Consider the following 278,619-nt stretch of genomic DNA (forward strand, 5'->3'; position numbering starts at 1 on the left):
CTGGCCTCCTAACGAAATATTGGCAGGTCAAACTGACACAGCAGCTCCACAGAGAAAAAGACTTTCATGTTTTCTTTCTGAAAGCCCATGGTCCTGAAAATTCTTCAGAACAGTTCTTCCCTGTGCAGTGGGTCCACCATGAGTTGCCCTCATTACCTCAATATGAAGAAGTGGAATGAATGCTTCTGGAAGACTGAGCAGCCATGAAAGCTAGAGCTACCAGGACTCGCAGAGCATCGTGTGGATAGTAACAAAAGAGGAATGTATATTATTCTGGGTTGACCAGAGAAACAAATTGACAGACACTCGTGTGTATAACAAAGAGCTTCATATACAAGAACAATTGTAGATTGAGAAATCACCCAGCCCGATCAAGATCAACTCTATAAATCTGATATTGGACCAACTACCCAATACCAGGCTATAAAATCTTCTTCAGATGTACACAACATGCAATGATACTAACTCAACAACATTGCAGTCTGGTGAGTGGAAAGTTCTAGGGGTCTAGTGGCGGTGGAAACATCTCAAAGCTGGCATGGCTCTCCGTGTGGCTCCTCCAAATCCAAGGTGCTGGCCCCATCATTGTAAGTCCCTTGTGGCATGTAAACACACAGGGGGCTCATTGCGTATTCCGAAATTGATAGCCTAGACACCATCTTTTCCACACACAGACAAGAGATGATGTAACTGCAAAAGAGAGTAAGACTCAAACTGAACATTAGGATAATAGTTTCTCTCAATCACTGAAACTGATCATAAATAACAATTTTAAAAATATAAAGGAAATTATTATCTAGATAATCTATATACCCAATAAAGAAACAGAAACAAAACAATAGGAACAGGAAATAAAATAGAGTAATAGGAGTTAGACCTTAAGAAAACTTATGATAATTAAAATGCAGAAAATATGTCAAGAAGGTAAATTTTTCTAACTGGCAATGATACAATATTGGATAAAATAGTGATTGTGGGTTTGCAGTAGTTGAACCCATGCACTGACAACGAGACGAAGGGCCACGACTATTACACACAGACCTTCTACCATGAAGAAGATGAAAGCAAAAATCCTCAAGGTCCCTAGCACCACGAAACAAAAAATTTACAAAGAAAAGTTTTCTCTCAACTGGCAGAAGGGTAAAAACACCAGACTCACTCTTGAAATTCTCCCTAGGGTTTGTTATGTATCCTTCCAAGTCCAGGGCTGGATCCAGGCAGGGCTACCCCCGCCCCTTTCCCTCACCTCTCTGAAAGGGGTTCTACTGAAACTCTCTGATACCTCTCAGGGGTCACCTCGCCCTCCTGTTGGCTCCTCGACCACAGACACACACACACACACACACACACACACACACACACACACAGCCTCCCTCCCAATCCCCTGGGAAAGGAAGCCTTTCCTTTGACAGCGGGCGAGCACCCCACGGGCCCTGGTTCCTCTCAGATGCCTGAGCCCCGGAGCATGAATAAAGCGTTCTGCCAGCTTGTCTGGGGGCAGGGGGCGGATGGGGGCGCCCAGGACAAACAGACTGTGCTGAGAGCGGTAGGGACTGAAAGAGAGAGCGTCAGAGACGAAAAAAGAAGAGATGGACTGAATAAGAGAATGAGAGAGGGGGGCGGGGGAGAGTGAGAAAGAGAAAGCGAGCGAGCAAGAGACACAGAGAGAGGGAGAGAATGAAAGACCTTGAGAGAGAGATGTACAAATAGGTTCATCCACCTAGTCGATTAGTATTCCAGGAATCCGTGAAGTCCTTGATTTGTGCATGTGAGCATGTCTCCATTTCACTGGTCCCATCACCTTCCCAACAGTTGTGCCGCCATCATCCAGGCCACAGCCAACACGGTTATCCTCCCTTCACACGGTGTCCGGTGTTTTGTATTCCCTCGTTCTCCCTGGTACCTCTCAGGGGTCACCCCGCCCTCCTGTTGGCTCCTCGGCGACACACACACACACACACACACACACACACACACACACACACACACACACACACACAGCCTCCCTCCAAATCCCCTGGGAAAGGAAGCCTTTCCTTTGACACCGTCCAACCTGATTCCACAGGTGGCCATGGTAGGATATACTTTTCCTGCCTCGCCTGAAGCCTGGCAGGCGAGCACTTGGAGCTTGGAGCTGGCCTAGGCAGGGGACAGCTCTTGGCACATGCTTTCCGCTCCCTGGTGTCTCCCCGCGCCCTCCAACTCTCCTCTGCCCGGTCCCTGTCTTTCCTCAGCCCAGTCACGGCCCCTCCCCACAGGGGGACTCCAGAAACTCAGAGGAATGATTCCCATGCACACTGCCCTGAGGCGATCTGGGCAGGGCTGCATATCCAGCCCGCCCTCCCCCCCCAGCCCCACCTCGAGGGCGTGGCCTCCTCAGGCAGGTTTGTATAAATTGACCGCTGGCGGGCCCTAGGCCCTTGGACTCCAGCTCCCTTCTCCAGCCACTCCTGGATCTGGTTTCCGGCTCCTGCTCCGCCTCCGACTCCGCCTCCGCCTCCGCTTCCCCAGAAGGCCGCCTGCTGATCCCAGGAGCCATCTGCGACCTGCCAGGAGGACGACGACCAGGATCCACGACGACGCTGCCTCCACAGCCAGTGGCGTCCCTGCTCCGCTTGGCCTCGCTTCCTTCCTCCAGCCCTCCTCCCGCCCCTGTTGGTCTGGTCGGCACCCGCAGCTGCAGCCAACCAGCCAGCCAGCCAGCTAGCCAGCAAGCAGGGGAAGCCTTCAAGTGCCACCCGACTGACCTGCCGGGCCCACGGGGCTCGCTCACCGACCCACCCACCTCCGCCTCCACCACTGCGCGCCTCGCTGGGGTCCATCATGGGGCGCGGCAAGCCTAAGCAGAAGCCGCCTCCCAAGAAGAAGAGGACCGGCACCCTGGACACGGAGTTCACCTGCCCCTTCTGCAACCACCCCAAGGCTTGTGAAGCAAAGATGGACCGTGCCCGCGGCAAAGCGGTCATCTCCTGTGGCGTCTGCTTCGAGGCTTTCCAGGCGCCCATCACCCACCTCTCCGACCCCGTGGACGTGTACAACGCCTGGGTCGATGCCTGTGAGGAGGCCAACCAAGAGCAGCCCCAGAGAAGCGCCCCTGAGGCCACCCACGGTGTCCCCAACGGCAGCCGTCCACAGCGGGCGAGCACCCCACGGGCCCTGGTTCCTCTCAGATGCCTGAGCCCCGGAGCATGAATAAAGCGTTCTGCCAGCTTGTCTGGGGGCAGGGGGCGGATGGGGGCGCCCAGGACAAACAGACTGTGCTGAGAGCGGTAGGGACTGAAAGAGAGAGCGTCAGAGACGAAAAAAGAAGAGATGGACTGAATAAGAGAATGAGAGAGGGGGGCGGGGGAGAGTGAGAAAGAGAAAGCGAGCGAGCAAGAGACACAGAGAGAGGGAGAGAATGAAAGACCTTGAGAGAGAGATGTACAAATAGGTTCATCCACCTATTCGATTAGTATTCCAGGAATCCGTGAAGTCCTTGATTTGTGCATGTGAGCATGTCTCCATTTCACTGGTCCCATCACCTTCCCAACAGTTGTGCCGCCATCATCCAGGCCACAGCCAACACGGTTATCCTCCCTTCACACGGTGTCCGGTGTTTTGTATTCCCTCGTTCTCCCTGGTACCTCTCAGGGGTCACCCCGCCCTCCTGTTGGCTCCTCGGTGACACACACACACACACACACACACACACACACACACACACACACACACACAGCCTCCCTCCAAATCCCCTGGGAAAGGAAGCCTTTCCTTTGACACCGTCCAACCTGATTCCACAGGTGGCCATGGTAGGATATACTTTTCCTGCCTCGCCTGAAGCCTGGCAGGCGAGCACTTGGAGCTTGGAGCTGGCCTAGGCAGGGGACAGCTCTTGGCACATGCTTTCCGCTCCCTGGTGTCTCCCCGCGCCCTCCAACTCTCCTCTGCCCGGTCCCTGTCTTTCCTCAGCCCAGTCACGGCCCCTCCCCACAGGGGGACTCCAGAAACTCAGAGGAATGATTCCCATGCACACTGCCCTGAGGCGATCTGGGCAGGGCTGCATATCCAGCCCGCCCTCCCCCCCCAGCCCCACCTCGAGGGCGTGGCCTCCTCAGGCAGGTTTGTATAAATTGACCGCTGGCGGGCCCTAGGCCCTTGGACTCCAGCTCCCTTCTCCAGCCACTCCTGGATCTGGTTTCCGGCTCCTGCTCCGCCTCCGACTCCGCCTCCGCCTCCGCTTCCCCAGAAGGCCGCCTGCTGATCCCAGGAGCCATCTGCGACCTGCCAGGAGGACGACGACCAGGATCCACGACGACGCTGCCTCCACAGCCAGTGGCGTCCCTGCTCCGCTTGGCCTCGCTTCCTTCCTCCAGCCCTCCTCCCGCCCCTGTTGGTCTGGTCGGCACCCGCAGCTGCAGCCAACCAGCCAGCCAGCCAGCTAGCCAGCAAGCAGGGGAAGCCTTCAAGTGCCACCCGACTGACCTGCCGGGCCCACGGGGCTCGCTCACCGACCCACCCACCTCCGCCTCCACCACTGCGCGCCTCGCTGGGGTCCATCATGGGGCGCGGCAAGCCTAAGCAGAAGCCGCCTCCCAAGAAGAAGAGGACCGGCACCCTGGACACGGAGTTCACCTGCCCCTTCTGCAACCACCCCAAGGCTTGTGAAGCAAAGATGGACCGTGCCCGCGGCAAAGCGGTCATCTCCTGTGGCGTCTGCTTCGAGGCTTTCCAGGCGCCCATCACCCACCTCTCCGACCCCGTGGACGTGTACAACGCCTGGGTCGATGCCTGTGAGGAGGCCAACCAAGAGCAGCCCCAGAGAAGCGCCCCTGAGGCCACCCACGGTGTCCCCAACGGCAGCCGTCCACAGCGGGCGAGCACCCCACGGGCCCTGGTTCCTCTCAGATGCCTGAGCCCCGGAGCATGAATAAAGCGTTCTGCCAGCTTGTCTGGGGGCAGGGGGCGGATGGGGGCGCCCAGGACAAACAGACTGTGCTGAGAGCGGTAGGGACTGAAAGAGAGAGCGTCAGAGACGAAAAAAGAAGAGATGGACTGAATAAGAGAATGAGAGAGGGGGGCGGGGGAGAGTGAGAAAGAGAAAGCGAGCGAGCAAGAGACACAGAGAGAGGGAGAGAATGAAAGACCTTGAGAGAGAGATGTACAAATAGGTTCATCCACCTATTCGATTAGTATTCCAGGAATCCGTGAAGTCCTTGATTTGTGCATGTGAGCATGTCTCCATTTCACTGGTCCCATCACCTTCCCAACAGTTGTGCCGCCATCATCCAGGCCACAGCCAACACGGTTATCCTCCCTTCACACGGTGTCCGGTGTTTTGTATTCCCTCGTTCTCCCTGGTACCTCTCAGGGGTCACCCCGCCCTCCTGTTGGCTCCTCGGTGACACACACACACACACACACACACACACACACACACACACACACACACACAGCCTCCCTCCAAATCCCCTGGGAAAGGAAGCCTTTCCTTTGACACCGTCCAACCTGATTCCACAGGTGGCCATGGTAGGATATACTTTTCCTGCCTCGCCTGAAGCCTGGCAGGCGAGCACTTGGAGCTTGGAGCTGGCCTAGGCAGGGGACAGCTCTTGGCACATGCTTTCCGCTCCCTGGTGTCTCCCCGCGCCCTCCAACTCTCCTCTGCCCGGTCCCTGTCTTTCCTCAGCCCAGTCACGGCCCCTCCCCACAGGGGGACTCCAGAAACTCAGAGGAATGATTCCCATGCACACTGCCCTGAGGCGATCTGGGCAGGGCTGCATATCCAGCCCGCCCTCCCCCCCCAGCCCCACCTCGAGGGCGTGGCCTCCTCAGGCAGGTTTGTATAAATTGACCGCTGGCGGGCCCTAGGCCCTTGGACTCCAGCTCCCTTCTCCAGCCACTCCTGGATCTGGTTTCCGGCTCCTGCTCCGCCTCCGACTCCGCCTCCGCCTCCGCTTCCCCAGAAGGCCGCCTGCTGATCCCAGGAGCCATCTGCGACCTGCCAGGAGGACGACGACCAGGATCCACGACGACGCTGCCTCCACAGCCAGTGGCGTCCCTGCTCCGCTTGGCCTCGCTTCCTTCCTCCAGCCCTCCTCCCGCCCCTGTTGGTCTGGTCGGCACCCGCAGCTGCAGCCAACCAGCCAGCCAGCCAGCTAGCCAGCAAGCAGGGGAAGCCTTCAAGTGCCACCCGACTGACCTGCCGGGCCCACGGGGCTCGCTCACCGACCCACCCACCTCCGCCTCCACCACTGCGCGCCTCGCTGGGGTCCATCATGGGGCGCGGCAAGCCTAAGCAGAAGCCGCCTCCCAAGAAGAAGAGGACCGGCACCCTGGACACGGAGTTCACCTGCCCCTTCTGCAACCACCCCAAGGCTTGTGAAGCAAAGATGGACCGTGCCCGCGGCAAAGCGGTCATCTCCTGTGGCGTCTGCTTCGAGGCTTTCCAGGCGCCCATCACCCACCTCTCCGACCCCGTGGACGTGTACAACGCCTGGGTCGATGCCTGTGAGGAGGCCAACCAAGAGCAGCCCCAGAGAAGCGCCCCTGAGGCCACCCACGGTGTCCCCAACGGCAGCCGTCCACAGCGGGCGAGCACCCCACGGGCCCTGGTTCCTCTCAGATGCCTGAGCCCCGGAGCATGAATAAAGCGTTCTGCCAGCTTGTCTGGGGGCAGGGGGCGGATGGGGGCGCCCAGGACAAACAGACTGTGCTGAGAGCGGTAGGGACTGAAAGAGAGAGCGTCAGAGACGAAAAAAGAAGAGATGGACTGAATAAGAGAATGAGAGAGGGGGGCGGGGGAGAGTGAGAAAGAGAAAGCGAGCGAGCAAGAGACACAGAGAGAGGGAGAGAATGAAAGACCTTGAGAGAGAGATGTACAAATAGGTTCATCCACCTATTCGATTAGTATTCCAGGAATCCGTGAAGTCCTTGATTTGTGCATGTGAGCATGTCTCCATTTCACTGGTCCCATCACCTTCCCAACAGTTGTGCCGCCATCATCCAGGCCACAGCCAACACGGTTATCCTCCCTTCACACGGTGTCCGGTGTTTTGTATTCCCTCGTTCTCCCTGGTACCTCTCAGGGGTCACCCCGCCCTCCTGTTGGCTCCTCGGTGACACACACACACACACACACACACACACACACACACACACACACACACACACACACAGCCTCCCTCCAAATCCCCTGGGAAAGGAAGCCTTTCCTTTGACACCGTCCAACCTGATTCCACAGGTGGCCATGGTAGGATATACTTTTCCTGCCTCGCCTGAAGCCTGGCAGGCGAGCACTTGGAGCTTGGAGCTGGCCTAGGCAGGGGACAGCTCTTGGCACATGCTTTCCGCTCCCTGGTGTCTCCCCGCGCCCTCCAACTCTCCTCTGCCCGGTCCCTGTCTTTCCTCAGCCCAGTCACGGCCCCTCCCCACAGGGGGACTCCAGAAACTCAGAGGAATGATTCCCATGCACACTGCCCTGAGGCGATCTGGGCAGGGCTGCATATCCAGCCCGCCCTCCCCCCCCAGCCCCACCTCGAGGGCGTGGCCTCCTCAGGCAGGTTTGTATAAATTGACCGCTGGCGGGCCCTAGGCCCTTGGACTCCAGCTCCCTTCTCCAGCCACTCCTGGATCTGGTTTCCGGCTCCTGCTCCGCCTCCGACTCCGCCTCCGCCTCCGCTTCCCCAGAAGGCCGCCTGCTGATCCCAGGAGCCATCTGCGACCTGCCAGGAGGACGACGACCAGGATCCACGACGACGCTGCCTCCACAGCCAGTGGCGTCCCTGCTCCGCTTGGCCTCGCTTCCTTCCTCCAGCCCTCCTCCCGCCCCTGTTGGTCTGGTCGGCACCCGCAGCTGCAGCCAACCAGCCAGCCAGCCAGCTAGCCAGCACAGGGGAAGCCTTCAAGTGCCACCCGACTGACCTGCCGGGCCCACGGGGCTCGCTCACCGACCCACCCACCTCCGCCTCCACCACTGCGCGCCTCGCTGGGGTCCATCATGGGGCGCGGCAAGCCTAAGCAGAAGCCGCCTCCCAAGAAGAAGAGGACCGGCACCCTGGACACGGAGTTCACCTGCCCCTTCTGCAACCACCCCAAGGCTTGTGAAGCAAAGATGGACCGTGCCCGCGGCAAAGCGGTCATCTCCTGTGGCGTCTGCTTCGAGGCTTTCCAGGCGCCCATCACCCACCTCTCCGACCCCGTGGACGTGTACAACGCCTGGGTCGATGCCTGTGAGGAGGCCAACCAAGAGCAGCCCCAGAGAAGCGCCCCTGAGGCCACCCACGGTGTCCCCAACGGCAGCCGTCCACAGCGGGCGAGCACCCCACGGGCCCTGGTTCCTCTCAGATGCCTGAGCCCCGGAGCATGAATAAAGCGTTCTGCCAGCTTGTCTGGGGGCAGGGGGCGGATGGGGGCGCCCAGGACAAACAGACTGTGCTGAGAGCGGTAGGGACTGAAAGAGAGAGCGTCAGAGACGAAAAAAGAAGAGATGGACTGAATAAGAGAATGAGAGAGGGGGGCGGGGGAGAGTGAGAAAGAGAAAGCGAGCGAGCAAGAGACACAGAGAGAGGGAGAGAATGAAAGACCTTGAGAGAGAGATGTACAAATAGGTTCATCCACCTATTCGATTAGTATTCCAGGAATCCGTGAAGTCCTTGATTTGTGCATGTGAGCATGTCTCCATTTCACTGGTCCCATCACCTTCCCAACAGTTGTGCCGCCATCATCCAGGCCACAGCCAACACGGTTATCCTCCCTTCACACGGTGTCCGGTGTTTTGTATTCCCTCGTTCTCCCTGGTACCTCTCAGGGGTCACCCCGCCCTCCTGTTGGCTCCTCGGCGACACACACACACACACACACACACACACACACACACACACACACACACACACACACAGCCTCCCTCCAAATCCCCTGGGAAAGGAAGCCTTTCCTTTGACACCGTCCAACCTGATTCCACAGGTGGCCATGGTAGGATATACTTTTCCTGCCTCGCCTGAAGCCTGGCAGGCGAGCACTTGGAGCTTGGAGCTGGCCTAGGCAGGGGACAGCTCTTGGCACATGCTTTCCGCTCCCTGGTGTCTCCCCGCGCCCTCCAACTCTCCTCTGCCCGGTCCCTGTCTTTCCTCAGCCCAGTCACGGCCCCTCCCCACAGGGGGACTCCAGAAACTCAGAGGAATGATTCCCATGCACACTGCCCTGAGGCGATCTGGGCAGGGCTGCATATCCAGCCCGCCCTCCCCCCCCAGCCCCACCTCGAGGGCGTGGCCTCCTCAGGCAGGTTTGTATAAATTGACCGCTGGCGGGCCCTAGGCCCTTGGACTCCAGCTCCCTTCTCCAGCCACTCCTGGATCTGGTTTCCGGCTCCTGCTCCGCCTCCGACTCCGCCTCCGCCTCCGCTTCCCCAGAAGGCCGCCTGCTGATCCCAGGAGCCATCTGCGACCTGCCAGGAGGACGACGACCAGGATCCACGACGACGCTGCCTCCACAGCCAGTGGCGTCCCTGCTCCGCTTGGCCTCGCTTCCTTCCTCCAGCCCTCCTCCCGCCCCTGTTGGTCTGGTCGGCACCCGCAGCTGCAGCCAACCAGCCAGCCAGCCAGCTAGCCAGCAAGCAGGGGAAGCCTTCAAGTGCCACCCGACTGACCTGCCGGGCCCACGGGGCTCGCTCACCGACCCACCCACCTCCGCCTCCACCACTGCGCGCCTCGCTGGGGTCCATCATGGGGCGCGGCAAGCCTAAGCAGAAGCCGCCTCCCAAGAAGAAGAGGACCGGCACCCTGGACACGGAGTTCACCTGCCCCTTCTGCAACCACCCCAAGGCTTGTGAAGCAAAGATGGACCGTGCCCGCGGCAAAGCGGTCATCTCCTGTGGCGTCTGCTTCGAGGCTTTCCAGGCGCCCATCACCCACCTCTCCGACCCCGTGGACGTGTACAACGCCTGGGTCGATGCCTGTGAGGAGGCCAACCAAGAGCAGCCCCAGAGAAGCGCCCCTGAGGCCACCCACGGTGTCCCCAACGGCAGCCGTCCACAGCGGGCGAGCACCCCACGGGCCCTGGTTCCTCTCAGATGCCTGAGCCCCGGAGCATGAATAAAGCGTTCTGCCAGCTTGTCTGGGGGCAGGGGGCGGATGGGGGCGCCCAGGACAAACAGACTGTGCTGAGAGCGGTAGGGACTGAAAGAGAGAGCGTCAGAGACGAAAAAAGAAGAGATGGACTGAATAAGAGAATGAGAGAGGGGGGCGGGGGAGAGTGAGAAAGAGAAAGCGAGCGAGCAAGAGACACAGAGAGAGGGAGAGAATGAAAGACCTTGAGAGAGAGATGTACAAATAGGTTCATCCACCTATTCGATTAGTATTCCAGGAATCCGTGAAGTCCTTGATTTGTGCATGTGAGCATGTCTCCATTTCACTGGTCCCATCACCTTCCCAACAGTTGTGCCGCCATCATCCAGGCCACAGCCAACACGGTTATCCTCCCTTCACACGGTGTCCGGTGTTTTGTATTCCCTCGTTCTCCCTGGTACCTCTCAGGGGTCACCCCGCCCTCCTGTTGGCTCCTCGGCGACACACACACACACACACACACACACACACACACACACACACACACACACACAGCCTCCCTCCAAATCCCCTGGGAAAGGAAGCCTTTCCTTTGACACCGTCCAACCTGATTCCACAGGTGGCCATGGTAGGATATACTTTTCCTGCCTCGCCTGAAGCCTGGCAGGCGAGCACTTGGAGCTTGGAGCTGGCCTAGGCAGGGGACAGCTCTTGGCACATGCTTTCCGCTCCCTGGTGTCTCCCCGCGCCCTCCAACTCTCCTCTGCCCGGTCCCTGTCTTTCCTCAGCCCAGTCACGGCCCCTCCCCACAGGGGGACTCCAGAAACTCAGAGGAATGATTCCCATGCACACTGCCCTGAGGCGATCTGGGCAGGGCTGCATATCCAGCCCGCCCTCCCCCCCCAGCCCCACCTCGAGGGCGTGGCCTCCTCAGGCAGGTTTGTATAAATTGACCGCTGGCGGGCCCTAGGCCCTTGGACTCCAGCTCCCTTCTCCAGCCACTCCTGGATCTGGTTTCCGGCTCCTGCTCCGCCTCCGACTCCGCCTCCGCCTCCGCTTCCCCAGAAGGCCGCCTGCTGATCCCAGGAGCCATCTGCGACCTGCCAGGAGGACGACGACCAGGATCCACGACGACGCTGCCTCCACAGCCAGTGGCGTCCCTGCTCCGCTTGGCCTCGCTTCCTTCCTCCAGCCCTCCTCCCGCCCCTGTTGGTCTGGTCGGCACCCGCAGCTGCAGCCAACCAGCCAGCCAGCCAGCTAGCCAGCAAGCAGGGGAAGCCTTCAAGTGCCACCCGACTGACCTGCCGGGCCCACGGGGCTCGCTCACCGACCCACCCACCTCCGCCTCCACCACTGCGCGCCTCGCTGGGGTCCATCATGGGGCGCGGCAAGCCTAAGCAGAAGCCGCCTCCCAAGAAGAAGAGGACCGGCACCCTGGACACGGAGTTCACCTGCCCCTTCTGCAACCACCCCAAGGCTTGTGAAGCAAAGATGGACCGTGCCCGCGGCAAAGCGGTCATCTCCTGTGGCGTCTGCTTCGAGGCTTTCCAGGCGCCCATCACCCACCTCTCCGACCCCGTGGACGTGTACAACGCCTGGGTCGATGCCTGTGAGGAGGCCAACCAAGAGCAGCCCCAGAGAAGCGCCCCTGAGGCCACCCACGGTGTCCCCAACGGCAGCCGTCCACAGCGGGCGAGCACCCCACGGGCCCTGGTTCCTCTCAGATGCCTGAGCCCCGGAGCATGAATAAAGCGTTCTGCCAGCTTGTCTGGGGGCAGGGGGCGGATGGGGGCGCCCAGGACAAACAGACTGTGCTGAGAGCGGTAGGGACTGAAAGAGAGAGCGTCAGAGACGAAAAAAGAAGAGATGGACTGAATAAGAGAATGAGAGAGGGGGGCGGGGGAGAGTGAGAAAGAGAAAGCGAGCGAGCAAGAGACACAGAGAGAGGGAGAGAATGAAAGACCTTGAGAGAGAGATGTACAAATAGGTTCATCCACCTATTCGATTAGTATTCCAGGAATCCGTGAAGTCCTTGATTTGTGCATGTGAGCATGTCTCCATTTCACTGGTCCCATCACCTTCCCAACAGTTGTGCCGCCATCATCCAGGCCACAGCCAACACGGTTATCCTCCCTTCACACGGTGTCCGGTGTTTTGTATTCCCTCGTTCTCCCTGGTACCTCTCAGGGGTCACCCCGCCCTCCTGTTGGCTCCTCGGTGACACACACACACACACACACACACACACACACACACACACACACACACACAGCCTCCCTCCAAATCCCCTGGGAAAGGAAGCCTTTCCTTTGACACCGTCCAACCTGATTCCACAGGTGGCCATGGTAGGATATACTTTTCCTGCCTCGCCTGAAGCCTGGCAGGCGAGCACTTGGAGCTTGGAGCTGGCCTAGGCAGGGGACAGCTCTTGGCACATGCTTTCCGCTCCCTGGTGTCTCCCCGCGCCCTCCAACTCTCCTCTGCCCGGTCCCTGTCTTTCCTCAGCCCAGTCACGGCCCCTCCCCACAGGGGGACTCCAGAAACTCAGAGGAATGATTCCCATGCACACTGCCCTGAGGCGATCTGGGCAGGGCTGCATATCCAGCCCGCCCTCCCCCCCCAGCCCCACCTCGAGGGCGTGGCCTCCTCAGGCAGGTTTGTATAAATTGACCGCTGGCGGGCCCTAGGCCCTTGGACTCCAGCTCCCTTCTCCAGCCACTCCTGGATCTGGTTTCCGGCTCCTGCTCCGCCTCCGACTCCGCCTCCGCCTCCGCTTCCCCAGAAGGCCGCCTGCTGATCCCAGGAGCCATCTGCGACCTGCCAGGAGGACGACGACCAGGATCCACGACGACGCTGCCTCCACAGCCAGTGGCGTCCCTGCTCCGCTTGGCCTCGCTTCCTTCCTCCAGCCCTCCTCCCGCCCCTGTTGGTCTGGTCGGCACCCGCAGCTGCAGCCAACCAGCCAGCCAGCCAGCTAGCCAGCAAGCAGGGGAAGCCTTCAAGTGCCACCCGACTGACCTGCCGGGCCCACGGGGCTCGCTCACCGACCCACCCACCTCCGCCTCCACCACTGCGCGCCTCGCTGGGGTCCATCATGGGGCGCGGCAAGCCTAAGCAGAAGCCGCCTCCCAAGAAGAAGAGGACCGGCACCCTGGACACGGAGTTCACCTGCCCCTTCTGCAACCACCCCAAGGCTTGTGAAGCAAAGATGGACCGTGCCCGCGGCAAAGCGGTCATCTCCTGTGGCGTCTGCTTCGAGGCTTTCCAGGCGCCCATCACCCACCTCTCCGACCCCGTGGACGTGTACAACGCCTGGGTCGATGCCTGTGAGGAGGCCAACCAAGAGCAGCCCCAGAGAAGCGCCCCTGAGGCCACCCACGGTGTCCCCAACGGCAGCCGTCCACAGCGGGCGAGCACCCCACGGGCCCTGGTTCCTCTCAGATGCCTGAGCCCCGGAGCATGAATAAAGCGTTCTGCCAGCTTGTCTGGGGGCAGGGGGCGGATGGGGGCGCCCAGGACAAACAGACTGTGCTGAGAGCGGTAGGGACTGAAAGAGAGAGCGTCAGAGACGAAAAAAGAAGAGATGGACTGAATAAGAGAATGAGAGAGGGGGGCGGGGGAGAGTGAGAAAGAGAAAGCGAGCGAGCAAGAGACACAGAGAGAGGGAGAGAATGAAAGACCTTGAGAGAGAGATGTACAAATAGGTTCATCCACCTATTCGATTAGTATTCCAGGAATCCGTGAAGTCCTTGATTTGTGCATGTGAGCATGTCTCCATTTCACTGGTCCCATCACCTTCCCAACAGTTGTGCCGCCATCATCCAGGCCACAGCCAACACGGTTATCCTCCCTTCACACGGTGTCCGGTGTTTTGTATTCCCTCGTTCTCCCTGGTACCTCTCAGGGGTCACCCCGCCCTCCTGTTGGCTCCTCGGTGACACACACACACACACACACACACACACACACACACACACACACACACACACAGCCTCCCTCCAAATCCCCTGGGAAAGGAAGCCTTTCCTTTGACACCGTCCAACCTGATTCCACAGGTGGCCATGGTAGGATATACTTTTCCTGCCTCGCCTGAAGCCTGGCAGGCGAGCACTTGGAGCTTGGAGCTGGCCTAGGCAGGGGACAGCTCTTGGCACATGCTTTCCGCTCCCTGGTGTCTCCCCGCGCCCTCCAACTCTCCTCTGCCCGGTCCCTGTCTTTCCTCAGCCCAGTCACGGCCCCTCCCCACAGGGGGACTCCAGAAACTCAGAGGAATGATTCCCATGCACACTGCCCTGAGGCGATCTGGGCAGGGCTGCATATCCAGCCCGCCCTCCCCCCCCAGCCCCACCTCGAGGGCGTGGCCTCCTCAGGCAGGTTTGTATAAATTGACCGCTGGCGGGCCCTAGGCCCTTGGACTCCAGCTCCCTTCTCCAGCCACTCCTGGATCTGGTTTCCGGCTCCTGCTCCGCCTCCGACTCCGCCTCCGCCTCCGCTTCCCCAGAAGGCCGCCTGCTGATCCCAGGAGCCATCTGCGACCTGCCAGGAGGACGACGACCAGGATCCACGACGACGCTGCCTCCACAGCCAGTGGCGTCCCTGCTCCGCTTGGCCTCGCTTCCTTCCTCCAGCCCTCCTCCCGCCCCTGTTGGTCTGGTCGGCACCCGCAGCTGCAGCCAACCAGCCAGCCAGCCAGCTAGCCAGCAAGCAGGGGAAGCCTTCAAGTGCCACCCGACTGACCTGCCGGGCCCACGGGGCTCGCTCACCGACCCACCCACCTCCGCCTCCACCACTGCGCGCCTCGCTGGGGTCCATCATGGGGCGCGGCAAGCCTAAGCAGAAGCCGCCTCCCAAGAAGAAGAGGACCGGCACCCTGGACACGGAGTTCACCTGCCCCTTCTGCAACCACCCCAAGGCTTGTGAAGCAAAGATGGACCGTGCCCGCGGCAAAGCGGTCATCTCCTGTGGCGTCTGCTTCGAGGCTTTCCAGGCGCCCATCACCCACCTCTCCGACCCCGTGGACGTGTACAACGCCTGGGTCGATGCCTGTGAGGAGGCCAACCAAGAGCAGCCCCAGAGAAGCGCCCCTGAGGCCACCCACGGTGTCCCCAACGGCAGCCGTCCACAGCGGGCGAGCACCCCACGGGCCCTGGTTCCTCTCAGATGCCTGAGCCCCGGAGCATGAATAAAGCGTTCTGCCAGCTTGTCTGGGGGCAGGGGGCGGATGGGGGCGCCCAGGACAAACAGACTGTGCTGAGAGCGGTAGGGACTGAAAGAGAGAGCGTCAGAGACGAAAAAAGAAGAGATGGACTGAATAAGAGAATGAGAGAGGGGGGCGGGGGAGAGTGAGAAAGAGAAAGCGAGCGAGCAAGAGACACAGAGAGAGGGAGAGAATGAAAGACCTTGAGAGAGAGATGTACAAATAGGTTCATCCACCTATTCGATTAGTATTCCAGGAATCCGTGAAGTCCTTGATTTGTGCATGTGAGCATGTCTCCATTTCACTGGTCCCATCACCTTCCCAACAGTTGTGCCGCCATCATCCAGGCCACAGCCAACACGGTTATCCTCCCTTCACACGGTGTCCGGTGTTTTGTATTCCCTCGTTCTCCCTGGTACCTCTCAGGGGTCACCCCGCCCTCCTGTTGGCTCCTCGGTGACACACACACACACACACACACACACACACACACACACACACACACACACACACAGCCTCCCTCCAAATCCCCTGGGAAAGGAAGCCTTTCCTTTGACACCGTCCAACCTGATTCCACAGGTGGCCATGGTAGGATATACTTTTCCTGCCTCGCCTGAAGCCTGGCAGGCGAGCACTTGGAGCTTGGAGCTGGCCTAGGCAGGGGACAGCTCTTGGCACATGCTTTCCGCTCCCTGGTGTCTCCCCGCGCCCTCCAACTCTCCTCTGCCCGGTCCCTGTCTTTCCTCAGCCCAGTCACGGCCCCTCCCCACAGGGGGACTCCAGAAACTCAGAGGAATGATTCCCATGCACACTGCCCTGAGGCGATCTGGGCAGGGCTGCATATCCAGCCCGCCCTCCCCCCCCAGCCCCACCTCGAGGGCGTGGCCTCCTCAGGCAGGTTTGTATAAATTGACCGCTGGCGGGCCCTAGGCCCTTGGACTCCAGCTCCCTTCTCCAGCCACTCCTGGATCTGGTTTCCGGCTCCTGCTCCGCCTCCGACTCCGCCTCCGCCTCCGCTTCCCCAGAAGGCCGCCTGCTGATCCCAGGAGCCATCTGCGACCTGCCAGGAGGACGACGACCAGGATCCACGACGACGCTGCCTCCACAGCCAGTGGCGTCCCTGCTCCGCTTGGCCTCGCTTCCTTCCTCCAGCCCTCCTCCCGCCCCTGTTGGTCTGGTCGGCACCCGCAGCTGCAGCCAACCAGCCAGCCAGCCAGCTAGCCAGCAAGCAGGGGAAGCCTTCAAGTGCCACCCGACTGACCTGCCGGGCCCACGGGGCTCGCTCACCGACCCACCCACCTCCGCCTCCACCACTGCGCGCCTCGCTGGGGTCCATCATGGGGCGCGGCAAGCCTAAGCAGAAGCCGCCTCCCAAGAAGAAGAGGACCGGCACCCTGGACACGGAGTTCACCTGCCCCTTCTGCAACCACCCCAAGGCTTGTGAAGCAAAGATGGACCGTGCCCGCGGCAAAGCGGTCATCTCCTGTGGCGTCTGCTTCGAGGCTTTCCAGGCGCCCATCACCCACCTCTCCGACCCCGTGGACGTGTACAACGCCTGGGTCGATGCCTGTGAGGAGGCCAACCAAGAGCAGCCCCAGAGAAGCGCCCCTGAGGCCACCCACGGTGTCCCCAACGGCAGCCGTCCACAGCGGGCGAGCACCCCACGGGCCCTGGTTCCTCTCAGATGCCTGAGCCCCGGAGCATGAATAAAGCGTTCTGCCAGCTTGTCTGGGGGCAGGGGGCGGATGGGGGCGCCCAGGACAAACAGACTGTGCTGAGAGCGGTAGGGACTGAAAGAGAGAGCGTCAGAGACGAAAAAAGAAGAGATGGACTGAATAAGAGAATGAGAGAGGGGGGCGGGGGAGAGTGAGAAAGAGAAAGCGAGCGAGCAAGAGACACAGAGAGAGGGAGAGAATGAAAGACCTTGAGAGAGAGATGTACAAATAGGTTCATCCACCTATTCGATTAGTATTCCAGGAATCCGTGAAGTCCTTGATTTGTGCATGTGAGCATGTCTCCATTTCACTGGTCCCATCACCTTCCCAACAGTTGTGCCGCCATCATCCAGGCCACAGCCAACACGGTTATCCTCCCTTCACACGGTGTCCGGTGTTTTGTATTCCCTCGTTCTCCCTGGTACCTCTCAGGGGTCACCCCGCCCTCCTGTTGGCTCCTCGGCGACACACACACACACACACACACACACACACACACACACACACACACACACACACACAGCCTCCCTCCAAATCCCCTGGGAAAGGAAGCCTTTCCTTTGACACCGTCCAACCTGATTCCACAGGTGGCCATGGTAGGATATACTTTTCCTGCCTCGCCTGAAGCCTGGCAGGCGAGCACTTGGAGCTTGGAGCTGGCCTAGGCAGGGGACAGCTCTTGGCACATGCTTTCCGCTCCCTGGTGTCTCCCCGCGCCCTCCAACTCTCCTCTGCCCGGTCCCTGTCTTTCCTCAGCCCAGTCACGGCCCCTCCCCACAGGGGGACTCCAGAAACTCAGAGGAATGATTCCCATGCACACTGCCCTGAGGCGATCTGGGCAGGGCTGCATATCCAGCCCGCCCTCCCCCCCCAGCCCCACCTCGAGGGCGTGGCCTCCTCAGGCAGGTTTGTATAAATTGACCGCTGGCGGGCCCTAGGCCCTTGGACTCCAGCTCCCTTCTCCAGCCACTCCTGGATCTGGTTTCCGGCTCCTGCTCCGCCTCCGACTCCGCCTCCGCCTCCGCTTCCCCAGAAGGCCGCCTGCTGATCCCAGGAGCCATCTGCGACCTGCCAGGAGGACGACGACCAGGATCCACGACGACGCTGCCTCCACAGCCAGTGGCGTCCCTGCTCCGCTTGGCCTCGCTTCCTTCCTCCAGCCCTCCTCCCGCCCCTGTTGGTCTGGTCGGCACCCGCAGCTGCAGCCAACCAGCCAGCCAGCCAGCTAGCCAGCAAGCAGGGGAAGCCTTCAAGTGCCACCCGACTGACCTGCCGGGCCCACGGGGCTCGCTCACCGACCCACCCACCTCCGCCTCCACCACTGCGCGCCTCGCTGGGGTCCATCATGGGGCGCGGCAAGCCTAAGCAGAAGCCGCCTCCCAAGAAGAAGAGGACCGGCACCCTGGACACGGAGTTCACCTGCCCCTTCTGCAACCACCCCAAGGCTTGTGAAGCAAAGATGGACCGTGCCCGCGGCAAAGCGGTCATCTCCTGTGGCGTCTGCTTCGAGGCTTTCCAGGCGCCCATCACCCACCTCTCCGACCCCGTGGACGTGTACAACGCCTGGGTCGATGCCTGTGAGGAGGCCAACCAAGAGCAGCCCCAGAGAAGCGCCCCTGAGGCCACCCACGGTGTCCCCAACGGCAGCCGTCCACAGCGGGCGAGCACCCCACGGGCCCTGGTTCCTCTCAGATGCCTGAGCCCCGGAGCATGAATAAAGCGTTCTGCCAGCTTGTCTGGGGGCAGGGGGCGGATGGGGGCGCCCAGGACAAACAGACTGTGCTGAGAGCGGTAGGGACTGAAAGAGAGAGCGTCAGAGACGAAAAAAGAAGAGATGGACTGAATAAGAGAATGAGAGAGGGGGGCGGGGGAGAGTGAGAAAGAGAAAGCGAGCGAGCAAGAGACACAGAGAGAGGGAGAGAATGAAAGACCTTGAGAGAGAGATGTACAAATAGGTTCATCCACCTATTCGATTAGTATTCCAGGAATCCGTGAAGTCCTTGATTTGTGCATGTGAGCATGTCTCCATTTCACTGGTCCCATCACCTTCCCAACAGTTGTGCCGCCATCATCCAGGCCACAGCCAACACGGTTATCCTCCCTTCACACGGTGTCCGGTGTTTTGTATTCCCTCGTTCTCCCTGGTACCTCTCAGGGGTCACCCCGCCCTCCTGTTGGCTCCTCGGCGACACACACACACACACACACACACACACACACACACACACACACACACAGCCTCCCTCCAAATCCCCTGGGAAAGGAAGCCTTTCCTTTGACACCGTCCAACCTGATTCCACAGGTGGCCATGGTAGGATATACTTTTCCTGCCTCGCCTGAAGCCTGGCAGGCGAGCACTTGGAGCTTGGAGCTGGCCTAGGCAGGGGACAGCTCTTGGCACATGCTTTCCGCTCCCTGGTGTCTCCCCGCGCCCTCCAACTCTCCTCTGCCCGGTCCCTGTCTTTCCTCAGCCCAGTCACGGCCCCTCCCCACAGGGGGACTCCAGAAACTCAGAGGAATGATTCCCATGCACACTGCCCTGAGGCGATCTGGGCAGGGCTGCATATCCAGCCCGCCCTCCCCCCCCAGCCCCACCTCGAGGGCGTGGCCTCCTCAGGCAGGTTTGTATAAATTGACCGCTGGCGGGCCCTAGGCCCTTGGACTCCAGCTCCCTTCTCCAGCCACTCCTGGATCTGGTTTCCGGCTCCTGCTCCGCCTCCGACTCCGCCTCCGCCTCCGCTTCCCCAGAAGGCCGCCTGCTGATCCCAGGAGCCATCTGCGACCTGCCAGGAGGACGACGACCAGGATCCACGACGACGCTGCCTCCACAGCCAGTGGCGTCCCTGCTCCGCTTGGCCTCGCTTCCTTCCTCCAGCCCTCCTCCCGCCCCTGTTGGTCTGGTCGGCACCCGCAGCTGCAGCCAACCAGCCAGCCAGCCAGCTAGCCAGCAAGCAGGGGAAGCCTTCAAGTGCCACCCGACTGACCTGCCGGGCCCACGGGGCTCGCTCACCGACCCACCCACCTCCGCCTCCACCACTGCGCGCCTCGCTGGGGTCCATCATGGGGCGCGGCAAGCCTAAGCAGAAGCCGCCTCCCAAGAAGAAGAGGACCGGCACCCTGGACACGGAGTTCACCTGCCCCTTCTGCAACCACCCCAAGGCTTGTGAAGCAAAGATGGACCGTGCCCGCGGCAAAGCGGTCATCTCCTGTGGCGTCTGCTTCGAGGCTTTCCAGGCGCCCATCACCCACCTCTCCGACCCCGTGGACGTGTACAACGCCTGGGTCGATGCCTGTGAGGAGGCCAACCAAGAGCAGCCCCAGAGAAGCGCCCCTGAGGCCACCCACGGTGTCCCCAACGGCAGCCGTCCACAGCGGGCGAGCACCCCACGGGCCCTGGTTCCTCTCAGATGCCTGAGCCCCGGAGCATGAATAAAGCGTTCTGCCAGCTTGTCTGGGGGCAGGGGGCGGATGGGGGCGCCCAGGACAAACAGACTGTGCTGAGAGCGGTAGGGACTGAAAGAGAGAGCGTCAGAGACGAAAAAAGAAGAGATGGACTGAATAAGAGAATGAGAGAGGGGGGCGGGGGAGAGTGAGAAAGAGAAAGCGAGCGAGCAAGAGACACAGAGAGAGGGAGAGAATGAAAGACCTTGAGAGAGAGATGTACAAATAGGTTCATCCACCTATTCGATTAGTATTCCAGGAATCCGTGAAGTCCTTGATTTGTGCATGTGAGCATGTCTCCATTTCACTGGTCCCATCACCTTCCCAACAGTTGTGCCGCCATCATCCAGGCCACAGCCAACACGGTTATCCTCCCTTCACACGGTGTCCGGTGTTTTGTATTCCCTCGTTCTCCCTGGTACCTCTCAGGGGTCACCCCGCCCTCCTGTTGGCTCCTCGGCGACACACACACACACACACACACACACACACACACACACACACACACACACACAGCCTCCCTCCAAATCCCCTGGGAAAGGAAGCCTTTCCTTTGACACCGTCCAACCTGATTCCACAGGTGGCCATGGTAGGATATACTTTTCCTGCCTCGCCTGAAGCCTGGCAGGCGAGCACTTGGAGCTTGGAGCTGGCCTAGGCAGGGGACAGCTCTTGGCACATGCTTTCCGCTCCCTGGTGTCTCCCCGCGCCCTCCAACTCTCCTCTGCCCGGTCCCTGTCTTTCCTCAGCCCAGTCACGGCCCCTCCCCACAGGGGGACTCCAGAAACTCAGAGGAATGATTCCCATGCACACTGCCCTGAGGCGATCTGGGCAGGGCTGCATATCCAGCCCGCCCTCCCCCCCCAGCCCCACCTCGAGGGCGTGGCCTCCTCAGGCAGGTTTGTATAAATTGACCGCTGGCGGGCCCTAGGCCCTTGGACTCCAGCTCCCTTCTCCAGCCACTCCTGGATCTGGTTTCCGGCTCCTGCTCCGCCTCCGACTCCGCCTCCGCCTCCGCTTCCCCAGAAGGCCGCCTGCTGATCCCAGGAGCCATCTGCGACCTGCCAGGAGGACGACGACCAGGATCCACGACGACGCTGCCTCCACAGCCAGTGGCGTCCCTGCTCCGCTTGGCCTCGCTTCCTTCCTCCAGCCCTCCTCCCGCCCCTGTTGGTCTGGTCGGCACCCGCAGCTGCAGCCAACCAGCCAGCCAGCCAGCTAGCCAGCAAGCAGGGGAAGCCTTCAAGTGCCACCCGACTGACCTGCCGGGCCCACGGGGCTCGCTCACCGACCCACCCACCTCCGCCTCCACCACTGCGCGCCTCGCTGGGGTCCATCATGGGGCGCGGCAAGCCTAAGCAGAAGCCGCCTCCCAAGAAGAAGAGGACCGGCACCCTGGACACGGAGTTCACCTGCCCCTTCTGCAACCACCCCAAGGCTTGTGAAGCAAAGATGGACCGTGCCCGCGGCAAAGCGGTCATCTCCTGTGGCGTCTGCTTCGAGGCTTTCCAGGCGCCCATCACCCACCTCTCCGACCCCGTGGACGTGTACAACGCCTGGGTCGATGCCTGTGAGGAGGCCAACCAAGAGCAGCCCCAGAGAAGCGCCCCTGAGGCCACCCACGGTGTCCCCAACGGCAGCCGTCCACAGCGGGCGAGCACCCCACGGGCCCTGGTTCCTCTCAGATGCCTGAGCCCCGGAGCATGAATAAAGCGTTCTGCCAGCTTGTCTGGGGGCAGGGGGCGGATGGGGGCGCCCAGGACAAACAGACTGTGCTGAGAGCGGTAGGGACTGAAAGAGAGAGCGTCAGAGACGAAAAAAGAAGAGATGGACTGAATAAGAGAATGAGAGAGGGGGGCGGGGGAGAGTGAGAAAGAGAAAGCGAGCGAGCAAGAGACACAGAGAGAGGGAGAGAATGAAAGACCTTGAGAGAGAGATGTACAAATAGGTTCATCCACCTATTCGATTAGTATTCCAGGAATCCGTGAAGTCCTTGATTTGTGCATGTGAGCATGTCTCCATTTCACTGGTCCCATCACCTTCCCAACAGTTGTGCCGCCATCATCCAGGCCACAGCCAACACGGTTATCCTCCCTTCACACGGTGTCCGGTGTTTTGTATTCCCTCGTTCTCCCTGGTACCTCTCAGGGGTCACCCCGCCCTCCTGTTGGCTCCTCGGCGACACACACACACACACACACACACACACACACACACACACACACACAGCCTCCCTCCAAATCCCCTGGGAAAGGAAGCCTTTCCTTTGACACCGTCCAACCTGATTCCACAGGTGGCCATGGTAGGATATACTTTTCCTGCCTCGCCTGAAGCCTGGCAGGCGAGCACTTGGAGCTTGGAGCTGGCCTAGGCAGGGGACAGCTCTTGGCACATGCTTTCCGCTCCCTGGTGTCTCCCCGCGCCCTCCAACTCTCCTCTGCCCGGTCCCTGTCTTTCCTCAGCCCAGTCACGGCCCCTCCCCACAGGGGGACTCCAGAAACTCAGAGGAATGATTCCCATGCACACTGCCCTGAGGCGATCTGGGCAGGGCTGCATATCCAGCCCGCCCTCCCCCCCCAGCCCCACCTCGAGGGCGTGGCCTCCTCAGGCAGGTTTGTATAAATTGACCGCTGGCGGGCCCTAGGCCCTTGGACTCCAGCTCCCTTCTCCAGCCACTCCTGGATCTGGTTTCCGGCTCCTGCTCCGCCTCCGACTCCGCCTCCGCCTCCGCTTCCCCAGAAGGCCGCCTGCTGATCCCAGGAGCCATCTGCGACCTGCCAGGAGGACGACGACCAGGATCCACGACGACGCTGCCTCCACAGCCAGTGGCGTCCCTGCTCCGCTTGGCCTCGCTTCCTTCCTCCAGCCCTCCTCCCGCCCCTGTTGGTCTGGTCGGCACCCGCAGCTGCAGCCAACCAGCCAGCCAGCCAGCTAGCCAGCAAGCAGGGGAAGCCTTCAAGTGCCACCCGACTGACCTGCCGGGCCCACGGGGCTCGCTCACCGACCCACCCACCTCCGCCTCCACCACTGCGCGCCTCGCTGGGGTCCATCATGGGGCGCGGCAAGCCTAAGCAGAAGCCGCCTCCCAAGAAGAAGAGGACCGGCACCCTGGACACGGAGTTCACCTGCCCCTTCTGCAACCACCCCAAGGCTTGTGAAGCAAAGATGGACCGTGCCCGCGGCAAAGCGGTCATCTCCTGTGGCGTCTGCTTCGAGGCTTTCCAGGCGCCCATCACCCACCTCTCCGACCCCGTGGACGTGTACAACGCCTGGGTCGATGCCTGTGAGGAGGCCAACCAAGAGCAGCCCCAGAGAAGCGCCCCTGAGGCCACCCACGGTGTCCCCAACGGCAGCCGTCCACAGCGGGCGAGCACCCCACGGGCCCTGGTTCCTCTCAGATGCCTGAGCCCCGGAGCATGAATAAAGCGTTCTGCCAGCTTGTCTGGGGGCAGGGGGCGGATGGGGGCGCCCAGGACAAACAGACTGTGCTGAGAGCGGTAGGGACTGAAAGAGAGAGCGTCAGAGACGAAAAAAGAAGAGATGGACTGAATAAGAGAATGAGAGAGGGGGGCGGGGGAGAGTGAGAAAGAGAAAGCGAGCGAGCAAGAGACACAGAGAGAGGGAGAGAATGAAAGACCTTGAGAGAGAGATGTACAAATAGGTTCATCCACCTATTCGATTAGTATTCCAGGAATCCGTGAAGTCCTTGATTTGTGCATGTGAGCATGTCTCCATTTCACTGGTCCCATCACCTTCCCAACAGTTGTGCCGCCATCATCCAGGCCACAGCCAACACGGTTATCCTCCCTTCACACGGTGTCCGGTGTTTTGTATTCCCTCGTTCTCCCTGGTACCTCTCAGGGGTCACCCCGCCCTCCTGTTGGCTCCTCGGCGACACACACACACACACACACACACACACACACACACACACACACACACACACAGCCTCCCTCCAAATCCCCTGGGAAAGGAAGCCTTTCCTTTGACACCGTCCAACCTGATTCCACAGGTGGCCATGGTAGGATATACTTTTCCTGCCTCGCCTGAAGCCTGGCAGGCGAGCACTTGGAGCTTGGAGCTGGCCTAGGCAGGGGACAGCTCTTGGCACATGCTTTCCGCTCCCTGGTGTCTCCCCGCGCCCTCCAACTCTCCTCTGCCCGGTCCCTGTCTTTCCTCAGCCCAGTCACGGCCCCTCCCCACAGGGGGACTCCAGAAACTCAGAGGAATGATTCCCATGCACACTGCCCTGAGGCGATCTGGGCAGGGCTGCATATCCAGCCCGCCCTCCCCCCCCAGCCCCACCTCGAGGGCGTGGCCTCCTCAGGCAGGTTTGTATAAATTGACCGCTGGCGGGCCCTAGGCCCTTGGACTCCAGCTCCCTTCTCCAGCCACTCCTGGATCTGGTTTCCGGCTCCTGCTCCGCCTCCGACTCCGCCTCCGCCTCCGCTTCCCCAGAAGGCCGCCTGCTGATCCCAGGAGCCATCTGCGACCTGCCAGGAGGACGACGACCAGGATCCACGACGACGCTGCCTCCACAGCCAGTGGCGTCCCTGCTCCGCTTGGCCTCGCTTCCTTCCTCCAGCCCTCCTCCCGCCCCTGTTGGTCTGGTCGGCACCCGCAGCTGCAGCCAACCAGCCAGCCAGCCAGCTAGCCAGCAAGCAGGGGAAGCCTTCAAGTGCCACCCGACTGACCTGCCGGGCCCACGGGGCTCGCTCACCGACCCACCCACCTCCGCCTCCACCACTGCGCGCCTCGCTGGGGTCCATCATGGGGCGCGGCAAGCCTAAGCAGAAGCCGCCTCCCAAGAAGAAGAGGACCGGCACCCTGGACACGGAGTTCACCTGCCCCTTCTGCAACCACCCCAAGGCTTGTGAAGCAAAGATGGACCGTGCCCGCGGCAAAGCGGTCATCTCCTGTGGCGTCTGCTTCGAGGCTTTCCAGGCGCCCATCACCCACCTCTCCGACCCCGTGGACGTGTACAACGCCTGGGTCGATGCCTGTGAGGAGGCCAACCAAGAGCAGCCCCAGAGAAGCGCCCCTGAGGCCACCCACGGTGTCCCCAACGGCAGCCGTCCACAGCGGGCGAGCACCCCACGGGCCCTGGTTCCTCTCAGATGCCTGAGCCCCGGAGCATGAATAAAGCGTTCTGCCAGCTTGTCTGGGGGCAGGGGGCGGATGGGGGCGCCCAGGACAAACAGACTGTGCTGAGAGCGGTAGGGACTGAAAGAGAGAGCGTCAGAGACGAAAAAAGAAGAGATGGACTGAATAAGAGAATGAGAGAGGGGGGCGGGGGAGAGTGAGAAAGAGAAAGCGAGCGAGCAAGAGACACAGAGAGAGGGAGAGAATGAAAGACCTTGAGAGAGAGATGTACAAATAGGTTCATCCACCTATTCGATTAGTATTCCAGGAATCCGTGAAGTCCTTGATTTGTGCATGTGAGCATGTCTCCATTTCACTGGTCCCATCACCTTCCCAACAGTTGTGCCGCCATCATCCAGGCCACAGCCAACACGGTTATCCTCCCTTCACACGGTGTCCGGTGTTTTGTATTCCCTCGTTCTCCCTGGTACCTCTCAGGGGTCACCCCGCCCTCCTGTTGGCTCCTCGGCGACACACACACACACACACACACACACACACACACACACACACACACACAGCCTCCCTCCAAATCCCCTGGGAAAGGAAGCCTTTCCTTTGACACCGTCCAACCTGATTCCACAGGTGGCCATGGTAGGATATACTTTTCCTGCCTCGCCTGAAGCCTGGCAGGCGAGCACTTGGAGCTTGGAGCTGGCCTAGGCAGGGGACAGCTCTTGGCACATGCTTTCCGCTCCCTGGTGTCTCCCCGCGCCCTCCAACTCTCCTCTGCCCGGTCCCTGTCTTTCCTCAGCCCAGTCACGGCCCCTCCCCACAGGGGGACTCCAGAAACTCAGAGGAATGATTCCCATGCACACTGCCCTGAGGCGATCTGGGCAGGGCTGCATATCCAGCCCGCCCTCCCCCCCCAGCCCCACCTCGAGGGCGTGGCCTCCTCAGGCAGGTTTGTATAAATTGACCGCTGGCGGGCCCTAGGCCCTTGGACTCCAGCTCCCTTCTCCAGCCACTCCTGGATCTGGTTTCCGGCTCCTGCTCCGCCTCCGACTCCGCCTCCGCCTCCGCTTCCCCAGAAGGCCGCCTGCTGATCCCAGGAGCCATCTGCGACCTGCCAGGAGGACGACGACCAGGATCCACGACGACGCTGCCTCCACAGCCAGTGGCGTCCCTGCTCCGCTTGGCCTCGCTTCCTTCCTCCAGCCCTCCTCCCGCCCCTGTTGGTCTGGTCGGCACCCGCAGCTGCAGCCAACCAGCCAGCCAGCCAGCTAGCCAGCAAGCAGGGGAAGCCTTCAAGTGCCACCCGACTGACCTGCCGGGCCCACGGGGCTCGCTCACCGACCCACCCACCTCCGCCTCCACCACTGCGCGCCTCGCTGGGGTCCATCATGGGGCGCGGCAAGCCTAAGCAGAAGCCGCCTCCCAAGAAGAAGAGGACCGGCACCCTGGACACGGAGTTCACCTGCCCCTTCTGCAACCACCCCAAGGCTTGTGAAGCAAAGATGGACCGTGCCCGCGGCAAAGCGGTCATCTCCTGTGGCGTCTGCTTCGAGGCTTTCCAGGCGCCCATCACCCACCTCTCCGACCCCGTGGACGTGTACAACGCCTGGGTCGATGCCTGTGAGGAGGCCAACCAAGAGCAGCCCCAGAGAAGCGCCCCTGAGGCCACCCACGGTGTCCCCAACGGCAGCCGTCCACAGCGGGCGAGCACCCCACGGGCCCTGGTTCCTCTCAGATGCCTGAGCCCCGGAGCATGAATAAAGCGTTCTGCCAGCTTGTCTGGGGGCAGGGGGCGGATGGGGGCGCCCAGGACAAACAGACTGTGCTGAGAGCGGTAGGGACTGAAAGAGAGAGCGTCAGAGACGAAAAAAGAAGAGATGGACTGAATAAGAGAATGAGAGAGGGGGGCGGGGGAGAGTGAGAAAGAGAAAGCGAGCGAGCAAGAGACACAGAGAGAGGGAGAGAATGAAAGACCTTGAGAGAGAGATGTACAAATAGGTTCATCCACCTATTCGATTAGTATTCCAGGAATCCGTGAAGTCCTTGATTTGTGCATGTGAGCATGTCTCCATTTCACTGGTCCCATCACCTTCCCAACAGTTGTGCCGCCATCATCCAGGCCACAGCCAACACGGTTATCCTCCCTTCACACGGTGTCCGGTGTTTTGTATTCCCTCGTTCTCCCTGGTACCTCTCAGGGGTCACCCCGCCCTCCTGTTGGCTCCTCGGCGACACACACACACACACACACACACACACACACACACACACACACACACACAGCCTCCCTCCAAATCCCCTGGGAAAGGAAGCCTTTCCTTTGACACCGTCCAACCTGATTCCACAGGTGGCCATGGTAGGATATACTTTTCCTGCCTCGCCTGAAGCCTGGCAGGCGAGCACTTGGAGCTTGGAGCTGGCCTAGGCAGGGGACAGCTCTTGGCACATGCTTTCCGCTCCCTGGTGTCTCCCCGCGCCCTCCAACTCTCCTCTGCCCGGTCCCTGTCTTTCCTCAGCCCAGTCACGGCCCCTCCCCACAGGGGGACTCCAGAAACTCAGAGGAATGATTCCCATGCACACTGCCCTGAGGCGATCTGGGCAGGGCTGCATATCCAGCCCGCCCTCCCCCCCCAGCCCCACCTCGAGGGCGTGGCCTCCTCAGGCAGGTTTGTATAAATTGACCGCTGGCGGGCCCTAGGCCCTTGGACTCCAGCTCCCTTCTCCAGCCACTCCTGGATCTGGTTTCCGGCTCCTGCTCCGCCTCCGACTCCGCCTCCGCCTCCGCTTCCCCAGAAGGCCGCCTGCTGATCCCAGGAGCCATCTGCGACCTGCCAGGAGGACGACGACCAGGATCCACGACGACGCTGCCTCCACAGCCAGTGGCGTCCCTGCTCCGCTTGGCCTCGCTTCCTTCCTCCAGCCCTCCTCCCGCCCCTGTTGGTCTGGTCGGCACCCGCAGCTGCAGCCAACCAGCCAGCCAGCCAGCTAGCCAGCAAGCAGGGGAAGCCTTCAAGTGCCACCCGACTGACCTGCCGGGCCCACGGGGCTCGCTCACCGACCCACCCACCTCCGCCTCCACCACTGCGCGCCTCGCTGGGGTCCATCATGGGGCGCGGCAAGCCTAAGCAGAAGCCGCCTCCCAAGAAGAAGAGGACCGGCACCCTGGACACGGAGTTCACCTGCCCCTTCTGCAACCACCCCAAGGCTTGTGAAGCAAAGATGGACCGTGCCCGCGGCAAAGCGGTCATCTCCTGTGGCGTCTGCTTCGAGGCTTTCCAGGCGCCCATCACCCACCTCTCCGACCCCGTGGACGTGTACAACGCCTGGGTCGATGCCTGTGAGGAGGCCAACCAAGAGCAGCCCCAGAGAAGCGCCCCTGAGGCCACCCACGGTGTCCCCAACGGCAGCCGTCCACAGCGGGCGAGCACCCCACGGGCCCTGGTTCCTCTCAGATGCCTGAGCCCCGGAGCATGAATAAAGCGTTCTGCCAGCTTGTCTGGGGGCAGGGGGCGGATGGGGGCGCCCAGGACAAACAGACTGTGCTGAGAGCGGTAGGGACTGAAAGAGAGAGCGTCAGAGACGAAAAAAGAAGAGATGGACTGAATAAGAGAATGAGAGAGGGGGGCGGGGGAGAGTGAGAAAGAGAAAGCGAGCGAGCAAGAGACACAGAGAGAGGGAGAGAATGAAAGACCTTGAGAGAGAGATGTACAAATAGGTTCATCCACCTATTCGATTAGTATTCCAGGAATCCGTGAAGTCCTTGATTTGTGCATGTGAGCATGTCTCCATTTCACTGGTCCCATCACCTTCCCAACAGTTGTGCCGCCATCATCCAGGCCACAGCCAACACGGTTATCCTCCCTTCACACGGTGTCCGGTGTTTTGTATTCCCTCGTTCTCCCTGGTACCTCTCAGGGGTCACCCCGCCCTCCTGTTGGCTCCTCGGCGACACACACACACACACACACACACACACACACACAGCCTCCCTCCAAATCCCCTGGGAAAGGAAGCCTTTCCTTTGACACCGTCCAACCTGATTCCACAGGTGGCCATGGTAGGATATACTTTTCCTGCCTCGCCTGAAGCCTGGCAGGCGAGCACTTGGAGCTTGGAGCTGGCCTAGGCAGGGGACAGCTCTTGGCACATGCTTTCCGCTCCCTGGTGTCTCCCCGCGCCCTCCAACTCTCCTCTGCCCGGTCCCTGTCTTTCCTCAGCCCAGTCACGGCCCCTCCCCACAGGGGGACTCCAGAAACTCAGAGGAATGATTCCCATGCACACTGCCCTGAGGCGATCTGGGCAGGGCTGCATATCCAGCCCGCCCTCCCCCCCCAGCCCCACCTCGAGGGCGTGGCCTCCTCAGGCAGGTTTGTATAAATTGACCGCTGGCGGGCCCTAGGCCCTTGGACTCCAGCTCCCTTCTCCAGCCACTCCTGGATCTGGTTTCCGGCTCCTGCTCCGCCTCCGACTCCGCCTCCGCCTCCGCTTCCCCAGAAGGCCGCCTGCTGATCCCAGGAGCCATCTGCGACCTGCCAGGAGGACGACGACCAGGATCCACGACGACGCTGCCTCCACAGCCAGTGGCGTCCCTGCTCCGCTTGGCCTCGCTTCCTTCCTCCAGCCCTCCTCCCGCCCCTGTTGGTCTGGTCGGCACCCGCAGCTGCAGCCAACCAGCCAGCCAGCCAGCTAGCCAGCAAGCAGGGGAAGCCTTCAAGTGCCACCCGACTGACCTGCCGGGCCCACGGGGCTCGCTCACCGACCCACCCACCTCCGCCTCCACCACTGCGCGCCTCGCTGGGGTCCATCATGGGGCGCGGCAAGCCTAAGCAGAAGCCGCCTCCCAAGAAGAAGAGGACCGGCACCCTGGACACGGAGTTCACCTGCCCCTTCTGCAACCACCCCAAGGCTTGTGAAGCAAAGATGGACCGTGCCCGCGGCAAAGCGGTCATCTCCTGTGGCGTCTGCTTCGAGGCTTTCCAGGCGCCCATCACCCACCTCTCCGACCCCGTGGACGTGTACAACGCCTGGGTCGATGCCTGTGAGGAGGCCAACCAAGAGCAGCCCCAGAGAAGCGCCCCTGAGGCCACCCACGGTGTCCCCAACGGCAGCCGTCCACAGCGGGCGAGCACCCCACGGGCCCTGGTTCCTCTCAGATGCCTGAGCCCCGGAGCATGAATAAAGCGTTCTGCCAGCTTGTCTGGGGGCAGGGGGCGGATGGGGGCGCCCAGGACAAACAGACTGTGCTGAGAGCGGTAGGGACTGAAAGAGAGAGCGTCAGAGACGAAAAAAGAAGAGATGGACTGAATAAGAGAATGAGAGAGGGGGGCGGGGGAGAGTGAGAAAGAGAAAGCGAGCGAGCAAGAGACACAGAGAGAGGGAGAGAATGAAAGACCTTGAGAGAGAGATGTACAAATAGGTTCATCCACCTATTCGATTAGTATTCCAGGAATCCGTGAAGTCCTTGATTTGTGCATGTGAGCATGTCTCCATTTCACTGGTCCCATCACCTTCCCAACAGTTGTGCCGCCATCATCCAGGCCACAGCCAACACGGTTATCCTCCCTTCACACGGTGTCCGGTGTTTTGTATTCCCTCGTTCTCCCTGGTACCTCTCAGGGGTCACCCCGCCCTCCTGTTGGCTCCTCGGCGACACACACACACACACACACACACACACACACACACACACACACACACAGCCTCCCTCCAAATCCCCTGGGAAAGGAAGCCTTTCCTTTGACACCGTCCAACCTGATTCCACAGGTGGCCATGGTAGGATATACTTTTCCTGCCTCGCCTGAAGCCTGGCAGGCGAGCACTTGGAGCTTGGAGCTGGCCTAGGCAGGGGACAGCTCTTGGCACATGCTTTCCGCTCCCTGGTGTCTCCCCGCGCCCTCCAACTCTCCTCTGCCCGGTCCCTGTCTTTCCTCAGCCCAGTCACGGCCCCTCCCCACAGGGGGACTCCAGAAACTCAGAGGAATGATTCCCATGCACACTGCCCTGAGGCGATCTGGGCAGGGCTGCATATCCAGCCCGCCCTCCCCCCCCAGCCCCACCTCGAGGGCGTGGCCTCCTCAGGCAGGTTTGTATAAATTGACCGCTGGCGGGCCCTAGGCCCTTGGACTCCAGCTCCCTTCTCCAGCCACTCCTGGATCTGGTTTCCGGCTCCTGCTCCGCCTCCGACTCCGCCTCCGCCTCCGCTTCCCCAGAAGGCCGCCTGCTGATCCCAGGAGCCATCTGCGACCTGCCAGGAGGACGACGACCAGGATCCACGACGACGCTGCCTCCACAGCCAGTGGCGTCCCTGCTCCGCTTGGCCTCGCTTCCTTCCTCCAGCCCTCCTCCCGCCCCTGTTGGTCTGGTCGGCACCCGCAGCTGCAGCCAACCAGCCAGCCAGCCAGCTAGCCAGCAAGCAGGGGAAGCCTTCAAGTGCCACCCGACTGACCTGCCGGGCCCACGGGGCTCGCTCACCGACCCACCCACCTCCGCCTCCACCACTGCGCGCCTCGCTGGGGTCCATCATGGGGCGCGGCAAGCCTAAGCAGAAGCCGCCTCCCAAGAAGAAGAGGACCGGCACCCTGGACACGGAGTTCACCTGCCCCTTCTGCAACCACCCCAAGGCTTGTGAAGCAAAGATGGACCGTGCCCGCGGCAAAGCGGTCATCTCCTGTGGCGTCTGCTTCGAGGCTTTCCAGGCGCCCATCACCCACCTCTCCGACCCCGTGGACGTGTACAACGCCTGGGTCGATGCCTGTGAGGAGGCCAACCAAGAGCAGCCCCAGAGAAGCGCCCCTGAGGCCACCCACGGTGTCCCCAACGGCAGCCGTCCACAGCGGGCGAGCACCCCACGGGCCCTGGTTCCTCTCAGATGCCTGAGCCCCGGAGCATGAATAAAGCGTTCTGCCAGCTTGTCTGGGGGCAGGGGGCGGATGGGGGCGCCCAGGACAAACAGACTGTGCTGAGAGCGGTAGGGACTGAAAGAGAGAGCGTCAGAGACGAAAAAAGAAGAGATGGACTGAATAAGAGAATGAGAGAGGGGGGCGGGGGAGAGTGAGAAAGAGAAAGCGAGCGAGCAAGAGACACAGAGAGAGGGAGAGAATGAAAGACCTTGAGAGAGAGATGTACAAATAGGTTCATCCACCTATTCGATTAGTATTCCAGGAATCCGTGAAGTCCTTGATTTGTGCATGTGAGCATGTCTCCATTTCACTGGTCCCATCACCTTCCCAACAGTTGTGCCGCCATCATCCAGGCCACAGCCAACACGGTTATCCTCCCTTCACACGGTGTCCGGTGTTTTGTATTCCCTCGTTCTCCCTGGTACCTCTCAGGGGTCACCCCGCCCTCCTGTTGGCTCCTCGGCGACACACACACACACACACACACACACACACACACACACACACACACACAGCCTCCCTCCAAATCCCCTGGGAAAGGAAGCCTTTCCTTTGACACCGTCCAACCTGATTCCACAGGTGGCCATGGTAGGATATACTTTTCCTGCCTCGCCTGAAGCCTGGCAGGCGAGCACTTGGAGCTTGGAGCTGGCCTAGGCAGGGGACAGCTCTTGGCACATGCTTTCCGCTCCCTGGTGTCTCCCCGCGCCCTCCAACTCTCCTCTGCCCGGTCCCTGTCTTTCCTCAGCCCAGTCACGGCCCCTCCCCACAGGGGGACTCCAGAAACTCAGAGGAATGATTCCCATGCACACTGCCCTGAGGCGATCTGGGCAGGGCTGCATATCCAGCCCGCCCTCCCCCCCCAGCCCCACCTCGAGGGCGTGGCCTCCTCAGGCAGGTTTGTATAAATTGACCGCTGGCGGGCCCTAGGCCCTTGGACTCCAGCTCCCTTCTCCAGCCACTCCTGGATCTGGTTTCCGGCTCCTGCTCCGCCTCCGACTCCGCCTCCGCCTCCGCTTCCCCAGAAGGCCGCCTGCTGATCCCAGGAGCCATCTGCGACCTGCCAGGAGGACGACGACCAGGATCCACGACGACGCTGCCTCCACAGCCAGTGGCGTCCCTGCTCCGCTTGGCCTCGCTTCCTTCCTCCAGCCCTCCTCCCGCCCCTGTTGGTCTGGTCGGCACCCGCAGCTGCAGCCAACCAGCCAGCCAGCCAGCTAGCCAGCAAGCAGGGGAAGCCTTCAAGTGCCACCCGACTGACCTGCCGGGCCCACGGGGCTCGCTCACCGACCCACCCACCTCCGCCTCCACCACTGCGCGCCTCGCTGGGGTCCATCATGGGGCGCGGCAAGCCTAAGCAGAAGCCGCCTCCCAAGAAGAAGAGGACCGGCACCCTGGACACGGAGTTCACCTGCCCCTTCTGCAACCACCCCAAGGCTTGTGAAGCAAAGATGGACCGTGCCCGCGGCAAAGCGGTCATCTCCTGTGGCGTCTGCTTCGAGGCTTTCCAGGCGCCCATCACCCACCTCTCCGACCCCGTGGACGTGTACAACGCCTGGGTCGATGCCTGTGAGGAGGCCAACCAAGAGCAGCCCCAGAGAAGCGCCCCTGAGGCCACCCACGGTGTCCCCAACGGCAGCCGTCCACAGCGGGCGAGCACCCCACGGGCCCTGGTTCCTCTCAGATGCCTGAGCCCCGGAGCATGAATAAAGCGTTCTGCCAGCTTGTCTGGGGGCAGGGGGCGGATGGGGGCGCCCAGGACAAACAGACTGTGCTGAGAGCGGTAGGGACTGAAAGAGAGAGCGTCAGAGACGAAAAAAGAAGAGATGGACTGAATAAGAGAATGAGAGAGGGGGGCGGGGGAGAGTGAGAAAGAGAAAGCGAGCGAGCAAGAGACACAGAGAGAGGGAGAGAATGAAAGACCTTGAGAGAGAGATGTACAAATAGGTTCATCCACCTATTCGATTAGTATTCCAGGAATCCGTGAAGTCCTTGATTTGTGCATGTGAGCATGTCTCCATTTCACTGGTCCCATCACCTTCCCAACAGTTGTGCCGCCATTATCCAGGCCACAGCCAACACGGTTATCCTCCCTTCACACGGTGTCCGGTGTTTTGTATTCCCTCGTTCTCCCTGGTACCTCTCAGGGGTCACCCCGCCCTCCTGTTGGCTCCTCGGCGACACACACACACACACACACACACACACACACACACACACACACACACACACACAGCCTCCCTCCAAATCCCCTGGGAAAGGAAGCCTTTCCTTTGACACCGTCCAACCTGATTCCACAGGTGGCCATGGTAGGATATACTTTTCCTGCCTCGCCTGAAGCCTGGCAGGCGAGCACTTGGAGCTTGGAGCTGGCCTAGGCAGGGGACAGCTCTTGGCACATGCTTTCCGCTCCCTGGTGTCTCCCCGCGCCCTCCAACTCTCCTCTGCCCGGTCCCTGTCTTTCCTCAGCCCAGTCACGGCCCCTCCCCACAGGGGGACTCCAGAAACTCAGAGGAATGATTCCCATGCACACTGCCCTGAGGCGATCTGGGCAGGGCTGCATATCCAGCCCGCCCTCCCCCCCCAGCCCCACCTCGAGGGCGTGGCCTCCTCAGGCAGGTTTGTATAAATTGACCGCTGGCGGGCCCTAGGCCCTTGGACTCCAGCTCCCTTCTCCAGCCACTCCTGGATCTGGTTTCCGGCTCCTGCTCCGCCTCCGACTCCGCCTCCGCCTCCGCTTCCCCAGAAGGCCGCCTGCTGATCCCAGGAGCCATCTGCGACCTGCCAGGAGGACGACGACCAGGATCCACGACGACGCTGCCTCCACAGCCAGTGGCGTCCCTGCTCCGCTTGGCCTCGCTTCCTTCCTCCAGCCCTCCTCCCGCCCCTGTTGGTCTGGTCGGCACCCGCAGCTGCAGCCAACCAGCCAGCCAGCCAGCTAGCCAGCAAGCAGGGGAAGCCTTCAAGTGCCACCCGACTGACCTGCCGGGCCCACGGGGCTCGCTCACCGACCCACCCACCTCCGCCTCCACCACTGCGCGCCTCGCTGGGGTCCATCATGGGGCGCGGCAAGCCTAAGCAGAAGCCGCCTCCCAAGAAGAAGAGGACCGGCACCCTGGACACGGAGTTCACCTGCCCCTTCTGCAACCACCCCAAGGCTTGTGAAGCAAAGATGGACCGTGCCCGCGGCAAAGCGGTCATCTCCTGTGGCGTCTGCTTCGAGGCTTTCCAGGCGCCCATCACCCACCTCTCCGACCCCGTGGACGTGTACAACGCCTGGGTCGATGCCTGTGAGGAGGCCAACCAAGAGCAGCCCCAGAGAAGCGCCCCTGAGGCCACCCACGGTGTCCCCAACGGCAGCCGTCCACAGCGGGCGAGCACCCCACGGGCCCTGGTTCCTCTCAGATGCCTGAGCCCCGGAGCATGAATAAAGCGTTCTGCCAGCTTGTCTGGGGGCAGGGGGCGGATGGGGGCGCCCAGGACAAACAGACTGTGCTGAGAGCGGTAGGGACTGAAAGAGAGAGCGTCAGAGACGAAAAAAGAAGAGATGGACTGAATAAGAGAATGAGAGAGGGGGGCGGGGGAGAGTGAGAAAGAGAAAGCGAGCGAGCAAGAGACACAGAGAGAGGGAGAGAATGAAAGACCTTGAGAGAGAGATGTACAAATAGGTTCATCCACCTATTCGATTAGTATTCCAGGAATCCGTGAAGTCCTTGATTTGTGCATGTGAGCATGTCTCCATTTCACTGGTCCCATCACCTTCCCAACAGTTGTGCCGCCATTATCCAGGCCACAGCCAACACGGTTATCCTCCCTTCACACGGTGTCCGGTGTTTTGTATTCCCTCGTTCTCCCTGGTACCTCTCAGGGGTCACCCCGCCCTCCTGTTGGCTCCTCGGTGACACACACACACACACACACACACACACACACACACACACACACACACACAGCCTCCCTCCAAATCCCCTGGGAAAGGAAGCCTTTCCTTTGACACCGTCCAACCTGATTCCACAGGTGGCCATGGTAGGATATACTTTTCCTGCCTCGCCTGAAGCCTGGCAGGCGAGCACTTGGAGCTTGGAGCTGGCCTAGGCAGGGGACAGCTCTTGGCACATGCTTTCCGCTCCCTGGTGTCTCCCCGCGCCCTCCAACTCTCCTCTGCCCGGTCCCTGTCTTTCCTCAGCCCAGTCACGGCCCCTCCCCACAGGGGGACTCCAGAAACTCAGAGGAATGATTCCCATGCACACTGCCCTGAGGCGATCTGGGCAGGGCTGCATATCCAGCCCGCCCTCCCCCCCCAGCCCCACCTCGAGGGCGTGGCCTCCTCAGGCAGGTTTGTATAAATTGACCGCTGGCGGGCCCTAGGCCCTTGGACTCCAGCTCCCTTCTCCAGCCACTCCTGGATCTGGTTTCCGGCTCCTGCTCCGCCTCCGACTCCGCCTCCGCCTCCGCTTCCCCAGAAGGCCGCCTGCTGATCCCAGGAGCCATCTGCGACCTGCCAGGAGGACGACGACCAGGATCCACGACGACGCTGCCTCCACAGCCAGTGGCGTCCCTGCTCCGCTTGGCCTCGCTTCCTTCCTCCAGCCCTCCTCCCGCCCCTGTTGGTCTGGTCGGCACCCGCAGCTGCAGCCAACCAGCCAGCCAGCCAGCTAGCCAGCAAGCAGGGGAAGCCTTCAAGTGCCACCCGACTGACCTGCCGGGCCCACGGGGCTCGCTCACCGACCCACCCACCTCCGCCTCCACCACTGCGCGCCTCGCTGGGGTCCATCATGGGGCGCGGCAAGCCTAAGCAGAAGCCGCCTCCCAAGAAGAAGAGGACCGGCACCCTGGACACGGAGTTCACCTGCCCCTTCTGCAACCACCCCAAGGCTTGTGAAGCAAAGATGGACCGTGCCCGCGGCAAAGCGGTCATCTCCTGTGGCGTCTGCTTCGAGGCTTTCCAGGCGCCCATCACCCACCTCTCCGACCCCGTGGACGTGTACAACGCCTGGGTCGATGCCTGTGAGGAGGCCAACCAAGAGCAGCCCCAGAGAAGCGCCCCTGAGGCCACCCACGGTGTCCCCAACGGCAGCCGTCCACAGCGGGCGAGCACCCCACGGGCCCTGGTTCCTCTCAGATGCCTGAGCCCCGGAGCATGAATAAAGCGTTCTGCCAGCTTGTCTGGGGGCAGGGGGCGGATGGGGGCGCCCAGGACAAACAGACTGTGCTGAGAGCGGTAGGGACTGAAAGAGAGAGCGTCAGAGACGAAAAAAGAAGAGATGGACTGAATAAGAGAATGAGAGAGGGGGGCGGGGGAGAGTGAGAAAGAGAAAGCGAGCGAGCAAGAGACACAGAGAGAGGGAGAGAATGAAAGACCTTGAGAGAGAGATGTACAAATAGGTTCATCCACCTATTCGATTAGTATTCCAGGAATCCGTGAAGTCCTTGATTTGTGCATGTGAGCATGTCTCCATTTCACTGGTCCCATCACCTTCCCAACAGTTGTGCCGCCATCATCCAGGCCACAGCCAACACGGTTATCCTCCCTTCACACGGTGTCCGGTGTTTTGTATTCCCTCGTTCTCCCTGGTACCTCTCAGGGGTCACCCCGCCCTCCTGTTGGCTCCTCGGTGACACACACACACACACACACACACACACACACACACACACACACACAGCCTCCCTCCAAATCCCCTGGGAAAGGAAGCCTTTCCTTTGACACCGTCCAACCTGATTCCACAGGTGGCCATGGTAGGATATACTTTTCCTGCCTCGCCTGAAGCCTGGCAGGCGAGCACTTGGAGCTTGGAGCTGGCCTAGGCAGGGGACAGCTCTTGGCACATGCTTTCCGCTCCCTGGTGTCTCCCCGCGCCCTCCAACTCTCCTCTGCCCGGTCCCTGTCTTTCCTCAGCCCAGTCACGGCCCCTCCCCACAGGGGGACTCCAGAAACTCAGAGGAATGATTCCCATGCACACTGCCCTGAGGCGATCTGGGCAGGGCTGCATATCCAGCCCGCCCTCCCCCCCCAGCCCCACCTCGAGGGCGTGGCCTCCTCAGGCAGGTTTGTATAAATTGACCGCTGGCGGGCCCTAGGCCCTTGGACTCCAGCTCCCTTCTCCAGCCACTCCTGGATCTGGTTTCCGGCTCCTGCTCCGCCTCCGACTCCGCCTCCGCCTCCGCTTCCCCAGAAGGCCGCCTGCTGATCCCAGGAGCCATCTGCGACCTGCCAGGAGGACGACGACCAGGATCCACGACGACGCTGCCTCCACAGCCAGTGGCGTCCCTGCTCCGCTTGGCCTCGCTTCCTTCCTCCAGCCCTCCTCCCGCCCCTGTTGGTCTGGTCGGCACCCGCAGCTGCAGCCAACCAGCCAGCCAGCCAGCTAGCCAGCAAGCAGGGGAAGCCTTCAAGTGCCACCCGACTGACCTGCCGGGCCCACGGGGCTCGCTCACCGACCCACCCACCTCCGCCTCCACCACTGCGCGCCTCGCTGGGGTCCATCATGGGGCGCGGCAAGCCTAAGCAGAAGCCGCCTCCCAAGAAGAAGAGGACCGGCACCCTGGACACGGAGTTCACCTGCCCCTTCTGCAACCACCCCAAGGCTTGTGAAGCAAAGATGGACCGTGCCCGCGGCAAAGCGGTCATCTCCTGTGGCGTCTGCTTCGAGGCTTTCCAGGCGCCCATCACCCACCTCTCCGACCCCGTGGACGTGTACAACGCCTGGGTCGATGCCTGTGAGGAGGCCAACCAAGAGCAGCCCCAGAGAAGCGCCCCTGAGGCCACCCACGGTGTCCCCAACGGCAGCCGTCCACAGCGGGCGAGCACCCCACGGGCCCTGGTTCCTCTCAGATGCCTGAGCCCCGGAGCATGAATAAAGCGTTCTGCCAGCTTGTCTGGGGGCAGGGGGCGGATGGGGGCGCCCAGGACAAACAGACTGTGCTGAGAGCGGTAGGGACTGAAAGAGAGAGCGTCAGAGACGAAAAAAGAAGAGATGGACTGAATAAGAGAATGAGAGAGGGGGGCGGGGGAGAGTGAGAAAGAGAAAGCGAGCGAGCAAGAGACACAGAGAGAGGGAGAGAATGAAAGACCTTGAGAGAGAGATGTACAAATAGGTTCATCCACCTATTCGATTAGTATTCCAGGAATCCGTGAAGTCCTTGATTTGTGCATGTGAGCATGTCTCCATTTCACTGGTCCCATCACCTTCCCAACAGTTGTGCCGCCATCATCCAGGCCACAGCCAACACGGTTATCCTCCCTTCACACGGTGTCCGGTGTTTTGTATTCCCTCGTTCTCCCTGGTACCTCTCAGGGGTCACCCCGCCCTCCTGTTGGCTCCTCGGCGACACACACACACACACACACACACACACACACACACACACACACACACACACAGCCTCCCTCCAAATCCCCTGGGAAAGGAAGCCTTTCCTTTGACACCGTCCAACCTGATTCCACAGGTGGCCATGGTAGGATATACTTTTCCTGCCTCGCCTGAAGCCTGGCAGGCGAGCACTTGGAGCTTGGAGCTGGCCTAGGCAGGGGACAGCTCTTGGCACATGCTTTCCGCTCCCTGGTGTCTCCCCGCGCCCTCCAACTCTCCTCTGCCCGGTCCCTGTCTTTCCTCAGCCCAGTCACGGCCCCTCCCCACAGGGGGACTCCAGAAACTCAGAGGAATGATTCCCATGCACACTGCCCTGAGGCGATCTGGGCAGGGCTGCATATCCAGCCCGCCCTCCCCCCCCAGCCCCACCTCGAGGGCGTGGCCTCCTCAGGCAGGTTTGTATAAATTGACCGCTGGCGGGCCCTAGGCCCTTGGACTCCAGCTCCCTTCTCCAGCCACTCCTGGATCTGGTTTCCGGCTCCTGCTCCGCCTCCGACTCCGCCTCCGCCTCCGCTTCCCCAGAAGGCCGCCTGCTGATCCCAGGAGCCATCTGCGACCTGCCAGGAGGACGACGACCAGGATCCACGACGACGCTGCCTCCACAGCCAGTGGCGTCCCTGCTCCGCTTGGCCTCGCTTCCTTCCTCCAGCCCTCCTCCCGCCCCTGTTGGTCTGGTCGGCACCCGCAGCTGCAGCCAACCAGCCAGCCAGCCAGCTAGCCAGCAAGCAGGGGAAGCCTTCAAGTGCCACCCGACTGACCTGCCGGGCCCACGGGGCTCGCTCACCGACCCACCCACCTCCGCCTCCACCACTGCGCGCCTCGCTGGGGTCCATCATGGGGCGCGGCAAGCCTAAGCAGAAGCCGCCTCCCAAGAAGAAGAGGACCGGCACCCTGGACACGGAGTTCACCTGCCCCTTCTGCAACCACCCCAAGGCTTGTGAAGCAAAGATGGACCGTGCCCGCGGCAAAGCGGTCATCTCCTGTGGCGTCTGCTTCGAGGCTTTCCAGGCGCCCATCACCCACCTCTCCGACCCCGTGGACGTGTACAACGCCTGGGTCGATGCCTGTGAGGAGGCCAACCAAGAGCAGCCCCAGAGAAGCGCCCCTGAGGCCACCCACGGTGTCCCCAACGGCAGCCGTCCACAGCGGGCGAGCACCCCACGGGCCCTGGTTCCTCTCAGATGCCTGAGCCCCGGAGCATGAATAAAGCGTTCTGCCAGCTTGTCTGGGGGCAGGGGGCGGATGGGGGCGCCCAGGACAAACAGACTGTGCTGAGAGCGGTAGGGACTGAAAGAGAGAGCGTCAGAGACGAAAAAAGAAGAGATGGACTGAATAAGAGAATGAGAGAGGGGGGCGGGGGAGAGTGAGAAAGAGAAAGCGAGCGAGCAAGAGACACAGAGAGAGGGAGAGAATGAAAGACCTTGAGAGAGAGATGTACAAATAGGTTCATCCACCTATTCGATTAGTATTCCAGGAATCCGTGAAGTCCTTGATTTGTGCATGTGAGCATGTCTCCATTTCACTGGTCCCATCACCTTCCCAACAGTTGTGCCGCCATCATCCAGGCCACAGCCAACACGGTTATCCTCCCTTCACACGGTGTCCGGTGTTTTGTATTCCCTCGTTCTCCCTGGTACCTCTCAGGGGTCACCCCGCCCTCCTGTTGGCTCCTCGGTGACACACACACACACACACACACACACACACACACACACACACACACACACAGCCTCCCTCCAAATCCCCTGGGAAAGGAAGCCTTTCCTTTGACACCGTCCAACCTGATTCCACAGGTGGCCATGGTAGGATATACTTTTCCTGCCTCGCCTGAAGCCTGGCAGGCGAGCACTTGGAGCTTGGAGCTGGCCTAGGCAGGGGACAGCTCTTGGCACATGCTTTCCGCTCCCTGGTGTCTCCCCGCGCCCTCCAACTCTCCTCTGCCCGGTCCCTGTCTTTCCTCAGCCCAGTCACGGCCCCTCCCCACAGGGGGACTCCAGAAACTCAGAGGAATGATTCCCATGCACACTGCCCTGAGGCGATCTGGGCAGGGCTGCATATCCAGCCCGCCCTCCCCCCCCAGCCCCACCTCGAGGGCGTGGCCTCCTCAGGCAGGTTTGTATAAATTGACCGCTGGCGGGCCCTAGGCCCTTGGACTCCAGCTCCCTTCTCCAGCCACTCCTGGATCTGGTTTCCGGCTCCTGCTCCGCCTCCGACTCCGCCTCCGCCTCCGCTTCCCCAGAAGGCCGCCTGCTGATCCCAGGAGCCATCTGCGACCTGCCAGGAGGACGACGACCAGGATCCACGACGACGCTGCCTCCACAGCCAGTGGCGTCCCTGCTCCGCTTGGCCTCGCTTCCTTCCTCCAGCCCTCCTCCCGCCCCTGTTGGTCTGGTCGGCACCCGCAGCTGCAGCCAACCAGCCAGCCAGCCAGCTAGCCAGCAAGCAGGGGAAGCCTTCAAGTGCCACCCGACTGACCTGCCGGGCCCACGGGGCTCGCTCACCGACCCACCCACCTCCGCCTCCACCACTGCGCGCCTCGCTGGGGTCCATCATGGGGCGCGGCAAGCCTAAGCAGAAGCCGCCTCCCAAGAAGAAGAGGACCGGCACCCTGGACACGGAGTTCACCTGCCCCTTCTGCAACCACCCCAAGGCTTGTGAAGCAAAGATGGACCGTGCCCGCGGCAAAGCGGTCATCTCCTGTGGCGTCTGCTTCGAGGCTTTCCAGGCGCCCATCACCCACCTCTCCGACCCCGTGGACGTGTACAACGCCTGGGTCGATGCCTGTGAGGAGGCCAACCAAGAGCAGCCCCAGAGAAGCGCCCCTGAGGCCACCCACGGTGTCCCCAACGGCAGCCGTCCACAGCGGGCGAGCACCCCACGGGCCCTGGTTCCTCTCAGATGCCTGAGCCCCGGAGCATGAATAAAGCGTTCTGCCAGCTTGTCTGGGGGCAGGGGGCGGATGGGGGCGCCCAGGACAAACAGACTGTGCTGAGAGCGGTAGGGACTGAAAGAGAGAGCGTCAGAGACGAAAAAAGAAGAGATGGACTGAATAAGAGAATGAGAGAGGGGGGCGGGGGAGAGTGAGAAAGAGAAAGCGAGCGAGCAAGAGACACAGAGAGAGGGAGAGAATGAAAGACCTTGAGAGAGAGATGTACAAATAGGTTCATCCACCTATTCGATTAGTATTCCAGGAATCCGTGAAGTCCTTGATTTGTGCATGTGAGCATGTCTCCATTTCACTGGTCCCATCACCTTCCCAACAGTTGTGCCGCCATCATCCAGGCCACAGCCAACACGGTTATCCTCCCTTCACACGGTGTCCGGTGTTTTGTATTCCCTCGTTCTCCCTGGTACCTCTCAGGGGTCACCCCGCCCTCCTGTTGGCTCCTCGGCGACACACACACACACACACACACACACACACACACACACACACACACACACACACACAGCCTCCCTCCAAATCCCCTGGGAAAGGAAGCCTTTCCTTTGACACCGTCCAACCTGATTCCACAGGTGGCCATGGTAGGATATACTTTTCCTGCCTCGCCTGAAGCCTGGCAGGCGAGCACTTGGAGCTTGGAGCTGGCCTAGGCAGGGGACAGCTCTTGGCACATGCTTTCCGCTCCCTGGTGTCTCCCCGCGCCCTCCAACTCTCCTCTGCCCGGTCCCTGTCTTTCCTCAGCCCAGTCACGGCCCCTCCCCACAGGGGGACTCCAGAAACTCAGAGGAATGATTCCCATGCACACTGCCCTGAGGCGATCTGGGCAGGGCTGCATATCCAGCCCGCCCTCCCCCCCCAGCCCCACCTCGAGGGCGTGGCCTCCTCAGGCAGGTTTGTATAAATTGACCGCTGGCGGGCCCTAGGCCCTTGGACTCCAGCTCCCTTCTCCAGCCACTCCTGGATCTGGTTTCCGGCTCCTGCTCCGCCTCCGACTCCGCCTCCGCCTCCGCTTCCCCAGAAGGCCGCCTGCTGATCCCAGGAGCCATCTGCGACCTGCCAGGAGGACGACGACCAGGATCCACGACGACGCTGCCTCCACAGCCAGTGGCGTCCCTGCTCCGCTTGGCCTCGCTTCCTTCCTCCAGCCCTCCTCCCGCCCCTGTTGGTCTGGTCGGCACCCGCAGCTGCAGCCAACCAGCCAGCCAGCCAGCTAGCCAGCAAGCAGGGGAAGCCTTCAAGTGCCACCCGACTGACCTGCCGGGCCCACGGGGCTCGCTCACCGACCCACCCACCTCCGCCTCCACCACTGCGCGCCTCGCTGGGGTCCATCATGGGGCGCGGCAAGCCTAAGCAGAAGCCGCCTCCCAAGAAGAAGAGGACCGGCACCCTGGACACGGAGTTCACCTGCCCCTTCTGCAACCACCCCAAGGCTTGTGAAGCAAAGATGGACCGTGCCCGCGGCAAAGCGGTCATCTCCTGTGGCGTCTGCTTCGAGGCTTTCCAGGCGCCCATCACCCACCTCTCCGACCCCGTGGACGTGTACAACGCCTGGGTCGATGCCTGTGAGGAGGCCAACCAAGAGCAGCCCCAGAGAAGCGCCCCTGAGGCCACCCACGGTGTCCCCAACGGCAGCCGTCCACAGCGGGCGAGCACCCCACGGGCCCTGGTTCCTCTCAGATGCCTGAGCCCCGGAGCATGAATAAAGCGTTCTGCCAGCTTGTCTGGGGGCAGGGGGCGGATGGGGGCGCCCAGGACAAACAGACTGTGCTGAGAGCGGTAGGGACTGAAAGAGAGAGCGTCAGAGACGAAAAAAGAAGAGATGGACTGAATAAGAGAATGAGAGAGGGGGGCGGGGGAGAGTGAGAAAGAGAAAGCGAGCGAGCAAGAGACACAGAGAGAGGGAGAGAATGAAAGACCTTGAGAGAGAGATGTACAAATAGGTTCATCCACCTATTCGATTAGTATTCCAGGAATCCGTGAAGTCCTTGATTTGTGCATGTGAGCATGTCTCCATTTCACTGGTCCCATCACCTTCCCAACAGTTGTGCCGCCATCATCCAGGCCACAGCCAACACGGTTATCCTCCCTTCACACGGTGTCCGGTGTTTTGTATTCCCTCGTTCTCCCTGGTACCTCTCAGGGGTCACCCCGCCCTCCTGTTGGCTCCTCGGCGACACACACACACACACACACACACACACACACACACACACACACACAGCCTCCCTCCAAATCCCCTGGGAAAGGAAGCCTTTCCTTTGACACCGTCCAACCTGATTCCACAGGTGGCCATGGTAGGATATACTTTTCCTGCCTCGCCTGAAGCCTGGCAGGCGAGCACTTGGAGCTTGGAGCTGGCCTAGGCAGGGGACAGCTCTTGGCACATGCTTTCCGCTCCCTGGTGTCTCCCCGCGCCCTCCAACTCTCCTCTGCCCGGTCCCTGTCTTTCCTCAGCCCAGTCACGGCCCCTCCCCACAGGGGGACTCCAGAAACTCAGAGGAATGATTCCCATGCACACTGCCCTGAGGCGATCTGGGCAGGGCTGCATATCCAGCCCGCCCTCCCCCCCCAGCCCCACCTCGAGGGCGTGGCCTCCTCAGGCAGGTTTGTATAAATTGACCGCTGGCGGGCCCTAGGCCCTTGGACTCCAGCTCCCTTCTCCAGCCACTCCTGGATCTGGTTTCCGGCTCCTGCTCCGCCTCCGACTCCGCCTCCGCCTCCGCTTCCCCAGAAGGCCGCCTGCTGATCCCAGGAGCCATCTGCGACCTGCCAGGAGGACGACGACCAGGATCCACGACGACGCTGCCTCCACAGCCAGTGGCGTCCCTGCTCCGCTTGGCCTCGCTTCCTTCCTCCAGCCCTCCTCCCGCCCCTGTTGGTCTGGTCGGCACCCGCAGCTGCAGCCAACCAGCCAGCCAGCCAGCTAGCCAGCAAGCAGGGGAAGCCTTCAAGTGCCACCCGACTGACCTGCCGGGCCCACGGGGCTCGCTCACCGACCCACCCACCTCCGCCTCCACCACTGCGCGCCTCGCTGGGGTCCATCATGGGGCGCGGCAAGCCTAAGCAGAAGCCGCCTCCCAAGAAGAAGAGGACCGGCACCCTGGACACGGAGTTCACCTGCCCCTTCTGCAACCACCCCAAGGCTTGTGAAGCAAAGATGGACCGTGCCCGCGGCAAAGCGGTCATCTCCTGTGGCGTCTGCTTCGAGGCTTTCCAGGCGCCCATCACCCACCTCTCCGACCCCGTGGACGTGTACAACGCCTGGGTCGATGCCTGTGAGGAGGCCAACCAAGAGCAGCCCCAGAGAAGCGCCCCTGAGGCCACCCACGGTGTCCCCAACGGCAGCCGTCCACAGCGGGCGAGCACCCCACGGGCCCTGGTTCCTCTCAGATGCCTGAGCCCCGGAGCATGAATAAAGCGTTCTGCCAGCTTGTCTGGGGGCAGGGGGCGGATGGGGGCGCCCAGGACAAACAGACTGTGCTGAGAGCGGTAGGGACTGAAAGAGAGAGCGTCAGAGACGAAAAAAGAAGAGATGGACTGAATAAGAGAATGAGAGAGGGGGGCGGGGGAGAGTGAGAAAGAGAAAGCGAGCGAGCAAGAGACACAGAGAGAGGGAGAGAATGAAAGACCTTGAGAGAGAGATGTACAAATAGGTTCATCCACCTATTCGATTAGTATTCCAGGAATCCGTGAAGTCCTTGATTTGTGCATGTGAGCATGTCTCCATTTCACTGGTCCCATCACCTTCCCAACAGTTGTGCCGCCATCATCCAGGCCACAGCCAACACGGTTATCCTCCCTTCACACGGTGTCCGGTGTTTTGTATTCCCTCGTTCTCCCTGGTACCTCTCAAGGGTCACCCCGCCCTCCTGTTGGCTCCTCGGCGACACACACACACACACACACACACACACACACACACACACACACACAGCCTCCCTCCAAATCCCCTGGGAAAGGAAGCCTTTCCTTTGACACCGTCCAACCTGATTCCACAGGTGGCCATGGTAGGATATACTTTTCCTGCCTCGCCTGAAGCCTGGCAGGCGAGCACTTGGAGCTTGGAGCTGGCCTAGGCAGGGGACAGCTCTTGGCACATGCTTTCCGCTCCCTGGTGTCTCCCCGCGCCCTCCAACTCTCCTCTGCCCGGTCCCTGTCTTTCCTCAGCCCAGTCACGGCCCCTCCCCACAGGGGGACTCCAGAAACTCAGAGGAATGATTCCCATGCACACTGCCCTGAGGCGATCTGGGCAGGGCTGCATATCCAGCCCGCCCTCCCCCCCCAGCCCCACCTCGAGGGCGTGGCCTCCTCAGGCAGGTTTGTATAAATTGACCGCTGGCGGGCCCTAGGCCCTTGGACTCCAGCTCCCTTCTCCAGCCACTCCTGGATCTGGTTTCCGGCTCCTGCTCCGCCTCCGACTCCGCCTCCGCCTCCGCTTCCCCAGAAGGCCGCCTGCTGATCCCAGGAGCCATCTGCGACCTGCCAGGAGGACGACGACCAGGATCCACGACGACGCTGCCTCCACAGCCAGTGGCGTCCCTGCTCCGCTTGGCCTCGCTTCCTTCCTCCAGCCCTCCTCCCGCCCCTGTTGGTCTGGTCGGCACCCGCAGCTGCAGCCAACCAGCCAGCCAGCCAGCTAGCCAGCAAGCAGGGGAAGCCTTCAAGTGCCACCCGACTGACCTGCCGGGCCCACGGGGCTCGCTCACCGACCCACCCACCTCCGCCTCCACCACTGCGCGCCTCGCTGGGGTCCATCATGGGGCGCGGCAAGCCTAAGCAGAAGCCGCCTCCCAAGAAGAAGAGGACCGGCACCCTGGACACGGAGTTCACCTGCCCCTTCTGCAACCACCCCAAGGCTTGTGAAGCAAAGATGGACCGTGCCCGCGGCAAAGCGGTCATCTCCTGTGGCGTCTGCTTCGAGGCTTTCCAGGCGCCCATCACCCACCTCTCCGACCCCGTGGACGTGTACAACGCCTGGGTCGATGCCTGTGAGGAGGCCAACCAAGAGCAGCCCCAGAGAAGCGCCCCTGAGGCCACCCACGGTGTCCCCAACGGCAGCCGTCCACAGCGGGCGAGCACCCCACGGGCCCTGGTTCCTCTCAGATGCCTGAGCCCCGGAGCATGAATAAAGCGTTCTGCCAGCTTGTCTGGGGGCAGGGGGCGGATGGGGGCGCCCAGGACAAACAGACTGTGCTGAGAGCGGTAGGGACTGAAAGAGAGAGCGTCAGAGACGAAAAAAGAAGAGATGGACTGAATAAGAGAATGAGAGAGGGGGGCGGGGGAGAGTGAGAAAGAGAAAGCGAGCGAGCAAGAGACACAGAGAGAGGGAGAGAATGAAAGACCTTGAGAGAGAGATGTACAAATAGGTTCATCCACCTATTCGATTAGTATTCCAGGAATCCGTGAAGTCCTTGATTTGTGCATGTGAGCATGTCTCCATTTCACTGGTCCCATCACCTTCCCAACAGTTGTGCCGCCATCATCCAGGCCACAGCCAACACGGTTATCCTCCCTTCACACGGTGTCCGGTGTTTTGTATTCCCTCGTTCTCCCTGGTACCTCTCAGGGGTCACCCCGCCCTCCTGTTGGCTCCTCGGCGACACACACACACACACACACACACACACACACACACACACACACACACACACAGCCTCCCTCCAAATCCCCTGGGAAAGGAAGCCTTTCCTTTGACACCGTCCAACCTGATTCCACAGGTGGCCATGGTAGGATATACTTTTCCTGCCTCGCCTGAAGCCTGGCAGGCGAGCACTTGGAGCTTGGAGCTGGCCTAGGCAGGGGACAGCTCTTGGCACATGCTTTCCGCTCCCTGGTGTCTCCCCGCGCCCTCCAACTCTCCTCTGCCCGGTCCCTGTCTTTCCTCAGCCCAGTCACGGCCCCTCCCCACAGGGGGACTCCAGAAACTCAGAGGAATGATTCCCATGCACACTGCCCTGAGGCGATCTGGGCAGGGCTGCATATCCAGCCCGCCCTCCCCCCCCAGCCCCACCTCGAGGGCGTGGCCTCCTCAGGCAGGTTTGTATAAATTGACCGCTGGCGGGCCCTAGGCCCTTGGACTCCAGCTCCCTTCTCCAGCCACTCCTGGATCTGGTTTCCGGCTCCTGCTCCGCCTCCGACTCCGCCTCCGCCTCCGCTTCCCCAGAAGGCCGCCTGCTGATCCCAGGAGCCATCTGCGACCTGCCAGGAGGACGACGACCAGGATCCACGACGACGCTGCCTCCACAGCCAGTGGCGTCCCTGCTCCGCTTGGCCTCGCTTCCTTCCTCCAGCCCTCCTCCCGCCCCTGTTGGTCTGGTCGGCACCCGCAGCTGCAGCCAACCAGCCAGCCAGCCAGCTAGCCAGCAAGCAGGGGAAGCCTTCAAGTGCCACCCGACTGACCTGCCGGGCCCACGGGGCTCGCTCACCGACCCACCCACCTCCGCCTCCACCACTGCGCGCCTCGCTGGGGTCCATCATGGGGCGCGGCAAGCCTAAGCAGAAGCCGCCTCCCAAGAAGAAGAGGACCGGCACCCTGGACACGGAGTTCACCTGCCCCTTCTGCAACCACCCCAAGGCTTGTGAAGCAAAGATGGACCGTGCCCGCGGCAAAGCGGTCATCTCCTGTGGCGTCTGCTTCGAGGCTTTCCAGGCGCCCATCACCCACCTCTCCGACCCCGTGGACGTGTACAACGCCTGGGTCGATGCCTGTGAGGAGGCCAACCAAGAGCAGCCCCAGAGAAGCGCCCCTGAGGCCACCCACGGTGTCCCCAACGGCAGCCGTCCACAGCGGGCGAGCACCCCACGGGCCCTGGTTCCTCTCAGATGCCTGAGCCCCGGAGCATGAATAAAGCGTTCTGCCAGCTTGTCTGGGGGCAGGGGGCGGATGGGGGCGCCCAGGACAAACAGACTGTGCTGAGAGCGGTAGGGACTGAAAGAGAGAGCGTCAGAGACGAAAAAAGAAGAGATGGACTGAATAAGAGAATGAGAGAGGGGGGCGGGGGAGAGTGAGAAAGAGAAAGCGAGCGAGCAAGAGACACAGAGAGAGGGAGAGAATGAAAGACCTTGAGAGAGAGATGTACAAATAGGTTCATCCACCTATTCGATTAGTATTCCAGGAATCCGTGAAGTCCTTGATTTGTGCATGTGAGCATGTCTCCATTTCACTGGTCCCATCACCTTCCCAACAGTTGTGCCGCCATCATCCAGGCCACAGCCAACACGGTTATCCTCCCTTCACACGGTGTCCGGTGTTTTGTATTCCCTCGTTCTCCCTGGTACCTCTCAGGGGTCACCCCGCCCTCCTGTTGGCTCCTCGGCGACACACACACACACACACACACACACACACACACACACACACACACATACAGCCTCCCTCCAAATCCCCTGGGAAAGGAAGCCTTTCCTTTGACACCGTCCAACCTGATTCCACAGGTGGCCATGGTAGGATATACTTTTCCTGCCTCGCCTGAAGCCTGGCAGGCGAGCACTTGGAGCTTGGAGCTGGCCTAGGCAGGGGACAGCTCTTGGCACATGCTTTCCGCTCCCTGGTGTCTCCCCGCGCCCTCCAACTCTCCTCTGCCCGGTCCCTGTCTTTCCTCAGCCCAGTCACGGCCCCTCCCCACAGGGGGACTCCAGAAACTCAGAGGAATGATTCCCATGCACACTGCCCTGAGGCGATCTGGGCAGGGCTGCATATCCAGCCCGCCCTCCCCCCCCAGCCCCACCTCGAGGGCGTGGCCTCCTCAGGCAGGTTTGTATAAATTGACCGCTGGCGGGCCCTAGGCCCTTGGACTCCAGCTCCCTTCTCCAGCCACTCCTGGATCTGGTTTCCGGCTCCTGCTCCGCCTCCGACTCCGCCTCCGCCTCCGCTTCCCCAGAAGGCCGCCTGCTGATCCCAGGAGCCATCTGCGACCTGCCAGGAGGACGACGACCAGGATCCACGACGACGCTGCCTCCACAGCCAGTGGCGTCCCTGCTCCGCTTGGCCTCGCTTCCTTCCTCCAGCCCTCCTCCCGCCCCTGTTGGTCTGGTCGGCACCCGCAGCTGCAGCCAACCAGCCAGCCAGCCAGCTAGCCAGCAAGCAGGGGAAGCCTTCAAGTGCCACCCGACTGACCTGCCGGGCCCACGGGGCTCGCTCACCGACCCACCCACCTCCGCCTCCACCACTGCGCGCCTCGCTGGGGTCCATCATGGGGCGCGGCAAGCCTAAGCAGAAGCCGCCTCCCAAGAAGAAGAGGACCGGCACCCTGGACACGGAGTTCACCTGCCCCTTCTGCAACCACCCCAAGGCTTGTGAAGCAAAGATGGACCGTGCCCGCGGCAAAGCGGTCATCTCCTGTGGCGTCTGCTTCGAGGCTTTCCAGGCGCCCATCACCCACCTCTCCGACCCCGTGGACGTGTACAACGCCTGGGTCGATGCCTGTGAGGAGGCCAACCAAGAGCAGCCCCAGAGAAGCGCCCCTGAGGCCACCCACGGTGTCCCCAACGGCAGCCGTCCACAGCGGGCGAGCACCCCACGGGCCCTGGTTCCTCTCAGATGCCTGAGCCCCGGAGCATGAATAAAGCGTTCTGCCAGCTTGTCTGGGGGCAGGGGGCGGATGGGGGCGCCCAGGACAAACAGACTGTGCTGAGAGCGGTAGGGACTGAAAGAGAGAGCGTCAGAGACGAAAAAAGAAGAGATGGACTGAATAAGAGAATGAGAGAGGGGGGCGGGGGAGAGTGAGAAAGAGAAAGCGAGCGAGCAAGAGACACAGAGAGAGGGAGAGAATGAAAGACCTTGAGAGAGAGATGTACAAATAGGTTCATCCACCTATTCGATTAGTATTCCAGGAATCCGTGAAGTCCTTGATTTGTGCATGTGAGCATGTCTCCATTTCACTGGTCCCATCACCTTCCCAACAGTTGTGCCGCCATCATCCAGGCCACAGCCAACACGGTTATCCTCCCTTCACACGGTGTCCGGTGTTTTGTATTCCCTCGTTCTCCCTGGTACCTCTCAGGGGTCACCCCGCCCTCCTGTTGGCTCCTCGGCGACACACACACACACACACACACACACACACACACACACACACAGCCTCCCTCCAAATCCCCTGGGAAAGGAAGCCTTTCCTTTGACACCGTCCAACCTGATTCCACAGGTGGCCATGGTAGGATATACTTTTCCTGCCTCGCCTGAAGCCTGGCAGGCGAGCACTTGGAGCTTGGAGCTGGCCTAGGCAGGGGACAGCTCTTGGCACATGCTTTCCGCTCCCTGGTGTCTCCCCGCGCCCTCCAACTCTCCTCTGCCCGGTCCCTGTCTTTCCTCAGCCCAGTCACGGCCCCTCCCCACAGGGGGACTCCAGAAACTCAGAGGAATGATTCCCATGCACACTGCCCTGAGGCGATCTGGGCAGGGCTGCATATCCAGCCCGCCCTCCCCCCCCAGCCCCACCTCGAGGGCGTGGCCTCCTCAGGCAGGTTTGTATAAATTGACCGCTGGCGGGCCCTAGGCCCTTGGACTCCAGCTCCCTTCTCCAGCCACTCCTGGATCTGGTTTCCGGCTCCTGCTCCGCCTCCGACTCCGCCTCCGCCTCCGCTTCCCCAGAAGGCCGCCTGCTGATCCCAGGAGCCATCTGCGACCTGCCAGGAGGACGACGACCAGGATCCACGACGACGCTGCCTCCACAGCCAGTGGCGTCCCTGCTCCGCTTGGCCTCGCTTCCTTCCTCCAGCCCTCCTCCCGCCCCTGTTGGTCTGGTCGGCACCCGCAGCTGCAGCCAACCAGCCAGCCAGCCAGCTAGCCAGCAAGCAGGGGAAGCCTTCAAGTGCCACCCGACTGACCTGCCGGGCCCACGGGGCTCGCTCACCGACCCACCCACCTCCGCCTCCACCACTGCGCGCCTCGCTGGGGTCCATCATGGGGCGCGGCAAGCCTAAGCAGAAGCCGCCTCCCAAGAAGAAGAGGACCGGCACCCTGGACACGGAGTTCACCTGCCCCTTCTGCAACCACCCCAAGGCTTGTGAAGCAAAGATGGACCGTGCCCGCGGCAAAGCGGTCATCTCCTGTGGCGTCTGCTTCGAGGCTTTCCAGGCGCCCATCACCCACCTCTCCGACCCCGTGGACGTGTACAACGCCTGGGTCGATGCCTGTGAGGAGGCCAACCAAGAGCAGCCCCAGAGAAGCGCCCCTGAGGCCACCCACGGTGTCCCCAACGGCAGCCGTCCACAGCGGGCGAGCACCCCACGGGCCCTGGTTCCTCTCAGATGCCTGAGCCCCGGAGCATGAATAAAGCGTTCTGCCAGCTTGTCTGGGGGCAGGGGGCGGATGGGGGCGCCCAGGACAAACAGACTGTGCTGAGAGCGGTAGGGACTGAAAGAGAGAGCGTCAGAGACGAAAAAAGAAGAGATGGACTGAATAAGAGAATGAGAGAGGGGGGCGGGGGAGAGTGAGAAAGAGAAAGCGAGCGAGCAAGAGACACAGAGAGAGGGAGAGAATGAAAGACCTTGAGAGAGAGATGTACAAATAGGTTCATCCACCTATTCGATTAGTATTCCAGGAATCCGTGAAGTCCTTGATTTGTGCATGTGAGCATGTCTCCATTTCACTGGTCCCATCACCTTCCCAACAGTTGTGCCGCCATCATCCAGGCCACAGCCAACACGGTTATCCTCCCTTCACACGGTGTCCGGTGTTTTGTATTCCCTCGTTCTCCCTGGTACCTCTCAGGGGTCACCCCGCCCTCCTGTTGGCTCCTCGGCGACACACACACACACACACACACACACACACACACACACACACACACACAGCCTCCCTCCAAATCCCCTGGGAAAGGAAGCCTTTCCTTTGACACCGTCCAACCTGATTCCACAGGTGGCCATGGTAGGATATACTTTTCCTGCCTCGCCTGAAGCCTGGCAGGCGAGCACTTGGAGCTTGGAGCTGGCCTAGGCAGGGGACAGCTCTTGGCACATGCTTTCCGCTCCCTGGTGTCTCCCCGCGCCCTCCAACTCTCCTCTGCCCGGTCCCTGTCTTTCCTCAGCCCAGTCACGGCCCCTCCCCACAGGGGGACTCCAGAAACTCAGAGGAATGATTCCCATGCACACTGCCCTGAGGCGATCTGGGCAGGGCTGCATATCCAGCCCGCCCTCCCCCCCCAGCCCCACCTCGAGGGCGTGGCCTCCTCAGGCAGGTTTGTATAAATTGACCGCTGGCGGGCCCTAGGCCCTTGGACTCCAGCTCCCTTCTCCAGCCACTCCTGGATCTGGTTTCCGGCTCCTGCTCCGCCTCCGACTCCGCCTCCGCCTCCGCTTCCCCAGAAGGCCGCCTGCTGATCCCAGGAGCCATCTGCGACCTGCCAGGAGGACGACGACCAGGATCCACGACGACGCTGCCTCCACAGCCAGTGGCGTCCCTGCTCCGCTTGGCCTCGCTTCCTTCCTCCAGCCCTCCTCCCGCCCCTGTTGGTCTGGTCGGCACCCGCAGCTGCAGCCAACCAGCCAGCCAGCCAGCTAGCCAGCAAGCAGGGGAAGCCTTCAAGTGCCACCCGACTGACCTGCCGGGCCCACGGGGCTCGCTCACCGACCCACCCACCTCCGCCTCCACCACTGCGCGCCTCGCTGGGGTCCATCATGGGGCGCGGCAAGCCTAAGCAGAAGCCGCCTCCCAAGAAGAAGAGGACCGGCACCCTGGACACGGAGTTCACCTGCCCCTTCTGCAACCACCCCAAGGCTTGTGAAGCAAAGATGGACCGTGCCCGCGGCAAAGCGGTCATCTCCTGTGGCGTCTGCTTCGAGGCTTTCCAGGCGCCCATCACCCACCTCTCCGACCCCGTGGACGTGTACAACGCCTGGGTCGATGCCTGTGAGGAGGCCAACCAAGAGCAGCCCCAGAGAAGCGCCCCTGAGGCCACCCACGGTGTCCCCAACGGCAGCCGTCCACAGCGGGCGAGCACCCCACGGGCCCTGGTTCCTCTCAGATGCCTGAGCCCCGGAGCATGAATAAAGCGTTCTGCCAGCTTGTCTGGGGGCAGGGGGCGGATGGGGGCGCCCAGGACAAACAGACTGTGCTGAGAGCGGTAGGGACTGAAAGAGAGAGCGTCAGAGACGAAAAAAGAAGAGATGGACTGAATAAGAGAATGAGAGAGGGGGGCGGGGGAGAGTGAGAAAGAGAAAGCGAGCGAGCAAGAGACACAGAGAGAGGGAGAGAATGAAAGACCTTGAGAGAGAGATGTACAAATAGGTTCATCCACCTATTCGATTAGTATTCCAGGAATCCGTGAAGTCCTTGATTTGTGCATGTGAGCATGTCTCCATTTCACTGGTCCCATCACCTTCCCAACAGTTGTGCCGCCATCATCCAGGCCACAGCCAACACGGTTATCCTCCCTTCACACGGTGTCCGGTGTTTTGTATTCCCTCGTTCTCCCTGGTACCTCTCAGGGGTCACCCCGCCCTCCTGTTGGCTCCTCGGCGACACACACACACACACACACACACACACACACACACACACACACACAGCCTCCCTCCAAATCCCCTGGGAAAGGAAGCCTTTCCTTTGACACCGTCCAACCTGATTCCACAGGTGGCCATGGTAGGATATACTTTTCCTGCCTCGCCTGAAGCCTGGCAGGCGAGCACTTGGAGCTTGGAGCTGGCCTAGGCAGGGGACAGCTCTTGGCACATGCTTTCCGCTCCCTGGTGTCTCCCCGCGCCCTCCAACTCTCCTCTGCCCGGTCCCTGTCTTTCCTCAGCCCAGTCACGGCCCCTCCCCACAGGGGGACTCCAGAAACTCAGAGGAATGATTCCCATGCACACTGCCCTGAGGCGATCTGGGCAGGGCTGCATATCCAGCCCGCCCTCCCCCCCCAGCCCCACCTCGAGGGCGTGGCCTCCTCAGGCAGGTTTGTATAAATTGACCGCTGGCGGGCCCTAGGCCCTTGGACTCCAGCTCCCTTCTCCAGCCACTCCTGGATCTGGTTTCCGGCTCCTGCTCCGCCTCCGACTCCGCCTCCGCCTCCGCTTCCCCAGAAGGCCGCCTGCTGATCCCAGGAGCCATCTGCGACCTGCCAGGAGGACGACGACCAGGATCCACGACGACGCTGCCTCCACAGCCAGTGGCGTCCCTGCTCCGCTTGGCCTCGCTTCCTTCCTCCAGCCCTCCTCCCGCCCCTGTTGGTCTGGTCGGCACCCGCAGCTGCAGCCAACCAGCCAGCCAGCCAGCTAGCCAGCAAGCAGGGGAAGCCTTCAAGTGCCACCCGACTGACCTGCCGGGCCCACGGGGCTCGCTCACCGACCCACCCACCTCCGCCTCCACCACTGCGCGCCTCGCTGGGGTCCATCATGGGGCGCGGCAAGCCTAAGCAGAAGCCGCCTCCCAAGAAGAAGAGGACCGGCACCCTGGACACGGAGTTCACCTGCCCCTTCTGCAACCACCCCAAGGCTTGTGAAGCAAAGATGGACCGTGCCCGCGGCAAAGCGGTCATCTCCTGTGGCGTCTGCTTCGAGGCTTTCCAGGCGCCCATCACCCACCTCTCCGACCCCGTGGACGTGTACAACGCCTGGGTCGATGCCTGTGAGGAGGCCAACCAAGAGCAGCCCCAGAGAAGCGCCCCTGAGGCCACCCACGGTGTCCCCAACGGCAGCCGTCCACAGCGGGCGAGCACCCCACGGGCCCTGGTTCCTCTCAGATGCCTGAGCCCCGGAGCATGAATAAAGCGTTCTGCCAGCTTGTCTGGGGGCAGGGGGCGGATGGGGGCGCCCAGGACAAACAGACTGTGCTGAGAGCGGTAGGGACTGAAAGAGAGAGCGTCAGAGACGAAAAAAGAAGAGATGGACTGAATAAGAGAATGAGAGAGGGGGGCGGGGGAGAGTGAGAAAGAGAAAGCGAGCGAGCAAGAGACACAGAGAGAGGGAGAGAATGAAAGACCTTGAGAGAGAGATGTACAAATAGGTTCATCCACCTATTCGATTAGTATTCCAGGAATCCGTGAAGTCCTTGATTTGTGCATGTGAGCATGTCTCCATTTCACTGGTCCCATCACCTTCCCAACAGTTGTGCCGCCATCATCCAGGCCACAGCCAACACGGTTATCCTCCCTTCACACGGTGTCCGGTGTTTTGTATTCCCTCGTTCTCCCTGGTACCTCTCAGGGGTCACCCCGCCCTCCTGTTGGCTCCTCGGCGACACACACACACACACACACACACACACACACACACACACACACACAGCCTCCCTCCAAATCCCCTGGGAAAGGAAGCCTTTCCTTTGACACCGTCCAACCTGATTCCACAGGTGGCCATGGTAGGATATACTTTTCCTGCCTCGCCTGAAGCCTGGCAGGCGAGCACTTGGAGCTTGGAGCTGGCCTAGGCAGGGGACAGCTCTTGGCACATGCTTTCCGCTCCCTGGTGTCTCCCCGCGCCCTCCAACTCTCCTCTGCCCGGTCCCTGTCTTTCCTCAGCCCAGTCACGGCCCCTCCCCACAGGGGGACTCCAGAAACTCAGAGGAATGATTCCCATGCACACTGCCCTGAGGCGATCTGGGCAGGGCTGCATATCCAGCCCGCCCTCCCCCCCCAGCCCCACCTCGAGGGCGTGGCCTCCTCAGGCAGGTTTGTATAAATTGACCGCTGGCGGGCCCTAGGCCCTTGGACTCCAGCTCCCTTCTCCAGCCACTCCTGGATCTGGTTTCCGGCTCCTGCTCCGCCTCCGACTCCGCCTCCGCCTCCGCTTCCCCAGAAGGCCGCCTGCTGATCCCAGGAGCCATCTGCGACCTGCCAGGAGGACGACGACCAGGATCCACGACGACGCTGCCTCCACAGCCAGTGGCGTCCCTGCTCCGCTTGGCCTCGCTTCCTTCCTCCAGCCCTCCTCCCGCCCCTGTTGGTCTGGTCGGCACCCGCAGCTGCAGCCAACCAGCCAGCCAGCCAGCTAGCCAGCAAGCAGGGGAAGCCTTCAAGTGCCACCCGACTGACCTGCCGGGCCCACGGGGCTCGCTCACCGACCCACCCACCTCCGCCTCCACCACTGCGCGCCTCGCTGGGGTCCATCATGGGGCGCGGCAAGCCTAAGCAGAAGCCGCCTCCCAAGAAGAAGAGGACCGGCACCCTGGACACGGAGTTCACCTGCCCCTTCTGCAACCACCCCAAGGCTTGTGAAGCAAAGATGGACCGTGCCCGCGGCAAAGCGGTCATCTCCTGTGGCGTCTGCTTCGAGGCTTTCCAGGCGCCCATCACCCACCTCTCCGACCCCGTGGACGTGTACAACGCCTGGGTCGATGCCTGTGAGGAGGCCAACCAAGAGCAGCCCCAGAGAAGCGCCCCTGAGGCCACCCACGGTGTCCCCAACGGCAGCCGTCCACAGCGGGCGAGCACCCCACGGGCCCTGGTTCCTCTCAGATGCCTGAGCCCCGGAGCATGAATAAAGCGTTCTGCCAGCTTGTCTGGGGGCAGGGGGCGGATGGGGGCGCCCAGGACAAACAGACTGTGCTGAGAGCGGTAGGGACTGAAAGAGAGAGCGTCAGAGACGAAAAAAGAAGAGATGGACTGAATAAGAGAATGAGAGAGGGGGGCGGGGGAGAGTGAGAAAGAGAAAGCGAGCGAGCAAGAGACACAGAGAGAGGGAGAGAATGAAAGACCTTGAGAGAGAGATGTACAAATAGGTTCATCCACCTATTCGATTAGTATTCCAGGAATCCGTGAAGTCCTTGATTTGTGCATGTGAGCATGTCTCCATTTCACTGGTCCCATCACCTTCCCAACAGTTGTGCCGCCATCATCCAGGCCACAGCCAACACGGTTATCCTCCCTTCACACGGTGTCCGGTGTTTTGTATTCCCTCGTTCTCCCTGGTACCTCTCAGGGGTCACCCCGCCCTCCTGTTGGCTCCTCGGCGACACACACACACACACACACACACACACACACACACACACACACACAGCCTCCCTCCAAATCCCCTGGGAAAGGAAGCCTTTCCTTTGACACCGTCCAACCTGATTCCACAGGTGGCCATGGTAGGATATACTTTTCCTGCCTCGCCTGAAGCCTGGCAGGCGAGCACTTGGAGCTTGGAGCTGGCCTAGGCAGGGGACAGCTCTTGGCACATGCTTTCCGCTCCCTGGTGTCTCCCCGCGCCCTCCAACTCTCCTCTGCCCGGTCCCTGTCTTTCCTCAGCCCAGTCACGGCCCCTCCCCACAGGGGGACTCCAGAAACTCAGAGGAATGATTCCCATGCACACTGCCCTGAGGCGATCTGGGCAGGGCTGCATATCCAGCCCGCCCTCCCCCCCCAGCCCCACCTCGAGGGCGTGGCCTCCTCAGGCAGGTTTGTATAAATTGACCGCTGGCGGGCCCTAGGCCCTTGGACTCCAGCTCCCTTCTCCAGCCACTCCTGGATCTGGTTTCCGGCTCCTGCTCCGCCTCCGACTCCGCCTCCGCCTCCGCTTCCCCAGAAGGCCGCCTGCTGATCCCAGGAGCCATCTGCGACCTGCCAGGAGGACGACGACCAGGATCCACGACGACGCTGCCTCCACAGCCAGTGGCGTCCCTGCTCCGCTTGGCCTCGCTTCCTTCCTCCAGCCCTCCTCCCGCCCCTGTTGGTCTGGTCGGCACCCGCAGCTGCAGCCAACCAGCCAGCCAGCCAGCTAGCCAGCAAGCAGGGGAAGCCTTCAAGTGCCACCCGACTGACCTGCCGGGCCCACGGGGCTCGCTCACCGACCCACCCACCTCCGCCTCCACCACTGCGCGCCTCGCTGGGGTCCATCATGGGGCGCGGCAAGCCTAAGCAGAAGCCGCCTCCCAAGAAGAAGAGGACCGGCACCCTGGACACGGAGTTCACCTGCCCCTTCTGCAACCACCCCAAGGCTTGTGAAGCAAAGATGGACCGTGCCCGCGGCAAAGCGGTCATCTCCTGTGGCGTCTGCTTCGAGGCTTTCCAGGCGCCCATCACCCACCTCTCCGACCCCGTGGACGTGTACAACGCCTGGGTCGATGCCTGTGAGGAGGCCAACCAAGAGCAGCCCCAGAGAAGCGCCCCTGAGGCCACCCACGGTGTCCCCAACGGCAGCCGTCCACAGCGGGCGAGCACCCCACGGGCCCTGGTTCCTCTCAGATGCCTGAGCCCCGGAGCATGAATAAAGCGTTCTGCCAGCTTGTCTGGGGGCAGGGGGCGGATGGGGGCGCCCAGGACAAACAGACTGTGCTGAGAGCGGTAGGGACTGAAAGAGAGAGCGTCAGAGACGAAAAAAGAAGAGATGGACTGAATAAGAGAATGAGAGAGGGGGGCGGGGGAGAGTGAGAAAGAGAAAGCGAGCGAGCAAGAGACACAGAGAGAGGGAGAGAATGAAAGACCTTGAGAGAGAGATGTACAAATAGGTTCATCCACCTATTCGATTAGTATTCCAGGAATCCGTGAAGTCCTTGATTTGTGCATGTGAGCATGTCTCCATTTCACTGGTCCCATCACCTTCCCAACAGTTGTGCCGCCATCATCCAGGCCACAGCCAACACGGTTATCCTCCCTTCACACGGTGTCCGGTGTTTTGTATTCCCTCGTTCTCCCTGGTACCTCTCAGGGGTCACCCCGCCCTCCTGTTGGCTCCTCGGCGACACACACACACACACACACACACACACACACACACACACACACACAGCCTCCCTCCAAATCCCCTGGGAAAGGAAGCCTTTCCTTTGACACCGTCCAACCTGATTCCACAGGTGGCCATGGTAGGATATACTTTTCCTGCCTCGCCTGAAGCCTGGCAGGCGAGCACTTGGAGCTTGGAGCTGGCCTAGGCAGGGGACAGCTCTTGGCACATGCTTTCCGCTCCCTGGTGTCTCCCCGCGCCCTCCAACTCTCCTCTGCCCGGTCCCTGTCTTTCCTCAGCCCAGTCACGGCCCCTCCCCACAGGGGGACTCCAGAAACTCAGAGGAATGATTCCCATGCACACTGCCCTGAGGCGATCTGGGCAGGGCTGCATATCCAGCCCGCCCTCCCCCCCCAGCCCCACCTCGAGGGCGTGGCCTCCTCAGGCAGGTTTGTATAAATTGACCGCTGGCGGGCCCTAGGCCCTTGGACTCCAGCTCCCTTCTCCAGCCACTCCTGGATCTGGTTTCCGGCTCCTGCTCCGCCTCCGACTCCGCCTCCGCCTCCGCTTCCCCAGAAGGCCGCCTGCTGATCCCAGGAGCCATCTGCGACCTGCCAGGAGGACGACGACCAGGATCCACGACGACGCTGCCTCCACAGCCAGTGGCGTCCCTGCTCCGCTTGGCCTCGCTTCCTTCCTCCAGCCCTCCTCCCGCCCCTGTTGGTCTGGTCGGCACCCGCAGCTGCAGCCAACCAGCCAGCCAGCCAGCTAGCCAGCAAGCAGGGGAAGCCTTCAAGTGCCACCCGACTGACCTGCCGGGCCCACGGGGCTCGCTCACCGACCCACCCACCTCCGCCTCCACCACTGCGCGCCTCGCTGGGGTCCATCATGGGGCGCGGCAAGCCTAAGCAGAAGCCGCCTCCCAAGAAGAAGAGGACCGGCACCCTGGACACGGAGTTCACCTGCCCCTTCTGCAACCACCCCAAGGCTTGTGAAGCAAAGATGGACCGTGCCCGCGGCAAAGCGGTCATCTCCTGTGGCGTCTGCTTCGAGGCTTTCCAGGCGCCCATCACCCACCTCTCCGACCCCGTGGACGTGTACAACGCCTGGGTCGATGCCTGTGAGGAGGCCAACCAAGAGCAGCCCCAGAGAAGCGCCCCTGAGGCCACCCACGGTGTCCCCAACGGCAGCCGTCCACAGCGGGCGAGCACCCCACGGGCCCTGGTTCCTCTCAGATGCCTGAGCCCCGGAGCATGAATAAAGCGTTCTGCCAGCTTGTCTGGGGGCAGGGGGCGGATGGGGGCGCCCAGGACAAACAGACTGTGCTGAGAGCGGTAGGGACTGAAAGAGAGAGCGTCAGAGACGAAAAAAGAAGAGATGGACTGAATAAGAGAATGAGAGAGGGGGGCGGGGGAGAGTGAGAAAGAGAAAGCGAGCGAGCAAGAGACACAGAGAGAGGGAGAGAATGAAAGACCTTGAGAGAGAGATGTACAAATAGGTTCATCCACCTATTCGATTAGTATTCCAGGAATCCGTGAAGTCCTTGATTTGTGCATGTGAGCATGTCTCCATTTCACTGGTCCCATCACCTTCCCAACAGTTGTGCCGCCATCATCCAGGCCACAGCCAACACGGTTATCCTCCCTTCACACGGTGTCCGGTGTTTTGTATTCCCTCGTTCTCCCTGGTACCTCTCAGGGGTCACCCCGCCCTCCTGTTGGCTCCTCGGCGACACACACACACACACACACACACACACACACACACACACACACACAGCCTCCCTCCAAATCCCCTGGGAAAGGAAGCCTTTCCTTTGACACCGTCCAACCTGATTCCACAGGTGGCCATGGTAGGATATACTTTTCCTGCCTCGCCTGAAGCCTGGCAGGCGAGCACTTGGAGCTTGGAGCTGGCCTAGGCAGGGGACAGCTCTTGGCACATGCTTTCCGCTCCCTGGTGTCTCCCCGCGCCCTCCAACTCTCCTCTGCCCGGTCCCTGTCTTTCCTCAGCCCAGTCACGGCCCCTCCCCACAGGGGGACTCCAGAAACTCAGAGGAATGATTCCCATGCACACTGCCCTGAGGCGATCTGGGCAGGGCTGCATATCCAGCCCGCCCTCCCCCCCCAGCCCCACCTCGAGGGCGTGGCCTCCTCAGGCAGGTTTGTATAAATTGACCGCTGGCGGGCCCTAGGCCCTTGGACTCCAGCTCCCTTCTCCAGCCACTCCTGGATCTGGTTTCCGGCTCCTGCTCCGCCTCCGACTCCGCCTCCGCCTCCGCTTCCCCAGAAGGCCGCCTGCTGATCCCAGGAGCCATCTGCGACCTGCCAGGAGGACGACGACCAGGATCCACGACGACGCTGCCTCCACAGCCAGTGGCGTCCCTGCTCCGCTTGGCCTCGCTTCCTTCCTCCAGCCCTCCTCCCGCCCCTGTTGGTCTGGTTGGCACCCGCAGCTGCAGCCAACCAGCCAGCCAGCCAGCTAGCCAGCAAGCAGGGGAAGCCTTCAAGTGCCACCCGACTGACCTGCCGGGCCCACGGGGCTCGCTCACCGACCCACCCACCTCCGCCTCCACCACTGCGCGCCTCGCTGGGGTCCATCATGGGGCGCGGCAAGCCTAAGCAGAAGCCGCCTCCCAAGAAGAAGAGGACCGGCACCCTGGACACGGAGTTCACCTGCCCCTTCTGCAACCACCCCAAGGCTTGTGAAGCAAAGATGGACCGTGCCCGCGGCAAAGCGGTCATCTCCTGTGGCGTCTGCTTCGAGGCTTTCCAGGCGCCCATCACCCACCTCTCCGACCCCGTGGACGTGTACAACGCCTGGGTCGATGCCTGTGAGGAGGCCAACCAAGAGCAGCCCCAGAGAAGCGCCCCTGAGGCCACCCACGGTGTCCCCAACGGCAGCCGTCCACAGCGGGCGAGCACCCCACGGGCCCTGGTTCCTCTCAGATGCCTGAGCCCCGGAGCATGAATAAAGCGTTCTGCCAGCTTGTCTGGGGGCAGGGGGCGGATGGGGGCGCCCAGGACAAACAGACTGTGCTGAGAGCGGTAGGGACTGAAAGAGAGAGCGTCAGAGACGAAAAAAGAAGAGATGGACTGAATAAGAGAATGAGAGAGGGGGGCGGGGGAGAGTGAGAAAGAGAAAGCGAGCGAGCAAGAGACACAGAGAGAGGGAGAGAATGAAAGACCTTGAGAGAGAGATGTACAAATAGGTTCATCCACCTATTCGATTAGTATTCCAGGAATCCGTGAAGTCCTTGATTTGTGCATGTGAGCATGTCTCCATTTCACTGGTCCCATCACCTTCCCAACAGTTGTGCCGCCATCATCCAGGCCACAGCCAACACGGTTATCCTCCCTTCACACGGTGTCCGGTGTTTTGTATTCCCTCGTTCTCCCTGGTACCTCTCAGGGGTCACCCCGCCCTCCTGTTGGCTCCTCGGCGACACACACACACACACACACACACACACACACACACACACACAGCCTCCCTCCAAATCCCCTGGGAAAGGAAGCCTTTCCTTTGACACCGTCCAACCTGATTCCACAGGTGGCCATGGTAGGATATACTTTTCCTGCCTCGCCTGAAGCCTGGCAGGCGAGCACTTGGAGCTTGGAGCTGGCCTAGGCAGGGGACAGCTCTTGGCACATGCTTTCCGCTCCCTGGTGTCTCCCCGCGCCCTCCAACTCTCCTCTGCCCGGTCCCTGTCTTTCCTCAGCCCAGTCACGGCCCCTCCCCACAGGGGGACTCCAGAAACTCAGAGGAATGATTCCCATGCACACTGCCCTGAGGCGATCTGGGCAGGGCTGCATATCCAGCCCGCCCTCCCCCCCCAGCCCCACCTCGAGGGCGTGGCCTCCTCAGGCAGGTTTGTATAAATTGACCGCTGGCGGGCCCTAGGCCCTTGGACTCCAGCTCCCTTCTCCAGCCACTCCTGGATCTGGTTTCCGGCTCCTGCTCCGCCTCCGACTCCGCCTCCGCCTCCGCTTCCCCAGAAGGCCGCCTGCTGATCCCAGGAGCCATCTGCGACCTGCCAGGAGGACGACGACCAGGATCCACGACGACGCTGCCTCCACAGCCAGTGGCGTCCCTGCTCCGCTTGGCCTCGCTTCCTTCCTCCAGCCCTCCTCCCGCCCCTGTTGGTCTGGTCGGCACCCGCAGCTGCAGCCAACCAGCCAGCCAGCCAGCTAGCCAGCAAGCAGGGGAAGCCTTCAAGTGCCACCCGACTGACCTGCCGGGCCCACGGGGCTCGCTCACCGACCCACCCACCTCCGCCTCCACCACTGCGCGCCTCGCTGGGGTCCATCATGGGGCGCGGCAAGCCTAAGCAGAAGCCGCCTCCCAAGAAGAAGAGGACCGGCACCCTGGACACGGAGTTCACCTGCCCCTTCTGCAACCACCCCAAGGCTTGTGAAGCAAAGATGGACCGTGCCCGCGGCAAAGCGGTCATCTCCTGTGGCGTCTGCTTCGAGGCTTTCCAGGCGCCCATCACCCACCTCTCCGACCCCGTGGACGTGTACAACGCCTGGGTCGATGCCTGTGAGGAGGCCAACCAAGAGCAGCCCCAGAGAAGCGCCCCTGAGGCCACCCACGGTGTCCCCAACGGCAGCCGTCCACAGCGGGCGAGCACCCCACGGGCCCTGGTTCCTCTCAGATGCCTGAGCCCCGGAGCATGAATAAAGCGTTCTGCCAGCTTGTCTGGGGGCAGGGGGCGGATGGGGGCGCCCAGGACAAACAGACTGTGCTGAGAGCGGTAGGGACTGAAAGAGAGAGCGTCAGAGACGAAAAAAGAAGAGATGGACTGAATAAGAGAATGAGAGAGGGGGGCGGGGGAGAGTGAGAAAGAGAAAGCGAGCGAGCAAGAGACACAGAGAGAGGGAGAGAATGAAAGACCTTGAGAGAGAGATGTACAAATAGGTTCATCCACCTATTCGATTAGTATTCCAGGAATCCGTGAAGTCCTTGATTTGTGCATGTGAGCATGTCTCCATTTCACTGGTCCCATCACCTTCCCAACAGTTGTGCCGCCATCATCCAGGCCACAGCCAACACGGTTATCCTCCCTTCACACGGTGTCCGGTGTTTTGTATTCCCTCGTTCTCCCTGGTACCTCTCAGGGGTCACCCCGCCCTCCTGTTGGCTCCTCGGCGACACACACACACACACACACACACACACACACACACACACACACACACACACACACAGCCTCCCTCCAAATCCCCTGGGAAAGGAAGCCTTTCCTTTGACACCGTCCAACCTGATTCCACAGGTGGCCATGGTAGGATATACTTTTCCTGCCTCGCCTGAAGCCTGGCAGGCGAGCACTTGGAGCTTGGAGCTGGCCTAGGCAGGGGACAGCTCTTGGCACATGCTTTCCGCTCCCTGGTGTCTCCCCGCGCCCTCCAACTCTCCTCTGCCCGGTCCCTGTCTTTCCTCAGCCCAGTCACGGCCCCTCCCCACAGGGGGACTCCAGAAACTCAGAGGAATGATTCCCATGCACACTGCCCTGAGGCGATCTGGGCAGGGCTGCATATCCAGCCCGCCCTCCCCCCCCAGCCCCACCTCGAGGGCGTGGCCTCCTCAGGCAGGTTTGTATAAATTGACCGCTGGCGGGCCCTAGGCCCTTGGACTCCAGCTCCCTTCTCCAGCCACTCCTGGATCTGGTTTCCGGCTCCTGCTCCGCCTCCGACTCCGCCTCCGCCTCCGCTTCCCCAGAAGGCCGCCTGCTGATCCCAGGAGCCATCTGCGACCTGCCAGGAGGACGACGACCAGGATCCACGACGACGCTGCCTCCACAGCCAGTGGCGTCCCTGCTCCGCTTGGCCTCGCTTCCTTCCTCCAGCCCTCCTCCCGCCCCTGTTGGTCTGGTCGGCACCCGCAGCTGCAGCCAACCAGCCAGCCAGCCAGCTAGCCAGCAAGCAGGGGAAGCCTTCAAGTGCCACCCGACTGACCTGCCGGGCCCACGGGGCTCGCTCACCGACCCACCCACCTCCGCCTCCACCACTGCGCGCCTCGCTGGGGTCCATCATGGGGCGCGGCAAGCCTAAGCAGAAGCCGCCTCCCAAGAAGAAGAGGACCGGCACCCTGGACACGGAGTTCACCTGCCCCTTCTGCAACCACCCCAAGGCTTGTGAAGCAAAGATGGACCGTGCCCGCGGCAAAGCGGTCATCTCCTGTGGCGTCTGCTTCGAGGCTTTCCAGGCGCCCATCACCCACCTCTCCGACCCCGTGGACGTGTACAACGCCTGGGTCGATGCCTGTGAGGAGGCCAACCAAGAGCAGCCCCAGAGAAGCGCCCCTGAGGCCACCCACGGTGTCCCCAACGGCAGCCGTCCACAGCGGGCGAGCACCCCACGGGCCCTGGTTCCTCTCAGATGCCTGAGCCCCGGAGCATGAATAAAGCGTTCTGCCAGCTTGTCTGGGGGCAGGGGGCGGATGGGGGCGCCCAGGACAAACAGACTGTGCTGAGAGCGGTAGGGACTGAAAGAGAGAGCGTCAGAGACGAAAAAAGAAGAGATGGACTGAATAAGAGAATGAGAGAGGGGGGCGGGGGAGAGTGAGAAAGAGAAAGCGAGCGAGCAAGAGACACAGAGAGAGGGAGAGAATGAAAGACCTTGAGAGAGAGATGTACAAATAGGTTCATCCACCTATTCGATTAGTATTCCAGGAATCCGTGAAGTCCTTGATTTGTGCATGTGAGCATGTCTCCATTTCACTGGTCCCATCACCTTCCCAACAGTTGTGCCGCCATCATCCAGGCCACAGCCAACACGGTTATCCTCCCTTCACACGGTGTCCGGTGTTTTGTATTCCCTCGTTCTCCCTGGTACCTCTCAGGGGTCACCCCGCCCTCCTGTTGGCTCCTCGGCGACACACACACACACACACACACACACACACACACACACACACACACACACACACAGCCTCCCTCCAAATCCCCTGGGAAAGGAAGCCTTTCCTTTGACACCGTCCAACCTGATTCCACAGGTGGCCATGGTAGGATATACTTTTCCTGCCTCGCCTGAAGCCTGGCAGGCGAGCACTTGGAGCTTGGAGCTGGCCTAGGCAGGGGACAGCTCTTGGCACATGCTTTCCGCTCCCTGGTGTCTCCCCGCGCCCTCCAACTCTCCTCTGCCCGGTCCCTGTCTTTCCTCAGCCCAGTCACGGCCCCTCCCCACAGGGGGACTCCAGAAACTCAGAGGAATGATTCCCATGCACACTGCCCTGAGGCGATCTGGGCAGGGCTGCATATCCAGCCCGCCCTCCCCCCCCAGCCCCACCTCGAGGGCGTGGCCTCCTCAGGCAGGTTTGTATAAATTGACCGCTGGCGGGCCCTAGGCCCTTGGACTCCAGCTCCCTTCTCCAGCCACTCCTGGATCTGGTTTCCGGCTCCTGCTCCGCCTCCGACTCCGCCTCCGCCTCCGCTTCCCCAGAAGGCCGCCTGCTGATCCCAGGAGCCATCTGCGACCTGCCAGGAGGACGACGACCAGGATCCACGACGACGCTGCCTCCACAGCCAGTGGCGTCCCTGCTCCGCTTGGCCTCGCTTCCTTCCTCCAGCCCTCCTCCCGCCCCTGTTGGTCTGGTCGGCACCCGCAGCTGCAGCCAACCAGCCAGCCAGCCAGCTAGCCAGCAAGCAGGGGAAGCCTTCAAGTGCCACCCGACTGACCTGCCGGGCCCACGGGGCTCGCTCACCGACCCACCCACCTCCGCCTCCACCACTGCGCGCCTCGCTGGGGTCCATCATGGGGCGCGGCAAGCCTAAGCAGAAGCCGCCTCCCAAGAAGAAGAGGACCGGCACCCTGGACACGGAGTTCACCTGCCCCTTCTGCAACCACCCCAAGGCTTGTGAAGCAAAGATGGACCGTGCCCGCGGCAAAGCGGTCATCTCCTGTGGCGTCTGCTTCGAGGCTTTCCAGGCGCCCATCACCCACCTCTCCGACCCCGTGGACGTGTACAACGCCTGGGTCGATGCCTGTGAGGAGGCCAACCAAGAGCAGCCCCAGAGAAGCGCCCCTGAGGCCACCCACGGTGTCCCCAACGGCAGCCGTCCACAGCGGGCGAGCACCCCACGGGCCCTGGTTCCTCTCAGATGCCTGAGCCCCGGAGCATGAATAAAGCGTTCTGCCAGCTTGTCTGGGGGCAGGGGGCGGATGGGGGCGCCCAGGACAAACAGACTGTGCTGAGAGCGGTAGGGACTGAAAGAGAGAGCGTCAGAGACGAAAAAAGAAGAGATGGACTGAATAAGAGAATGAGAGAGGGGGGCGGGGGAGAGTGAGAAAGAGAAAGCGAGCGAGCAAGAGACACAGAGAGAGGGAGAGAATGAAAGACCTTGAGAGAGAGATGTACAAATAGGTTCATCCACCTATTCGATTAGTATTCCAGGAATCCGTGAAGTCCTTGATTTGTGCATGTGAGCATGTCTCCATTTCACTGGTCCCATCACCTTCCCAACAGTTGTGCCGCCATCATCCAGGCCACAGCCAACACGGTTATCCTCCCTTCACACGGTGTCCGGTGTTTTGTATTCCCTCGTTCTCCCTGGTACCTCTCAGGGGTCACCCCGCCCTCCTGTTGGCTCCTCGGCGACACACACACACACACACACACACACACACACACACACACACACACACAGCCTCCCTCCAAATCCCCTGGGAAAGGAAGCCTTTCCTTTGACACCGTCCAACCTGATTCCACAGGTGGCCATGGTAGGATATACTTTTCCTGCCTCGCCTGAAGCCTGGCAGGCGAGCACTTGGAGCTTGGAGCTGGCCTAGGCAGGGGACAGCTCTTGGCACATGCTTTCCGCTCCCTGGTGTCTCCCCGCGCCCTCCAACTCTCCTCTGCCCGGTCCCTGTCTTTCCTCAGCCCAGTCACGGCCCCTCCCCACAGGGGGACTCCAGAAACTCAGAGGAATGATTCCCATGCACACTGCCCTGAGGCGATCTGGGCAGGGCTGCATATCCAGCCCGCCCTCCCCCCCCAGCCCCACCTCGAGGGCGTGGCCTCCTCAGGCAGGTTTGTATAAATTGACCGCTGGCGGGCCCTAGGCCCTTGGACTCCAGCTCCCTTCTCCAGCCACTCCTGGATCTGGTTTCCGGCTCCTGCTCCGCCTCCGACTCCGCCTCCGCCTCCGCTTCCCCAGAAGGCCGCCTGCTGATCCCAGGAGCCATCTGCGACCTGCCAGGAGGACGACGACCAGGATCCACGACGACGCTGCCTCCACAGCCAGTGGCGTCCCTGCTCCGCTTGGCCTCGCTTCCTTCCTCCAGCCCTCCTCCCGCCCCTGTTGGTCTGGTCGGCACCCGCAGCTGCAGCCAACCAGCCAGCCAGCCAGCTAGCCAGCAAGCAGGGGAAGCCTTCAAGTGCCACCCGACTGACCTGCCGGGCCCACGGGGCTCGCTCACCGACCCACCCACCTCCGCCTCCACCACTGCGCGCCTCGCTGGGGTCCATCATGGGGCGCGGCAAGCCTAAGCAGAAGCCGCCTCCCAAGAAGAAGAGGACCGGCACCCTGGACACGGAGTTCACCTGCCCCTTCTGCAACCACCCCAAGGCTTGTGAAGCAAAGATGGACCGTGCCCGCGGCAAAGCGGTCATCTCCTGTGGCGTCTGCTTCGAGGCTTTCCAGGCGCCCATCACCCACCTCTCCGACCCCGTGGACGTGTACAACGCCTGGGTCGATGCCTGTGAGGAGGCCAACCAAGAGCAGCCCCAGAGAAGCGCCCCTGAGGCCACCCACGGTGTCCCCAACGGCAGCCGTCCACAGCGGGCGAGCACCCCACGGGCCCTGGTTCCTCTCAGATGCCTGAGCCCCGGAGCATGAATAAAGCGTTCTGCCAGCTTGTCTGGGGGCAGGGGGCGGATGGGGGCGCCCAGGACAAACAGACTGTGCTGAGAGCGGTAGGGACTGAAAGAGAGAGCGTCAGAGACGAAAAAAGAAGAGATGGACTGAATAAGAGAATGAGAGAGGGGGGCGGGGGAGAGTGAGAAAGAGAAAGCGAGCGAGCAAGAGACACAGAGAGAGGGAGAGAATGAAAGACCTTGAGAGAGAGATGTACAAATAGGTTCATCCACCTATTCGATTAGTATTCCAGGAATCCGTGAAGTCCTTGATTTGTGCATGTGAGCATGTCTCCATTTCACTGGTCCCATCACCTTCCCAACAGTTGTGCCGCCATCATCCAGGCCACAGCCAACACGGTTATCCTCCCTTCACACGGTGTCCGGTGTTTTGTATTCCCTCGTTCTCCCTGGTACCTCTCAGGGGTCACCCCGCCCTCCTGTTGGCTCCTCGGCGACACACACACACACACACACACACACACACACACACACACACACACACACACACAGCCTCCCTCCAAATCCCCTGGGAAAGGAAGCCTTTCCTTTGACACCGTCCAACCTGATTCCACAGGTGGCCATGGTAGGATATACTTTTCCTGCCTCGCCTGAAGCCTGGCAGGCGAGCACTTGGAGCTTGGAGCTGGCCTAGGCAGGGGACAGCTCTTGGCACATGCTTTCCGCTCCCTGGTGTCTCCCCGCGCCCTCCAACTCTCCTCTGCCCGGTCCCTGTCTTTCCTCAGCCCAGTCACGGCCCCTCCCCACAGGGGGACTCCAGAAACTCAGAGGAATGATTCCCATGCACACTGCCCTGAGGCGATCTGGGCAGGGCTGCATATCCAGCCCGCCCTCCCCCCCCAGCCCCACCTCGAGGGCGTGGCCTCCTCAGGCAGGTTTGTATAAATTGACCGCTGGCGGGCCCTAGGCCCTTGGACTCCAGCTCCCTTCTCCAGCCACTCCTGGATCTGGTTTCCGGCTCCTGCTCCGCCTCCGACTCCGCCTCCGCCTCCGCTTCCCCAGAAGGCCGCCTGCTGATCCCAGGAGCCATCTGCGACCTGCCAGGAGGACGACGACCAGGATCCACGACGACGCTGCCTCCACAGCCAGTGGCGTCCCTGCTCCGCTTGGCCTCGCTTCCTTCCTCCAGCCCTCCTCCCGCCCCTGTTGGTCTGGTCGGCACCCGCAGCTGCAGCCAACCAGCCAGCCAGCCAGCTAGCCAGCAAGCAGGGGAAGCCTTCAAGTGCCACCCGACTGACCTGCCGGGCCCACGGGGCTCGCTCACCGACCCACCCACCTCCGCCTCCACCACTGCGCGCCTCGCTGGGGTCCATCATGGGGCGCGGCAAGCCTAAGCAGAAGCCGCCTCCCAAGAAGAAGAGGACCGGCACCCTGGACACGGAGTTCACCTGCCCCTTCTGCAACCACCCCAAGGCTTGTGAAGCAAAGATGGACCGTGCCCGCGGCAAAGCGGTCATCTCCTGTGGCGTCTGCTTCGAGGCTTTCCAGGCGCCCATCACCCACCTCTCCGACCCCGTGGACGTGTACAACGCCTGGGTCGATGCCTGTGAGGAGGCCAACCAAGAGCAGCCCCAGAGAAGCGCCCCTGAGGCCACCCACGGTGTCCCCAACGGCAGCCGTCCACAGCGGGCGAGCACCCCACGGGCCCTGGTTCCTCTCAGATGCCTGAGCCCCGGAGCATGAATAAAGCGTTCTGCCAGCTTGTCTGGGGGCAGGGGGCGGATGGGGGCGCCCAGGACAAACAGACTGTGCTGAGAGCGGTAGGGACTGAAAGAGAGAGCGTCAGAGACGAAAAAAGAAGAGATGGACTGAATAAGAGAATGAGAGAGGGGGGCGGGGGAGAGTGAGAAAGAGAAAGCGAGCGAGCAAGAGACACAGAGAGAGGGAGAGAATGAAAGACCTTGAGAGAGAGATGTACAAATAGGTTCATCCACCTATTCGATTAGTATTCCAGGAATCCGTGAAGTCCTTGATTTGTGCATGTGAGCATGTCTCCATTTCACTGGTCCCATCACCTTCCCAACAGTTGTGCCGCCATCATCCAGGCCACAGCCAACACGGTTATCCTCCCTTCACACGGTGTCCGGTGTTTTGTATTCCCTCGTTCTCCCTGGTACCTCTCAGGGGTCACCCCGCCCTCCTGTTGGCTCCTCGGCGACACACACACACACACACACACACACACACACACACACACACAGCCTCCCTCCAAATCCCCTGGGAAAGGAAGCCTTTCCTTTGACACCGTCCAACCTGATTCCACAGGTGGCCATGGTAGGATATACTTTTCCTGCCTCGCCTGAAGCCTGGCAGGCGAGCACTTGGAGCTTGGAGCTGGCCTAGGCAGGGGACAGCTCTTGGCACATGCTTTCCGCTCCCTGGTGTCTCCCCGCGCCCTCCAACTCTCCTCTGCCCGGTCCCTGTCTTTCCTCAGCCCAGTCACGGCCCCTCCCCACAGGGGGACTCCAGAAACTCAGAGGAATGATTCCCATGCACACTGCCCTGAGGCGATCTGGGCAGGGCTGCATATCCAGCCCGCCCTCCCCCCCCAGCCCCACCTCGAGGGCGTGGCCTCCTCAGGCAGGTTTGTATAAATTGACCGCTGGCGGGCCCTAGGCCCTTGGACTCCAGCTCCCTTCTCCAGCCACTCCTGGATCTGGTTTCCGGCTCCTGCTCCGCCTCCGACTCCGCCTCCGCCTCCGCTTCCCCAGAAGGCCGCCTGCTGATCCCAGGAGCCATCTGCGACCTGCCAGGAGGACGACGACCAGGATCCACGACGACGCTGCCTCCACAGCCAGTGGCGTCCCTGCTCCGCTTGGCCTCGCTTCCTTCCTCCAGCCCTCCTCCCGCCCCTGTTGGTCTGGTCGGCACCCGCAGCTGCAGCCAACCAGCCAGCCAGCCAGCTAGCCAGCAAGCAGGGGAAGCCTTCAAGTGCCACCCGACTGACCTGCCGGGCCCACGGGGCTCGCTCACCGACCCACCCACCTCCGCCTCCACCACTGCGCGCCTCGCTGGGGTCCATCATGGGGCGCGGCAAGCCTAAGCAGAAGCCGCCTCCCAAGAAGAAGAGGACCGGCACCCTGGACACGGAGTTCACCTGCCCCTTCTGCAACCACCCCAAGGCTTGTGAAGCAAAGATGGACCGTGCCCGCGGCAAAGCGGTCATCTCCTGTGGCGTCTGCTTCGAGGCTTTCCAGGCGCCCATCACCCACCTCTCCGACCCCGTGGACGTGTACAACGCCTGGGTCGATGCCTGTGAGGAGGCCAACCAAGAGCAGCCCCAGAGAAGCGCCCCTGAGGCCACCCACGGTGTCCCCAACGGCAGCCGTCCACAGCGGGCGAGCACCCCACGGGCCCTGGTTCCTCTCAGATGCCTGAGCCCCGGAGCATGAATAAAGCGTTCTGCCAGCTTGTCTGGGGGCAGGGGGCGGATGGGGGCGCCCAGGACAAACAGACTGTGCTGAGAGCGGTAGGGACTGAAAGAGAGAGCGTCAGAGACGAAAAAAGAAGAGATGGACTGAATAAGAGAATGAGAGAGGGGGGCGGGGGAGAGTGAGAAAGAGAAAGCGAGCGAGCAAGAGACACAGAGAGAGGGAGAGAATGAAAGACCTTGAGAGAGAGATGTACAAATAGGTTCATCCACCTATTCGATTAGTATTCCAGGAATCCGTGAAGTCCTTGATTTGTGCATGTGAGCATGTCTCCATTTCACTGGTCCCATCACCTTCCCAACAGTTGTGCCGCCATCATCCAGGCCACAGCCAACACGGTTATCCTCCCTTCACACGGTGTCCGGTGTTTTGTATTCCCTCGTTCTCCCTGGTACCTCTCAGGGGTCACCCCGCCCTCCTGTTGGCTCCTCGGCGACACACACACACACACACACACACACACACACACACACACACACACACAGCCTCCCTCCAAATCCCCTGGGAAAGGAAGCCTTTCCTTTGACACCGTCCAACCTGATTCCACAGGTGGCCATGGTAGGATATACTTTTCCTGCCTCGCCTGAAGCCTGGCAGGCGAGCACTTGGAGCTTGGAGCTGGCCTAGGCAGGGGACAGCTCTTGGCACATGCTTTCCGCTCCCTGGTGTCTCCCCGCGCCCTCCAACTCTCCTCTGCCCGGTCCCTGTCTTTCCTCAGCCCAGTCACGGCCCCTCCCCACAGGGGGACTCCAGAAACTCAGAGGAATGATTCCCATGCACACTGCCCTGAGGCGATCTGGGCAGGGCTGCATATCCAGCCCGCCCTCCCCCCCCAGCCCCACCTCGAGGGCGTGGCCTCCTCAGGCAGGTTTGTATAAATTGACCGCTGGCGGGCCCTAGGCCCTTGGACTCCAGCTCCCTTCTCCAGCCACTCCTGGATCTGGTTTCCGGCTCCTGCTCCGCCTCCGACTCCGCCTCCGCCTCCGCTTCCCCAGAAGGCCGCCTGCTGATCCCAGGAGCCATCTGCGACCTGCCAGGAGGACGACGACCAGGATCCACGACGACGCTGCCTCCACAGCCAGTGGCGTCCCTGCTCCGCTTGGCCTCGCTTCCTTCCTCCAGCCCTCCTCCCGCCCCTGTTGGTCTGGTCGGCACCCGCAGCTGCAGCCAACCAGCCAGCCAGCCAGCTAGCCAGCAAGCAGGGGAAGCCTTCAAGTGCCACCCGACTGACCTGCCGGGCCCACGGGGCTCGCTCACCGACCCACCCACCTCCGCCTCCACCACTGCGCGCCTCGCTGGGGTCCATCATGGGGCGCGGCAAGCCTAAGCAGAAGCCGCCTCCCAAGAAGAAGAGGACCGGCACCCTGGACACGGAGTTCACCTGCCCCTTCTGCAACCACCCCAAGGCTTGTGAAGCAAAGATGGACCGTGCCCGCGGCAAAGCGGTCATCTCCTGTGGCGTCTGCTTCGAGGCTTTCCAGGCGCCCATCACCCACCTCTCCGACCCCGTGGACGTGTACAACGCCTGGGTCGATGCCTGTGAGGAGGCCAACCAAGAGCAGCCCCAGAGAAGCGCCCCTGAGGCCACCCACGGTGTCCCCAACGGCAGCCGTCCACAGCGGGCGAGCACCCCACGGGCCCTGGTTCCTCTCAGATGCCTGAGCCCCGGAGCATGAATAAAGCGTTCTGCCAGCTTGTCTGGGGGCAGGGGGCGGATGGGGGCGCCCAGGACAAACAGACTGTGCTGAGAGCGGTAGGGACTGAAAGAGAGAGCGTCAGAGACGAAAAAAGAAGAGATGGACTGAATAAGAGAATGAGAGAGGGGGGCGGGGGAGAGTGAGAAAGAGAAAGCGAGCGAGCAAGAGACACAGAGAGAGGGAGAGAATGAAAGACCTTGAGAGAGAGATGTACAAATAGGTTCATCCACCTATTCGATTAGTATTCCAGGAATCCGTGAAGTCCTTGATTTGTGCATGTGAGCATGTCTCCATTTCACTGGTCCCATCACCTTCCCAACAGTTGTGCCGCCATCATCCAGGCCACAGCCAACACGGTTATCCTCCCTTCACACGGTGTCCGGTGTTTTGTATTCCCTCGTTCTCCCTGGTACCTCTCAGGGGTCACCCCGCCCTCCTGTTGGCTCCTCGGTGACACACACACACACACACACACACACACACACACACACACACACAGCCTCCCTCCAAATCCCCTGGGAAAGGAAGCCTTTCCTTTGACACCGTCCAACCTGATTCCACAGGTGGCCATGGTAGGATATACTTTTCCTGCCTCGCCTGAAGCCTGGCAGGCGAGCACTTGGAGCTTGGAGCTGGCCTAGGCAGGGGACAGCTCTTGGCACATGCTTTCCGCTCCCTGGTGTCTCCCCGCGCCCTCCAACTCTCCTCTGCCCGGTCCCTGTCTTTCCTCAGCCCAGTCACGGCCCCTCCCCACAGGGGGACTCCAGAAACTCAGAGGAATGATTCCCATGCACACTGCCCTGAGGCGATCTGGGCAGGGCTGCATATCCAGCCCGCCCTCCCCCCCCAGCCCCACCTCGAGGGCGTGGCCTCCTCAGGCAGGTTTGTATAAATTGACCGCTGGCGGGCCCTAGGCCCTTGGACTCCAGCTCCCTTCTCCAGCCACTCCTGGATCTGGTTTCCGGCTCCTGCTCCGCCTCCGACTCCGCCTCCGCCTCCGCTTCCCCAGAAGGCCGCCTGCTGATCCCAGGAGCCATCTGCGACCTGCCAGGAGGACGACGACCAGGATCCACGACGACGCTGCCTCCACAGCCAGTGGCGTCCCTGCTCCGCTTGGCCTCGCTTCCTTCCTCCAGCCCTCCTCCCGCCCCTGTTGGTCTGGTCGGCACCCGCAGCTGCAGCCAACCAGCCAGCCAGCCAGCTAGCCAGCAAGCAGGGGAAGCCTTCAAGTGCCACCCGACTGACCTGCCGGGCCCACGGGGCTCGCTCACCGACCCACCCACCTCCGCCTCCACCACTGCGCGCCTCGCTGGGGTCCATCATGGGGCGCGGCAAGCCTAAGCAGAAGCCGCCTCCCAAGAAGAAGAGGACCGGCACCCTGGACACGGAGTTCACCTGCCCCTTCTGCAACCACCCCAAGGCTTGTGAAGCAAAGATGGACCGTGCCCGCGGCAAAGCGGTCATCTCCTGTGGCGTCTGCTTCGAGGCTTTCCAGGCGCCCATCACCCACCTCTCCGACCCCGTGGACGTGTACAACGCCTGGGTCGATGCCTGTGAGGAGGCCAACCAAGAGCAGCCCCAGAGAAGCGCCCCTGAGGCCACCCACGGTGTCCCCAACGGCAGCCGTCCACAGCGGGCGAGCACCCCACGGGCCCTGGTTCCTCTCAGATGCCTGAGCCCCGGAGCATGAATAAAGCGTTCTGCCAGCTTGTCTGGGGGCAGGGGGCGGATGGGGGCGCCCAGGACAAACAGACTGTGCTGAGAGCGGTAGGGACTGAAAGAGAGAGCGTCAGAGACGAAAAAAGAAGAGATGGACTGAATAAGAGAATGAGAGAGGGGGGCGGGGGAGAGTGAGAAAGAGAAAGCGAGCGAGCAAGAGACACAGAGAGAGGGAGAGAATGAAAGACCTTGAGAGAGAGATGTACAAATAGGTTCATCCACCTATTCGATTAGTATTCCAGGAATCCGTGAAGTCCTTGATTTGTGCATGTGAGCATGTCTCCATTTCACTGGTCCCATCACCTTCCCAACAGTTGTGCCGCCATCATCCAGGCCACAGCCAACACGGTTATCCTCCCTTCACACGGTGTCCGGTGTTTTGTATTCCCTCGTTCTCCCTGGTACCTCTCAGGGGTCACCCCGCCCTCCTGTTGGCTCCTCGGCGACACACACACACACACACACACACACACACACACACACACACACACACACAGCCTCCCTCCAAATCCCCTGGGAAAGGAAGCCTTTCCTTTGACACCGTCCAACCTGATTCCACAGGTGGCCATGGTAGGATATACTTTTCCTGCCTCGCCTGAAGCCTGGCAGGCGAGCACTTGGAGCTTGGAGCTGGCCTAGGCAGGGGACAGCTCTTGGCACATGCTTTCCGCTCCCTGGTGTCTCCCCGCGCCCTCCAACTCTCCTCTGCCCGGTCCCTGTCTTTCCTCAGCCCAGTCACGGCCCCTCCCCACAGGGGGACTCCAGAAACTCAGAGGAATGATTCCCATGCACACTGCCCTGAGGCGATCTGGGCAGGGCTGCATATCCAGCCCGCCCTCCCCCCCCAGCCCCACCTCGAGGGCGTGGCCTCCTCAGGCAGGTTTGTATAAATTGACCGCTGGCGGGCCCTAGGCCCTTGGACTCCAGCTCCCTTCTCCAGCCACTCCTGGATCTGGTTTCCGGCTCCTGCTCCGCCTCCGACTCCGCCTCCGCCTCCGCTTCCCCAGAAGGCCGCCTGCTGATCCCAGGAGCCATCTGCGACCTGCCAGGAGGACGACGACCAGGATCCACGACGACGCTGCCTCCACAGCCAGTGGCGTCCCTGCTCCGCTTGGCCTCGCTTCCTTCCTCCAGCCCTCCTCCCGCCCCTGTTGGTCTGGTCGGCACCCGCAGCTGCAGCCAACCAGCCAGCCAGCCAGCTAGCCAGCAAGCAGGGGAAGCCTTCAAGTGCCACCCGACTGACCTGCCGGGCCCACGGGGCTCGCTCACCGACCCACCCACCTCCGCCTCCACCACTGCGCGCCTCGCTGGGGTCCATCATGGGGCGCGGCAAGCCTAAGCAGAAGCCGCCTCCCAAGAAGAAGAGGACCGGCACCCTGGACACGGAGTTCACCTGCCCCTTCTGCAACCACCCCAAGGCTTGTGAAGCAAAGATGGACCGTGCCCGCGGCAAAGCGGTCATCTCCTGTGGCGTCTGCTTCGAGGCTTTCCAGGCGCCCATCACCCACCTCTCCGACCCCGTGGACGTGTACAACGCCTGGGTCGATGCCTGTGAGGAGGCCAACCAAGAGCAGCCCCAGAGAAGCGCCCCTGAGGCCACCCACGGTGTCCCCAACGGCAGCCGTCCACAGCGGGCGAGCACCCCACGGGCCCTGGTTCCTCTCAGATGCCTGAGCCCCGGAGCATGAATAAAGCGTTCTGCCAGCTTGTCTGGGGGCAGGGGGCGGATGGGGGCGCCCAGGACAAACAGACTGTGCTGAGAGCGGTAGGGACTGAAAGAGAGAGCGTCAGAGACGAAAAAAGAAGAGATGGACTGAATAAGAGAATGAGAGAGGGGGGCGGGGGAGAGTGAGAAAGAGAAAGCGAGCGAGCAAGAGACACAGAGAGAGGGAGAGAATGAAAGACCTTGAGAGAGAGATGTACAAATAGGTTCATCCACCTATTCGATTAGTATTCCAGGAATCCGTGAAGTCCTTGATTTGTGCATGTGAGCATGTCTCCATTTCACTGGTCCCATCACCTTCCCAACAGTTGTGCCGCCATCATCCAGGCCACAGCCAACACGGTTATCCTCCCTTCACACGGTGTCCGGTGTTTTGTATTCCCTCGTTCTCCCTGGTACCTCTCAGGGGTCACCCCGCCCTCCTGTTGGCTCCTCGGTGACACACACACACACACACACACACACACACACACACACACACACACACACACAGCCTCCCTCCAAATCCCCTGGGAAAGGAAGCCTTTCCTTTGACACCGTCCAACCTGATTCCACAGGTGGCCATGGTAGGATATACTTTTCCTGCCTCGCCTGAAGCCTGGCAGGCGAGCACTTGGAGCTTGGAGCTGGCCTAGGCAGGGGACAGCTCTTGGCACATGCTTTCCGCTCCCTGGTGTCTCCCCGCGCCCTCCAACTCTCCTCTGCCCGGTCCCTGTCTTTCCTCAGCCCAGTCACGGCCCCTCCCCACAGGGGGACTCCAGAAACTCAGAGGAATGATTCCCATGCACACTGCCCTGAGGCGATCTGGGCAGGGCTGCATATCCAGCCCGCCCTCCCCCCCCAGCCCCACCTCGAGGGCGTGGCCTCCTCAGGCAGGTTTGTATAAATTGACCGCTGGCGGGCCCTAGGCCCTTGGACTCCAGCTCCCTTCTCCAGCCACTCCTGGATCTGGTTTCCGGCTCCTGCTCCGCCTCCGACTCCGCCTCCGCCTCCGCTTCCCCAGAAGGCCGCCTGCTGATCCCAGGAGCCATCTGCGACCTGCCAGGAGGACGACGACCAGGATCCACGACGACGCTGCCTCCACAGCCAGTGGCGTCCCTGCTCCGCTTGGCCTCGCTTCCTTCCTCCAGCCCTCCTCCCGCCCCTGTTGGTCTGGTCGGCACCCGCAGCTGCAGCCAACCAGCCAGCCAGCCAGCTAGCCAGCAAGCAGGGGAAGCCTTCAAGTGCCACCCGACTGACCTGCCGGGCCCACGGGGCTCGCTCACCGACCCACCCACCTCCGCCTCCACCACTGCGCGCCTCGCTGGGGTCCATCATGGGGCGCGGCAAGCCTAAGCAGAAGCCGCCTCCCAAGAAGAAGAGGACCGGCACCCTGGACACGGAGTTCACCTGCCCCTTCTGCAACCACCCCAAGGCTTGTGAAGCAAAGATGGACCGTGCCCGCGGCAAAGCGGTCATCTCCTGTGGCGTCTGCTTCGAGGCTTTCCAGGCGCCCATCACCCACCTCTCCGACCCCGTGGACGTGTACAACGCCTGGGTCGATGCCTGTGAGGAGGCCAACCAAGAGCAGCCCCAGAGAAGCGCCCCTGAGGCCACCCACGGTGTCCCCAACGGCAGCCGTCCACAGCGGGCGAGCACCCCACGGGCCCTGGTTCCTCTCAGATGCCTGAGCCCCGGAGCATGAATAAAGCGTTCTGCCAGCTTGTCTGGGGGCAGGGGGCGGATGGGGGCGCCCAGGACAAACAGACTGTGCTGAGAGCGGTAGGGACTGAAAGAGAGAGCGTCAGAGACGAAAAAAGAAGAGATGGACTGAATAAGAGAATGAGAGAGGGGGGCGGGGGAGAGTGAGAAAGAGAAAGCGAGCGAGCAAGAGACACAGAGAGAGGGAGAGAATGAAAGACCTTGAGAGAGAGATGTACAAATAGGTTCATCCACCTATTCGATTAGTATTCCAGGAATCCGTGAAGTCCTTGATTTGTGCATGTGAGCATGTCTCCATTTCACTGGTCCCATCACCTTCCCAACAGTTGTGCCGCCATCATCCAGGCCACAGCCAACACGGTTATCCTCCCTTCACACGGTGTCCGGTGTTTTGTATTCCCTCGTTCTCCCTGGTACCTCTCAGGGGTCACCCCGCCCTCCTGTTGGCTCCTCGGTGACACACACACACACACACACACACACACACACACACACACACACACACACACAGCCTCCCTCCAAATCCCCTGGGAAAGGAAGCCTTTCCTTTGACACCGTCCAACCTGATTCCACAGGTGGCCATGGTAGGATATACTTTTCCTGCCTCGCCTGAAGCCTGGCAGGCGAGCACTTGGAGCTTGGAGCTGGCCTAGGCAGGGGACAGCTCTTGGCACATGCTTTCCGCTCCCTGGTGTCTCCCCGCGCCCTCCAACTCTCCTCTGCCCGGTCCCTGTCTTTCCTCAGCCCAGTCACGGCCCCTCCCCACAGGGGGACTCCAGAAACTCAGAGGAATGATTCCCATGCACACTGCCCTGAGGCGATCTGGGCAGGGCTGCATATCCAGCCCGCCCTCCCCCCCCAGCCCCACCTCGAGGGCGTGGCCTCCTCAGGCAGGTTTGTATAAATTGACCGCTGGCGGGCCCTAGGCCCTTGGACTCCAGCTCCCTTCTCCAGCCACTCCTGGATCTGGTTTCCGGCTCCTGCTCCGCCTCCGACTCCGCCTCCGCCTCCGCTTCCCCAGAAGGCCGCCTGCTGATCCCAGGAGCCATCTGCGACCTGCCAGGAGGACGACGACCAGGATCCACGACGACGCTGCCTCCACAGCCAGTGGCGTCCCTGCTCCGCTTGGCCTCGCTTCCTTCCTCCAGCCCTCCTCCCGCCCCTGTTGGTCTGGTCGGCACCCGCAGCTGCAGCCAACCAGCCAGCCAGCCAGCTAGCCAGCAAGCAGGGGAAGCCTTCAAGTGCCACCCGACTGACCTGCCGGGCCCACGGGGCTCGCTCACCGACCCACCCACCTCCGCCTCCACCACTGCGCGCCTCGCTGGGGTCCATCATGGGGCGCGGCAAGCCTAAGCAGAAGCCGCCTCCCAAGAAGAAGAGGACCGGCACCCTGGACACGGAGTTCACCTGCCCCTTCTGCAACCACCCCAAGGCTTGTGAAGCAAAGATGGACCGTGCCCGCGGCAAAGCGGTCATCTCCTGTGGCGTCTGCTTCGAGGCTTTCCAGGCGCCCATCACCCACCTCTCCGACCCCGTGGACGTGTACAACGCCTGGGTCGATGCCTGTGAGGAGGCCAACCAAGAGCAGCCCCAGAGAAGCGCCCCTGAGGCCACCCACGGTGTCCCCAACGGCAGCCGTCCACAGCGGGCGAGCACCCCACGGGCCCTGGTTCCTCTCAGATGCCTGAGCCCCGGAGCATGAATAAAGCGTTCTGCCAGCTTGTCTGGGGGCAGGGGGCGGATGGGGGCGCCCAGGACAAACAGACTGTGCTGAGAGCGGTAGGGACTGAAAGAGAGAGCGTCAGAGACGAAAAAAGAAGAGATGGACTGAATAAGAGAATGAGAGAGGGGGGCGGGGGAGAGTGAGAAAGAGAAAGCGAGCGAGCAAGAGACACAGAGAGAGGGAGAGAATGAAAGACCTTGAGAGAGAGATGTACAAATAGGTTCATCCACCTATTCGATTAGTATTCCAGGAATCCGTGAAGTCCTTGATTTGTGCATGTGAGCATGTCTCCATTTCACTGGTCCCATCACCTTCCCAACAGTTGTGCCGCCATCATCCAGGCCACAGCCAACACGGTTATCCTCCCTTCACACGGTGTCCGGTGTTTTGTATTCCCTCGTTCTCCCTGGTACCTCTCAGGGGTCACCCCGCCCTCCTGTTGGCTCCTCGGTGACACACACACACACACACACACACACACACACACACACACACACACACACAGCCTCCCTCCAAATCCCCTGGGAAAGGAAGCCTTTCCTTTGACACCGTCCAACCTGATTCCACAGGTGGCCATGGTAGGATATACTTTTCCTGCCTCGCCTGAAGCCTGGCAGGCGAGCACTTGGAGCTTGGAGCTGGCCTAGGCAGGGGACAGCTCTTGGCACATGCTTTCCGCTCCCTGGTGTCTCCCCGCGCCCTCCAACTCTCCTCTGCCCGGTCCCTGTCTTTCCTCAGCCCAGTCACGGCCCCTCCCCACAGGGGGACTCCAGAAACTCAGAGGAATGATTCCCATGCACACTGCCCTGAGGCGATCTGGGCAGGGCTGCATATCCAGCCCGCCCTCCCCCACCAGCCCCACCTCGAGGGCGTGGCCTCCTCAGGCAGGTTTGTATAAATTGACCGCTGGCGGGCCCTAGGCCCTTGGACTCCAGCTCCCTTCTCCAGCCACTCCTGGATCTGGTTTCCGGCTCCTGCTCCGCCTCCGACTCCGCCTCCGCCTCCGCTTCCCCAGAAGGCCGCCTGCTGATCCCAGGAGCCATCTGCGACCTGCCAGGAGGACGACGACCAGGATCCACGACGACGCTGCCTCCACAGCCAGTGGCGTCCCTGCTCCGCTTGGCCTCGCTTCCTTCCTCCAGCCCTCCTCCCGCCCCTGTTGGTCTGGTCGGCACCCGCAGCTGCAGCCAACCAGCCAGCCAGCCAGCTAGCCAGCAAGCAGGGGAAGCCTTCAAGTGCCACCCGACTGACCTGCCGGGCCCACGGGGCTCGCTCACCGACCCACCCACCTCCGCCTCCACCACTGCGCGCCTCGCTGGGGTCCATCATGGGGCGCGGCAAGCCTAAGCAGAAGCCGCCTCCCAAGAAGAAGAGGACCGGCACCCTGGACACGGAGTTCACCTGCCCCTTCTGCAACCACCCCAAGGCTTGTGAAGCAAAGATGGACCGTGCCCGCGGCAAAGCGGTCATCTCCTGTGGCGTCTGCTTCGAGGCTTTCCAGGCGCCCATCACCCACCTCTCCGACCCCGTGGACGTGTACAACGCCTGGGTCGATGCCTGTGAGGAGGCCAACCAAGAGCAGCCCCAGAGAAGCGCCCCTGAGGCCACCCACGGTGTCCCCAACGGCAGCCGTCCACAGCGGGCGAGCACCCCACGGGCCCTGGTTCCTCTCAGATGCCTGAGCCCCGGAGCATGAATAAAGCGTTCTGCCAGCTTGTCTGGGGGCAGGGGGCGGATGGGGGCGCCCAGGACAAACAGACTGTGCTGAGAGCGGTAGGGACTGAAAGAGAGAGCGTCAGAGACGAAAAAAGAAGAGATGGACTGAATAAGAGAATGAGAGAGGGGGGCGGGGGAGAGTGAGAAAGAGAAAGCGAGCGAGCAAGAGACACAGAGAGAGGGAGAGAATGAAAGACCTTGAGAGAGAGATGTACAAATAGGTTCATCCACCTATTCGATTAGTATTCCAGGAATCCGTGAAGTCCTTGATTTGTGCATGTGAGCATGTCTCCATTTCACTGGTCCCATCACCTTCCCAACAGTTGTGCCGCCATCATCCAGGCCACAGCCAACACGGTTATCCTCCCTTCACACGGTGTCCGGTGTTTTGTATTCCCTCGTTCTCCCTGGTACCTCTCAGGGGTCACCCCGCCCTCCTGTTGGCTCCTCGGCGACACACACACACACACACACACACACACACACACACACACACACACACAGCCTCCCTCCAAATCCCCTGGGAAAGGAAGCCTTTCCTTTGACACCGTCCAACCTGATTCCACAGGTGGCCATGGTAGGATATACTTTTCCTGCCTCGCCTGAAGCCTGGCAGGCGAGCACTTGGAGCTTGGAGCTGGCCTAGGCAGGGGACAGCTCTTGGCACATGCTTTCCGCTCCCTGGTGTCTCCCCGCGCCCTCCAACTCTCCTCTGCCCGGTCCCTGTCTTTCCTCAGCCCAGTCACGGCCCCTCCCCACAGGGGGACTCCAGAAACTCAGAGGAATGATTCCCATGCACACTGCCCTGAGGCGATCTGGGCAGGGCTGCATATCCAGCCCGCCCTCCCCCCCCAGCCCCACCTCGAGGGCGTGGCCTCCTCAGGCAGGTTTGTATAAATTGACCGCTGGCGGGCCCTAGGCCCTTGGACTCCAGCTCCCTTCTCCAGCCACTCCTGGATCTGGTTTCCGGCTCCTGCTCCGCCTCCGACTCCGCCTCCGCCTCCGCTTCCCCAGAAGGCCGCCTGCTGATCCCAGGAGCCATCTGCGACCTGCCAGGAGGACGACGACCAGGATCCACGACGACGCTGCCTCCACAGCCAGTGGCGTCCCTGCTCCGCTTGGCCTCGCTTCCTTCCTCCAGCCCTCCTCCCGCCCCTGTTGGTCTGGTCGGCACCCGCAGCTGCAGCCAACCAGCCAGCCAGCCAGCTAGCCAGCAAGCAGGGGAAGCCTTCAAGTGCCACCCGACTGACCTGCCGGGCCCACGGGGCTCGCTCACCGACCCACCCACCTCCGCCTCCACCACTGCGCGCCTCGCTGGGGTCCATCATGGGGCGCGGCAAGCCTAAGCAGAAGCCGCCTCCCAAGAAGAAGAGGACCGGCACCCTGGACACGGAGTTCACCTGCCCCTTCTGCAACCACCCCAAGGCTTGTGAAGCAAAGATGGACCGTGCCCGCGGCAAAGCGGTCATCTCCTGTGGCGTCTGCTTCGAGGCTTTCCAGGCGCCCATCACCCACCTCTCCGACCCCGTGGACGTGTACAACGCCTGGGTCGATGCCTGTGAGGAGGCCAACCAAGAGCAGCCCCAGAGAAGCGCCCCTGAGGCCACCCACGGTGTCCCCAACGGCAGCCGTCCACAGCGGGCGAGCACCCCACGGGCCCTGGTTCCTCTCAGATGCCTGAGCCCCGGAGCATGAATAAAGCGTTCTGCCAGCTTGTCTGGGGGCAGGGGGCGGATGGGGGCGCCCAGGACAAACAGACTGTGCTGAGAGCGGTAGGGACTGAAAGAGAGAGCGTCAGAGACGAAAAAAGAAGAGATGGACTGAATAAGAGAATGAGAGAGGGGGGCGGGGGAGAGTGAGAAAGAGAAAGCGAGCGAGCAAGAGACACAGAGAGAGGGAGAGAATGAAAGACCTTGAGAGAGAGATGTACAAATAGGTTCATCCACCTATTCGATTAGTATTCCAGGAATCCGTGAAGTCCTTGATTTGTGCATGTGAGCATGTCTCCATTTCACTGGTCCCATCACCTTCCCAACAGTTGTGCCGCCATCATCCAGGCCACAGCCAACACGGTTATCCTCCCTTCACACGGTGTCCGGTGTTTTGTATTCCCTCGTTCTCCCTGGTACCTCTCAGGGGTCACCCCGCCCTCCTGTTGGCTCCTCGGTGACACACACACACACACACACACACACACACACACACACACACACACACACACAGCCTCCCTCCAAATCCCCTGGGAAAGGAAGCCTTTCCTTTGACACCGTCCAACCTGATTCCACAGGTGGCCATGGTAGGATATACTTTTCCTGCCTCGCCTGAAGCCTGGCAGGCGAGCACTTGGAGCTTGGAGCTGGCCTAGGCAGGGGACAGCTCTTGGCACATGCTTTCCGCTCCCTGGTGTCTCCCCGCGCCCTCCAACTCTCCTCTGCCCGGTCCCTGTCTTTCCTCAGCCCAGTCACGGCCCCTCCCCACAGGGGGACTCCAGAAACTCAGAGGAATGATTCCCATGCACACTGCCCTGAGGCGATCTGGGCAGGGCTGCATATCCAGCCCGCCCTCCCCCCCCAGCCCCACCTCGAGGGCGTGGCCTCCTCAGGCAGGTTTGTATAAATTGACCGCTGGCGGGCCCTAGGCCCTTGGACTCCAGCTCCCTTCTCCAGCCACTCCTGGATCTGGTTTCCGGCTCCTGCTCCGCCTCCGACTCCGCCTCCGCCTCCGCTTCCCCAGAAGGCCGCCTGCTGATCCCAGGAGCCATCTGCGACCTGCCAGGAGGACGACGACCAGGATCCACGACGACGCTGCCTCCACAGCCAGTGGCGTCCCTGCTCCGCTTGGCCTCGCTTCCTTCCTCCAGCCCTCCTCCCGCCCCTGTTGGTCTGGTCGGCACCCGCAGCTGCAGCCAACCAGCCAGCCAGCCAGCTAGCCAGCAAGCAGGGGAAGCCTTCAAGTGCCACCCGACTGACCTGCCGGGCCCACGGGGCTCGCTCACCGACCCACCCACCTCCGCCTCCACCACTGCGCGCCTCGCTGGGGTCCATCATGGGGCGCGGCAAGCCTAAGCAGAAGCCGCCTCCCAAGAAGAAGAGGACCGGCACCCTGGACACGGAGTTCACCTGCCCCTTCTGCAACCACCCCAAGGCTTGTGAAGCAAAGATGGACCGTGCCCGCGGCAAAGCGGTCATCTCCTGTGGCGTCTGCTTCGAGGCTTTCCAGGCGCCCATCACCCACCTCTCCGACCCCGTGGACGTGTACAACGCCTGGGTCGATGCCTGTGAGGAGGCCAACCAAGAGCAGCCCCAGAGAAGCGCCCCTGAGGCCACCCACGGTGTCCCCAACGGCAGCCGTCCACAGCGGGCGAGCACCCCACGGGCCCTGGTTCCTCTCAGATGCCTGAGCCCCGGAGCATGAATAAAGCGTTCTGCCAGCTTGTCTGGGGGCAGGGGGCGGATGGGGGCGCCCAGGACAAACAGACTGTGCTGAGAGCGGTAGGGACTGAAAGAGAGAGCGTCAGAGACGAAAAAAGAAGAGATGGACTGAATAAGAGAATGAGAGAGGGGGGCGGGGGAGAGTGAGAAAGAGAAAGCGAGCGAGCAAGAGACACAGAGAGAGGGAGAGAATGAAAGACCTTGAGAGAGAGATGTACAAATAGGTTCATCCACCTATTCGATTAGTATTCCAGGAATCCGTGAAGTCCTTGATTTGTGCATGTGAGCATGTCTCCATTTCACTGGTCCCATCACCTTCCCAACAGTTGTGCCGCCATCATCCAGGCCACAGCCAACACGGTTATCCTCCCTTCACACGGTGTCCGGTGTTTTGTATTCCCTCGTTCTCCCTGGTACCTCTCAGGGGTCACCCCGCCCTCCTGTTGGCTCCTCGGCGACACACACACACACACACACACACACACACACAGCCTCCCTCCAAATCCCCTGGGAAAGGAAGCCTTTCCTTTGACACCGTCCAACCTGATTCCACAGGTGGCCATGGTAGGATATACTTTTCCTGCCTCGCCTGAAGCCTGGCAGGCGAGCACTTGGAGCTTGGAGCTGGCCTAGGCAGGGGACAGCTCTTGGCACATGCTTTCCGCTCCCTGGTGTCTCCCCGCGCCCTCCAACTCTCCTCTGCCCGGTCCCTGTCTTTCCTCAGCCCAGTCACGGCCCCTCCCCACAGGGGGACTCCAGAAACTCAGAGGAATGATTCCCATGCACACTGCCCTGAGGCGATCTGGGCAGGGCTGCATATCCAGCCCGCCCTCCCCCCCCAGCCCCACCTCGAGGGCGTGGCCTCCTCAGGCAGGTTTGTATAAATTGACCGCTGGCGGGCCCTAGGCCCTTGGACTCCAGCTCCCTTCTCCAGCCACTCCTGGATCTGGTTTCCGGCTCCTGCTCCGCCTCCGACTCCGCCTCCGCCTCCGCTTCCCCAGAAGGCCGCCTGCTGATCCCAGGAGCCATCTGCGACCTGCCAGGAGGACGACGACCAGGATCCACGACGACGCTGCCTCCACAGCCAGTGGCGTCCCTGCTCCGCTTGGCCTCGCTTCCTTCCTCCCGCCCCTGTTGGTCTGGTCGGCACCTGCAGCTGCAGCCAACCAGCCAGCCAGCCAGCTAGCCAGCAAGCAGGGGAAGCCTTCAAGTGCCACCCGACTGACCTGCCGGGCCCACGGGGCTCGCTCACCGACCCACCCACCTCCGCCTCCACCACTGCGCGCCTCGCTGGGGTCCATCATGGGGCGCGGCAAGCCTAAGCAGAAGCCGCCTCCCAAGAAGAAGAGGACCGGCACCCTGGACACGGAGTTCACCTGCCCCTTCTGCAACCACCCCAAGGCTTGTGAAGCAAAGATGGACCGTGCCCGCGGCAAAGCGGTCATCTCCTGTGGCGTCTGCTTCGAGGCTTTCCAGGCGCCCATCACCCACCTCTCCGACCCCGTGGACGTGTACAACGCCTGGGTCGATGCCTGTGAGGAGGCCAACCAAGAGCAGCCCCAGAGAAGCGCCCCTGAGGCCACCCACGGTGTCCCCAACGGCAGCCGTCCACAGCGGGCGAGCACCCCACGGGCCCTGGTTCCTCTCAGATGCCTGAGCCCCGGAGCATGAATAAAGCGTTCTGCCAGCTTGTCTGGGGGCAGGGGGCGGATGGGGGCGCCCAGGACAAACAGACTGTGCTGAGAGCGGTAGGGACTGAAAGAGAGAGCGTCAGAGACGAAAAAAGAAGAGATGGACTGAATAAGAGAATGAGAGAGGGGGGCGGGGGAGAGTGAGAAAGAGAAAGCGAGCGAGCAAGAGACACAGAGAGAGGGAGAGAATGAAAGACCTTGAGAGAGAGATGTACAAATAGGTTCATCCACCTATTCGATTAGTATTCCAGGAATCCGTGAAGTCCTTGATTTGTGCATGTGAGCATGTCTCCATTTCACTGGTCCCATCACCTTCCCAACAGTTGTGCCGCCATCATCCAGGCCACAGCCAACACGGTTATCCTCCCTTCACACGGTGTCCGGTGTTTTGTATTCCCTCGTTCTCCCTGGTACCTCTCAGGGGTCACCCCGCCCTCCTGTTGGCTCCTCGGCGACACACACACACACACACACACACACACACACACACACACACACACACACACAGCCTCCCTCCAAATCCCCTGGGAAAGGAAGCCTTTCCTTTGACACCGTCCAACCTGATTCCACAGGTGGCCATGGTAGGATATACTTTTCCTGCCTCGCCTGAAGCCTGGCAGGCGAGCACTTGGAGCTTGGAGCTGGCCTAGGCAGGGGACAGCTCTTGGCACATGCTTTCCGCTCCCTGGTGTCTCCCCGCGCCCTCCAACTCTCCTCTGCCCGGTCCCTGTCTTTCCTCAGCCCAGTCACGGCCCCTCCCCACAGGGGGACTCCAGAAACTCAGAGGAATGATTCCCATGCACACTGCCCTGAGGCGATCTGGGCAGGGCTGCATATCCAGCCCGCCCTCCCCCCCCAGCCCCACCTCGAGGGCGTGGCCTCCTCAGGCAGGTTTGTATAAATTGACCGCTGGCGGGCCCTAGGCCCTTGGACTCCAGCTCCCTTCTCCAGCCACTCCTGGATCTGGTTTCCGGCTCCTGCTCCGCCTCCGACTCCGCCTCCGCCTCCGCTTCCCCAGAAGGCCGCCTGCTGATCCCAGGAGCCATCTGCGACCTGCCAGGAGGACGACGACCAGGATCCACGACGACGCTGCCTCCACAGCCAGTGGCGTCCCTGCTCCGCTTGGCCTCGCTTCCTTCCTCCAGCCCTCCTCCCGCCCCTGTTGGTCTGGTCGGCACCCGCAGCTGCAGCCAACCAGCCAGCCAGCCAGCTAGCCAGCAAGCAGGGGAAGCCTTCAAGTGCCACCCGACTGACCTGCCGGGCCCACGGGGCTCGCTCACCGACCCACCCACCTCCGCCTCCACCACTGCGCGCCTCGCTGGGGTCCATCATGGGGCGCGGCAAGCCTAAGCAGAAGCCGCCTCCCAAGAAGAAGAGGACCGGCACCCTGGACACGGAGTTCACCTGCCCCTTCTGCAACCACCCCAAGGCTTGTGAAGCAAAGATGGACCGTGCCCGCGGCAAAGCGGTCATCTCCTGTGGCGTCTGCTTCGAGGCTTTCCAGGCGCCCATCACCCACCTCTCCGACCCCGTGGACGTGTACAACGCCTGGGTCGATGCCTGTGAGGAGGCCAACCAAGAGCAGCCCCAGAGAAGCGCCCCTGAGGCCACCCACGGTGTCCCCAACGGCAGCCGTCCACAGCGGGCGAGCACCCCACGGGCCCTGGTTCCTCTCAGATGCCTGAGCCCCGGAGCATGAATAAAGCGTTCTGCCAGCTTGTCTGGGGGCAGGGGGCGGATGGGGGCGCCCAGGACAAACAGACTGTGCTGAGAGCGGTAGGGACTGAAAGAGAGAGCGTCAGAGACGAAAAAAGAAGAGATGGACTGAATAAGAGAATGAGAGAGGGGGGCGGGGGAGAGTGAGAAAGAGAAAGCGAGCGAGCAAGAGACACAGAGAGAGGGAGAGAATGAAAGACCTTGAGAGAGAGATGTACAAATAGGTTCATCCACCTATTCGATTAGTATTCCAGGAATCCGTGAAGTCCTTGATTTGTGCATGTGAGCATGTCTCCATTTCACTGGTCCCATCACCTTCCCAACAGTTGTGCCGCCATCATCCAGGCCACAGCCAACACGGTTATCCTCCCTTCACACGGTGTCCGGTGTTTTGTATTCCCTCGTTCTCCCTGGTACCTCTCAGGGGTCACCCCGCCCTCCTGTTGGCTCCTCGGCGACACACACACACACACACACACACACACACACAGCCTCCCTCCAAATCCCCTGGGAAAGGAAGCCTTTCCTTTGACACCGTCCAACCTGATTCCACAGGTGGCCATGGTAGGATATACTTTTCCTGCCTCGCCTGAAGCCTGGCAGGCGAGCACTTGGAGCTTGGAGCTGGCCTAGGCAGGGGACAGCTCTTGGCACATGCTTTCCGCTCCCTGGTGTCTCCCCGCGCCCTCCAACTCTCCTCTGCCCGGTCCCTGTCTTTCCTCAGCCCAGTCACGGCCCCTCCCCACAGGGGGACTCCAGAAACTCAGAGGAATGATTCCCATGCACACTGCCCTGAGGCGATCTGGGCAGGGCTGCATATCCAGCCCGCCCTCCCCCCCCAGCCCCACCTCGAGGGCGTGGCCTCCTCAGGCAGGTTTGTATAAATTGACCGCTGGCGGGCCCTAGGCCCTTGGACTCCAGCTCCCTTCTCCAGCCACTCCTGGATCTGGTTTCCGGCTCCTGCTCCGCCTCCGACTCCGCCTCCGCCTCCGCTTCCCCAGAAGGCCGCCTGCTGATCCCAGGAGCCATCTGCGACCTGCCAGGAGGACGACGACCAGGATCCACGACGACGCTGCCTCCACAGCCAGTGGCGTCCCTGCTCCGCTTGGCCTCGCTTCCTTCCTCCAGCCCTCCTCCCGCCCCTGTTGGTCTGGTCGGCACCCGCAGCTGCAGCCAACCAGCCAGCCAGCCAGCTAGCCAGCAAGCAGGGGAAGCCTTCAAGTGCCACCCGACTGACCTGCCGGGCCCACGGGGCTCGCTCACCGACCCACCCACCTCCGCCTCCACCACTGCGCGCCTCGCTGGGGTCCATCATGGGGCGCGGCAAGCCTAAGCAGAAGCCGCCTCCCAAGAAGAAGAGGACCGGCACCCTGGACACGGAGTTCACCTGCCCCTTCTGCAACCACCCCAAGGCTTGTGAAGCAAAGATGGACCGTGCCCGCGGCAAAGCGGTCATCTCCTGTGGCGTCTGCTTCGAGGCTTTCCAGGCGCCCATCACCCACCTCTCCGACCCCGTGGACGTGTACAACGCCTGGGTCGATGCCTGTGAGGAGGCCAACCAAGAGCAGCCCCAGAGAAGCGCCCCTGAGGCCACCCACGGTGTCCCCAACGGCAGCCGTCCACAGCGGGCGAGCACCCCACGGGCCCTGGTTCCTCTCAGATGCCTGAGCCCCGGAGCATGAATAAAGCGTTCTGCCAGCTTGTCTGGGGGCAGGGGGCGGATGGGGGCGCCCAGGACAAACAGACTGTGCTGAGAGCGGTAGGGACTGAAAGAGAGAGCGTCAGAGACGAAAAAAGAAGAGATGGACTGAATAAGAGAATGAGAGAGGGGGGCGGGGGAGAGTGAGAAAGAGAAAGCGAGCGAGCAAGAGACACAGAGAGAGGGAGAGAATGAAAGACCTTGAGAGAGAGATGTACAAATAGGTTCATCCACCTATTCGATTAGTATTCCAGGAATCCGTGAAGTCCTTGATTTGTGCATGTGAGCATGTCTCCATTTCACTGGTCCCATCACCTTCCCAACAGTTGTGCCGCCATCATCCAGGCCACAGCCAACACGGTTATCCTCCCTTCACACGGTGTCCGGTGTTTTGTATTCCCTCGTTCTCCCTGGTACCTCTCAGGGGTCACCCCGCCCTCCTGTTGGCTCCTCGGCGACACACACACACACACACACACACACACACACAGCCTCCCTCCAAATCCCCTGGGAAAGGAAGCCTTTCCTTTGACACCGTCCAACCTGATTCCACAGGTGGCCATGGTAGGATATACTTTTCCTGCCTCGCCTGAAGCCTGGCAGGCGAGCACTTGGAGCTTGGAGCTGGCCTAGGCAGGGGACAGCTCTTGGCACATGCTTTCCGCTCCCTGGTGTCTCCCCGCGCCCTCCAACTCTCCTCTGCCCGGTCCCTGTCTTTCCTCAGCCCAGTCACGGCCCCTCCCCACAGGGGGACTCCAGAAACTCAGAGGAATGATTCCCATGCACACTGCCCTGAGGCGATCTGGGCAGGGCTGCATATCGAGCCCGCCCTCCCCCCCCAGCCCCACCTCGAGGGCGTGGCCTCCTCAGGCAGGTTTGTATAAATTGACCGCTGGCGGGCCCTAGGCCCTTGGACTCCAGCTCCCTTCTCCAGCCACTCCTGGATCTGGTTTCCGGCTCCTGCTCCGCCTCCGACTCCGCCTCCGCCTCCGCTTCCCCAGAAGGCCGCCTGCTGATCCCAGGAGCCATCTGCGACCTGCCAGGAGGACGACGACCAGGATCCACGACGACGCTGCCTCCACAGCCAGTGGCGTCCCTGCTCCGCTTGGCCTCGCTTCCTTCCTCCCGCCCCTGTTGGTCTGGTCGGCACCTGCAGCTGCAGCCAACCAGCCAGCCAGCCAGCTAGCCAGCAAGCAGGGGAAGCCTTCAAGTGCCACCCGACTGACCTGCCGGGCCCACGGGGCTCGCTCACCGACCCACCCACCTCCGCCTCCACCACTGCGCGCCTCGCTGGGGTCCATCATGGGGCGCGGCAAGCCTAAGCAGAAGCCGCCTCCCAAGAAGAAGAGGACCGGCACCCTGGACACGGAGTTCACCTGCCCCTTCTGCAACCACCCCAAGGCTTGTGAAGCAAAGATGGACCGTGCCCGCGGCAAAGCGGTCATCTCCTGTGGCGTCTGCTTCGAGGCTTTCCAGGCGCCCATCACCCACCTCTCCGACCCCGTGGACGTGTACAACGCCTGGGTCGATGCCTGTGAGGAGGCCAACCAAGAGCAGCCCCAGAGAAGCGCCCCTGAGGCCACCCACGGTGTCCCCAACGGCAGCCGTCCACAGCGGGCGAGCACCCCACGGGCCCTGGTTCCTCTCAGATGCCTGAGCCCCGGAGCATGAATAAAGCGTTCTGCCAGCTTGTCTGGGGGCAGGGGGCGGATGGGGGCGCCCAGGACAAACAGACTGTGCTGAGAGCGGTAGGGACTGAAAGAGAGAGCGTCAGAGACGAAAAAAGAAGAGATGGACTGAATAAGAGAATGAGAGAGGGGGGCGGGGGAGAGTGAGAAAGAGAAAGCGAGCGAGCAAGAGACACAGAGAGAGGGAGAGAATGAAAGACCTTGAGAGAGAGATGTACAAATAGGTTCATCCACCTATTCGATTAGTATTCCAGGAATCCGTGAAGTCCTTGATTTGTGCATGTGAGCATGTCTCCATTTCACTGGTCCCATCACCTTCCCAACAGTTGTGCCGCCATCATCCAGGCCACAGCCAACACGGTTATCCTCCCTTCACACGGTGTCCGGTGTTTTGTATTCCCTCGTTCTCCCTGGTACCTCTCAGGGGTCACCCCGCCCTCCTGTTGGCTCCTCGGCGACACACACACACACACACACACACACACACACACACACACACACACACACACACACAGCCTCCCTCCAAATCCCCTGGGAAAGGAAGCCTTTCCTTTGACACCGTCCAACCTGATTCCACAGGTGGCCATGGTAGGATATACTTTTCCTGCCTCGCCTGAAGCCTGGCAGGCGAGCACTTGGAGCTTGGAGCTGGCCTAGGCAGGGGACAGCTCTTGGCACATGCTTTCCGCTCCCTGGTGTCTCCCCGCGCCCTCCAACTCTCCTCTGCCCGGTCCCTGTCTTTCCTCAGCCCAGTCACGGCCCCTCCCCACAGGGGGACTCCAGAAACTCAGAGGAATGATTCCCATGCACACTGCCCTGAGGCGATCTGGGCAGGGCTGCATATCCAGCCCGCCCTCCCCCCCCAGCCCCACCTCGAGGGCGTGGCCTCCTCAGGCAGGTTTGTATAAATTGACCGCTGGCGGGCCCTAGGCCCTTGGACTCCAGCTCCCTTCTCCAGCCACTCCTGGATCTGGTTTCCGGCTCCTGCTCCGCCTCCGACTCCGCCTCCGCCTCCGCTTCTCCAGAAGGCCGCCTGCTGATCCCAGGAGCCATCTGCGACCTGCCAGGAGGACGACGACCAGGATCCACGACGACGCTGCCTCCACAGCCAGTGGCGTCCCTGCTCCGCTTGGCCTCGCTTCCTTCCTCCCGCCCCTGTTGGTCTGGTCGGCACCCGCAGCTGCAGCCAACCAGCCAGCCAGCCAGCTAGCCAGCAAGCAGGGGAAGCCTTCAAGTGCCACCCGACTGACCTGCCGGGCCCACGGGGCTCGCTCACCGACCCACCCACCTCCGCCTCCACCACTGCGCGCCTCGCTGGGGTCCATCATGGGGCGCGGCAAGCCTAAGCAGAAGCCGCCTCCCAAGAAGAAGAGGACCGGCACCCTGGACACGGAGTTCACCTGCCCCTTCTGCAACCACCCCAAGGCTTGTGAAGCAAAGATGGACCGTGCCCGCGGCAAAGCGGTCATCTCCTGTGGCGTCTGCTTCGAGGCTTTCCAGGCGCCCATCACCCACCTCTCCGACCCCGTGGACGTGTACAACGCCTGGGTCGATGCCTGTGAGGAGGCCAACCAAGAGCAGCCCCAGAGAAGCGCCCCTGAGGCCACCCACGGTGTCCCCAACGGCAGCCGTCCACAGCGGGCGAGCACCCCACGGGCCCTGGTTCCTCTCAGATGCCTGAGCCCCGGAGCATGAATAAAGCGTTCTGCCAGCTTGTCTGGGGGCAGGGGGCGGATGGGGGCGCCCAGGACAAACAGACTGTGCTGAGAGCGGTAGGGACTGAAAGAGAGAGCGTCAGAGACGAAAAAAGAAGAGATGGACTGAATAAGAGAATGAGAGAGGGGGGCGGGGGAGAGTGAGAAAGAGAAAGCGAGCGAGCAAGAGACACAGAGAGAGGGAGAGAATGAAAGACCTTGAGAGAGAGATGTACAAATAGGTTCATCCACCTATTCGATTAGTATTCCAGGAATCCGTGAAGTCCTTGATTTGTGCATGTGAGCATGTCTCCATTTCACTGGTCCCATCACCTTCCCAACAGTTGTGCCGCCATCATCCAGGCCACAGCCAACACGGTTATCCTCCCTTCACACGGTGTCCGGTGTTTTGTATTCCCTCGTTCTCCCTGGTACCTCTCAGGGGTCACCCCGCCCTCCTGTTGGCTCCTCGGCGACACACACACACACACACACACACACACACACACACACACACACACACAGCCTCCCTCCAAATCCCCTGGGAAAGGAAGCCTTTCCTTTGACACCGTCCAACCTGATTCCACAGGTGGCCATGGTAGGATATACTTTTCCTGCCTCGCCTGAAGCCTGGCAGGCGAGCACTTGGAGCTTGGAGCTGGCCTAGGCAGGGGACAGCTCTTGGCACATGCTTTCCGCTCCCTGGTGTCTCCCCGCGCCCTCCAACTCTCCTCTGCCCGGTCCCTGTCTTTCCTCAGCCCAGTCACGGCCCCTCCCCACAGGGGGACTCCAGAAACTCAGAGGAATGATTCCCATGCACACTGCCCTGAGGCGATCTGGGCAGGGCTGCATATCCAGCCCGCCCTCCCCCCCCAGCCCCACCTCGAGGGCGTGGCCTCCTCAGGCAGGTTTGTATAAATTGACCGCTGGCGGGCCCTAGGCCCTTGGACTCCAGCTCCCTTCTCCAGCCACTCCTGGATCTGGTTTCCGGCTCCTGCTCCGCCTCCGACTCCGCCTCCGCCTCCGCTTCCCCAGAAGGCCGCCTGCTGATCCCAGGAGCCATCTGCGACCTGCCAGGAGGACGACGACCAGGATCCACGACGACGCTGCCTCCACAGCCAGTGGCGTCCCTGCTCCGCTTGGCCTCGCTTCCTTCCTCCAGCCCTCCTCCCGCCCCTGTTGGTCTGGTCGGCACCCGCAGCTGCAGCCAACCAGCCAGCCAGCCAGCTAGCCAGCAAGCAGGGGAAGCCTTCAAGTGCCACCCGACTGACCTGCCGGGCCCACGGGGCTCGCTCACCGACCCACCCACCTCCGCCTCCACCACTGCGCGCCTCGCTGGGGTCCATCATGGGGCGCGGCAAGCCTAAGCAGAAGCCGCCTCCCAAGAAGAAGAGGACCGGCACCCTGGACACGGAGTTCACCTGCCCCTTCTGCAACCACCCCAAGGCTTGTGAAGCAAAGATGGACCGTGCCCGCGGCAAAGCGGTCATCTCCTGTGGCGTCTGCTTCGAGGCTTTCCAGGCGCCCATCACCCACCTCTCCGACCCCGTGGACGTGTACAACGCCTGGGTCGATGCCTGTGAGGAGGCCAACCAAGAGCAGCCCCAGAGAAGCGCCCCTGAGGCCACCCACGGTGTCCCCAACGGCAGCCGTCCACAGCGGGCGAGCACCCCACGGGCCCTGGTTCCTCTCAGATGCCTGAGCCCCGGAGCATGAATAAAGCGTTCTGCCAGCTTGTCTGGGGGCAGGGGGCGGATGGGGGCGCCCAGGACAAACAGACTGTGCTGAGAGCGGTAGGGACTGAAAGAGAGAGCGTCAGAGACGAAAAAAGAAGAGATGGACTGAATAAGAGAATGAGAGAGGGGGGCGGGGGAGAGTGAGAAAGAGAAAGCGAGCGAGCAAGAGACACAGAGAGAGGGAGAGAATGAAAGACCTTGAGAGAGAGATGTACAAATAGGTTCATCCACCTATTCGATTAGTATTCCAGGAATCCGTGAAGTCCTTGATTTGTGCATGTGAGCATGTCTCCATTTCACTGGTCCCATCACCTTCCCAACAGTTGTGCCGCCATCATCCAGGCCACAGCCAACACGGTTATCCTCCCTTCACACGGTGTCCGGTGTTTTGTATTCCCTCGTTCTCCCTGGTACCTCTCAGGGGTCACCCCGCCCTCCTGTTGGCTCCTCGGCGACACACACACACACACACACACACACACACACACACACACACACACACACAGCCTCCCTCCAAATCCCCTGGGAAAGGAAGCCTTTCCTTTGACACCGTCCAACCTGATTCCACAGGTGGCCATGGTAGGATATACTTTTCCTGCCTCGCCTGAAGCCTGGCAGGCGAGCACTTGGAGCTTGGAGCTGGCCTAGGCAGGGGACAGCTCTTGGCACATGCTTTCCGCTCCCTGGTGTCTCCCCGCGCCCTCCAACTCTCCTCTGCCCGGTCCCTGTCTTTCCTCAGCCCAGTCACGGCCCCTCCCCACAGGGGGACTCCAGAAACTCAGAGGAATGATTCCCATGCACACTGCCCTGAGGCGATCTGGGCAGGGCTGCATATCCAGCCCGCCCTCCCCCCCCAGCCCCACCTCGAGGGCGTGGCCTCCTCAGGCAGGTTTGTATAAATTGACCGCTGGCGGGCCCTAGGCCCTTGGACTCCAGCTCCCTTCTCCAGCCACTCCTGGATCTGGTTTCCGGCTCCTGCTCCGCCTCCGACTCCGCCTCCGCCTCCGCTTCCCCAGAAGGCCGCCTGCTGATCCCAGGAGCCATCTGCGACCTGCCAGGAGGACGACGACCAGGATCCACGACGACGCTGCCTCCACAGCCAGTGGCGTCCCTGCTCCGCTTGGCCTCGCTTCCTTCCTCCAGCCCTCCTCCCGCCCCTGTTGGTCTGGTCGGCACCCGCAGCTGCAGCCAACCAGCCAGCCAGCCAGCTAGCCAGCAAGCAGGGGAAGCCTTCAAGTGCCACCCGACTGACCTGCCGGGCCCACGGGGCTCGCTCACCGACCCACCCACCTCCGCCTCCACCACTGCGCGCCTCGCTGGGGTCCATCATGGGGCGCGGCAAGCCTAAGCAGAAGCCGCCTCCCAAGAAGAAGAGGACCGGCACCCTGGACACGGAGTTCACCTGCCCCTTCTGCAACCACCCCAAGGCTTGTGAAGCAAAGATGGACCGTGCCCGCGGCAAAGCGGTCATCTCCTGTGGCGTCTGCTTCGAGGCTTTCCAGGCGCCCATCACCCACCTCTCCGACCCCGTGGACGTGTACAACGCCTGGGTCGATGCCTGTGAGGAGGCCAACCAAGAGCAGCCCCAGAGAAGCGCCCCTGAGGCCACCCACGGTGTCCCCAACGGCAGCCGTCCACAGCGGGCGAGCACCCCACGGGCCCTGGTTCCTCTCAGATGCCTGAGCCCCGGAGCATGAATAAAGCGTTCTGCCAGCTTGTCTGGGGGCAGGGGGCGGATGGGGGCGCCCAGGACAAACAGACTGTGCTGAGAGCGGTAGGGACTGAAAGAGAGAGCGTCAGAGACGAAAAAAGAAGAGATGGACTGAATAAGAGAATGAGAGAGGGGGGCGGGGGAGAGTGAGAAAGAGAAAGCGAGCGAGCAAGAGACACAGAGAGAGGGAGAGAATGAAAGACCTTGAGAGAGAGATGTACAAATAGGTTCATCCACCTATTCGATTAGTATTCCAGGAATCCGTGAAGTCCTTGATTTGTGCATGTGAGCATGTCTCCATTTCACTGGTCCCATCACCTTCCCAACAGTTGTGCCGCCATCATCCAGGCCACAGCCAACACGGTTATCCTCCCTTCACACGGTGTCCGGTGTTTTGTATTCCCTCGTTCTCCCTGGTACCTCTCAGGGGTCACCCCGCCCTCCTGTTGGCTCCTCGGCGACACACACACACACACACACACACACACACACAGCCTCCCTCCAAATCCCCTGGGAAAGGAAGCCTTTCCTTTGACACCGTCCAACCTGATTCCACAGGTGGCCATGGTAGGATATACTTTTCCTGCCTCGCCTGAAGCCTGGCAGGCGAGCACTTGGAGCTTGGAGCTGGCCTAGGCAGGGGACAGCTCTTGGCACATGCTTTCCGCTCCCTGGTGTCTCCCCGCGCCCTCCAACTCTCCTCTGCCCGGTCCCTGTCTTTCCTCAGCCCAGTCACGGCCCCTCCCCACAGGGGGACTCCAGAAACTCAGAGGAATGATTCCCATGCACACTGCCCTGAGGCGATCTGGGCAGGGCTGCATATCGAGCCCGCCCTCCCCCCCCAGCCCCACCTCGAGGGCGTGGCCTCCTCAGGCAGGTTTGTATAAATTGACCGCTGGCGGGCCCTAGGCCCTTGGACTCCAGCTCCCTTCTCCAGCCACTCCTGGATCTGGTTTCCGGCTCCTGCTCCGCCTCCGACTCCGCCTCCGCCTCCGCTTCCCCAGAAGGCCGCCTGCTGATCCCAGGAGCCATCTGCGACCTGCCAGGAGGACGACGACCAGGATCCACGACGACGCTGCCTCCACAGCCAGTGGCGTCCCTGCTCCGCTTGGCCTCGCTTCCTTCCTCCCGCCCCTGTTGGTCTGGTCGGCACCTGCAGCTGCAGCCAACCAGCCAGCCAGCCAGCTAGCCAGCAAGCAGGGGAAGCCTTCAAGTGCCACCCGACTGACCTGCCGGGCCCACGGGGCTCGCTCACCGACCCACCCACCTCCGCCTCCACCACTGCGCGCCTCGCTGGGGTCCATCATGGGGCGCGGCAAGCCTAAGCAGAAGCCGCCTCCCAAGAAGAAGAGGACCGGCACCCTGGACACGGAGTTCACCTGCCCCTTCTGCAACCACCCCAAGGCTTGTGAAGCAAAGATGGACCGTGCCCGCGGCAAAGCGGTCATCTCCTGCGGCGTCTGCTTCGAGGCTTTCCAGGCGCCCATCACCCACCTCTCCGACCCCGTGGACGTGTACAACGCCTGGGTCGATGCCTGTGAGGAGGCCAACCAAGAGCAGCCCCAGAGAAGCGCCCCTGAGGCCACCCACGGTGTCCCCAACGGCAGCCGTCCACAGCGGGCGAGCACCCCACGGGCCCTGGTTCCTCTCAGATGCCTGAGCCCCGGAGCATGAATAAAGCGTTCTGCCAGCTTGTCTGGGGGCAGGGGGCGGATGGGGGCGCCCAGGACAAACAGACTGTGCTGAGAGCGGTAGGGACTGAAAGAGAGAGCGTCAGAGACGAAAAAAGAAGAGATGGACTGAATAAGAGAATGAGAGAGGGGGGCGGGGGAGAGTGAGAAAGAGAAAGCGAGCGAGCAAGAGACACAGAGAGAGGGAGAGAATGAAAGACCTTGAGAGAGAGATGTACAAATAGGTTCATCCACCTAGTCGATTAGTATTCCAGGAATCCGTGAAGTCCTTGATTTGTGCATGTGAGCATGTCTCCATTTCACTGGTCCCATCACCTTCCCAACAGTTGTGCCGCCATCATCCAGGCCACAGCCAACACGGTTATCCTCCCTTCACACGGTGTCCGGTGTTTTGTATTCCCTCGTTCTCCCTGGTACCTCTCAGGGGTCACCCCGCCCTCCTGTTGGCTCCTCGACGACACACACACACACACACACACACACACACACACACACACACACAGCCTCCCTCCAAATCCCCTGGGAAAGGAAGCCTTTCCTTTGACACCGTCCAACCTGATTCCACAGGTGGCCATGGTAGGATATACTTTTCCTGCCTCGCCTGAAGCCTGGCAGGCGAGCACTTGGAGCTTGGAGCTGGCCTAGGCAGGGGACAGCTCTTGGCACATGCTTTCCGCTCCCTGGTGTCTCCCCGCGCCCTCCAACTCTCCTCTGCCCTGTCCGTGTCTTTCCTCAGCCCAGTCACGGCCCCTCCCCACAGGGGGACTCCAGAAACTCAGAGGAATGATTCCCATGCACACTGCCCTGAGGCGATCTGGGCAGGGCTGCATATCCAGCCCGCCCTTCCCCCCCAGCCCCACCTCGAGGGCGTGGCCTCCTCAGGCAGGTTTGTATAAATTGACCGCTGGCGGGCCCTAGGCCCTTGGACTCCAGCTCCCTTCTCCAGCCACTCCTGGATCTGGTTTCCGGCTCCTGCTCCGCCTCCGACTCCGCCTCCGCCTCCGCTTCCCCAGAAGGCCGCCTGCTGATCCCAGGAGCCATCTGCGACCTGCCAGGAGGACGACGACCAGGATCCACGACGACGCTGCCTCCACAGCCAGTGGCGTCCCTGCTCCGCTTGGCCTCGCTTCCTTCCTCCAGCCCTCCTCCCGCCCCTGTTGGTCTGGTCGGCACCCGCAGCTGCAGCCAACCAGCCAGCCAGCCAGCTAGCCAGCAAGCAGGGGACGCCTTCAAGTGCCACCCGACTGACCTGCCGGGCCCACGGGGCTCGCTCACCGACCCACCCACCTCCGCCTCCACCACTGCGCGCCTCGCTGGGGTCCATCATGGGGCGCGGCAAGCCTAAACAGAAGCCGCCTCCCAAGAAGAAGAGGACCGGCACCCTGGACACGGAGTTCACCTGCCCCTTCTGCAACCACCCCAAGGCTTGTGAAGCAAAGATGGACCGTGCCCGCGGCAAAGCGGTCATCTCCTGCGGCGTCTGCTTCGAGGCTTTCCAGGCGCCCATCACCCACCTCTCCGACCCCGTGGACGTGTACAACGCCTGGGTCGATGCCTGTGAGGAGGCCAACCAAGAGCAGCCCCAGAGAAGCGCCCCTGAGGCCACCCACGGTGTCCCCAACGGCAGCCGTCCACAGCGGGCGAGCACCCCACGGGCCCTGGTTCCTCTCAGATGCCTGAGCCCCGGAGCATGAATAAAGCGTTCTGCCAGCTTGTCTGGGGGCAGGGGGCGGATGGGGGCGCCCAGGACAAACAGACTGTGCTGAGAGCGGTAGGGACTGAAAGAGAGAGCGTCAGAGACGAAAAAAGAAGAGATGGACTGAATAAGAGAATGAGAGAGGGGGGCGGGGGAGAGTGAGAAAGAGAAAGCGAGCGAGCAAGAGACACAGAGAGAGGGAGAGAATGAAAGACCTTGAGAGAGAGATGTACAAATAGGTTCATCCACCTAGTCGATTAGTATTCCAGGAATCCGTGAAGTCCTTGATTTGTGCATGTGAGCATGTCTCCATTTCACTGGTCCCATCACCTTCCCAACAGTTGTGCCGCCATCATCCAGGCCACAGCCAACACGGTTATCCTCCCTTCACACGGTGTCCGGTGTTTTGTATTCCCTCGTTCTCCCTGGTACCTCTCAGGGGTCACCCCGCCCTCCTGTTGGCTCCTCGACGACACACACACACACACACACACACACACACACACACACACACACAGCCTCCCTCCAAATCCCCTGGGAAAGGAAGCCTTTCCTTTGACACCGTCCAACCTGATTCCACAGGTGGCCATGGTAGGATATACTTTTCCTGCCTCGCCTGAAGCCTGGCAGGCGAGCACTTGGAGCTTGGAGCTGGCCTAGGCAGGGGACAGCTCTTGGCACATGCTTTCCGCTCCCTGGTGTCTCCCCGCGCCCTCCAACTCTCCTCTGCCCTGTCCGTGTCTTTCCTCAGCCCAGTCACGGCCCCTCCCCACAGGGGGACTCCAGAAACTCAGAGGAATGATTCCCATGCACACTGCCCTGAGGCGATCTGGGCAGGGCTGCATATCCAGCCCGCCCTTCCCCCCCAGCCCCACCTCGAGGGCGTGGCCTCCTCAGGCAGGTTTGTATAAATTGACCGCTGGCGGGCCCTAGGCCCTTGGACTCCAGCTCCCTTCTCCAGCCACTCCTGGATCTGGTTTCCGGCTCCTGCTCCGCCTCCGACTCCGCCTCCGCCTCCGCTTCCCCAGAAGGCCGCCTGCTGATCCCAGGAGCCATCTGCGACCTGCCAGGAGGACGACGACCAGGATCCACGACGACGCTGCCTCCACAGCCAGTGGCGTCCCTGCTCCGCTTGGCCTCGCTTCCTTCCTCCAGCCCTCCTCCCGCCCCTGTTGGTCTGGTCGGCACCCGCAGCTGCAGCCAACCAGCCAGCCAGCCAGCTAGCCAGCAAGCAGGGGACGCCTTCAAGTGCCACCCGACTGACCTGCCGGGCCCACGGGGCTCGCTCACCGACCCACCCACCTCCGCCTCCACCACTGCGCGCCTCGCTGGGGTCCATCATGGGGCGCGGCAAGCCTAAACAGAAGCCGCCTCCCAAGAAGAAGAGGACCGGCACCCTGGACACGGAGTTCACCTGCCCCTTCTGCAACCACCCCAAGGCTTGTGAAGCAAAGATGGACCGTGCCCGCGGCAAAGCGGTCATCTCCTGCGGCGTCTGCTTCGAGGCTTTCCAGGCGCCCATCACCCACCTCTCCGACCCCGTGGACGTGTACAACGCCTGGGTCGATGCCTGTGAGGAGGCCAACCAAGAGCAGCCCCAGAGAAGCGCCCCTGAGGCCACCCACGGTGTCCCCAACGGCAGCCGTCCACAGCGGGCGAGCACCCCACGGGCCCTGGTTCCTCTCAGATGCCTGAGCCCCGGAGCATGAATAAAGCGTTCTGCCAGCTTGTCTGGGGGCAGGGGGCGGATGGGGGCGCCCAGGACAAACAGACTGTGCTGAGAGCGGTAGGGACTGAAAGAGAGAGCGTCAGAGACGAAAAAAGAAGAGATGGACTGAATAAGAGAATGAGAGAGGGGGGCGGGGGAGAGTGAGAAAGAGAAAGCGAGCGAGCAAGAGACACAGAGAGAGGGAGAGAATGAAAGACCTTGAGAGAGAGATGTACAAATAGGTTCATCCACCTAGTCGATTAGTATTCCAGGAATCCGTGAAGTCCTTGATTTGTGCATGTGAGCATGTCTCCATTTCACTGGTCCCATCACCTTCCCAACAGTTGTGCCGCCATCATCCAGGCCACAGCCAACACGGTTATCCTCCCTTCACACGGTGTCCGGTGTTTTGTATTCCCTCGTTCTCCCTGGTACCTCTCAGGGGTCACCCCGCCCTCCTGTTGGCTCCTCGACGACACACACACACACACACACACACACACACACACACACACACACAGCCTCCCTCCAAATCCCCTGGGAAAGGAAGCCTTTCCTTTGACACCGTCCAACCTGATTCCACAGGTGGCCATGGTAGGATATACTTTTCCTGCCTCGCCTGAAGCCTGGCAGGCGAGCACTTGGAGCTTGGAGCTGGCCTAGGCAGGGGACAGCTCTTGGCACATGCTTTCCGCTCCCTGGTGTCTCCCCGCGCCCTCCAACTCTCCTCTGCCCTGTCCGTGTCTTTCCTCAGCCCAGTCACGGCCCCTCCCCACAGGGGGACTCCAGAAACTCAGAGGAATGATTCCCATGCACACTGCCCTGAGGCGATCTGGGCAGGGCTGCATATCCAGCCCGCCCTTCCCCCCCAGCCCCACCTCGAGGGCGTGGCCTCCTCAGGCAGGTTTGTATAAATTGACCGCTGGCGGGCCCTAGGCCCTTGGACTCCAGCTCCCTTCTCCAGCCACTCCTGGATCTGGTTTCCGGCTCCTGCTCCGCCTCCGACTCCGCCTCCGCCTCCGCTTCCCCAGAAGGCCGCCTGCTGATCCCAGGAGCCATCTGCGACCTGCCAGGAGGACGACGACCAGGATCCACGACGACGCTGCCTCCACAGCCAGTGGCGTCCCTGCTCCGCTTGGCCTCGCTTCCTTCCTCCAGCCCTCCTCCCGCCCCTGTTGGTCTGGTCGGCACCCGCAGCTGCAGCCAACCAGCCAGCCAGCCAGCTAGCCAGCAAGCAGGGGACGCCTTCAAGTGCCACCCGACTGACCTGCCGGGCCCACGGGGCTCGCTCACCGACCCACCCACCTCCGCCTCCACCACTGCGCGCCTCGCTGGGGTCCATCATGGGGCGCGGCAAGCCTAAACAGAAGCCGCCTCCCAAGAAGAAGAGGACCGGCACCCTGGACACGGAGTTCACCTGCCCCTTCTGCAACCACCCCAAGGCTTGTGAAGCAAAGATGGACCGTGCCCGCGGCAAAGCGGTCATCTCCTGCGGCGTCTGCTTCGAGGCTTTCCAGGCGCCCATCACCCACCTCTCCGACCCCGTGGACGTGTACAACGCCTGGGTCGATGCCTGTGAGGAGGCCAACCAAGAGCAGCCCCAGAGAAGCGCCCCTGAGGCCACCCACGGTGTCCCCAACGGCAGCCGTCCACAGCGGGCGAGCACCCCACGGGCCCTGGTTCCTCTCAGATGCCTGAGCCCCGGAGCATGAATAAAGCGTTCTGCCAGCTTGTCTGGGGGCAGGGGGCGGATGGGGGCGCCCAGGACAAACAGACTGTGCTGAGAGCGGTAGGGACTGAAAGAGAGAGCGTCAGAGACGAAAAAAGAAGAGATGGACTGAATAAGAGAATGAGAGAGGGGGGCGGGGGAGAGTGAGAAAGAGAAAGCGAGCGAGCAAGAGACACAGAGAGAGGGAGAGAATGAAAGACCTTGAGAGAGAGATGTACAAATAGGTTCATCCACCTAGTCGATTAGTATTCCAGGAATCCGTGAAGTCCTTGATTTGTGCATGTGAGCATGTCTCCATTTCACTGGTCCCATCACCTTCCCAACAGTTGTGCCGCCATCATCCAGGCCACAGCCAACACGGTTATCCTCCCTTCACACGGTGTCCGGTGTTTTGTATTCCCTCGTTCTCCCTGGTACCTCTCAGGGGTCACCCCGCCCTCCTGTTGGCTCCTCGACGACACACACACACACACACACACACACACACACACACACACACACAGCCTCCCTCCAAATCCCCTGGGAAAGGAAGCCTTTCCTTTGACACCGTCCAACCTGATTCCACAGGTGGCCATGGTAGGATATACTTTTCCTGCCTCGCCTGAAGCCTGGCAGGCGAGCACTTGGAGCTTGGAGCTGGCCTAGGCAGGGGACAGCTCTTGGCACATGCTTTCCGCTCCCTGGTGTCTCCCCGCGCCCTCCAACTCTCCTCTGCCCTGTCCGTGTCTTTCCTCAGCCCAGTCACGGCCCCTCCCCACAGGGGGACTCCAGAAACTCAGAGGAATGATTCCCATGCACACTGCCCTGAGGCGATCTGGGCAGGGCTGCATATCCAGCCCGCCCTTCCCCCCCAGCCCCACCTCGAGGGCGTGGCCTCCTCAGGCAGGTTTGTATAAATTGACCGCTGGCGGGCCCTAGGCCCTTGGACTCCAGCTCCCTTCTCCAGCCACTCCTGGATCTGGTTTCCGGCTCCTGCTCCGCCTCCGACTCCGCCTCCGCCTCCGCTTCCCCAGAAGGCCGCCTGCTGATCCCAGGAGCCATCTGCGACCTGCCAGGAGGACGACGACCAGGATCCACGACGACGCTGCCTCCACAGCCAGTGGCGTCCCTGCTCCGCTTGGCCTCGCTTCCTTCCTCCAGCCCTCCTCCCGCCCCTGTTGGTCTGGTCGGCACCCGCAGCTGCAGCCAACCAGCCAGCCAGCCAGCTAGCCAGCAAGCAGGGGACGCCTTCAAGTGCCACCCGACTGACCTGCCGGGCCCACGGGGCTCGCTCACCGACCCACCCACCTCCGCCTCCACCACTGCGCGCCTCGCTGGGGTCCATCATGGGGCGCGGCAAGCCTAAACAGAAGCCGCCTCCCAAGAAGAAGAGGACCGGCACCCTGGACACGGAGTTCACCTGCCCCTTCTGCAACCACCCCAAGGCTTGTGAAGCAAAGATGGACCGTGCCCGCGGCAAAGCGGTCATCTCCTGCGGCGTCTGCTTCGAGGCTTTCCAGGCGCCCATCACCCACCTCTCCGACCCCGTGGACGTGTACAACGCCTGGGTCGATGCCTGTGAGGAGGCCAACCAAGAGCAGCCCCAGAGAAGCGCCCCTGAGGCCACCCACGGTGTCCCCAACGGCAGCCGTCCACAGCGGGCGAGCACCCCACGGGCCCTGGTTCCTCTCAGATGCCTGAGCCCCGGAGCATGAATAAAGCGTTCTGCCAGCTTGTCTGGGGGCAGGGGGCGGATGGGGGCGCCCAGGACAAACAGACTGTGCTGAGAGCGGTAGGGACTGAAAGAGAGAGCGTCAGAGACGAAAAAAGAAGAGATGGACTGAATAAGAGAATGAGAGAGGGGGGCGGGGGAGAGTGAGAAAGAGAAAGCGAGCGAGCAAGAGACACAGAGAGAGGGAGAGAATGAAAGACCTTGAGAGAGAGATGTACAAATAGGTTCATCCACCTAGTCGATTAGTATTCCAGGAATCCGTGAAGTCCTTGATTTGTGCATGTGAGCATGTCTCCATTTCACTGGTCCCATCACCTTCCCAACAGTTGTGCCGCCATCATCCAGGCCACAGCCAACACGGTTATCCTCCCTTCACACGGTGTCCGGTGTTTTGTATTCCCTCGTTCTCCCTGGTACCTCTCAGGGGTCACCCCGCCCTCCTGTTGGCTCCTCGACGACACACACACACACACACACACACACACACACACACACACACACAGCCTCCCTCCAAATCCCCTGGGAAAGGAAGCCTTTCCTTTGACACCGTCCAACCTGATTCCACAGGTGGCCATGGTAGGATATACTTTTCCTGCCTCGCCTGAAGCCTGGCAGGCGAGCACTTGGAGCTTGGAGCTGGCCTAGGCAGGGGACAGCTCTTGGCACATGCTTTCCGCTCCCTGGTGTCTCCCCGCGCCCTCCAACTCTCCTCTGCCCTGTCCGTGTCTTTCCTCAGCCCAGTCACGGCCCCTCCCCACAGGGGGACTCCAGAAACTCAGAGGAATGATTCCCATGCACACTGCCCTGAGGCGATCTGGGCAGGGCTGCATATCCAGCCCGCCCTTCCCCCCCAGCCCCACCTCGAGGGCGTGGCCTCCTCAGGCAGGTTTGTATAAATTGACCGCTGGCGGGCCCTAGGCCCTTGGACTCCAGCTCCCTTCTCCAGCCACTCCTGGATCTGGTTTCCGGCTCCTGCTCCGCCTCCGACTCCGCCTCCGCCTCCGCTTCCCCAGAAGGCCGCCTGCTGATCCCAGGAGCCATCTGCGACCTGCCAGGAGGACGACGACCAGGATCCACGACGACGCTGCCTCCACAGCCAGTGGCGTCCCTGCTCCGCTTGGCCTCGCTTCCTTCCTCCAGCCCTCCTCCCGCCCCTGTTGGTCTGGTCGGCACCCGCAGCTGCAGCCAACCAGCCAGCCAGCCAGCTAGCCAGCAAGCAGGGGACGCCTTCAAGTGCCACCCGACTGACCTGCCGGGCCCACGGGGCTCGCTCACCGACCCACCCACCTCCGCCTCCACCACTGCGCGCCTCGCTGGGGTCCATCATGGGGCGCGGCAAGCCTAAACAGAAGCCGCCTCCCAAGAAGAAGAGGACCGGCACCCTGGACACGGAGTTCACCTGCCCCTTCTGCAACCACCCCAAGGCTTGTGAAGCAAAGATGGACCGTGCCCGCGGCAAAGCGGTCATCTCCTGCGGCGTCTGCTTCGAGGCTTTCCAGGCGCCCATCACCCACCTCTCCGACCCCGTGGACGTGTACAACGCCTGGGTCGATGCCTGTGAGGAGGCCAACCAAGAGCAGCCCCAGAGAAGCGCCCCTGAGGCCACCCACGGTGTCCCCAACGGCAGCCGTCCACAGCGGGCGAGCACCCCACGGGCCCTGGTTCCTCTCAGATGCCTGAGCCCCGGAGCATGAATAAAGCGTTCTGCCAGCTTGTCTGGGGGCAGGGGGCGGATGGGGGCGCCCAGGACAAACAGACTGTGCTGAGAGCGGTAGGGACTGAAAGAGAGAGCGTCAGAGACGAAAAAAGAAGAGATGGACTGAATAAGAGAATGAGAGAGGGGGGCGGGGGAGAGTGAGAAAGAGAAAGCGAGCGAGCAAGAGACACAGAGAGAGGGAGAGAATGAAAGACCTTGAGAGAGAGATGTACAAATAGGTTCATCCACCTAGTCGATTAGTATTCCAGGAATCCGTGAAGTCCTTGATTTGTGCATGTGAGCATGTCTCCATTTCACTGGTCCCATCACCTTCCCAACAGTTGTGCCGCCATCATCCAGGCCACAGCCAACACGGTTATCCTCCCTTCACACGGTGTCCGGTGTTTTGTATTCCCTCGTTCTCCCTGGTACCTCTCAGGGGTCACCCCGCCCTCCTGTTGGCTCCTCGACGACACACACACACACACACACACACACACACACACACACACACAGCCTCCCTCCAAATCCCCTGGGAAAGGAAGCCTTTCCTTTGACACCGTCCAACCTGATTCCACAGGTGGCCATGGTAGGATATACTTTTCCTGCCTCGCCTGAAGCCTGGCAGGCGAGCACTTGGAGCTTGGAGCTGGCCTAGGCAGGGGACAGCTCTTGGCACATGCTTTCCGCTCCCTGGTGTCTCCCCGCGCCCTCCAACTCTCCTCTGCCCTGTCCGTGTCTTTCCTCAGCCCAGTCACGGCCCCTCCCCACAGGGGGACTCCAGAAACTCAGAGGAATGATTCCCATGCACACTGCCCTGAGGCGATCTGGGCAGGGCTGCATATCCAGCCCGCCCTTCCCCCCCAGCCCCACCTCGAGGGCGTGGCCTCCTCAGGCAGGTTTGTATAAATTGACCGCTGGCGGGCCCTAGGCCCTTGGACTCCAGCTCCCTTCTCCAGCCACTCCTGGATCTGGTTTCCGGCTCCTGCTCCGCCTCCGACTCCGCCTCCGCCTCCGCTTCCCCAGAAGGCCGCCTGCTGATCCCAGGAGCCATCTGCGACCTGCCAGGAGGACGACGACCAGGATCCACGACGACGCTGCCTCCACAGCCAGTGGCGTCCCTGCTCCGCTTGGCCTCGCTTCCTTCCTCCAGCCCTCCTCCCGCCCCTGTTGGTCTGGTCGGCACCCGCAGCTGCAGCCAACCAGCCAGCCAGCCAGCTAGCCAGCAAGCAGGGGACGCCTTCAAGTGCCACCCGACTGACCTGCCGGGCCCACGGGGCTCGCTCACCGACCCACCCACCTCCGCCTCCACCACTGCGCGCCTCGCTGGGGTCCATCATGGGGCGCGGCAAGCCTAAACAGAAGCCGCCTCCCAAGAAGAAGAGGACCGGCACCCTGGACACGGAGTTCACCTGCCCCTTCTGCAACCACCCCAAGGCTTGTGAAGCAAAGATGGACCGTGCCCGCGGCAAAGCGGTCATCTCCTGCGGCGTCTGCTTCGAGGCTTTCCAGGCGCCCATCACCCACCTCTCCGACCCCGTGGACGTGTACAACGCCTGGGTCGATGCCTGTGAGGAGGCCAACCAAGAGCAGCCCCAGAGAAGCGCCCCTGAGGCCACCCACGGTGTCCCCAACGGCAGCCGTCCACAGCGGGCGAGCACCCCACGGGCCCTGGTTCCTCTCAGATGCCTGAGCCCCGGAGCATGAATAAAGCGTTCTGCCAGCTTGTCTGGGGGCAGGGGGCGGATGGGGGCGCCCAGGACAAACAGACTGTGCTGAGAGCGGTAGGGACTGAAAGAGAGAGCGTCAGAGACGAAAAAAGAAGAGATGGACTGAATAAGAGAATGAGAGAGGGGGGCGGGGGAGAGTGAGAAAGAGAAAGCGAGCGAGCAAGAGACACAGAGAGAGGGAGAGAATGAAAGACCTTGAGAGAGAGATGTACAAATAGGTTCATCCACCTAGTCGATTAGTATTCCAGGAATCCGTGAAGTCCTTGATTTGTGCATGTGAGCATGTCTCCATTTCACTGGTCCCATCACCTTCCCAACAGTTGTGCCGCCATCATCCAGGCCACAGCCAACACGGTTATCCTCCCTTCACACGGTGTCCGGTGTTTTGTATTCCCTCGTTCTCCCTGGTACCTCTCAGGGGTCACCCCGCCCTCCTGTTGGCTCCTCGACGACACACACACACACACACACACACACACACACACACACACAGCCTCCCTCCAAATCCCCTGGGAAAGGAAGCCTTTCCTTTGACACCGTCCAACCTGATTCCACAGGTGGCCATGGTAGGATATACTTTTCCTGCCTCGCCTGAAGCCTGGCAGGCGAGCACTTGGAGCTTGGAGCTGGCCTAGGCAGGGGACAGCTCTTGGCACATGCTTTCCGCTCCCTGGTGTCTCCCCGCGCCCTCCAACTCTCCTCTGCCCTGTCCGTGTCTTTCCTCAGCCCAGTCACGGCCCCTCCCCACAGGGGGACTCCAGAAACTCAGAGGAATGATTCCCATGCACACTGCCCTGAGGCGATCTGGGCAGGGCTGCATATCCAGCCCGCCCTTCCCCCCCAGCCCCACCTCGAGGGCGTGGCCTCCTCAGGCAGGTTTGTATAAATTGACCGCTGGCGGGCCCTAGGCCCTTGGACTCCAGCTCCCTTCTCCAGCCACTCCTGGATCTGGTTTCCGGCTCCTGCTCCGCCTCCGACTCCGCCTCCGCCTCCGCTTCCCCAGAAGGCCGCCTGCTGATCCCAGGAGCCATCTGCGACCTGCCAGGAGGACGACGACCAGGATCCACGACGACGCTGCCTCCACAGCCAGTGGCGTCCCTGCTCCGCTTGGCCTCGCTTCCTTCCTCCAGCCCTCCTCCCGCCCCTGTTGGTCTGGTCGGCACCCGCAGCTGCAGCCAACCAGCCAGCCAGCCAGCTAGCCAGCAAGCAGGGGACGCCTTCAAGTGCCACCCGACTGACCTGCCGGGCCCACGGGGCTCGCTCACCGACCCACCCACCTCCGCCTCCACCACTGCGCGCCTCGCTGGGGTCCATCATGGGGCGCGGCAAGCCTAAACAGAAGCCGCCTCCCAAGAAGAAGAGGACCGGCACCCTGGACACGGAGTTCACCTGCCCCTTCTGCAACCACCCCAAGGCTTGTGAAGCAAAGATGGACCGTGCCCGCGGCAAAGCGGTCATCTCCTGCGGCGTCTGCTTCGAGGCTTTCCAGGCGCCCATCACCCACCTCTCCGACCCCGTGGACGTGTACAACGCCTGGGTCGATGCCTGTGAGGAGGCCAACCAAGAGCAGCCCCAGAGAAGCGCCCCTGAGGCCACCCACGGTGTCCCCAACGGCAGCCGTCCACAGCGGGCGAGCACCCCACGGGCCCTGGTTCCTCTCAGATGCCTGAGCCCCGGAGCATGAATAAAGCGTTCTGCCAGCTTGTCTGGGGGCAGGGGGCGGATGGGGGCGCCCAGGACAAACAGACTGTGCTGAGAGCGGTAGGGACTGAAAGAGAGAGCGTCAGAGACGAAAAAAGAAGAGATGGACTGAATAAGAGAATGAGAGAGGGGGGCGGGGGAGAGTGAGAAAGAGAAAGCGAGCGAGCAAGAGACACAGAGAGAGGGAGAGAATGAAAGACCTTGAGAGAGAGATGTACAAATAGGTTCATCCACCTAGTCGATTAGTATTCCAGGAATCCGTGAAGTCCTTGATTTGTGCATGTGAGCATGTCTCCATTTCACTGGTCCCATCACCTTCCCAACAGTTGTGCCGCCATCATCCAGGCCACAGCCAACACGGTTATCCTCCCTTCACACGGTGTCCGGTGTTTTGTATTCCCTCGTTCTCCCTGGTACCTCTCAGGGGTCACCCCGCCCTCCTGTTGGCTCCTCGACGACACACACACACACACACACACACACACACACACACAGCCTCCCTCCAAATCCCCTGGGAAAGGAAGCCTTTCCTTTGACACCGTCCAACCTGATTCCACAGGTGGCCATGGTAGGATATACTTTTCCTGCCTCGCCTGAAGCCTGGCAGGCGAGCACTTGGAGCTTGGAGCTGGCCTAGGCAGGGGACAGCTCTTGGCACATGCTTTCCGCTCCCTGGTGTCTCCCCGCGCCCTCCAACTCTCCTCTGCCCTGTCCGTGTCTTTCCTCAGCCCAGTCACGGCCCCTCCCCACAGGGGGACTCCAGAAACTCAGAGGAATGATTCCCATGCACACTGCCCTGAGGCGATCTGGGCAGGGCTGCATATCCAGCCCGCCCTCCCCCCCCAGCCCCACCTCGAGGGCGTGGCCTCCTCAGGCAGGTTTGTATAAATTGACCGCTGGCGGGCCCTAGGCCCTTGGACTCCAGCTCCCTTCTCCAGCCACTCCTGGATCTGGTTTCCGGCTCCTGCTCCGCCTCCGACTCCGCCTCCGCCTCCGCTTCCCCAGAAGGCCGCCTGCTGATCCCAGGAGCCATCTGCGACCTGCCAGGAGGACGACGACCAGGATCCACGACGACGCTGCCTCCACAGCCAGTGGCGTCCCTGCTCCGCTTGGCCTCGCTTCCTTCCTCCAGCCCTCCTCCCGCCCCTGTTGGTCTGGTCGGCACCCGCAGCTGCAGCCAACCAGCCAGCTAGCCAGCAAGCAGGGGACGCCTTCAAGTGCCACCCGACTGACCTGCCGGGCCCACGGGGCTCGCTCACCGACCCACCCACCTCCGCCTCCACCACTGCGCGCCTCGCTGGGGTCCATCATGGGGCGCGGCAAGCCTAAACAGAAGCCGCCTCCCAAGAAGAAGAGGACCGGCACCCTGGACACGGAGTTCACCTGCCCCTTCTGCAACCACCCCAAGGCTTGTGAAGCAAAGATGGACCGTGCCCGCGGCAAAGCGGTCATCTCCTGCGGCGTCTGCTTCGAGGCTTTCCAGGCGCCCATCACCCACCTCTCCGACCCCGTGGACGTGTACAACGCCTGGGTCGATGCCTGTGAGGAGGCCAACCAAGAGCAGCCCCAGAGAAGCGCCCCTGAGGCCACCCACGGTGTCCCCAACGGCAGCCGTCCACAGCGGGCGAGCACCCCACGGGCCCTGGTTCCTCTCAGATGCCTGAGCCCCGGAGCATGAATAAAGCGTTCTGCCAGCTTGTCTGGGGGCAGGGGGCGGATGGGGGCGCCCAGGACAAACAGACTGTGCTGAGAGCGGTAGGGACTGAAAGAGAGAGCGTCAGAGACGAAAAAAGAAGAGATGGACTGAATAAGAGAATGAGAGAGGGGGGCGGGGGAGAGTGAGAAAGAGAAAGCGAGCGAGCAAGAGACACAGAGAGAGGGAGAGAATGAAAGACCTTGAGAGAGAGATGTACAAATAGGTTCATCCACCTAGTCGATTAGTATTCCAGGAATCCGTGAAGTCCTTGATTTGTGCATGTGAGCATGTCTCCATTTCACTGGTCCCATCACCTTCCCAACAGTTGTGCCGCCATCATCCAGGCCACAGCCAACACGGTTATCCTCCCTTCACACGGTGTCCGGTGTTTTGTATTCCCTCGTTCTCCCTGGTACCTCTCAGGGGTCACCCCGCCCTCCTGTTGGCTCCTCGACGACACACACACACACACACACACACACACACACACACACACAGCCTCCCTCCAAATCCCCTGGGAAAGGAAGCCTTTCCTTTGACACCGTCCAACCTGATTCCACAGGTGGCCATGGTAGGATATACTTTTCCTGCCTCGCCTGAAGCCTGGCAGGCGAGCACTTGGAGCTTGGAGCTGGCCTAGGCAGGGGACAGCTCTTGGCACATGCTTTCCGCTCCCTGGTGTCTCCCCGCGCCCTCCAACTCTCCTCTGCCCTGTCCGTGTCTTTCCTCAGCCCAGTCACGGCCCCTCCCCACAGGGGGACTCCAGAAACTCAGAGGAATGATTCCCATGCACACTGCCCTGAGGCGATCTGGGCAGGGCTGCATATCCAGCCCGCCCTCCCCCCCCAGCCCCACCTCGAGGGCGTGGCCTCCTCAGGCAGGTTTGTATAAATTGACCGCTGGCGGGCCCTAGGCCCTTGGACTCCAGCTCCCTTCTCCAGCCACTCCTGGATCTGGTTTCCGGCTCCTGCTCCGCCTCCGACTCCGCCTCCGCCTCCGCTTCCCCAGAAGGCCGCCTGCTGATCCCAGGAGCCATCTGCGACCTGCCAGGAGGACGACGACCAGGATCCACGACGACGCTGCCTCCACAGCCAGTGGCGTCCCTGCTCCGCTTGGCCTCGCTTCCTTCCTCCAGCCCTCCTCCCGCCCCTGTTGGTCTGGTCGGCACCCGCAGCTGCAGCCAACCAGCCAGCCAGCCAGCTAGCCAGCAAGCAGGGGACGCCTTCAAGTGCCACCCGACTGACCTGCCGGGCCCACGGGGCTCGCTCACCGACCCACCCACCTCCGCCTCCACCACTGCGCGCCTCGCTGGGGTCCATCATGGGGCGCGGCAAGCCTAAACAGAAGCCGCCTCCCAAGAAGAAGAGGACCGGCACCCTGGACACGGAGTTCACCTGCCCCTTCTGCAACCACCCCAAGGCTTGTGAAGCAAAGATGGACCGTGCCCGCGGCAAAGCGGTCATCTCCTGCGGCGTCTGCTTCGAGGCTTTCCAGGCGCCCATCACCCACCTCTCCGACCCCGTGGACGTGTACAACGCCTGGGTCGATGCCTGTGAGGAGGCCAACCAAGAGCAGCCCCAGAGAAGCGCCCCTGAGGCCACCCACGGTGTCCCCAACGGCAGCCGTCCACAGCGGGCGAGCACCCCACGGGCCCTGGTTCCTCTCAGATGCCTGAGCCCCGGAGCATGAATAAAGCGTTCTGCCAGCTTGTCTGGGGGCAGGGGGCGGATGGGGGCGCCCAGGACAAACAGACTGTGCTGAGAGCGGTAGGGACTGAAAGAGAGAGCGTCAGAGACGAAAAAAGAAGAGATGGACTGAATAAGAGAATGAGAGAGGGGGGCGGGGGAGAGTGAGAAAGAGAAAGCGAGCGAGCAAGAGACACAGAGAGAGGGAGAGAATGAAAGACCTTGAGAGAGAGATGTACAAATAGGTTCATCCACCTAGTCGATTAGTATTCCAGGAATCCGTGAAGTCCTTGATTTGTGCATGTGAGCATGTCTCCATTTCACTGGTCCCATCACCTTCCCAACAGTTGTGCCGCCATCATCCAGGCCACAGCCAACACGGTTATCCTCCCTTCACACGGTGTCCGGTGTTTTGTATTCCCTCGTTCTCCCTGGTACCTCTCAGGGGTCACCCCGCCCTCCTGTTGGCTCCTCGACGACACACACACACACACACACACACACACACACACACACACACACAGCCTCCCTCCAAATCCCCTGGGAAAGGAAGCCTTTCCTTTGACACCGTCCAACCTGATTCCACAGGTGGCCATGGTAGGATATACTTTTCCTGCCTCGCCTGAAGCCTGGCAGGCGAGCACTTGGAGCTTGGAGCTGGCCTAGGCAGGGGACAGCTCTTGGCACATGCTTTCCGCTCCCTGGTGTCTCCCCGCGCCCTCCAACTCTCCTCTGCCCTGTCCGTGTCTTTCCTCAGCCCAGTCACGGCCCCTCCCCACAGGGGGACTCCAGAAACTCAGAGGAATGATTCCCATGCACACTGCCCTGAGGCGATCTGGGCAGGGCTGCATATCCAGCCCGCCCTTCCCCCCCAGCCCCACCTCGAGGGCGTGGCCTCCTCAGGCAGGTTTGTATAAATTGACCGCTGGCGGGCCCTAGGCCCTTGGACTCCAGCTCCCTTCTCCAGCCACTCCTGGATCTGGTTTCCGGCTCCTGCTCCGCCTCCGACTCCGCCTCCGCCTCCGCTTCCCCAGAAGGCCGCCTGCTGATCCCAGGAGCCATCTGCGACCTGCCAGGAGGACGACGACCAGGATCCACGACGACGCTGCCTCCACAGCCAGTGGCGTCCCTGCTCCGCTTGGCCTCGCTTCCTTCCTCCAGCCCTCCTCCCGCCCCTGTTGGTCTGGTCGGCACCCGCAGCTGCAGCCAACCAGCCAGCCAGCCAGCTAGCCAGCAAGCAGGGGACGCCTTCAAGTGCCACCCGACTGACCTGCCGGGCCCACGGGGCTCGCTCACCGACCCACCCACCTCCGCCTCCACCACTGCGCGCCTCGCTGGGGTCCATCATGGGGCGCGGCAAGCCTAAACAGAAGCCGCCTCCCAAGAAGAAGAGGACCGGCACCCTGGACACGGAGTTCACCTGCCCCTTCTGCAACCACCCCAAGGCTTGTGAAGCAAAGATGGACCGTGCCCGCGGCAAAGCGGTCATCTCCTGCGGCGTCTGCTTCGAGGCTTTCCAGGCGCCCATCACCCACCTCTCCGACCCCGTGGACGTGTACAACGCCTGGGTCGATGCCTGTGAGGAGGCCAACCAAGAGCAGCCCCAGAGAAGCGCCCCTGAGGCCACCCACGGTGTCCCCAACGGCAGCCGTCCACAGCGGGCGAGCACCCCACGGGCCCTGGTTCCTCTCAGATGCCTGAGCCCCGGAGCATGAATAAAGCGTTCTGCCAGCTTGTCTGGGGGCAGGGGGCGGATGGGGGCGCCCAGGACAAACAGACTGTGCTGAGAGCGGTAGGGACTGAAAGAGAGAGCGTCAGAGACGAAAAAAGAAGAGATGGACTGAATAAGAGAATGAGAGAGGGGGGCGGGGGAGAGTGAGAAAGAGAAAGCGAGCGAGCAAGAGACACAGAGAGAGGGAGAGAATGAAAGACCTTGAGAGAGAGATGTACAAATAGGTTCATCCACCTAGTCGATTAGTATTCCAGGAATCCGTGAAGTCCTTGATTTGTGCATGTGAGCATGTCTCCATTTCACTGGTCCCATCACCTTCCCAACAGTTGTGCCGCCATCATCCAGGCCACAGCCAACACGGTTATCCTCCCTTCACACGGTGTCCGGTGTTTTGTATTCCCTCGTTCTCCCTGGTACCTCTCAGGGGTCACCCCGCCCTCCTGTTGGCTCCTCGACGACACACACACACACACACACACACACACACACACACACACACACAGCCTCCCTCCAAATCCCCTGGGAAAGGAAGCCTTTCCTTTGACACCGTCCAACCTGATTCCACAGGTGGCCATGGTAGGATATACTTTTCCTGCCTCGCCTGAAGCCTGGCAGGCGAGCACTTGGAGCTTGGAGCTGGCCTAGGCAGGGGACAGCTCTTGGCACATGCTTTCCGCTCCCTGGTGTCTCCCCGCGCCCTCCAACTCTCCTCTGCCCTGTCCGTGTCTTTCCTCAGCCCAGTCACGGCCCCTCCCCACAGGGGGACTCCAGAAACTCAGAGGAATGATTCCCATGCACACTGCCCTGAGGCGATCTGGGCAGGGCTGCATATCCAGCCCGCCCTTCCCCCCCAGCCCCACCTCGAGGGCGTGGCCTCCTCAGGCAGGTTTGTATAAATTGACCGCTGGCGGGCCCTAGGCCCTTGGACTCCAGCTCCCTTCTCCAGCCACTCCTGGATCTGGTTTCCGGCTCCTGCTCCGCCTCCGACTCCGCCTCCGCCTCCGCTTCCCCAGAAGGCCGCCTGCTGATCCCAGGAGCCATCTGCGACCTGCCAGGAGGACGACGACCAGGATCCACGACGACGCTGCCTCCACAGCCAGTGGCGTCCCTGCTCCGCTTGGCCTCGCTTCCTTCCTCCAGCCCTCCTCCCGCCCCTGTTGGTCTGGTCGGCACCCGCAGCTGCAGCCAACCAGCCAGCCAGCCAGCTAGCCAGCAAGCAGGGGACGCCTTCAAGTGCCACCCGACTGACCTGCCGGGCCCACGGGGCTCGCTCACCGACCCACCCACCTCCGCCTCCACCACTGCGCGCCTCGCTGGGGTCCATCATGGGGCGCGGCAAGCCTAAACAGAAGCCGCCTCCCAAGAAGAAGAGGACCGGCACCCTGGACACGGAGTTCACCTGCCCCTTCTGCAACCACCCCAAGGCTTGTGAAGCAAAGATGGACCGTGCCCGCGGCAAAGCGGTCATCTCCTGCGGCGTCTGCTTCGAGGCTTTCCAGGCGCCCATCACCCACCTCTCCGACCCCGTGGACGTGTACAACGCCTGGGTCGATGCCTGTGAGGAGGCCAACCAAGAGCAGCCCCAGAGAAGCGCCCCTGAGGCCACCCACGGTGTCCCCAACGGCAGCCGTCCACAGCGGGCGAGCACCCCACGGGCCCTGGTTCCTCTCAGATGCCTGAGCCCCGGAGCATGAATAAAGCGTTCTGCCAGCTTGTCTGGGGGCAGGGGGCGGATGGGGGCGCCCAGGACAAACAGACTGTGCTGAGAGCGGTAGGGACTGAAAGAGAGAGCGTCAGAGACGAAAAAAGAAGAGATGGACTGAATAAGAGAATGAGAGAGGGGGGCGGGGGAGAGTGAGAAAGAGAAAGCGAGCGAGCAAGAGACACAGAGAGAGGGAGAGAATGAAAGACCTTGAGAGAGAGATGTACAAATAGGTTCATCCACCTAGTCGATTAGTATTCCAGGAATCCGTGAAGTCCTTGATTTGTGCATGTGAGCATGTCTCCATTTCACTGGTCCCATCACCTTCCCAACAGTTGTGCCGCCATCATCCAGGCCACAGCCAACACGGTTATCCTCCCTTCACACGGTGTCCGGTGTTTTGTATTCCCTCGTTCTCCCTGGTACCTCTCAGGGGTCACCCCGCCCTCCTGTTGGCTCCTCGACGACACACACACACACACACACACACACACACACACACACACACACAGCCTCCCTCCAAATCCCCTGGGAAAGGAAGCCTTTCCTTTGACACCGTCCAACCTGATTCCACAGGTGGCCATGGTAGGATATACTTTTCCTGCCTCGCCTGAAGCCTGGCAGGCGAGCACTTGGAGCTTGGAGCTGGCCTAGGCAGGGGACAGCTCTTGGCACATGCTTTCCGCTCCCTGGTGTCTCCCCGCGCCCTCCAACTCTCCTCTGCCCTGTCCGTGTCTTTCCTCAGCCCAGTCACGGCCCCTCCCCACAGGGGGACTCCAGAAACTCAGAGGAATGATTCCCATGCACACTGCCCTGAGGCGATCTGGGCAGGGCTGCATATCCAGCCCGCCCTTCCCCCCCAGCCCCACCTCGAGGGCGTGGCCTCCTCAGGCAGGTTTGTATAAATTGACCGCTGGCGGGCCCTAGGCCCTTGGACTCCAGCTCCCTTCTCCAGCCACTCCTGGATCTGGTTTCCGGCTCCTGCTCCGCCTCCGACTCCGCCTCCGCCTCCGCTTCCCCAGAAGGCCGCCTGCTGATCCCAGGAGCCATCTGCGACCTGCCAGGAGGACGACGACCAGGATCCACGACGACGCTGCCTCCACAGCCAGTGGCGTCCCTGCTCCGCTTGGCCTCGCTTCCTTCCTCCAGCCCTCCTCCCGCCCCTGTTGGTCTGGTCGGCACCCGCAGCTGCAGCCAACCAGCCAGCCAGCCAGCTAGCCAGCAAGCAGGGGACGCCTTCAAGTGCCACCCGACTGACCTGCCGGGCCCACGGGGCTCGCTCACCGACCCACCCACCTCCGCCTCCACCACTGCGCGCCTCGCTGGGGTCCATCATGGGGCGCGGCAAGCCTAAACAGAAGCCGCCTCCCAAGAAGAAGAGGACCGGCACCCTGGACACGGAGTTCACCTGCCCCTTCTGCAACCACCCCAAGGCTTGTGAAGCAAAGATGGACCGTGCCCGCGGCAAAGCGGTCATCTCCTGCGGCGTCTGCTTCGAGGCTTTCCAGGCGCCCATCACCCACCTCTCCGACCCCGTGGACGTGTACAACGCCTGGGTCGATGCCTGTGAGGAGGCCAACCAAGAGCAGCCCCAGAGAAGCGCCCCTGAGGCCACCCACGGTGTCCCCAACGGCAGCCGTCCACAGCGGGCGAGCACCCCACGGGCCCTGGTTCCTCTCAGATGCCTGAGCCCCGGAGCATGAATAAAGCGTTCTGCCAGCTTGTCTGGGGGCAGGGGGCGGATGGGGGCGCCCAGGACAAACAGACTGTGCTGAGAGCGGTAGGGACTGAAAGAGAGAGCGTCAGAGACGAAAAAAGAAGAGATGGACTGAATAAGAGAATGAGAGAGGGGGGCGGGGGAGAGTGAGAAAGAGAAAGCGAGCGAGCAAGAGACACAGAGAGAGGGAGAGAATGAAAGACCTTGAGAGAGAGATGTACAAATAGGTTCATCCACCTAGTCGATTAGTATTCCAGGAATCCGTGAAGTCCTTGATTTGTGCATGTGAGCATGTCTCCATTTCACTGGTCCCATCACCTTCCCAACAGTTGTGCCGCCATCATCCAGGCCACAGCCAACACGGTTATCCTCCCTTCACACGGTGTCCGGTGTTTTGTATTCCCTCGTTCTCCCTGGTACCTCTCAGGGGTCACCCCGCCCTCCTGTTGGCTCCTCGACGACACACACACACACACACACACACACACACACACACACACACAGCCTCCCTCCAAATCCCCTGGGAAAGGAAGCCTTTCCTTTGACACCGTCCAACCTGATTCCACAGGTGGCCATGGTAGGATATACTTTTCCTGCCTCGCCTGAAGCCTGGCAGGCGAGCACTTGGAGCTTGGAGCTGGCCTAGGCAGGGGACAGCTCTTGGCACATGCTTTCCGCTCCCTGGTGTCTCCCCGCGCCCTCCAACTCTCCTCTGCCCTGTCCGTGTCTTTCCTCAGCCCAGTCACGGCCCCTCCCCACAGGGGGACTCCAGAAACTCAGAGGAATGATTCCCATGCACACTGCCCTGAGGCGATCTGGGCAGGGCTGCATATCCAGCCCGCCCTTCCCCCCCAGCCCCACCTCGAGGGCGTGGCCTCCTCAGGCAGGTTTGTATAAATTGACCGCTGGCGGGCCCTAGGCCCTTGGACTCCAGCTCCCTTCTCCAGCCACTCCTGGATCTGGTTTCCGGCTCCTGCTCCGCCTCCGACTCCGCCTCCGCCTCCGCTTCCCCAGAAGGCCGCCTGCTGATCCCAGGAGCCATCTGCGACCTGCCAGGAGGACGACGACCAGGATCCACGACGACGCTGCCTCCACAGCCAGTGGCGTCCCTGCTCCGCTTGGCCTCGCTTCCTTCCTCCAGCCCTCCTCCCGCCCCTGTTGGTCTGGTCGGCACCCGCAGCTGCAGCCAACCAGCCAGCCAGCCAGCTAGCCAGCAAGCAGGGGACGCCTTCAAGTGCCACCCGACTGACCTGCCGGGCCCACGGGGCTCGCTCACCGACCCACCCACCTCCGCCTCCACCACTGCGCGCCTCGCTGGGGTCCATCATGGGGCGCGGCAAGCCTAAACAGAAGCCGCCTCCCAAGAAGAAGAGGACCGGCACCCTGGACACGGAGTTCACCTGCCCCTTCTGCAACCACCCCAAGGCTTGTGAAGCAAAGATGGACCGTGCCCGCGGCAAAGCGGTCATCTCCTGCGGCGTCTGCTTCGAGGCTTTCCAGGCGCCCATCACCCACCTCTCCGACCCCGTGGACGTGTACAACGCCTGGGTCGATGCCTGTGAGGAGGCCAACCAAGAGCAGCCCCAGAGAAGCGCCCCTGAGGCCACCCACGGTGTCCCCAACGGCAGCCGTCCACAGCGGGCGAGCACCCCACGGGCCCTGGTTCCTCTCAGATGCCTGAGCCCCGGAGCATGAATAAAGCGTTCTGCCAGCTTGTCTGGGGGCAGGGGGCGGATGGGGGCGCCCAGGACAAACAGACTGTGCTGAGAGCGGTAGGGACTGAAAGAGAGAGCGTCAGAGACGAAAAAAGAAGAGATGGACTGAATAAGAGAATGAGAGAGGGGGGCGGGGGAGAGTGAGAAAGAGAAAGCGAGCGAGCAAGAGACACAGAGAGAGGGAGAGAATGAAAGACCTTGAGAGAGAGATGTACAAATAGGTTCATCCACCTAGTCGATTAGTATTCCAGGAATCCGTGAAGTCCTTGATTTGTGCATGTGAGCATGTCTCCATTTCACTGGTCCCATCACCTTCCCAACAGTTGTGCCGCCATCATCCAGGCCACAGCCAACACGGTTATCCTCCCTTCACACGGTGTCCGGTGTTTTGTATTCCCTCGTTCTCCCTGGTACCTCTCAGGGGTCACCCCGCCCTCCTGTTGGCTCCTCGACGACACACACACACACACACACACACACACACACACACACACACACAGCCTCCCTCCAAATCCCCTGGGAAAGGAAGCCTTTCCTTTGACACCGTCCAACCTGATTCCACAGGTGGCCATGGTAGGATATACTTTTCCTGCCTCGCCTGAAGCCTGGCAGGCGAGCACTTGGAGCTTGGAGCTGGCCTAGGCAGGGGACAGCTCTTGGCACATGCTTTCCGCTCCCTGGTGTCTCCCCGCGCCCTCCAACTCTCCTCTGCCCTGTCCGTGTCTTTCCTCAGCCCAGTCACGGCCCCTCCCCACAGGGGGACTCCAGAAACTCAGAGGAATGATTCCCATGCACACTGCCCTGAGGCGATCTGGGCAGGGCTGCATATCCAGCCCGCCCTTCCCCCCCAGCCCCACCTCGAGGGCGTGGCCTCCTCAGGCAGGTTTGTATAAATTGACCGCTGGCGGGCCCTAGGCCCTTGGACTCCAGCTCCCTTCTCCAGCCACTCCTGGATCTGGTTTCCGGCTCCTGCTCCGCCTCCGACTCCGCCTCCGCCTCCGCTTCCCCAGAAGGCCGCCTGCTGATCCCAGGAGCCATCTGCGACCTGCCAGGAGGACGACGACCAGGATCCACGACGACGCTGCCTCCACAGCCAGTGGCGTCCCTGCTCCGCTTGGCCTCGCTTCCTTCCTCCAGCCCTCCTCCCGCCCCTGTTGGTCTGGTCGGCACCCGCAGCTGCAGCCAACCAGCCAGCCAGCCAGCTAGCCAGCAAGCAGGGGACGCCTTCAAGTGCCACCCGACTGACCTGCCGGGCCCACGGGGCTCGCTCACCGACCCACCCACCTCCGCCTCCACCACTGCGCGCCTCGCTGGGGTCCATCATGGGGCGCGGCAAGCCTAAACAGAAGCCGCCTCCCAAGAAGAAGAGGACCGGCACCCTGGACACGGAGTTCACCTGCCCCTTCTGCAACCACCCCAAGGCTTGTGAAGCAAAGATGGACCGTGCCCGCGGCAAAGCGGTCATCTCCTGCGGCGTCTGCTTCGAGGCTTTCCAGGCGCCCATCACCCACCTCTCCGACCCCGTGGACGTGTACAACGCCTGGGTCGATGCCTGTGAGGAGGCCAACCAAGAGCAGCCCCAGAGAAGCGCCCCTGAGGCCACCCACGGTGTCCCCAACGGCAGCCGTCCACAGCGGGCGAGCACCCCACGGGCCCTGGTTCCTCTCAGATGCCTGAGCCCCGGAGCATGAATAAAGCGTTCTGCCAGCTTGTCTGGGGGCAGGGGGCGGATGGGGGCGCCCAGGACAAACAGACTGTGCTGAGAGCGGTAGGGACTGAAAGAGAGAGCGTCAGAGACGAAAAAAGAAGAGATGGACTGAATAAGAGAATGAGAGAGGGGGGCGGGGGAGAGTGAGAAAGAGAAAGCGAGCGAGCAAGAGACACAGAGAGAGGGAGAGAATGAAAGACCTTGAGAGAGAGATGTACAAATAGGTTCATCCACCTAGTCGATTAGTATTCCAGGAATCCGTGAAGTCCTTGATTTGTGCATGTGAGCATGTCTCCATTTCACTGGTCCCATCACCTTCCCAACAGTTGTGCCGCCATCATCCAGGCCACAGCCAACACGGTTATCCTCCCTTCACACGGTGTCCGGTGTTTTGTATTCCCTCGTTCTCCCTGGTACCTCTCAGGGGTCACCCCGCCCTCCTGTTGGCTCCTCGACGACACACACACACACACACACACACACACACACACACACACACACAGCCTCCCTCCAAATCCCCTGGGAAAGGAAGCCTTTCCTTTGACACCGTCCAACCTGATTCCACAGGTGGCCATGGTAGGATATACTTTTCCTGCCTCGCCTGAAGCCTGGCAGGCGAGCACTTGGAGCTTGGAGCTGGCCTAGGCAGGGGACAGCTCTTGGCACATGCTTTCCGCTCCCTGGTGTCTCCCCGCGCCCTCCAACTCTCCTCTGCCCTGTCCGTGTCTTTCCTCAGCCCAGTCACGGCCCCTCCCCACAGGGGGACTCCAGAAACTCAGAGGAATGATTCCCATGCACACTGCCCTGAGGCGATCTGGGCAGGGCTGCATATCCAGCCCGCCCTTCCCCCCCAGCCCCACCTCGAGGGCGTGGCCTCCTCAGGCAGGTTTGTATAAATTGACCGCTGGCGGGCCCTAGGCCCTTGGACTCCAGCTCCCTTCTCCAGCCACTCCTGGATCTGGTTTCCGGCTCCTGCTCCGCCTCCGACTCCGCCTCCGCCTCCGCTTCCCCAGAAGGCCGCCTGCTGATCCCAGGAGCCATCTGCGACCTGCCAGGAGGACGACGACCAGGATCCACGACGACGCTGCCTCCACAGCCAGTGGCGTCCCTGCTCCGCTTGGCCTCGCTTCCTTCCTCCAGCCCTCCTCCCGCCCCTGTTGGTCTGGTCGGCACCCGCAGCTGCAGCCAACCAGCCAGCCAGCCAGCTAGCCAGCAAGCAGGGGACGCCTTCAAGTGCCACCCGACTGACCTGCCGGGCCCACGGGGCTCGCTCACCGACCCACCCACCTCCGCCTCCACCACTGCGCGCCTCGCTGGGGTCCATCATGGGGCGCGGCAAGCCTAAACAGAAGCCGCCTCCCAAGAAGAAGAGGACCGGCACCCTGGACACGGAGTTCACCTGCCCCTTCTGCAACCACCCCAAGGCTTGTGAAGCAAAGATGGACCGTGCCCGCGGCAAAGCGGTCATCTCCTGCGGCGTCTGCTTCGAGGCTTTCCAGGCGCCCATCACCCACCTCTCCGACCCCGTGGACGTGTACAACGCCTGGGTCGATGCCTGTGAGGAGGCCAACCAAGAGCAGCCCCAGAGAAGCGCCCCTGAGGCCACCCACGGTGTCCCCAACGGCAGCCGTCCACAGCGGGCGAGCACCCCACGGGCCCTGGTTCCTCTCAGATGCCTGAGCCCCGGAGCATGAATAAAGCGTTCTGCCAGCTTGTCTGGGGGCAGGGGGCGGATGGGGGCGCCCAGGACAAACAGACTGTGCTGAGAGCGGTAGGGACTGAAAGAGAGAGCGTCAGAGACGAAAAAAGAAGAGATGGACTGAATAAGAGAATGAGAGAGGGGGGCGGGGGAGAGTGAGAAAGAGAAAGCGAGCGAGCAAGAGACACAGAGAGAGGGAGAGAATGAAAGACCTTGAGAGAGAGATGTACAAATAGGTTCATCCACCTAGTCGATTAGTATTCCAGGAATCCGTGAAGTCCTTGATTTGTGCATGTGAGCATGTCTCCATTTCACTGGTCCCATCACCTTCCCAACAGTTGTGCCGCCATCATCCAGGCCACAGCCAACACGGTTATCCTCCCTTCACACGGTGTCCGGTGTTTTGTATTCCCTCGTTCTCCCTGGTACCTCTCAGGGGTCACCCCGCCCTCCTGTTGGCTCCTCGACGACACACACACACACACACACACACACACACACACACACACACACAGCCTCCCTCCAAATCCCCTGGGAAAGGAAGCCTTTCCTTTGACACCGTCCAACCTGATTCCACAGGTGGCCATGGTAGGATATACTTTTCCTGCCTCGCCTGAAGCCTGGCAGGCGAGCACTTGGAGCTTGGAGCTGGCCTAGGCAGGGGACAGCTCTTGGCACATGCTTTCCGCTCCCTGGTGTCTCCCCGCGCCCTCCAACTCTCCTCTGCCCTGTCCGTGTCTTTCCTCAGCCCAGTCACGGCCCCTCCCCACAGGGGGACTCCAGAAACTCAGAGGAATGATTCCCATGCACACTGCCCTGAGGCGATCTGGGCAGGGCTGCATATCCAGCCCGCCCTTCCCCCCCAGCCCCACCTCGAGGGCGTGGCCTCCTCAGGCAGGTTTGTATAAATTGACCGCTGGCGGGCCCTAGGCCCTTGGACTCCAGCTCCCTTCTCCAGCCACTCCTGGATCTGGTTTCCGGCTCCTGCTCCGCCTCCGACTCCGCCTCCGCCTCCGCTTCCCCAGAAGGCCGCCTGCTGATCCCAGGAGCCATCTGCGACCTGCCAGGAGGACGACGACCAGGATCCACGACGACGCTGCCTCCACAGCCAGTGGCGTCCCTGCTCCGCTTGGCCTCGCTTCCTTCCTCCAGCCCTCCTCCCGCCCCTGTTGGTCTGGTCGGCACCCGCAGCTGCAGCCAACCAGCCAGCCAGCCAGCTAGCCAGCAAGCAGGGGACGCCTTCAAGTGCCACCCGACTGACCTGCCGGGCCCACGGGGCTCGCTCACCGACCCACCCACCTCCGCCTCCACCACTGCGCGCCTCGCTGGGGTCCATCATGGGGCGCGGCAAGCCTAAACAGAAGCCGCCTCCCAAGAAGAAGAGGACCGGCACCCTGGACACGGAGTTCACCTGCCCCTTCTGCAACCACCCCAAGGCTTGTGAAGCAAAGATGGACCGTGCCCGCGGCAAAGCGGTCATCTCCTGCGGCGTCTGCTTCGAGGCTTTCCAGGCGCCCATCACCCACCTCTCCGACCCCGTGGACGTGTACAACGCCTGGGTCGATGCCTGTGAGGAGGCCAACCAAGAGCAGCCCCAGAGAAGCGCCCCTGAGGCCACCCACGGTGTCCCCAACGGCAGCCGTCCACAGCGGGCGAGCACCCCACGGGCCCTGGTTCCTCTCAGATGCCTGAGCCCCGGAGCATGAATAAAGCGTTCTGCCAGCTTGTCTGGGGGCAGGGGGCGGATGGGGGCGCCCAGGACAAACAGACTGTGCTGAGAGCGGTAGGGACTGAAAGAGAGAGCGTCAGAGACGAAAAAAGAAGAGATGGACTGAATAAGAGAATGAGAGAGGGGGGCGGGGGAGAGTGAGAAAGAGAAAGCGAGCGAGCAAGAGACACAGAGAGAGGGAGAGAATGAAAGACCTTGAGAGAGAGATGTACAAATAGGTTCATCCACCTAGTCGATTAGTATTCCAGGAATCCGTGAAGTCCTTGATTTGTGCATGTGAGCATGTCTCCATTTCACTGGTCCCATCACCTTCCCAACAGTTGTGCCGCCATCATCCAGGCCACAGCCAACACGGTTATCCTCCCTTCACACGGTGTCCGGTGTTTTGTATTCCCTCGTTCTCCCTGGTACCTCTCAGGGGTCACCCCGCCCTCCTGTTGGCTCCTCGACGACACACACACACACACACACACACACACACACACACACACACAGCCTCCCTCCAAATCCCCTGGGAAAGGAAGCCTTTCCTTTGACACCGTCCAACCTGATTCCACAGGTGGCCATGGTAGGATATACTTTTCCTGCCTCGCCTGAAGCCTGGCAGGCGAGCACTTGGAGCTTGGAGCTGGCCTAGGCAGGGGACAGCTCTTGGCACATGCTTTCCGCTCCCTGGTGTCTCCCCGCGCCCTCCAACTCTCCTCTGCCCTGTCCGTGTCTTTCCTCAGCCCAGTCACGGCCCCTCCCCACAGGGGGACTCCAGAAACTCAGAGGAATGATTCCCATGCACACTGCCCTGAGGCGATCTGGGCAGGGCTGCATATCCAGCCCGCCCTTCCCCCCCAGCCCCACCTCGAGGGCGTGGCCTCCTCAGGCAGGTTTGTATAAATTGACCGCTGGCGGGCCCTAGGCCCTTGGACTCCAGCTCCCTTCTCCAGCCACTCCTGGATCTGGTTTCCGGCTCCTGCTCCGCCTCCGACTCCGCCTCCGCCTCCGCTTCCCCAGAAGGCCGCCTGCTGATCCCAGGAGCCATCTGCGACCTGCCAGGAGGACGACGACCAGGATCCACGACGACGCTGCCTCCACAGCCAGTGGCGTCCCTGCTCCGCTTGGCCTCGCTTCCTTCCTCCAGCCCTCCTCCCGCCCCTGTTGGTCTGGTCGGCACCCGCAGCTGCAGCCAACCAGCCAGCCAGCCAGCTAGCCAGCAAGCAGGGGACGCCTTCAAGTGCCACCCGACTGACCTGCCGGGCCCACGGGGCTCGCTCACCGACCCACCCACCTCCGCCTCCACCACTGCGCGCCTCGCTGGGGTCCATCATGGGGCGCGGCAAGCCTAAACAGAAGCCGCCTCCCAAGAAGAAGAGGACCGGCACCCTGGACACGGAGTTCACCTGCCCCTTCTGCAACCACCCCAAGGCTTGTGAAGCAAAGATGGACCGTGCCCGCGGCAAAGCGGTCATCTCCTGCGGCGTCTGCTTCGAGGCTTTCCAGGCGCCCATCACCCACCTCTCCGACCCCGTGGACGTGTACAACGCCTGGGTCGATGCCTGTGAGGAGGCCAACCAAGAGCAGCCCCAGAGAAGCGCCCCTGAGGCCACCCACGGTGTCCCCAACGGCAGCCGTCCACAGCGGGCGAGCACCCCACGGGCCCTGGTTCCTCTCAGATGCCTGAGCCCCGGAGCATGAATAAAGCGTTCTGCCAGCTTGTCTGGGGGCAGGGGGCGGATGGGGGCGCCCAGGACAAACAGACTGTGCTGAGAGCGGTAGGGACTGAAAGAGAGAGCGTCAGAGACGAAAAAAGAAGAGATGGACTGAATAAGAGAATGAGAGAGGGGGGCGGGGGAGAGTGAGAAAGAGAAAGCGAGCGAGCAAGAGACACAGAGAGAGGGAGAGAATGAAAGACCTTGAGAGAGAGATGTACAAATAGGTTCATCCACCTAGTCGATTAGTATTCCAGGAATCCGTGAAGTCCTTGATTTGTGCATGTGAGCATGTCTCCATTTCACTGGTCCCATCACCTTCCCAACAGTTGTGCCGCCATCATCCAGGCCACAGCCAACACGGTTATCCTCCCTTCACACGGTGTCCGGTGTTTTGTATTCCCTCGTTCTCCCTGGTACCTCTCAGGGGTCACCCCGCCCTCCTGTTGGCTCCTCGACGACACACACACACACACACACACACACACACACACACACACACAGCCTCCCTCCAAATCCCCTGGGAAAGGAAGCCTTTCCTTTGACACCGTCCAACCTGATTCCACAGGTGGCCATGGTAGGATATACTTTTCCTGCCTCGCCTGAAGCCTGGCAGGCGAGCACTTGGAGCTTGGAGCTGGCCTAGGCAGGGGACAGCTCTTGGCACATGCTTTCCGCTCCCTGGTGTCTCCCCGCGCCCTCCAACTCTCCTCTGCCCTGTCCGTGTCTTTCCTCAGCCCAGTCACGGCCCCTCCCCACAGGGGGACTCCAGAAACTCAGAGGAATGATTCCCATGCACACTGCCCTGAGGCGATCTGGGCAGGGCTGCATATCCAGCCCGCCCTTCCCCCCCAGCCCCACCTCGAGGGCGTGGCCTCCTCAGGCAGGTTTGTATAAATTGACCGCTGGCGGGCCCTAGGCCCTTGGACTCCAGCTCCCTTCTCCAGCCACTCCTGGATCTGGTTTCCGGCTCCTGCTCCGCCTCCGACTCCGCCTCCGCCTCCGCTTCCCCAGAAGGCCGCCTGCTGATCCCAGGAGCCATCTGCGACCTGCCAGGAGGACGACGACCAGGATCCACGACGACGCTGCCTCCACAGCCAGTGGCGTCCCTGCTCCGCTTGGCCTCGCTTCCTTCCTCCAGCCCTCCTCCCGCCCCTGTTGGTCTGGTCGGCACCCGCAGCTGCAGCCAACCAGCCAGCCAGCCAGCTAGCCAGCAAGCAGGGGACGCCTTCAAGTGCCACCCGACTGACCTGCCGGGCCCACGGGGCTCGCTCACCGACCCACCCACCTCCGCCTCCACCACTGCGCGCCTCGCTGGGGTCCATCATGGGGCGCGGCAAGCCTAAACAGAAGCCGCCTCCCAAGAAGAAGAGGACCGGCACCCTGGACACGGAGTTCACCTGCCCCTTCTGCAACCACCCCAAGGCTTGTGAAGCAAAGATGGACCGTGCCCGCGGCAAAGCGGTCATCTCCTGCGGCGTCTGCTTCGAGGCTTTCCAGGCGCCCATCACCCACCTCTCCGACCCCGTGGACGTGTACAACGCCTGGGTCGATGCCTGTGAGGAGGCCAACCAAGAGCAGCCCCAGAGAAGCGCCCCTGAGGCCACCCACGGTGTCCCCAACGGCAGCCGTCCACAGCGGGCGAGCACCCCACGGGCCCTGGTTCCTCTCAGATGCCTGAGCCCCGGAGCATGAATAAAGCGTTCTGCCAGCTTGTCTGGGGGCAGGGGGCGGATGGGGGCGCCCAGGACAAACAGACTGTGCTGAGAGCGGTAGGGACTGAAAGAGAGAGCGTCAGAGACGAAAAAAGAAGAGATGGACTGAATAAGAGAATGAGAGAGGGGGGCGGGGGAGAGTGAGAAAGAGAAAGCGAGCGAGCAAGAGACACAGAGAGAGGGAGAGAATGAAAGACCTTGAGAGAGAGATGTACAAATAGGTTCATCCACCTAGTCGATTAGTATTCCAGGAATCCGTGAAGTCCTTGATTTGTGCATGTGAGCATGTCTCCATTTCACTGGTCCCATCACCTTCCCAACAGTTGTGCCGCCATCATCCAGGCCACAGCCAACACGGTTATCCTCCCTTCACACGGTGTCCGGTGTTTTGTATTCCCTCGTTCTCCCTGGTACCTCTCAGGGGTCACCCCGCCCTCCTGTTGGCTCCTCGACGACACACACACACACACACACACACACACACACACACACAGCCTCCCTCCAAATCCCCTGGGAAAGGAAGCCTTTCCTTTGACACCGTCCAACCTGATTCCACAGGTGGCCATGGTAGGATATACTTTTCCTGCCTCGCCTGAAGCCTGGCAGGCGAGCACTTGGAGCTTGGAGCTGGCCTAGGCAGGGGACAGCTCTTGGCACATGCTTTCCGCTCCCTGGTGTCTCCCCGCGCCCTCCAACTCTCCTCTGCCCTGTCCGTGTCTTTCCTCAGCCCAGTCACGGCCCCTCCCCACAGGGGGACTCCAGAAACTCAGAGGAATGATTCCCATGCACACTGCCCTGAGGCGATCTGGGCAGGGCTGCATATCCAGCCCGCCCTTCCCCCCCAGCCCCACCTCGAGGGCGTGGCCTCCTCAGGCAGGTTTGTATAAATTGACCGCTGGCGGGCCCTAGGCCCTTGGACTCCAGCTCCCTTCTCCAGCCACTCCTGGATCTGGTTTCCGGCTCCTGCTCCGCCTCCGACTCCGCCTCCGCCTCCGCTTCCCCAGAAGGCCGCCTGCTGATCCCAGGAGCCATCTGCGACCTGCCAGGAGGACGACGACCAGGATCCACGACGACGCTGCCTCCACAGCCAGTGGCGTCCCTGCTCCGCTTGGCCTCGCTTCCTTCCTCCAGCCCTCCTCCCGCCCCTGTTGGTCTGGTCGGCACCCGCAGCTGCAGCCAACCAGCCAGCCAGCCAGCTAGCCAGCAAGCAGGGGACGCCTTCAAGTGCCACCCGACTGACCTGCCGGGCCCACGGGGCTCGCTCACCGACCCACCCACCTCCGCCTCCACCACTGCGCGCCTCGCTGGGGTCCATCATGGGGCGCGGCAAGCCTAAACAGAAGCCGCCTCCCAAGAAGAAGAGGACCGGCACCCTGGACACGGAGTTCACCTGCCCCTTCTGCAACCACCCCAAGGCTTGTGAAGCAAAGATGGACCGTGCCCGCGGCAAAGCGGTCATCTCCTGCGGCGTCTGCTTCGAGGCTTTCCAGGCGCCCATCACCCACCTCTCCGACCCCGTGGACGTGTACAACGCCTGGGTCGATGCCTGTGAGGAGGCCAACCAAGAGCAGCCCCAGAGAAGCGCCCCTGAGGCCACCCACGGTGTCCCCAACGGCAGCCGTCCACAGCGGGCGAGCACCCCACGGGCCCTGGTTCCTCTCAGATGCCTGAGCCCCGGAGCATGAATAAAGCGTTCTGCCAGCTTGTCTGGGGGCAGGGGGCGGATGGGGGCGCCCAGGACAAACAGACTGTGCTGAGAGCGGTAGGGACTGAAAGAGAGAGCGTCAGAGACGAAAAAAGAAGAGATGGACTGAATAAGAGAATGAGAGAGGGGGGCGGGGGAGAGTGAGAAAGAGAAAGCGAGCGAGCAAGAGACACAGAGAGAGGGAGAGAATGAAAGACCTTGAGAGAGAGATGTACAAATAGGTTCATCCACCTAGTCGATTAGTATTCCAGGAATCCGTGAAGTCCTTGATTTGTGCATGTGAGCATGTCTCCATTTCACTGGTCCCATCACCTTCCCAACAGTTGTGCCGCCATCATCCAGGCCACAGCCAACACGGTTATCCTCCCTTCACACGGTGTCCGGTGTTTTGTATTCCCTCGTTCTCCCTGGTACCTCTCAGGGGTCACCCCGCCCTCCTGTTGGCTCCTCGACGACACACACACACACACACACACACACACACACAGCCTCCCTCCAAATCCCCTGGGAAAGGAAGCCTTTCCTTTGACACCGTCCAACCTGATTCCACAGGTGGCCATGGTAGGATATACTTTTCCTGCCTCGCCTGAAGCCTGGCAGGCGAGCACTTGGAGCTTGGAGCTGGCCTAGGCAGGGGACAGCTCTTGGCACATGCTTTCCGCTCCCTGGTGTCTCCCCGCGCCCTCCAACTCTCCTCTGCCCTGTCCGTGTCTTTCCTCAGCCCAGTCACGGCCCCTCCCCACAGGGGGACTCCAGAAACTCAGAGGAATGATTCCCATGCACACTGCCCTGAGGCGATCTGGGCAGGGCTGCATATCCAGCCCGCCCTTCCCCCCCAGCCCCACCTCGAGGGCGTGGCCTCCTCAGGCAGGTTTGTATAAATTGACCGCTGGCGGGCCCTAGGCCCTTGGACTCCAGCTCCCTTCTCCAGCCACTCCTGGATCTGGTTTCTGGCTCCTGCTCCGCCTCCGCCTCCGCTTCTCCTGAAGGCTGCCTTCTTTATTTGTGCAAGGGGCTAGCTCTCCACCGTTTTCTTTAATGTAGTAATAGTATTTATTTGAGAGCATTATATATTTAGAATTAAACATAAATACATATATCATTGTAATGCTTCATGCTATATACCTTGAATATGTAATTATTGTGACAAAATTAATTATTATAGGTAATAATATATAATCTGTGTGACTAATTTCAGTGCTGCCCTCTTTCCTGGGTCAATGGTGCATATCTTACCTCACTTCTAATAAAGAGCTGAGCTCCTCAAACTAGGTTTACAAACTATGGACACACAAAAAAGTTTAGCTTTCAGGATTCTTCTTTTGAGGATCAAGTGGTCACTTATATGATCACGGAGAATTAATATTTGTTGTATAAATTCTAATTTCATCTTTTGTACACTGAGAATAGAGATTTATCACTTTATCCACTGAAATATGTCTGCTTTGAAGGATTGATTCCATCTCTTTGAACAGTTCTTTTTCCAGTTTCTTCATTCCATCCAAAATCACCCTGGCTTTTTCCTGAATAATTAAAAAAATGAAAATACATAAACACACATACACGAGTCTCACCACCTTCCAACACATGTTTTCTACTTCCGGTTTGGTCCTTCCCTCTCTATATTCTTTCGATATGAAAGGAATGATGTTTGGTGGGGGAGGTTTAGGTAAAACATTGCTTTAGATTGAGTTCATACATGGATATCAGTTATTGTTCTTCTTAGTAGATAGGGCAAGATTATGTCTGATTTGTCTAAAAGCAAAAAACCTAAATTATAAATAACAGGACAATGGAAAGTCTGATATTAATTGCATATGGGGAAAGTTGTTGAAAACTGAAGTTGAGAAATCTTTATGAATTTAGACTTATGTATAGTTGAAATGAACATTATCAGATTAAACAAAGGAAATAGAACAGCGATGTTCAAGAGAAAGAACAACTAAAAGAAAGCTCATTTTCTCTTTGAATTCCTCTTTGTTTGTTTTTTTTTGTTTTTTTTTCCCTCTTTGTTTTAAGAAGGGGATAAAAGGACTTCGACTCTTCTAGAAAGGAGCCATTGGTGTATTTATTCAATCAGCCAGAGTACCGCACTTAGAGAAAAATGTACGTAAGAAAAAAGTTACTGAAAAGTGAATATGATTTTAAAGCTTTGAAGTACTTATGGGGAAGAGCTCCACAGACAAATATTATTAACCTAATAAGGATTTCAATATGTAATTACATGCAATTACATTGCATTTTTTATTAGTGAAGAAAAGATAGTTTTGTCTATGAATGGCATTTAAACAGTGGATGGTCATTATAAAAACTAAGTTAGCATCCTCACTTCATAACATACTCATAAATAAATCTCAGATGCATTACACTTTTTTAAAGACACATCTACACTTGAAGAAAATATCAAAGTTTTGTTATTATTTTTATTTTTAAATAAGGTAGACCTTTTGAAACACTACTTACAGGTACCTGAAGTGAAAAGACTCTCAAATGTAACTGACTAAAATTTTTGTCTCACAAAAATACTATTAAAACTTTAAATGTCAAACAAAAACCTGGATAAAATACATGTATAAATAATTCATCTGAATATATTTCTGCTACTTTTGAGGCAAAAAAACCCTAAATAAATAAAAACCATCTAGAATCAATTGAAAAGAGTGCAAATAAGACAATAAGAAAGTCGTTTAAGAAGAAACACAAAAGGCCAATAAACCGACATGAGCGATTTTCAATCTCTTGAAGAAATTTTCAACTTCATTAAGAATCAATGCAGGCAAATTAAAAACATCAATAGCACTCACTCTCTGAGAGACACGAGCATAGTTTAGAACCAATATTAGAGCCTAGTTCTTTTGTCACTTCTTCCTGCAAATCTCATGACCTTCCCACCACATTTTGCTGTCAATCAGCATCTGTTGCTGTTGTTGTTGTCAGGGCCAGTAGCATCAGTTCTGACTCATAGCGATTCAATGCGCAATAGAGGGACAACGGCCAGGTCCTGCATCATCTTCACAATTGCTCCTGTGCTTGTGCCTTTGGTACTCATGAACGACTTAATAGCTTTAACTATATTTTGAACTTTCAACTTTTATTTTCATATTATTTTACCAAAAAGTCAATTAATAAGCATTTAATAATTTGGGGTATGGAATATAAGAAGGAGCTTCAAAATGCTTGTGGAAAGTGAAATTAAAAGATAATGGAACCATCCAAGAACTTTTTGAAGCCCCCTTGTATTCTAAGCAAGCTCCTTAAATTCTCCTACTCTGCTCATCTTTATCAATAGAAAGGAATAATAATAACTACCTTATAAGGTAGTTGTGAGGAGCCCTGGTAGGGTAGTGGTTATGCATTGGGCTGTCAACCACAAGGTTAGCAATTTGCAACCACCATTTGCTCCTTGGGGTTAAAGAGTGTGGTTTCAGAAAACCACAGAAGCAGCTCTATCCTGCCCTGTACCATCACCATGAGTCAGAATTGATTGATGGCAGTGAGTTTGTTTTTGTTTTTTTGGAAGATGCCTTTGAAGAGTAATCAAATAACATATTTTGTTTAAGAAAATATCATGGGTCTTGGTGTATAGTAAGTGCTCAATAAAAAGTACCTGTTATTACATTTAATACACTATTTTTAAGGACTCATTACACACTCTTAATTAGTCATGAATCAATACAATTCTACTAGAGTCTGATTATATAATTTCTTTTTAGTCTATGTTTATATGAAGGAAGACAAGAAGGCTAAAATTCCAAAGTTTAAAATATGGACTAAATTATAATTCAAGCAATTCTCAATGAATCAGGATATATATACTCATACCTTATCATTATCTATTGCTTCCAATGCCTGTTGATGTTTTTGGTAAAGTGGGTGTCTTCTGTCAGGCCTAATCCTCAAATGTGACTTTTTAACTCGATCATCAAGTTCAAATGTTGGTGAACTGGTATCTAATAGTTGTGATATATTTGGCACAAATATGAAAGGCTTAAAAATGGATCTAGAAAAAAAAGAAACATTATTAAACTGGCATGTTGACATTTAAAATATTAAAATATAAAATATATCTGGTATTTTTGTTAAATATATCTGGCATTCATGTTAAGTTCCAAGATGTCCTCAAGTTAGAAGCATTTATTAATGATGCTACATACTGATTAGATCCTGTCACACTACCTTCCTGGTACACTGAGATTTCCTCTGAGGCATGGGACTATGCTTTAGTTTGTCTTGTATTCCCATATACCTAACAGAGGGCCTGGCTCATACACAGTGCCTACAACATAACAAAACAATGTGTCCCAGTTTCTGCTGCCGCCTCCGCAATTGGAGGGTAACGAAATACAAGGCAGTTCAAAATGGACACATGGAAAAATCCCATTATCTTTTAGTCCCATTTTCCAAGAACCTCTGAAGGCCTCTCCTTCGGAAAGTGGGTGGCTCTAACAAACGGAAGTGTACATCTCACAATGTAGGAGGCTGAAGTCCAGGTTCAGCGCACCGGCTCCAAAGGAAAGTTTTCTCCCTCTCTTATTGGTTTCCTGGAGAGCTCCATGTGGCTTGGCATCTGCCTTGCCCATTTCTGCTTGGCTAATCTGTTTCTTTTATATTTTGTAAGAGATTGGCTCAACACGCCCTACACAAATTTTGCCTCATTAATACAAATAAAGACAACCTATTCCCAAGTAGGGCTATAACCACAGGACCAAACCAGGAAACCAAACTCCCTGCCATTGAGTGGATGCTGACTCATATTGACCCTATAGGACAAGGTTGAACTGCCCCTGTGAGTTTCTTAGATTGGAACTCTTGATGGGATAGAAAGCCCCATCTATCTCCCTTGCAGCAGCTCCGTGGTTTCAAATTGCTGCGCTTGCAGTTGGCAGCCCAACTCATAAGCAACAATGCTACCAACCTTCCCCTGACCACAGCCCAGAGGGTAGGGTTTACATGCATCTGAGGGAACACAATTCAAACCATAACAGAAGAGAAAGATAATTCTCAAGATTAAACCGAGGATAACATTTTGAGATGAAATGAAAAAAAATAGTAATTAGAGAAACAGTTTTGATTTCATTTTCTTGGAAATATCTAATAATATAACAGACTGTAATAATAATACATGCCCAAAATTCAGGCCCTTTATTCAATCTGACTCAGGCACACTATAGGATAGAGTAAAACTGAGACTAAATTGTTAAAGAAAAAGATAGCCTGACCATTCTCCTGCAGAGCAGCTACTGGGTTAGAACTCTTGACCTTGCAGTCAAACAGCCCAGCCCATTACCTACTAAGTCACTAGAAATTCTGTAACATTAAGAGGCAATGACTATAAATTATTTCTAAATGTAAGGTGCATTGAATTTGTTGTGAAATACTAATGATCAGTCACTCACATCAAGGTGATCAAGATAATCTTTAGAAACCACTATTTACGATATAAGGGGGCTTCAAAGTTTTTGTGAAAATTTTCTATTGTCTTTGAATCCCATATTTCTATGAACATTATGACGCACCTCCTAAGTTTTATATATGTGTGTGTGTTTTCTAGATGTGAACACATATGCAGACATGTAAATCCAGCATAACTGAATTATTTAACCTTTTATACTATTTGTTATTAATCACCTACTATTGTAATTTTTGAAATATGAATTTTTTTCAAAGTTGCCCAATTTTTTTCTTGACAATGCTAAACTTTGAGGCAGAGGGGATATGATAATTACATACAAGGCACTGTTAACATGTCATCCTATAAAACATGAGGAGTTGTGGTGTTCTACACACATGAAAATGGCTGACTAAAACTTCAACATAAAATATATACAAGAGTTATTGTCCTGTCCTGTGACAAAAAAATTTAGCCTGGTAATATCACCACTGCACTAATGGCTTTCCCCTTAGTCCGGCCCCTTTTCAGGTGCACAGGGTGTTGTGAGCTTACCTCGCAGGGTCTGGAGTCGCTGTGAAGAAGTGGATGCAGGGAAGACTGGTATCTTGTGGCAAAATGGAAACCATGCTTGCAGTGGTCATGAACTGTCCTTCCATATTAATGCCACTTGGTTTATCACGAAGGATTTCCATCATTGCTTCAAAAGTTATGCTTCCTGGGGAAATAATTTCTAAAATCATTAAACACATCTCATACACAGATACCACACAACTACAAACTGTTTTCTCTGCTGAGAATATATAGCATGAATATTGGTCCTGGTAGAAACAAGAGACTGCCATAAATAAATCTTGTTCTCCTAACTGCAATTATATTCACGCTACTGTCACAGGAAGATATTTAAAATGCCTATATAAACATGCAAGGTTTCAAAACCATTGTAGTGGATAAAATCTCTTATCTTCTAAAGAAGAAGGACATGATAGGGCAACGCAATCAATTCTACTGTGCTTACAGAATCTGCTTAGCAGTATTTAGTTAGCAGCAGTACATGGACAGGGAGTTGCCAGAGGTTCAGGCCAGATTCAGAAGAGCACCTGGAACAAGGGATATTGCTGTTGATACATGGATCTTAGCTCAAAGCAAAGAACACCAGAAAGATGTTTGCTTGTTTTATTGACTGCCAAGGCACTCAACTCAGTGGATTATAACAAACTATGGATAATCTTGAGAAGAATGAGAATTCCAGAACACCTGACTGTGCTCATGTGGAAAATGTACATGGATCGAGAGACAGTCGTGTGAACACCACAAGAGAATAATGCATTGTTTAAAATTTGTAAAGGTATGTGACAGGGTTGCATCCTCTAACCATACTCGTTCAATCTGTTTGCTGTATAGTCAGAGAAGCTGTATTGTATGAAGAAGAAGGTGACATCAGGATTGGAGGAATGTTTATTAACAACCTGTGAAATGCAGGTGACACAACCTGGCTTGCTCAAAGTGAGGAGGACTTGAAGAATCTGCTGGTGAGGACCAAGGATTGCCGTCTTCAGCATGGATGATGACTCAATATAAGGAAAACCAGAATCTTCACAACTGGACTGATAGGTGACATCACGATAAATGGAGAAAAGATGGATGTTGTCGAGGCTTTTGTCTTGCTTGGATCCACAATCAATGCACATGGAAGTAGCAGTCAAAAGCTCAAATGACACATTAGGCAAATCCGCTCCATGAGATCCCTTTAAGGTGTTGAAAAGCAAGAATGCTATTTAGGACTACGGTGCACCTGACCCAAGGCATGATATTTTCAGTTGCCTCCTAGTCACGTGAAAGTTGGACATTGAATAGGGAAAACTGAAGAAGAATCGATGCATTTGAATTATGGTATTGGCCAAAAACAATCTTGAAAGTACCACAGACTACCAAAAGAACAAACAAGTCTATCTTAGAAAAATACAGCCAGAATGCTCCTTTGGAGGCAAGGAAAGTGAGACCGATGGATATATGGAGTGGATAAGCTGTCAGAAGAGACCAGTCAGTGGAGAAGGACATCATGCTTGGTAAAGTGAGGGGTAATAAAAAAGAGGAAGGCTTTCAACAAGATGGATTTACACAGTGCCTGCAAAAATGGGCTCAACCTAAGAACAACTGTGAGGATGGCAAAGAGCCAGGTGATATTTCACTGTGTTGTACAGAGGGTCACCATGAGTCAAGGCCAACTCGAGGGCACAACCACCTTCTGGGTTGGTCCTCAATTCAAATTGTTGTCTGTCTGTCCCCAGGAGGCCGCCAAGATCTCTGTTCAATCTTTAACCTCTTAGTAGCTACTTTTTTATTAATTTGGATTAATACATATATCGAATCATTCCATAGTTCGATCACATCCAGCAGAATTGTACATGTGTTACCACAGTTTCCATACGTTCTTTTTCTGCATGGGCCTCTTGCTGCCAACACCACCTAGTGTTCCCTCCCCTGAAAACTCTATTCCACTTGCTGCCTCTATAGGTTCATCAATCCTGGTTTTCATACCCCAAAAAAGAATAGCTACTTTTGCTTAAGTCTGCACATGTGCAGTTTAAACTCCAAAGCCAAACTCACGGCCATCAAGTCAACAAAGTAGAACTGCCCCTTTGGGTTTCTGAGGCTGTAAATCTTTATGGAATCAGAAAACCTAACTTGTCCCCCAGAATGGCTGGTCGCTTCTGACTTTGTGGTGAGCAGCCCACCATGCCACTGGGAAGCTGGCAAACCCCTTGAAGAAAAGCTGCAGCACAAAGTGTAGACAGTCCTTCTCTATCTCTTGGACTTGGGGTCCTTAAGCAATCATTTCTTTCCAGCTTCTAGACTTGTTCTTGGACTTGGGGTCCTTAAGCAATCATTTCTTTCCAGCTTCTAGACTTGTTTTTGGGGGAAATTAGTCTCTTCTAGCCAGAAGCAGAGGTCCAGCACTATCCTTTTACTCACTTCAATATTAAACCCTTTATATATTTAATACATTAACCTTATTACTCTGAAGTCTTAGTACTAGTAATGAATATTGTGACTCTATGTTGTAATAAGTTAAAAAAGTTAAATACATAGTCCTTCACCTTTGATATTTTCAGATACTTTATATATAATTATTTAATTAAAATCAATTCTAAAGAAATCAATTTGTCAAAAGTGATTGGATAGGGTTCCCTAGAGAGACAAACCCGATTGCTAGTAATTATATATGAATATATTTATAAAGATAGATATATAATATAAGAAATGAACCGTTAAATTATATACAGATAGATTATACAAGAAATTAACAGTTGAATTACAAAGCAGTGAGACACTGGCAGTCTTTTAAGGCTTGAGAGCCACCAGTTGACAGTGAGTTGTTTAATGAGGCTCCTCCCGTCAAAGTCTATAACTCCTACAAATAACCTTTTCCTGCATGGGTCTGGTAAGAAGGTAGGGAAAGATACTGATAGGATTCACCTGTAAGTAATTGTGAACCAGGATTCTCTGGCTTGCCATCCTGTTTCACATAAAATGAGCCCTCTGAGAAGCAGAAGGGGGAATTTCATTACCAGCAAGAGACAGGAGTGGAGCAAGTCTTCTGGACCAGTAAATGTCCTGGGTTCTGAGGAGACAGCTCTGTCATCAGAGGAGCAGCATCAGTACCAGAAGCCAGAGCATGGAACAGAGTGGTGGACTTCCCAACCCATGGAGCAAGTAAAGCTAAGTGCTTTGGGTTACAAAGCTGGTTTGAGGAGTGGGGTACACTGGACACTTAATTGGTGAAACTGGCCTTACTAACTGATGGAAGTAGAGCTGAATGCCTTAGGGCTGAGGCTTCCTGGAGTGGGGTGCCTCTGGGCCCTTAATTCAGGGACCTGGGTTTGCTGACCCACAGAACTTGAGCTGAATGCCTTTGGGTTGATGCTTACAGTGGAGAGGTATACCTCTTTGAGTATTTATTAGCAGACCTGAAAGAACTTTGTAACAAGCCTTGATAAACAACTGTATCCTAACTTGCACTATAAATGATCAACTTCCTTAATAAATATCACAATATTTAATCATAAATATTGTCTGTGAGTTCTGAGTAGCCAATGCAATAGTTATCAGAACCTAGAGATAAAATCGAGATTATTGACTGAAAGTAGCACACAAGTAACTTCCACTAAACATGGTTGATTGACCACAGGTTCTTGTTTCCTCACTTTGCCCCAAATACGACTACAGTAACAAAAAAGGAGTACAATTGAAGTAGCTCCTAACAACAAAGAAAGCATGCAAGATAAGTGTTTCTTCCATTATAAGATATTAAAACAAAAAAGCTCATAGCAAGTATATATCTAAACTGTGTTCAGTGACATTTCACATTAAAATAAAATTGATGTGCATGTAAAATAACAGTATGCACTGTCTTCATCTAACCATGCAAGCCACCAACTCTTTCATGTTAATAACACTAAGAGGGGGGAAAAAAACCTAATGCCATTGAGCTGATTCTGAAGCATAGCAACTCTGCATCATAGACTATAACTGCCCCATAAAGGGTCTCAGTAGACTGCCACACACCATTCTCCTATGAAGCAGCTATGGGATTAGAACCAACAAGCCTCTGAATTAGCAGCTGAGTGCTTTAACCATTGAGCCACGAGGGCTCTTGTGTTAGTAGTGATAAATATCTACAAGTCCGTAGTCTCTTACTCAGTTTCCAGAGAATAGAACTATGACTTCAAATGCAAGAAAAATAATTTATTAAATTTATAGGTAACTTGTAATATGAACAGTGTCTTTCTGTTAATTTTGAAAAATACAAGGGGGGAAGAAAAAGTCATATGCCTAAAAATAGCCCTTAATGTGAAAACTAAGCAATAAATTGCCCTGAGATCATCTTTAAACCTTAAACCAAAACATATCCTCTGAAGTGTTCTTAAAACTAAATAATAGTTTAGCTGAATTGCTAAAAAAAAATCTGCCTTTGAGTATTATGCTTTTTGAAGGTTTGCCTACATGGGATCAAATTGATAGCAGCAACTTGAAAGAGAAGACATGAGCCTTAGTGGGCAGTGGGTCATGTGAACAAGGGAGGCACAGTTCAGAAAAGGGGGGTTGGAATGAATGCACAACTCGGAGAATTCTATCTGTGTGACTAAATGGTCCATGTACAAGCCATTGAGTTGGTGCAGGTTATGCTGTGTACATTCCCAGCAACCACAACAAAATAAACAAACCTTACGGGAAAACCCTGAAAGCTAAACAATAAAGGAAGAGCCTAGGTCTCTCCCTATCAAGCACATGGCTTCAATACCTAGTGAGATTTTAAAATAATTCCAATCTAAATTCCTGTAAATGGAAAGTTTTAATGAAAACCATGTCAGAACCATACCACTACGATAATACTGGTATTATAAAACTGTTTTCTATATTCAAAACCTACAATTCTCAAAATGAAAGGAAGATTTACATGATCACTTGAGTAGGGGAGCTACAAGAAACCCACTAGCAAGCATTGGATAAGTACTGAGACTGCAGTAGCAGGGTTCAGTAAAATGAATGCAAACCACAGGGTACAACTTCACTGCAATTTAAACTAGTTATTTAAAATACATGAGTGAATATAGATACAATTTGGATATACATGCAGCAGTTAATAGCTGTCAGGAAGAGATAGTTGGAAAGAAAAGTACTCTTCTATCCTGAAAACTAACAGGAAAAATCATCCCTAATGTACAAGTAGGCCATTTCCTATGAACGTATTGGAAACGCATTTATTTTCTTGGCAAAGCACAGAAAGCTGCATGAACTATACTTCATACTTTGGGGAAAATAAGTTTCATGCCGGGTTTCTCTATTATTATAGTCATGTATGCATTTCAAATCTGTGATTGTAATTTTGTAGTTTCATATAACAGAGCTAATCATTTCTACAATAATTTGTTTATCCTTATTTCAATCTATTTTTCTTCTTTTTGTCCAATTACCCTAAACTTTAGGATTCTGGACATTTTCCTCTCTATCTTATATTGCACTACTGTTCCCCATTCTATATGAAAAGCTGTTAATTTTATTTCCTAACCTTTTAATTATAGTGCCAGGGGGGAAAGTCCACAATAGTCATCTTTGCTGAACTGTCTGAAAATTATCATTCAAAGAGGTTCAATAAACAGTCCTCTGCTAATTTGCTGCACTGATGAGCTTACACAACAGAAGCATCAGATCCCTTAATAGTGTGAAAGTCGCCTCATAGGAAAGGGTACTCTGAAGCTACCCCAGACCAGGTCACAAGTGGTAACTGGCTAAGCGAGGTCTAAAACAAGAGTCCCTGGTGCCGAGCTCCACAGCAGCAAACCAAAATGAGCTTCCATCTCATGGAAATATCTTGCTGCACCCTAGCAATCAATTGGCTGTCCCACAAGAAGCCAAAGCTAGCCTGTCAGGTCTGTCTGCCTTACAAAAGCTTCACTTAGAACTCCTGTCCAGCGTTCAGACTGGAGGTTCCCCTGGATATGAACTGTAAAATAAGGCTTATGAGTTCATACGCAAACCTAATACTGAAAATTCTATGGTTCACATAGAATTAAATAACAATTTAGCTGCTAGAATAAAGTCAATTACTTTTTAGGGAATAAAAAAAATCCAACACTCAACAACATAAAATGCATAATGCCTACCACCCAATAAAAATTGAGAACCAATAAGTGAATAAGCAAACCAGAATAAAATTAGGTCAATATGCAACTGAGAAAGAACAGAGATGATGGTGTTATCAGACAAGGGCACTGAAACAGCTACCATATATACTCATGTATAAGCCAAGTTTTTCAGCATATTTTTAATGCAGTTTTGTGGTAAAATTAGGTGCCTTGGCTGATATTCAGGTTAGCTTATACTCGAGTATATACGGTATTCACACTACCTGGAATATGCTCAAGGAATTAAAGAAAAACATGAAAATTGTGAGAGAAGTAGATGTCCTGGTTACATAATTTCATGTCAATTTGTTAAATAGGTTATAGGGGTGGATTCTAACCTGTCAATCAGGCCATAGCTAATCATGCCTCTGTATAGGCATGGTCTTCTCCTGAGGGTTCTGAGAACTCCTGTCTTCTGGTCACCTTATAGGGGCCTTTGAGTCAGTTCCAGCTCATAGTGACAACAGAACCTGCTATCCATAGTAGATATAAAAATCACATCACTCCATCTGAATGCTCATGTAACTGAAATACTTTCAAGGGCAAATGTATTAGAGAGCCCATCCATATTTGCCTATCAAATATTCATATAGTGAGTATAGAGAAACAGGCATATTTGAAGACTATGTGGTTTACTGGCTCCAACCTGCCAGGATTTTTTTTTCTCAACAGAACCCTGTCACCATTATTTAGGCCAAAAAAAATACCTATGTTCAAAGTTCAGTCTCTCAAGAGAGACTATTGAAACAGGCTGAGATAGCAAACACTTAGATTCCAGGCTGAGGATCTGAGCAGGGAGCAAAGTGGCATTTTTAGAAATTCTCTTAGTGTTCATAAAGAGTCTGATTCCTGATCCTCATATTAGTCTCTGACCCAAATCTCTACATTCTCATGGATATTAAAACACTACCTGGGACTTCGAGCAAGATGGTGACTGAGCAACACATACCAGAGGGACTCCGCAGAAATCAGTGCAGGAGAGTTACTAAGAGGGAAATTCCACACTGCCGGGTCACAGGGGAGCTTCATAAAGAAAAGTAGGCATAGAGCCACTAGGTTTTGAGGAGCTGGGGGCTTTTGGCTTACCACAGTGGAGGCCAGCTAGGGTTTAACCTTAGCCCTGCCGCTGTCTCAGCCAGAGGCAGGATCATTTGGAGCCAGCTGAAGGACTTTATTTCAACACAGCCACAGGTGGTCACTGCCGCTGGGCAGGGTTTAAACCCCTCCAGCCCCGCAGTCAGGGATCAGGACACACAGCTATATTATTACTGTTGTTTCCTTCTCTTCTCTCTTTCCCTTCTCTCGTACAGTCTCGGTGGTCTCGGTGGTTTTTTCCCTTTTTTCTTCTTTTTCTTTTTCTCTTCCCTTTTTTGTCACATGCCACTGGCAAGCTCCAGGCCACACTCCTTAACCTAGGGTATTTATGCCTGTCCCCACCCAGCTTGGAGACTTTCACCCTCTGCATAACCTGCGGCTGGGGAAAGCCTGCTTACCTTCCTCCAGGGGAAATACTGCTCACCTCCCTCTGGTGGAAATTCAGCCTGCCCACCCTCTGCAGCACTTAGTACGTGGGAAATCCTACCCACCTTCTCCCAGCTTAAATCTTGCCTGCATAGCTGGGGGAGCTCCTACCCGTCCACTGTGGTCCCACGTGACTGAGGGAACTTCCTACCGCCTGCTGTAGAGCCTCTCACCACATAAGGCAGCTCGCCCAACACTCGCCAACGCTCCATGCTGCTGTGAGAACCTCTGCCCAGCCTCTTCAATTCTTCCCACCATTCATGGTGTTCTACACCAAAGCAGGCACATCAACCCACCATCTGTGGCACTCTCATTGCAGCAGGCACCCCCTAACACCTTCTGTGGTGCCCCAGCTGCCATGGGCCACACCATCACGACTTCTTGTAAGATCACCAAGTGCAACACCATCCTCGCAGGTCCACAACCACCCAACAAGTGTCCCCTGAGAGGACCATCCACCTTTCCCTACAACTAAAAGAATACTGGTTAACTAAGGATAGAGTGAAGCCACAGGAGGATAAAGTGGAAATCCAATTCCATAGTGCAATTGGCTGCAGGCAGTTCGAAGAACATTACCTACGAGTCTCCCAGAGAAAGCCAATGCTCTTTGACTCCCTGGAAAACTGCGCCTGGCTCCTCTAAAACAACGCAATGCAAACAGCAATCAACCCCAATGACCTCAACATAAAAACAGGAGAAACAAAAGAGAATGTCAGAAGATGTCCTGAACCTGACAACGTGCATAGAAGAAGCAGGCATTGATCTGCCACAGAAAGAAAATTTTAGAATTCTACTTGGAGTCATACAGGATATAAGGAAAACAATACAGAAAAAGGATGAAATGGTAGAGGAGGTAAAGATCATACACCAAAGGGAAATACAAGAGCACAGGGACAAGATAACCAAAACCAGCAGCAGACTCATGTACTTTGCCAACCAAATGGAGGAGGCAGAGAACTGCACCACTGACCTAGAGGACAACCAAGCAGACTTTAACAAACATGAACAAAAATCTAATAAGATCAACAGAAAAACTGAAGAAAACCTAAGAGCTATGTCTGATGCTATGAAGAGGAGCAACATCAGAATAATTGGATAACCAGAGGAAGACACAAGAAATAAGTCATCTGTAACAATACCGAGCGAATTCTTGGAGGAAAACTTCCCCAGCTTAATGAATGAAAACCAGGCAATTATTCAGGAGGCTAAAAGAACACCAGCTAGACCAAATCCCAAAAAGAACTCACCAAGGCATATAATAGTTAAACTATCCAACTTTGAGTAAAGGGAGAAAATCATGAGAGGAGCTAGGGAAAAACAAGCAGTCACATATAAAGGTTCCCAAATAAGAATATGCTCAGACCTATCAGCGGACACTGAAGAAGAGGAGAGAGTGGAGTAACATATTCCAAAAATTGAAGGAAAACAATGCAAACCCAAGAATACTCTATCCAGCCAAATTATTTATCAAGATAGATGGAGAAGTAAGAGTTTCCCAGAAAAGGAAAGACTCAAAGTATAGGTTAAAAGAAACCCAGCCTTACAAAAGATCCTTGTCGACCCAGTTTGGGCAGAAGAACAGCACTCACCGAATACAAATAAGCGATTGCCACATAGAACAGCACCACCCCGAGGGCCAAAAGAGAAAACAGCCCCAGAGAGAGCATTGGCTTAAGGGTGGAAAGAAGTCAAGAATGAAGCGCATGCACACACATGCACAACACACTGATAAGAAAGGGCGGTAGGAAAACACCCAATACAAAAGGTATAAGATGACATCACTGGAGCCAAAGAGGAATGTAATAGCCCTGAATCTCAAAGGAGTGAACTCAGGCATTAAAAGACTGAGGCTCGCAGACTGGTTTAGAAAACACAACCCATCAATCTGCTGCCTACAGGAGACACATCACAAGGCTACAGACAAAAATAGGCTGAGAATCAAAGGCTAGAAAAAACATCCCAAGCAAACAGCTTTCAAAAAAAGCAAGGATTGCAATCCTAATCTCAGATAAAATTGACATCAAAGTGCAAACCATAAAAAGAGATAAGGAGGGACACTATATAATGCTCAAGGGAACAGTAGACTAAGTATTTTAAATATATATTCCCAGAATGAGAGGCCTGCTAAATATATCAACCAAATGCTCCAAAAAATGAAAAAAGAAATCACAGGCTCAACAATTTTAGGAGGTGACTTAAATATACCACTCTGAGAAAGATAGATCACAGGGAAAGAAAGTCAACAAGGAGGCTAGACATCTGAACACTACAATTAGAAAATTTGACCTGATAGATATTTACAGAGCTATTCACGCAAATACAAAAATATCATATTATTTCCAAGCCTACCTGGCACATATTCAAAGATAGACCACATGCTGGGGCATAAGGCAAATCTGCATAAATTTAAGCATATTGATATTATACAGATCTCTCTCTCTCTGACCACTATGCCATAAGACTGGAAATCAACAAAAGGAAGATGAAGAAATCCAGGGCAAACAATTGGAGGATGAATAGCTCTCTATTGGAAAAGGAGTGTGTACTTGCCCAGATCAGAGATGAAATAGGGAAATTTCTAGAAACCAATGAGAATGAGCACACGACATACCAAAACTTATGGGACACAGGAAAGGCAGTTATCAGAGGAAGCTTCATGGAAATACATACACATGAGAAAAGGAAGAGAGACATATGATTGATATGCTGGCACAAAATTTACAGAAACTGGAGGAGAGTCAACGGGATAATACTACTAATAGCAAAAGAAAAGAAATAATAAAAATCAGGGCTGAGATTCAGGAGCAGGAGAATAAGAAAACTATGGGAAAATTTTATGCTGCTAGAAGTTGGTTAATTGAAAGGATAAACAGGATCGACAAACCGCTGACAAATCTAACAGAAAGGAGGGAACAAATTTCAATACTAAGGATGAGTGATGAAAGAGGGGACATTACAACAGACCCTAATGAAATCAAAAGGATAATTACACAGTATTACGAAGGACTGTACTCCAGTGAATTCAACCACTTGGAAGACATGGGCAAATTCTTGGACAAACAATCCCTCCCTAGACTATCCCCGATGGATGTCAAGAATCTCAACAGACCATAGCAACAGAAGAAATAGACAAAGTGATCAAGGGATTACCAACCAAAAAAAAATCCTCTGGACTAGATGACTTTACAGGAGAATTCTACCAAACATCCAGAGAAGAACTGACATCAATCCAGCACAAACTCTTCCAGACCATAGAAAAAGACAGCTAACTCCTGAACTCCTTCTATGAAGCTAGTATAACTGATACTTAAACCAGGCAAGGATCCCACAAGAATCGAGAACTAAAAAAAAAAGAATCGAGAACTACAGACCAATATCCCTAATGAACACTGATGCAAAAATCCTTAACAAAATACTGGCCAACAGAATATAAAAGTATATACAACAAATAATTCACCATGACCAAGTGAGATTCATACCAGGGATGCAGGGAGGTTCAACATACAAAAGACCATTAGTATCATTCACCACAGTGACATGAAAAACTATAAGAACCACATAATGATATCGACAGATGCGGAGAAAGCATTCAACACCAATTCCTGTTTAAGACACTCAAGAAGATAGGAAATGGAAGGGAAATTCCTCAAGACAATACAAATTATACATGAAAAACCAACAGCCAACATGTTAGTCAATGGAGAAAAGACTAACACAATCCCACTGAAAAAGGGGACCAGACAAAGATGCCTCTGTCAACACTCTTACTAACATCATCCTGGAGTTTTTAGCTAACAGCATAAGGTAAAGAAAAGACATCAAAGATATCCACCTAGGGAAGGAAAAGGTGAAAGTATCGTTATTCGCAAATGATATGATTTTATATATGGAAAATCCAAAAAGCTCCAGAAGGGGAGCACTGGAAGCAATAGAGGAATATGGCAGAGTGGCAGGATATACAAGATCAACAAACAGAAGTCTATCGGACTGCTCTACACTATCTATATGGTCTCAAATTGACAGCAGCAACTTGGAAGATTAGATAAGAACTTTAGGGGAAGTGGGTTTCGATGCCTACGGAAGGAACATCTCAGGAGAGAAGCGTGAGAATGAGTGCACGAGGTGAAGAGTGTAAGCAATGCTCCTGACTTGACATGGAGACACTGTTGAATCGATGCATGCGTTGCTGCATATATTCTCAACAACACAATACATAAAATTTAAAGAAAAATAATCCATGTCCTTATAAAAATAAATGCTACCTGATCACTATACACCTGAAACAACAAAGGAAAAATAAGAGTTGGGATAGAAGGAGGATATGGAATGTGTGGTTATCTGCCTCCATGAACAATTGTGTTCTTTGCCATGAGCCCAGGATCACTAGATGGCCCCAGCTACCTGTTACAGAATGTTTGCTTAAAGAAGATGGAGGAATCTGATCAAAAAGTGGGAAATGTAGAATAAACAGAGTTTCATATTCTTGTGAACTACAAAATCTCTGGGGCCATAAGGTTTGGATGAAGCCCTGAACTCCTGCCTCTAGATCATCGCTAAAACTTAAGCCCCCAAATCCCCTGGACTCTTCTTAAGATCAAGCAATTGCTTAGCTTAACTTTACAAAGATCTGCCTTGAACATTATGCTCTCTGTGTGGGATCATATTGACAACAGCAACTCAAAGGAGTAGATGGGCACTGGGCGGGGGCGGGGGCAGGGAATTTATGTTACCGGGGGAGGGACGATTCGGAAAAGGAGAGTCGGAGTGGTTGCACACCATGGCGAACGTAATCAATGTCACGAAATTGTACGTAGAGAAACTGTTGACTTGGTGTTTGTTTACTGCGTATCATCGCAATGAAAACAATAAAACAGATTTTAAAAGTTTAAACCATTAATAGCATTTTACTTTCGAGATTAGTGAACATATCCCGTTATCAAAACGTTGGGAGTCTTGCAGCTTCCACTCACTGATCTTATGACTGCCTTGCAACTGTTTAACAAAGTTCCCTAAATGTCAACCAATCAGAAATTGCAGGCAGCATTTCCGGAGCTTTGTATATAAGCACTTTATGAATTCGAACTCCTCAGAGCACTCATTTGCTCAGAAAATGATATGTTGCCCAGTTGCAATTTGGGTATTAAATCTGCAGAGCAGTCTGTTAACAGTGTTGATTTCTTTTTTGACTCACCTTTACTAAGGATAATTCCGGAAAATACATTTGCCATTCTCACATTATACCTAGGCACATTGTAATTTTTCTTTCTGATATTACTTAAATGGGGAAATTACCTTTATGTTTATTCAGAAGCGCATAGCCCTCACAGTATCTGCCTGATGAAGCCCACATCTTGGCTGTGTCAAGATAGGAGTAGGCTGCAGCAAAATCAAACGCCTTTTGATCATCCCACCAGCCTTTCTGCTTAGCATAGTTTCTCAAGTCCTGATGCTCCCGGTCAATCTTGGTTGTTATTGAAAGCTGGTTAGAAATATTACGAACCCCCTCTGTTTTCAAAGAAGAGGAGAAGAAACAAGAAATGTCTTATTTAATATGAGGTATCTCTTGCTAAGTGATTCTTAATTATTGTTTACGCATATATCGAGACTTCTAAATTTTATGCCATGTGTATATGTATTGCAGAGTCAAGATGATAAATGAACCACGTTTTAATTAGGCTTTTTATTTTGAGATTCATAATGTAGCTGTAATAAGTCATGCAGAGAGATTCTGAGCTTCCCTTATCCAATTTTCCACAAGGGTAACAGCTTGCAAAACTATAATATAATACATGTATGTATCGTCGCAGGCTTCATTCATGTGCATGGAACATTTTCACCTGTCTTCTGACTAGTAAAACTGGAGAGTACAGGAGAAAAACACACAGGAAGCACCTGCTATGCACTTAAACCCAACGCTGTGCTATAGTGCAGGGAACATTGGTGAGAGTCAGGATTGAAAGACTTGAATTTCAAGTCTTTCACTCATGGTTCTTTGAGTTAGCCACTTTACATTTCTGGATTTCCTTGCTTGACAAATGAAAGACACATACGAGCACAAAGAAACCATGGAATAAGGAGACAAAAAAGAAAAGAAGAGCCTTCTGAAATAAACTTGCCTTGCTTTACTTAATACTATTAAAATGGTATGTTTTCATTTATATACAGGCAAAAGCTATACACCAGTGCACACACAACAATGTACGGCTCCACTCTCCTTTCCACGCTCCTCATCTATTCAGGACAGAATGTTGAAGCTCAGCCCGAAGTGGAAAGAAGAAGAAATGGTAGAGTTATGAAACAGTCCCCAAATACTAGGAAAGAGCTGAGACCTCTTTCAGAGAAAGCATGTGTGGGTTGTACAAAATGTGCCCTCCCACCGACGACCCCCCCCCTTTTCTCTTTCAGAAAACTTCTCCACAGTGCTCTTTCACTAGATGCTCTTCTTCCACTGCCCCTGCAACTCAGTCCTGCATTGAACTAGATGATAAATCTTGAAAAACAATACAATGCACTCTCTTTACTTGCAGGGGTATTTTGTTATTGAAAAACAAATGAAATCACAGAAAATTGTCTGTACCTTGTACTTTCTCCGCTGCCCAGTACTTCCCTGCGGTCTCCACAATCCAGGCTTCCTTCCTATCAGCTATCAGGAAACTGTTGTGATAACTAAATTCCATACTCCCCTCTGTACAATTTCCACCCTGGCCGTATTTTTCTAATAAATCAACAATGACATTGACGGCTTTTTCGGCTGTATCGGCTCTTTCGAGGCCAAGCCTAAAATTGAAAAGATAAAAAATGTTCTGAGATTAAAATAAATATCCATTATTTTTCTTAAGTAATTTCATGCTCAGGAGATTTTGTGTTTACATTCAAAGTAAAGTTGCTTTCAAATAAAAAGATAAACTAAAGTCTAATGATTACACTTTGCTTTCTAAAATCAGCAGGAAATCGTGACAAACAAAGCTAGGGGAGTTGAATGATGTGAAAATTCAAATTTAGTAATATGAGGAGCCGTGGTAGGGGGTTATGAGATGGGCTGCAAATTGAACGGTCATCAGTTCAAAATCACCAGCCACTCCATGGGAGAAAAGTGAGGCTTTCTACTCCCATAAAGAGTTACAGTCTTGGAAACCAACAAGAGCAGTTCTACTTAGTTCTATAGGGTCAGTGTAGGTCAGAATTGACTCGATGGCACTGAGTTTGAGTTTTGAAGACAATAGGGCTTTTAAAAGGATTGTTTTTAAATCCATTATCTTTTTAGCTTTATTTTTCCATGAATGTTTGAAGCCCCCTTATGTATGGCAAGCTATTTTGTCTCTGAGCCACCGGCAGCTCATCTGTGAAATAAGGATAATGTGACAATTAACTAAGCTACTATATAATAAAGTACCTTATTTACTTCTAATGAACTATAATTTCCAATTCCTCCCTTCCTCCCAATGAATGACATTTGAATCTTAAAATTGGATCTCTATAATCTGGAGCATTCTTGGACTCAGATTACAATATATCAAAATCCAATAAATAAATAATGGGAAAATGTGTAAAAGTCCCTTTAAAATTTAGATAAGTACTGTGGTACAAGAGTGTTAAGAGAGAGGTAAAACCTGACGAGGTCCATGCCCAGCAGCGCCTCTTCCTCACAGACTTCTTCTCTTCCCCAGACAGCTTCATTCCCAATGCACACTCCATGCTCATTGGCTCCCATTTCTGCCCCCCACAACCATGCTGGTCGACTAAGCACAACAGCATATGTCTCAGGAACCTGGTCAATTTCTATGTAAGTACACTGTAAAGAAAGTCACCGCAAGAAGCAGAAAACCAAAAGCAAGCAAGCAGACAAACACAATCCAGAATGTAAAACAAATTGATCAGAAACCATGGCCATTATTTTTTTAAGTATAGGAAATAAAATTAAATTTGAAATTTTTAATGGTCAAGGCATCATCTCAGCACACCTATGGGGCTTCTCTACGATCCTCTAGCTCCATTTTTCCCATGAACCTTTTGAAGCCCTCTCATATTAAGGATGACCCCAAATCATTCATTTTTTTCAATTATTTGTGGAACATCTGATTATAAAGCACTTGGAGAGATATGTTAGTTACAAAGATGAAAAAAAAGATGACTCAAATATAGATTTTTGCTTTCTAGAAACTAAAACTTGCACAATAACCTAGATACAACTAAAGTTATCTATAAGGGCCCAAAAGAGAAGTACAGCTCAAGTCGTATGGGAACTCAGGAGAAATATGGGTGGCATCTAGTTGTGATAGTCTTGAAATGTGATGCAGATGAAATGGATATGGGCTGATGTTTATGAACGTAGTTCTCAACCTTGGTGTCTATTTTTCCTTGGTTAGTGGTAGAAGTACACATGTGGCCCCTGAAATATAAGGGTATTGCCATAGAAGTCCCTGACATATGAGAAAGTCACCTATTAGGTCTGTCAGCATTAGCAAAATGAATGAGAGCCATTGGCTTACAAAATAAGCTAGATTTAAATACAAAGGTATTAAGAAGAACTACCCAGTGCACTGCTACCACGCTGACTCCAACTCATGGCAGCCCTATATAGGGTTCTAAGGCTGTAAATCTTTACAGGAGCAGACAGTCTTATCTTGCTCCCACAGAATAGAGAGTGGGTTTGAACCACAGACCTCAGGATTAGCAGTCCAATGCTTACCTACCCGACAGCGCCATCAGAATTGTTGCTGTTTTTCTAATAGAAACAGTATCCCAGATTTACAAACAGTTTAGGGAAAAAGAAAGAAAATATGTATGACCTAATATTTTAAAAATCTAATATGTAATGTATTTTAATATTACACTATCAATACGATAAAATCTAAAAAGTACAGCACTTATCAACAGAAGCATAGTATGAAATTTTCACTTTAAGTTCCATGTCATCTTTTTTTCTGTGAAATTATTTTAAGGGTTCCCTTAATTATCTGTGGAAGAGCTCTGGCGGCATAGTGGTTACATGTTGGGCTGCTAACTGCAAGGTCAGCAGTTTGAAACCACCAGCCACTCCACCAGAGAAAGACTGGGCTTTCTACTCCCATAAAGATTGACAGTCTGAAGAAAGAAGTTGGTGCCTGGCTAACAATTGGGAATAGTGGCTGGAGTCTTAAAGGCTTGTACTCAAATAAGCAGCCAGCTTGTATAATCTAAACATGATAACTACAAAATATGAATATGGTGAGGAGGAAAGCATCAGAGCTAAAATCATGAACACCCAATTAGGGGAGGGCTCTGGGGGACAGTGGAAATCCAAAAGCCATCTCAGAGCATCTAGTCAGACTGAGCCTCTGGCAGATCCACTATAGGCACAGCCAAGAGTCTCAAACAGCCTTACTCTCAAGAGACCACTGTGATCTTGACTCTGCTGGATCAAACTCGACCAGTTGACCACCTATAGATATGAGTTGAATTTTTTTTTGCGGGGGGCCAAGTATCTCTTACTGATTCCATAGCAGAAATTTCTCCCTTGGCTTTTTGAATGTTTATGGGGGTCCTTTCCTTCTAACACATTATTTGTATGTTTGTCTTTGTACCAGTATGACTTTGTCCTACTACCTTAGTCCTATTTATGGTTTTCTGTGGGTTCTCCTAGGTGTGAAGCACAAGAGGAATGGATGCATAATGATCATACTGCTACAAGGGGAGATAGGGAACACAAGCATGAGGGAGGGAGGGAAAGGGGATTTCGAGAGTAAACATTGAAGGCAGAAGTGGGGGGGGGGCATCAGAGTGGACTGTGATTGCATAACTCAGCTTACAGGCGATGTGACCATGAGGGGCGGGATGCTCGAGAATTGATGGGTAATGATTGTATAATTGTCCTTGATATGATTGAACAATAGAACTATTAAATTGTATGATATGTAAACTGCATCCCAATAAAGCCATTGGGGGGGGGGGAACGACTGACAGTCTCTGAAACTCACAGGGCAGTTCTACCTTGTCCTATACGGTCCCTATGAGTCAGGATCGACTCGATGCCAGTGAGCTTGGGTTTGGGTTTCATTATCTATACACCACCAAATAAGTGCAAAAACTGTGCACTGACTGTGCACACTAGGCATAATCAGATCTTTTTTTCATGGGTCATACAACTGCTGTTCCTGGAGACTGGTGTGGTTTTCCTTGTCTACATCAAGCAGAATCCTTATATTCATCAAACTCCAGCTGAAACACCACATCCTAAAGAAGCGTTCCTTGGTCCAGTCTGATTCCTTGCTCCTTCTCTGCTCTCACAGAGCAGACAGCTCTTACTTAAATCTAACATGTAGGCTGTCCTATTGGGTGTTAGTTACAGACTGCTACTCAGAACGGATTCTTTCCAGTTAGATCCCCTGCTGAGAATGCACTTTTCTACAGAATCAGAACGTATAGTTTAGCAAGATCCCAAAGTGATTCTTAGAGATCCCTGGGTGATTCTTATGTTTGACGAGAGAAAAGTTTGTTAAAATATAGATTTTGATTCCGTGTATTTGGGATGCAAATGCAAATTTTCAGCAGGGAGTCAAATGGAGTGAACTGGTTGGAAGCCCTGCAGAAGACAGACTGCTTGTCTTGACAGGAATCTGTGTCCCTTGCTTTATCTGATATGCCGGCATATGGTGATTGTGCCAATACTTAACAGAAGAATTAACACTGTTGTTGTTGTCATTTCAGTTTCCTTCAAAATATAGAAATAAAAGACAAGAAGTCTATTTTTGACTCAAATTCTTTTTCTAACTTAAAGTAGTGACTTTTTAACTTCAATCATCTCTGCCAGTGAGAGATTGAAGGATTGGTGGGAGAATCATCATCTTCCATTCAGGAGACAGGGGTTTGATTCCCAGCTGATGGACCGGATGTCTAGCTCTCATTCATCTGTCAGTGGAGGGTTGCATGTTGCTAGCCTGCTCAAACCTGACTAAGGTGGACTAGGAAGAAAAGCCTGGCAATCTACTTCGGAAAATGGGCCAACAGAAACCCAGTGGATCACAACAGTCCAATCGACAATGACCACAGCAGCGTTTCATTGCTTTTTGCATGAGGTTGCCCTGAGGGAGGGGCCAACTGGATGGCAGCTGGATGAGAACAAGTGTCTGCCAAGTAGTTAGCTCCTGCTCGAAATAACCTGTTCAAGAAATATTACTAACAATGTCTTTTACTTACCTTCAGATGTTCTCCCACATTATTATGGACTGCAGCAGGAAAATAAACAACCTCCTGTACTTCATCACAGAGTCTATCTGAATTTTTTCCAAAAATAATGCTGTTATCAACTGTTGCTGGAGGTAAAGCCACGAAGGTGTCACAGGAACAAGGCTCCATGTCGCTGTTTGATAAAACCTAAACATTATACGTATGTGTCAAAAGAAAATAAAGAGTTTTAAGTATGTGTATAAGAATTTGCCATGGTGTAGTACTACTGTATCTAATAATGAGTACTTATTAAAATTCTACACCCTATACACTGTGGAACAAAAATCAGTAAGAAAATTGCTTGGGAATTAATATTGTACTACCATGTGATAGGTAGGCTTATTGTACCAACCTGGCCAATAGGAACATGTGGGATTAATAAGGTCGCAGTTTGGTTGGAGGGCAAAGAGATAAATGGCTCAGCAAGGCCCATCCCTCTCTCTCTTGCTCTCTGGTAATCAGACCAACAAGCAGCTGCTTTAGCTAGTTCTCTGCCTCAACTTGTGAACTACACTACCTGTAGGACAGCCAACCCAAGGATCGTGTTGCTAGAGCTAGAGGTTCCCTCCAGACCTGTTTTGCCACACTACTGGTGTATATATTGCTTGAGTTTGAGGCTGCCAGATCCTGTTGTCTTACATTGCTTGAGTTCAATATCGCATCCAGGCCTGCTTCCCTAACCTCCTGAACTGCTGACTGTTGGTGACTGACTTTGCTATTTGCTGCCTGTGGCTGGACTGCCTGCATTGCCCTAGGGAATCAGCTATCTGCTTCCTTGACCTTGGACCCAGCAGCCCTCATGAGTTGAAGGACTTCCAGTATATTAACTGTTCCATAGAAGTGAGTTGAACTGAGCCCTCTGTACTGCTGTGTGGACTAATTAGCTGTTTTATATATATATATATATATCCTGGTTTTGTTTCTCTAGAGCAGTGGTTCTCAATCTTCCTAATGCAGCGACCCTTTAATACAGTTCCTCATACTGTGGTGACCCCCAACCATAAAATTATTTTTGTTGCTACTTCATAACTGTAATTTTGCTATTATGAATTGCAATGTAAATATCTGATATGCAGGATGCTTTCATTGTTACATATTGAACATAATTAAAACAGTGATTAATCACAAAAACAATATGTAATTATATATTGTGAAATATTTATTTCTAATGACAAACAAATGACATTTTTGTCTGGAAGCATGGTGTAGCATGGGTAACAGTTTTCACGCCCGGTACTCATATGTGGGCGCATCTGCATGTGGGTGGACCTGCCTGCAGACGGATACAGGAACGGTGTCTTGGTTCCTAAGACCATCGGAAATATGCTTTCTGATGGTCTTAGGCGACCCCTGTGAAAGGGTCGTTCGACCCCCAAAGGGGTCATGACTCACAGGATGAGAACTGCTGAGTCTCTCTAGAATCTAGAGGACCCTGTCTAACACATACAATAATCAATTTTGGGGGGGCACAGGACAGGGTGAGGTTTCATTCTGTTGTACAGGGTTGCTATGAGTCTGAACTGACTGGATTGAATCTTAACACGAACACAAGAACCATTTAAGAAAATGGCAATGAGAAGTTCCTTCTATGGGATAGGCCAAATTTATCCTCCAAGATCTTTCTCTTTTAAAGTCTGTTGCCTGATTCTGCTTTCCGTAGTCCATATTTGGGACCGCCACTGCCTAGACACATAGCAGCCAAAAGGCTTGGTGATCTGTGGTCATAAAGATTTTTTAAAAGCCCCATTGCTGTCTAGTTAAATCCAATTCGCTGATCCTACAAGACAGAGTAGAATGCCCCATAAAGTTTATGGAGTGGTTAGTGAGTTTGAACCACCTACCACTGTTAGCAGTTGGTAAGTATGGACCAATCTGATGCAGAAAGCCAAGGCCAATCAAAACAGTGGCTCCTGAGATCTGCTCACCCCATAAAATCCAGGGCAGAGGGGTTATGAGGCCTATTTTTGGAGATGTCAAAGGGGCAATCGGGATATATTTTCACAAAGGACAGAAGATAATCATGGGTGTTTATTGTAGAGAAGATTTATGAAAGCTGGGGGTAGCAAGGGCTGTCCTGTGAGAATTTCATGGAGAAATAGTACCCTGCCACCCTATAGCCTTAATCTTGCCCCTACAGACTTCTTTGGTTGCCCAAATTTTAAAAATTAAGAAATTTGATTTGAGACTCTGGAGTATGCCAGAACTGCCCTTTAGGCGTGGTATAAATAGGAGAGCATAGTTCTTTAGGGGAGCGTTAACCAAAACAAGAAACTCACAGCCATTAAGTTAATTATGACTCATGGTCATAATAGGAAAGAGTGGAACTGTCTCGTGGGTTTCTGAGACTATCTTTCTCCTTCGGAACAGCTAGCTGATAAATTAGAACTGCCAACCAGGAGATTAGCAGCCCAACACAGGGAAGGGTTAGAGAAACGGGAAGTGTATAGATAGTGTATAGACATAGTTGGAAGATAGAGATATCAAGAAACAATAGCTTCACCCCTTTGGGTACTTTTGCTTAATGAAGCTTTCCATGATTTTACAGCAATAATTTTTTACTATGCCTGTAAGTAGTAGACAGTGAGGTCCTTGAGAGCTAGGAGTTATGTGTCTTATGAACCTTTACATTTTCAATGCTGGAACTCATGTTAGGGGAAAACCCTACAAACCCAGTATTTGTGCAAAGGAAAGGAGTCTGATTATAGTTGGAGAAGAATGAAGATTATAATACAGGCAAAACTGAAGTTGTGAAAGAGAATCAATGATGCAGACAACTACAAAGATGTCAGTAAAATTCCAAATGATTGGTATCTTCAGGAGGGCATTTGTATTCATCATTTGGTTATAGAACTGAGTATGTTATGTTTTTATTTGAAATTTAGAAAAATGTTAAATCCTAAATTTCAGTAGAAAACTTCAGTGTCTTATACTTTCCATATTGTTTCCAGGACAGGAAAACTATTTTAGGGCCCTGGTGTGTAGTGGTTACATACTGATTGGGCTGTGATCCCCATCGTCAAGCAATGACTCAATGGCAGTGAGTTTGGCTTCTGGTTTAGTCCCATTATTTTATAACCTCAAACTCTTAGAATTACCTTATATTGGCAGATACCAGCAATATTGGGGGGAGGGGTTGTTTAAATCTAATGTTTTACTACAAAGAAAGGAAATTTACTCAAGTAAGAATCAACGTCAGCCTGAAACTCAAGGGGTTTTTTTCAGTGATGGAGAAGGGGTCACTATTGCTTTACTTTTCTTCAGTTTGTACTTTACGTCCTGAACTCTTCTACTTTTGTTTCCTTTAGCTCCAGAACCACTGCATAATTTTCAGGTGCTATATAAGCTAGAGGAAATCTGGGGGAGTAATGGTTATGCATTGGGCTTCTAACTGCCACGTCAACAGTTTGAAACCACTAGTCACTCTGCAGGAGAAAGAGGAGGCTTTCTACACCCAGAAAGAGAGTTTCAGAAAATCACAGGGCAGTTCCACTCTGTCCTGCAGGGTCACTGGGAGTCAGATTGATTCCATGACAGTGAGTTTGGTTTGTATTTAATCTTCCTCTTCATGACTCCTACATCACTAGTAAAATAAAAGATACTATCTCTTGAGGCTGTGATGAGAATTAAATAACATAGAAGGATTCTGCACTGTGCATATAGAACACACTAGACACTCGAGAGTTGCTACTGTGAATTGACAGAAAATTAAGTTCTCATTGAAAGGGCTTGTTTGTGACATGGGGAGGTGGATCAGAACCCTGGGGTCCCAGGGACCATCAAACTACATTGGGTGACCTCAGTTGTCTCCCTGGGAATGTAGAAGTTATCCAGGCTTGGAGGAGGAAGGGAGGCCTTGAGATCCTTTTTCTAACGAACTCCCAAGCATTTTCACCATCAGTCTGCTTTTGTAAAGATTGATCACCCTATGGGGCAGTTCCACTCTGTCCTATCCGGTCGCTAGGGGTGTTTTCAAAGGAGCCCCCGTGGCACCCACCGTGGTTAAGCTTTAGCTCTAAGTTGGCAAGCCACGATCCCTAGTGGCCCTACGGGGAGTTAGACTTGACGATGTGCCCAGGAAAAACCACGGCCTGGAAACCCGTGGGGGCAGTTCTTCTGGGACCCTGGGGCTCACCCTGGGTCTTAATTACCTTGCAACAGCACCTAACCACAAAGACGCGTTTTCAACACTGGGCAGTGCCCTGCACCGCGCAGCCGGGACCACAACGGCGAGGGGTCTGCCCTGGGGGAGACACCGCGCCTTTACAAAACCGTCCCGCGTGCCCCTCGCCCACAGATTGTGTGAGTGAGTTAACACCACAGATGCACAATAGTTATGTAACTCGAATGACACGGCGTCACCCACTCCGCACTACGCCACCCAAGCCCCTCGGTCCCGCGGGTCGGGCGGACGGCCCTCCTTCCCGGACTCATTATGCACGCCCCGCCCCCGGCGCCCGCCCCTCACCTGGCCTCCGAGCTTTTCCCTCGGAATCAGAGGAAGGGGCGAGGAGCGAGGGCCGGAACGCGATACCGGAAGCGGTCACCTTTGACCTCGGAAGTCCCCGCGTTCGCCAGAGGCGCAATTCCGGTTAGGCGGCGAAGTTTGTTGACGTTTGGTCACTGCCCAGAGAGAGCGGCTGCCTTCCCCTGTTCGGACTCCAAGATGGGGAAGTCCTTCGCCAACTTCATGTGCAAGAAAGACTTTCATCCCGCCTCCAAATCCAATATCAAAAAAGTGAGTCCGGCGAACTCGGCGTCTCGGGTCGGGGCCCTGGCCCACCTGCCTCCTCCCTTGCGAGTGGTGGTGTCGCCGGCATCCCCGGGCTGCGTCCCTTTCCCTGGCCGCACGCCCTCGTGCGCCCTTCCTTCTCCCGCTGAACGTGGCTGATCCGCAACGTCTACTGCTCGGCAGCGAGGGGAGATTCGAAGACTGGGGGAGGGAGGGCCCCTCAGTGCTTGCCTCCACGGATTCTCTTTCGGACGTGGGTCCCTGTACCAAGATGACTACCTGTGTCCTTAAGGGAGTTCTTAAAAAGAGACGCAAATGGTGCGTCTCCGTCTTAACCGATGATGTAGTGCCTGTGTGATGACCTTGTAGAAATGTAGCGCTTTTTAATAGCAAGGACAGGCCGGCTGGGTGCAGTACTGAAAAGACATGCTGCATAATCCCAGTATTTGATGGAAAACGGAATGGGGGAGTGGAAGGAGCCTGGGCTATGGAATCAGGCCTGGATTCTACTTATTTTAACGTAGTTACTTTGAGCCCCGAGACCGTGGAGGAAAATAGTTTAATATCACTTATCATCAGTCTCCTAACCAGCATGTTAAGAATGATCCGTCCCCGTGAGGTTTAATAAAATAGTGGCAATAAAGGATCTGTACCAAAGTACGGTAGGTCCCTAACTCAGTACCTGTCACAGAGAGGAAGTGCTTGATGAAATAAATACCTACTTGTAAAGCTGAACTTGAGGCTTTTGTTTTTTAGTAAGCCATTATCACCGTGCTTTGCTGACCCATCTTCACTCCCGAGACCAGTAGTTCTCAATCTTGTTTGGTTCTTGCCCTCCTAGAGGAGAGGTCCTTTCCCCTTTCTCATCACCCACTCCCAGGCCTCGTGACCACCCATAAGCTTGGGGCTCTCTATACATTTGCCATTTCTTGTCTTTTCATATAAGCAAGGCCGTGCAGTACGTCTTCTTTTTAATGGGTGTATTTCACTCAGTATCATGTCTCCCAGTTCCATCCCTATTGTAGAATGTATAAAGGCTTCAAATTCTCCCACTGTGTGAGTGCTATTCCAAATTTTTTGTGTCGATTGCTTGCTCATGGGCAGGTAGGTTGTTTCCACTTTTTGGCTGCTGTGAATAGTTCTGCAGAAAACTTGGGTGTACAAGTTTCTTTTTGAGTCTGCTTTCAATTCTTTTTTATCTATATCTGGAATTGCTGGATTGCTGGATTGTGTGATAGTTCTGTTTGGTGTGTGAAACCACTTCACTGTTTTCCACAATGGTTATTCCATTTGCATTCCCACCAGCCACAGATAAGGACTCCAGCTTCCCCTTTAGTTTTTTGTTGTTTGCTGTTGTCGTTTGGTTGGTGTTTTAATAGTAGCCATCTAGTTGGAAGTGAAATGATAACTCATTGTGGTTTGTGGTTTTGATTTGTAGCTACCTCTCTGTGACTTTTCATTTGTTTGGTGGCCTTTTTGGTAAAATGTCTACTCAACTCTTGGTCCATTGTATGATTGCATTATTTGTCTTTTTATTGTGGTGTTGAAATGTTACATATATTTTGGTTATTAGATTCTTATTGAATATATGGTTTCCAAAGATATTCACCCTGTCTTTTCTCCTTTGGGGATTTGTCTTTTGCTATTTATTATATTTGATAATCCATTGTTAGAGTTAGGCCTGGCAGTGTTACATTTGCTTGTTCTTCCAATAATTTTAGGATTTTCATTTGCACATTTAGTTCCTTTATTTTCTTACTTCCTTACTTATTACTTGTTTTGTGTATAGTTTGAGACAAGGATCCTGCTTCATTTTCTGCATGTGGAAATCCAGTTTCCCCAGCCAGCACCGTTTATTGAAGAGACTCTTCTTTCTCCTCTGAAGGAACTTGGTGCCCTGGTCAAAAATCAGTCAGTTGACCAGAGATGTGGGGCACCATTTTGGCACTTTCAGTTCTAGTCTATTCTTTTATGTGCTGGTGGTAGCCAGTACCAGATTGTTTTGATTAATGACGTTATGTAGTATGCTTAAAATCAAGAACTATTATTTTTCTACTTTGTTATTCTCTTTCAATATAGTTTTAGCTATTTCTAGCCTCTTGCCATATGAAGTTTGAGATTGGCTTTTCTATTTTCTGTAAAGAAGGTTGTTGGAACTTTTATTAAGATTATATCCAATCTGTATATTGCTTTGGATAGTATTGACACGTTAACAGTATTAAGCTTTGCGATCCATGAACAAGGAACATCTTTAATCTCTTTAGAGAGGCCTGGTGGTACAGTGGTTAAATGATGGGCTGCTAACCAAAAGATCAGCAGTTTGAACCCACCAATCCCTCCCTGGCCGAAAGATGGCCGAAAGTTTAGTCTAACTCATAAAGATTATGCAGTCTTAGAAACTGTGGGGCAGTTCTATTCTTTCCAATATAGAGTCAAGATGAGTTGTTAATCCACTCAATGGCAATGAATTGGGGTGTTTGTTTTTTTTCAGTAATCTCTTTCAGTAGTTTTTTCATAGTTCTCATTATATAAATCCTTTACAAACTCTAATTATTTTAAGGTAGTTTACTCTCTGAGATGCTATTGTAAATGGAAGTGTGTCCTAATTTCCCCTTTCATATTTCTCATTGCTGGTGTATAGAAGAAACTCAACTAATTTTTGTTTGTTGATCATATATACCTTGCAGCTTTACTGAATTTCTCTATTAGGTGTAGATATTTTCATGTGGACTCTGTAATTTTCTATATATAGAATCATATCATTTGTGAATAGAGAGAATTTTACTTCTTTGCCCAGCTAGATGCCTGTTACTACATTTTCCTGCCTTTTTTCCCCTTCCACTGTTGTTGAGTCTAACTCATGAGTATGAGTTGAGTCTAACTCATAGCCACACAGAGAAGAACTGACTCCCTACAGGAGTTCAAGGATATAAATCTTTACAGGAGCAGACATCCTCATCTTTGTTCTACAGGGCAAGTGGTGGTTTTCAACTGCCAACTTTGTGGTTAGCAGTCCATTGCATAACCATTGTGCTATGAGGGCGTCTACATTTTCTTGCCTTACTGCACTGGTCAGAACATCTAACAAACTGTTCACTAGAAGTGGTATGTGTTTTCACCCTTGTCTTGTTCCCAATTTTAAGGATGAAAACTCTTAAGTCTTTGCCATTAAGTTGTCTGCTGGCTTTTTATATATCCTCTGAATCATATTGAGGAATTTCCCTTCTATCCCAATCTTCTTTGCAGTTTTCAACAAGAAAAATGTTGGATTTTATCAGATGCTTTTTCCTGCATCCATAGTGATTGTATTCTTTCCTTTGTTTTCTCGATGTGGGATATAACAATCATGGATTTCCTAATGCCGAACCATCCCTACATTTCCGAAATAATGTCACTTGGTTATGTTTCTTTTTATAGGTTTTAGTTGGTGAGTTTGTTCTCTTGGTACTGACTAATCAGATTTTTCACTTATTTCAGCATTTTCAAAGTGCATAAGGTTATGGAGTTTTGTACCTAAAGAAGCTTGGTAATCATTCAGCCTCAGCTCCTTATTCCATAAATATATATATCTATATTTGCCAGTGTAAGATATGACAAAATAATTATAAATTATCAAGGGCTCATGAGGGAGGGGGGAGCAGGGAAGGAGGGGGGGAATGAGGAGCTGATGCCAGCGGCTTAAGTGGAGTGCACATGTTTTGAGAATGATGATGGCAATAAATGTACAAATGTGCTTTATACAATTGATGTATGTATGGATTGTGATAAGAGTTGTTGTATGAGCCCCTAATAAAATGATTTAATATATATCTATATTTGCCAGTGGTTACACAGAGTTGAGCGAGAACTGGGATCTCGACAACTCATCAGGTGAGTGCTTATTCTACAAACCAGGTGGTGTGTGCATGGTTGCAATTAAGGTTGAGAGAGGCTTCACAGAGACTTTTGTTTTGTGATTTCTTGACATGAGTAACCTTTACCCCAAGTACAGACATGGTTGTCCTCCACATACTCAAAGGTTTGGCCATTTTTATAGTGAAGAGATCAGGTGGAATTTGGAGGTTCACTTTTGTTTGTTTAAGTTTAGAGACAAATAGAACCAAAATTGCATTATTTTCTATTTGAATTGTTTGCTTTTGGCTTTAAAAATTAATGAAACAACTTTCCCATAAGAAAGGGGGGGGGTGGACAGACAATAACTTTTATAAATCTTCCTTGGGAAAGTTTGTAAAGTAGGGACAAACTGTGAAATTCTATGTGCCCCATCTCTGTAAAATTTATGGCTGACTTGTTTAAATTAGTTCCACACCTTTTCCAGAATGGAAGAGAATTAAGTGGTTTTGATTAATAGGCCTTTTTAGATAGTTGACATTTTTTGGGGGGAAGAGGTAATATCTCACTACCTTTATTAACCAAGTGATAAAGGATATTTCTTAAATATAAATAAATAGAAATGTAGGGGGAAGTTCCATTTTACACCTTTGGGCCTTTGCCTAAATAGTTCGCTCTGCCAATCATATCTCCTCCCCCTTATTGTTCACTGGCAAAGCCTTGATCTTCTTCAGAACTGTGCATAGCGCATGGGAGGGTACTTGTATGTAGGGCTGTTCCTCTCAACAGTTTGTAATAGAGATAGATTGGAAATGCCTACAAGTACAGTGGGGCCTTCCTCCCTAATTCCTCAAAAGTTCCCTACCTTGGCGTAATTCTTATTTGCCTATATGTATTTCTCTTGCCCAATTATCTAACTTTCTTGTTATTTACTTACATGGTTCATAGCTCTTCTATGAACTTCGTAAGCTGACAAGTTTCTCACTATAAGGACTTGTAACATAGCATCCATCTGGACTGGCCTGAGTTCCTGAGGGATAAGAATTAGTGTCCACAAGAAACTGGTTTTTATGTGGTGGTCAAATAGACCTTCATTTGTAAACTTCTATACCATTCTCACGCCACCCAGGCTCCCCGGGGTAGTCTGGATTTCTCTGCTGCTGTCAGTTGTTCCTTCAGTGGCCACATGGAACTCACAGACCATGCTCAGACCATGTGGTCATTAGGAAGGTAGCAGGCTACAACTTGAGATCAAGATCAGTTTGGAAGTCACAGGAACAAGTCAGGATCCGGACGGGAAGCCCATAAACATGGTCTGGAAAGCTTTCCCGAGGCAGGGAGCACATTCCTCCCTTCCTCACGTTCTGGACAGCTTCTAAGCAGGACTGCTCTCTTTGCTGCTCTGTCCATCTGTGTCACAGACTCTCCTCCAGCCCTGCAAACCTGCCAAAGGCCCTTTCTGACTGCTCTGCCGCAGGGCGCCTCTTCGGGGCCAAACTTCTTGCTCACACTTTTCTTGAAGTTCCCTTCCTTTCTCTTCCTGCCTCTTTCCTTTTCTCTAAAAACTGCTGCAGGGTTAGTTGGTTATATAAACACATTTTGTCACGTTCAAGGGATGACCTTCCCAGCATGTCCCCAAACTGACCCATCCCTCAGTGGACTGTAAGCCAGTCAGTGTAGTTGGGTGAATTTTCAAGTCACTGTTTGAGCAGTAAATCGACCAACATCCATAAGGCATGTAAAGTGAGCTAATCACAACGTGTCCAGTAGCCCAGAACTAGACAGGAGAAGTATCACACCACTGGGTTGTGTACAGCTTACCCAGAAATGTCAGTCACCCTGCGGAGTCACCCTCAAGCCCTTTTCCAGCGAAGTCATGCAGAAGGCCTCTCAAGGAACTCATTTCACCAGAGTGCCCTGGTGTTTCTCTTCTTTAAACTCGGTGTGTTTGAAGACAGATTTGACTTGATTTTTGTGTTGACTAGTTGTCTTTATTCTGAAGGTGCTAGGGAGGCAATGATAACCTCTAAAGCTGGAGGTAACAGGATACGTGCCAACACTGGAAATGTGGGCTTTCACCTTCGCGAACTTGATGAAGCTGAGAATGGCATACAGGGACACATTGAACCTGTGATTGATAACCCTGCTCTCTGTAGTTTCCTTCCTCTTTTGTTTTTGTTCCGGGGTCTGTGGGCCTTGTTTAACCCTAGTGGTGTACCCTGTGCTAAAGGTGTCTAAAAACCTCTCACTGCCATCAAAATTGATTGCAATTCCTAGATTAGAGCAATTAATTCCATTTATAGACAAGTAGTGTCCCACTCTCCGAAATAACAGGTGTCCAGACTGAGTGTAGGAAGTTGTTATATGCACTGTGTTAAAAATGGTTCCCAACTTGGACATTTTTGCCTGAAAGTTTGATCATTTTGAATGATTGGATTTGAGGACTTTCATCAAAATAAGATTTATTGAAGTGCTATATTGTGATGATGTATTATTTATGACAAATGGATTGTTATAAGTTGTAAACTATCATCTTCTATTTTATTATATTTTGAAAACTTAAACTTCCCATTAATTTAAATCCAACTATTGAGTTCTTTTGCCTCACTAATTTAGGTATGGATGGCAGAACAGAAAATATCATATGATAAGAAGAAACAAGAAGAATTAATGCAACAGTATCTTAAGGAACAAGAATCATATGATAATAGGTAAGAAATTCCAATGTGTGTTCATGTTTTTGGAATATTAACTACATGAAAATAACTCCTTACCAAACCATAGATTCAGTCACCTTTTTAAAAATGAATGCTGCGGTGACAGGAGTCAGTCCTCTCCTTGTGAAATACCTACTATCCGTTTTTACAGGATATAAATCTTACAGGAGCAGACATCTGCATCTTTGTTCTACAGGACAACTGGCACATAAATCATACAGTTCAGTAGTTCAATCATACCAAGAAGAATTGTCTAATCATTACTCCTATCAATTTTAGAACTTTATTTTTATGGTTGGTTAAATTGCTTTTAATTTGAGTTGTGTAATCACCATCAGTTCTATTGCTCTTTTCACCCTTCTGCATACTTTGTTTAATCCCCTCTGCCTCCCCTTCTCTCACCCGCTCATCCCTACCTCCCCACTAAACCCTGCATCACTTATTATCTCTGTGCATCTGCTACTCTTTTCTGTACTCCACAAACTGGAAAACCCAACAGAAACAATAAAAAACAGAAACAAAATGAAGTGGTAAGGATAAAATAATAATAATATAAAGATTAAAAAACAAATAATAAGTAAGAAAGAAAAGACCACCATCAATATTTAAGACCACCAGGGAAGAAATTTTTGACATGGAACAAGCAAGAAATACTTGGACCCAGAATTGGGTCAAGAGGGAGGTCAACTGACCAAGAATCAAGTTCGATCCAGTATAATCACAATTCCAGTGATCTGTAATAGTAAAGCTGTTTGAGATCCTTGCCTGTGGCTAGAATAGATCTGCCAGCAGCTTCATCTGACTAGATACTCTGCAGATCGATTTTGGGCTCCTCCTGTATACTTTTCTCTTTGTTGTGGTTCAATCGCTTTTAATATGAGTTGTGTAATCACCATCAGTTCCTTATTGTTCTCTTTGGATTACACAAGCTGGTGTGCTTCCATGTGGACTTAGTTGACTCCTCACTTAGATGGCTGCCTGTTTAAATACAAGCCTTTAAAACCCCAGACATTATTCCGGTTGATAGCCAGGCACCATGTGCTCTCTTCACCACACTTTGTGGTAGCACCCTTATCTTTGGTGATCATTTCATGACTATTCTTTTATTTGGCCACTTATTTCAATTTTACTTACCACTCACATAAAATATAGATTCATATGACATGTAGTTTGGGAGCAAGTTCCAAATGAGTTAAGTGGAGAAGAATTCGTGAAACCTATTGCAAAGATACTTCTTTAATGTATACTCAAAGGACAGCTTCAGAAAGAAAACTGGAATGTCTCTGGTTTAGGTGCCTGCTCTTTATTGGTTTCTGTCAAAATAGTAACCTAGCATTTGGTTCTTACTTTTCTTGGACAAGCCAGCAAGTAAGTAGTGGTACTTTAGTTGCACAGAATATACTCTCAAACAAAATTTCTTGTTATTAGTTCCTTTAGGATTTGTTGGTTTGTTTGTTTTTTATGTGAGGAGATTATACTATAATGTTTTTCCTCTACATAAAATGGTTGGTTTTATGTCTTATTTCATTTAGATTGCTTATGGGAGATGAACGTGTAAAGAATGGCCTTAATTTCATGTATGAGGCTCCACCAGGAGCTAAAAAAGGTACCTACTTTATTTTATTGAGTTTTAAGTCTTCTAGGTGAGGTACAAAAAGGGAACCAATCACAATGATCTACATATAGCCCCCTCCCTGGGGGATGGACAACAGAAAAGTGGGTGATGGGAGAGGTCGGACAGTGTAAGACATGACAAAATAATAATAATTTATAAATTATCAAGGGTTTGGGAGGGTGGGGAGAGAGAGGAACATGAGCTAATACCAAGGGCTCAAGTAGAAAGCAAGTGTTTTGAGAATGATAGTGGCAACAAAGGTACAAATGTGCTTGACACAATGGATAGATGTATGGATTGTGATAAGAGTTGTGGGTCCCCAATAAGATAATTAAACAAAAAAAGATTGATACTTGCTATACTTACTGCCATTGAGTTGATGCCAGCCCCTTCCATAGGACAGGGTAGAACTGCCCCTTTAAATTTCTGTGACTATAATTCTTTTTTTTTTAATTAATCATTTTATTTGGTGGAGTTCTTACAAATTTTATGACAATCCATCATTCAATTGTATTAAGCACACTTGTACATATGTTACCATCATCATTTGTTTGTTTCTACTTGAGCACTGTATTTACTACATTAATTAAGAAGCATGGGTTTCTTTAATTAAGCTAAGATAAAATAGATCACTGTCAGATTCTTTTTTTTAATACTTTTATTGGAAGCTCTTACATCTCTTATCACAATCCATACATTCCTCCAATGTGTCAAGCACATTTGCACCTATGCCGCCATCATCATTTTCAAAGCATTCTCTTCCCACTTGAGCCCCTGATATCAGCTCCCCATTTTTTTTTTTTTTGTAACTCTTTAAGGAAGCAGAAAGCCTCATCTTTCGCCTACGCAGTGGGTTTTGGATTCTAACTGTTGAGTTAGCAGCCCAACGTATAACCAGATTGCTAATCGTCTTCTCTCTCTCTCTCTCTCTCTCTCTCTCTCTCTCTCTCTCTCTCTCTCTCTCTCTCTCTCTCTCTCTCTCTCTCTCTGTGTGTGTGTGTGTGTGTGTGAGATTTGAGTAAAAGTTTACCAAGAAAATTGGTTTTCTATTCAATAATTTTTACAGATATTATTTTTATGACACTGACTACAATCTCCACAATGTTTCTTCCTTGTGCTTACCATTTCTATTCATCCATCTTGCCTACCCCTTTCTGCCTCCTGAGCTTGATCCAGGGCAGACGCTGCCTTTGGATCGCACACGGGTGATTGTTCTAATGAGAGCACACACATCCCTGATGTTCCTGTTCGCCTTATGGTCTGGTCTGTTGTTTGGCCAAAAATTGAGCCACAGGGATGAGATCCGTTCTTGACGGGTATGACGCCTGAGAGGCACATCGTCTTTTAAAATTACTATTCTCTGAAAGTAATTTAAAAGATACTCTTAAGAGATATAAGAGAATAAATACTAAAAGTCTCATATTTCATGGTGTATGTATATGTATGTATATATATATATATATATTTCCTAATGTGTATATCTTTAGTCCTTCTTATTGAATGTAACTCATAAAACCATTACCATCTGGCTCATAGTGAACCCAATAGGGGATGTTAGAAATTCCCCCATGGAGTTTTTAACGCTGGAAATCTATGGAAGCAGATTTTTTATCTGCTTTTTCGCCCAAAGATTGTCTAGTGAGTTTGAACCACGTGACAGTTTAGTTAGCAGACAAGCGCTTTAGCCACTGTTGACCAGTACTGTATATACTCATAATACTCACAGGAACGTGAGAGGTGTTTGAAAATTAAGAAATAACAGCCTCATTATCATGTCTCGTCTCTTATTTAATATTCTATTTTATCCTTCTGTCATCTTGTAAAAGGAGGCCTGGTGGTACTACGGAATAAATAAGCATTGGTCTGCTAACCACTGGGCTGGCAGTTCAAACCCACCAGCCATGCCAAAGGAAAAGATGACACTAGTCTCGGAAAGATGTAGTCTCGGGAACCCGAAGGAATAGTTCTACTCTGTGCTATAGAGTTGCAGTGCCTCCGTGGCAATGGGTTAGATCTTGTGGAAAAATGAAGAGTAAAGCTCATAACTTATTACAAATTACAATTAAGTGCCATGTTATCATATTATAGTATTTAGCAGACTAATACTAATGTTTCTAACTTGTCGTGTCTTCCTTCTCTATGTTTTGATCACCAATCAAGAAAACAAAGAGGTAACGCTCTACTTCCTGTGTTTCAATTTATTTGAAATAGATTGAGATTTTATGGAAAAATTAAAATTATTTTTAATTAATGATTTTAGAAAGAAGAAATAGAAGGAGAGACAGAATATAAATTTGAATGGCAGAAAGGAGCCCCACGAGAAAAGTAAGGACTGGTGGTTTTTTTAAGATAAAATACATATCATTAAATTTACTTTACATTACCTTTTATTCAGAGGTTAGAGAAGACAATATGAAATGATATTTCTAATGACTTTTTATACAACTAATCTATTTGATCATTGTCTTGTTTTAATATTTTTTTAATCACAAATCATGGTACTGGACACCTATAATAATTAAGAAGTGACTTTTGCAAATAATATACTTTGTAGTTTTATGTACCTAGTGAAGTGATACATTTTATAATATTCTTAGAACTGTAAGACTTTTTCAGATTAATGTTTGCTTACTTTTTTATTTCCCTTATGTTACACATTTTTTTCTACTTATTAGATATGCCAAAGATGACATGAACATCAGGGATCAGCCCTTTGGTATTCAGGCAAGTGACACATATTTTACTCTGTAAAAATAGTTTTTTTAATATTTCCTTATACTGTTGTGCAAAAAGCAGTTTAGATGAAAAGGCACTGCTTCTATTTGAACCAGATAATAGAAGGAATAGGGGAGGGAAAATGAAATGCTGTAGACTGATAGGAATCAAAAATTCTATGAGTGAAGGTTATAAATATATTGGTCTCTGCAGTTTTCAAGGAACTGGGAGTGTTTCCTGAAAGTCAAGAAAAGATACAAGGGAGGGAGGGAAAAAACAAGGAGCTGAGACCAAGGGCAAAAGCAGAAAGAAAATGTTTTGAAAAGGATGATGGCAACATATGTACAAATGTGCTTGATTTGATGTATGAATTGTTATAAGAACTGTAAGAGCCCCCCAAAAAATGATTTATTTTAAAAAAAGAATTCAAGAGTTTTTCCATATATATATATATATATAATATGTCACCTGTAAATAAAGGCCATTTACTTACTCCCCCCCCACAAAAAGTGTGTGTGTGTGTGTGTGTGTGTGTGTGTGTGTGGTATTATTAGTTTAGAACCAGAACAAACTGTCACCTAAGTCAGGTTCTGATCATGAACAATGTCCTTCATTTAGATACTCCTGTCTGGTTCTTTTCCCACTACAGTAGCAAAATTGAGCATTTGGCCTGCAAAACCTAAAATATTTAGTTACCTGACTCTTAACAGAAAAAGTTTTCAAGCCTCTGGTTTAGACAACAAAAACTAAGATGAGAGAATTTAATATTAAACCATGACATAATTCTTTTCATATTTCATCACGTCATTGTGAATGACATTGTTTTATTGCCACCGAGTGATTAAGAGGTTAAAGGAAGTCTTAACTATAAAGCAAAATTTGTAGTAAAAGATTTTAGTATCTGCAATAAATTACCAAACACAGTTAGGGATCTTTCCTGGAGATCTTTTACAGGAGAGTAACTGAAACGCTGTAGGAAGAAAGAGTTAAACACTAGCTACACTCTTAGTATTTCAATAACCAAAACAATGTTCACCACTTCCCAGGTTCGAAATGTGAGGTGTATTAAATGCCACAAGTGGGGCCATGTCAATACAGATCGAGAATGCCCTTTGTTTGGTCTTTCTGGAATCAATGCAAGTTCCGTTCCTACTGACGGATCAGGTAGGCATTAAATATGATATATTTATTTATCTTGGAATTTAGGTCAAAGATGAACAAGAAAAGTTAAAAACTTTTTTTAATCTCTATGGATTTTTTGCTTGTTTTGTTTTATTTTGGTATTTTTGGACTAAGGTACATTTCCAGAGTTTAATGGAAAATTTGATGATATATTCTGATTTTGAATGCTATGTAATGAAGTTAAATGTACTTTTTTTCTTTAATATTTCCTCCCCTTACTATTATGGTTTTTATTTGTTTTGTTTTGTTTAATCATTTTAGTAGGGGCTCATACAACTCTTATCACAATCCACATACACATCAATTGTGTAAACCACATTTATTTATTTATTGCCCACATCATTCTCAGTTAAATGTACTTTTTCTATCAAAGGGCCCTATGAACTTTAATTTAAAAGCAATAGATTAAAAAAAAAACATCGGATATGTTACTGTATGCTATCAAGCTGATTGTGACTCATAGCAGCCCTATATGTCAGAGTAAAGTCCTATGGGATTTTTTTCCAGGCAGTAAACTTTATGAGAACAGATCTTTAGGCTTTGTTTCTCCATGGAATGGCTGATGGGTTTGAACCACTGACCTTTTGGTTATCAACTTAACACATTGCATCAACTAGACCCCTTCAAGGATATATTAAACCTTGTTTATCAAGTTGGTCACCTAGGAATTCAGAGGAAAAATTATTATTTCCCATATTTATATCTTTCTGAATTGTAAATTGTCATATAGTCAATGATTATAGTTAAAATGGCCTTGTAGGATGAAGTTACTTTTTAAATCTATTTTAGCAGCTCTGCACTTGATGGTGAAAGGATGTGAAAATTTTTAGAACTGAAGTCTCTTTCTCTTTGGAATAATCATATTTAGCATCTGTGTACTAACATCCCTTCATATCATCTAATAAGTTTCTGTTTTGAGGTTCTGTGTTCCAAGGTTAGAAAAAGGGGCTTTGCACCAAGTTCACAATGGAATCAGAAAGAGTAACGTACCATAGGAAAAACAAGCAAAACTAGCATATGACTAAGAATCTAACATAGACTAAATGTTAAATTGAACATGTATAAGAAGAGTTACAAGGGACTAAAGTGACCTTTAAGGGATTGTTGGCTTTAGACTGGTAAAAAGAAAGACCAGAGAAAAACACAAGCAAAGTAAGCAATATGGTATACAGAATAGGCCTTAGTGACAGATTTATCTCGGACAACTTTTGTTGTTGTTAAATGCCTATCAAATCAGTTCTGACTCATAGTAACAACAGAGCAAGACAGTGCCCAGTTCTGCGCTCTTCTCAAAGCTGTTGCTAGACTTGAGCCCGTTACTGCAGCCACTGCCTCACCGTCTCACTGAGGTACTTCCTCTTTTTGCTGACCTTCCACTTCACCTACATGATGTCCTCCTCCAAGAAGTGGTCAGCATTCAGTGGGTGGAATCACAGTTTGAATGGCTTTCAAAATGAGTTTTGGTACTTGTGGCCATTGTGTCCCAAGTTTACCTACTGTGAAAGGATCACTTAAGTTTTTGGTCTATAATATTGGTTCCATGACTTTCCAGAATTTAAGATCATAAGAGAATATGATGAATAACTTCACTCAACCAATTATGTAGAGCAGATGAAGTTAATAAAACTCTTAAGCTTCTTGCATTTATTCAAAAAGAACTAGATGATCTCAACAAGCCCACAATAAACAAAGAGATTGAATATATAATAAAATGTCTCCCCCCAAAAAAAAGAACAGGTCTACAAAAGTTACAGAAGTGATCCTACTCCTTTTTCACTTCTTCCAAAATGTAGAGGAGAAAAGATCACTGAGGCTTTTGCCTTCAGATACTCTTTAAACCTTGAACCAAAGCTAGTACCATAGGTCATGTGTTAGCTCAGCCACAGATTGGTTCACAGTGTAAAGAATATCACCCATGAGTACTTCATCTGTGTTAGACAGGGTCAAGAATCCCTTGAAAAACAAAGATGGGAAAGCAAAGGAGCAGGGAAGCTGGGTGACTGAAATTGGAACAACCAGAAAGGAAATAATCAGAATGTCCACATATTGCAAAGAATATAACCAATTTGAATAGATTTTTTTAAGAAAGAAGCTAAGAATAGAGGAAAATTTTCTAAGTCTGATAAAAAGATTTATGAAAAACAACTAAAACCATACGCAGGGGTAAGACTAAGAGGTTTCCCCTTAAGATCAGAAATAAGACAAAGATGCCTACTCGTACTATCACGATTCAGTATTGTACCGCAAGTTCTAGCTAGAACACATAACCAAATCAGAAAGGAAGGGATTAAAACTATCCATTTTCGCAGCTAACATAATCATGTATATTGGAGATTCCCAAAAAATCTTCAATAAATCTACTAGAACTAATAAATGAAGTCAACAAAGTGGGAGTTCACCCACAAAAGTCAGTTAGATTTTTATACACTAGCAATGAGCAGTCTAAGAAGGAAATTAAAGAAGCAATTCATTTACAGTAGCATCCAAAGAATAAAATACCTTAGAATAAACGTTACCGAACCGATCTCGGGGATCTACATGTAACCTCCTCTCTGGGGGATGGGCAACAGGAAAGTGGGTGAAGGGAGATGCCGGGCAGTGTAAGATAGGATAGAGTAATAATTTATAAGTTATTAAGGGTTTGTGTGGGAGAGGGGACTGGGGAGGGTGGGGGAAGGAAAAAAGGAAAATGAGCTGATTCCAGGAACCCAAGTGGAAGGCGAATTTTGAGTGATGAGGGCAACGAATGTATAAGGGTGCTTTACTCAATTGATGTATGTATGGATTGTGATAAGAGTTATATGAGCCGCAATAAAATGATTTACAAAAAATTTTTTTAAAGAATAAACTTTACCCTCACTGAGATGAATTGAGATAGTGGTGACAGTACGTAAAGGAAGCAGAGTCAAAATATTTAGCAGTTTAATTTTTTGCAGAGTCTTGATGGTGTAGAAGATTACTCCCTGGGCTGCAAGCCACAGGGGAAAGATCAACAGTTTTAGAGAGCCACAGGGCAGTTCTCTGTCCTCTAGGGTCACTGAATTTCAGACTGAATTCTTTGCAGACTCTTTATAGAAAAGGGTGCTGGGAAATTTCCATTTACTCCTCTCAAATAGAAAAGGTTTGAGAAGAAATATTGGTAAATACATAATATTTTAGAATTCTTAAATCCTGTAGCTTACTTATATAAAAATATCACAAACTGCTGAACTCTTTGATAACATTGTGGTAAGAAGTCAGTAATATTTACCTTATCTGATTAAATTTTTTAATATATTTTTGATGCATCATCGAGGTTTAAAACTATCAGCTTAACCTGTTATAAGAACCATTGATTTGAGGAAAATTGTTTAATTTTTTTTGTTTTGCTTATTATCATATAATCTTGAATTCATCCTAACAAAGTAATCGTGGACATGTCCAAAGACTTAGTTCCCAAACATTGCTTATAGTAGTGAAAACAAAAGAGTGAATGAATGAATGAGTGAGTGAAAAACATAAAGAAGAGAAAAAGAAATTACCTAGATAGCTCATGAAAAAATATTAAATAAGCAGTGTACGTTATCATAGCATACTATAGTATGTGGCAGTCAATGATATGAAGATTTCTTAATGATACAGACATTGTTTATAACATTTCGTTAAAATTTTAAAAGTAGGTCATGAAAGAGGAGCTACATAGATTTCCATTTTCATCTTTCTCTTTATGTAGAAAGATATTTTAGAAAAAAAGATTAGAAGGAGATAGGCTGCATAGCAGCTGTGATTGTGTTGTGTCTGGATGGTAGGATTATCTACTTTCTTTTTTTTTTTGCTTTGTTTCTACCTACTGCTTAACATAGATTTATAATTTTTAAATGAACACTAGAATAATTAAAGATTGCACATAGAAATAAGTGACTTAAGAATTATATTACTTAGATACTCCCTTTAAGGTTTGACCTGAATTTAGCAGTAGTGTTTAACTAATGCTAATAGAAACTCTTAAAACGTTTCTCAAAAACAAAATAAAAAACTCTATCAAATAGGAAAGCAAATAATGATGTTGTATTCTGAATTTGAATGTAATGAAAAATAAACTGACCAATTTCCTAATCCACTTGCTGATTCAAGCTAAAAAAAATCTTTTCATTTTAAAAAAAATCACCTATTGAATAATGTTTCACCAGTGAATAGAGATTATTTTTGCAATAAGGCAATTTCAGTGAATGCGGTTATCATGGGATAATCACACCCCTGGGGTACAGCCTTGTGCCTGTAATCTCCCAGGAGTGTAATTATTTCATGATAACTGTACCCCCTGGTGTTGCATTATTTCTATTATGAAATCCTTAGTTTAGTATATAAAGTAACTTACTCTGATCACTGGAAACTGCAAGGTGCTGTTAGAATGTTCCAGCTGTGAGGTTTACAGAGACCAGCTATAAGATTTACTTCTCCCTTACAAACTTAAATTAGGCAATCAAAATGCTTCTTTGGGCTAAGCTGGTTTAGAATAGTTTTTCTACTGATAAGATTCTCTTAACTTTCTAAGTTTTCTTGTACTCTAGACACATCAAAATTATACAAAAATCTTAAAAGTTTCAGTGGTGGCTGCATTTTTAAAAAAAAATCATTTTATTAGGGGCTCTTACAACTCTTATCCCAACCCATACACATTTGTACATGTTCGCCACCATCGTTCTCAAAACATTTTCTTTTTACTTGAGCCCTTGGTGGCTGTATTTTTATAAAATATTTTCGTTAGAATATAACGAAATGACAAGCTCACCTACCTTTCATCTATACTGCATAACCTCTATTCTTTTCATTGGTTCTAGGCATCTGTCAGCTACTTGTGTTTCGTTGTTTTTTGTTTTTAACTTTGTATTGTGAGTTACGTGGGTTAAGGCTTGATCATCGATCAAGAGCAGATCATCGATCTTAACATTCAGCAATTCAGAGCAGATCATCGATCTTAACATTCAGCAATTCAGACACATTGTCTTTCAACCCATCTCTCATCCTCACAAAATATCTTCACCCACTCTGCTTTCTCTGTGTTTCATGTTTCTGTTCCTCCATCTTTTCTAACCCTCTGAACACTCTCCTTGAATAAATGCTGCCTCTGTTATCTTAACTGGCCGATTATGCTAACAAGGTGTGAATTCCCTTCCAACTTGAAGGGTAACTAAGAGTCATAGTCTCAGAGGTTCCACTTGTCTCTATACAACCAGTAAGCCTGATCTCTCTTAGCATTTGGGGTTTTGTCCCATATTTTCCTCCCACTCTACCACCACCTTTAATGTGATCCTTTTCATATCACATTAAAGTGTTGCTTGCATTTTTAATATATATTGACAAAACCAGGGCTTCAAACAAGTTCTTCCCAGTTAAGTCATGGCCTATGAAATGAACCCGAAATACAAGAATATGTAATATGTGAGTGTACCAGAACAAACTACAGCCCTAGACAATTACTAAACTACTTCTCTCTATAGGTTTACCTACTGTGGACATTTTCATAGAAATAGGATCATGCTCTATGTGGTAAACCAAGTGATTGCATGTTTTAGCACAATTAAAGCCATTCCTCCCTCTTCCAAATTCTTTTATGGGATGTATTTTCCTATAATGATAAAGGAAAAGATAAAACTCAAACACACACACACACTATATATATATATATATATATATACATACATATATATATATCACATACACATATATGTCTCCGAGTATATATATATATATAGTCAGGCTAATTATAAATTCTAACAAAGTTTTTTAAACAATTTTATTTGGATATAATCCACAGCATATAATACAACTCAATAGTTCAGTCATATCAAGAATTGTACAGTTATTATCACAATCAATTACAGAGCATTTTACTTCTTTCTTGTGCTCCTGTTATTAGCTTCTCATTTTCCTCAATCTCCCCTGCCATACTCTCAAGAAACCTTTAATCCAGTTACTGTCTCTATAGATTCACCCATCCTGGGTTTCATATACTGAAAAGCATAAAGAACAGAAAAGGCTAACAATAACAAATAAAATAAAGAGAAACCTCAATTAAAAATAAGTAGAAAAAATGTTTTAATTATATCAACTTTAAAATGGCTAATAGAGTAATCCAATGATAAGGCATAAAATTTTGACTGAACTGCATCTGCCCTAACCCCCTTCCAATGCGTTCTGTATGAGAGCAAGGCTATTACATCCCTGGTCTGTGTTCAGAGGGCGTTCACCACAGGCTTAATCCGGGTAAATGTCCCCTTCACTTTTTTACTTAACTGATACAACTTTTAAATGGATTAAAGAGGGGAATCAACTAATATGTTACATTTTAACCTAATTATATCTACTATAATCCTTACAATACTCTGTCTGATAACAAGGCTATTCACAACCCTGACTTTTGTCACAGGATCTACCAACGGCTCAATCTATGTGTGGATCCTGCAAATGGATTTTGAGCTTCTATTGTCATAGATAGCCTTCTGCAAACCAGATGCTCACAGTTTTAAGTATTTATACCATTTTCTCCTTGGATTTGGATTCTATTATTTATCATTCTTAGATGAAACAGGCTAGTGTGCTTCTTCCATGTGAACGTAGTTGACATCTTCATTGATAGGCTGCTTGTTTTCAGACAGACCTTTACGACCTTAGATGCTTTTCTTTCTGATAGCTGGCCACCATCTAGTTTCTTCAGCCCACTTTGCTGTAGACCCATATCTTAAGTGATCTCTTCATTAGGACAAGTATCAAGTAGAGTTATGTCATAAGAACTAATTGTTCTTTGATTGAAGCTAGCATTAAGTGTGAGCCCAAGATCCATTCATATATCTATGGCTTTTATATGTCTCTGGTTCACCTTACAGACATCATTGCCATTTTATGTTAGAGAACATTATTGATTATCTCTCTAGGGCATAAGGTAATTGATTCCATTAATTCTGTCAGTGGTATCATAAGACATGTTAAAAACAGATAGCTATAAAATAATAATTCAAGTCAGATTAATATATATTAAACCTTTCTTTTCCCAACTAAAGAAAGGTTTACATTTCCAGTGCTTTTCTTCCAGAAGCAAACAGGTTGTTGTAAAACAAGTGTTTTGTAGGAAAATTATATATATCCTGCCCCATTGTTTAATGAAGCCCTATACTAAGCCTGAGAGTAAATTAACTATATCAAAGATAATAATACTGCCGTGGTTCAGCAATATGGCTTGATGAGATTCAAGGTGTAGTATTCAACTTTGTGGTTGTTTTTGTAAAAGCAATATAAAAGTATACATAAACATTGATCCCAAGTTTATTATCATTGTTTCATAGTTTACTCAAGTATTTGAGTTTTAATTTTTAGACTTTAAGGTTGCTACATGTTTAAAGTTAATTTACTATAATTATTTTCATCTACTTATAATTTTTTAAGTATTTGAAACAGACTTAGATATAATAAAGTGACAAATTTCATACCTTTATAAAAGCAAATTTCACATTCAGAATACTATTACTGGATAGTTGCAGTGGCTTCAAAAAGTACATGGAATTAAAAGATAATGGAATTTCCCCCCAGACTTTTTGAAGCCCTCTTGTACTGAGTACATACAAATGGCTTTTTCTTTATATTAAGTCTGAGATCTATTAACATTGCAAATAGCTAAAATGGTGACAATACTTGATATTTCACATCTGTCCAGTCTTGCCCCATACTATAGTTTTTTGAGTTTAAACAATATAAAAATGAATAAATAGCCAAAATCAAGGAAAGCAGTATTTGAGACTTTTTATAAATAATTTATCAGTACTCTTTTTCTTGCCATATTTTCCCAATTCTTGGTTTAATCTTTTTTTGAAATCTATAAAAAGTACTGCTTAGGGCCACAGAAGGTCCTGAGCAGAATAGAAGGGAAATAACTAACCAAATTCAAAATCATAAAAAAGACCAGGCTTACTGATCAAGACTGGTGAAACCGGAGAGGCAGTAACCCATAGACACCCTTCAAACTTGACACTGAACCCAGCCCTGGGCATCACTGTGCAGCTAAAAAACAGGTAGGCCTATAAAGTGAACTGTAACACTTTTGAGAAACACCCAATAGAATGATCAACCATCTGAGACCAAAAGAGCTGCATTTGCCCAAAAACAAAGCTCAGAAAGTTAGCAAGGGAAAAGAAAGGACATGTGGAAAAACCCAGGAAGGAAGTGGCAGATCTGCAATTCATGTTATGAAATGAAACATACATAATTTGAATGGAAAAAGAATGTGCTTTTCAAACTTTCACTCAAGCTACAATTAATAAAGAAAAATTAAGACTATTAAACTAAATCATAACAGTGATAGTTCTCTATGACAGGAATTCTCACATACTGTTCCTCCATCTTTGCATCAACTTTTCACATTGAAAATGTTTTGATCACTTAGAATATTGTTGAAAAAACAGAACAAGGTCTTAAAGGCTTGAAGATAAACCAGCGGCCATCTAGCTGAGAAGCATCAAAGCCCACATGGAAGAAGCACACCAGCCTGTCTGACCATGAGGGGTACAAGGGACCAGTTATCAGACTTCAAAGAACTGAAAATCATATCAGTGGGTGCTCACCTTCCTTTTACGATCACTGAAGACAAATGTGGTGCATAAGTAAATGTGGTGAAGAAAGCTGATGGTGCCCAGCTATCAAAAGATATAGAGTCTGGGGTCTTAATTACTTGAAGATAAACAAGTGGCCATCTAGTTCAGAAGCAACAAAGCCCACATGGAAGAAGCACACCAACCTATGTGACCATGAGCTGTCGAAGGGATCAGGTATCAAGAATCAAAGAACAAAAAATCATATCATTGTAAATAGGGGTGAGTGCAGAGTGGACACTCAAAGCCCATTGGTAGGCAACCGGACACTCCATTACTGTCAGGGTGCAGGGTAGCAACGACGAAGCATATAACTTTCCTCTAGTTCTTAAATACTTCCTCCCCCCTTAACCCCCCACTACCATGATACCAATTCTACCATACAAATCTGGCTAGACCGGAGAGTGTGCATTGGTACCAATAGCAACTGGAAACACAGGGAATCCAGGACAGATGACTCCTTCAGGACCAGTGGTGTGAGTGGCGATGCCTGGAGGGTGGAGAGAATGTGGGGTAGAAAGGGGGAACAGATTAAAGAATCTATGTATAGCCACCTCCCTGGGGGATGGACAGCAGAGAAGAGGGAGGGCAGGGGGAGACGTCAGACAGTGTAACATATGACAAAATAATTATAATTTATGAATTATAAAGGATTCATGAAGGTAGGGGGGAGTGGGGAGGGAGGGGAGAAAGGAGCAGCCGATATTAAGGGCTCAAGTAGAAGGCAAATGTTTTGAGAATGATGATGGCAACAAATGTACACATGTGCTTGACACAATGGATGTATGTATGGATAGTGATAAGAATTGTACAAGCACCCAATAAAATGATTTTTAAATTTTAAAAAAGAAAAAACAACAAAACAATTGTGTGATTATAGGTTTGTCCAAAAGACTCTACAGGCCTTGCTGAAAGGACTTTTTATAGCAGCAGTTCTCAACCTGTGGGTCGCAACCCCTTTGGGGGTTGAGCAACCTTTTCACAAGGGTCGCCCAATTTATAACAGTAGCAAAATTACAGTTATGAAGTAGCTACAAAAATAATTTTATGGTTGAGGCTCACCACCACACGAGGAACTGTATGAAAGGGTTGCGGCATGAGGAAGGTTGAGAACCACTGTTTGATCGGAAGAAAGATGATAAACTCAATTGTCTGTGCAATGTTGCTTGAATCTGCCATGGAGCTCCTTTATGCGGCTCCCTAAAGAGGATGAGTCTTCCCTATTAAAATAACCCTACATCTAGTGGCAGGGGTTATTTTTGTTTTATCCTCTGACATAATTCTGTGGGGAAAGTATTTTTATAAAAATCCCATTAAAGCTAACCTTGCAAAATAGATACTGAAACTCATAAATAAAAGATTGACCTCAAAGGAAAGAGCTGAAATTAGGCCCTATTCCTCTCCTGGAGTCCTGATGATGCTGTTAGGTAAGTACTAGATTGCTAGCTGTAAGGCAGGAGTTCAAACCCAGCAGCTACTCTGTAGGAGAAAGATGAGACTATCTCCTCCCTCGAGAGTTACAGCTCACACACCTGTACAGGGCCTCCATTGAGTTGGAAGCAGTGCCGTAGTGGGTTTGGTTTGGGTTTAGCTGATCGATCATGAACCACATACTAAACAACTGAAGAGATTATTCAGTCAAGGTTTTCAAATCAAATGCTTCAAAGGTCAAGGTGATACTCTTGATTAGTACCATATATACTTGAGTATAAGCTGACCCAAATATCAGTCACAGCACCTAATTTTCCCACAAAAACTGCATTAAAAACATGCTGAAAAACCTGGCTTATACACGAGTATATGTGGTACTTTGAATTTTGGCTACATGTGATTGATTACCAGTGGTTAAGCCATTCAAACTATAAGCATTTTGTAATCCAATGATTAAATTAATTCCAATCATGTAAAATTCAATACAAAGCATTTTAAAAAGTAAAATGCACTGGTCTTACTCATCATAGTGCCTAGGGTCTTCAAAGCGTCCTAGTGACCATCCAAGACCTAGTAGTTAGCATCTATTCACCTGAAGCCAGGAAGGAAAACTGAGTCAGGAATAGAAGAGGAAATGGAACATGTTGCTCATTGCTTCCATGAACAGCTGCCTCCTTTGCCTTAGACCATAATTAGATGGTGCCCAATTACCATTATTGAATGTTTTGATAAAAACTTGCATAGAAAAGTCCTGATCAAAAGATAGAAATGTAGAACGGAATGTAAAGTACTTGTGGACTCATGACTTTCTGAAGCCATCAAGACTGCGTGAACCCTGAAACTATTGCCCTCAGATAAACCAGAAATAACCCTGACATTTTAAAACCAAGCAGTATCTAAACTTGGAAAAAATACCTGTCTTGAGCATTATGCTCTTGTAAGAACTGTCTATATGGTGTCAAATTGACAACAGCAGCTTGAAAGATTAGATGTGAACCTTAGGAAGCAATGGATTTACGTTAATGATGGAAGAACAATCAAAAGGAGGGTGGGAATGGTTGCGTAACTCAGAGTTGTGGTCGTTGTTCCTAGATGATGCAGGAAGAAGCTGTTACATCGGTCTGTGTTTTATTGCCCTTAACCTAGAATTTTCCTTTCTGTCCTTTCAGTATACTCCCTTCCCCCATAGCCACTACTCTGGTTTTCACCCTATATATTAGTTTTATCAATTTTTCAGCATCATGTGTCTACTCTTTTGTGTCTCACTTCTTTCACTCAACATGTTTTTGAGATTGATGGATCCATAACTCAGCAGCATTCATTTTAGTTTATCTAACTAAATAAACTGTTTATTTGAACTGTGACACTGGCATGCGTGTACATTTGGTCTTAGCCAAAAGGTTGAGAAACAGTGTACAGCACTATCTTCTAATGCTACAGGTCCATCAAAGCAAAAATGATTTTTCTTAGTCCTCTGGAATTCTGAATTAATTTTATTATTGATGGCTGTATCATCTCTTAAAGATCTCCATATAAATTAAGCTGAAATTATAAGGAATCTACTGGTTTATTCTTTGTAAGCAATAAAGACATCAGCAAATAGGTCATGTAACTTTTACGGGATTCTGTAAGGCAGTATTGTCTTTAATAAACAATATTTTTTATGAGTGCACAATAAGGACAGTTTCATATTTCCTTGCTTTTGTGTATTTCCCAGACACAGAGACTAAAATGAAATGCTTAATTTTTCCTTTACATTGTGTTTTAATGGAGATCAAATTAGCTGTCTTCAGCATGAACTTGGGATCAGGGCAATAAGAAACCCTATTGTTTCCAGCTCCACTAAGATGAACTGGCAGTGTGTCAGGAAAATTCCCAGGATGAAGCAGTTTTATTACAATTCAGTACAATTGGTTCTTGCATAACCTTTAGAAAATCATACATAAAACATTCTCTATATAAATAAAAATCACCCACATATTTTATTAATAGCTTTGATCACTTTTTTCCCGTGAGACTTATACTGTGTGTTCCTACTGTGCCCTTTTTATTAGTTTTATTAATATTATTGTTTTCATAAGATAACTTTCTATAAGTTTTCTTAAAAGCAAAAGCGAATGGTTATCTTGAGAATCTGATGTAATTCTTAGTAGTGCCCTCTAAGCACAGACCTCCCTCTTCCTCACATACTCTCACTAGTGTCTACAAGTGTCCTTTGTACATTTAGCAACTGGACGTGGACACACACTAAATGTAGTCCGCTTAACTTCCGGAAAGGAAGAAGGAGGGAAGGTTACGTTTTCATGGAAATAAGAATCATATACTGTATTTATAATAATGTTTGGGGATTTATTTTTAAAACACAGACTTTCTAAAATGTAAAGTCATATCACTAGTACTCTAACTGCAGTAAGCACACAATGAAGGAGTTAAAAGAAGCAACCTGGAGGCAGTCTCAGCTTTTTCTTTTTTCTCTTCATGTAGTTCATTAGCCAGATAAGAGGGTGTTGGAATAGTGAAAAGATTAAAGGTCAAGGGTCAAAGGGGTGGGCAGAATAAGCAGATGATAGGCCATTTTAGTGTGAAACTTTTGTACTGTCCCATAGGGTCACTGTGAGTCAGAGCTGGCAGTGAGTTTGAGTGTATTGTAACGGTAGGCATTATACAGTTATCAAAACCCACAGAACCGTATAATACAAATTGTGAATCCTATTGTAAACTATGGAGTTAGTTCATAAAAATGTCAATCTTGGTTTGTCAATTGTAACAATGTACTACAGGAACACAAGATGTTAATAATAGGAGAAAGTGTCAGGGAAGAGGAGGGTAGGCTGGAACATTCTGTACTGTCTACACAATTTTTCTGTAAACTAAAAGCTATAAAAAATAAAGACTATTAAATAGTAAGAGAGGGAGTTAAATATATCAGCCAAATGCAATCTTGTTTTTATCCTAATATGAACAAACCTAATATGTAGAAGCACCTTTGAGGCAATTGGGGAAATCTTAATATTGACTAGCTATTAAATGATATTTTAAAATTATTGATTTTGATGAATGCATTAAAAGTATTGTGGCTTTTTAAAATCATTTTTTGGGGGACTTGTACAATTCTTATCACTATCCATTGTGTCAAGCGCATTTGTGCATTTGTTGCCATCATCATTCTCAAAACATTTGCTTTCCACTTGAGCCCTTAATACCTCATGAACCCTTCATAATTCATAAATTGTTATTATTTTGTCATATGTTACACAGTCTGACATCTTCCCCTGCCCTCCCTCTTCTCTGCTGCCCATCCTCCAGGGAGGAGGTGATACGTAGATTCTTGTAATCAGTTCCCCCTTTCTGTCCCACGTTCCCTCCACCCTCCAGGCATCGCCACTCTCACCACTGGTCCCGAAGGAGTCATCTGTCCTGGACTCCCTGTGTTTCCAGTTGCTATCTGTACCAATGTACATCCTCTGGTCTAGCCAGATTTGTAAGGTAGAATTGGTATCATGATAGTGGAGAGGAGGAAGTATTTAAGAACTAGAGGAAAGTTATATGTTTCTTCGTTGCTACCCTGCACCCTGACTGGCTTATCTCCTCCCCACAACCCTTCAGTAAGGGGGTGTCCTGTTGGCTGCCGATGGGCTTTGAGTCTCCACTCTGCACTCACACATTTACAATGATAGGATTTTTTTGTTCCTTGATGCCTGATACCTGATCCCTTCGACAGTTCGTGGTCACACAGACTGGTGTGCTTCTTCCATGTGGGCTTTGTTGCTTCTGAACTAGATGGCCACTTGTTCATCTTCGAGCCTCTAAGATCCCAGATGCTATATTTTTTGATAGCCGGGAACCATCAGCTTTCTTCACCACGTTTGCTTGTGCATACATTTTTCTTCAGCAATCGTGTTGGGGAAGTGTGCATCCTGGAATGCCAATTTAATAGAACAATGTGTTCTTGCATTGTGTAAGTGCTTGAGTTGGAGGCCCAATGTCCTTCTGCTGCCTTAACATTAAACTTATAAATACATTCACATAGACTATTTCCCCACACTCTTATGTAAATATATTTACATATGTACATTCCAGTCTTTAGACCCCTGTAAATACTCTTTGTCACCTAGTTCTTTCCTCTATTTCCTTACACTTTACTCTTGTTCCACTATCATGCTCAGCCTTCATTGGAGGTTTCAGTAATTTTGCTTGGTTACCTTGCAAGGGCAAGCAAGGGCTTTTTTATTTTCTAAGACATAACACTTGCCTGTTAATGATACATACCAGTGTCTCAAGGAGAGACAAAAGAAAGGAAAGAAGGAAGTTGGGAGTAATAGATGAAATAAAACTGAGAAGCAATGATAATTATAGAAGCTATTTGATGGGGCCATGATGATGTTATTCTAAGTTTGAAGTTTTCTTTAGTTTAAAGTTATATTAACACACACATACCCTGGGGAGGTAGGCATAGATCACTACCGTGGGAGCAAGTGAACCATATTTGCTTTGGGTAAACAACTTAGTTGTAGCATGCAGCAGCAACCCTGTAAATCAAGGTGACATGTAAAATTTGAGAAAGGAGAGGAAAGCATTTCTATTTCATTCTCCTTACCTAACCTACAACCCTCTCCTACACGATACCATACAATTACAGAAGGCAGTGCAGCAATTGAGAAGAATGAGAAACTTTGAATGGAAATGCATTTGCCCTCGCTCAGGGAGAGCAGATGGACTTAGTGCCAGCAATGATAAACACACTTACCTTTGCCTTGAGCATTGATCTTCCTGTGCCAGTGGTGGCTCTTCACCCTGCAGCTGCATTTTCAACGTTCTACAGCCTTTTCTCGTAGAACTCTTACCCTCCTACATTATTCTGTGAGAAAATATACCTATTTTGCTGTAGAACATTACCTGCCATTGCTTGTTTAGTCCCATTTTTAAAAAAAAGGAATGGCCTTATTAAATACATCGAGCCCTTTACAGACATAATTCAAACTTTGCCTTCTGGGGAAATCCTCTACGACCCCCTGTTCTCCCCCACCACCACACACACACATAACACACTGCCAAGGCCCTGAATGCATCGTTTAGAAAATGGTCTGGGTGTCATCAGGACACAAAACTAAAAGGCAAAACTGTAATCAGTATTTGGATGCTTAATCCAGATCCAGCAAAGAAGATTTTCAAAATAAATTGGCATTAGAAACAGTGTCTGCGGTGGCCCTGCTTTTCTGCGCTAGACTGTGAGTCATCATGTTGATGAGACGGACCCTAGCCTGACAAGGAACTCTCGCAGACCTACATTTTAGAGCAAGTTCCTTTCCCTGAATTCCCTAGGATTGTTCTGTCATTGTGAATCCAAGAGCACGCCAATAGGCCTAAGGCCTCGTGCCAGCTCTCTTTTCAACTATTAATGTTGAAACACATGAAAGTCATTTTTAGGTAGTGCTTTCAGTATTTGAACAGACTGTGTAATCTGTTGTATCTGTACAATTTATCAGTTGAACTAAACTTCAAGTTCTCAGAGAACCAGAGTCATTTCTGTTCATTTAACTACATGCGTAGCCACTATCACAGTAACATGGCAGTATAGAGCTACTTTCCTAAATATAGCATCATCTGATTGCCACATCTTCTAAACCTAGAGTTTTTGATAATAATAAAACATTTGTATACAATATTTGAATAGCAGACTGTTGAAAAGTGTTATGAAGAAATTATAAAATAATCAAAACCATTACATTTGCTCTTTATTGAGCGGTGGTGCTGTGAGCTATGAGATGGGCAGATAAATGCAAGGTTGGGGGTTCAAGCCCACCAGCTGCTTGGAGAAAGGATGAGGCTGTCTGCTTCCTAAGGATTGACAGAATTGGAAACCCTACAGAGGGTCACTGTGAGTCACAATCTACACAGTGGCTGGGGTTTGGTGTGGGTGTAGTCAGACACTTCACTAAACACTGTGTTGACAGCCTTGTAGTATGTAAGTGTATGTGCAGAGGCCAGGTGGGTTTTCAGCAATACAAATCCTAGACAAATACCATTCGTTTCATTGTATCCTCTCTGTCAGAGTGGGAGCAAAGGGATCATTTTCCTGAAGTAGTTTGAAGTACTGTAATGAAAATGCAAAAAGCATGTTTTCTCAAATATAAAAATTACCCATCTTCTGATGAAAGCTGATGAAATTAGTAACCTCTCATCATAATGACCAAGCGTTTTGTCACGTTACTGTAGTGGTTTTTAGCCTAACTCTTTTTTTTTTTTAGCCTAACTCTTAACATGTTTGCTTTCTGAATCCTTTTGACATCTAATAAAGTTGTCGACAGGATATGGAATTTTGACATTTCAGAAAAGAGATTTTCTACTTTATAAAATATTGTTTCTACTTGTAAAATTTGAGAAGCCACTGAAAAGTACATTGAACTCTATATTCTATAGCGCATGTAAGGCGCTGAAGTGCGTTAGCATTTTTATGCCACTTAAAGGCAACCGGTATTAAGGTTTCAAATTCCATTTTTATTTACGATCTTGTTCTCAGTATTAGCAACCAAATTGAGAAATGTAAATAAAGGTAATTAAGATATTCCATAGGAACCAGATATCTTGTATAGCATTTTTTAAATCCTATGTTGCCTTAAGTCGAATATTAGTATCATGATGAAATACGCTACCTTGTTGTTTTTGTTTTGTTATCAACTAAGTAGGCCTTTTCCCCCTCATAAATTATCACGTTATTAATAACTCCCTCACAGATGAGTAATAGACCATTTCTCACTGTCACTCTGTCATCTCCCTAATACCTAAGTCAGCTTTCGGTTGATGGTGGTGACATGACTAGAAGGGTGCAGCTCGGAGAATCATCCGAACCTTTCCCACTAAGCTGTCTCCAGAGCTGAACAGGTTTGAACTGAATTGCCGTTGGCTTTCCGTGACAACATGCAGAGGCAATACGTGGTAAAAGACCGAGAAAGCACTGAGAAGGAAAAGAAATAGGAGTATTGAAGCAGCAAACTGGAGAACCCATTTCTGTCCCGAGCACTCTTAGGAACTCCTCGTGGGCTCTTGTCCTCGTCCTTACAGTTCAGTAGCATGCGTAGCTCTTCCAGCCGGCTGCAGATGATTCAGGCCAGAAACGCTTTAAGCTGCTGCCCTGAAATATTGCTATTAGTGTGCCTCCTGTAAGAAAAACAGAAGGAGCTGAAATACATGAAAGAAATAAGAACAAGCCTCTCCTATGTAACATAAACTGTGTCACATTTAAAGGAGGAGCTTGCACACACACAGACATGTTTTTAATGTATCTATCATTATTTCCATATAATGTGACCCAAAAGAGTTTGAGATCCAGCTTGAGATTTTGTGCAAGTGGAAACAGCAACTTATGAAAATGTAACATGTAAGTCTATACACCAAAAACAATACGGCAAACTCGCTGCCATCACGTGGGTGAGACTTTATGTGAGCAAACAGCCCGAGCGGCTGCTTCAGACCTGCTGGGAGATGTGAACACCGATCCGTGTTTGCAGCCCAACCCCTATCCCACAGCAAGCACCCTTAGGGCTCCCACAGTACCTCTAGGCCATAGGTTCCCAAACTTCTTTCCCATACTTTCTAGGGAAAAAAATTACTCAACATCCCCCGGTCATGAAAAACACTTGCTTTTACGGCCCACTCCCCCACGCCAGTCATTCGGGGTGGTATTGCCCACTTTGGGAAACACTGACCTATACCAACCCACTGTCATCGAGTTGATTCTCACTCAGTGTGACCCTATGGGACAGACAACTACCACTTCATGTTTCCAAGACTTCAAATCTTCAGGAAACCAGACAGCTTCATCTTTCTCCTTCTGGGCCACTGGTGGGTTCAAACTACCCACTTTGTGGTTGCACCTCAATGTGTAAGCCACTTGAGTTTTCAGGGCTCACTCATGGCCTATAGCCAGCCTAAAATTGCTTTTCACCAACCCAAACTAACCGCTAAAAACCCCACTATCTTTGTGTGTGAGTTTGAGATGAAAGTTCTGGATGGCTGCTCAGAGGATTCTGGGTTAGGTCCTGGATCTTTAGCCACCTCATAACAGTATAAGGAAGCTTTGAAAAGTTGGTGGAAAATTATAAGATAATGGAATTTTCCTGAGAACTTTTTCAAGCCCCCCCCTCTCCATTCCATCTGTTCAATATTAGTATTTGATAAATAAAGGCAAAGAATTTTGAATTGGAAATTCAAATAGTCATAAAGTTATTTATGTTTCTTTACAGCATGTCTTTTAAATTGAGCTTCAAGAGAACATGTATTAAAATTTCAATGGAAGTTTTTTCATCATTTTATTTTGAGTTCATACTAGACACTTCTAACCAGACAATGTCTAAATGTATCTTTTTCAATATGGCAAAGTTACATAAGAAGAGAATCCCTTGCACGCAAAGAAAAATGCAATTATTTTCTATTCTGAATCTCCACACTGCTGTTTTAGAAAATCATATCTGATTATTTGCTCAGCAGAAGATTATTGAGTTGATTTAGCTGTGATTTTACTTAACAAAGCTTCAACTGCATTCCTACTGTGGAGTCCGAAAAAGCTAGAGAGATATAAATGATACATTCCAACTGTGATTTTTGTGAACAGGGCCATCGATGCACCCCTCGGAGCTAATAGCGGAGATGAGAAACAGTGGGTTTGCACTGAAACGAAATGTACTGGGGAGAAACTTGACCGCAAATGATCCATCACAGGTAATGATCTTTTTATCAGTAAGCTGAAAATGTGTATAAATCTAAATGTGATTGCTTATGAATTGCTACTTAATGTTTTCCAATATGCATATCCATAAGAAAGCAAGATAGAGCAAAGAAAATGCCTAAAATGTATTTTGATTTTGCTTCTTTATTATTTTAACCTAAATGATAGATTGTTCTTAAACCTATATTTTAATACATGAAACTACTCCTCTGGGTTTTTGTGGATAAAATAGTGAACTGAACTGGTAGAGTGGGTTTTTCCTGCCTGCTAACTGACCTCTGAAGTGACACTGAATGGAATCAATGGGAAAGCATATGGAACGAACTGCTAAAGCCTATAGAAAATAATTTTAGATTGTTTTGATATTTTTAGCTATACATAGATCCCAGGAAATGATTGAGTTTGAAAACTATACACTGATAGGAACCCTTTATATTATTTAGTGAGGAAACTGAAGGCCAGAAAAGTCCAGGAACTTTCCTGAGGTCATGTGGCTCAGTAGATCCAGAGCTGAAATTAACACCCAGACTTTGATTGGCATGAGCATGTGCTGTTCTGAAAAGAGGCGCATGACTTGTCTTGCACTTAATAAAGGCATGGGAATGTGCTGTTGGTTTTTTGGGTTTTTTTAGTTTCATGTTTGTTTATTTAATTTATTTTTTAAACATTTTATTAAGGGCTATTACAGCTCTTGTAAAAATCCATACATCGATTGTATCAAGTACATGTGCACATATGTTGCCATCATTATTTTGTAGACATTTATTTTCTGTTGAGCCCATGGTGTCAGCTCTTTTCCCCCCCTCCCTTCCCTCCCCCTCCGCACCTTCGTGACCCCTTGATAAATTATGATTCTTTTCATATCTTACACCGACCACTGTCTCCCCCCACGGTTTCTGTTGTCTGGGGTTGGGGTGGGAGGAGGTGCAGTTATATGTCAGTCATCACATTCGGTTTCCCCTTCTTCCCCTCCTCTCACCACCTTCCCCCTGCCCTCCTGGTATCACTACTCCCATTCCTGTTTCTGGATTCCATGTCCTGAGCTCTTCTGTCTTATCCGTACCTGTGCACGTGCTCTGGTCTAGCCCGCAGTGAAAGGCAGCACTGGGGTCATGATAATGGGGGCGGGGTGAAGAAGGAACCAGAGGAGTACTGTGTGTTACATCAGTGCATTACTGTCCCCTTATTGACTCATCCCTTCCCTGTGACCCCTCTGGGAGGGGATGTCCCATTGTCTGCAGATGGGCTTTAGGTCTCTGCTCTGAACCCCCTCGTTCTCAAAAATATGGGTTTGTTTGTTTGTTTGTTTGTTTGTTTGTTTGTTTGTTTGTGGTCTTCTGATGCCTATTACCCGGTCCTGGTGACACATCATGATCACACAGGCTGATGTGCTTCTTCCATGTGGGCGGGCTTGTTGCTTCTCTGCTAGATTGTTTAACTTCAAGCCTTTAAGACCCCAGAAACTGTATCTTCTGATAGCTGGATACCATCCGCTTTCTTCACCACCATTTGCTTATGCACCCATTTGTCTTCAGCGATTGTGCTGGGAGGGTGAGCAACAGAATGGCAGGTTGTTAGAACAAAGTATTCTTGCGTTAAGGGAGGGCTTTTGTGGAGGCCCAAAGCTTGTCTACTACTTTAGTGTATTGCCATATAAATATATGTACATAGACCAATACCACTATTTTTATGAATTAATGTATTAACATATGTACCCACCTATGGTTATACCTCTACCCATATCTTTGCTTCCTAGATCATTCTTGTTTCCGTTTACCTCCCTCCTGCCCCACCATCACACTTACCCTACTTCCATGTTGAAATTAAAAAGGTTGAAAGTGGATGTTTTGATTTTACTGGAAGGGTCATGATCTTGGTTTTAATATTTCACTAAATTATAAATAAAATATTTAAACAACCAAGTGTTCGCCATGGTTCACCCTCAAGGACTAGTTAGAGAAAATGGAAGCCATGCGATAAACACCTATTTCTGTGTCTCCCCGCCATCCGCTTGATCGTTTCCTGATGCTGATAAAGTATTCATTTAAGCCTACTAATGCATTACTATCATCCTTAGCGGGTAGACTGTTGTTTTTGGGGGGTTTTTAAATTTTGTTTTGCATTCTCTCCCACTACCCAATCCAAAATATCATGTTCATCTACAGTGTGTTCCTAATACAAAAACACATATGTAAATGTTTTCTTTACCATCTGATAAATAACTTATCTTAAAATCTAGTCATCTAATCATGTCTTTGGTGACTCAGGAATATGTTGCAAGTGAGGGTGAAGAAGATCCAGAAGTGGAATTTTTAAAGTCATTAACCACCAAACAAAAACAGAAACTTCTCAGGTAACTAGTTATGAATTTAATGGATCCAGCTACATTTTTTTTTCCTGTATCTTTCTTCTTAGTAACCTATTCAACACAGAGCCTACGCGCTCATGAGGATGTGTGCCCTGTTAAAGCACATGTCTGCATTCACTCTAGGAATGCAATCGTGTCTTGGTTTCGGTAATGCAATAACTGACTGACTGTCAGATTGTAAATGCAGCATACACAACAGAAACCCTTGTATTTTCAGAACATTGAATCTGAAAATAGATTTGTAAGTTTTACGTTCCATAAAAGATTTATATGTATCTTCACACACCGTTTCTTCTTGGAAAATATTTTTTGGGTATGCCTTGCTCATTTTTCCATTTGGTAAAATTTCCTAAAGCATCCTGAACGAATGCTTCAATCTGTTAATTTGAACTGCATTAACAAACTACCTTGGAATAAAGAATCCAAGAGTTGTTGACTGCGTCCGATAGAGGGAGCTCTTGGTGTTTTGAGGATCTGGAGTTTGAGGAGGGCTGGTGTTTTCTCCTTTTAGGAGTCAACCCAGAGAGGCACTTGTGTTTCTGAGCAACTCAGATTTGCCATGTAAACACACTGCTCTTCTGAGAATGTAGAGTGCTCTTTGGAAATTCAGACTGCCTTCTTGATAGAATGATCCTAATTAAAGAAAGCTAAGTAATTGTTGAAAATGATTTTAAGATTATTTTATATAACCAAAAGAGAATATATTTTTTAATTTAAGTATATTCATATTCAGAATTTCTGAAGAATGTGCTTTCGAATTTGGGTAATATAATTAATGTTGATTAATGTTCCTTTATTTTAACATAACACATACATAAAATGAGTTTTTCCATCTGATTATAGTTGTGTATTTGAGTTTCTATAAATCCAGCTAATGTAACAACCTTTCACAGGCTTTCTGTAGGTCACGGCGGCCAGTTATTTTGCATGCGCTATAATTTCAAGGTCTGAGTCATGGGCACTTTTGTTATGAAGATCATTACTAGTGAGGAAAGTGTAGTTAGGAAATTGGCTTATTGCATTTAAGTTTTTTTTTTAAACTTAATGTATATATAACTAGAATAATTTGAAAGGAAGAAAAATATTTGTCATTTAGGAGGATAAAGAATGCTTTTATATTTGGAGACCATTTTTAATTGCTTCTAAGGAAGTATGTTTTCTCTTGGCAATTTTGTAGTTGCTGATGAAAGGACTGTTTTTACACAATTATATCTGTTGCTATTTTTCCCATTTACAGGAAATTGGATCGACTTGAGAAGAAAAAGAAACGAAGGAGAAAAGATAGAAAAAACAAAAAGCTTCAGAAGAGCAGAAGTAAACACAAAAAGCATAAAAACAAATCATCTTCCTCTTCTTCATCCTGCTCTTCCTCCTCCTCTTCCTCCTCCTCTTCCTCCTCCTCTTCCTCCTCCTCTTCCTCCTCCAGCGAGAGTTCAGAAAGTAGCAGTGAGAGTGACCACAAGGAAAAAAGAAAAAGAAATAAGAAAAGAAAGAAAAAGAAAGGCTCATGGTATAACAGCAGTGAAATTGAAGAGCAAGGCAAGTCTAAGAAGAGAAAACTCTATGAAGAACGCTATAGCAGTCAGCGCAGGAATGAGGACAAAGACGGAGAAAAGCCTCCGTCTTTAAAACAGGGGAGTTCTAGAAAGACTAGCCTGGGGAGCCACCCTGACTCTGACAGCCAGCCCAGAGGCCGCAGTGAGGGCGCACAGAAGAGGGGGTGTGAGAGAAATGAGGGGAGCAGGAGAAGCCGGAGCCGAAGTCACAGTGGTTACAAGCAGAGGGAGCTCAGAGAGCGGACAGAGCCAAGCCCCAGCGCAGAGCAGCACAGGAAAAAAGAGACCAGGTCCCGTGGCACTGACAGACACCGAGGAGAAAAAACACACAGAGAAGACTCGGGAGATAAGCATGCTACAGTGACACGCAGAGAACGAAGCCGAAGTAGAGAGAGAATAAAGAGAGAGCAGAAGTGATGTTACCCAGAAAGAAAAATATTTTCACTGTCTTACTGAATACCTTTAGTAAGGGCTAAATTATATACTATTGTCTTTCTAATAAAAAAAAACTCTATTTTAACTTTCCATCTCTGTAAACTAGCATTTCAAGTACAAAACTACACAAATACCATACGAATTAATTTTGCGAGTTTTTGTAAGTATTCTGTTTTAGGGCTGGAGAAATACCCTCTGTTGGTGAATGTTTCTTTTGCCCTAACCTGGATAAAAACCCAGAGAACTCTGTAGCATTTTCTTTGTTTTGAAATATCATTAAAGGAATGATGGTACATTGAATGGGTATAATTTAATTTTGAGGTCTTAAATTCACATTTGTTATTACTTTTAATATTTAAATTTGCCTGAAGCAAAGTGTAATTGTGGAAATTTGCTCGTGTGAATTAAACAAAGAATTGGTGTTGGCAGGGCACTGTTCCTTCCAGAGGCTCCAGAGGAAACTGTATCCTGACCTCTTGGAGCTTCCAGTGGCTGCCCTCATTCCTTGCCTCCTGGCCTCCTCTTTTCATCTTCATAGTAAAAAAAGGGAAATCAAGTCCTCATAATGTCATCACTCTCGAAATCTGATCTACTTTCCTCTACCATTGTTAAGGACTTTGTGGTTGATTATATTAGATCCACTCAGAGAATACAAGATAATCTCTCGTTAAAATCAGCTGATTCGTAGCATTAATTCCATCGGTAACCTCCGGTGACAAGGTGGGCATCTTTACCAAGCTTACTGCCATCAAGTTGATTCCAGTAGCAACCCTGCAGGACAGAATAGACCTGCTCCTGAGGATTTCCAAGAGTAAAATCTTCATGGCGGCAGACAGACTCATCTTTCTCAAAGCGGCTGGTGGATTTGAACTTGTGGCTTAGCAGCCCAACACTTTGCCTACCAGGGCTCCTTGTAGGCACCTTTGGGGAACTTCCTGTACCAACCACAGATGGCTTTCTAGTACTGTCATACAGCCATGAAGATGTTACTGCTAAAGGCCAAACATGCTACAAAAAACTGCATATTATGTTTTGTTAAAAGAAGCCTGTTTAAATAGCCCTATAAAATTTCCTTTGTGCTCCAAAAAATATGGTAAGGGAAAAAGAAAAATTAATACTAATCAAAAGTAAAATGCAATTTGAAAAAAATCCATGTATTTCACATGGACAGAAGTTATTTTTGTCATCAGGTTTATATAAAATAATCTGCATTTTATATAAACATTATTAAATGTAATACAAATATTGATGAGATGTGTGTCAGGGAACCCTGGTGGCATACTGGTTACAAATTGGGCTACTAATTGAAAGGCCAGCAATTAGAAACCAGCTGCTCTGAGAGAGAAAGGTAAGGCTCTCTACTCGGTCAGGAGTTACAGTCTTAGAAACCCCTAGGGGCAGTTCCTCTTGTCCTTTTGGTTGCTATACCATCAGTATTGACTTGATGGCAGTGAGTTTGGATTTTTGTTTTTATAGGGATGTAAATAAATGAAAGTTGGGAGTTTAATGAAACCGTTCTACAAGGTCTGTACACACACAGATGCCCCTGATTTTAAGTAAGCTAAAGGCCCAAGCAACCCTTTCATTTACATTGTTCATGGGAAAGGAGTGGAGAGAGGAATGTGAATTCCTTCCACGGTGTAATAACCTAGAGTGCTGCTCAGTGATCCCTTTTCTTCCCTTAAAAAGAAGCATTCATTTGAGATTTATAAAGGCTGCTCATTTATACCTTGAACTCATCAGTGTTGCTGTGATTATTTTCTACCTTATGCCTTTTTAGACTTTATAATTGTAATAATGTCGAAACCTATGCAATACTTAGTGTCTTAAAAGGTTTCTGACTCAGTACGGCGTTCCTCAAGAAATGCTGCTGTAAAGCATCTGCAAGTTCAAAGGAAGTGGAGCAAAGCGTGATCACTTTTCACTCGTTGCTCATTTGAATATCATAAAAGTGGTCCACTTTGAGCTTTTCAAGTTGGGTTTCAGAACTTAAACATCTGATTTAATTTTTCTTCATTGTTAACCTATAACGTGCCACCAGACGCCTTTGTTTATCCCTCCAGTTGCGAGGAAGAGCCTGTGGTTTGGAAGCTGTTGCGTTTACTGCTTGACCTTCAGCCTTGGTCACCCTAGGGTGCTAGCTAGAAAGACTAAGGAGCAGAGCCAGGCTGAGATCACCTGCGTCCCTGCTCTGCCAGAGAGGCAGAGTCACATGAAAATGGTCAGGAAATGTGTTCACCTAACCTAACGATGAGGGCACAGGCACTGAACGTGGTTTATAAAGACAGCAGGCTCCCTTCTAATTCTTTGGTTTGTGGAATCTTAAAATGGGAAAGATGAACAAACATCATAAAATAGCGCTCTAGCTGTATGTAATAGGAATTCTCAACTATGAAGGGGAAAAAGCTTCAAGTTTAAGGACTCTTGGAGGTGTTGGGCTGCCAACCACCCTTTGAGCAGTTGGAAACTGACTGAGAAAGAGGAGGCTTTCTGCTCCGGTATAGAGTCAGACTCGGAAGCCCACAGGGTCAGTTTCCGTTCTGCCTTGTCTTCTTCCCACAGGGTCACTGAGTCGGACTGGACTCGATGGCAGTGAGGGAAGGCTCAGGAACACCCACCCTCCCAGAAAGTGTTCGACACCGACAGTTTAGAAAACCACACAGCAGGAGAGGCCTGACATTTATCATCCCTCTACCCTTAGTAAGAGGGTCTTTTAAAGTAAACTAGTGATGGTTCGTCTTTGCCCTTGGCCCTAGAACCACACTGGGAGGCAGAGGAGACTGAAAACCACAGAAACCCCCTTTCCCCTACCCCTGGCGGCATTGTAGTTTCCCGTTGGGCTGCAAGCCACAAGAGGAGTGGTTCCAAACCACCAGCTGCTTAGCGGGAGAAAGAGGCTTTCTACTCCGAAGTTACAGTCCGGAACAAAAGGACAGGGACAGTCCTATGCAGGGAATGCATAAAAACTGACATGGTGGCGGTGAGTGGGGGGGTTTTGGTTAATGTTTGACTTAATCTACCACTAGCAAATTACTTCCTGTAGGAGGTGCTGTCGATTTACAAATGGCTGGAAATATCTAGGCTGCTAGGTTAGGACTTCTTTGAATATGTGCTTAGTCGTCCCTAACTTCATTTAATAAACGCAAGCATGCCAAAATAGACCTAGGTCGCCGCAGTCAGTCCGCGGGTCCTCTTACCTTGCAAAGTGAAATGCTGATCACATTTTGACTGATAGAGTTGTAATCTGAAGAGAGCTTTTCATCTGAAAGCCTCGGAGAGATCTTGCTGTTTTTCTGTGAGACCTTTAGCTGGCAGTGAGATCCGTCTGCACCGTTAGGAGAGTGACATTCGTTCCCCAGTTTTAATCACCCAATACTTAGGATGCTGTATCTTAAAGGTTCCAATATCCACCTGAGCCTTTTCTTCTCTTTACCTCCTGATCACTGGGCCAAGACACAGGGGAGGCCTTGCCTCTGTAAAGCCGCTTCCCAGGTCTCCGCACTGTGTCTTAAGACCTACGCAGAAATCGGCATTTTAGCTTCAGGAGCTGAAGGACATTAACCAGAAATCTCTCGGGTTTCTGAGAAAGAAAACCTTTACTCTGGTTGCCGTTTCTTGAAAATAGATAAATGTATGCAATGCTTGCAGTAATTTTTTTTGAGATCGAAAAGGAAAAATGCATTTTTGAAATTGCTATTAAATCAGCAAACGCGAAGGTTGGAGAGATGTGATTGGCCACTGACAGAAAGCTCCCCTGACAGCGGCTCCGAAAACCCCGCTTCTGCCTTTCCACCACTTTCCCCTTTCTCTCTTACGCCACACTTAACCTCACCCCCGGAATGTAGCCCTAATAATGGAGCGAGCTGGAGATGAGATGTAACAGGAGGAGCTAAGACAAGAAACGGCCCCAAATACCCGCGACCCGCTTTCCGGAGCCAGTCCTTGCTCCAGGAAGTAGGCGCTGGGGATGACCAGAGCAGGCCTGCCATGAACCTCGTCCTAGAGTCTAGACGCTAGGACCTAGCTCTTTAGAGAGCCTGGAGGGAGGTTGCCTAGGGTGATGGGCTCACATCTGCAGAAGCGACAGCACCCCCCCCCCCATACTCTGGTGCTCTTTGTGGGCGGGGGGCCAGACCAACTTGAACACATCTCAATCACAAATCAAAGTCTAAGACGTAGGGGGTACATCCCCTCCTAAGAGGAGCACCTTCTGCACTAGGAGGCCACTTGACACCCCATCCTTAAAGTGTAACGGAATCTGGGTCAGCCCTCTGCGCCGGCTTTCTCCCTAGTGGCTCTGCCCCACCCAGAAGAAGTCCCCCAGCCCCTGCACCTAGCTGCTGCGGGCAGCCACTGCCGCGCTCCGTCGCCGGCGGCGAGTTCCAGCCTAGGATCGCCAGCCTCCCACGAGCTCCTCCGATGCGCGGGTCGCAGCGGGTTGCAGGGCGGGCTGCTGGGCAGCAGTTCCCAGAGCGAGCGGATACCTTTCCTGGTCGTGGGAGCGCCACAGGTGAAGGGGCACTTTATTAAGCCGAGGCTAATCTCCCGTCTCAGAGGCAAAAATGGAAATATCGGCTCTCGCCAGTAACCAACCTGCAAGCTGAAAAACAAGACTGTGGAGACCCCCTATGACTTTACATCTATTGTATCTCTTAATCAGCCAGAAATGATTAGATGCTGATAAACAATGCGAAGTCCCAGAGGAATGTTCCAGAGATAGAAAGTACGAGTGTGTTGGAAGACCCTAAACCTCATAGGTGGTTTTGCTCCCCTGGGTCCGCGAGGCCAGGTCCTGGGAGGATAAGTCCCCACGGACGTCCTGAAACCTTCCCGTAGATAATTATATCAATACTAGATGGGGGAGGCATCTCTGTATGTATTTACCTCATACATATTTCTATAAACTTAAGCGTCTGCAAAGGGTGGGGGGTAAATAACACTGAACGGTTAAAATTATGGAGAAGGGATAATAACTGATTACTAATTTGATAGTAAATAAACAGGTGACTTTTTCAGATCAAATTCCTCCTTGGATCGTTACAATAAATATCTCTGAAGGAAGCTCTCTATTTATGTTGTCATTGATTAATTCTTCACTACCTCATTTGATTTCGATTTAGAACGATTTGATTCTAATTTAATTAGCATGTAATTTGGATGTACATAATTACTGTAATTATGACATTCAGGTAAGGCAGCTTTAGGCTGAAAGGCAATTTCAAATTTTCTAGCAACCTACTTTGTACTGGGAAATGGACAAGGACTTTGCGCCCTGCTATCCAAGTAGTAATTAGCACATCTTGGAAATAGGCAGTGCGGCGGGGTTTGTGTTAAAACAGCAAATACAAACTCAACCGAGATACCCGCTGCAAAGGTGTCTGCTAGTTCCCGGAAGCGCGCACAGCGTTCCCCCCTGCGCAGCATAGGAGGTGGAGGTGGGGGAGACCCAGCGCCCCAGAAGCTGAGTCCAGCTCCTTAGGTTTCAGCTGGGGACCGCATCTCCGCTGCCTAGGGCGCGGCCTGGAGACGTGTCGCTATTAAAATTAAAATACTATAAGCTCCGGTGGGTGGGGAGCAGGAGAGGACTCGCTGCTAAACGAAGGAGGGCAGTGGGAGGGAGGGTGGGGTAGTGGACAGGGAGGTGGAAGCAACGGGGCGACCCCGGGAGGGCGAAGCCTGCGGAGGATGGGTAATTGGCCAACGCCCCCAACGGTTAACCGATATTCGATTCGAGTTTCCAAGAGGAGAAGTGGGGACAGGCGGGATGTGCACCACGAGGGAGTGCGGACTCTTGGGGAAGGATTGGGACGCGGGATTTCAGATTTCTGGCCGCCCTGGAGGCGCTGCCCTGCCGGGGCCTGGCCGGTGGTCTCAGGCTCCCTATTCCGGTTGGGATGCCCGCCTGGAGAAGAACGGCGAGTGCAGGAGGTCGCTTAGGGCGCCCCCAGATATGGGCTTGCCCAATCTCGCCTCTCCCGCCAAGAGGGTCTGGGGTGAGTGATGGTCTGGTGGCCCGGTTTAATCCGCGAGCCTCCGGGTGGTCCCAGACAGTCCACGCTGGCCTAGCCGGCCGGGAGGCCAAGGATCTGAGGTCGTTGGGGGAAGATGGCAGGGGCGCTGCACCCACGGCCAAATCCGCACCCCGGGGTCCACGTCGCCGGCGACGGCGCTCGGCTTTCTCAACTGGGAACTGGAAGGACCCTGAAGTTGCCTTTTTGAAAGGGAGGTTAAAAGCGACTATCCCAAAGGTGCGATCGCTTGGAGTGCTGTCTGGTGGGTTTGGATTTTCGGTTAGCTTGTTCCGGAAACGACCCACTTCCCTGGGAACTGTAGCAAAGATCGTGCTACGCTATGTTCCCGAAACGCGGGGGCTGGTTCCCCACCGGACCGCGAAACCTCGATTTTCGCAGCTAGATTTGCTGGGTGACTGCATAAGAGGCAAGAGCCTGTCTAGCTAGCCGCGGTTACCGCCGGGAGCTGGGCAGACAGCGCGGTCTTCCCGGCCACGAGCTCTAGATGGCGCCCGCGAGCCGCGCTCGCCAACCTCCTCTTAAGTGAATCAAGAGCGACTGTCAAACATAAAAGCAAATCAGAGTTTTCAGTTTTTTTAATGTGTTAAGAATGTTATTCCTTAAGAAAATTTGTAGCTAAATTATTCTCACTTAAAATAAACACTTAGTGTACCAATTACACAAATGGGCGGGATTTATGTGAGATTTACTTCATCTGCATTTTTGTAGTGGCAGAGAGCCTTGGTGAATACAGATAATAGATGCAAATAAGATTAGAGTTAAAATAAATAAAGTTTCCATCTGAATAAAGAAGAAGTTCCATTTTGCACGATTTGGAACGATTTGACGGAAGTCCAGACACACCACTCAGGTGCACAATCGAATCCCGTCAAACTCATAATGTTTCCCTCTTTGAGGGGAGAAAAGTACTTGTCTTTCCTTTGCCACCCCCACTCCATCCCAGGCCCGATTCCCTCTGCAGGTAGGAACTAACTCACTCCGAGAGAGAAAATTAGCTGGTGTCAGAAGAGGAAAGCCATGGGCAGGGTGTGGACTGGGGCTGGGTGGGCAAAGGACCCAGGAGAACTTGGTCTTCCCTCTCACTTGCGCTTGAACCTTGAGGACAAGAAACACTGCCAATAGAAACCCGGTAAAACGAAATCGCATTTCCCCTCACTCGGGCCCCAGAGGGATTCAGGGCCTTCGGTTTGCACCCTGACTTCCTGGCCGCCTCGGGGCCCCCCTCGGGCTTCCAGGCCACAGTCCTCACCGGCCTCAGGTACCCTGACTGCGGCCTTGGAGCCAGCTGCCCCAGTGAGTTCCGAGGTGGCCCTGGAGACGAAGCGCCCCGACTCAGGTGGGGACTCAGCCAGGGTCTGCAGAACTCGTGGGCGCTCTCCGGGGCACGCTCTCTCCCGGTTGTCTGGTCTCTACCGAGCGCCTGGGGTCCAGGTTTCCCCAAGCCTCCACGACCCTTAGGGCTAAGTGGCAAGCAAGGGAGTTGGGGGGCTGTTTTGTTCTGTTGGTTTCGACTGGGGGCCTCCGCACTCAGTCTCGGGGTTGGATTCTCAGGCCTCATCCGCCTCCTGGAGTTTCTAGGAGCCGCGGTGATGGACGTCCGCTGACCCGCAGGGCAGACGCAGCGCCCCCAGGCCTTGATCACTGGCCTGCGGAGGGAGCAACCCGGCCAGCAGGACCTGCACCGCCAGACTCTTTGATCTGTCTTTATCCCGAAGAAACAAAGCTGCTTGGACCCAACGCCCGGTCGCACTCATTCCTCAGGAAACCCAAGCACACCTTAACCTCCTCGCCGCCCGCCCGCCCCAGTCCCCAAACGCGCCGGCCACCCTCTCGGCCTAAAGCGCCTGTGTTCACAACCCTGCCAGTGTCTCCCGAAGGCCTGCATGGAGCCCGAAGGAGCGGAGGTGGGGTGTCGGGGTGATCCTAGGGTCCCAATTACGACCAGTTTGTGAGGAGTGACAAGATGGCCAAAGGAAAGAAAAACTCGAAGAATAGGGCAGCAGAGGCTGCAAAGAGGGCAAAAGGAGAAGGGAGATGCCGCCTAACCTCACGGAAAACTGCCCGCTGGGCACCTTTGCCTCTGTTTCACCGCGACTGGCTGCTTGGCTTTGCAGAGTAGTTTTGCGGGAAAGCAGCTTAATGGTTGTCAACAACACTCATTTGTCCTTTCTTCCTTAACAACCAAAACCTTCATTCAAGTTCCCAAGACTGGTGGTCATCAAAAACAAAACAAAAAACAGCAGAAAAAATTATCCCGCGGGTGCTTTCGCCTGTATTTCCTATCGTAAGGGAAATCTTTTAGTAATATTTTATTCTGTAAATATGTACTTTATTTTCTAAATTAACATCTTTTTCGCATTGTGAAATTATCTCATTTACCAATTTTCTTTTCGTCTCTCCCTTTCTTTTAAACTAGAGCTGTTAAGTTGGTGGTCAGAAGACAAAGAGAGTGAAAATAATTTTCATTTCAATAATTGCCTTCTGGTCAATTTAACTGTGCCTTATTTTGAAAGAGACTGTCTAAATGAGATCCCTGTCCCAAATGTGTTCCCAGGCCTGATCCCAGCCTTTAATTATTCCTGAGGTTTTTTTCTTCAGAATAAGACGCCGCACTGAGTAATCACAAAGAAGTCAGAGAGCATCCTTGAGCCTTTTCAGAAGCAGCGCCACTGATATTCAAATAACCTGCGAGGGCCATTTGCCGGCTCCCGGACCCAGGCATTTCCAATGCACTATTTGCATAGATCAGCCGTCTTTGAAAAGGGAAGGAGCAGTTGTCTTCCATAACATTAAAAAGCCTAGTTATCAAATCAAGTGCTTAGTTTGGGGGCTTTTAAAACGTTTACATTTTATCTCAGGTTGCCCTTTACCGTTTGACATGCAAATTTGGTGCAGTTAATTTAGACAATTAAAAAGATCTTCCAGGGAGCTTTGTCACGGAGAATATTTGGAGTTTTCCCCGTGGACCAGCGGAGATAAAGTTGGCCAGAACAAATGATGTCTAGGAGATTAATTAGATATTTGATAAGACATGAATCCCTAATAAGGGAAGACAAGGCACAGGGGGCTGCTGTGTGCTCTAAGTCAAAATTAATAACATTTAACAAGATTTTCATTTAGGCATGAAATGTCTTTTCCGGGGTATTGACTCAGGCGATTTATTCCCCCGAGTCGCCTCCCAACGTAGATGGCCTTGGGAGCTAAAAGACCTCTTTTTAAGAAGCTTTTTCCTCTTCCCCGATTTTTTTAAAAATCGCGTTTCAAAAACAAACAAACCCTCCGGCGGCGTTTTCTGCGACTTGCGTCTGCTCCCTCCTCGAGGTGTAGGCGCTTCCCCAACTAATGCTTCCAAGGACCTTTCGTTTTTTTTTCTTTTTTAAGGCGCTCCAGAGTTTTAAAACGTCACCTTTTGAGAGCTCTCCCATTAAGTAATGCAACTACACGTTCTTATAACCCAATTTAATTTACACTGTTGATACACAAATAAATAATTTTGACTTCTCAAAAATGTATACGTATTATGGCTTTTATAACCCACATAAACCTTACATTACCTACAACTAACATTAAGGGGATTTTTTTCCCCAATGAGGGGCGGGTAGGGGAGTCAACCCACATAAGGTTTAAAAAAAGGGGGGGAATGTATTGTTCAGAGTCCTTTAATAATACCGAAATGAAAGTATGATGTCAAGATTTTCTTCATACAGATAAACGCATTTAATTTCTTTAGATGACCTTAACTTACGTGTTCGTGAGTGAAATGATAACTCAACATTTTAAATATCTTTTACATATATACTGACTTTCACAAAGTGCATCAGAAAATTAAAAAACCTCCCTGAATTTCAGGAATTCACCAAAAAAAACTATTCGAGTGAACATTTACAAGAAAATAAAAGAGAACACAAGCTTTTGAACCCTATTTATACAGATGTTATGAAATACAGAGAAACTGCCGCTGGACTTCCCGTTTAATTTCTCACCTTAAGCCTCTTTTGATGCTTCCGGTTTGTTTTTGTTTTGTTTTTTAGGGAAAATAAGTCTCGCTGTGTAAGCAGATATCAAGCAGGACTTGGAGCGTTTTATATAGTATATGATCCACACACAGGGTCCGTTTTTATGGGTCCTGTTTGTATTAAAATGTTCTGACAGTCTTTTGCTGAGTGGTGGCTGTGTTTTGGAGAAAGGGACCAAGAAGGTTGGTGGCGGCGGGGGAGGGGGTGGGCCGTGGGGTTCCAGAAAGGAGAGTTTCTGTGTATTGCTCTTCGCTCGAGAAGTTTGTGCGAGTAGTGTGTGCGTGTGTGTGCGCGCGCGCAAGTGTTTGTAGGTCTCTGATGTGTGTTTGTGTGTGTGCAGTTTGAAAGTGTTGTGTTGTGTTGGAGGGCGATTCGCTTTTGTTCCTGAACCTCGCGTTCGATTCTTGTCTGGGCGCAGACGTCCGAGGGGAGCTCCTGGCGCGGTGGCCCGTGGGCCACAGCTGGGGCGCCTCGAGCGGCTCCACTTCGCGCCCAGCCCCGGCCCGGGGCGTCCCTGGAGTCCCCGCCTGCTCTTCTGCCAGCTCGCCCTCCGAACCTCTGCTCGCTCTGGTGTCTCCGCGCACTCCTCATTCGCTCTGTCGCGCGCGCGCCTCTAAGAGTCGTTGGGACCGGACGCCGGGTCCTTGCCTCCTGCCGTGGCCGCCGCCGCCGCCGCCGCCGCCGCCGCCGCCGCTGCCGCCGCCGCCGCCGCCGCCCGGGCGGCGCTGACACCGGAGTCGTGCAGGATGAGGTCAGGGGACTCGGAGCGGGGCGTCTCCAGGTTGCTGGCGTCCGTGTCACTGTCGCTGCCCTTTTTGCCCCCGCCGCCCCCGTTGTGCGTCTTAATGTGTTTGCTCAGGTGGTCGCTGCGCATGAAGCGCTTGTTGCACACCGGGCAGGCGAAGCGCTTCTCGCCCGTGTGAGTCCGCAGGTGCCGCTGCAGCTCGTCCGAGCGCGTGAAGCGCTTGCCGCAGAAGAGCCAGTTGCACACGAACGGCCGCTCGCCCGTGTGCCAGCGCAGGTGCGCCTTCAGGTGCGAGGTCTTGCCGTACACCTTGCCGCAGCCCGGGATGTGGCAGCTGTGCAGGCCCTTGCGCCGCAGGCTCGCCCCGGCCGGGCCCAGCCGCTCAGCCTCCTGGCAGTTGGGGCAGTCGCAGGTGGCGCGGCCCGAGTAGCGGCGGGCGGAGCGCGCCGAGCTCCCCCCGGCGGCGGCGGCCGCGGCGCCCGAGATCATGGCGCTGGCGGCGGCGGCCGCCACGGCGGCGCTGGAGTCCGAGTAGGAGGGCAGCACCGGCTTGAAGCCGTCCTGGGCCAGCAGGTGCTGGCTGGTGGAGAGCAGGTGCGAGGCGGCGGCGGCCGAGGAGCCGAGGCCGGTGGAGCTGAAGGCCGAGTGCGTGAGCGAGCTGAAGTCGGGGTTGTAGGTGCCGAGCTGCGAGTGCAGCGAGGCCTGGGGGGCGCCCGAGTGCAGCGAGCTCTGGAGCCCCCCAGCGGGGTTCTGCACCTCCAGCCACGAGCCCGGGCTGCTGTGCACGTCCCACCACGACGACGCCGCGCCGTTGGTCACCTCGCCTGCCGCCAGCGTCGAGTGGAAGCCTGACTTGTACCACGACTCGTACGGGTGCGCCATGCCCACGCGCGGGTACAGGCCGTCGGCCGCCGACGTGTGCACCTTGGAGATGAAGGCCGATTGGCCGCCCGCCTCCTGCGGGGACACCCCGGCCGCCGCCGCCGCCGCCGCCGCCGAGTTGGAGAAGAGGCCGCCGTAGTCGCTGCTGAAGGCGGACGACGTGGGCGACGTGGAGGCCAAGCAGAAGGCGCTGTTGCCGGCGCCGGAACCGCCCGCCAGGCCGCCGGAACCGCGGCCGCCCGTGGTCACCGCGAAGCCCGAGAGGCTGGAGCCGAGGTTGCAGCTGGACGAGGAGCGCTTCCAGGGGTGGAAGCCGCCCTTGGCGAAGGCGCTCGACTCCGGCAGTGTCGTCAGCGGGCTGGTGTTGCCGATCTTATTGCAGGTCGCCGCCAGCATGGCCAACGGGGTCGTTCCGAAACGTGGCTCTTCCTAGAGTGAGTGGGGTAACGGGGAGGGGGGAGCAAGGAGGAGGAGGGCAGGAGGAAGTGGGGCGGGTGGGGAGGTGGGGAGACAAAGTGTACCCGTGAGCAGCCTCATCCCCCTGCGGCTGATCCCAAAGGGCCCTGGCTCCCGGGTTCGCGCTTCCTCCCCACTCGGGGCAGCAGCGATTCCAGAGCAAAGGGTCCTGACGCTGGAAAGTTGCTCTTCCGGGAGCTATAAATCACAGACGCCTGCGTCTCCCGGCACCAGTCTCTGCAAACTCTGCCCATAATTGGACCCGGCGGCTTGCCTTCGGCCGGCCGGGAGCCCGCACTCTCACCGAGTCCGCCAAGTCACCCCTGGGGTGAAGCTCGAAGGTAAACACATCGACCACAAACACCGGGTGAGAGTGGAGGCGCAAGAAACGGCACCCCGGGGGCGGCGGGGGACTTGGGGTGCTGAGTTAGGCATCTCCTCCCAAAGGTGGCTACGATTTGCTCTTGGTATGTTCTTAATGGAAAACATTTTTTTAGTGTGTACACAAAAGAACCCCGATTGTGAAAACAACAATCCGAAGAGAGGCGCACCAGCGACGCGTTCGAAAGTCAGGCGAGCTGGGGAGCGGGGGAAATGTGATTGTTTGTTAACGTGACTACAGGGACTTGGAAACGTTCGGGGCTTGTTTTCTGCAAGCATCACTGCCGCGTAATTGCAACAATCCCCGAAGCAAGGGGGTGGGGTGGGGGGGCCCTCTAGGTTTTCTTTAAAACCAAATAAAAAGGGAGTTGTTTCAGAAATCGTTTTCTGGCAAAGGCACCTCCAGAGTTCCAATAACTTGGAAAGAATCTGGCCGGGAGACGTGGAAGAAAGCGCTCAGGAAAGTGCAGCTGCAGTCCAGCAGCAACAGTTTCTCCAGAGCCGCGGGCTCAGAGGAGCCATGACGAAAAATCACTGCAGCGAAACGTGCAAATGGGTTGCCGCGCTTCCAACTTACCCCGAGTATAGACGTGGCCATAGCAGGTCCCTGGGCTGCGTGGCAGAGCCGGGAGCGGGACTGAGCCTGACGGCTTCTCGAAGAAAACCACTCGGGTCCCGCGAGGCTCCCGCGTCCCCGCGCTCGCGCCGAGCGGACTCCGGGCTCCCGCCGGCTAAACTCAGCCTAAGTGCGAGGAGCACCCGCTTTGAAGTGCCGCTGGCTGCGTCTCTCGCCCAATGGAGGCGCAGGCAGAGAAGACGGGAGCTGCCCGCAGCCAATCAGACGCGCCGAGGGGCCCGAGCCCGGGTTCCTGGCGCGTGCCAGTCAAGGAGGCTGGGGCGGGAGGGGTGCCGGCCGGGGACCGAAGAAATTAGAGTGCAATTAAAAATTTTCACACACTCGCACACCAAGCCAGGTTTAAGTAGCGTTAAGACCGAGCCTCCCAAGCCCCCCGAAGCCCCCGGAGATGCTACCAGTAAGGGCTGACAGTTTCACTCGGCTCCCCACTTGTGGGAAAGGAGGCCGGAGGGGAGGGGGCACCGAGGCGGAGGCCGTTCGCGCAGGGCCCGCGTGGAGACAGAAATGTCAACGCTGACTTTGTGCGTCCGGGCTCTCGCCTGTGGTGGCACCGCTCCGGCTGTACCCCTCTCTATTACGTAAGCTTTTCACACTGGTGCTGGTCTTCTACCCAGTTTCCTTTCCCCTCCAGGGCTCAGTTTTACTCACTCCCAGGGGCTCATCGCGGAGGGGGCGCGAGGAGGCAGCTTCTCGCAGGGGAGAAAGGCCGCGTGGTTGACACCCACAGACTTGTTGGGAGGGCCTGCAGCCGCCTGCTTCCCACCACTCCCCTCCCCCCAGGAGATCTAAGTGACTTCCTAATTGTCACTCTGGCCTCTGACCCTGGGGGGTAATAGAAGTGCCACTCACGCCAGCAGCTTCTGGTGGTAATTGAGGGCACCCTTTGTACCGTTTCGCCAGCGCCTAGATACCAGGTTAGCCCAGTTGTCAAATATGACTAAACAGTGGGATGTGCTGATTATCTGCCGGGTTTCGCTGGGGGCTGGCGTGGGGGTGGAAGGCATCAGCCCATACAACACGCTGCACGAAGCCGCTTATTTTCACACTGTAACAACTTTGGAAACGGAGACCGGCGCGAGCCGGGTCCGCCCCCACCGTCACCCCCTCCGAAGCTGCCGCTTGTTCGGCTGTTTGTTTAACCCGGAGAAGATTTGCATGCCACATTTCAGCCTGGAGTCGAGTTTTCTGGTCCCTGCTCCACTCTTCCAGTACCCCAGGACCGCCTGGGCCTAGAGGCTTGTCTACAGGGAGGGAGCGACTGGTTAAAAGCAAGGTTCCCCGAGACCGCCGGCTCTCGAGGACGTGCTGGGGAGCCTTTTGAAGACCTGCACCCTAGGGTGTGGACGGTGAGGCCACACGTGGGCGCCTTCACGCTTTACAGGCTGCAAGCATCCTGAAGCACTGCCCAACCCTCTCTGGACATCCAGGCTGAAAGGAGGGGTCTTGAGATGGGCACCTGGGTTTCCTTGAGTCCTTAGGCAAACGCTGAGCTGCTTGTTGTGTTTCTTCCGTCTGAGAGTTCTGCTTTCTCTTTCTTCTGGTCAGCCAGGGCTGCTTTTGAACCAGAAAGACCGGAGCCCTCGCCCTCGGGCAGACCTGGGTACCGACTTCAAATGTACCACATTCCCATCAAAGCCCACATCCCGCCTTCCTGCCCAAGGACGCTTTAATTTTCAAACCGCCGGTCCCCAAATGCTCGCTGGCAAAACCGAGTTGCTGCGGAGGTGGAGCAAGTGAGGAGAGCAAGGAGCTGAGCGCCCCCAGCCCACCCCAACCCCACCTTGTGCTCGCTCCTCTTCGGCGAGACCTCGCGGCCCAAAAGTGCGACCACCCCGCGCCTCTCTGGGCCCTACGATGGAGCCTGCGTGCATCCTGGGTGTCTGGCTAGGGAGGGCGATGAGGGTCACTCTCTTTGCCTTTTCCTTACGATACTTTTGCTCAGAATCCTTTTTGTATTATTATTTGTTCGGTTGGTTTTTAAGGTGGTGAAAACACCGAGGGAATTGTAACAGAAAAAGAGGCCAGAAAGATCGTGCGGCTGTAACGAAGGTCCTGGGGGACGGTTGTGGGCCTTGAAAATCGGGGGGAGGGGTGAAAGGACCCCCCGGGAGGCGCGGGGTGGAGGGAGGGAAGCCGACAGCCTGGAAGAGCCGGAGAGCCCGGCAGGGGGATCTAGGAGCTGTTCCCAACAGGTGATTTCTGCCCTGCCAGGGGGGAGACTGGTGCTCGGCTTCCTGTGGAGTCTCCGCGTCGTTTTACTAATAGAGGGATTGTTAAGTGGCAGCGAGGCGTTTCCGACTCACCCGGAGCAGGCCCCGGGAGTAGAGCCCAGGTCCCCAGCCCCCACCCTCCCCCACCCCTAAGCACACCCTCTCCTTAAAGAAGCCTGATAAAGTAATAAATAAGGCAATCTGAAAAGCCACTTAGTAGTGGTGACATTTTCAAGCCAACCATTTAAAACTGTGCAAGCAGGCGCCTCGGGTTCCTGACCGGTTCTTAGCCTGCCTCCTACTCCCCTCCCCCTCTCCCCGTTTTCCACATCGTTCCAGCTGTCAGACTCTAAGCAGGCACTGGAATATTCCTTGGGATGCTCGGGACCAATCTCAATAAAAGTTAGGGAAATCTTCCAAACGAACGCAGGCAAACACCCGGGCCACTTCAGCGCGAAGGTGGGTTTCTTCGGTGAAATCTTTCGGAGAAAGTCCAATCTTGTTTTTGTTTTGGGGGGGTTGGGTGAGGTGTGTGTGTGTGTGTGTGTGTGTGTGTGTGTGTGTGGGATTACCCTTTCTCTACGCTTGACAGATTTTTTTCATCCTCTAAAAAAAATCTAGTTTTTAAACAAAGATCAATGTGTTATGCTAAAGTGTTGAGCTGACTGTTAAAACATTTGGGGAAATAATGACAATGTAACAAAGGCCTGGTTTGGAGTGAATCATCACCCTTTTAAAAGTTAAAGCAATTTTCGGGAGAATAGCTTTCAGCAAACGCTTTACATTATTCAAAACGGCCAAATAATGCTCTATTATAGCGCCTGAATGCTGCCAGTCAGCCCCTAAGTGCAATTTGTGCAAAGGCCCCGGTGCCTTATCTCCACTTCTTTATAAAGAGGTGAATATAAAACAATTTCTTCCAAACCCAGACAGAGAGCACGAAAATTGCTTCCCTTTCTGCAATCAGGGCAATTTAACTGGAGTGCAATTAGCACTATTAAATGTCGATTCTGCATAAACAAATCTGACTGAGCAGCGAAAGTGGGGTGAGAACCTCATATACACTGAAACTGATTTTTTAAAATTATGTATCCGGGTCCTTTACAATTGATCCGTGACGTTTTCATCTTGGAATATATTTACATCTTAAATACACTATGGTTAAACCAACATTTCCCCCAAAAAATCCAATAGAAATTCTAATAAAGAAGAATAGGGTAATTAAAGGGAAGAGTTCACTTCCTTTGAACAAACATTGTTTCCCCCAATCTGGCTTCTCCCAAGAGCTTTGATCTGAGCAACTGCTCAAGTTGCTGTGTTCAGGAGGCAAAGCCTGGGAAACAGTTCCGTCATTGGTGCGGACGGGAAGGACTGAGGCTCCTGCGCCAGAGATAAAATGCTTCTCCCTGGCGCACAGCAAGCAAACGGGACGAGGAGGACCAGTTGTTTTCTGAATAACACGATACAATGCTGGTTAATTGCTAGGTGGCTGCCCAACCTCTGGAGCTTCGAATATTGAGAGATGGGGAGAGGACTAGTTGAAATTCGAGGACGTGGGTGGGAATGGAGACTTTGGAGCTTGGGGGTGGGAGTGGGTACCCATGGTTCTAGCTTTGGCTGGGCGGACTACACTCCAAAGCCTAGCCTACCGAACCGGGGTGGGGGCGGGGGTGGGGGCTGGGGTGAGTGTGTAAAAAGCATGTACCTGACCTGTCCTCCCAACCGGTCTTTATTTACTTATTTATGTGCTAAGACACCACGAGCCCCTTTTGAATCATTTGCACAATTAATTATGCTTTTCATTTGCATGATCCACACATGAGCAGTGATTATCAGGTCAGCACCGTGTGGGAGTTGGGGAGCTACATTAATAACTTGAGTGAGAAAAAAAAAGATAAGAGAAAAGCTCTCTGTATACTCTCACTCTCACGCCTGCCATGAACAGGGGCCTGTTCAGACCTGAGCGCCTGTTGAGTTGGGGGAATCCTTTCTGCCGTGGAGTTTTTTAGTAGTGGATGAAGAGAAAATGCCGCTTTTGATTAGAAGGAAATCTTTTATGGTTAATATATTTTTCTATTTTAAAAAGAACTAGTGTTGAGATCAAATGGATTAAGGAAATTAATTGAAGATTGAGAAACTCTCCCACAATTTCTGTTGAGCTTTAATTTCATACGTGTTCTCTAAGGTCGCCATTTCAACCCTACCCCTTGCAAATAGGAGACCGAGGAAAGATCGATCAATAGGTCAATGCGGCTTTCATCTTTTCTCAATCTCAGAGGCAGCACTGCTATTTAGAAAAATTACAACATTTTCTGGTATCTGTGAGGTCTTTTGGAGAAACAGCAAACCCCTGCTCTGTGAAGGCCACTCCAAACGTTTGCCTACACAATGAGTTTTCTGCTACTAGATGTATCTAGGCCATATATTTTAAGCCTGCCCTGATATGTTTATCTGAGCCAAAAAACGCATTAACAATTAAAGGCAAGACTGGTGTGTCAAAGGAAGGAAGGTGACTGTAGACTGTGATGATTTTAATGACTGCAATTATTGAAAGATTATTCAACAAGCATCATAGATTTGTTTACTGCATTACTTGGAAACTATGGGGGGGAGGCTCTGTTCCTCTGGAGGTTTCACCTTCCTCCTCCCCTCACTGGCCAACCACCACAGACTGGACTCAGCAAATGGGGCATTCAGTGTTGGCTTTCTTTCTAAGGGCATTTCTACCAAAATGGAGCTCACTGGATGTCTAATCAATTTCAACAGACCCATCCCTGGAGATATTACAAGGGCCTTTCCATCAAGACCCTGAGCTAATGTCAAGGAAAGGCTCAGGCATCAGAAATGTGGCCACTAGCCAGCGTCTGGCAGCTGGACACCCGTTTCCTCACTTTATCCCATCCATGGGCAGCTTTCCAGGAAACTTCCACATCTCTCCTCTTCTACCCAGGGTTGCAGAAGACACTACAGCTGCAAGATGTTAAAATGGAGTTTGGCGAGTGTGCAGAACTCCTTCGAGGAGAAAGTTTCACTTTTGCTCCCTTCCTGCAACAAACTTCTCCCCCAAAGTAATCCCTATCACAGCTCCTGATCCTGCTTTGCTGGAAATAAGTAAACTACAAGGCAAGAAGAGACTAATGGCATGTGACTTTGGTTGGACGGGAGGTTTGTTTGTTGTTTAAAACGCTACCAGGGCCTCAAAATGCAAGGGGGGGCGGCAGGCAGGGGGTGTTTAAAGGTTTCTGGTTCCCTATTAACAAACTGATCCTCACTCTGCAGGGACCAATAAGTTGCAGCATGCTTTGATCCGTAATAAATTACAGAAAGTGAGATTTGAAAAACTAAAAAAAAAAAACAGCAACCACTCAGTACCCTCCCTCTCCTTTCCTGAGTCTGGGCACTGAGACCAGAGTGCGCTGGCCATTGGTGGCGCTCCCCCTTGGCTCTTCCCGGATTCTGTAACCTCCAAGTTTCAAGCCTAAGGTGGACGTAGGAGGGAATTGAGAACTTTCCCTGTTCAAACGCTAGCCTGCAGGACGCTGCAAGAGGCAATTATGAGCCTATTACAAGCCATTAGATTGATCAATGTACCTTAAACAATGCGAATGATTTATAAGATGCAGAAAAAGGAGGCGGGGTGGGGGGTGGGGGGGTGAGCTCGACTCCGAATCTTTGATATCCGCGCACTGTTGGAGAGAAGAACCCGGACCCACCTCGGCCCACCGCAGCCTAGACCCGCGAGGGCGATTTATTTCCTAAAACTTTTCCCTCAGAAACACAGGCTCGCCTGACGCGTCCGGCCGACGACGGAGATGCTCATTCGGCGGCCGCCTCTCTTCTCTCTAAGGAAGCGCTCCGCAGGCGGCGAGCAGCCGAGGGTCACGGCGACAGCACTCCCGGCGCTGGCTGGGCGAGCGGGGGTCCCAGCTGCCTCCCTTCCCCCGGCTGGGTCGCCGGTGTGGGGGGAGGGTGACTTATATATTTGTTTAACGAAGTGTTGGGGAGCCGTGCGGCTTCCTAATTACGGCTGGAACACACAACCATTAGCCCTTGAAGTTTCAGGCGAGGCTCGGGGAGGAGCGGCGACCCGGCTCCAGGCGTGCAGATGACGCGGGGGGGGGGGGGAGGGAGGGGACTCCGCAGCGGAACTCCTCGCTAGGGCTATTTCAGCTAATCTATCTGGCGAAGACAAAATTACAACCGAGCTGCAGCGATCAAAGCCAGCCCCCCGGCCCCCCCTCCTCCCGCCCTCCCGCCTGGGCCCAAGTCTGTTTGTAGTTGTCTCTGGGGCTGCAGACTCCCGTGGGTCTTCACACGACCAGAACATTCCAGCCAGTTTGGCCAGCGCCTGCAAGGAGAGCACAGACGCACTTCACACTTTCCGGAGAAGTCCCTTTGTCTTGTCTCCCCACCACCCCCAGACTGCCTTCAGCTCGGAGATGGGCGGCGACGGGCGGGTGGTGGTTGGGGGGCGGGGGGAGACCTGTACCCGGAGAGGCTGGTTATAACGGAACCCTTCCTTCAACTCTGCCCCGGCGGGTCCCTCCTCTTCCTCCTCCCTCTTCTCTTCCCCAGCCTCCTCCTCCTCCTCCCTTCCTTTCTCGGAGCCTCCCTCCCTTTCCTCCCATCCTCTGGACCCTCTTACCGCCCAAGTCCTCTCGCAGCCTCCCGCGCCCAGAACCTGGGCATGCGCTCTTGATTTTCCGGCTTTAATGGTTTGGCGGGAAAGGGCTTCGTCCCGGCTTGTTCATGGGTATCTGGGATAAATCCTTTTGTTTGTGTCTAAATGTGGAAGGGGAGGCATTCTGGGTTGGAAAATGGAGCACAGAGGGAAGGAACAGAACGAGCCTTGGGAGACCCGCTCGCCTTCTCGCCTGCAGTCCAAGTGCGCCGGGCGCCCTGTAGCTGGAAAACCTTCCTGGTAGACCAGGGCCTCCACCCCGCCCCCAACCACTGCTTTTTGCCGTTCACAACGCCCTGCCCGGTGGCCCCATTCTCCTGAGTTCACGGACTTGTTTGCTTTGGACCGTCTTCCTCTGACCTTGCATCAAGTCTCTTCAGCTTAGCGAGAGGCTGAGAAATTTAGTAGGGACACACACACACACACACACACACACATATGCACACATATGCACACGCACGTGCGCACGCGCGCCCCCGGGACGTCTTCGGGAACTGCTCGCGCTCGGTCGACACTGTCTAGCTGTCTCAATTTCTGGCACCCCAGGGCCCAACCTCATGCGAGCTGGTCTCCCAGACCTATCCACTGGGGGCCAGCCTTAACTCTGGCCCTTCGAAAGGCCAAACGGACCCCTCCACCCTGACCCTCCTCCTAGAGTATCGAGCGGCGTTTCCCAAAGTTCATGGAAAAGTGGGAAAGGGTGATAATGGACATGGGCCACGAACTTTTTGAAGCCCCCTGGCATAGGAACGGAAGAAGGCTGCGCACACTTCCGACACGTGCGCCCGCGCCCCTCCGCGACCCCTACTCCCGCCCCCCGTCGCCGCATGCAGGGCACACAAATGACAGACACACCCGGGCACCAGGCAGTAGCGTCGATTCTCCTCTCCAGTCTGACAGCAGCCGGAGAGCCCGCCTGGAGGTCGGGGAAGCGCCGCGGAAGAGGGACTCTGCTCTCCGGCTGCCTCTCGGGAGGGAGCTCGGGGTGCTCGGGGTCCCCCAAGCCATCTCCGCGGCCCAGCGGCCGGCAGCCCCCCGGCCTCCTGCTGCGTTTCGGCGCCGCCTCTAGCCCCGCGCCCCGCTTGCCATCTCCGGAGCCGCAGTGCCCCCGCCCTGCCCGCACCCCTCGGAGAAGTCCGCCGCCCGCCTGGCACAGGCTGCCTACATCTGGGATGCATTGCCCCTTAATTGTCAACCCCATTATTGTGATCAAGTGAACGTGGCTAATCTCTACATTTATTGTTTAGGTAAATAGAGACTGCGTTTAATCAATACGCGGGGCCCAAGTCCTCTGTGCGCCAAGTAACTTAAGTCAACGGTGAAGATTTCAGTGTGTGCGTAATTACAGAGCACACGGAATATTCACTTCAATGTAATTCCACGTCTCTTCTCCACCCCGCGGGGGCGGGAGGGCTAAGCCACCCTTCGAGGGGGTCTAAGGCCAGAAAAGGACCTGGGCGGAGAGACACCTCCGAGGGGCGCCACTGAAGCCGGGGCCTAGGGCGGTACAAGGGAACGCCTGGGGCTTCGGACTCCGGCCCCGGCTCCCGCGTTCCGACGAGCCCAGCCCGCGTGGGCTGCGGCGCGGAGGGTGTGACCCGGCGGCGGTTCCCACCCGGAGGGAAGACTGGGGGCGGGGCCGGGGCGGGATTGCCGCGGGCGGGGGGGTGGGGCCTCCCGCGCCCCTGCCAGCGCGCTCCTTTCCTCTCCAGGTCCGGGGAGCTGCCCAGCCCACCCGGAGGTACCTCTGCGGAATGGCTCGCTGGGGGACATCCAGCACAGTTTCTTTTTAACAGCTATTGTTTCCTAATTACCTTAGCCCATATTCCAAGAGAGAGGACCCAGGCATTCGGTTGAGAGTGGGCAGGTTTGGGGCGGTGGACGTCAGTTCCCGGGAGGCGTAGTGGTTTCTCTGCGTAGAGGGAGGGCTTCTGGGCCTCGGTCAGGAAAAGGTTAACTGGGAACCCTCCCGAGGGACCCGGGCAAGAACCAGACCCCGCCCAGCTCCCTGGAGAGGGACCCAGCGGGCTGCATCCTCCAGCTGGAGGCACTACCGCCGTTTCTTGGGGCGGCTCTGGTGCTGGGCGTTTCGGTTTCTCCTGGTGCCTCTCTCACCACTTCTGGCTTGTCGGAGATAAACAGTAGTGGTAAGCAGGTAACCGCCTTGCTTGGAATCACCCACTTTAAGGAAGCAGGACCCTATAGTCTGGGGCAGCTCCTCTGCACGTTTAGGCGTCCGATGGAGCTTGAATTAGGGCCCACAAGGATGGCGACTCTTCTTGGATGTGGGGATTGAGCTCTTCTATAAGGTCTACTCTCCCTGCAGGGTTTCTCCTTCCCTTAAAAGTCCAATAGCTGGAGGGTAAAGAGAAAGTGAGGGGAGAATGGGGGACCCGATCTCAAAGATCCACATATAACTCCCTCCCTGGGGGAAGGACAACAGAAAAGTGGGTGAAGGGAGACATCAGACAGAGTAAGACATGAAAAAAAAAGATCAATTATCAAGGGTTCGTGAGGGAGGGAGAGTGGGGTGGGGAGGGGAAAATCAGGAGCTGATACCAAGGGCTCAAGTAGAAAGAAAATGTTTTGAAAATGATGGCAACATATGTACAAATGTGCTTGACACAATGGATGGATGTATGGACTGTGATAAGAGTTGTTTGAGCCCCCAATAAAGTGATTTAAAAATAAATTAATTAAAAGAAAAAGTTGATTCACGTGTATGATGAGATAAATTAAACACAAATGTCAGTGCAATGCTACCACTTCCCCTCTTCATTTTCATTACCCATTCCTAAAGCTCACCCAAGCTTCTGCCCCAGTCTGCGACTTCCCTTGACACACATACTGACCTTTTTACTAACTTTGGACCCAGCCCCGCAGGATAAGTGAATGTGTCAACTTCCTGAGATGTGGCTGCTTTAAAATAGGGCCAAGACAGGGGAAATGGAGAGGGATGGGAGCCACAGCTCCATCAGAGACCTCAAGGTCTGGCCTTGACTTGATCTTGGTACCAGGGAGTGGAATCCCAGTCTGCAGGGAAGAATTGCTCCATTGGAATATGTTAAGGCAGTGACCTTTGGCCTGTCCTTCTGGTGCCTCTGGGTGAGTTGAAATTGCCAACCTCTTGGCAAGTAGTTGAAGAAAGTCTGAACCATCGGCTCCACCCACAGATTCCTAGGTTTGAGTTAAGGTCCACCAATTAATGATGATGTGACCACGGGCAGGCCATAAAACGCTCACTGCTTCTTCCTTAGAAAATGAAGTGAATAATTTGACTTCTCAGGTTTGCTATGAAGGTTGAAGGACACAATGTATGGAGGAAATTCCCGGCAATCAATACTTCATAACAGCTGAGGTCTTCAATATTCCTGTCTTTTGTTTCCCACTGAGATTGCATCCTCAGCTAAAACTTACTGGGGACCTAAAGACAGCCAATGGCCACTGGAAAACACAAACAATTTTAGCATGTATACGAGCAACAGGTCCCAGGGCAGAAGCAGGTTGGGTGAACCACACAAATGAGATGGCAGGTAGCAGCTGCCTGTCCTGACAGCAGTAAGCCGGGGTGCCCAGGCTGCATGGGGCTCATGGTTTGGCCTTTACCGGCCAGCACTTGGGGAGGAGCTGGAACTCTCTAGTCTAGCGTCTAGAGCAAGAGTAGCTAACGTTGCTTGAGCACATATTATATACCAGTCACTCTACCACGTACATTACACAGTCACATTTAATCCACATGACTGTCTTCCTAATGAAATTATTGTTCTCTCTTTTGATACTCTTCTACTATGGAAAAAATTCGAGTATATCTTTAAAGGTAGAGGGAATACTATAATGGGTCCTTCAATGTTCATTATTCAGTGGTGACAATTGTCAAGTTATCTCAATACTTGCTTCATTCATGTCCCATCCACTCTGCTGCCGTCTATTTTGAAGCAAATCCCAGGCCGGCCGACCTTTTGGTCTTTCTTTCATTCCCTCTTTCTTTTTTTGGTAAAAATTACAGATTGTGTTCCTAAAAGATAAGCCTATAAAAACACAAAACCACAATCCCACATTATAATCACACCTAACCAAATTTGAAAAGCTCTTGAATATTTTCACATAACCAGTGTTCAAGTCTCCCTATATGCCCCATAAATGGTTATTTTTAACCATGTTGTAGTTGTTGTTATGTGCTCTTGCACTGGCTCCTACTCATAATGACTCCCTGGGCAACAGGACAAGACACGCCTGCTCCCGTGCCCTCCTCACCTGGATTGTTCTTATGTTTGAGTCCGTGGTTGCAGCCACTGTGTCTGTCCATCTTGTCATGTCGTGAATCTTCTTTTTTTTTTTCTAAAGCCATTGGTATCTGAAATCAGTTCTAAGCAATACCCATGCATGATATTTGGTTGGAAAGTCTTTTCCCCTTTCTTTATAATTTAATTTTTTAAGGACCCAAGTCATTTGTCCTGTAGGCTGAGAGCCTTCTTATAAACAAAGGAATGGAGGCTGAGAGAGTTAAGGGAATTGAGGATGGGTTAGGGAAGGAATTCAATCCTCGCTGTGTCTAACTCTAGAGTCTACACTCCTAATGGCGCTATTACACTCTCTTAAATCAAGCGATGAAAAGCAAGGCAGAGGAACAGCACCTTCAGCCATAAAAGATCTCAGCACATGCGTGACTCCTCTGAGCAAACGGTCCTTACTAAATGCCTGTAGAAATCAGTCCCTTAAAACGAAAACGCAAGCCGGGTTTGAAACATGGGATGAAAAATTGGAAACAGATAACTTAGTATGCTCCTTATGTTTTGAATCTGGACTAAATAATTCCTGCATGCGAAATGGATCTGTGACATGAACGGGTTATTATTTCTAACAAATATTTATCAGGGCAAGTGAATTTCTTCAAGAATCTACTGGTTCTTTCTACTTTCCTCTCTGTCATCCACCTCCCGTTCTCCCCTTTCCTCTGCCCTCCAAGTACAGCTAGATAAGGGGGAAGACATCTCTTGCAAGTAGTTATTGTAAAATCCCAGTCAAATTAGCAATTTGGTAGTTTGCTATGTGATATCTGGCTTTTGTTAGGGTAGTTTTGAAGCCACAGTTACCTTAGCAACTGAATACATTTTTTTCCTTAAAAAAATTTTTTTAGCTGTCTGGAGGAGAGAGAGAGGGAAGAAAGAAAAAGAAAACTTCTTGCCAGAATTTTCTCATAATAGCCTCCATTAACTGCGGTGACTTCTCGGTGAGGCCAGCACTGCTGGCTCCTGCCATCCCCAGTTGTTCACTGAGCTAGCAGATGTTTGGTTTGATAAGGCCAATTTGAGCTTTAAAAAACATTTTTTTTTTTTTTGCTTACCTCCAAGGACCCAATATCTTGTAAGGATGGGATCAGCTTCTATCTCTGAATACCATTCAAGAGCCTCAAACTGCCAGTGGCACTTACAGGTGAGAAGAAATAGCTGAAACAAATCTAAAGGCCTCCTTTGTTTATTTTCCAAAAGGAGGTGGGGTGGTTAAAGGGCATTAGTTCAGTTCCTAGAGACTGCCCCCCTCCCCAAACACACACACACACACACACACACACACACACACATACACTGCCGTTGTCTCGATTTCAATTGTCTCGATTTCAACACATAGCAACCCTATAGGACAGGAGAGAACTGGCCCTGTGGATTTCTGAGGCTGTAACTCTTTACAGCCTCATCTTTCTCCCACAAAGCAGCAGGTGTTTTCAAACTACTGACCTTGCGGTTAACACCTCTGGTGGTGTCATGCAATCTATGGCAGTGAGTTTGGTCTTAGAGAAAGGAAGAAAGCAAAAGGAACACTGTGAGTAGGTGTCCCCGTCTTCCATCTATGGATGGAATCTGTCTGCTCTGTTAAGTGTGCAGTTCTCACAATAAGCCATGGAGCTAACTGGTGGGAAAAGAGAAGGGGGGGGTGAAGTTGGCGAGTTTCAGAGATTTGATCAGCTGTGTTGTCATTCAAGGAGATGAAGTAGACTCAGTAAGGAAAGAGGGGTGCGCATTGGGGCTTCTTGGAGCAAGGAGACTCTGCTCATGGGAATGATGATTTACCTGCTCTCCCTCACAGTCATGTCCCTGGTGCACAGAACTCTAAGAAGGTGTGCTTGTTTGGGCAAACCAATCAACCCTGATTTTATAAAACTGCAAATACCCAGCTCCTTTGTTTTTAAGATTGGGGCTATGGTGTGGGTGACAAGAGATGTGCCAAGTGGCTCCATTCCCTCAGAAACATGTCTTCTTTTAAGTGTCTGAGCAAGGGTGGACTTTGTACTTTGGCATTCTGCAAGTAAGGGCTCAATAAAGTTTGAAAGAATTAAGTAAGCTTCAGACTCTCGGGGTCTAAGTTTAGATTGTTCTGTGTTGGGATAATATTTTGACTTCTGAGATTACATTTCTGCCAGGGTGAGAACTGGAGGGAGAGAAAGCAAAAGCGTGAGGAAATCAACTCTATTTACAGTAAGTATAATTTTTCTACAGAAAAATGATATGCTTTATTGGCTATGTACATGGTCCTCTCTTAGGCAAAATAAAAACAGTCGACGCTGACCTGGTGATAATTAGCTATAGCTTTTTAGGAAATCACTTGAGTCCTTAAACTTTAGACCTTTGAAGACTTAAAGGGACCTACTGCTTCTTAATTGACCATCTGTGAAATGCTACACTGGGGTTACTTTTCTCTCCCTGGGGCCAGGGAATGGAATGAATTCTCGCTTTACCAAGAATCTGACCTTGGAGAACAGGGGTTCTCCAAAGAAAAATCTTGACATTGCTTGCTAGTTGGAGGAGGAGGCAATAGTTATTGGGAAGACAAAGAGACAAAAATAGGATCCAATAGCACCTATTGAATCATTAGGTAGAGGAGCTGAGGAACTCTGGAATGATTATTCTGAAAAAAAAATGTAAGACCTGGTAACAATAGACATTCGCCACTAGACTTAAAGAAGTGTGTGATACATTGTTTTTGCTTCCAACTCATGTCCCTTTTCTTTTTCTTTTTTTTTCTTCATGACATTTTTTTTCTTTGAAATAATCAGAAGCTTACAGAAAACTTGCAAGAATCATACAGAGAAACAGTCCCATTACATCCTTTACCAGAGTCACCAAATGCTAATATTTTGCTTGGCTTGTTTCATCATTCACTCAGAAGGGGCAGGCTTCCCGCCAAGACATTTTGTTTGCTTGTTTGTTTGAGACATACAAAATTTGAGATAGGGAGAAAAGTTGAGCCTGCATTTAGAACCAAGGGCTTAGGACTCAGGTAAGTGATTGTCATTGAAGATTAAAAACTCAAGGAAAAATTAACCTGAGACTAATTTGACTTTATGGCATGACTTTTGGGAAGAAATCTTGTACTGGAAGACAGATCTTAGTCCTTACCCATGAAAAGATGTGACATTCACACTAATTGCAACAAATGCTGTTAGTTCCTATTTCCATATTTGAAGAATACTTGGAAAATAGATGTACTTTATTATGTGGGTTGGTTGGGAGCAATTTTATTGAAATGAAAAGCATACCATTATTTATCTGGTTTGTCCGGAATATATACGTTCCAGTTCCTGTTGTTGAGTTCCCAAACCACCCTCAAACATAATGGCATTATGAGTCTGCACCAGAAAGGGAGAGAGGGACCAGACCTCAACCTGGTATGCTAAGCCTTGAGTGAAACATCCTGGTATGAAGCAGCCAACTAACAGCTACATCAACCACCTCCCCAGAAGATTGCACTACACAGGACCGCACTGAAGATACAGCCCCGGGGAGAATGACGGGTCTGCCAAGACCACACAGGAGCAAACTAACAGGGAAAGAGAGAGGACCACATCTTGGCCCACCACATCCCAAGGACATCCCTCCTGCTTGTAACAGCCATGGCATGGAGAGGACGTAGGGCAGACCCCAGGAGGAGGCACAATGACCCTCACTGACCCACAGTACTGCAGGAGACTTTATTTTAAAAGAATTAAAGATGAACTATTTTAAGGACCAACCAAATGATATTTTTGGGTAACTAATCAGTTTAAGAAGGGAGAAAAGCTCCTTATTAAATAGCAAGGGCAGATGCAAGTGAAAGGAGTTTGGGAGGTTGAAAATTTGTCTATTTATTTAAATTTTTTTAATTTGTCAATTTAAATTAATTATCAAGTGGAGTAGAATATATCTCAGATCAAAACTGAAGGATGTGCTAACTCAGAGGGAATATATTTTTCCCTGTGCACCTAGTTTTACCATAGTTGAGGAATAGGGGAACTAAGGACGTTCAGGGAAACGTGCTTTGGGATTTATCTGGGGGCGCATCTCCATACAGAAACCAAGGTAAATGACAGTGGCTTACATTTCAGAAGATGACGTCATTTCTTAACTGCCACAGCGTCTCCTTGATCATCAGGGACCAGGCTCGTTCTCTCTTGCCACCCTAGTGCGTAGCCTCACAGGCCAAGCGGCTTGCGTTTCATTTACTGATTCTACATTCTCGTCGGCATGGTGGTGAAAGGGTCGAGAAAACACGCTTCCTCCTTAAGGACAAATTCAAGAAGCTGAACCTGACATTTCAGTTAACATTCCATACCCTAGAATTTATTCATATGGCCTTACTAGCTGCAAGGAAGCCTAGAAAACATGGTCATGTTTCTAGCTACAAATTCTAAGCTAAGGAAAAAAGACATGGACACTAGAGGCAAGTAGGATACCCTAGTGCAAAACAAGTGTTTGGCAGACGGTGGGATAATCTAGATATCAATTAACTGCTGTGGAGAGAGATGTTTATACTATGTTTGGCTAGTCGCTGTGTGACTAGCTAGCAAAATTACTTCTAAGGTTCATTCTATGCAAATAAAAATCAGGAATTATCTCTATATGAGGCCATTTGATGTTCTGTGCCACAGTCTGAATGATATTGAGCCTCTCCGTTCTCTTTCCACACATGCAGACGATTTGACTCCGGTGTTGAACACTGAGCAGCTAAAACAAATAGAAGAAATGATGACATGAAAGAGCTTAACAGAAGAATCATTGGGCAGGAAAGGAATTCCGGAATGCTTAATTGTGCTCATGTGGAACCTGTGCAAAGGGAGAAGGGGACTAGAAATGACAAAATGTTCTAATGAAATATGTGACGAGTTGGAGTTAGAAAACCCAAAGGGAGGAAGGTGCTTGGTTTTTCTCAAGCTGAAAGAAGAAAGGCTTTCAAGGTCAAGTTGCAATATTGAAAGATTAATGTTTATATGGGCAAATTATCGAACAACACAAGAAGCAGCAAAAGTGTTGGAAGAAAACAACAACATCAACAACAAAAAAGTGTTGGAAGAAAGTTATTGTGGCAAAGAAGACATTGCAGCAAAAAGAACTGTTGGTGTGAAACACTTTCAAGAGATACCATGCCAGTGACCTAGAACCCACGGTGTTGGAGGAAGAAGGCCAAGCTGCACTGGAGGCGTCAGGGGAAAACAAGGCTCCTGGAATGGAGAGAATATCTACTGAGATGCTTCCACAAATCAATACGGGGAGGAAGTGCTCACGTGTCTATGTCACGAGATTTGGACGTTAGCTACCTGGTCAACTGACTGGAAGAAAGCCATGTTTATGCCCATTTCTATGCAAGGTGACCTAACAGAATGTGGAAGTTAACAAATGATATATCATTACTATGATAAAATTTATTTTGCCTGCAAATAAAAATTTCCCAAGACAATAAAAAAACGTTATGACAAACATGGATAGGGAGCTACCAACAATTCAAGGCAGATTTAGGGTATGGAGCAGTAGGGATCGTTGCTGACGGGCCTTGATTGAACGCAGAGAGCACCTTGCTCCCCTGCTTTCTTGGCTGTGTAAGGGAATCAGACCATGTGGATCATAACACACCATGGATAACGTTGGGGAGAATGGGAATTCCAGAGCACGCACTTGGAACCTGTACACTGACCAAGGGGTGTTATCCAAGCAGAGCAAGGAGATACTGCATGGTTTAAAATCTGGGAAAAGTGTGAGTCAGGATTGTGTTCTTTTACTGTAACTAATCTGCATACTGAACAAATAATCTGAGAAGGTGGTCTGGATGAAGAAGAATGAGGCGTCAAGATTAGGGGAAGAGTCGTTAACAACAACAACAACTCATGATCTGCAGGTGAAACCTGGTTGTTGAAAGTAAGCAGGCTTTGAAAGAGCAGGCGATGAAGATCCAAGACCACAGTCTTCACGGTGGAGCTCGCTTGCACTGAAGGATCACACACACCCTCACAATCGGACAGGTAAGGGACATCATGATACGTGGAGAAATTATTGATGTTGTTAAGGAATTAATTTTTCTTGGCTCCACGGCCAATACTCATGGAAATAGCAGTCAAGAATCAAACCAAAATACTGCATGGACAAACCTGCTTCAAAATAGCTTTTGAAAACAAAAGTGTCGCTTTGAAGACTGAGGTACGCTGGACCCACACCATGATATTTCAGGTGCATTTGAAGGGTGGACAGTAAAGAAGAATGGAGACCTTTGAATCATGGTGTTGGTGAAGAATATTGACTATACCAGAGGCTGCCAGAAGAACAAACAAATGTGTCTTGGAAGAAATCCAGCCCTCACGCTCCTTTGAAGGGAGGGTGTTAGAAGGGGATGGCTTCCTTCACTCGGTCCCTGGCAGCTGGACCCCGCTCAGTGGCGCCTGGCAACAGTGTCGGGCTGGAAGAAAACTGAGGAATTATCCAATAACCTCATGTTAGGTATGAAGAAGCTGAGGCTCAGAGATACTAAATGATGCAGCCTAAAATGACGTCACTCGCTAGACTGTCAGTACAGTGGAAGAGGGAAAGAATGGAGACCCTTCAAATCACAAATGAAATACCAGAAACTGACAGATGGTTGGTCCCCTTTCAGCTCCATCTGGGAAAAATGTGCCATAAAAGTATCTCCTGTGACTTCTTGTGATAGCCCCAAGGAGTGCTACAGTCTTCCTTCATCCTCAGGTTTTGTTCTGCTTATTCTTGCTTCCAAGCAGGAGGCTCATCAAGGGGGACTTAAAAGATTTTTGTCCAACTGACATTTTAGATTTCATGGTCTCTGTTATCAGAATTGTTTGGTCCTGTAGATCGAACTACTACTGTGTAGAATCTTTTCTTTAAAAGCTCTCATGATAATGAGATTTTGGGTTTTACCTGAGCGCGTGTCTCAATACAGAAACCACGGTAAATGACAGAAGCTTGGATTTCAGAAGATAGATGTTACTTCTCAACCGCCAGGGTCACCCTAATCATTAGAGATCAATTTCTTTTTCTCTTGCCACCTTCATGCATAACATCATAGGTCAAATAGCCCCTGTTGTGTTGAGCACTGTGCAGGACTTGAGATTCTGTTCAAGTATTTGTTGGGCAGCCCTCTGCCTGAGTATGCATCTGAATCGATCGTACCAACAGTGTCACCAAATGTCCAGATGAACACTCTATTTCCACCTGTGCTCAACATGTCCCCAGAAAGCAGACATTTTTCTAGATATTTATTTATTATCTCTATATTTTGGCAGATAACAACAAATAATTTCTGTTTTGCTTACGCGTCTAGGAGGTGGCGGGATGTCCTGATGATCTGGTCTGGGCTTGGCTGAGCTCAGTGGGGTTCACTGGCAGATTAGCTACGAGCTGGTTGGACTACATGGCCATGACTGGATGGCTCATCTCTGTAGTGGCAGGTGAACCCATGCTTCGATCGTGGTAGACATGGGGTCCCAAAAGAGCAAGAAGATGCTTGCAAGGCATCCACCTGGCCCATTGACTTGTACTACATTCTATTGGTTAAAGGAGTTCAGTAGAAACTCAAAGATGGGAAAAATAGAATCCAGACTTGATAAGAGAGACTTCAAAGTCCCATCATGAGGGCCATGGATACTGGCAGAGGAATGAGTCGTGGCTCTTTTGCTATCAGTCATATGCAATAAGGATGCAATTTTGCTGGAGATACTTTGGTGAGGGTTCCCTTGGAGTGTTTCCAACCAACAACCAACCAACCAACCATACAGACTTTAGAGTGCTTTACATCTTGGAGTTGTTTGTGGTGAAGAAAACCTTCTTGGAACAGTGGAAAGAAACCTGAAATCAGTCTGGTTAGCAACAGATACTAGATTGTATTTAAAAGGTTACAAAATCAGAAATAGATGTCACTTTTTTTGTGCTGACCAAAGCTTGCTCATGCCTAATCACAACAAGGATTAAATATTCTAGTTAATAACTAACCTGTCTTGGAAGAAGTATAGTCAGATGTGCCTTAGAAACAAGGATGATGCGAGGCTGATGCGACTTCATCTCATGTATTTTGGACCTGTTATCAGGCAAGAACCGTTTCTGGAAAAAGACATCATGCTTGGTAAAGAAGAGAGACAGGGAAAAAGAAGGCCCTCAACAGGATGGATGGACATGGTGGCTGCAACAATGGACTCAAACAGAACAACAATTGTGAGGATGGAGCGGGACCAGGTGGTGTTTCATTCTGTTATACATCGGGTTGCTATGAGCTGGATCCAACTTGACAGAATTTAACAACAGTTATCAAGTGCTTCCACTCTAATGCTCCCTTTACCCCTCCTAACCACTACAGGAGAGAGTGCTTCCCTAGCTTACGGACGAGGTCATCAAAGTTCAGGGAGTTTTAAACATCCTGAGCAAGATCTCCCAACTACAAGTAAAAGATCCTGGATTCAAGCCCAACCCACCAAACTTCAGTCAGTGGGAGATACTAAGCACTGTGCTATTTGATTTCCTAAGAGCAAAGGTACAGAAAACCCAACCGTCCCAACTTCAGTGAACAATAGAATTTGCATTTGCAGCTCTTATGATAAATGTAGTTGGTGCCACATAAAGCAAGGGTCAGCACACCTTTTTCTATAAAAAGGTAGACAGTAATATTTTAAGCAAATATTTTAAACTTTGGGCTATATTGCAACTCTCAACTCTGCCTTTGAAGTACAAAAGCAGCCAGAGATAATACATAGGTGAATGAGTGTGATTGTGTGCTGTGTTAGGCAAATCCAGGGACACGCATATATATATATATATATATATATATATATATATATATATATATATATATATATATATATATATATATATATATATATATATATATATGAGTGCTTTCTATCAAAGGGCAATTGCACATTGAAAAAACATCCCAGCCTGGTCCAGATCAAGTCCTTAAGTCTGTTAATAGCCCATATGCCCAACACTAGTCCTCACATTCCTCTTCAGACTCACTCAGGCATGTGCAATGATGCTGAGTACAAGATCATAGACCAGTGGGTGTAAAGTCTTGTGGATTCAGTGGAGATAGAAGCATCTCAATGCTGGTGCAGGTCTCCATTTGGCTCCTCCCGCTCTCTAAGTTTGGCTCCTGAACAGGAAGGTGAAGCAGAGAGAGAGAGTGTAGCCCACCTCCAGGGAAAAAGAGAGGAAGTTCCCAGAATCCTCATGAGAAGGTCATGCCCGCAAGGAGGCATAATCAGGTTGTGACCTGATTGACAGGCTAGACTCCACCCTAGACTTATTTTTCAAGTTGACATGAAATGATGTAACTACCTCATGTGACAACAAAACTTTATTTATAAAAGCAGGTAGGCGGCTGGTAAGAGTTTTCCTAGAGGACTGTGCCATGAAGTCAAACTTTAGTAAAATTACACTCTGTTCCAAAGGCCCGTTTAAAGCAAGCATGCTCCAAATTCTCTCCAACGGGCTGATGAAATATTGTTATGCAGTCTTTGTACATTACAATAATGTATATGTGTCTCATTTAGCTAATGTTATTGTAACAGCAATAGACAAGTGGATGGATTTCAGGAAAAGAAATGTATTTTTTCACAGTGTTAGCTGCTAAAAGCCAGAATCAGGGTCTGAGCGGTCTTCTCGTTCCTTGGAGGCAGTGCCAGGCTTTCCTTGCTTGGTTCGTTGGCTCCCAGAGGATGCTCACATTGGTGTGTACCTTCCCCAGTTTGTTCAGAAGTGCTTCTGTCTAATCTGCTCTCTTCATGAGGGGCTTTTAAAAAATCTCCCAGAAAAGGGGAATGAAAAGATGATGGAATTTTACCACATACTTTTGGAAGCCCTCTTATATAGCTCAGAAGTGATTAGGTTTAGGACACAATGTACATTGCTATGGCCTCATTTCCATAACAAAGAAAATCCTATTTTAAAGCTTCGGACATCCACAGGGCGAGGACTTGGACACAGAGTTTGAGGGACACAGTTAAATCCACAACAATGTATCTTTCTAACCAAAGGCCAGTTTGAAGAAAAAGGACAAATCATGACTGTCATAAAATATAAAACTAAACATGTCAAAGATTGAGTAATGAGGGAAGCAGTAAGATGTTAACATCAGTTAATTTCTAATACTCTGAAACAAAAGCACATATAGAGGCAGTCAGCATTGCTGAAAGGAATTTGCTATTAGATGCAGAGTTTGGATATTGGCAAGGAACAAAATTAAATTTTGGAATCATTTCTTCCATAGGGCAGTAGTAAATTATATCATCCTTATATATGTTATCATGTCTGTGGATAAGAATTATTTGTGGATAAGAATTATTTGTATTTCTATCAATTTTTTACAGCATACAGAGTTATATGTAATACCATCCACTTTAAGACAATGAAAAACACAGGTTCAGATAAAACCATTGGATTACCTCTATGGCATCTATTGAAAACAGTGCCCATTGATCTTCCCCCATTCAGAATTCCTGAACAATAAATGGAGATATTTCCAAGCACTATGGTTTTTCTCCAGTTTCCAAAAGGGGCAGAGACATACCCACTTTGGGATAATGAAGATACTTTCAGTTGCCTGAAATACACCTTTTTATCTTAATAGTTATGTATTTATTTCGCAATTTGTTATAAAATTAAGCTAAAGCCTATCAAGAGCATGATTTCACAAAGACTGTTTTTTAGAAAATCCTAGACAGATCACTGTGGAGCTTCAGAACACCATAGAAAAAAGAAATGAATCTACAAGGCTCTAGAAAGTGAAATTTTTACAAGAACAAAAATCAAATACATATGAGATTTTGTATTAGTAAAATTCGATGCTTGAAAATAAACATGAAAAAATGACTTCAAAGCTTAGACTGAAAACCATTTTAAGCATAGATGTCTATTTTCCATAAAAAATTTCAAGGGTAATAACTTTAGTAAAGTTATTAACAAAAATTCAATAACTCAGAAAGTATAACTCTCATATACATTCCAGGTAAATGAAAAATCTAAGGGTGACACAGAATTGCTTGCAGCCAAGATGGATAACAGGGGAGGTTGGAGCCAGGGGAACGAATAATAATGAGTATGAGAAGGAAGAATACGATCTAAAATTGATTGTGACGATGATTGTATAACTCTTTTCAATATATTTAAACCATTGAATTGCATGGCATGAGAATCATATGCCAAACTATTAGAAATAAAAAATTATAGGGATTAAAACTTAAAAAAAGAAAACTGTAATATCACAGAATAATTTATGTAGAAATTGTCATTATAACTAACTCACTGTGTGAACGTTGAATTCTATTTTTAGAAGAACAGAGTAAAGGAAAACTTGTTGTATGTGAGGTGGTATGCCTATAAACAAGATGCAATCATTTGGGACAATGCTCACTTGAGATTTACAAAACAATTAGTATTTTTTGTTTTCCATGGCAGAAAAAGTATCCTTATCTTGGAAAGCACTCTAAGGAGACATAGAAGGACAGATATTACTGGGGGAACTGCTCTGCAGCCATCCGCTGATTGGTTCCCCCTGTCTCCCCTTCTCCCCACCCTCATGGTATTGTTGCTCCCATGACTGTTCCTGACAGGCTCATCTGTCCTGGATTCCATGTGTCAGGATGAGCTCTTATTTGTAGCAGTGTGCATGCTCTGGTCTATTTGTAAGGTAGTTTTGAGGTCATGATAGTGGTGCGGAGAAAGCACTACAGCATTAAAGAACTAGAGGAATGTTGTGTGTTTCATTTGTGCTATACTGACCCTGGCTGACTTGTCCCTTGCAATCCTTCTGTGCGATGTCCTTCACATGGTTGTTTGTTTTGGGGTCATATTTTTAAAATCATTTTATTAGGGGTTCATGCAACTCCTATCACAATCCATACATACATCAATTGTGTGAAGAACATTTGTACATTTGTTGCCCTCATCATTCTCAAAACATTTGCTCTCCGCTTAAGCCCCTGACATCAACTCTTCATTTTCCCCTCTCCCTCCCTCCCTGCTTCCCCCTCTCTCATGAACCCTTGATAGTTTATAAATTATTATTTTGTCATATCTTACACTGTCTGACGTCTCCCTTCACCCACTTTTCTTTTGTCCATCCCCCAAGGAGGAGGTTATATGTAGATACTTGTAATTAGTTCCCCCTTTCTACCCTACCCTCTCTCTGCCCTCCCAGTATCGCCACTCTCACCACTGGCCCTGAAGGGATCATCTGCCCTGGATTCCCTGTGTTTCCAGTTCTTATCTGTACCAGTGTACATCCTCTGGTCTAGCCAGATTTGTAAGGTAGAATTGGGATCATGATAGTGGGGAGGGGTATGGGAGAGGGAGCATTTAGGAACTAGAGGAAAGTTGTATGTTTCCTCGTTGCTGCACTGCACCCTAACTGGCTCGTCTCCTCCCCACGACCCTTCTGTAGGGGGATGTCCAGTTGTCTACAGATGGGCTTTGGGTCTCCACTCCTCACTCCCCCTCATTCACAATGAAATAATTTTTTGGTTTGGGTCTTTAATGCCTGATAACTGATCCCTTTGACAACTCGTGCTCATGCAGGCTGGTGTCCTTCTTCCATGTGGGCTTTGTTGCTTCTGAGCTAGATGACCGCTTGTTTACCTTCAAGCCTCTAAGACCCTAGACACTATATCTTTTGATAGCTGGGCACCATCATCTTTCTTCACCACATTTGCTTATGCACCTGCTTTGTTTGTTTTCAGTGATTGTGTTGGGAAGGTGAGCATCATGGAATGCCAGTTTAATAGAACAAAGTATTCTTGCATTGAGGGAGTACTTGACTGGAGTCCCAATGTCCTTCTGCTGCCTTAATACTAAACCTATACATATATGCACATGGATTTATTTCCACATCCTCATATGTAAATATATTTACATATGTACATGCCTTTATTTAGACCTCTTTAAATGCCCTTTGCCTCCTAGCTCTTTCCTCTATTTCCTTTTACCTTCCTCTTGTCCCACTACCATGCTCAGCCTTCATTTGGGTTTCAGTAATTCCTCTTGATTACATTACCCTTGATCATGCCCTACCTGGCTTCCTACACCCTCCTCACCATCGATTTGGATCACTTGTTGTTCCCTGTACCTGGGTTTGTTAACACCACTTCCTTTCCCCCAACCTCCCTCTCTCCCATGTCCCCCCTGAACTGTCGGTCCCATTGTTTACTCCTTCAGATTGTTCATCCAGCCTATCTTATTTAGACAGACCTGCGGAGAAAATAACATACACAAAAACAAGACAGAGCAAAACCAAGCAACACAATAAAACAAAACAATAACAACAACGAGCCGATGGCAAAAAACACAACAACAAGAAAGAAAAGCTTGTAGTTAGTTCAAGGACTGTTTGTGGCCTTTAGGAGTATTTTCCGGTCGAGTCTGATGGGATTCCAAGCCCTGGCCCCAAAGTCTATTTTTGACATTCCCTGGGGACTTTGTTGCTCTGTTCCCCTTGCTGCTTTGTTGCACACCCTTAGTATTTTGCCTGAGTGTGGTGGGATCAAATCGGGCTGAATTCCCACACTATGTCTCCAGTGTTGTCCCCTGTAGGACTATGGGTCAGTGAGGGATGTCATGTCTTATAGTGGGGCCGGCCATATGGTCTTCTCTGTGGATTGGCTGCTCTGAGCGGGAATATCGTCCTCAAGGCTTGGTTGGCCAAGATTTGCTCCACTTTCTCTTCCTTCCCCTTCATTTGCTCCTGTGTGCTCTGATCAATCATGTTCCTCTCCTGGAGCTGCAGATTCAGTGCTGTCCTCTGAAATAAATTCTTCTGGGAAGAGGGGCAGGTGTCCATGTAGTTGGGATTGGGTCGGCCCCTGTTTTGGGTCTTCTGATGCCTGATAGTGATCCCATCTACACCTCGTGATTACCGGCTTGGTGTGTTTCTTCCATGTGGGCTTTGTTGCTTTTCTGCTAGATGGCCGCTTGTTAACTTTAAGGCTTTAAGACCCCAAGCACTGTATCTTGTAATAGCCAGGCACCATCAGCTTTTATCACCACATTTGCTTATGCACCCATTTTGTCTTCAGCAGCAATTGTGTCAGAAGGCGAACATCACAGAATCCCAGGTTATTAGAACAAAGTGTTCTTGCATTGAGTAGAGGCCCAATGCTATCTGCTACCTTAATACTTAACATATAAATATATGTACATAGACCTATATCCCTATCTTTACATATTAATACATTTAGATATATATATGCCCATATTTATACCTCTATAAATGTCTGTTGCCTTCTAGTTCCTTTTACTTTCCTCCTGTCCCACCATCATGTTTGACCTTCATTCAGCTCTCAGTAATTCCTCTCTGCTGCAGTGCACTTGATCAGACCCTGCAGGCATTGTATGCCCTTCTTGCCATCAATTTTGGATCAGTTGTTGTTCACTTGTCCCTGGGCTTGTTGGCTCCCCACTCCCTTTCCACACCTCCTCCTCTCCCATGTCCCCAGAATTGTCAGTCCTGTTGTTTTCTCCTTGGGATTGTAAACAATCCTGCCTATCTTATATGGCTAGACATAAGGGGGGTGGGGAAGCCTATAAATTGTTCCAGGTCTGTCTGCTGACCCTTCTGAATGTTTTCTGATCAGGTCTGATAAGGTGCCAAGCCCTGCCCCTGAGTCAGAAGGTTGTTTTCAGGATTCCTCAGCGACTTCATTGCTTTGTTCCCCTTGTTGTTCTGTTGCCCTCCTTTCGTATCAAAACCAACTTTAAAAATAGAGACAAAAGTAGGTTAAAAGTAAAAGGATAGAGAAACATATACCATGCTAACACTAATCAAATGAAGTCTGGATGGATACATTAATGTCAACATAGATTTGGAAACAAAGAATACTAGCAGGGACAGAAAAGATTATTCCAAAATGTATGATAGAGTGGTCAATTTATCAAGTGGACACAACAATTCTAAACATGTATGTGCCTGATAACAAACCTTGAATATATATGGAGCAAAAACCGAAATGGAAAGAGAAATAGACAAATTGACTACTATAGTTGGATATTTCAATATTCTCCTGGGTGTTAGTGTGCTCACTGCTACTGGCATGTTGCTTCTGCTGCCATCTCTGAGGACAGAGCTAGAAAACATATGCATGTTTACAACTAATACATACACAAACATCTATACTTATTTCTGCATCTACTTATCTACTAAGAAGACTGAATTTACAGCTTAGTCAGATCATCCTCACTAAAGTCAGGTCTGGATAAGGAAGGAGTATATATATACCTTCTCTTCTATCAATAGGCCCATCACTTTCCCAGTTAAGTCAAACTAAGATTTAATCCTTGTGTTTGGTCAGGAGAGCCAGGAGAGGAAATGGGGCAAATCTTGAGAAAGGCAAGCATGGCTTTGATAAGTATCTTTCTCCTTTGAAGCTTCTGCATAGTTTTTAAGTAAGGTCGGGTTGCTTTCTTCCAGCAAGTAAAAATAGGCCACTTCTGCCATTTCAGAGAGCTCAGGGGTATCTGGGGCTTTAGGACTGTCCATAGTTCTTCTGTCACTTTTACAATCAAGTTCGGCTTTGGTCTTCAGCTTAATTGGCCCTACAGCTGTAGAATGTAAACCTGTTTAAATACGGCCAGTTTGGCTTTCTCACACATTGGGACTTAAATTAGTGATTATGATACCCAAGCCCTATCATTTTCTCTCTTTAAGGCATCAATAGCACTCAATAAGAAACCCAATTACACAGGCCTTTTAGTTACTATTTCATCAGTACTTACTGAATGTCAGAGACATTGTACAAGTGAGGGTATCCTCTCCTACCTTTATCTCATCAATGGTCCTACTCTCACAGCCAGCAGCAGCATCTTGAGTCCCTCTGGCGCTTTAAATTTCTTTGATTTCTGCAGCAGCATTTCTCTGATAGATGCCAGATACCCTTGTCTATTTTTAATGGCTCATATGATCGTGTCTGCCTATACCATCCAGAGGGAGCCCTGGTGGCAGAGTGGTTACATGTTGGGCTGCTAACTGCAACGTCAGTAGTTGAAAACCACCAGCCACTCTGTAAGAGAAAAACAGGGATTTTTAAAGAGCTACAGTCTTGGAAAGTCAGGAATAATTCTATCCTGTCCTAGAAGGTCTGTGTGACTTGCCATTAACTGGATGGCGGTGAGTTTGGTTTATTTTATTTTTATGTAATGCAGGATATTAACCATAGTTTAAGGTCCACGATCTTAATTACATCTGTAACATTCTCTTTTTTTGCTCTGTGAACTACTCACAGGTTCTAGGAATTAGAGTATGGACATCTTTAGGGGACCTATTCTGCCTGCTGCACATACAAAGCAATATCCACACGATAAGATAATATCAGTAGGCACTAACTGATGAAGTTCAAGGGCTGCAGCCTTCAGTATGGATTACATTTTAAAATCCTCACAACGGAACCAAAATCAACATGATGATAACTGGGGGAAAATTGAAGTTATCCAAGATTTCATTTTACTTGGATTCACAACCAGTTCCCATGGGAGCAGCCGTCTCACGGTCACATCATGTCTTGTACTAGGCCCATCTGCTGCAAAGGACTCTTCAAAAGTTAACAGCAAGGGTGTTGCTTTAAGGACTCAAGTATGCCTGACCCAAGTCGCGCTATCCTCAGTGATCTGATGTGTGTGTGTGGAAGGTGGGTAATGAATAAGGAAAAGCGGTGAAGAATTGTTGCCTTTGACTTGTTGGTGAAGAACACGGAAAGTACCATGGACTGCCAACAGAATGAACAAGTCTTTCTTGGCAGAAGAACAGCCAGAGTACTCTTGGAGGCAAGGATGGGGAGGCATCATCTCACATGCTTTGGATATGTTGTCAGGAGAGGCCAGTCCTTGGGGAAGAACATCATGCTTGGTAAAGTCGAGGGGCGGTGAACAAGAGGAAAGCCCTCCACAGATGGATCGACACACTGGCTGTCACCGTGGCTCAATTTGAAATTGTGAGGATGGCACAGAAAAAGGCAGTGTTTTGTTCTATTTTATATAGGGTCACCATAGGTTGGAAGAGGAGTTCTGGTAGTGTTGTGGATTACAAGTTGGGTTGCTAATCTCAAGTTCATAAGTTCAAAATCACTAGCCACTCAACAGGAAAAAGATGAGGCTTTCTGCTCCTGTTAAGATTTACAGTCTCCGAAACTCACAGAGACAGTTCTTTCCAGTTCACTAAGGTTGTTGTGAATCGCTGTCAGCAGTGAGTATGGGTTTGAACCACTTCGATGGCACCTAACAAGATAATATAAAAATATATGTGATTTTGTTATATAAATGTGCCATAGTTTATTTGACCAAACATTTAATAGTGGACATCTTTATTAGACTGGATTGTTAAGAGAAACAAATCCAGTGACACTCATCAATAAGCAATTATATACCTATCAAGAAGCCATCCCAGCTCAGTCCAACTCAAGTCCATAAGTCTGGTAAGAATTCATAAATTCCTCTTCAGTCTCCTGTAGCCAGGTCTAAGGTCAGGGAAGCAGACAGCGGAGTCTTTTCAGGCAAGACGGCAGAGTCTGCCAGCAGGCAGCAGACAGCAAGGTGGGTCAGCAACAGTTACAGCACAGGAGCTTAGGGAAGCAGATCCTGATGGGATCTTGAACTCAAGCCATGAATGATGACAGGATCTTCCAGCCCCAAGCTCAAGCAATGTACACACCAGCAGCGTGGTGAAGCAGGTCTCGAAGAAGTCTCAAGCTCTAGTGACATGATCCATGTGGCTTGGCCCACAGGTAGTGCAGCACACTACCTCATGAAACTGCATGCTGGTCCAATCACCAGGGAGGGAGAGGGAGATGGGATACCAGCTGTCTTTATTTCTTTCAGTCATCCTCCAATTAAGCTGTGACCTAATTAAGCTCTGCCCACATGTTCCTATTGACCTTGTTGGCACAATAAAGTAACTATCACAGGGATTTCACACATAGTTACAGGTTTCATTTTAGTTTAGATAGTTACATTAATGATACATTAATCTCATCTTCTGTGTTAAAAAAAGTAGAAATACAAAATGTGAAAAATCCAAGTCTTCCTTTGTGATCATGCAGTCTCAAGCCCATCTCCAGAAGTAACTAGTAGTATACACACACACACACACACACACACACACATCAATATGAAAATGTTTCCAATATTCTGTAATTTCAGCATGATGCTTGCAGTAAGTTTCTGGTAAATGCTTATAACCAGATAAAGAAATTCACTATTATTCTACAAAACTAAGAATTAAAAAAAAAATCCATACAAGTGTGCTTTACACAATGGATGGATGTATGGATTGTGATAAGAGTTGTATGAGCCCCCAATAAAATGATTTTTAAAAATTCAGATTAGATACTGAATTTTTTTAATTAAAATTTTTTATTTATTATAATGGGTTTTGTTCTGTAATATAGCAATATATTCAATTATATATTTTTTAAATCTGGTAATACTTTTAAAGCATAAAGGAGTATTGATATTTATGAAAACTCTAGCTATTTCCATGTAAATTTACAGACATAAAATTTTAAGTATATGTAAGTTCATCCTACACATAAAGTTTCAAAGCCCAACTTTCCTGTCAACGATGTATCTTCAGGAGTTTTTCCATAGTAGTATACAGTCATTCCTCTCTCTCTTTGTTTAAAACAATTTCAGAATGTCCCACTAGATGGTCAAGCTTTCCTTGGTTGTTTTCCCATTGGTGAATAATTAGCATGCTTCCCAGTAGTTGCTATTGAAAAAAATCCTGCTATTAAGCTTATCTCTTAGAATTGGTGAGTCCAAAAGCATGCTAGATCCCCACAACTACGAGACACTTCAGAAAAGTATTAGCCTCACATGATGTCAATGGGCAGAGAGCCACTCTCTCTGTATTTAAGGGTTGGGTGTTCTTCCCAAAGTCTTTTTGTTTGTTCTCCAAGATGAGAACCTGGGGGGCTGGGGTGGGGGGCAGGTAGAACAACATCATTATAATCTTTGGGAAGCAAAAATATTTAAGTAAATGAGAACATGGCCTCATTTGTTAGTCATTGTCACTCACTTGGTGCCAATATTGCATCAAACAATTCATTTCATTGTAATTGCCATTGATTCTAACAATTGTTTTGACATCGTATTGAGACAGAATTTGAGATCAACTCTTTCTTCTGGAAATGGAGGCTGAAATCTTGGACTAGAAAGTTGTAAGGTCTGGAAATGGATTCTCAGAGAAGAATTACCACTGAGAAGGAACAGATGATGGTCTGGAGGTTCATTCGCCATAAAACCCACAGAAAGCAGACATGTAGTACTTTCATATTGTGTGCCTTTTATTAGTACATGACTTACCCTATACTAATATATGATTTGGGGGAAATTAGAAATCAATGGATTTCCCCCCCAAACTCATAACACAAATTAATTCCTCATCCTACAAAAGACTATAGAAATTAATGTCTTTGACCAAGATGGAGTGCATGATTTTTACTTGGAGAGCAGAGGTCCTGTAGACTGTTGGGCAAACGTTGGACTGCTGACTGCAAGGCAAGCCATTCGAGTTCACCAGTCACTGCGGGAAGAAGACGAGGCTACAGCCCTAGTGAAGGAGCAGCCCCAGAGGCCCGTCTGAGTCTCTGTGAGTCAGAACCTATTGGAGAGCAGTGGGGTTCTGGTTTAGTTTCGTGTTTAAGGAGGCTGTAGGCTGATACCAGTCTTCATCGGGTTGATTACAGCAAACATCTTTTTAAGGAGCATGAAGAAGCTGGAAGTAGGAGTATTGCATAATCTCTGTTATCAACCCACCAAAGTAAATGAAAAAGTCCTATGTAGAAAATTAAGACGAACGTCAATCGATGTGTTCGATGAGGCATGCTTTTATTTGGGTTATCGTGTTTCATCTGGAGAATGTGGGTTGCAGAGTTGTAAGGGTATGTGTCCCTGAGTTTCTCTCTCGGGTGCGGTAGAATGAGAAGCACCCCCGAAGCTCAATGGCTTAAAACAGCAGGTCAGCTGTGGCTCTGCTCCACGTGGGCTTCATTCAGAAGGCGAGCGCCTGTTTAGGATGTTCATGATTACAGCAGAGGGGAGCCAGTGCAGGGATTGGCCATGTCCTGGCCCTTGTACTGGTTCTCAACCTTCCTAACTGTGACCCTTTCATACAGTTCCTCGTTTTAGGGTGACTCCCCAACCATCAAATTATTTCCGTTGCTACTTCATCACTGTCATTTTGCTACTGTTGTGAATCGTGCAACCCCTGTGAAAGGATCGTTTGACCCTCAGAGGGGTCGTGACCCACAGGTTGAGAACCTCTGGTTTAGCGGGTATGCGTGTCATTTGTGCTCACATTTCATTGGCCAAAGCAAATCATCACATGATTACACCTAATGTTAACTGAGGAAGAAAGTGTGTGCTTCCTATTGTAAGGCACTCGCTGCAAACCACAAGGAAATAGGCAGGATGTACAACACCCTGAAATGATCGTAATGAACACCTGAGAACAGTAACACAATTCACCGAGTTACTAAATAGGGTCTGATGAAGAATCAATTGAACAAACTTCTGCTGTGGTCATTCAAATAAGACCACATGCTTATGGTCGTGTATCGACTGCATGGATCATTGCAAACTCTGGCTAGCAGTGAGGAGAATGGGAATTCCAGACCATTTCATGTGTTCATGCAGCACCTGTACATAGATCAAGAGGCAGTTGTGTGGACAGAACAAGGGGCTTACTGCATGGTTTAAAATCAGGAAAGATGTGTGCGAGGGCTGAGCGCTCTCACCATACTCATTCAATCCGTATGCTGAGCAAATAGTCAGAGAAACTGGATTATATGAAGCATGCCGTATGAGGCTTATTAACCACCTGTGATGTGCAGATGACCCAATCTTGCTTGCTGAAAGTGAGGACTTGAAGCATTTGCTGACGAAAATCAGGATTGAAGCCGTCAGTATGGATTACAACTAAAATTTTTTAAACAAATCATTTTTTGGGGGGGCTGTTACAACTTTTATAACAATAAAAAAACAACTTTTTTTAAAAAAAACAACTTTTATAACACTCCATATACATCAATCATATCAAGCATATTTGTACATATATTGCCATCATCATTTTCAAAATATTTTCTTTCTACTTGAGCTCTTGGTATCAGTTCCCTTTTTGTCCCTCCCTTCCCCACCCTCCCACCCTCATGACCCCTTGATAAATTATAAATTATTATTTTCATATCTTATACCATCAGCTGTTTCCCTTTACTCATGTTTTTGTTGTTCATCCCCCTCAGGGTGGGGGGCAGTGGTTGTTATAGGTCGATCATTGTGATCGGTCCCCCCTTTCTCCCGATTCTTCCCCCACCTTGCCTTACCTTGTGGTATCACTACTCCCATTATTGTTCCTGAGGGGGTTATACAACTCAGTTTCAAGAAAACCAAAGTCTTCACCACTTGACCTAAAGGTAACATCATGATAAACAGAGAAAAGATGGAAGTGATCCAGGTTTTCATCTTGCTTGGATCCACAATCAGTGCTCCTGTAAGGAGCAGTCAGAGAGCAAAGGAAGCATTGTGTTGGGTAAATCTGCCGCACGAGAGTTGTGTTAAAAGGCAAACATGTTACGCTGAGGAATAAGGCATCCTGGACCTAAGCCGTAGCATTTTCCATCGCCTCTTAATGTTGGTGAAAGTTGGACATTGACTATGTCAGACCGAAGAAAAATCCATGCATTTGAATTAAGTGTTGGTAAGGAACATTGAGAGTTCCACGGATTGCCAAGAGAACAAACATCTGTCTTGGAAGAAGTATAACCAGGATGTTCCTGAGAGGCAAGGATGACAAGACTTAGTCTCTTGTAATCAAGAGACATGAGTTCCTGGAGAAGGACATCATGCTTGGTAAAGTAGGGGGACAGTGAACAAGAGAAAGGTCCTTGAAAAGTTGGATGGACCCCATGCCTTCAACAATGAGCTCCAACATAAGAACAATTGTGGAGACGGGCAGACCCTGGCGGTGTTTTGTCCTGTGGTACACAGGGCGCTGTGATTCGGAAATGACTCCACGGTCCTCGGCAGCCACAACACCACCACAGGAGAGCGCAGAACTGCCTCCTGGGGTTTTTTTAGGCTGAAATCTTTATGGGAATAGAGAGCCTTATCTTTCTCCTGAGGAGCAACTGCTGGGTTCAAACTATGGACTTAGATATAATTAATGATGCCCACAACCAGAGCTCCATAAGGCACATGCACACATATAACCACCCTCTGCCCAACCTATGTGTGTTCTTGGGTTTGCGCCCGTCCAGCCCCTCTGGGGCTCATCATGTAGGAGCTGCTCGGTTATTCTCATGCCGTGCTCCTGTCTTGTACAAGAAGCTGGTTTGTTCCATATTGTTCTGCTACCATCCAGACTTCGTAAGTCTTCATCTTGATTTAAGACATGGTATGATGTCCAATTTTATATTTTCCTTTAAAAAAAAAGAACTTCAACTCAATCCTGAAGGACCTTAATTTTATTCTGATGCCTGATATGTTCTAGAAGCAAAAAAAGAGACCTCAAGTTCAAATCAAGTTTGTGGAGACAGTTATTATATCTTAAACAGGATAAAGACCCTAAGTCATCTACATACGGGAGACCACAGGAAGCAGTCGCCAATCATGACTGGAAACAGCTGATCTCCTCACAGTTGCAGTTAGGACTACAGAAGCCAGGAATGAGTAGGCTGCAAATCTGGTAGAAACGCTTATAAGATTTGTTCTACACTCTCTGACCAAGGCCGTCAGGGTATGACTACTGACTGTTTTTTCTCTAGTACACCAACTTCCATCAAGAACACATTCAGGCAAGTCCCTTAGGATGAGGCTGTCCCTCCATGAGCTAGCTGGAAGAACAGTGGCAATCACTTCCAAACAGCCTCTGCTTGGTGGCCAAGTTGTTCACATTGCTGGTCAATGGTCGAAAAACATTCATGGAGGCAGAATCAAACGTGGAGACTCAAAAGTGGATTTGGCGCTCTTGATGTCAACGGTAGACTTCTGCAAACCTGGTGCTCAGACTTTAAGCTCGAATACAGAAGCCATTGTATTTTGTCCTTAACATTTGTTGGTCTTTCGGCTATTATTGCTGCATTTTGTTTATTAATCCATGTGTGTCATTATTATTGGGTAAGAAGACATTTTAGAAATCCTGGTAGACCTAATAGAGTAGGTAAAGGTGAGATGGTTCTTTGGGCTGAGAACCTGTCTCTCATCTCTGTCAGGCACGTGAGCAGAGAATTTGGGGTTTCTGAGAGATAAAACCAGACAACTGAGTGAAGTGCTCCAGCAGAGAGTCATGAACTTTGAACTCAAGGAATCAGAAATTCTTCTGTTTGTCCTGGCGGGATGTGGACATAAAACAGAACATCACCGTGGAGGCTAGGATGAATGGAATTGCTGAAGAAGCCAGTGTGCCTTGCAAGCCCTAACAATGGACCAGTGGAAGGGTTTCAGAAATAACCGCAGGGGACTGAGAAATGGAGCAGAGGTCAAGGGAAAAGCCCCTGATCTTCATCAATGAGAATGAGATGATGACGAGCCAGTCAACATCGATGAAGAACCAGTCAAGATTCCTTGAAGGAATTTTTTAAAACACTGGGAAATCTCTCCCTTACTTCTCTAGGGGATTAGGGAAAGACAAGACTCAGGAGACAAGATGGATGAAGGTACTGGATAGGGCCTTGGACCTACTTCCTTTCACAGGGAACAGCAGATGGCTTCTGGAGGTAAAGGAAACTTCTGGCAGTTCTGGTGCTGATGCCTGCTCAGATCTTGGTCTGCTTAGTGGCCTGCGTCGTTCATCAAATACTTACCGTAGTCTGGACAAGAAGAAGACAGGGAAGTGGGGATGATGGCATCCAAAGCCAATGGACATGCAAGCTAGTTTCTTAAAGAAGAAATTTGTCTTTGTAAACCATAAAAAGGACAAGAAGCATCTCCTGCCCTTTTCTCCAGAGAAGAGAACATTATAGCAATTGATTGAGCTTATGCTCCTCAGTAGTTTGACCCAGTAAGCCAGCCCCTCAAAGTGTTCGGATATTCCTAGGCTATCTCGTAGCTATTACATTTATAGGAACTTTTGAAAACAGAGAGCTGTTGAAAAACAAGGACTAAAGTGCGCCTGATGTAAATCGTGGTATTTTCAATCACCTCACATGCATGTGAAAGTTGGGCATTGAATAAAGAAGACTGAAGAAGAGCCGATGTGTTTGAGTTGTGGTGCTGGGGAAGAACATTGAAATTACCACAGACTGCCAAAAGGACAAGGTCAGTGTCTTGGAAGAAGGAAGGCCAGAGTGCTCCTTAGAGGCCAGGATGGCAAGCTTTCATCTTACATACCTTGGACATGTTGTCAGGAGAGACCAGTTCCTGGAGAAGGACATCATGTTGGTAAAGAAGAGGGGACATGAAAAGGAGGAAGGCCCTCAATGCGATGGATTGATGCAGTGGCTGCAACAATGGGCTCAAACATAAAGATGGTGAAACACCTGGCAGTGTTTTGTGCTGTTGTGTATAGGATTGTGACTCAACGGCACAATATACAACACACACGCACACACCTACAGATATGCCTATACAGGCACGCGGGTGTACCCACATGAAGTCTTCCTACACCTATATGCATACATATCTACTGAAGTAACTATGCCCAGATTTTGCATTGTGTTTACTATTATTTCAACATTGCATGTGTGACTGTGTTTACAGCAATGGCCCCTTACTCAGGCCTGTTTCGTAGTGTCTTCACTTACTGTGGTCAAGTTGTGCAGACTTCATGCCTGTTGGGTGTAGCTTGCTCCATCACACACAGGATCCCGGGTGGTGCTGTGGATTGGAGCAGCAGCCACTCCGAAGGAGAGAGCTGTCCATTCCTGCAGAGACTGATAGTCTCAGAAACCCTGGAAAGGGCCGCTAGGACTCAGAATTGACTTGATGGTGGTGGATTTGGGTTTATGATCTAGAATATGGCTCCTCCTTGTCCTCCCATTTCTAGTAACCATCCAGGAGCTTTGCCTTTCAGATGTATACCTATTTGTGGCTTTTTATGATCATGATGTCATACAGTATTTGTCCTTTTGTAATTGCTTTTATTTCACTTGGCATAATGTCTTCCAGATTCACCCATGTCATAAGATATTTTGTGGACCCCCTCATTACTCTTTATCACTCCCTGCCATGGAGTTGATGCCAACCCACAGGACAGTAGAACTTCCTTCCCCCTGTGAGTTTTTGAGACTGTAACTCTTTTTTTTTTTCTTTAAAGAGAATTTTATTGGGGGTTCTTACAGCACTTATCAAAAGTCATACATCAGTTGTATCAAGTATATTTGTACATAAATTGCCATCATTATTCTTTTTTTTGTTTGGTTTTAATTGTTTTATTAGGGGCTCATACAACTCTTATCACAATCCATATATATATCATTTGTGTAAAGCACATCTGTACATTCATTGACCTCATCATTCTCAAAACATTTGCTCTCCACTTAAGCCCTTGGCATCAGGTCCTCATTTTTTCCCCCTCCCTCCCCGCTTCCCTCTCCCTCATGAGCTCTTGATAATTTATAAATTATTATTTTGTCATATCTTTCCCTGTCTGACATCTCCCTTCACCCAATTTTCTGTTGTCCGATCCCCAGGGATGAGGTCACAGGTAGATCCTTGTAATCGGTTCCCTCTTTCCAACCCACTCTCCCTCTACCTTCCAGTATCGCCACTCACACCACTGGTCCTGAAGGTATCATCCACCCTGGATTCACTGTGTTTCCAGTTCCTATCTGTACCAGTGTACATCCTCTGGTCTAGCCAGACTTGCAAGGTAGAATTCGGATCATGATAGTGGAAGGGGGTGGGGGGAGTATTTAGGAGCTAGAGGAAAGTTCTATTTTTCATCAGCGCTACATCATACCTTGACTGGCTCGTCTACTCCAGTAGACCCATTCTGCAAGGAGATCTCCAGTGGCCGACAAATGGGCTTTAGGTCTCTACTCTGCACTCCCCACCTCATTCACTATGGTAAGATTTTTTTGTTCTGATGATGCCTTATACCTGATCCCTTTGAAAACTCATGATCGCACAGGCTGGTGTGCTTCTTCCATGTGAGCTTTGTTGCTCCTGAGCTAGATGGCTGCTTGTTTACCTTCAAGCCTTTAAGACCCCAGATGCTATATCTTTTGATAGCCAGGCACCATCAGCTTTCTTTGCCACATTTGCTTATGCACCCAATTGTCCTCAGCAATCGTATCATGGAGGTGTGCACTCAATTATATGATTTTTTTGTTCTTTGATGCCTGATAACTGATCCCTTTGGCACCCCGTGATCACACAGGCTAGTGTGTTCTTCTATGTGGGCTTTGTTGCTTCTGAGCTAGATGGCCGCTTGTTTATCTTCAAGCCTTTAAAATCCCAGATGCTATATGTTTTGATAGCTGGGCACCATCAGCTTTCTTCACCACATTTGCTTATTCACCCGCTTTGTCTTCAGCAGTTCTATTGGGAGGGTGAACTATCATAGAATGTCAATTTAATAGAAAAAAGTATTCTTGCATTGAGGGAGTATTTGAGTGGAGGCCCAATGTCCTTCTGCTACCTTAATACTAAACCTATAAATATAGGCACATAGATCTATTTCCCCATCCTCATACATAAATATATTTGCATATGTACATGTCTTTATCTAGACCTCTATAAATGCCCTTTGCCTCCCAGCTCTTTCCTCTATTTCCTTTGACTTTCCTCCTGTCCCACTATCATGCTCCATTCCCACCTGGGTTTCAGCAATACCTCTTCGTTACATACCCTTGATCATGCCCTACCAGGCCTCCCACACCCACCTCACCACCAATTTGGATCACTTGTTGTTCCCTTGTCCCTGGCTTTGTTAACACCACTGCCTTTTCCCCCACCTCTCCCTCTCCCATGTCCCCCTGGAATGGTCGGTCCCATTGTTTTCTCCTCCAGATTGTTCATCCAGCCTATTTTATTTAGACAGACCTGCGGAGATAATAACATGCACAAAAATAAGGCAGAGCAAAACCAAGGAACAATATACAATAAAACAACAACAAACTACTGACAAAGAATAAAACAAAACACAACAAGAAAGAAAAGCTTGTAGTTAGTTCAAGGATCATTTGTTGGCCTTTAGGAGTGTTTTCTAGTCCAGTCTGTTGGGGCACCACGCCCTGGCCCCAAAGTCCACCTTCAGCATTCCCTGGGGACCTTGCCTCTCCATTCTCTTGCTGTTCCAAAAGCCCTACGAGTCAGAATTCACTAGATGGCAGTGGGTGTGATTTTGAGATTTTGGAATGGCTAATGGAGCCCTGGTGGTATAGGGGTTAGTTCAAGCCCACTAGCCACTCTGTGAGGGAAAGATGGGGCTCTCTGCTTGGCGATCTCAGGGAGCAGTTATGCTCTGTCTTATAAGGTCGCTATGAGTTTGAATTGACTTGAGGGCAGGGTCTTGAGGCTGGGTTAATGGCTAATTATCATGAGCATCTCTTCATGCATTTGCTGGCCACCTAAGTGTCTTCTTTGGTGAAATGTCTAGTCATGTCCTTTGCCCATCTTTTAGATTGGATTATTTATCTTTCTTTTGTTGAGTTGTTGAAGTTTTCTTTATATTTTAGAGATAAGATTTTTATCAGATATGTTGATACTAAGTTTTTTCCTCCCAGTTTGCAGATTCTTTTATGACTTTTGGTAAAGTCTTTTGATGAGCAGAAATATGTAATTTTTAGGAGGCTTCAGTTTTCTAATTTCTTGATTTATTTTATGCATTTTAGCTATATTTGATAGGCTATTTATAGCAAAAATCAGACAATCTAGTTTTGTCCCTATGCTTTCTGCCAGGTACTTTATAGCTTTAATTTTAACATTTAGGTCTTTGATCCATTTTGAGTTGGTTTGTATGTATGATGTAAGGTAAGGATAGTGCTTCATTTTTGTGCAAATGAATATCAAGTCTCTCCAGTACCATTTAACAGAGACCGTTTCTTCCCCTCACTGAATGAATTTCTCTCTATCCCATTTCATTAGATGCTTTAGTTCCCAATTTAAGTCCCAGGCAGGGATAGAGTAGTCTTGCATAGTCCAGGAAAAACTACTTATATAGTTAAGGAACTTAAAAATAATTTATTGTGTTTGGAAAATCTCTATGAGCAGTGTGCTGTCATTTTACTTTCTTGATACTTCTTTTGAAGCACAACATTTACATTTCTTATTAAATTCAATTTTTACCCTTAGATTGCTTTTACTGTATGTAATACAAAAATCATGGAGATTTATAGCTGTATTTTCTTCTAAATGTTTTATACTTTGAGTTCTTACATCTAAGGTCTTTGAATTAATTAATTCAACTTGAATGAAGTTTTGGACACCATATGAGGTAAGAGCCTTGGTAGGATAGTTGTTACACATTTGGCTGCTAACCATAAAGTCAACAGTTTGAAAACAGCTATTCCTCCAGAGAAAGACTAGGCTTTCTACTCCCACAAAGAATTACACTCTTGGAAACCCACAGGGGTAATTCTACTCTGTCCTAGAAGGTCACTTTGAGTTGGTAGTGATGTTGTTGTTTGTTTGTTTGTTTTTAACAAGGTAGGGGGTTCAACTTTAAACTTTTTATGTGGATATTCATGTGGATATTGTCCCAGAATTATTTGTTGAAAGATTTATTCTTCCTCCATTGAATTGACACCCTTGTTTAAAATAAAAACCCAAAAACTTACCACATGTGTGGATTTATTTTCACACTTTTTTTGAGAGTAAAATTATTTTTAAAATAATTTTATTGGGGCCTTGTACAACTCTTATCACACTCCATCCATCCATCCATTGTGTCAAGCACATTTGTACATCTGTTGCCATCATCATTCTCAAAACATTTTCTTTCTACTTAAGTCCTTGGTATTAGCTTCTCATATTTTCCACTCCCTCCTCAACCCTCCCTCTCTCATGAACCCTTGATAAGTTATAAATTATTATTATTTGGTCATGTCTTACACTGACGGATGTCTCCCTTCACCCACTTTTCTATTGTCCTGAGAGTGGGGTATATGTAGATCATTGTGATTGGTTCCCCCTTTCTCCCCACCACCTTCCCCTTCCCCTCTTGGTATGGCTATTCTCAATTTTGGTCCTGAGGGGATTATCTGCCCTGCATTCCCTGTGTTTCACACTTTCTATCCTACCCCACTTCCCTGGCATTTTTTGCTTCTATTTAAAAATGTGAAACACATGATAAGGAAACTGATACAAGTATAATAAAATAGAATATTAATAATAAACAAGAAACTCAGAATTTTGTGATTTTTAGGTTCGTATCTATGTTACACTGATTTTTCACATATGGTGAACTCCAAATCTCTTTACTTAACTTTGTAATTACTTGAACACCATACTGAATTCACTGGCATGGAATCATTTCTGAGTCATAGCGACCCTGGTGACATAGTGAGTTACAAGATGGGCTGCTAATCACAAAGTCAGCAGATCAAGCCCACCAGCTGCTCCACAGGAGAAAGAACAGGCCTTCTGCCTCCTGTCAAGACTTACAGCCTCAGACATCCCATAGAGCAGGTCTGTTCTTTAGGGCAGGGTCACAGTGAGTTGAAGATCACAGATTTGTAAAATTCGCTGGAAATGTCAACTGTGTGTTTTAGGGCATTTGCAGAGCGTTAGCTGCTTGAGCTGACTCTGAATTTTTTCTGTTGATAACTGGTATTCTGAACATGAAGCAGGCACAGTTTTTAACCAATACTGAACAGTATTTTTGTATGTCTTATTTTAGCATTACTTTCCATATTTTTATAGCAACAACAAGTCAGTCAATATTTTCAGCTTAACCTTCTTATTTCTTGGTGCTTATTGACGTGACTTTAGTTACTTGTAGCTCTTAGATTGGAATATGATTCTTTCACCCCGCACCCCACAACGAACCCTTTGCCTGTTTATAAGCAGATGTGTGGAGTTATTTCACTTCGAAGTAGACAGTGAAATTACTCATCCCAACTGAAAGAATATCTCAGTTTAGGAAAAGTTAACTTCAGCTGCCTCATTTCTGAAATGAGTGTAATTTCCTACTTAACATTCCTGGTAAGGCAAGATCAGTTACCTGTGAAAACATGAAAGGAAAACAAAAAACTCCCAAAGAATCCTAGACTGCATCTCTGTTCCTCAAAGACATTCAGAACTCACGGGTCCCATCCAGCGGCTGTGGACCTCGACTTCTGGCGGGCCAATGCTGTCAGCAAGAATGTGAATTATTAATGCCGCGGACCATTGTCACCAGCAGACCACAGACATTTACTTTAAAAGTCTTGTTCAGACATAGCACAGATTCCGCAGCTCCCCTTGTGCTCTCCAAGGTAGAGGCACATTTTTGAAAACACTGATGAAGCTATTACCACTCCATCCATTTGTTCATAGTCTATATCATTATTCAAGAAATTTAAGAACCATCATGATGGAAAATCACACAGGAAGAGTAGGAAACGAACATGGACTCTGTCAGAAGCAAGGGCTACATTTGTATTCAAGAGGTCCCTAATGATGGAAAATTACAGGGAAAGGCAGAGCTGAGACCGGAACACTATAAAGGACCTGACCCGCCAGCCAGGACCACCAGCAGAAGTGCAGAGGTATCAAAATACAGGAAAACAAAATGCACAAGACACAAGCCGTGCCGAGGCTGACGCCCAGGACAGCAACCAATCACTTCAAATGCTAAAGATTAATTTCAAAGAATTTCTCGGAAAGAAGCAAGGGAGCGGAGAGCATCAATATTAATGCAGCTGAGATGGAATTCCAAAAGCGCCAAGCGTAAAATGGCACGCCAAAGGTCTTGTTTTGAAGTGGATTGTAGATGGGATCCCCAGACCATTAGGAAAATGAAGGGGCAGTTCGCAAGAACATCCTAACACGGCGATGACAACAGCAGCATTCAACCCTGCAGTGAGCACCAAACGCCAAAGCGCTAAGGTCGCTACCATTCCAACCGGACACAAGGGCAGCAGTCGGCCGACGGGGTAGAAGGAAGGGAATCGATTTTAACTAAGATTGGGTAGCCTGCATGGTGTCAATATCGAACGTCTTTGAGAAAACCTACAGTGGGCCTTCGAAGAGAGATTGGTATTGGGTCCCATCCTGTGTCACACTCAATTTCCCTTCAACTTGCCGGCGAAGGCAGATTTCAAGTTAGCCCAGGGCTTCCCCTGCTTCCAGTACTTGCAGGTTGTCAAGGTGATACTTCTGGACGCTGTGCAGCTTTGACAGGCTCCTAGACTTCTGCCCGTGCATTGGTGCCAGCAAATTGTACAATAGCTAGTTTAAAGGTGCTGGCAGCGTGCGCTGGCTGCTCGGAGAGGTGTCCGTGGCCATTTGTGAATGAAATAAAAGATGTGCTGTTGTCATCTCCCTGTTGCGGTGTTGGGAAGCACCGACCACACTGGCCGCGTCCAAGGCTGTGTAGCAGAGCAGTGGTGGCGATTCCACCTGGCACTGGCATTGCTGTGCTGCGTCACATCGCTGCGACATTGGAGAAAATAACAGCCACTTGGAGCCTTTCCTCTCTCCCTCTGGCTCTACAACAGCTCGGATCGCAGGTTCTTGAGCTATTTTAACCATTGGCTGAGCCAAAGTCGGTGTGGAGGGTGGTCCCCTTCTTATCCACTGTTAGAGAGCCAGGCATGTCTGGCACAAAACTGGCCCTGTAGGGCTGGGTTCTTCCCCAGTCCTCCTACCAAACAGTGGAGGGAGGTGATCAACGTTTCTGGAACGCTGACTCTTTACCAAGCTTTGCTTTCCTGCACCACCAAAAGGACATGGCATGTGCATTGTGGTCACATAACAAAACATATGAACAAATAGCTTGGCACACTTCTCTTCAGGAGTTGGGCTTCATTTCCCTCCCCTAGAGAGAGGGTTAAGAGTCTTGATGTTGCTGTGGATTAGGCATTGGCTGATAATGGCAAGGACAGCAGTTCAAACCCACCAGCTGCTCCACATGAGAAATATGAGGCTGTCTTAGAAATCCTATACAGGGATGCTTTGAGTTGGAATCTAACTCGATGGCTGTGGTTGGGTGATACTGAGCTGGACTTGGTGAATTGTTTCTAAGAAATAGAAAATGATGAAACCGATAGAACGTGACTTCGGGGATTAAGTCAGAGAAGAAATGGAGGCGTCCTCCCTTTTTCTCTTTCGGGGTGAAGGGAGAACATCTGTCCATGTAAGACATGAAAAAAAAATTTATAACTTCTCAAGGGTTCATGAGGGATGGAGGGGGGAAAAGGGAGGAACCCAGAGCCTGCTGCAGAATGCGAAGGTTCTGCCATGGCTTCCACCGGTGTCAGCGGAGCCCTGCGGGATCTGCAAATAAGACCCTGAGATCCCCGATGACCTGGGCTATTGGCTTCGGGAGTCTACCGCTTCGCCACCGATAGGAATGATTTCTGGAGGAACTTGATCCTAAACTTGGGACTTTTTACAGCAGGCGGTTGGCTGGCCAGAAACTTGAGTGACATTGATCTAATGGCACCCAGCCAGGGGTGTAGCCACCTAGCCACTTGGGAGCCTTGTGCTGTACTTGAACCTTCCCCACACAGCCTCCATTTCTGTGCCGCCACAAGATTTGCCCCAAGGGCAACTGAAGTTTGATTCCGATAAGCACCCACCCTGCCCTGCCTGCTGTCACTTCCTTTGGCTCCACTCCGAGCTGTGTTCTCCGGTCAAGCAGGCGCTAAAGGGTTGCTCGCTGTTATGTAAAGTTGTGTGCACAGCCTCGTCCAAGTTTCTGAAGGGGCCGTCTGGGCTCTCATCCTGGGGAAAGGCCTAGTGGTATTTCATAAATACTTGAAATAAAGAATGGAGACACACAGCCAAAAAAAAAAAAGTGAGGAGCTGATACCAAGGGCTCAAGTAGAAAGCAAATGTTTTGAGAATGATGGTGGCAACAAATGTACAAATGTGCTTGACACGATGGATGGATGCATGGATTGTGATAAGAATTGCACGGGCCCCCAATAAAATGATTACAATTTTTCTTATTGTATTGAAGGTGAGAACTTACACAAAAAATTAGGTTCCCCTTTAGCAATTTCTACACAAAATATTCAGTGATATTGGTTACATTTTTCATGATGTTTTGTTATTCTTAATCAGTTCATTCTGGTTGTACCATGTCAATTACTCTAGCTTCCCTGCCCTCTTGCTTTCTCATCTTTTCATCAAAGTAATTTTGACCCATTCTCCTTTGATAGTTGATTTATTTTTTTTTAAGTTCATTACTCATGACTCATATTCTTTTTCTTTGATCCAACCTGTTATTTAGCTAACAAGTGACCTCAAGGAATACTTTTGGTTTAAGGGTCAAAGTGCTTTTCAGAGTGAGTCTTGGGGAGGCTCGGTCCTCTAGTCTCAACAAGTCTAATTAGTCTGGGCTTTTTAAGAATTTCCCTTTTGTTCCCCAGTTTTCTCCTGTCCTGTAGGGACCCATCTAAGGGAGGGCTTGATTAGAGTGGTGGGTAGTGGTAGCCTGGCACCATCTAGTTCTTCTGATCTCAGGGTAGATGAGACCATTTTTCTTGCAGACTATTAGTCGTGTACATGAATTCCTTTTGGTTCCCTTCTTTCTCTTTTGTTCCAGATGAGTGGAGACCAAGAGTGGTCTGACGTGACTGATTGCAAACTTTAAAAGCCCTGACACCACTCATTACATTGAGATGGAGAACATACATTTCATGAACTATACCGGGATGAGTAAAACAACAACAGCATTAATACCACTATCATTTGCATGTCATTATTTATACTTTATATATGCATGGGCTTCTCCTTTTTAAAAATCATTTTATTTGGGGATTGTATAACTCTTCTCACAATCCATACATGCAACCATTGTGTCAAGCATATTTGTACATTTGTTGCCCTCATCATTCTCAAAACATTTGCTTTCTATTGAGCCCTTGGTATCAGCTCATCATTTTCCCCTCCCTCCCCAACCCTCTCTCCCTCATGAACTCTTGATAATTTATAAATTATTATTATTTTGTCATGTCTTACACTAAATGATGTCTCCTTTCACTCACTTTTCTGTTGTCTATCACCCAGGGAGGTGGTTATATGTAGATTATTGTGATCGGTTCCCTCTTTCTCCCCCACCTTCCCCTTCCCCTCCTGGTATCTTTATTCTCATTATTTTCCTGAGAGGTTTATCTGTACTGGATTCCCTGTGTTTCCAGTTCTTATCCTTACCAGTGTACATCCTCTGGTCAAGCCAGATTTGTAAGGTAGAATTGGGATCATAATGGGGAGTTGGGGGGAGGAAGCATTAAAAAACTAGTGGAAAATTGTATGTTTCATCAGTGCTATGCTGCACCCTGACTGGCTCGTCTCCTCCCCAAGACCCTTCTGTAAGGAGATGTCTAGTTACCTACAGATGAGCTTTGGGTCTCCACTCCACACTCCACACTCCTCCTCATTCACAATATGATTTTTTGTTCTTTGATACCTGATACCTGATCCTTTCAACATCTCGTGATCACACAGGCTGGTGTGCTTCTTCCATGTGGGTTTTGTTGCTTTTGAGCTAGATGGTCACTTTTTTATCATTAAGCCTTTTTAAGACCCCAGACACTATATCTTTTGATAGCCGGGCACTATCAGCTTTTTTCACCACATTTGCTTATGCACCTGATTTGTCTTCAGTGTTCTTATCAGGAAGGTGAGCATCATGGAATGAAAGCTTAATAGAACAAAGTGTTCTTGCATTGAGGGAGTAGTTGAGTAGAGGCCCGATGTCCATATGATAACTGAATACTAAACCTATAAATATATTCACATAGTTCTATTTCCCCATTGTCATATATAAATATACTTACATATGTACATGCCTGTATTTAGACCTCTATAAATGCCCTTTGTCTCCTAGTTTTTTCCTCTATTTCCTTTTACTTTCCTCTTATTCCACTCTTCCAGGCCTCTTACACCGTCCTCGCCACTGATTTTGGATCACTTATTGTTCCCTTGTCTCTGGGTGTGTTAACCCCACTTCCTTTTCCCCGCCTCCCCCTCTCCCATGTCCCCCTGGCTCTATGTCCTGTTGTTTTCTCCTCAAGATTGTTTATCCCGCCTATCTTATCTAGATAGACGTGCAGAGATAATAATATGCACAAAAAGCAAGACAGCAAAACAAAACAACAAACCAATGGCAGAAAAAAGGAAAAGCGAGTGGAGCACAGCCTGGCCCACCAGGCCGTGATGATGATGTTCCTGAGTAGAGCAGCCAGTCCACAGAGAGAACAACATGGCTGGCCCCACTATGAGTCATGATGCCCCTCAGTGACTAAGGGCGATACAGGGGACAGCACCGGAGACACAGTGTGGGAATTGCACCTGACCTGATCCCACCACACCGAGGCAAATCACTGGGGGAGTGCAGCGGAACAGCAAGGGAATGGAGTGGCAAGGTCCCCAGGGAATGCTGAAAGTGGACTTCGGGGCCAGGGCGTGGTGCCCCAACAGACTGGACTGGAAAACGCTCCTAAGGGCCAGCAAACGATCCCTGAACTAACTACAAGCTTTTCTCTTGTGAACTGTTTTATTCTGTTCTTTGTCAGTGGTTTGTTTTTGTTGTTTTGTTGTCTGGTTGTATACTGTTGCTTTGTTTTCCTCTGTCTAGTTTTCGTGCATGTTAGTGACTCCACAGGTCTGTCTGAATAGGACAGGCTGGATGAACTATCTGGAGGAAAAACAACGGGACCGACAGTTTTGGGGGGACTTGGGGTGGGGGGGTAGGAGGGGGTAAGGAAGTGGTGTTAACAAACCCAGGGACAAGGGAAAAACATGGGACCCCAAATGGTAGAGAAGTGGGAGTGGCAGGCCTGCTGGGAAATGATCAAGGGTAAGGTTGCTTAGAGAAGAGGTATACTCTAGCCCAGGTGGCGATGAAGCATGGTAGTAGGGCAGGAGGAAAGTCAAGGGAGATGGAGGAAAGAGCTAGGAGTCAAAGGGCATTCATGGAGGTCTAGACAAAGACATGTACATGCAAATATATATAGGAGGATGGGGAAATAGATCTATGTGTCTATATTTATAGGTCAAGTATTAAGGTGGCGAAGGACCTTGGGCCTCTACTCAAACACTCCCTCAATGCATGAATACCTTCTTTTATTAAATTGGAACTCTATGATGCTCACTCTCCCGACACAACGGCTGGAGCCAAAGTGGGTGAACAAGTAAATGTGGTGAAGAAAGCTGATGGTGCCCGGCTATCAAAAGAGATAGTGACTGGGGTCTTAAAGGCTTGAAGATAAACAAGCGGCCATCTAGCTCAGAAGCAACAAAGTCCACATGGAAGAACACACCAGCCTGAGTGAGCGAGTGGTCCCAAAGGGATCAGTTACCAGGCATCAAAGAACAAAAAATCATATCATTGACTGCACACCTCCATGATAGGATCGCTGAAGACAAATGGGTGCATAAGCAAATGTGGTGAAGAAAGCTGATGGTGCCCGGCTATCAAAAGTGATAGTGTCTGGGGTCTTAAAGGCTTGAAGGTGAACAAGCGGCCATCTAGCTCAGAAGCAAATAAGCCCACATGGAAGAAGCACACCGGCCAGTGCGATCACGAGGTGCCCAAGGGACCAGGTATAAGGCATCATGCAAAAAAAAAAAAAGATATAAGTGTGTGTATGTATGTGTATATATGTGTATATGTATATATGCATGTATATATATGTATATATATATCATATTAAATGAAGGGGGAAGTGCAGAGTGGAGACCCAAGGCCCAAGTGTCGACCAATGGAGATCCCCTCATAGAGGGGTTTAGGAGAGGAGATGGGTTAATTAGGGTGTGAGGTAGTATCAATGAAGAACACAGCTTTCCCCCGGATCCTGGATGCTTCCTCCCCCCAACTACCATGATCCGAATTCTACCTTGCAGGGCTGGATAGGACAGAGGCTGTACACTGGTGCATATGAGGGTTGGAGGTACAGGGAATCCAGGGTGGATGATACCTTCAGGACCAAGGGTGTGAGGGACGATGCTGGGAGAGTGGAGGGTGAGTGGGTTGGAAAGGGGGAACTGATTACAAGGATCCACATGTGACCTCTTCCCTGGGAGAGGGACAGCAGAGAAGGGGGGAAGGGAGACTCCGGATAGGGCAAGATATGACAAAACAACGATGTATAAATTACCAAGGGCATATGAGGGAGGGGGGAAGGGGGAGGGAGGAGGGGAAAAAAAAGAGGACCTGATGCAAGGGGCTTAAGTGGAGAGCAAATGCCTTGAGAATGATTGGGGCAGGGAATGTATGGATGTGCTTTATACAATTGATGTATGTATATGTATGGATTGTGGTAAGAGTTGTATGAGTCCCTAATAAAATGTAAAAGAAGAAAAGAGAAAAAAATGATTAGGGCAAAGACTGTACAGATGTGCTTTATACAATTGATGTATGTATATATATGAACTGTGAAAAGAATTGTATGAGCCCCAATAAATTGTTAAAATTAAAAAAAAAAAGAATTGGAAAAATTAAAATTGTAAAAAAAAAAAAAGAAAAGGAAAAGCGTATAAATAGTCCAAGGTCTGTTTGTTGACCTTTAGGAGTCTTTTCTGGTCCAGTCTGATGTGGTGTCACGCTCTGGCCCCAAAGTCTGTTTGTGGAAATCCCTGGGGTCTTCATTGCTCTGTCCCCCTTGCTGTTCTGCTGCACGCCCTTAGTGTTTTGCCTCTGTGTGGTGGGATCAGATCGGGCACAATTCCTATACTGTGACTCCAGCGTTGTCCCCTGTAGCGCTATGGGTCAGTGTTGGGGCCGGCCCTATGGTCCTCTCTGTGCATTGGCTGCTCTGAGCGGGCATTCGTCCTCAGGGCTTGGTGGGCCAGGGCGTGTTACTCTCTCTTCCTTCCCCTTCATTTGCTCCTGTGTGCTCTGATCAGACACGTCCCTCTCCATGAGCTGTCGCTTCAGTGCAGTCTTCTGAAGTGAGTTATTCTGGGGGGAGAGGGGCACTATCCACGTAGTTGGCTGTAACAATGGGCTCAAAGAGTGTGGGGATGGTGAAGGATCAGGCGATGTTTCATTTGATTGTTGTACAGAGATCACTATGAATCTGAATGGAATCGACAGCACCCAATGACAACTTTTTTACTTACCTTCAGATCATGTCGATTTACTGAGTTGCCCATAAGACAATGGTCCAAAGTCTTCAAAGACTGACCACTATTCTTGCAGGGTGTTTGGTTATGGTTTGTCACTGCTCCTCGTGTGGCTCATTATGTATTTGGCTGTACATGTACGCATGTATATACATACTAGGGAGTACCCCCGCAATCGGAATTTTTTCAAAGCTATGTATTTAAATTTTTTAAATAAAACAATCTTGTCACCTTCAAAGGACTCTCCCTCACACTTACTACATTTGTTGAATCTGCGATTCCATTCGTGGAAACATTTTTCAAACTCGTGTTTGGATGGGTGACAGCACCTCCCCTCGTTTTTCCTTCACCTCTTCTACGTCATCAAATTGCTATCCTTTCATATCCCTCTTCATTCACAGAAACAAAAAGAAGTCACGTGGAGTGAGATCAGGTGAGTAAGGTGCATGGAGCAAGAGAGGCATGCTGTTTTTTTGTCAAAAACTGGCACACTGAGATGGCTATGTGAGAAGGTGCATTGTCATGGTGGCAAAGCCAGCCCCCCGTCTGTCACAAACCAGGCCTTTTTTTGTGGCACCCTGTTAGGCAATCTTTTCAGAACCTCTACATCAAAAACTTCATTAACAGTCTGACCTGGTGGAACAAACTCCAAATGTGCTACAAATCGACATTTTTGTCCGTTTTGGAAATTGACAGCCATCCAGAACTAGGTTTGTCATCAATCGAAATTTCACTTTTTGAAACGAGAAAACCACTCATACAGTTAAGTTTTCCCCATAGTGCTGTCCTTGTAAGATGTGTTTAACATCACAACAGTTTCTGCATCATTTTTCCTAAGCAGTAAACAAAATTTCACAGCCACATGCTGTTCTCTTAAATTGGTCATCCCAAAAATCGAGTTTGAGCAAAACTCCTTTATTTAAAAAAAATAACTTTCCCAGGCACTGCCACTGAGCACACCGACTCAGAGCGAGTTGCGTAATGCTTGCCTAGTGGGAAAACATGTACTAGGAGAGCTCTGCTCTGCCCAGCCAGCGCCATTCTGCTTTTTTCTGGGCACCCCTGTGCATACATAGAGATAGTTCTAGTTGTACCACATGCTCATATTTGTATGGCTGTATCCATGTTTATGTAACCATGCACAATTTTTTTGGTTGTTGCTTCCAAATTTTATTCTTCTTATCCTTTACCAAAAACCTCCTTTTCTCTTGTGCACTTCATAGTGATATAATTTACCTTGGTCAAGGTGCGCACACTTGATTTGTATTCAACACTATGTTTCCCTTACTGGAACGGACCAGTACCCTTTTCTCTCTTGAACCACTCAGTCTAGAGAAAACAGGTGCCATCTCATGAGAAAACTCAAAGAGTCATACGGAGAGACCTGCTTCATGAGGAAGGAACAAAGGCCTCCTTTAAAATCTCTGTGAATGTACCAGCCTCTAGCCTGAGCCCACCTGCAGTCCAATGCTGCCCTGGCCAATGTTTTGAAGACCACCTCATGAGAGACCTTGAACCTGAACCCTCTAGCTAAGCAACTTCTGAGTCTTTAACTCAGAAGAAGCTGTGAGATGGTAAGAGTTTGCTGCTTCCAAGGTCAATGGATACCACAAATGATTTGAGCTTGGCTGATAACCAGAAAGCTGGTAGTTCAAACCCAACCAAAGCATCATGGAGAAACCAGGCCTGGTCATCTGGTCCTCTAAAGAGGAACAGAAGACCCTATGGAGCTGTTCTTCTGTGTAACACATACGGTTTCTGACGTCACAGATCAAAGACCAACCAAATATATGTGTGTCAGGCTGCTGAACCTGACCATGACTTTTCATGCATTAGTACTAACAGCATCGGGTAAATCTGCTGCATAAGGACCGTCTTAAAGGGTTGCAAGGCAAGGATGTCGGCAAGGATGTGACGTTGAGGACTGAGGGGCACCTGACCCCAGCCATGGTGCTTTCAATCAGTTCATATGCATGTGAAAGCTGGACACTGAATAAGGAAGACCAAAGAAGAATGGATGCCTTTGGACTATGGTACTGGTGAAGAATATTGAAAGTGTTATGGATTGCTAAAAGAACAAACAAATCTGTTTGGGAAGAGGTGCAGCCAGAATGCTCTTTAGAAGCAAGCATGGTGAGACTTTGTCTCATGTACTTTGGACATGTTCTCAGGAGAGACCAGTCCCTAGAGAAGGACCATCGTGCTTGGTAAAGTAGAAGGACAGTGAAAAAGAGGAAGGCCCTTGACGGGATGGATTGATACAGTGGCTGCACCAATGAGTTAAAAAAATAAGAACAATGGTTAAGAAGGTGCAGGTCCAGTGGAGTTTCGTTCTGTTGCACATAGGGTCAAAATGAGTTGTCAGTGACGCCATGGTACCTAGCAACAACAACAACAACAACAACAACACAGTAGTTAACTAATACAGGCAACCATCATTTATTTGGTGTTTGCCATTTATGTGTTAAGCTCTCTTATTATAAGTGAATGACCTCTTCTCAAAAGAGGTCTGTTTCTGAGCTGCCCCATAGGGTTTCCAAGCTGCAACCTTTATGGAAACAGATCGCTCATTCTTTCTCCCGTAGAGCTGCTGAGTGGGTTAAAAATGCCAACCTTTCAGTTAGCAGCCGAGAGCTTGACTCTTGTGCCTCCAGATCTCCTTGAAGAGACCTAACATCTCTAGTTTCAGAATGCCTAAGAACCAGCTTAATGAAAGTGCTGTTTTTTTGTGGCTCTTCTCCTGACACCGGGCTTCGGAATCTGTATTTTTAACAAGTGTCCCAGGTGATTCTGATGTGATTGGCTAGGGCACACACTCTCACAAGAATACTTCAAGCCTCTCCCCTTCCCTTCAGAAAATGCACATCTTTTTGAATAAGACCCTTGGGCAGGCTGTTTTTTTAAAAACAATATTAAATACATCTTTCTAAAAATTCCACCAAAAGGACTCTGCTGGCGTTCTGGAGAGAGAAGGGCACAGAGTCTCCTGAGAATGAGAAGCTGTCTTGTGCAGACAGAGATCAACAGCTCCTGAAACCAGAACATTTAAGCACACGTCTGCTCGCCTGGGGGACCTACTGGGTGGAATATCTGCACTGTCTGAGGAAATTCAGGAGGTGTATTTAAGCCAAAAGTCAAACTCACTGCCATGCGGTGGGTTCCAACTCACAGCCACCCTATTGGACAAGGTAGACCTGCTCCTGTGGGTTTCTGAGCCTGTAACATGTTTTGTTTTTGATGATAAAATGTTTATTAAGGGAATTAAAATGTAATGCCAGTCAGAAAGGCTCAAGGTTGAGTTGCTTATTAGGACATATTACTGCAGTACCCAGCTCTGTCAAGTCTGCTAAGAAATGCCAAAAGGACGTACCACTCGGCTAGAAACCGCACCTAAAGGCATCCAGCTTAAACCCCCTCCGTCTCGGTGGCAGTAGAAAGACTCAGGCACAGTGGTGCTCCACCTTCCTAAAGCCACGGCCCTTGCATACAGTTCCTCATGTGGTGGTGACCCCAAGCGTCAAAGTGTTCTCCTTGCGATTTCATAACTCTAATTTTGCTACTGTTATGAATCGGCGACCCCTGTGAAAGGGTTGTTCGACCCCAAAGGGGTCATGACCAGAGTCTTCTGGAATGGCTAGTGGTTTCAAACTGCTGACCTTGCAGTTAGCAGCCCAATGCATAACCCACCACGCCATCACCACCATCACCAGGGCGTCTTGGATTTGCATTTAGGAAGTGCAAGAGCGTAGGCTTCCCAGTGCTCCTAGACTAGGGCTCAGGAGGTAGGACTGCCCTCTTTGAGGAGCAGGGAAGTATGGGACAGTATGGGACAATCTCAGATCCGATGAAAACCTCCTTTCCTCTCATAGGATAGACACTTTATCTTTGTTCCACCATCCTCTTTCAAAATTCCAGTACCTTTGGAATTTTTTGATGCTTTTTTTAAAATTTTAACATTTTATTAGTGATTCACACAACTCTTATCACAATGCATACATATACATACATCAATTGTATAAAGCACATCTGTACGTTCTTTGCCCTCATCCTTTTCAAAGCATTTCCTCTCCACTTAAGCCCTTTGCATCAGGTCCTCTTTCTACCCGTCCCTCCCCGCTACCCCCTCCCTCATGAGGCCTTGATAATTTATAAATTATTATTTTGTCATATCCACTTTTCTGTTGTCCGTCCCCCAGGGGGGAGGTCACATGTAGATCCTTGTAATCGGTTCCCCCTTTCCAACCCACTCATCCTCTACCCTCCCAGTATTGCCCCTCACACCCCTGATCCTGAAGGGATCATTCGCCCTGGATTCCCTGTGCCTCCAGCTCCTATCTGCACCAGTGTACAACCTCCGCTCTATCAAGACTTGCAAGGTAGAATTCAGATCATGGTAGTGTGTGTGTGGGGGGGGGGCGGAAGCATTTAGGAACTGAAGGAAAGCTGTATTCTTCATTGGTGCTACGTCGCACCCTGATTCATCTCCTTCTCTAGACTCCTCTGTGAGGGGATCTCCAGTGGCCGACAAATGGGCTTTGGGTCTCCACTCTGCACTTCCCCCTTCATTCGCTATGGAAAGATTTTTCTTTTTTGATGATGCCTTATACCTGATCCCTTTGGCACCTCATGATCACACAGGCTGGTGTGCTTCTTCCATGTGGGCTTTGTTGCTTCTGAGCTAGCTGGCTGCTTGTTCACCTTCAAGCCTTTAAGACCCCAGATGCTATACCTTTTGATAGCCGGGCACCATCACTTTTCTTCGCCACATTTGCTAATGCACCCGTTTGTCCTCAGCGATCATATCATGGAGGTGTGCAGTCAATGATATAATTTTTTTTCTTTGATGCCTGATAACTGATCCCTTCGGAACCACGTGATCACACAGGCTGATGTGTTCTTCCATGTGGGTTTTGTTGCTTCTGAGCTAGATGGCCGCTTGTTTATCTTCAAGCCTTTACGACCCCAGATGCTATCTCTTTTGATAGCCGGGCACCATCAGCTTTCTTCACCACATTTGTTTGTTCACCCACTTTGACTTCAGCGGTTGTGTCGGGAGGGTGAGCATCATAGAATGTCAATTTAATAGAAGAAAGTATTCATGCATTGAGGGAGTGCTTGAGTAGAGGCCCATGGTCCTTCTGCCACCTTAATACTAAACCTATAAATATAGGCACATAGATCTATGTCCCCATCCTCATACATATATATATTTGCATGTACATGTCTTTGTCTAGACCTCTATAAATGCCCTTTGCCTCCTAGCTCTTTCCTCTATTTCCCTTGACTTTCCTCCTGCCCCACTATCATGCTCCGTCCCCACCTGGGTTACAGCTATACCTCTTCGTTACGTTACCTTACCCTTGATCATTCCCTACCAGGCCTGCCACTCCCCCCTCACCACCAATTTTGATCCCATGTTGTTCCCTTGTCTGGAATGGGTAACATTCTTAATAGAAAGTTATCTGTCCCTCAAAGAGAATGGATCCTTCCAAGCCCCTTCTCGCCCTGTTAGTCATAGAAAGGAATTGGGGAATAGAGATAAGAAGGGTTATTTCTATATTTCATACATTCTGTCTGAAGTTAATTACCGGTGGCATAGTAATTAAAGCCTGGTTGATAACCCAAAGGTCAGAAGAAAGCTGGGTCAGTGGGCTTCTGACAAGATGACAGCTTTATAGTGAATGAAGGGGGAAGTGCAGAGTAGAGACCCAAAGCCCATTGGTCCGCCACTGGAGATCCCCTTGCAGAGTTGTCTAGGGGAGGAGATGAGTCAGTCAAGGTGCAATATAGCACCGATGAAAAATACAACTTTCCTCTAGTTCCTAAATGCTTCCTCCCTGCCGCCCCCCGCCCCCGCCCCACACCCCACTATCGTGATCCGAATTCTACCTTGCACGTCTGGCTAGAGCAGGGAATGTACACTGGTACAGATAGGAACTGGAAACACAGGGAATCCAGGGCGGAGGATCCCTTCAGGACCAGCAGTGTGAGTGGCGATACTGGGACGGTAGAGGGAGAGTGGGTTGGAAAGGGAACAGATTACAAGAATCTCCATGTGATCTCCTCCCTGGGGGGTGGACAACAGGAAAGTGGGTGAAGGGAGACGTCGAAGAGGGCAAGATATGACAAAATAATAATTTATAAATTATCAAGGGCTCATGAGGGATTGGGGAGCAGGAAGGGGGGGGAAAAAGAGGACCTGATGCCAGGGGCTTAAGTGGAGAGCAAATGCTTTGAAAATGATGAGGGCAATGAATGTACAGATGTGCTTTACACAATTGATGTATGTATGGATTGAGATGAGTTGTATGAGCCCCTAATAAAACGTTTAAAAAATAAAACAAAATAAAAGATTAATTAAAAAAAAAAGATGACAGCTTTAGAAACCTTCCCGGTCATTCTGCTCTGTGTTAAAGGCTCGATATGTGTGGAGCCCCCTCGCAGACAAAGGGTTTGGTTATGATGTTATTAATCAGAAGAACCCAAACCCAATTCACTACCATTGAGTTGATTCTGACTCACCGCGACCCTACAGGACAGGGTAGAACTGTCCCCGTGGGTTTCTGAGACTGTAACTCTGTGGGATAGAAAGCCTGGTCTTTCTTCTTTGGGGCAGCAGGTGGATGTCAACTGCAGGCCTTGTGGTAGCAATCATAAGAGGTGTTATTATTTTATGTTCTTTTTAAAAAGAAAAAATCTTTCCAATTGTAACTGAAAGATGCCATCAATTGTAAGATATATATCTATATCCGAGACTATAAAATGTGAAAAGTTAAGCATCCGAGAAGACCTAAAAGTGAAGTCACTCGAAGCTCACAGCTGTAGGTGTTCATCAATTCCTAGATATGGGAAAGCACCTACATAGTAAAATGATTCCCTGTTCTTGTGTTTCCAAGTAGTAAAGATTTTGAGAGAAAGTAATCTTAATTAAAAAAAATTTGAACTATTAATGTATTGCATTACTTAGTTTATGCTTTAAATCATAGCAAAAATTGCTAATACAAAGAGTTTATATGCTCTTACAATTTAGCTGAAAATTCTCCAAACAATAGCAATGCTTGTGTGTGCATACCCATTATCTTTTACATTCTACTTTCCATGAACTTTTTGAAGCCCTCTCATGTATGTATATATGTATATGTATGTGTGTGTGTTTATCCACTGCTCACTTTCCAACTATCTCATCTGATATTTTGTACTTATGACAATATTAACAAGCCCACTGTCTAATTATTACATACATGTGTCTGGTGACAATGAATGCTACATTATGAGGTGAAAGTAACACTGGCGGTGATGGTTAAGGTTATGCATCAGTGGTTTGACAGTTATGTAATGATGACATTGAGCAGTTATGTAATTATGCAGCCTCTATTTTGTGATCCATTATGCTCATCTTCCATTTTTGCAGAATGCTGATTTTCACATAAGGACTTGGTGTTTGGAATTTAACCAGGCTGATAATTGAGGAGTGAGTATATGCACACATACACATGTTCTTCACTTATTAATATATACACATTATATATATCCCCTTGTTGTTGTCATTATATATATATCCCCTTGTTGTCGACTTCGAGGGACCCCATAAGACAGACTAGAAGTGCTCCATAAGGGGTTTAAAGGCTACTCCTTTTTCCTCAGAGCAGCTGGTAGGTTTGCAATGCTAATGTTGTCATCCAATTATTACTCAACCACGCCACCAGGCACGTGCAACGCATACACACACACGTTGACTTATTTTGTTTCTTTCATGATCTCTGACATCACTGGACATGCAATGATTCTCGGAAGGGTTTGCAAAGGATTTGGGGTAGGATTAGAGGGAGAAAAAGAATTGTTTTGTAGTTTAAATACACCAGTAAAAAAATCAGTTTCCTTCTAGTAAGTTCTGACTCAAGATGACCCAAGTATGGCTGAACTTAAACCTTCACCTTTTTTTTACTATCAGCCAAGTTCATTAACTGTTTGCAGGACCAAGGGCTTCGAGTCTGAAGATGTACTTACATTGATATGGGTAGTCTGTCCTTCTCTACTGAGCTTTCCTTATCAACCTTTTCTCTTTTTCCTACCTTATCACTCTGCCTTTCATGCCAAAGAGAGCAGACTCCATTACACTCGACCCTTCAATGCTTCCCTGACATGCCTGAGGCCATGCTGCATCTGTAATCTCTGTCACTCTGACATACACTCTGCTTCCGATCCCCCCAAGGGTGCCCGGAAGTCAACTATTCCTGGTTGTCTTTTTTTCTGTTCTTAACATCAAGCAATTCATCCCCACTAGCTCCTTCCCATTGATATTTTAGAATCCTGTCTCTCATTTTAAAAGTTCTTTGAAATACAAAGTAGCTAGTAAAACTGAGTTGAGTGAAATGATAAAATGCAGTCAGGGCTTTGATGAAAGACATCCAGTTACAGAAAGCATCTTCCCAGAGAGTTTCTCTGTGCCCCACATGCGTACCATTCAGTCCTTCCAGGATTGTGATAGAAAGCTGGACATGTTTTCATTTTCTGGAAAAATAGAATGTAGTTTCAAAATTCCAAATGGAACACACATTGCTCGCGAGCTTCCTAATTGGACAGCTGGAGAGTGCTGCATGTTTCTTTGTAGTTGGGAAGGTTGAACCAGCCATGTATCTAGGTTTGAAAAGCTCAGCTATTTGCATGAAGTCTTTGCCCAAACGACTTATCCTACTTCTTGCCAATAAGAAACAGACCTGAAAGTAGAGACTCCTGCCATTAACACCTCCAAAGCAGACAATTACATTCAAGTGAGCTCAAATGTTCTCTTGTTAAATGGGAATCAGAGGAACAAGGTTCTGCAAGCAGCCACTGGTGGCACCAATTCGTGGGTGGTGGGTCTCTGTGAGTTGCGCAGAGCCTCCAAAAACGCCCTGCTGGGAAAGAGGATTTGGAAATTTACAACCTCTGTGGTTCGAAGGAGCTTTTTTGAGGAAGGCCCAGGGAAGAATTTGCCATTTTCTGTGGAAAACAACGTAAGGTCCCTGATTAGGATGAGTGCATTCTTTGGACCTGGATTCGCGGCACCTTTCTTTCTAGTAAGACACAAACGGCTTACGAAATGAGGACGCTTCAGTTCATTCATGAAATGAGCCTTTTGAGAAGTCCAGCCTCTAACAAATGCATCAAGCTCTGTTGAACTAATATAGCACACTGGTTATCTACACAGGTGTTTTATCTTCAGTATATCCCATTTGTCAATTTGTGCCTCCTCTGTGTGTGTGTCCTTTCCTATTTCTGATAGCCTGTGTATTCCCTGTGCCAAAGTTCTCAAGTTGGTCCCAATTCCCTCCTTGATGGCCCTAATAGTTTGGGGTTTAACTTCAAGGTCTGTGATCCACCTTGAGTTTATTCTTGTGCATGAAGTGAGATAAGGGTCTTGCTTCATTTTTCTGCATGTTAATATCCATTTTTTTTCCAGCACCACTTGTTAAATCTACCACGTTAATATTCATTTTTTCCACCCTCTTGTTGGCATCTGCTTCCCATTTGATATTTTTGGGGCCCTTATCAAAGATCAGCTGTCTGTATGCTACCATCAGCTTTCTTACCACATTTGCTTATGCACCCATTTTGTCTTCAGAGATCGTGTTGGGAAGGTGAGCATCACAGAATGCCAGATTATTAGAACAAAGTGTTTTTGCATCGAGGGTGTACTTGAATGGAGGTCCAATGTCTGTCTGCTACCTTAATACTTAACATACAAGTATATGTATATAGATCTATTTCCCTATGGTTATATATATTTACATATGTACATGCCTGTTTTTAGACCTCTGCAAATGTCCTTTGCCTCCTAGTTCTTTCCTCTATTTCCTTTTACATTCCTCTTGTCCCACTGTCATGTTCGACTTTCGTTTGGGTTTCAGTCATTCCTCTCGGCTACACTGTCCTTGATCAAGCCCCACCAGGCATCCTATACTATCCTCACCCTCAATTTTAGATCACTTGTTGTTCCCTTGTCTCTAGGTTGATTGACACTCTCTTCCTTTCCCCCACCTCCCCTTCTCCCATGTCCCCCTGGAACTGTTGGTCTACTGTTTTCTCCTCTGGATTGTTTCTCCCACCTACCTTATGTAGATAGATATTCAGAGACAATAATCACAAAAAGAAGACAAAGCAAAACAAAACAGCCACAACAACAAAAATCAATGACAAAAAAGAGAAAAGCCTATAAATAGTTCCAAGTCTGTTGACCTTTAGGAGCGTTTTCCAATCAAGTCTGATGGATGCCACGCCCTGGCCCCAAAGTCTATTTTTGGGATTCCTAGGGAACTTCATTGCTTTGTTCCCCTTGCTGATCTGTTGCATGCCCTTAGTGTTTTGTCCCAGTGTGATGAGGTCAGATCGAGCACAATTCCTGCACTGTCTCCAGTGTTGTCCACCATAGCACTATGGGTCAGAAAGGGATGTCATGTCTCATGGTGGAGCTGACCCTATAGTCTTCTCTGTGCATTGCTGCTCTGAGCAGGAATATCATCCTAGGGAGTTGGTGGGCCAGGATGTGTTCCACTCTCTTCATTTCCATATTCCTTTGCTCCTGTGTGCTCTGATTAGAAGTGCCCTGGGCTGTAGCTTCAGTGCTGTCTTCTAAGGGCATTCTTCTGGGGGAAGAGGGTGGGGTGCCCCGCAGAGCTCTCTGTTGGTTTCCTGCTTCATGCCTGTATTCAATTCTAATTTTAACATAACAAAGCCATCCTGATTTTTTCCTACCATCTTTGAAAATTTGAATCTATACTATTATACTGGACAGGAATTCTATAAATTCAACATTTAATCATACTACAGAAATGAAATTATTTCTAGGATCACCCAAAGTAAAGGGCAATAGCTTAATTTTTCTTTTCTTCTAAAAGCATAATCACTCTTACACTAACAACTGGGAAGCAGTTTGGTTTAGTGGTTAAGAGAAAGGCTTGTTATTAAAAAAATCTGGTCTGGGAACCTGGTTCTGATGAAAAGCTATGAGAACTTGGGTAATAGAAGGGGGCTTTAAGAAGTTCATAGAAAAATGGAATTAAAAAGCAATGAAATTTTTCCATGAACTTTTTGAAACTCCTTTGTATAACTTAACTTTCAGGAGCCACAAAATTTTGATAATAGAAATAGAAATAACAATACCGGCATCACAGGATTTTTGTGAAAATTTCATTTGATAAATCATGTCAAATATTTAGATAGTGTTTCCCATAAAAACAAAAGTGAATAACTGGGAGTTCCTATTATAAATGAGACGCTCTGGTGGCACAGTGGTGAAGTGTTTAACTGCTAACAGAAAAACCAAAAAAGAAAACGGAAAACGAACTCACTGCCATGGGGTCAATGCTGACTCCCTGAAGGGCAAAGCAGAACTGCCTCTGAGGGTTTCTGAGCTGCAGGTCTTTCCTGGAGGAAAAAGTCTCATCTTCCGACAGATCAAAATGGCTCATGGGGTTGAGCTGCTGCATAACTTACTATCCGGCCAGAAACTCAAGATCCACACCATCAAGTGGATGTTGACTCTGGAGGTCCCCACTGAAAGCCACCCGCAGCTTGCAGAAGGCTGGTCAGGTCCAACCGGCTTCAGTTACGAGGATAGCCTTAGCGACACTATGGGCCACTTTCTTTTGTCTTGGAGGGCCCCTTTGAATTAGAACCAACCCAGTGGTAACAAGTTTCTGTTATTATTATATAAGATATTTATCTCTAAAGCCAACAATACCTTGAATGAAAAAATGAATGACCGAAGAAACGAATGGTTTACAGGACACATTTCCCGGTGTGTAGAAAAATGCTAGAACAGTAACGACAAAAATGACTATTAATAAAATGATTCGGACTATTACGATAATGATGTGGAGTTTATAGAGAAGGTTCACATCCACCCCATTGTTTAGTCATCACAATGACTAAATGAGCAGGGCAGGTGGGAGAGGATCTGCTGCTCCTAATACCCAGGAGCTCACAGCAGGGCGGCAATTAAGGTCCTTAGCACAATGGAGGAGTCAAGTACAGGAAGCTTCAACTTTAAATCAGGGTTGGAGTCCGAGGTCTTTTCCACAGACACAATAGAAAATTACCCACAAGACAGGAAATGAGCAGAAGAGAAGACCGCATGAAAGGTTGGTGAGCAGCCATTGACTGGTCTCTAACTGGGGTGTCCCCACCCCCTCCACCACATAGATAACCACTTATGCATGTGGCAATTAGGGGTAAAAGTACCTGAGATGTTATTAGACATCAAAGAACTAAAAAGCACATCAGTGGGTGCCCACCTTCCTGATATGATCACTGAAGACAAACGTGTGCATAAGCAAATGTGGTGAAGAAAGCTAATGGTGCCCGGCTATCAAAAGATATAGCGTCTGGGGTCTTAAAGGCTTGAAGATAAACAAGTGACCATCTAGCTCAGAAGCATCAAAGCCCACATGGAAGAAGCACACCAGCCTGTCTGACCACAAGGTGCAGAAGGGACCAGTTATCAGACATGAAAGAACTAAAAAGCATATCAACGGGTGCCCACCTCCCTGATACGATCAATGAAGACAAATGTGCATAAGCAAATGTGGTAAAGAAAGCTCATGGTGCCCAGCTATCAAAAGATATAGTGTCTGGGGTCTTAAATTAAAGGCTCGAGGATAAACAAGTGACCATCTAGCTCAGAAGCAACAAAGCCCACATGGAAGAAACACACCAGCCTGTGTGACCACGAGCTGTTGAAGGGATCAGGTATCAAGCACCAAGGAACAAAAAATCGTATCATTGAAAATGTGGGTGAGTACAGAGTGGAGACTCAAAGCAGCCCATTGGCAGCCAACCGGACACCCCCTTACTGAAGGGTTGTGGGAACCAGTCAGGGTGCAGGGAAGCAACGATGAAACATATAACTTTCCTCTAGTTCTTAAATGTTTCTTCCCCCCCACTATCAGGATCCTAATTCTACTTTACAAATCTGGCTAGACCAGAGGATGTACATAGGTACAGAGAGCAACTGGAAACACAGGGAACCCAGGGCAGATGACTCCTCCAGGACCAGTGGTGAGAGTGGCGATGTCTGGAGGGTGGAGAGAATGTGGGGTAGAAAGGGGAAACTGATTACAAGAATCTATGTATAGCCTCCTCCCTGGAGGAGGGGCAGCAGAGAAGAAGGTGGGGGAGACATCGGACAGTGTAATATATGACAAAATAAGAATAATTTATGAATTATGAAGGGTTCATGAGGTAGGGGGCAGTGGGGAGGGAGGGGGAAATGAGCAGCAGATAGTAAGGGCTCAAGTAGAAGGCAAATGTTTTGAGAATGATGATGGCAACAAATGTACATAGTTCTTGACACAATGGATGGATGTATGAATTGTAATAAGAATTGTATGAGCCCCCAATAAAATGATAAAAAAAAAAGTACCTGAGATAATGTGATAGAGAGGGAGGCACCCTTGGATGATGCAAATGATTAATTGCTTGACTCCTAAGTAAAAAGTTGGTGGTTTGAACCCACCCAAAGTTACCCCTGATGATCTACTTCCAAAATGTATGGGGAAGTCTTATACTGCACATGTAGGATGACCGTGAGTCAGAACTACAACTCTTTGTGCTCTGGTGAGTGTCTTAACGAAGGAAAGAGAGAATTAAAAAGAGAAATTTGACACTGATTACAATCAGGGAAGAAGCATCACTGCCCTCTAATCTGATTTCTATTGCTACAAACCATCTGCTCTAAAATCATATGATATTGCAATTAAATATCGGGCAAGGAAACTTTGTTGCTGTTGTTGTTAGGTGTCATTGAGTCAACTCTGACCCAGAGTGATCCTATGCACAACAGAAAGAAACCACTGCACGGTCCTGCACCACCTTCACAATTGTTCCTATGCCTGAGCCCAGTGATGTACCCACTGTCTCCCTCCATCTCGTCCAGGGCCTGCCTCTTTTTCACCACCCCTCCACTTTACCAAACATGATGTCCTTCTCCAGGGACTGGTCTCTCCTGACAATATATCCAAAGTATGTAAGACGAAGTCTTGCCATCCTTGCCTCTAAGGAGTACTCTGGCTGTACTTCTTCCAGTGCAGATCTGTTTGTCCTTTTAGCAGTCCACGAGACTGTCAATATTCTTCCCCAGCGCACCAATTCAACTTCGATGGTCTTCCTTATTCACATGCGTGTGATACAATGGAGAATAGCATGTCTTGGTTCAGGCACACCTTTAGTCCTCAAAGGAAAATCCTCACTCTCCAGTACGCTAAAGAGACCTTAGGCAGCAGTTTGACCCGATGCAATCTGGCTTTTGCTATCTTGACTGCTGCTTCCATGAGCACTGATTGTGGATCCACGTAAGATGAAGTCCTTGACAACTTCAAACTTTTCTCCATTTATCATGATGTTGTTGTTAGTTCAGTTATGAGAATTGTGGTCTTCTTTCATTGAGTTGCAATCCAAACTGAAGGCTACAATGCTTGATCTTCATCAGTAATTGCTTTACTTCCTGTTTACTTTTAGCAAGCAAAGTTGTGTCATCTGCAGAGCACAGGTTAATAAGCCTTCCTCTGAACCTGATGCCACATTCTTTTCATATAATCCAGCTTCTCGGATGATTTACTCAGTGTGATATTTTTTTTGTGTGCCAACATGGCACCCGTAAGAAGATATGGATGGAGTTTAGCCTGTCAATCCGGTTGCAGCTTGATGATCTCCTTTGGAGGTGTGACCAAGATAAATGGCTCTCTGGAGGGCTGACCCCTCCCTCTGCCTTCATGTTTATGACAGTGAGCCACTCTGAGACCTGTTAAAACCACTGCTATTGGATAAACAAGACTTTGCACCCACCGGCCTGTGATATTCCTGCATTCTGCATCATTGAATGTGGCTGCATGAGTCTGAAGAGGGACTTACGGACTAGTATCAGACTTATGGACTTCTATTGGACTGGGCTGGGATGTTTTCTTGATATGCAATTATTTCTTGATATAAAGCTCTTTCATACACATATGAGTGTCACTAGATTTATTTCTCTAGTTAACCACATTCAGCCCAATACATTCAGCATATAGATTGAACGAGTATGGTGAAAGGATACAATCCTGACACACACCTTTTCTGTTTTTGAACCATATAGCATTCCTTTGTTCTGGCCATGCAACTGCCTCTTAATTCATGTACAAGTTCCAAATGAGCAAAATGAAGTGTTCTGGAATTCCCATTCTTCTCCAGGTAATCCACAATTTCTTAAGGTCCACATGTCAAGTGCCTTTGCATAGTCAATGTAATATAAGTAAACACCTTTCTGGTATTCTCTGCTTTGAGCCAGGATCTATCTGACATTAGCAATAATATCCCTTATTCCATGTCCTCTTCTGAATCCAGCCTGACCTTCTAGCAGTTTCCTGTTAATGTGTTTCTGTAAACATTGTTGGATGATTTTAAGTAAAATTGTACTGTTTGAGATATCAATGAGCATAATTTGAGCATTTCTGTAATTTCTATAATTTGAGTATTCTGTGGGGTCACCTTGCTTTGGAATGGGAACAAATATGAATTGTTCCAGTTACTTGGCCAGCTATCTGTCTTCCAAATTTCCTGACTTGGATAAGTTTTTTCAGTGCTTCTTCAGCTTGCTGAAACATTTCTATGGATACTCAGTCAATCCCTGGAGCCTTGTTTTTGGCTAATGCATTCAGTGAAGTTTGAACCTCTTCCTTCAGCATCATTGGTTCTTGCTCATATGCTCAAAATGGTTTCTGGTACAATGTCTCTGCATAATTTTTCTATCTTTTCTCGATGTTTCCTGCATCATTCAATATTTTGCCTCTAGAATCTTTCAAAATTGCAGTTCAAGGCTTGAGTTTTTTCTTGAGTTCTTTTGGGTTCAGATCTGCTGACTGTGTTCTTCCATTTTGGTTTTCTAATTCTAGGTCGCTGCACATTTCATTATAATATTTGGCTTTGGCTTCTAAAGTGCCCTTTGAAATTTTCTATCCAGCTCCTTGACTTCATCCTTTCTTCCATTTGCTTTGATTAATAGCAGGTTTCAGAGTCCCTTCTGGCATCCACTTTAATTTTTTCTCTTTTGTCCCCTGTCTTTTTAATGACCGTTTGTTTTCTTCTTGAATGATGGTCTTAATGTTTTCCCACAGCTCATCAATTCTTCTGTTATTAGTGGCCAATGTGTTGTGTTAGTCTGGGTAGACTAGAGAAACAAATTCACAGATACTCATATGTGAATAAGAAAGAGCTTTATATCCAAGAGCAATTGAATATTGAGAAAACATCCCAGCCCAGATCAAGTCCAGTAGTCCAACATTAGCCCACATGTCCGATACCAACCTATAAAGTCCTCTTCAGACTCATGAAACATATGCAATGATGCCCAATGCAGGAAGATCACAGGCCAATAGGTGGAAAGTCTTGTGGAACTAGTGGCATTGGAAGCATCTCAGCACTGGCAGAGGTCCCCATGACTCCTTCAACTCCAGGGCTCTAGCACATAGCTCCATGTGTCTTGTCCACAGGAATGTGTCACAAGGCGTGAGTGTGTGTCCTGCCTCCAGTGAGCTATTTATCTCCTTAGCACCTCCAAATGAGGCCATTAAGCTGTGACCTGACTGAGAGACTAAACTACACCCTTTCACTCTTAAGTCTCAAACTGACAACAGATTATGTAACTTCCACATGTGTCAAATTTGTTGAGATGTTCTCAAAATTCAGGGGTATAGACTCAAGGTTGTATTTTGACTCCTGTGGACTTGTTTTCATTTTCTTATACTTTATCCTGAATATGAATATGAGCAATTAATGGTCTGTTCCACAGTTGGCCCCTAGTCTGATTTTCCACAGTTGACCCCTGGTCTGTTTTTAGCTGCTGATATTGAGCTTCTTTATCGTGTCTTCCCACAGATGTAGTCAATTTGATTTCTGTGTATTCCATCGGGGGAAGTCCATGTGTATAGCTACCTTTGTGCTGTTGAAAAAAGGTATTAGCTATGAACAAGTTGTTGGTTTTGCAAATTCTATCATATAATCTCCAGCTTCATTTTTATCACTAAGTCCATGTTTCCAACTACTATTTCTTCCTCTTTGTTTCCAAGTTTTGTATTCCAATTACCAGTAACTACATATGGATCTTGATTGCATGTTTGATCAATTTCCAACTGAAGTCATTGGTAGAATTCAATTTCTTCATCATTAGCTTTTGTGGTTGGTTTATAAAGTTGAATAATAGTTGTATTGATTGAATTTCTTTAAAGCTAGATATATAATCTGATCATAGGTAGCCTTGTACTTCATGATGGATTTAGCAAGATCCTTTCCGACACTGAATGCCATTTCTCTTGATTGTGTTTTTCCCGGCATAGTAAATCATATGATTTTCTGATTCAAAATGGCCAATACCAGTACATTTCAGCTCACTAGTGCCTAGGATATTGACCTTCATGCATTGCATTTCATTTTGGGCCCCTTCCAATTTGCCTAAACTCATACTTTACACATTCCAATCTCCAATTATTAGAAGATTTTTTTGCAGCGGTTTCTCTTAACCTTGAGTCATGCTCCACCAGCAAATGAAGATCCTGAAGGCTCCATTTTCACAGGTGACAGACTCATATCACCACGGTGGACTCCCCTCCAAGAAACCAGCTCCTCTTCAGCCACATTTCAAGTGCCCTAGGACTTGAGAGGCCCATCTGCCAGCAGTATCTCCGACAATGTTCCACTTCCTTTCTTTAGGCTTTCAGAATTTGAAAATGCTTTGAAGCTAATACATAAGGTTTTCAATGGGTCCTTCCTCCAAAATGGGGGCCGAGTCCTTTTTCATTGTCTATCCTTAGTCTGGAAGCTCCACTGAAGCCTGTTCATTTTAGGTATCCCTGCAGGAATATGAAATACCAGCGACATAGCTTTCAGCATCAAGCAACACACCACTAAGTATGACAAACAGAGAGACTAGTGGTGAAAGGCAACTTTGAAGAAAAGGAAATAGAACTTGGATAAGCTGAATCAAGCCTACATTTAG

At 51.7% G+C, this 278,619-nt stretch overlaps 45 protein-coding genes across 46 annotated transcripts; 43 read left to right on the forward strand and 2 right to left on the reverse strand.

Moving 5' to 3' along the window:
* Positions 1-52,610: 52,610 nt before the first annotated feature.
* On the forward strand, positions 52,611-52,892 carry LOC142423951 (transcription elongation factor 1 homolog; the record flags this gene model as incomplete). The annotated part of the gene is made up of 1 exon (XM_075529081.1): positions 52,611-52,892. A coding segment is annotated over exon 1 (282 nt), but the record flags the coding sequence as incomplete, so codon positions are not given.
* A 1,433-nt stretch (positions 52,893-54,325) lies between these two features.
* On the forward strand, positions 54,326-54,607 carry LOC142423952 (transcription elongation factor 1 homolog; the record flags this gene model as incomplete). Its single annotated transcript, XM_075529082.1, has 1 exon — positions 54,326-54,607. A coding segment is annotated over exon 1 (282 nt), but the record flags the coding sequence as incomplete, so codon positions are not given.
* Positions 54,608-56,038: 1,431 nt separating this feature from the next.
* LOC142423953 (transcription elongation factor 1 homolog) lies at positions 56,039-56,320 on the forward strand (the record flags this gene model as incomplete). The annotated part of the gene is made up of 1 exon (XM_075529083.1): positions 56,039-56,320. A coding segment is annotated over exon 1 (282 nt), but the record flags the coding sequence as incomplete, so codon positions are not given.
* A 1,431-nt stretch (positions 56,321-57,751) lies between these two features.
* Positions 57,752-58,033, forward strand: LOC142423954 (transcription elongation factor 1 homolog; the record flags this gene model as incomplete). Its single annotated transcript, XM_075529085.1, has 1 exon — positions 57,752-58,033. A coding segment is annotated over exon 1 (282 nt), but the record flags the coding sequence as incomplete, so codon positions are not given.
* Positions 58,034-59,464: 1,431 nt separating this feature from the next.
* Positions 59,465-59,746, forward strand: LOC142423955 (transcription elongation factor 1 homolog; the record flags this gene model as incomplete). The annotated part of the gene is made up of 1 exon (XM_075529086.1): positions 59,465-59,746. A coding segment is annotated over exon 1 (282 nt), but the record flags the coding sequence as incomplete, so codon positions are not given.
* Positions 59,747-61,177: 1,431 nt separating this feature from the next.
* On the forward strand, positions 61,178-61,459 carry LOC142423956 (transcription elongation factor 1 homolog; the record flags this gene model as incomplete). The annotated part of the gene is made up of 1 exon (XM_075529087.1): positions 61,178-61,459. A coding segment is annotated over exon 1 (282 nt), but the record flags the coding sequence as incomplete, so codon positions are not given.
* A 1,431-nt stretch (positions 61,460-62,890) lies between these two features.
* LOC142423957 (transcription elongation factor 1 homolog) lies at positions 62,891-63,172 on the forward strand (the record flags this gene model as incomplete). Its single annotated transcript, XM_075529088.1, has 1 exon — positions 62,891-63,172. A coding segment is annotated over exon 1 (282 nt), but the record flags the coding sequence as incomplete, so codon positions are not given.
* Positions 63,173-64,599: 1,427 nt separating this feature from the next.
* LOC142423958 (transcription elongation factor 1 homolog) lies at positions 64,600-64,881 on the forward strand (the record flags this gene model as incomplete). The annotated part of the gene is made up of 1 exon (XM_075529089.1): positions 64,600-64,881. A coding segment is annotated over exon 1 (282 nt), but the record flags the coding sequence as incomplete, so codon positions are not given.
* Positions 64,882-66,322: 1,441 nt separating this feature from the next.
* LOC142423959 (transcription elongation factor 1 homolog) lies at positions 66,323-66,604 on the forward strand (the record flags this gene model as incomplete). The annotated part of the gene is made up of 1 exon (XM_075529090.1): positions 66,323-66,604. A coding segment is annotated over exon 1 (282 nt), but the record flags the coding sequence as incomplete, so codon positions are not given.
* Positions 66,605-68,043: 1,439 nt separating this feature from the next.
* Positions 68,044-68,325, forward strand: LOC142423960 (transcription elongation factor 1 homolog; the record flags this gene model as incomplete). The annotated part of the gene is made up of 1 exon (XM_075529092.1): positions 68,044-68,325. A coding segment is annotated over exon 1 (282 nt), but the record flags the coding sequence as incomplete, so codon positions are not given.
* A 1,433-nt stretch (positions 68,326-69,758) lies between these two features.
* Positions 69,759-70,040, forward strand: LOC142423961 (transcription elongation factor 1 homolog; the record flags this gene model as incomplete). The annotated part of the gene is made up of 1 exon (XM_075529093.1): positions 69,759-70,040. A coding segment is annotated over exon 1 (282 nt), but the record flags the coding sequence as incomplete, so codon positions are not given.
* A 1,439-nt stretch (positions 70,041-71,479) lies between these two features.
* Positions 71,480-71,761, forward strand: LOC142423962 (transcription elongation factor 1 homolog; the record flags this gene model as incomplete). Its single annotated transcript, XM_075529094.1, has 1 exon — positions 71,480-71,761. A coding segment is annotated over exon 1 (282 nt), but the record flags the coding sequence as incomplete, so codon positions are not given.
* A 1,427-nt stretch (positions 71,762-73,188) lies between these two features.
* On the forward strand, positions 73,189-73,470 carry LOC142423963 (transcription elongation factor 1 homolog; the record flags this gene model as incomplete). Its single annotated transcript, XM_075529095.1, has 1 exon — positions 73,189-73,470. A coding segment is annotated over exon 1 (282 nt), but the record flags the coding sequence as incomplete, so codon positions are not given.
* A 1,433-nt stretch (positions 73,471-74,903) lies between these two features.
* On the forward strand, positions 74,904-75,185 carry LOC142423964 (transcription elongation factor 1 homolog; the record flags this gene model as incomplete). Its single annotated transcript, XM_075529096.1, has 1 exon — positions 74,904-75,185. A coding segment is annotated over exon 1 (282 nt), but the record flags the coding sequence as incomplete, so codon positions are not given.
* Positions 75,186-76,614: 1,429 nt separating this feature from the next.
* LOC142423965 (transcription elongation factor 1 homolog) lies at positions 76,615-76,896 on the forward strand (the record flags this gene model as incomplete). Its single annotated transcript, XM_075529097.1, has 1 exon — positions 76,615-76,896. A coding segment is annotated over exon 1 (282 nt), but the record flags the coding sequence as incomplete, so codon positions are not given.
* A 1,435-nt stretch (positions 76,897-78,331) lies between these two features.
* On the forward strand, positions 78,332-78,613 carry LOC142423966 (transcription elongation factor 1 homolog; the record flags this gene model as incomplete). Its single annotated transcript, XM_075529098.1, has 1 exon — positions 78,332-78,613. A coding segment is annotated over exon 1 (282 nt), but the record flags the coding sequence as incomplete, so codon positions are not given.
* Positions 78,614-80,050: 1,437 nt separating this feature from the next.
* Positions 80,051-80,332, forward strand: LOC142423967 (transcription elongation factor 1 homolog; the record flags this gene model as incomplete). The annotated part of the gene is made up of 1 exon (XM_075529100.1): positions 80,051-80,332. A coding segment is annotated over exon 1 (282 nt), but the record flags the coding sequence as incomplete, so codon positions are not given.
* Positions 80,333-81,769: 1,437 nt separating this feature from the next.
* Positions 81,770-82,051, forward strand: LOC142423968 (transcription elongation factor 1 homolog; the record flags this gene model as incomplete). Its single annotated transcript, XM_075529101.1, has 1 exon — positions 81,770-82,051. A coding segment is annotated over exon 1 (282 nt), but the record flags the coding sequence as incomplete, so codon positions are not given.
* Positions 82,052-83,486: 1,435 nt separating this feature from the next.
* LOC142423969 (transcription elongation factor 1 homolog) lies at positions 83,487-83,768 on the forward strand (the record flags this gene model as incomplete). The annotated part of the gene is made up of 1 exon (XM_075529102.1): positions 83,487-83,768. A coding segment is annotated over exon 1 (282 nt), but the record flags the coding sequence as incomplete, so codon positions are not given.
* Positions 83,769-85,201: 1,433 nt separating this feature from the next.
* LOC142423970 (transcription elongation factor 1 homolog) lies at positions 85,202-85,483 on the forward strand (the record flags this gene model as incomplete). Its single annotated transcript, XM_075529103.1, has 1 exon — positions 85,202-85,483. A coding segment is annotated over exon 1 (282 nt), but the record flags the coding sequence as incomplete, so codon positions are not given.
* A 1,437-nt stretch (positions 85,484-86,920) lies between these two features.
* On the forward strand, positions 86,921-87,202 carry LOC142423971 (transcription elongation factor 1 homolog; the record flags this gene model as incomplete). Its single annotated transcript, XM_075529104.1, has 1 exon — positions 86,921-87,202. A coding segment is annotated over exon 1 (282 nt), but the record flags the coding sequence as incomplete, so codon positions are not given.
* Positions 87,203-88,608: 1,406 nt separating this feature from the next.
* LOC142423972 (transcription elongation factor 1 homolog) lies at positions 88,609-88,890 on the forward strand (the record flags this gene model as incomplete). Its single annotated transcript, XM_075529105.1, has 1 exon — positions 88,609-88,890. A coding segment is annotated over exon 1 (282 nt), but the record flags the coding sequence as incomplete, so codon positions are not given.
* Positions 88,891-90,327: 1,437 nt separating this feature from the next.
* LOC142423973 (transcription elongation factor 1 homolog) lies at positions 90,328-102,141 on the forward strand. The gene is made up of 2 exons (XM_075529106.1): positions 90,328-90,642; positions 102,130-102,141. The coding sequence occupies exons 1-2, from the start codon at positions 90,328-90,330 to the stop codon at positions 102,139-102,141; spliced, it is 327 nt and encodes a 108-aa protein (XP_075385221.1).
* Positions 102,142-102,257: 116 nt separating this feature from the next.
* LOC142423974 (transcription elongation factor 1 homolog) lies at positions 102,258-102,626 on the forward strand. The gene has a single exon (XM_075529108.1). The coding sequence runs from the start codon at positions 102,258-102,260 to the stop codon at positions 102,624-102,626; it is 369 nt and encodes a 122-aa protein (XP_075385223.1).
* A 1,342-nt stretch (positions 102,627-103,968) lies between these two features.
* Positions 103,969-104,337, forward strand: LOC142423975 (transcription elongation factor 1 homolog). The gene has a single exon (XM_075529109.1). It carries the CDS (start codon positions 103,969-103,971, stop codon positions 104,335-104,337), a length of 369 nt encoding a protein of 122 aa, XP_075385224.1.
* A 1,342-nt stretch (positions 104,338-105,679) lies between these two features.
* On the forward strand, positions 105,680-106,048 carry LOC142423976 (transcription elongation factor 1 homolog). Its single transcript, XM_075529110.1, has one exon. The coding sequence runs from the start codon at positions 105,680-105,682 to the stop codon at positions 106,046-106,048; it is 369 nt and encodes a 122-aa protein (XP_075385225.1).
* Positions 106,049-107,390: 1,342 nt separating this feature from the next.
* On the forward strand, positions 107,391-107,759 carry LOC142423977 (transcription elongation factor 1 homolog). The gene has a single exon (XM_075529111.1). It carries the CDS (start codon positions 107,391-107,393, stop codon positions 107,757-107,759), a length of 369 nt encoding a protein of 122 aa, XP_075385226.1.
* Positions 107,760-109,101: 1,342 nt separating this feature from the next.
* LOC142423978 (transcription elongation factor 1 homolog) lies at positions 109,102-109,470 on the forward strand. Its single transcript, XM_075529112.1, has one exon. It carries the CDS (start codon positions 109,102-109,104, stop codon positions 109,468-109,470), a length of 369 nt encoding a protein of 122 aa, XP_075385227.1.
* Positions 109,471-110,810: 1,340 nt separating this feature from the next.
* Positions 110,811-111,179, forward strand: LOC142423979 (transcription elongation factor 1 homolog). Its single transcript, XM_075529113.1, has one exon. It carries the CDS (start codon positions 110,811-110,813, stop codon positions 111,177-111,179), a length of 369 nt encoding a protein of 122 aa, XP_075385228.1.
* A 1,338-nt stretch (positions 111,180-112,517) lies between these two features.
* LOC142423980 (transcription elongation factor 1 homolog) lies at positions 112,518-112,886 on the forward strand. The gene has a single exon (XM_075529114.1). The coding sequence runs from the start codon at positions 112,518-112,520 to the stop codon at positions 112,884-112,886; it is 369 nt and encodes a 122-aa protein (XP_075385229.1).
* Positions 112,887-114,212: 1,326 nt separating this feature from the next.
* On the forward strand, positions 114,213-114,581 carry LOC142423982 (transcription elongation factor 1 homolog). Its single transcript, XM_075529115.1, has one exon. The coding sequence runs from the start codon at positions 114,213-114,215 to the stop codon at positions 114,579-114,581; it is 369 nt and encodes a 122-aa protein (XP_075385230.1).
* Positions 114,582-115,919: 1,338 nt separating this feature from the next.
* Positions 115,920-116,288, forward strand: LOC142423983 (transcription elongation factor 1 homolog). The gene has a single exon (XM_075529116.1). The coding sequence runs from the start codon at positions 115,920-115,922 to the stop codon at positions 116,286-116,288; it is 369 nt and encodes a 122-aa protein (XP_075385231.1).
* Positions 116,289-117,630: 1,342 nt separating this feature from the next.
* Positions 117,631-117,999, forward strand: LOC142423984 (transcription elongation factor 1 homolog). Its single transcript, XM_075529117.1, has one exon. The coding sequence runs from the start codon at positions 117,631-117,633 to the stop codon at positions 117,997-117,999; it is 369 nt and encodes a 122-aa protein (XP_075385232.1).
* Positions 118,000-119,341: 1,342 nt separating this feature from the next.
* On the forward strand, positions 119,342-119,710 carry LOC142423985 (transcription elongation factor 1 homolog). Its single transcript, XM_075529119.1, has one exon. The coding sequence runs from the start codon at positions 119,342-119,344 to the stop codon at positions 119,708-119,710; it is 369 nt and encodes a 122-aa protein (XP_075385234.1).
* A 1,342-nt stretch (positions 119,711-121,052) lies between these two features.
* On the forward strand, positions 121,053-121,421 carry LOC142423986 (transcription elongation factor 1 homolog). The gene has a single exon (XM_075529120.1). The coding sequence runs from the start codon at positions 121,053-121,055 to the stop codon at positions 121,419-121,421; it is 369 nt and encodes a 122-aa protein (XP_075385235.1).
* A 1,340-nt stretch (positions 121,422-122,761) lies between these two features.
* On the forward strand, positions 122,762-123,130 carry LOC142423987 (transcription elongation factor 1 homolog). Its single transcript, XM_075529121.1, has one exon. It carries the CDS (start codon positions 122,762-122,764, stop codon positions 123,128-123,130), a length of 369 nt encoding a protein of 122 aa, XP_075385236.1.
* Positions 123,131-124,472: 1,342 nt separating this feature from the next.
* Positions 124,473-124,841, forward strand: LOC142423988 (transcription elongation factor 1 homolog). Its single transcript, XM_075529122.1, has one exon. It carries the CDS (start codon positions 124,473-124,475, stop codon positions 124,839-124,841), a length of 369 nt encoding a protein of 122 aa, XP_075385237.1.
* Positions 124,842-126,183: 1,342 nt separating this feature from the next.
* LOC142423989 (transcription elongation factor 1 homolog) lies at positions 126,184-126,552 on the forward strand. The gene has a single exon (XM_075529123.1). It carries the CDS (start codon positions 126,184-126,186, stop codon positions 126,550-126,552), a length of 369 nt encoding a protein of 122 aa, XP_075385238.1.
* A 1,342-nt stretch (positions 126,553-127,894) lies between these two features.
* LOC142423990 (transcription elongation factor 1 homolog) lies at positions 127,895-128,263 on the forward strand. The gene has a single exon (XM_075529124.1). The coding sequence runs from the start codon at positions 127,895-127,897 to the stop codon at positions 128,261-128,263; it is 369 nt and encodes a 122-aa protein (XP_075385239.1).
* Positions 128,264-129,603: 1,340 nt separating this feature from the next.
* Positions 129,604-129,972, forward strand: LOC142423991 (transcription elongation factor 1 homolog). The gene has a single exon (XM_075529126.1). It carries the CDS (start codon positions 129,604-129,606, stop codon positions 129,970-129,972), a length of 369 nt encoding a protein of 122 aa, XP_075385241.1.
* A 1,340-nt stretch (positions 129,973-131,312) lies between these two features.
* On the forward strand, positions 131,313-131,681 carry LOC142423992 (transcription elongation factor 1 homolog). Its single transcript, XM_075529127.1, has one exon. It carries the CDS (start codon positions 131,313-131,315, stop codon positions 131,679-131,681), a length of 369 nt encoding a protein of 122 aa, XP_075385242.1.
* Positions 131,682-133,017: 1,336 nt separating this feature from the next.
* Positions 133,018-133,386, forward strand: LOC142423993 (transcription elongation factor 1 homolog). The gene has a single exon (XM_075529128.1). It carries the CDS (start codon positions 133,018-133,020, stop codon positions 133,384-133,386), a length of 369 nt encoding a protein of 122 aa, XP_075385243.1.
* Positions 133,387-134,440: 1,054 nt separating this feature from the next.
* SCRN3 (secernin 3) lies at positions 134,441-162,830 on the reverse strand. Of its 2 annotated transcripts, XM_075529034.1 has the most exons (8): positions 162,676-162,830; positions 158,181-158,357; positions 154,616-154,797; positions 153,583-153,782; positions 152,298-152,510; positions 139,351-139,513; positions 137,229-137,406; positions 134,441-134,929 (listed from the first exon to the last, which is right to left on the reverse strand). In XM_075529034.1, exons 2-8 carry the CDS (start codon positions 158,337-158,339, stop codon positions 134,756-134,758), a joined length of 1,269 nt encoding a protein of 422 aa, XP_075385149.1. In that variant the 5' UTR covers positions 158,340-158,357; positions 162,676-162,830; the 3' UTR covers positions 134,441-134,755. The 2 variants fall into 2 exon arrangements, with proteins under 2 accessions (XP_075385149.1, XP_075385150.1); XM_075529035.1 differs by lacking the exons at positions 134,441-134,929; positions 162,676-162,830 and having other exon boundaries at positions 137,223-137,406; positions 158,181-158,353.
* On the forward strand, positions 162,776-198,435 carry CIRSR (corepressor of RBPJ and splicing regulator). Its single transcript, XM_075529036.1, has 10 exons — positions 162,776-162,945; positions 169,387-169,481; positions 171,020-171,093; positions 173,263-173,273; positions 173,363-173,427; positions 173,778-173,826; positions 174,864-174,981; positions 193,663-193,769; positions 196,044-196,129; positions 197,382-198,435. Exons 1-10 carry the CDS (start codon positions 162,874-162,876, stop codon positions 198,115-198,117), a joined length of 1,413 nt encoding a protein of 470 aa, XP_075385151.1. The 5' UTR covers positions 162,776-162,873; the 3' UTR covers positions 198,118-198,435.
* Positions 198,436-208,796: 10,361 nt separating this feature from the next.
* On the reverse strand, positions 208,797-211,245 carry SP9 (Sp9 transcription factor). The gene is made up of 2 exons (XM_075530310.1): positions 211,225-211,245; positions 208,797-210,239 (listed from the first exon to the last, which is right to left on the reverse strand). The coding sequence occupies exons 1-2, from the start codon at positions 211,243-211,245 to the stop codon at positions 208,797-208,799; spliced, it is 1,464 nt and encodes a 487-aa protein (XP_075386425.1).
* Positions 211,246-278,619: the final 67,374 nt, after the last annotated feature.

This window comes from Tenrec ecaudatus, chromosome 13 (assembly GCF_050624435.1).
Source record: "Tenrec ecaudatus isolate mTenEca1 chromosome 13, mTenEca1.hap1, whole genome shotgun sequence".
Lineage (NCBI taxonomy): Eukaryota > Metazoa > Chordata > Mammalia > Afrosoricida > Tenrecidae > Tenrec > Tenrec ecaudatus.

Excerpts from the sequence above, each read along its gene's own strand:
- LOC142423973 (XM_075529106.1), top strand. The coding sequence starts at position 90,328 with ATGGGGCGCGGCAAGCCTAAGCAGAAGCCGCCTCCCAAGAAGAAGAGG.
- LOC142423974 (XM_075529108.1), top strand. The coding sequence starts at position 102,258 with ATGGGGCGCGGCAAGCCTAAACAGAAGCCGCCTCCCAAGAAGAAGAGG.
- LOC142423975 (XM_075529109.1), top strand. The coding sequence starts at position 103,969 with ATGGGGCGCGGCAAGCCTAAACAGAAGCCGCCTCCCAAGAAGAAGAGG.
- LOC142423976 (XM_075529110.1), top strand. The coding sequence starts at position 105,680 with ATGGGGCGCGGCAAGCCTAAACAGAAGCCGCCTCCCAAGAAGAAGAGG.
- LOC142423977 (XM_075529111.1), top strand. The coding sequence starts at position 107,391 with ATGGGGCGCGGCAAGCCTAAACAGAAGCCGCCTCCCAAGAAGAAGAGG.
- LOC142423978 (XM_075529112.1), top strand. The coding sequence starts at position 109,102 with ATGGGGCGCGGCAAGCCTAAACAGAAGCCGCCTCCCAAGAAGAAGAGG.
- LOC142423979 (XM_075529113.1), top strand. The coding sequence starts at position 110,811 with ATGGGGCGCGGCAAGCCTAAACAGAAGCCGCCTCCCAAGAAGAAGAGG.
- LOC142423980 (XM_075529114.1), top strand. The coding sequence starts at position 112,518 with ATGGGGCGCGGCAAGCCTAAACAGAAGCCGCCTCCCAAGAAGAAGAGG.
- LOC142423982 (XM_075529115.1), top strand. The coding sequence starts at position 114,213 with ATGGGGCGCGGCAAGCCTAAACAGAAGCCGCCTCCCAAGAAGAAGAGG.
- LOC142423983 (XM_075529116.1), top strand. The coding sequence starts at position 115,920 with ATGGGGCGCGGCAAGCCTAAACAGAAGCCGCCTCCCAAGAAGAAGAGG.
- LOC142423984 (XM_075529117.1), top strand. The coding sequence starts at position 117,631 with ATGGGGCGCGGCAAGCCTAAACAGAAGCCGCCTCCCAAGAAGAAGAGG.
- LOC142423985 (XM_075529119.1), top strand. The coding sequence starts at position 119,342 with ATGGGGCGCGGCAAGCCTAAACAGAAGCCGCCTCCCAAGAAGAAGAGG.
- LOC142423986 (XM_075529120.1), top strand. The coding sequence starts at position 121,053 with ATGGGGCGCGGCAAGCCTAAACAGAAGCCGCCTCCCAAGAAGAAGAGG.
- LOC142423987 (XM_075529121.1), top strand. The coding sequence starts at position 122,762 with ATGGGGCGCGGCAAGCCTAAACAGAAGCCGCCTCCCAAGAAGAAGAGG.
- LOC142423988 (XM_075529122.1), top strand. The coding sequence starts at position 124,473 with ATGGGGCGCGGCAAGCCTAAACAGAAGCCGCCTCCCAAGAAGAAGAGG.
- LOC142423989 (XM_075529123.1), top strand. The coding sequence starts at position 126,184 with ATGGGGCGCGGCAAGCCTAAACAGAAGCCGCCTCCCAAGAAGAAGAGG.
- LOC142423990 (XM_075529124.1), top strand. The coding sequence starts at position 127,895 with ATGGGGCGCGGCAAGCCTAAACAGAAGCCGCCTCCCAAGAAGAAGAGG.
- LOC142423991 (XM_075529126.1), top strand. The coding sequence starts at position 129,604 with ATGGGGCGCGGCAAGCCTAAACAGAAGCCGCCTCCCAAGAAGAAGAGG.
- LOC142423992 (XM_075529127.1), top strand. The coding sequence starts at position 131,313 with ATGGGGCGCGGCAAGCCTAAACAGAAGCCGCCTCCCAAGAAGAAGAGG.
- LOC142423993 (XM_075529128.1), top strand. The coding sequence starts at position 133,018 with ATGGGGCGCGGCAAGCCTAAACAGAAGCCGCCTCCCAAGAAGAAGAGG.
- SCRN3 (XM_075529034.1), bottom strand. The coding sequence starts at position 158,339 with ATGGAGCCTTGTTCCTGTGACACCTTCGTGGCTTTACCTCCAGCAACA. Across the intron at positions 137,407-139,350 it reads GCGACTCCAGACCCTGCGAG|ATCCATTTTTAAGCCTTTCA; the intron begins GTAAGCTCACAA and ends TTTTTTTTCTAG. Across the intron at positions 134,930-137,228 it reads AAGCAATAGATAATGATAAG|GAAAAAGCCAGGGTGATTTT; the intron begins GTATGAGTATAT and ends TTAATTATTCAG.
- CIRSR (XM_075529036.1), top strand. The coding sequence starts at position 162,874 with ATGGGGAAGTCCTTCGCCAACTTCATGTGCAAGAAAGACTTTCATCCC. Across the intron at positions 173,827-174,863 it reads ATCAGCCCTTTGGTATTCAG|GTTCGAAATGTGAGGTGTAT; the intron begins GCAAGTGACACA and ends ACCACTTCCCAG. Across the intron at positions 196,130-197,381 it reads CAAAAACAGAAACTTCTCAG|GAAATTGGATCGACTTGAGA; the intron begins GTAACTAGTTAT and ends TCCCATTTACAG.
- SP9 (XM_075530310.1), bottom strand. The coding sequence starts at position 211,245 with ATGGCCACGTCTATACTCGGG. Across the intron at positions 210,240-211,224 it reads TGGCCACGTCTATACTCGGG|GAAGAGCCACGTTTCGGAAC; the intron begins GTAAGTTGGAAG and ends CACTCACTCTAG.